Source organism: Homo sapiens, chromosome 9 (genome assembly GCF_000001405.40).
Source record: "Homo sapiens chromosome 9, GRCh38.p14 Primary Assembly".
Taxonomy (NCBI): domain Eukaryota; kingdom Metazoa; phylum Chordata; class Mammalia; order Primates; family Hominidae; genus Homo; species Homo sapiens.
This window is the reverse complement of record NC_000009.12, coordinates 102,457,460-102,745,817: the sequence shown is the minus strand read 5'-3', so window position 1 is coordinate 102,745,817 and position 288,358 is coordinate 102,457,460. Positions and strand designations below refer to the sequence as shown.

General features: G+C 34.8%; 2 long non-coding RNA genes and 2 pseudogenes across 2 annotated transcripts; 2 read left to right on the top strand and 2 right to left on the bottom strand.

The window, feature by feature from the left end:
• Window positions 1-88,308: 88,308 nt before the first annotated feature.
• LINC00587 (long intergenic non-protein coding RNA 587) lies at window positions 88,309-226,181 on the bottom strand. Its single transcript, NR_103830.1, has 5 exons — window positions 226,110-226,181; window positions 167,422-167,547; window positions 160,000-160,067; window positions 102,604-102,687; window positions 88,309-88,542 (listed from the first exon to the last, which is right to left on the bottom strand). It is a non-coding gene; the product is annotated as a long intergenic non-protein coding RNA 587 (long non-coding RNA).
• On the top strand, window positions 133,849-134,714 carry ZYG11AP1 (zyg-11 family member A, cell cycle regulator pseudogene 1; annotated as a pseudogene).
• CCSER2P1 (CCSER2 pseudogene 1) lies at window positions 228,976-230,654 on the bottom strand (annotated as a pseudogene).
• LOC105376190 (uncharacterized) lies at window positions 231,211-242,438 on the top strand. Its single transcript, XR_930191.2, has 3 exons — window positions 231,211-231,275; window positions 241,916-242,076; window positions 242,368-242,438. It is a non-coding gene; the product is annotated as an uncharacterized LOC105376190 (long non-coding RNA).
• The last annotated feature ends 45,920 nt before the right edge of the window (window positions 242,439-288,358 follow it).

The following is a 288,358-nucleotide window of genomic DNA, read 5'->3' as shown; positions in this document are numbered from 1 at the left end:
TTAAGACTCTTAGACAATAATGCCCACTAAATTTAATTCTACTTCTTTAACCACCCCTGAGCCCATCCATATCTTATAGAGACCAGGCTACACTTGTGGAAGCAAAAGCTATTTGTAAGTTTCTCCTTTCTACCCATTGAGTTACAAGGAATTGAATATAAACCACATTATGTCAAGTCTGCTTGCCCAATTAGACAAAATGCAAACTGTCATTGCGGGATCATCCAGTACTAAACTCCACCAGAAATAACTCATTGTCTCTGCAATTATGGCTTACACCATCACTTCTTAAAACTAACAGAACATTTCCCATCATCCTGCTAACAATTCCATTTGTTTCTGGTAGCCTTAATATTTGACAGAAACAAAGAAAGTCTCCTGTGTAAAATGTAGTACTCTTGTAATTGCTTCTGAGGGAAGGAAGAAAGCATAAAGAGGTTCAAATAATTAACTTATTCTTCTCAGTTAGTCACTGGGAGCACATAGACAATAGGCTCTCTTTCCATACAATAGATACATTTTCCTGCTATATATATGGTATATGTGAGTTATCCCCATTGTAAGATATTACACAAATTTTAATTAGCTTTATACTTGGCATGTCAATTTGATGAATTTCAAAAAATTATTGATCATATTTCCACAAATATGGATTTACTAATACTAATTATTCTTTTCATTTTTATTAGCCTTTGTTGTGTTTGAATGAGACAGACTGCAATAAACCTTTCATCTATCCCCCACATAGCAAGTTTGAATCAATAGATTCACCCAATTATAGACAGTCCCTTGGATCTTAATTTACTATATGGAATTTTTATTGTAAATTTTCTATAGTACAAGCACAAAAAGACATGTATAGTCACTTAATTTAAATAACTATGGATTTCTTTAACCTACTTAAATTATTAAGCAACTGTATTTGTCAGCAAGTATAAATAAGCTTTAGTTAAACAATCAAAATAAGCTCTTTAAAAGCACACACCCTTTGTTTCCTGACAAACATTACACCTTACTTCTATAAAAACTTGGTGGATTTTTGAAATTTTTAAATTTAGAAGTAGAAGAGAGATAAATACACAGTGACTCAAAATACAATTCAGTGATTCATCTAGCTCTGTATACTCTGCCTGGATTATATTATGTAATTTGATGCCTTGAAATACGACCATGGGGTTTTCTCTCCGTATCTTTTTTCCTATTTGTTTCTTTTCTTATCCTTTCCCTTCCATTCATAAATGATTCAATCTTAAATCCATTAGTTGGGGCCAGAGGAAAGTAAACATCCTCTGCATGGGTGCCCTGGCTTGAGGCGTCAGAGTCCAAGTGGAGTGACAGCCATCCACACTGAGAGACCACTTGGGATGGGGTGTCAAAGTCAAATAAGGGTACAAAGTTTATCCATATGGAGAATCAGCCTGGCATGGGATTTGGGAATGTAAGTGGAGCGAATAGGGTGTCAATACAGGATGCAACCAGTTGTGGTAGTCAGAGTCCAAGTGGAATTAGGAAAGCATTCCTCTAGTTAGCAGAATCTGAACCCACATGTACTCAAGAGCTTGTTGAAGAATATGGGTAGCTGGTGCCAGTTGGCAGTGCCAGTTACAGGAAAAGGGTGGCCCAGGCCTAGAGAAGTCCCAACATCAATGACAGAGCCAAAGCAAGTTGAGGAAGGTGTCCAGCAGGGGGGCTACCTATTGTGAAACAGCAAACACAAATAGAATAAGTATATCAGTGGCTGACAGTGAGTTGTCAGAGCCTGAGAGAGTCACAGAGGGTGTTCATACTGTAAAAAGGCCTAGAGTAGTGTGGCCAATTGGATAACACATGACAGCTCACAGAGGTGGCCTGAAATGGGGTGACAGATTTTGAGGTGGCCTAGCATGAACAGTCAGAGCTTAAACAGGGGAGAAGGGTATCGTAGTGAAGATGTGGCCTGACAAAAAGTATCAGAACTCAAGCATGGCAAGGGAGGACTTCACGTAGAGTCATACTGAGACACAGGGTCTTGGAGCATGAACTGTGTGAAACACTTTCACAAGGAGGGATACCATAAGGTGGCAATTCAAAGCATAAGGAGGATCGGTGGGGGGGTCTATGTGGGAATAAGGCACAAGAAAAGGTGCCAGAACCTAACCATGGTGAGGAAGGTATTCAAGAGGGAGAGCAGCTCAGAAGAGTTACTCAGAGTCTGAATGACTAAGAAAAACATTCAAAAGTGGAGACAGAAAATAAAGGACAGAATTCAGGTGGTACCAAGAGAATGCCCCTCCAGGGGGAAGGTCCATTGTGAAGCACCAGTGTTCTACACAGTGTCTCCCTCCTGTAATCCCAGCACTTTGGGAGGCCGAGACAGGCAGATCGCAAGGTCAAGAGATGGAGACCATCCTGGCCAGCATAGTGAAACTCCATCTCTACTAAAAATATGAAAATTAGCTGAACATGGTGGTGCACGCCTGTAGTCCCAGCTACTTGGGAGGCTGAGGCAGAAGAATAGCTTGAACCTTGGAGGCAGAGGTTGCAGTGAGCTGAGATCATGCCACTGCACTGCAGACTGGCAACAGAGCGAGACACCATCTCAAAGAAGAAGAAGGAGAAGGAGAAGGAGGTGCCCATGCAGAAGGGTGGTCTCCTGTGGAATGCCAACATCCTAATGGGGGTAATGAGGATTTTCCCATTTGGAGGAGGCATATAAGTGGATGTCAGAGCCTCAGTGGGGTGTGGAATGTACTGGCAAAGAGAAAAGGTTGGTTACATTCAGGAGGATGGATCAAGTCAATTAACATATTAAAGATAATGGCGGGTTTCTCAATGCTGTGGAAGAGAGAAATATCAAAAAACATAAAACTGTTAGATTGTCCCTGGCAGTATCATTATTAATTCATGGCTTAAAATACATAGAAATGGATGGAAAAATATAAATGAGATTTCTGCTGCTGTCCTTGAAGGAATAATTTCTAAAAGACATGCACTGTACCTTAAAACTACTGGTAAATTTGACAAAATATATGAGGAAAATTATGTTTACAAACATTGGACTAGAATAAGTACAGAAATTTGGCTTGTGAAGCCATGTCACCCTTTCACTACTACGTCTTCCCACATAGATTCCCTCCTGATCTTTTTCAGGCTCTGAATTGAACAATTTCGGCTATTCCTCCATAGCTTCAGACTCCAATACCCCATGCCTGACTACCACCCTGTATGAAGATCTTCCTCACCAAGATTACCAAAGCTTCCTGCCCAGAGGCAAGGTCTAAATACCAATACAATAGAGAAAATACAGTCTTTTCCACAAATGATGCTGAAACAACTGGACATCCACCTGCAAAAAAAAAAATCATAGACAAAAACCTTATACCTTTCATAAAATCTAACTCAAATGGATCATAGACCTAAGTATAAAATGCAAAACTATGTAACTCCTAGAAGATAACAGGAAAAAATCTAGATGACATTAGGTTTGACAGTGACTTTTTTAATAGAACACCAAAGTAAAATCTATGAAAAAGAGTGAAATAAACTAACCTTAAAAGGCTATATATCTATTGTTTGCAAAACATATCAAATTATAGAAAAGGCAAAACTATGGAGACAATAAAAAGATCCATGGTTGCCAGAGATTAGGAGGGAAGAATGGACGAATAGGTGGAATACAGAGGCTTTTTGGAGATGTGAAACCAGTCTGTATGCTATTATAACAGTGCATGCTTATCATTATACATTTGTCCAGACCCATAGAATGTACAATACCAAATATAAGCCCTAACACATATTATGGACTTTAGTTGATAATGGTGTGTCAATACTGATTCATGGATTGTAATAAATGTATCACTCTAGTGTGGGTTGTTGATAGTGAGGAAGTCTGTTCCGGTGTGGAGTCAGGAATATAGGGGGACTTGTAATTTCCACTCATTATTGCCATTAGTCTAAAACTCCTGTAAAAATTAAAGTCTATTGTTAAAAAGATACAATTGAGAGGATAAAGTGAAAATAATAATAATGCATTTGTGGTTTGTTTTAAACATACATAGAAGTAAATGCCAACAATTGAAAAGATTGGAGGAATAAATGAAAGTACAGTCTCCTAAAGTTCTAATTTTATATGTGTTATGGCATAATATTTGGGCATGAACTGTGATAAGTTAAAAATGTATATTATAATGTATAAAAAAGTCAATAAAATTAAAACAAAGGAAATTAGCTACAGCCAGTAAGGTTTAAAAATACAGACTACAAATGTACTCAATCCAAAAGTAGGTGGGAAAGAAAAAATAGAGCAAAGACCAGATAAAATAAATTGGAATCAAATATCAAGATTGTAGAAAGATTGGTTATCTAGCTCTTTAGTCAAATATACTGATAATCAAAATTTTATGGTCGTTTAATCATCTTATTTAAATGGCAGAGGTAATCAAACTTGATGAAAAGGCCAGGCACAAACATATGCTGCCCACAGGAAACTCATATTAAGTAATATTTTGAAATTATAGCTAGGTTAAAAGCTTAGAAAGACACATTCTATGTAAATTACTAAGCATAAAAAAACTGTAGTGAGTATATTAGTATCGGAAAAAGCAGACTGAAGAAAAAGCAATGCCCATATGTATAAAAACAGGAGTATTTCATAATAATAATAATGGTGTCAGGTCGCCAAAAAGACATGCATTCCTAAATATATATGTACCTAATGCAAAAGTTTCAAAATAAATACATAAATAATAGATAATGTGAAATTCATCTTGTCACGATTGAGGAAGAGGATATAAATTCACCCTTACACAACTAGAAGCTGGAGAGTATATGTGAAACAGAGGCTTTTAGTCATTGGACAACAGGTACTGTAGGACTGTGATCTTTGGTAAATGGAATAAAAATGAGTGGAGCCCTGTGGTTTCCTAGCTTACTGTTTGTGGATAGTGTGCAAAAAAAGCCTGTGTTCTGTTAGAATTGCAGATGTACACTATAGTTTAGGGAGGTAGAAATAGGCAGCATTTGCATAGCAGAGTCCTAGAGAGAAGGTAGATTCAAAGAGAAAGAGAAATAGAGAAAGAGGATGACGTCAGTGGAAAATTCCTTATGATTTTTCAAACTTAGTGGTGATCTGTGTAAGTATAAGAGAGAACTACTTGTGGCTGGGAACAAAATATGATTTAAAAAATCACACAATTGCACTTGCACACATACACACACACACCCCTTATCAAGGCTGATTAAAATCAAATTGTGAAAAAGTTATGATAAATACAAAAGCAATAAAGATTTTAAAGGTAGCCAGGAGAAGGAAAAAGACACATTCCATACAAAGGGACAGCACTGAGAATACCACAGACTTCACATTAGAAACATGGGAATCAATATTCCATTGTATAAATGCAATGAGAAGTATTCCACTCTATTTATCTCCCACACACGTGTTTTATCCATGTACCTATCGCTGCACTGGTTTATTAGTTGTTTAGTTTATAGGCTAACAAGTGTATCTATTATACTGTCACATGTTGTTTTTGAAAGAAAGCTCTTATTAATAAATTTAATTAAATGTTAAAGTTACCTTCTAAAGGTGATTCGAGGAGTTATGACACTAGAAATCCTGACATAAGGTCTAACCACAATTCCTTAAGTGAGGTATTTTTAGAGGAACCACGGGTAGAGGGCTTATTTTGTGGTGAGGGAAGAAAGTGACATTTATTTTTTTTCCACTTTAAATATGCCAATTATAGTTCAATAAAAATATTTTAAAGTTTATGGCGTATAGATATATATCTTATATATATAATCTTTTATGAAAGTAACATTTATTATAAGTACACATAACTCACACAAATTATTGAATTTAATTATTGTGTCTGTGCTATTACGTTACTATTATCCACCTTTAAAAGTTGAGAAAATGTTGAGGTCAAGCAGGTAAGAATTTGAAGTTGATGGGATCTCAGGAGAGTTCTTTTATCTCTTTGTGTCACTGGCAACTCACCTCTAATTCAGAATACAGCAAGCCATTTTTTCCTCTAGATTTAATTATATTAAGATTTGGATATTACTGAAGAATAAAATGAATTACCATAAGGGCCTATCTCTGGTTTGAATACAAAATTAAGTCTCATTCTAATTGTCCATCTCAGTCTAAAATAAAATATTTTCCACCTTTCAGTTTTTAACTTGTTTTTACAGGAAGAGTTTTATGTGCTGAATTTATACATTGATTCTGTGATGCCTGTGATTGCAAGCAGTTGGATGCAGTTCCAAAAAAGCCATTTACTCACTATCAATGTGTGTAAAGCATGGAAACCATGGCTGAGTAGTGACAAATGTAAAAATAGCTTTAGGAATGTGGTTGACCATACATTCGAAGTTAAGAAATAGTAATGTGGCTCAGGATGTATTTATTGAAATATAATCTTTAGAAGTGGGGCAGCAGAACTAGTCTTTTTCTCCTCTTCTTCCCTGAGACATTTTGAGTAATGCTTTCAGTCATGGACTCTTTACTTTCAGTGACAGCAGTGTTTTGGAGAACATTTAGAAGACAGGGACCTTTAGCTGGAAATCACGGTCTGTGAAGAATATTTGAAAAGCAAACACAATAATATTTTCATGTGGAATAAAATGATGACAGTAGTTAGTATGTTTAGAGCACTTATTATATAACAGGCTGGATGATATGTCACAGAAAAAAAATGTACTGAAAGGCGTTAAGTGGGCAAAGAAAACTTTATTCAAGAATCTTGATCACGAGGTCAGGAGATCGAGACCATCCTGGCTAACACATTGAAACCCCGTCTCTCCTAAAAATAAAAAATTAGCTGGGCATGGCAGCGGGTGCCTGTAGTCCCACCTACTCAGGAGGCTGAGGCAGGAGAATGGCGTGAACCTGGGAGGCGGAGCTTGCAGTGAGCCGAGATCTCGCCACTGCACTCCAGCCTGGGCCAGAGCGAGACTCTGTCTCCAAAAAAAAAGGATCTTGTCTGGCCAAGTGAAGACGTTTCCTAGGTGGATGTACATGCAGTCTGAAACTCAAAAGAGAGAACAAGGAAGGGGTCAGCATGTAGAAGGCATTTAAAGCCATTCATGTTAGACCGAATAAGAAAGAGTGAAAAATAATTAAAAGAAGGCATACACTTGCATTCTGAGATAGCAGACTCCTGAAAGCAAAAGAGAAAGAGAAGGAACTCTGAGAGGTGCGGAAATAAAACTAGTAGAATTTAACATCTTTGAGGACAAAATAGAAAACTTTCGAAATAAGGTGTATAGTCAACTCTGCTAGAGGCAGTTGAAAATCAATTAAGGCAACAAGAGAATTTCTGTTATAAATTGTTGGTAAATATATCAAAATCAGTTTTATGGGAAAGTTTGGGGTTTGGCCAGATGATTGAAATAGGTTAAGAAGTGAATGAAAGGTGAAAGGAGAGTAAATCTAATTCTACAGAAAAGCTTTCAGTGGAGAGGGGGAAGCAGAAGATTCATTAGAAAAAAAAGGATGACAGAGTAAGAATCTGGGAGGGATGGGTTTTCAAGGGAACTTGGAAAAATGGCCTTCTATAAAGAGAAGCTATATTTCCTTCATGATTTAAAATTAGCTGAGAATGAGAAAGGCAGAAATGATAGAAATTGATAAAGGCAGAAATGATGTAAATTTCCATAAACTGGAAAAAAGTGGCCAGAAAAATATTAGGATATCTTGTATGCGGTAAGGACCCTCTTAGGGTTAATAGTAATGTGTTTTCGTTGATGTTATTCTGATGGCTATTCAGTTTTCCTCAGCTGTGTTCTGACGGCATGTAGAAAGCAAATGTTTCTATTTATAATTTGCATCACTGGGATTTTGAATCCAAATTTGATAGTGAAGTGAGTGTAGCAAGAAACTTAAGGATAGAGGGAAATAAACAGGTCAAATGATCATAAGTACCAGTGAGGTGAAAAATTATTAGCAGTGGGAGAAGTTGATTAAACAGGCTGAAGTATGTGGTCAAGGAGGGGGTTTATTTGTACATACACATTTATGTAATTGGGACGTGCTCAACATAGAGTTGAGGATATTATAATAGCTGAAATATTATTTAGACATATTTTATTGACTAAAAGATTCCTCTGTGCAGATACATTTAACCATACTCCCTTTATAGTTGTTCTCAAGTTTCTGTAATTCTAAATAATGTCATAAACATTCTTGTATGTAAATTAAATAGCCTTACAACATTAAAAAAAGGACTATTGCAATAGCTTCATGTAGGGCAGTGGGATTGAATTCTACTCCACTGAGTAGAAAGGAGGAAAACTTTTAAGGAGTAAACTAGTGGAAAAGTACTGGAGGACTTTAGGGGGCAGGTTGGTCCATGTGATTAGGCAACTTGTATTTGCTAATTACCACTTACCAAGTTAGGCTTCTACCCTCCCACAAAGATTGACAGTGGGTGGGGCCGTGGGGAGGGGGAGGGGGCAGAAATACCTGAAAAGAAGAGAGGTAAGCAGACTATAGTCAGAAGGAAATCTTTCTACAGTTTATTCAAACTTAAGGGAACATTAAGACCATCTTGGTCAGATAGCAAATGACACAGCCATTAAATACAAAGAGACTGGAAACAGAGTCTCTGGATTGAAACATAACTGTCAGACCTTAAACAAATTACTTAATCTCTTTGTGCCTCAATCTCTTGACATGGCATAATGAGAATAATAACAGAGTTATTTTTGAATTAAATTAGATAATATTTGTAATAAATCTCTAACACATAATAAGTATTGTGGAAGCAATTATTAATTAAAAATTATTCTATTTGATCCTTGTAACAAACCTATGAAAGGTACTGTTATTATTTATTGACAATGGAAAAGAAACCTAGGGGGATAAAATTACTCTATACATCCAGCCTGTGTTAGAATACAGGAAGTCTGAAGCGGAGACTGTTCACTAAACTGGGAAGGTGCAATACAGAGTTGATATACAAGAAATAAGTATAATGAAAACTCCTTTTGAAGAAACTTGCAAGTAATAATACAATGGCAAAACAGCCCAACCTGGCATGACAACCTCAGCAGTGAGTGAACATTGCATTAATGGAGACTTAGTGTTTTTAAGAATCAGAAATATAATTTGATTAAATAATCTTTAATTTAAAATACCAGATCAGACAAACAGAGAGCCAAATCATGAGTGAACTCCCATTCACAATTGCTTCAAAGAGAATAAAATACCTAGGAATCCAACTTAAAAGGGATGTGAAGGACCTCTTCAAGGACAACTACAAACCACTGCTCAACAAAATAAAAGAAGACACAAACAAATGGAAGAACATTCCATGCCCATGGATAGGAAGAATCAGTATCGTGAAAATAGCCATACTGCCCAAGGTAATTTATAGATTTAATGCCGTCCCCATCAAGCTACCAATGACTTTCTTCACAGAATTGGAAAAAACTAAAGTTCATATGGAACAAAAAAAGAGCCCACGTTGCCAAGACAATCCTAAGCCAAAAGAACAAAACTGGAGACGTCATGCTACCTGACTTCAAACTAGACTACAAGGCTACATTAACCAAAACAGCATGGTACTGGTACCAAAACAGAGATATAGACCAATGGAACAGAACAGAGCCCTCAGAAATAATACCATACATCTACAACCATCTGATCCTTGACAAACCTGACAAAAACAAGAAATGGGGAAAGGATTCCCTATTTAATAAATGGTGTTGGGAAAACTGGCTAGCCATATGTAGAAAGCTGAAACTGGATCCCTTCCTTACACGTTATACAAAAATTAATTCAAGATGGACTAAAGACTTAAATGTTAGACCTAAAACCATAAAAACCGTAGAAGAAAACCTAGGCAATACCATTCAGGACATAGGCATGGGCAAGGACTTCATGTCTAAAACACCAAAAGCAATGGCAACAAAAGCCAAAATTGACAAATGGGATCTAATTAAACTAAAGAGCTTCTGCACAGCAGAAGAAACCACCATCAGAGTGAACAGGCAACCTGCAGCATGGGAGAAAACTTTTGCAATCTCCTCATCTGACAAAGGGCTAATATCCAGAATCTACAATGAACCCAAACAAATTTACAGGAAAAAAAAAAAAACAACCGCATCAAAAAGTGGGCAAAAGATATGAACAGACACTTCTCAAAAGAAGACATTTATGCAGGCAAAAAACACATGAAAAAATGCTCACCATCACTGGCCATCAGAGAAATGCAAATCAAAACCACAATGAGATACCATCTCACACCAGTTACGATGGCGATCATTAAAAAGTCAGGAAACAACAGGTGCTGGAGAGGATGTGGAGAAATAGGATCACTTTTACACTGTTGGTGGGACTGTACTAATTCAACCATTGTGGATGACAGTGTGGCGATTCCTCAAGGATCTAGAACTAGAAATACCATTTGACCCAACCATTCCATTATTGGGTATATACCCAAAGGACTATAAATCATGCTGCTGTAGGGACACATGAACACGTATGTTTATTGTGGCACTATTCACAATAGCAAAGACTTGGAACCAACCCAAATGTCCAACAATGATAGACTGGATTAAGAAAATGTGGCACATATACACCATGAAATACTATGCAGCCATAAAAAAGGATGAGTTCATGTCCTTTGTAGGGACATGGATGAAGCTGGAAACCATCATTCTCAGCAAACTATCACAGGGACAAAAAACCAAACACCGCATGTTCTCACTCATAGGTGGGAATTGAACAATGAGAACATTTGGACACAGGAAGGGGAACATCACAAACCGGGGCCTGTCATGGGGTGGGGGGAGGGGGGAGAGATAGCATTGGGAGATATACCTAATGCTAAATGACGAGTTAATGGATGCAGCACACCAACATGGCACATGTATACATATGTAACAAACCTGCATGTTGTGCACATGTACCGTAGAATTTAAAGTATAATAAAAAAATCAGATCATATAAATGCAGAATAAAATTACAAATGAAAACATTAATTTCTTAGAAATAATTGTATTCTGCACTTGTGAGAAATAGAAAAAATGATTACTAATCACTTGCTACGTGTCTGTTGCCGTGCTGAATTCCAGTATATGATTTTTCACGTTAGTTGGAACCATCTTGTGTTTCAGTGACATAAAAATACAGACATGACGAAAGTTTATATATACAATGTTATCAACTATTAAACACTAGTTAATAAAGAGAGGCTTTAGAAAAATGAGTCTTTGGGGGAAAAATAAATGGGATGTTTAAATTTAAGTGGAATAAATTACACAACATTTTTATGGCTTACTTTGATGTTTACTTACATAACATTTCTGATAAAATTATATGAGTGCATTCAAAAACACATACTAAAAATATTTGTGTGTAAAGGGAAGTTAGTGTACTTTGCTAAAGAAAATTCAAATGGATCTGATCCATCCATAGATGAGGAGAAATTGATTATATAATACTTTTATTATGACATTACTTATAGTCCATTTCTTTTAATTTCAATTACAAGAACAGGATAGTCCATTTATTTTTAAACACGAGAAATAAAGGGCACAAAAGAGGCCCATTGTTACCAATTACTGTATATAAGAGAGCAGAAAATAAAAAAGAAAATATAATTAGCATAGTAAATGGGTGCATGACCCCATTAATTAGGCTGTAGGGGACATTCAACACATAAGGAATTCTCCTTGCTGTTTTTTTCAATCGTTATCTTTTCACAAACAGTTTGTCTGGCATTTTTTTTCTGTTAAGAAGTCTTCTACCTATGTGTCCCAAATGGCGTTAGCCTCATGGGATTAAAACTTCAAACTCCAAAACCTTGTTAATGGGGCGATTCAGGGCACAAATCTGAGCTCACATCAGTTAATGGGCTAGATATGAGGCTTATCAATGTGAGCAAGAGAGACAAGGTTAGTTGGAGAGAATAGACACTGATGGATCATTTTTAATTATTAAAGAATACAAGCTGCGATTCAGAAAAAATCATCAAGCAACTTTTGCTTTAATAATTACATCAGTATTTTATAAAATGGGAAGGCCTTTCTTTACCAAAAAGAATGTTAGGAATTTGTAAATTGTGGGAATTTTTTTGTGCCTGTATATTTTCCATGGTCTGCCATAACAAATTGATATCCCCACGATTTTCACTTTCATTTTTAATGATAACACATATTAATTGCACAGCCGTCATCATTTTTAACAGAACATGATCAGACTAAGCCAATAGGGTGGATTGTTTTAATTTTATATTTTGAAATTTTTCAGAGTAATTGAAATTTCTAAAAAATTTAATGGACATTTTTTTCTTTCATTTTCCCAATCTCAAATATATGTACATTTCTTACCTCAATGATACTCAATTACTAGAACCACATAACATCAATTGCATCTGGTTTTACATAAAGGGAAATGTTGTACCGTATACATGATAGAAAAACCAAGGCTGTTATTCATACACTGGGGCAGCTGTTTTACCTGTTTGCATCACCAAGACAAAGAGAATAAAGGTTTTTTGTGTCTGTGTGTGTGTTTTTTCTCCTGATACTTGCAGGGCATACAAATTTAGAGTTAATGATGATCACACTACATATAATATAATGAACTCATCATTGCTTATCATTATAGTGACCACTGTAATCATTATTTGGATATATTTTTAGATAAGTAGGTCTAATAATTGTCCATTTACTTTAACACAGTAATCTTGACAAGAACATTTTTGATGGATAGGTGGAAAGAGGGGCTAGAAGCCTAACTAAAATCAAAAAGAGATTTTGTACAAACTGTTTTATACTTTTAGACTATAAAAAACTTTGGACACAATGTGGTATATATAGATCTATCTATATATCTATCTACCTTTCTTCCCTTATAAATGCTTTCATTTATCCTATGACTCAAATTATATTGTATCACTCACCATTTCGCAAAGATATTACCATTTGCTCCTTACTGCCTCAGCTTTTGTGTTCTCCTTGATTACTTAGCACTGAGTCACTGCTTTTTGTCATTATGGAGTAAATAATTTGTAGTTACTTACAGGAATCTGCTACTTTAATTGCTGTAATTTTCAATATACATTCAAAGTTTCTACCATCCTGTATTTACATGATGTAATAAATACAAGTTGTAATCTTTGTTAATTCTTTAATCAAATTATTTGTGGTGTTGGGGTCTGCATAGTTGTTCATCACAATAATTTTCTGTTGCTTCTGGACTCATAACTAGACCACATTCACCATCTTCTTTTATGGCTAGGTGTTGCATATGACTGAGCTCCGACCAATGAAGAATGCATAAAATATATTTATTCTTATTACAGTCTTAGTGTATAAAAACCTTCTATGAGATTCTTCATTTCTCTTCCCTCTTTCCTTACATACAGGTGGTACGTTGATATCTAGAGTAAATAGAAAGGTGTGCATTGACAATGCCAAAGCCTCTATTATCCTGGATCATTGAATGCCTGTATAGAATTTCCCCTTCCTCTACAACAATGATCAGGCTCATCATTTTAAAATTTTATTGTAAGCAACTGAGATTTTTGTGCAATCTACTGATATAGTACATTACCAAACTTATTCATTCAACAGATATTTGCTGAATGCCTAGTATCTGCTTTTGCATTTATTCAATGATATGTAAGTCTTACTATATGCCAGGGACTATATTTATAACATTTAACACACAATAACTCATTCTATCATAGAACAGCCCTAAGAAGTGAGTACTATTGTTTTCCCTTTGGAAATGAGAAAATTGAGGCAGAATAAATTTATGTCACTTTCCATAAGGTACACAGTGGAGAGGTGGTAAAATCAAGCCAGGGCTCCATTGCCTGAGCTTTTAATTCCAGCTCTATGATGCCTCTCCTGTTTTAAGCATTGAGATTAGCAGTCAACAACAACAACAAAGGACCTTTTCAGATAAACTTGGCAGCCTTTAAAATGAATTAAGAGACAAGATAATTAAGTGGATGATTCAGAATTAAATTGTGAAGGAATTTTAAAAAATAATAGACATTATTATAACAATTTCCAAAATTTAAATACAGATAATGATTTGAAAGTAATAAACATGTAATTCCTTTTTTGTTATAGGTACAGAAAGAAAATAACAAAGCAAAAGCAAATGGACAAAATATAAATGGTGAATCTGAGTAAGGACATTGAGGAATTCCTTGAAGTTCTCTTTCAGTTTTTTTTTAATTTAAAATTTAAAGACAAATGAAAAAGTTACCACAAAAGTAAAAAAGAAAATCAATAATATGTGCTCTGTAAGAAAATTAAAAAGTAAGGAGAATGATGGAAAATCTATTCCAGTGAGATACTATTTGAGTAGAGTTTTGGGCCACACAAAGGTAAAATCCACAGGAAAATCTGAGAAGAGACAATGCAGAGAGTAACACAAACATAAAAACCTTACTAAGTGCCTTTGAGAAATAACAAGAAATTTTGTATTACTGGAGTGGAGACAATATCAGACAGAGTGATAAGTCATTAGGCAGAAATTAGAGGCTTGCAAATTAGGTTATTTGAATTACTTTTTAAGGGTAAAAAGGAATAAAACTATTTGGGATGGGTAAGTAATATGATCTGATTTATTATTTTAAAACTTTAGTTGTGTATAGAAGGCCATAAGGGAAATAAAGTGGGTTATAAGAAGAAAGTAAAGAGAATTTACTATATTGCAATAGTCCAGGTGTAGATGATAGATTGGGAGGGCTTTTGGTGAAGGTGGTGATAAGCATTCACATATGGCATGAATTTTAAAGGAGAGTCTATATAGACATTTTCCATGGATTGAATGATATGTGCATGATTCCGTAGATGAATGGAGTGTTATCAAGACTAAGCCTGCACTGAAAATCAACAATTTAGTAAGACATATGGGGGCCCCCTTTCTGTCAACATCTAAACAACATTCTGCGTACAAATTTGGTATGATAGCAAATAGTCCAGGATCACCCCAATAATTCTGAATAATGATTTTTAAAGACCATTTTTCTCTGAGTCACTGCTTTTTATGTTGCTATTCAGTGCCTTTCTGCCATTTATTATTGACTACTTAATAACTTACTTTCCCTCTTACTGCATTTTTCCCCAGCATGCTTTATTCTTTCAATATGGAAAATGACACCTATCTCTTTTGCCCAAGGTGTCAATTATATGTTTATTAAATACATTTTCTTAAGTTTTGGAAATTACCATAAACTCTAAACCAGGCATTACTGTATTTAAAGTTTATTGCCCATGTTAATTCTTGAGAAATTTCCTGGGGATGACTTCTTTATTGAACTTCCAGTTGCTTCCAATGGTTAGGGAAAATATTCCTTTACAAACAAGAGCCCTCTTTTGTTTGTAATCTCTCATAAATTCCAAAGGCCATTAATATCTTGAATTAGCCTCTCAAAGAAAACCTGTATCTTCTGCTCTCATAATGGTATGTATTTATACAGGCATAGCAGAACATTTATGTCCTTGAGAGCAGGTTTGCTACCTAATGTATAACAATCCACCACTCCAAGATAGGATTTGACTTTGTTTTTTTGTGTTCAAAAAGTATTTGTTGTGGTAGCTTTGAATCAGCAGACTGTCAGGCCTCTGAGCCCAAGCTAAGCCATCATATCCCCTGTGACCTGCAGGTACACATTCAGATGGTCTGTTCCTGCCTTAACTGATGACTTTCCACCACAAAAGAAGTGAAAATGGCCTGTTCCTGCCTTAACTGATGACATTACCTTGTGAAATTCCTTCTCCTGGCTCATCATGGCTCCAAAGCTCCCCCACTGAGCACCTTGTGACCTTCACCCCTGCCCACCAGAGAACAACCCCCCTTTCACTGTAATTCTCCTTTACTACCCAAATCCTATAAAATGGCCCCACCCCTATCTCCCCTCGCTGACTCTCTTTTCAGACTCAGCCCACCTGCACCCAGGTGAAATAAACAGCCTTGTTGCTCACACAAAGCCTGTTTGGCAGTCTGTTCAGATGGACACGAGTGAAACAGACAACATACATTTGCCATTTTATGCAACTATGTGAGTGGTTATTTCAAACCTTTTTTGGCTTCTGAATGTGTTGCAGGAAGTCAGGGACCCTGAATGGAGGGACCTGCTGAAACCATGACAGAAGAACAAAAATTGTGAAGATTTCATGGACATTTGTTAGTTCTCCAAATTAATACTTTTATAATTTCTTACTCCTGTCTTTACTGCAATCTCTGAACATAAATTGTGAAGATTTCATGAATATTTATCACTTCCCCAGTCAATACTCTTATAATTTCCTATGCCTGTCTTTAATCTCTTAATCCCATCATCTTCGTAAACTGAGGATGTATGTTGCCTTAGGACCCTGTGAGGATTGCGTTAACTGCATAAATTGTTAGTAAAGCATGTGTGTTTGAACAAAATGAAATCTGGGCACCTTGAAAAAAGAACAGGATAACAGCGATGTTCAGGGAACAAGGGAGATAACCATTGGGTCTGACTGCCTGGGAGCCGGGCAGGACGGGGCCATATTTCTCTTGTTGCCGAAAACAGGTAAGAGAAATATTGCTGAATTCTTTCCCCAGTAAGGAATATGAATAATTAACAGCCCTGGGAAAAGAATGCATTCCCAGGAGGAGGTCTCTAAAATGGCCTCTCTAGGGGTGTCTTCCTTATGCAGTTGCAGATAAGGGATGAAACATGCCCTGGCCTCCTGCAGTGCCCCCAGGCTTGCAAGAATTAGGAAATTCCAGCCTGGCGAATTCTAGTCAGACCGGTTCTCTTTTCTTGAACCCTGATAAGATGTTTATCAATGACAGTGCCTGCACAGTGGGAAATGAAATTTCATCAGCAATTCTAGTTTCGCCCTGGCCTGTGACCTTGCCCTGCCCATTTGCCTTGTGATATTTTATTGCCTTTGAAGCACGTGACCTCTGTGAACCACACCCTATTTGTACACTCCCTCCCCTGTGAAAATCGCTGATAAAAAGTTGCTGGTTTTGCGGCTCAGGGGGCATCACAGAACCTGCCGACATGTGATGTCTCCCCCAGACACCCAGCTTTAAAATTTCTCTCTTTTGTACTCTTTCTCTTTATTTCTCAGACTGGCCAACACTTAGGGAAAATAGAAAAGAACCTACATTGAAATATTGGGGGTTGGTTCCCCCAATATGAATGTATAGCAAATATGAACATGATAGAGATGTATTTTTTTAACAGTTTCAACAACAGAATCTAAAAGGCTGACCATAATAGTGTTCACATTATTCTACACAAGTACTGTGGCAATAGTACCCTGACCAGACCTCTCTGTAACTAACTGTAGTGTAGCATGTCAAGTCTGTATTTCAGGATGTTACAGTGTCACAGGTTAGGGTGTGACATAGTACATTGGATATGACCTTCCTCATTGGAAGGCACAAGAGGAAATTAGGGAGCAAAATCAATATGCTCCTTCTATATTTATTGACCTTGTCAAAATATGATATAATCAGTAAGCCTGTACTATGACTGCTGATTTTTCACTTCCATCTTTATTCACTGCTAGCAGCACTGTCATTTTCTAAAAGGAAGGCTGAGGATCAATATAACTACTAATAATCTTGACTCACCAACAGCTAATTTATGCTGTGAGTTGGATCTGCATTAATTATTGTAGCCACTTAACAGGTGAAAAAACTTGGAATTGACTCTACACTATGCCAGAACCACTAGGGAATGCTAAAAGTAATTCTAGAAAAAAAATTGCTATGACCCATAGAAAAGAGCATGTTTACAATAAACACTTTCTTTAAAAAAATTTAAGTGTGAAATTCTGTGTAAAAATTATTTTTTCAAGAGAGTGGTCTTGAAAAGACTTATCTCAGCTAGTATATATAGAATGTCTGCAGGACTGCACTAAATATGTATAATTTTCCTTAAGTTTTATAATTTAAAGTGAGTGACTATTTTTAATGATGAAGGTCATTTAATTTTATTCATTGATTCTACATTTGGGAATATCGTACTACAACAATGGATAATTCCAGGGCCCTTGGAGCAACACTTCTTCAAGTATCTCATCTTATATAAGATAGCAGTGCAAGAGGAGAAGTGTTACTTTACTCACTAGAATATTTAGTCACTGCAATGGAGTCCTGAATGAAGACAAATTCCAATGTAAAATTTAATATTCCCCTCACCCTGACCATTGTATGACATGCTTTGGTATTTTCTTTTTTGGGGGATGACACATTTTATTTTCAGAACTTCACCTCCAGTGTATTGAATGCACTGATTTCAATACGCATTTATAACTATCTCCTCCTTTTAAAATTTTACCTGGAGATTACCAGTCATCACAAGCTTGTGAAATCTTATTCTCATGAATACCACAAATATAAGGCACCAAGGATCCATCTTCTTCTAACAAAAAGTCCAGTATTTCATCAGGATCCTAACATAAATATATATGAGAATGTCTAGAGAATTTTATTTGATCCGCAAGTCTATTCTACCTGTTATGTGTCATAGTGGCTAACTGTTTGTTTCCAGTTTCCCAGTAATCAGCGTTATCCCTAATCAATTCTTGGTGTTGGTAACCTCCTTCAGCTTTTGGATACGTGCCGTTTCCTAGGATGCTACTGCTTTCCATGTAGAAGTTTCATTTAAACTATATAGACTCTATTCTCATTTCACTAGAGCAATTGATGAGATGAAATTGTAACTGGAAATAGGATATTGTTAAAATTTCAGAGATGATGCAGAGGAAGTACAAGTCCTACTACCTGTGGCTACTCTTGCAGCTATTAGGCCCTACTGCACCTTCACAGAGCCTGGACAGGTGTGGCCTTGCCTAGTCAGAGAGATGTTGTATGGTGTAGAACATTTCTCCTGAAATTGAAAGTAACAACAAGACTGTCTCTGTCAAAAAATTTGAACTTCACTCCATGAGGCTCACAGACAAGAGTTTCCTCCAACTTTGGGTTGGAAACTTTTTCCCTTAGTCTTCATTTTCTTGTCCAAATATTGAATTATTTTCAAGTTAAGTGACAGTATCTGTGCCCTAAATCTTCAAGGAAAACTCCTTCTGTCCTCAAAGAAGTTAAAAAATTCACATCAGAAGACAATAAGAATACACCATGTGGAGGAAAGATACATATTACATTTATTTACGATCTTGGAATGAGGTTAAGAATTAAAAAAAATATATATCAGAGACAATTTGTCCAGGTACTCACAACTTTAATCCAAATCTATTCCCTCTAACTTAGTGTAAAAATCACCGAAAAGTTCTATATCCTTAACATTTGCCTGACATGTTGTTTCTTTAAAATTTATTTATAGAAGTTCCCTAAAGAATAGGCATAATGCTACAGACTGAAGGAAGTAGTTGTATTTAACATAGCAATAATAAGAGATTTTGAAATTACTTTTCTTGCCTGGAACACTTTTAATCTATCAGTGCATTTTTCTCTGAAATGAAATTTGCGTGAATATTAAGTGCATGTTCTGCATTAATTTATGACGGTTAAGGTATTTGTTTAACTACAGTAGACATAACTTATTCATTGAGAAGAAATTACTAAGGATTATTCAGGATATATGAGAGAAACTCATTGACTATGTAATGAATTTAAACATATATAAACAGATTGTTATTTGAACTATTTATATACATAATTATAAATCATTAAATTGCCTCAACAATTCATTTAGATAGCTATAAAGGGTAATCATATTGTTTAATATTTACAGTTGATTAAAATACATTTAAAATGTTATATTTAACTCTATTATGTTTGTTTTTCTATTCTATCATAATTCTAATAGCATTCCTATTTTTCTTTATTTAAATATTCCTTTAAAAAATATAAAGCTGTCACAAACCTACAGAAATTTAAAAGTACACTATAAAGAATATTTTTTCTCAAGCTATCTAGGAGTAAATAGCTGACTTGTTGCCTCATCATCTCCAAATACAATAGGATGTTTTTCCTAGAAACAGGGGCATTTCCCTAAAAAAGAGAAATAAAAGGGAACAAAGGAAAAAGACCAACTGATGTAACAATCAAAATTAACACTGATACATTACTAGCATGTAATCCCCAGACCCAATTTAAATTTCATGAAATCTTTCAATAATATCCTTTATTGCAAAATGATCCAATCCAGAATCATTCATAGCATTTTTTATCAATTTAATTTTTTAAAATAATTTCAACTTTTATAGATTAAGGGCTACATGTGCAGGTTTGTTACATGGGTATATAGTGTGATGCTGAGGTTTGGGGTACAAATGATCCTATCACCAAGAAATGGGTGCAGTACCAAATAGGTACTTTTTCATTCCTTGCTCCCCTTCTTATTTTCCCCTTCTAATAGTCCCCAGTGTCTAGTGTTTCCTCTGTATGTCCATGTGTATCCAATGTTTAGTTCCCACTTATAAGTGAGAATATGTGGTATTTAGTTTTCCACTTTTGTGTTAATTCACTTAGGACAATGCCCTCCAGCTCCATCCATGTTGCTGCAAAGGACATAATTTCATTCTTTTTATGGCATGTCATATTCCATGGTGTATATGTACCATACTTTCTTTATCCAATCCACTGTTGGTGGGCAACTAGGTTGGTTCTATGTCTTTGCTATTGTGAAAAGTGCTACAATGAACATAAAAGTGCATGTACTTTTTGGTAGAATGATTTATTTTGTTTTGAATATATAACCAGTAATGGAATTGCTGAGTTGAACAGTAGTTCTGTTTTCAGTTCCTTGAGAAATCTGTAAACTGTTTTCCACGGTGGCCAAACTAATTTACTTTCTCATCAAAAGCATATAAATGTTCCCGTTTCTCCACCCTCACCAGCATCTACTATTTTTTGACTTTTTAATAATTACTATGCTGACTGTTATGAGATGGTATTTCATGGTTTTCATTTGCACTCTTCTCATGATTAGCAATGTTGAGCATTTTTTCATGTTTGTTTGCCACTTGGATGTCTTCTTTTGAGAACTGTCTGTTCATGCTCTTTGCCCACTTTTCAGCGAGGTTATTTGGTTTATGCTGTTGAATTTTTAAGTTCCTTATAGATTCTGTGTATTAGACTTTTGTCAGATGCATAGCTTGCAAATATTTTCTCTCATTCTGTAGGTTATCTGTCTACCTCTGTTGGTATTTTCTTTTGCTGTACAGAAGTTATTTAGTTTAATTAAGCCCCACTTATCAGTCTTTGTTTTCATAGTCATTGCATTTAGATGCCATTTTTGTTTTTGACTCTAGTCTAAAACTTCTTGGAGTTTGAAAATTACTGGCCGGTTATTTTGCAGATTGTTCCTTAATTTACATTTAGCTGATGTTTCTTCATGATTATATTCATGCCAAGTACCTTCAGCAAAAATATTACAGTAGTGATTCTATGTCCTTCTCATATCTTACCAGGTGGCATACACTTTCAATCTATCCTCTTACTCACTAGATAACTTCGATATGTTTCAGTTTTTTCAATTGTAAAAATTATTTTTTCTTTTCTATAATTATTAAATATTACAGGAAAAGGTATACTTTTAAATTATGAAAAAATCCCATTCATCAAAAAACTTTGCACATACTTGGAATTTCTCAGTTTTGTCCATGTTTTTTTTTTCATTTATTTGGGATTTGAACCCTCTTCCCGGGCTTTCCCCTTGATTACCTGCTCACCTAGCTTAGGCTTTTATACTCCAGTTTAAGTCATTGCTGCAGGAGGAGACAGGAATAGAAGGCATTCAGCAACAACTTCTGCTCTGCTGCAGATCATAGCTTTAGAATTGGATTGTTCTTAAAGAGAATTTAAGGGAAAGAAAAAGAAAGGGAAAAGGGAAGAGAAAGAGAAAAATGAAGTGGAAGTGAAAGATGAAAAGAAAATTTTGGAATTGTTTAATGTAGAAAAGTAATGCAGACTTAATGTGACAAAACTGAAAGTCTGAAATACTCAAAAAATTATTTTTCCTGTCTTTGTAGTAATCTGTCAATTATGTATCTCAATATTTTTCTTATCACATGTCTTATTAATATAGCTTCCAACCTATTTTTTGCCTTTTGCCTTGATTTTGGTATTTAAAAATATATATATATTTAGATACATTTAAGTCTATTTTTAATCTTTTTAAATTTCTAATTATTAATAGTTGTACATAACATTTGTACATATTTATGGGGTACATGTGATATTTTCATACGAGAATACAATGTGAATTGAACAAATCAGGGTAATCAGGGTAGTCATTACCTCAAGCATTTATCCTTTCTTTGTGTTAGGAACATTCCAATTCCACTCTTTAATTATTTTCCATTCTTTTGGATATAGACCTACCATTGGGATGGTTGTATCATATGGTAGTTCTATTTTTAGTTTTTCGAGGAACCTCCATATTGTTCTCTACAGTGGCTCTACTAATTTACATTCCCACCAACAGTATATGACGGTTCCCCTTTCTCCACATTCTCAGCAGCGTTTGTTATTGCCTATCTTTTGGATAAAAGCCATTTTAACTGGGGTGAGATGATATCTTATTCCAGTTTTAATTTTCATTTATCTGATGATTGGTGATGTTGAGCATTTTTCATATACCTGTAGGCCACTTGTATGTCTTCTTTTGAATAATGTCTACTCAGATCCTTCACCCATTTTTAAATCAGATTTTTTTTTCTATTCAGTTGTTTGAGTTCCTTATATATTTTGGTGATTAATCCCTCATCAGCTGAGTAGTTTGAAAATATTTTCTCTCATTCTGTGGGTTATTTCCTCACTTTGTTTATTATTTTCTTTGTTGTGCAGAAGCTTTTAAACTTGAGTTGATTCCATTTGTTTATTTTTGCTTTGGTCACTTGTGCTTTGAGGTCTTCATAAATTTTTGCTTAGACCAATATCCTGGAATGTTTCCCCCATGCTTTCTTCTAATGGCTTTATAGTTTCAGGTCTTAGCTTTAAGTCTTTAATTCTTTTTCATTTGATTTTTATATATAATGAGAAATAAGGGTCTAGTTTTGTTCTTCTGCATATAGATATTCAGTTTTCCCAGCACCATTTATTGAAGAGACTGTCCTCTTCCCAATGTAAGTTTTAGGCATCTTTGTCCAAAATGAATTCAGAGTAAAAGCTGGATTTATTTCTGGGTTCTCTATTCCATTCCATTAGATTATGTGTCTGCTTTATACCAATATCATGCTGTTTTGGTGACTGTAACTTTGTAGTACAATTCGAAGTCAGATGTAATGCCTACAGCTTTGTTCTTTTGACTCGTATTTCTTTGTCTCTTCTGGATCTTTTGCAGTTCTATGTGAATTTTAGGATTGTTTCATCCATTTCTGTGAAGAATGTCATTGGTATTTTGATAGAGTTTGTATTTAATCTGAAGATTGTTCTGGGAAGAACAGACATTTTAACAATATTGATTATTCCAGTCTATGAAGACTTTCCTTTTTGTGTGTCCTCTTCAATATTTTTATCATTGTTTTACAGTTTTCAAGGTAGAGATTTTTCATTTCTTTGGTTAGGTTTATCCCTAGGCACTTTATTTCATTTGTAGTTATTGTAAATGGAATTACTTTTAAAATTTCTTTTCCAGGTTGTTCAGTGTTGGCATATAAAAATGCTACCTATATTTCTTTTGTTTTGTTAATAAAGTATCTGAAACACACACAAAAACTATGTTTGTTAATTATTGGTTGTGGAAATATAGGTGTTTTTTATATTTTTGTACACTGTAAAACATGTAAAACAATTTTTAAAATATATATATTACAACACGAACTTATATTTGGTAAAAATAAATGTTTCCTTGTAAAATTAAGTTAAAACTTGTCTATAAATTCATTTTGAATTCCTGATTAATCTATAGATTTTTTCCACTAGGCAGCCAAATTTGCAAGTGAGACTTGAAGCTCTATGCTGTAGAGACATTTACAGTTCAGTTTCTTTACTTGCCAGGATATTCCATGACAAGAAAAATTTAAAATGATTAAGATTGGAAACAACCCTATGTTTATCAACAAGTGAGTGAATAAACAACTTGTGATATATCCATACAATGAGACTCAATAATGAAGAGGAATGAATTATTGATATAGGCAGCAATATAGATTAATCTCAAAATAACTATCCTGAGTGCAGAAAGACAGGCAAAAAAAAAAAAATGCATGCGTATAGTTCAATTTATGTGCCAGTCTGGGAGACATAAACTAATATTTGATGACAGAAAGGAGTTAGTAATTACCTGGGAAGCAGAAGGGCAAGAGAATGGAATTACAAAGGCGTATAAGAAAATTGTTCAGGATAATGGATGAGTATGACCTTGATTGTGGTGATAATTTCAACAGATGCATACATATGTCAAAACTTACCAAATTTTATACATTTAATATGTACAATTTGTTGCATGTCAATTATACTTTAACAAAGCTGTTTGCATTTTTATAGTCAACTAAACCAAATTTTTATTAATAATTTCCAGATTTTATTTTGCTTACTGTGTTATTTTTATAGTCCCATATTCTATTATTTCTCTACATTATTTTTATATAGTATGATGTAGTATACCACCTTTATTTTATCCCAGCTGTATATAGATACAAATGTAAATAAGGACAGTGGAAGTTTTAGTCTCTTGTAATTAAAATAAAATGACATATTTGTCATGGAACAGCTTCCTATACATAGTTAGAAACATTCTTGCATTTTTTATTATAATAATCAATTTTTTGTGTCAATATCATAGTATTTGAATAGAGAATGTTTATAGCTATTTTTTATACGCTCATGAGATATATCCCTTCTTAAAATTTTAAATGCATTTGGCTTTTATTTAACTGGCTGCTTTTGTTTTTTCTTTAGAAAGTTAACATTCTTACTTTCAGCTATTGCTTTTTAACTACTATAGATTCTGATTAGAGTTGCACTAATTACAGTAACTGTTTATGATGGTAAGTCTGGTATTCTAAGAATATTTCCTCCTAAAATCTCCCTTGAGGCCTTTCAATAAGACCTTACAGTTTGAATCATACAATTACTTTTCTTTCCTGTAAATTTTTTATGTACCATGTACTCTTTTTTTTCTAATTTAACAAGGTACTTTCTATTTCTGTTTCTAACATATAATTGCTATAATATAAATTTGTTTTTATATACTATAGTTGTTTCGTTTGTAGACAAGGATTTCTTTTTATTTTCTGGTTATTTTATATTATTTTATTATTGCTTATTTTCTTATTCAAAAACTTAAATATAGTATTTTATAATAATGTATAATGATGTTTATTATAGGTCTTTAATTTTAACACAGTTGTATATGAAAATATGCATCATGAACTATTTAATGCAGTATACATATTGGCTAGGAAGTTTTGGAATTAGACACCACCAGACATCACTTACTAGTTTGGTAATCTTTGAAATCTTATTTAACCTCTCTAAACATCTAAGATATTTTCTATCAAACAGAATAATAATCATACCTACTTCCTGGTTGATATGAAAATTAAATAAAATAATGTACTTAGCACATTTAATAATTTATAAATCAGTAAACACATAAGAAAAAATCAGCTAAAACAAAAATATAAGAATACATATATTATTTTTGTGGATATCGTTCTCAGAAGTCAAGAATAGGAGGAAGACTCTTAATAGATTTTGAGTAGAGCCAGTGTGTATTTTGTGATGATGCTGTTGAGTACCTCACTCCATGACTATGCTACTCTTCCTTACTCTCCTGTCACTGTTGGGAAACAGAACACTTTATTTTCTATACTGTCTTACTCCTAGAATCCTGATGATAATTTAGCTTCCTTTAATCTCTTGGGTTAGAACTGTATTCTGAACAAAGTGAAATAAGAAGGACAGTATGGCAGAAGAGGGGCATGGCCTCTGATGTTCTCAAATGTAGCCATAGTTTTGCTTTGGGTTTGTTTTGTTTTTTCACGGGTTGGGGGGGGGTTGTTTCATTTTGTTTTTAATCCTTCCTGATTATGGAAGGAAGAATCAGTATCTCCTTCAGTGACCTAATTTTATAGTATAACCTAATTGTAAGACCAAATTTTGGAGAAGCTTGTTTGGGGACTAAGGCAAGTATCTATTTCTGTTTTATTTTTTTCAATTTTTATTCTAATATAGAAGGCACATGCTCAGGTTTGATACATAGGTATGCTGCACTCAGGTAGTGAACATAGTACCCAATGCATAGATTTTGATCCATTCCCCCCTCCCTACCTCCCTCATCTGGTAATTTACAGTGTCTGTTGTTCCCATGTTGATGACCCTGGGTGCTCCATGTTTAGGTCCCACTTATAAGTGAGAATATGTGGTATTTGATGTTCTGTTCCTGTGTTAATTATTATCATAGCCTTCAGCTACCTCCATATTGATGTAAAGGACATGATTTCATTTTTTATGGGTGCATAGTATTCCATGTTGTATACATACCACATTTTCTTTATCCAATCCATCACTGATGGGCACCTAAGTCGATTCCTTGTCATTACTGTTGTGAATAGCGTAGCAATGAACTTACAAGTACATTTGTTTTTTTTAGTATAATGATCTATTTTTTTTTCCTTTGGATATAGCCCATAATGGGATTGCTGGGTCGAATGGTAGCTCTGTTTGAAATTCTTTGAGAAGTCACCAAAGTGCTTTCCACAGTGGCTGAACTAATTTACATTCCCACCAACAGTCTATAAGTGTTTCCTTTTCTCCACAGTCTCACCAGCATCTGTTGCTCTTTAACTTTTTAATAATAGTCATTCTGACTGGTGTGAGATGGTATTTCATGGTGGTTTTGATTTGCAATTCTCTGATGATTAGTAATGATGAGCATTTTTCATTGTTTGTTGGCCTTTGTTTGTTGTATATATGTTCATTGTTTCTTGGCCATTGTTTGTTGAATGTCTTCTTTTAAGAGACATCTGTTCATGTCCTTTGCCACATGGGTTTTTAATGAGGTTTTTCTTTGTATGTGTAAGTTCCTTGTAGATTCCAGATATTAGACCTTTGTCAGATGCATAGTTTGTAAATATTTTCTCTCATTCTGTAGATGGTCTGTTTATTGATAATTTATTTTGTTCTGAAGAAGCTATTTAATTGAATTAGGTCCCACTTTTCAATTTGTGTTTTTGTCGCAATTGCTTTTGGGGACTTAGACAAAAATTATTTGCCAAAGCTGATGCCAGGAAGGGTATTTCCTAGGTTTGCTTCTAGAGTTTTTATACTTTGAGGTCTTATGTTTAAATCTTTAATCCATCCTGAATCAATTTTTCTGAATAGTGAAACGTAAGGGTCCAGTTTCATTTTTTTGCATATAGCTACCCCATTAACCCAGCACCATGTAGAATAGGAAGTCCTTTCCCCCATTGCTTGTTTTTGTCAGCCTTGTTGAAGATCAGATGGTTATAAATGTGAAGCTTTATTTCTGAAATTTCTATTCTCTTCCACTTGTCTGTATGTCTGTTTCTGTACCAGTACCATGCTCTTTTGGTTATTATAGCCTTATAGTATAGCTTGAAGTCAGGTAGAGTGATGCCTCTGGCTTTGCTCTTTTGGCTTAGGATTGCTTTTTCTACTTGGGCTCTTTCTTGGTTCCATTTGATTTTAGAATAGCTTATTCTAATTATGTGAAGAATGACATTGGTAGTTTGAGAGAAATAACATTGAATCTGTAAATTGCTTTGGGCAGTATGGCCACTTTAACATTATCGATTCTTCCCATCCATGAGCATGGGGTGTTTTTCCATTTGTTTGTGTCATATCTGATTTCTTTCAGCAGTGTTTTGTAGTTCTCCTTGCAGAGCTCTTTCGCCTTCTTGATTAACTCTATTCCCCATTTTATTTTATTTGTGGCTATTGTAAGTGGGACTGTGTTCCTTATTTGAGTCTCAGCCAAGACATTATTGACATAGAGAAATGTTACTGATTTTTTTTTACATTCGTTTTGTATCCTAAAACCTTGCTAATATCCTCTATTAGTTCTAGTAGCCTTTTGGCAGTCTTTAGGGTTTTCTAGGTACAAAATCATATAGTCAGTGAAGACAGATAATTAGACTTATTTTCTTATTTGGATGCCTTTTATGTATTTATCTTGCTTGAACGCTTTGGCTAGGACTTCCAGTGATACAGTGAAAAGGAGTGGTGAGAAAGGGCATCTGTACCTTGTTCCAGTTCTCAGGGGGAGTGGTGAGAATGGGCATCTGTACCTTGTTCCAGTTCTCAGGGGGAATGGTTCCAGTGTTTGCCCATTCAATAAGCATTCAATAAGCATCTATTTCTGCATCCCATTCAATGAATCTTTAAGCAATTTGAAACTCTCTAATAAAACTCATTGGTATATCTAAGCCAGAGCAGATTCTGTTCTTTCCAAATGAACCCTGACTAAATAACAGAATTATTGCAGCTACATGTGTCTGGGATATGAGGAGTCAGTGAATTGTATGTGTTATAAAACTGCGAAGAAGATTGAAAATATAGTGTAGAAAACAAAAGAAACTTCAACTTTTTCTGTAATATATATTTTGTCATTTAAATCTCTAAAACAGAAGTGTCAAGATTTTATGCCTATTACTCATTGATTGTGAGAATACAGTTTTTTATTATTACTGTCATTTTTTTCTACAATCTAAAACATTAAAAGTTATTTTAAAAGATCTATATACTGCAGTATAAAATATTTTTTCCTTGTGAAATTATAAATAAACTAAGAGTCTATTAATTCACTTAGAGTTCATGCTCATTATGATTTCATAGACTTTTCCAACATGGTTGTTATATTTGCAAGTAATACCCCAAGCTCAGTTCTAAAAAGACAGTTCAGGTATGGTACTTAGAAAGGTCTTAAATGAAAACATTGATTACAAATGATCTTTGCTATTCAAGATGATGTTAGCAATATAATGTGAAACATTCTTAAAATATTTGTTAACTCCTTTCTAAAACAAGCCATACACTTTTCCTTTGCTTTGTTGGTGAGAAAAAAATAAAAAAAATTAAACTTATTTTGTTTTGATTTATTTTTACACGTTTATTCCAAAGAACCTTCCCCTTACAGTTACTGTTTAGCACTGAATATGTTTAGCCTAAAGAGTACTAAGTAAAAGGCCTTATGCCTCGATAAATAAATCACATTGTTGCTCTATAGTCATGTGAGCTAATATAGTTCTCATTTATTTTTTAAAAAGAAGACAAAAGAGACGGTGGAATCATTGAAGTATACAAAATTAGAATAGATGTTTTCAAATGTCTCCCTGATTTTTCTCTTAAAATGTTAGAATTTTTATTTGAAGAAATTTTACTTAGAAAAATGAATACAATGTTTTCACTTGTTTATGGTAAAATATGCTAATATGTGAAGACTTTGAAAACAGTAATTCATCTAAGATTCCTACATAGCAAGAAATGAAATATGGATATTATAGATAACTGAGTTAAACTGTGGACTAAACTGCACTTTGTTTGATGTAAGGGCTGTATTTTTAAGCGGTGCTTTTGAGAATAGAGTTTGCTTTCTAAAACTGTGCTGCTCAGTATAGTAGGCATATGTAGCTATTCATAGTTACAAATAAATTGCTTAAAATTAGCCCATTTCAAGTTTTCAATAGTTCCTTGGGGCTAGTGGGTACCATACTGTACATTTTTGCCATTGCGTAAAGTTGTATTGCATGATATGCTTGAGTTGCATGTGTAGATAATTGTCTGCAAGTTATAAACAGTGAGAAGAAAATTATTGTAATGTGGTAAAAAGAAAAGCATACAAATTCATTTCTAGCAAGATTTGTGTAAGAACTGAAAAAAAATATTAGTGGGATGACTGAACCTAATGAGAATTCTCAAATCAAAGAAATGTTGAAAACTATAAATGTTATTTCAGTGATATCAAGTATATATCTGTCTATAGAGTATAGATGTAAATATCTCTGTTTATTAAAAATTATCTCTGACTTTATAAGTAAGAAAATGGGTATAGGGAATTTTCAGAAAGTATGAGGGTTAGTGTGTATGTAGGAGCTAGAGGAAGAACAGGTGTGAGTTAAGAGTGTAGCTTGTTACAGTAAGTATTGTCTAAGTTGGTACATTCACCAAGAAGAAAGCAGCCTCTCTCATCTGTCTCCTTGAAAATGAACTGTGAATTCCTTACCAAGTGTAATAAAGTTTTAGAATTTAATAAACCACTTGTACCAAGACTTGGTTGACATGCAGACCAAAAGACAAGTACCTGGGCAGTTTTTGTAGAAGAGAGGGAGGAGAAAAGGAGAAAGAAACTTGGAGGTGAAGAGGAGAAAGAAACTGTGTCTTTACTTGTATAAATTGCCATGGAAATAGTGACTGACGAATATTTGAGTTGGCCCAAAAGCCAATTTTTTTTCAGTTAGGAATGAAGTGAAGAAAAATGCTGCTATTTTGACTCCATCTTGTTACCAAACGAATCTGCTGATTCAACATGGGGTAACTAAGAGGCAATCTCCTTGTATAATTTGCTGCTCATGAATTGATGCTTTTTCAGAGTACAGTACTTTACTTGAAATTACTAATAATGGTTCAAGGAAAAAATTATCACTGACAGCATGGAATGCACAAACTTGACAAGATGATTAAGTTAATTCTTTTTGGTTGCTCAGAAGAGAAAACAGAAAGTATGGCAGTGGTGAAAATAAATAAAATTTAAGTTAGAATTTTCTTTAAATATTTTGATATAAAAGTGATAATTAAAAATAAGATATTACTCTGCATTTACTTTTATTATCAATTTTTAAACTAAGCATTTTTCACAAATTCAATCATTATATTATGAACATTCAGAGTATTATTAGAATGTTGAATATTGTCTTGCAAAGAAAGAGTTTGACATTGTAAATGCTTGACTTACTTATTTCTCTTCCCCAAGCAGATAAACAAATATATTCCTAATGCTTACTGTCATTCAAAGTACACTCAATGCAAATTCTTGAAGTGGAAACAGAAATTACTTGCTTTGTTCTGTGCACACATATTCCCAACTGTGACTTTAAAAGTTATAAATACATACACAACATCAACTAAGGCTTAGTAAAGAAAATTGTCACATTAAATCAGATGAATCATTGAATAATTTCTTTTAAAAGTGTAACAACACTTAGGAAAACTGTGTACAGCAGTTAGCCTGTAAGTAAAGATAATGAGCATGTAAAATACTACCAGTCAACCTAAACATAATTCTGACCAGTGTATCAAATTAGTTTGTCATATCTGGAGAAAAAAAATAAACTGTAGAAATGTCCTCCCGCTATTCAACATTGGTCTTACATTCTCCCTAGCAGTCAAATTATATGATCTAATATAATTCATAGTGCCTAGACCAACAAAATATAATACATTATTTTATACAAGATTGCCTTTTTTTAAGAAAGATGATTTTTCCTCATTCTACTTCTCTAATATAGTAGGAAATGTTATTTCAAGAAACTTTAAGTGACGTCAGTAAATGAAAAAGGTAATAATACATACAGTTCTGAAATTTAAGTAATAAAAGAGACTTCAAATAACTGCTGATTTTTAAATATCCATTTATAGCACTACCCCTTATGTACGCTCACGACTCATATAAAGAAATAAAAGAATTGCAATGGCCTGTGTATCAGACACCACTAATGTAGTGCCTTCCATCTCAGCCTCACATGGTTGCCTTGTTCCTCATCAGCCACCTCGTAAGAGACAGATTCTTGCTAATGCTCATGTTCATGTTTTTTCACCTCTAGAGTGGTGGCTGGCTCTTTCTCCCACTTTCAGTAATGCACCAGGTCACAGGTCATGGTATCTGGCTCCCATAGGGAGAGTTTAAAGAATGAGGTGATGTAAATTGGAATTTAAAAGGCTTAAAGTTTAACCAGTGAAGAAGAGAATGTGGGAGGTAAATACAAATAAACTTGCCCTTCCATTCATTCCCTAATGGTTTACTATGAGGCATAGTGATATCTTATGTGGATAAATAATTGATTATGTCTATGCTGAAGCAATAATCCATTTAGTGATGTTCTGTCTTCTAGGCCTTTCATTTTCACTGTCCTAAGATTGAAGCTACTAATAAAGCATTAGCACTTACACTTGCCTTAGATAAGGGATACCACTGGTTGAAGGTTTCCTTCCTTTGCTAAAGGGCACAGCCCACAAAATCATCAGTTACAGAGATTTGGGCTTTAAGGGGATACTGCTATCAGGGGACCCAAACTTAGAAAGTATACCACAGCTCGTTTAGCAGCTTCTAAAATAGCCTGTTTATCAGGAGAACCAGCACCCCCACTATTTCAATGTAGGTTCTTTCTATTTTCCCTAAGTGTCAGCCAGTCTGAGAAATAAAGAGTACAAAGACAGGAATTTTACAGCTGGGCCTCCAGGAGTGTCATCACATATTGGTAGGTTTGTGATGTCCCTCTGAGCTGCAAAACCAGCAAGTTTTTATTAGGGATTTTAAAAGGGGAGGGGGTGTACAAACAGGGAATAGGTCACAAAAACCATATGCTTCAAAGGGCAATAAAGATCACAAGGCAAAGGGCAAAATTAAAATTGCTGATGAGGGTCTATGTCCCGCTGTGCATGCATTGTCTTGATAAACATCTTAACAGGAAACAGGATTCGAGAGCAGAGAACTGGTCCGACAAAAATTTACCAGGCTGGAATTTCTCAATCCTAGTAAGCCTGAGGGTACTACAGGAGACCAGGGCGTATTTCAGTCTTTATCTCAACTGCATAAGACAGACACTCCCAGAGCGGCCTTTTATAGACCTCCCCCAAGGAATGTCTTCCTTCCCCAGGGTATTCCTTGCTGGGAAAGGAATTCAGCGATATCTCTCTTACTTGCACGTCCATTTATAGGCTCTCTGCAAGAAGAAAAATATGGCTGTATTCTGCCCAACCCCGCAGGAAGTCATACCTTATGGTTATATTCCCATGTTCCCTGAAAATCACTGTTATTCTGTTCTTTTTCAAGGTGCACTGATTTCATACCGTTCAAACACACATGTTTTACAATCAATTTGTACAACAGTGGTCCTGAGGTGACATACATTCTCAGCTTATGAAGATAATGGGATTAAGAGATTAAAGTAAAGACAGGCATAAGAAATTATAAGAGTATTATTAGGGTGTGATAAATGTCCATGAAATCTTCACAATTTATGTTCAGAGACTGCAGTAAAGACAGGTGTAAGAAATTATAAAAGTATTAATTTGGGGAACTGATAAATGTCCATGAAATCTTCACAATTTATGTTCTTCTGCTGCAGTTCTGGCCGTTTCCTCCATTCGGGGTCCCTGACTTCCCACAACACCTGTTGGTTTGGACTTCACTCAAAGAATTCTGATAAGTAATTTAGCTAATATAAATGATTAAATAAAATGCTCAAATGAGGCACACACTGTCTTCAATACACAGAGCCCAATAAGATTCTGGGTCTCCTTTTTGGTGGTGGAGGCAAAAACACTGCAATACTTTTGTTGACTACTGAAAAGATTGGGTATTATGAATCTGCCCATATAATGCCAAGAAATTTTACTTGGTTAGTAGTCATCTGAATTTGGCTGGGGTTTATCAACCATTCTTTCTAGTGCAGCTATGTTAACACTGCAGCCAGTTCCACTGAGACTGAAACTTCTTAATTGCTAACCCAGTGAATAGTATTCCTATAGTAAACACTTTGCATGTCAACAGGCAGAAGCACTCGTGTTAAGTCCTAACACACTCCCTCATGGCAAACAACAAGGATTTTAGTTATTCATGTTCTATTAACAGTTCTGTCTGTACAAATTATTTTCAAATGAGGAAATCCCCTTTGGCATTTATGGGACAGGGAGGTACAAGGACAAAACACCAATTCCTCCTACCCATTCAGAAGTGGAAATATCAGCAGTGCATTGAATTGACACCAAGTGCCCTACCACAAGGTATTTTAGCTTCTGTGAATGTTGATCAAACCTCATTAGCTCAATCTAGGTACCCTATTCCTCATGGAACCTAGTAAAATGGTGGCTTGTGTGTTTATATCCAAAAGAAATTAAAAGTTTGAATTTATCCCTTCTCAGAAATTCCCCAGAATATTTTAACAGTTTCATATGACTCTAGATCACTCATGAAGACAGAAAGATGTCATCTTCATTCCTAATTGTCTTTTTCTTTACAGCAGCTATAGTTAGGGAAAAGAGGGAGTGAGTCATCAGGGTACATAAAAGAAGAATCAGTTTCATGTCATTAAGCAAGTCTCATTTACTTTATTTCTCAATCAGTTCAGCAGCTACTTTCAGGTCAACAAAAACTTTTTTTTACTGTATTCAATCTTCTCAAAGTCAGCCAGTGGCAAGATTATCATTACTGATATCATCTATTTTAGCTTTGGAGACCCCTTGACTCCACAGTCACAGTCATACTGTTTTCTGCATGAAACTGTAGGGTTTGTACCCTTTAACTAACTCAGGAGTCTTGCACAGTAGTGACATTTCTTAGGGAATCTACTTTAAATGGAAGCATATTTTTGCCTCATTGTAATGAAAATTTATCTTAGGCTTTTACCACAGTTTAACCTAAGGGCTATAGGGGTTTTCAATGAAAATGAGGATGATTGCAAATTTATCAAGATTTATTTGAATCAGTTTCTCAGTATTTTAAACTCAACATGAATATTATCAATGCCTCATCTATGGTTTGTGATGGGAGTTTGTCTATTTCAAGAAAATCTTCCTGATGGAGCCAAATCTCCCTTAGAGCAGCAAGGGCCATTGCAGGAAAACAAACAAAGAAACAAACTCTGAGACTGAAGACTTAATTTTTTCTCTGAGTAGATCTGAAGTTGTCATGATAGACTGCGGAATGGGACTGAGTTGCAAGACAGCCCAGCTCTAATTATTTATTCTTAACAAATCTTGTGCTCTCTACCTCTTATTTTCCAATAGAAACAAAGTTCTAATTCACCTTATTTCTGTACATAGTGGTCACAAATTTCCGTTACGGCATGTTCGATGTAGGTACACAACTCTATAAATGTTTTTTGAAAGGGCTTTGGACCTTCTGAGTACTCAGTATGTATTATGGGGAAGATTTGAAGATGACCATCAAATTAGTGAGGAGGACCTTTTTTTCCTGCCAGAGGAGAGTTAACAGAAAGAGGACATTTGTTGAAAAAACTGCTTTCTGGTATTTGGCCTATAATTACCTCCCACTTCCTTATAATTAATAGTCAATAAAGTAGAGGGCTGCTTATTATTACACAATTGACCATACAATTTGCTCACCATGTTTTCTGCATTTATGGACTTACCTCAAATCCTATCAGTTCTTCCAAAGACCCTCACCTATCCTCTTCCATTAAGTCATTTATCTGTCAACTTTCCATCCTCATTGACAAAATTGTCAAGAACTGTTGTGAATGGATTTTACTCCACTTGTATGCTAACAAGTTAGCTTCATGCTTACTAGTATAAGATATACAACCTCTGGTTCAGAGACAAGAGACTACTAACTCACAGTACAGCAAGCCGCAAGTACAGCATCATATCACACCAATTCTTGGTCTAAGTCCCACAGAAGGGATGGGATGGTGGTGGTGGTGATGTGGATGATCCAAGATAGATGACTTCCCAAGAAACTACGAGTGAGCTACCTCAATCTAGGGAACTCATATCTTTTATAATGGCTAGTAAGAATTCTTGTCCTTTGCTTTTGAGTCACATTCTGTCTTCCACTGCTATTCACTATATAAATATCCTTGAAAAGATTACCTAGAACAAAGGGCTATCAGTGCTTTTGGGTTATAAGAAAAATATATAGAAAAATATCTCATAACAATTCAGAATAATTTTACATCTTAAGACGTGGTATATCTTAATGAGCATACCATATTGTCTGAAAATAATGTTTACACTAAGATTGCTGTAGTGTTCAAGGAACACCAATCGGGTCAAACTGGTTGATAATAATGTTCAGATATTTAATGAAAATGATTTTAAATACTAATAAAGAAAAACCAAATAATATCATTTAATACAGAAAAAAATTATTTGACTAAATTCAACATTCATTGATAAAAAAAAAACTCTAAGGAAAGTAAGGCTAGAAGAAACTCTCACAATCTGATAAAAAGCATTTACTGAAAACGTACGAAAAGATTTTATATAATGCTGATAGATTAAATGCTTTTTCAAAGTATAAACAAGACAAGGATATGACTCTTACCACATCTGTACACATCAACAAATGTCCTAGCTAGTACAATAAGGAAATATAATCACTAAAATCGTACAGATCTACCATGAATAAGCAGAACCGTCTCTATTCACAGACTCATGTTTTCTATATAGAAAACATGAAAGAAACTATACAATGTCTACTGGAATGAAAATATGAGTATAGCAAGCTTGAAGAATACAAAGTCAATATACAAAACTATGTTTATGCTTCAGAATATTTAATTTTATTGATAGCAATTCCCTACAAACTTATATACATATAGATTTTGATTCCGTAATAAAAGTCAGGAGATTTTTTTGTAGTTATCAATATCAGATTCTAAAATTTCTATGGAAAACAAAAGACCTAGAAGAGCTAAAACAATTTCGTAAAACAAGATCAAAGTTTTAGGAGTATATCACCTGATATCAAGATTTACTGTGAACCTACAATGATTATGACAGTATGTTACTGATGAAAGAATAAGCACAAATAATAACGCAGTTTGAGAGTCCAAATGTAAACACACTAATACATGACCGGTTGATTTGACAAGTATACAAAAACAGTTTAGAAAGAAAAAAATTGTCAGAAAATTATGCTGTAGTATGAAAAAAATCTATATGCAAAACAAAAGAAAAAGAGAAAAATAGAGGAAGAAAGGGAAGAGTGACCAAAACTTCATATCATGCTAATATACAAAAAATAAATCAAAATGAATATAGGCCATCATATAAACGTTCAAATTATAAAACACCTGGAAAGGAAACTAAGATTAGTAACATGATCTTGAGCTAAAAGTCAAAAAGATTAAAGATCTTTAAAGTGAAAAAAATTATAAGTTGACTAAGGACTTCTGCTCTCTATAAAACATCATTAACAAAATAAAAGATAAGCTTCATATTGGAAGAAAATGTTTCATATTTTATATATATAATAAATAACCTATTTTCAGATTAAAAATCTTAAAACTCAATAGTAAACATATAAACTACCTGACCTTAACAAAGGCAATACAAATGGTGAAATTATTTAAACAGACTTTTTACCGGAAAATATATATAAAAAGAAAATTAGGATTTGCAAAAGTGTTCAGCATGATTAGTGATAAGGGAAAGGTATACAAAAACTACAATGAGATTGCACTATATACCTATTAGAATGTTCAAAATAAAGACATTCTCATCATTATCATTATTCAGTTGACAATACCAAGTTCTAGAGAGGGTGCAGAGCAACTTTCAATCTCATAAATTGCTGGTGAGAAAGCAAAATGACACAGGTAATTAAACCAACCACTTGTCAGTTTTAAAATAATATTCTCTGCATGTGTTCCAGTAACCACACTCCTGTTTTTACCCCAAAGTGAAAATACATCTCTTTTAAATGACTATTTACAAATGTTTATGGCAGCTTTTTACATAATCTCCCAAATCAGAAAATATACCAAAAATGCTTCAACTTTTCAATGGACAAAAATAGGGCATACCAGGTAATAAAATGTTGCTCGTTGGTAAAAATAAATGCACTACTGATTCACAAAACCATGTAAATGAATTTTAAATGCATTATGCTAAGTGAAAGAAGTCAGGCTCAAAAGGCTGTGGACTTTTTTAAAAGTAAAGATTATGCATATTTGGTAAAACAGTATATAAATGATATATAGAAATAAAGAAGATGAAAATAGGGAGTGTGAGGGAGATGATGCCAAATTTAAACTAGGTTGACAAGGAAGGTTTTATTAAAAATGTTACTTTGAGTAAATATCTGAAGGCAATTATGGGAAAAGCCACAGATAAATAGTTAATCATGACAAAACAATGTAAAAATTGCCAATCTAGGACTATATCCAGGAGTTTTTGGTGGCACAGAGCAGAAAACTGTGCTTTGGCCTGGGTATTACAATTTATATGCATCATTTATTCTCTTTTGATGCATTAAAACACTATAATCAAATATGAAATATTTCCCAAGGTAATAAAAAGGGCTTCCAGTCAGAATTTACAACATTCATGAGAGCACAAAGAGGGAAGACCTGGCCTACATGTGGCATTGTGTGCATTTTCATCTTGGGGAGGAGAATTGAGATATAATGCAAAACTAAAAAAAGGAGATTGAAATAGGGAGCTAATCTTCTAGAACTCAATATTATCCTTTAGAAAGGAATTAAAGTTTACAAGAAAGGTGGCATAATTATATTTATACAACTTTTATTGCACCATTTTAACACTGTATTGAGGATATCTGACAGCTAAGTCCTCTGGTAGCAGTACATCACACAAATTGAATATGTATGATAAATGAACAATAAACAAATAAGTTGCGCTAGAAGTGAATGACAAGTCAGTGTCAACTAGAGAGGTTTTCCAATGGCACATGCTGAAACCTTGTATCACCTGTGTTCTTACCTTCAAAATTTTGTAAAAATGACAATATATTGACAATATGCAGTATAATGAAGGCTTTGTCCTACTCTTTTACGACATATTTTACTCTTTAGTTTTCTTAGTTTTGTTTAAAACCATTATACATAAACATTTTAATGTTTATTTTCTTATGCTTTTATTTGATAAATGATAATTGTAAAAAAAAACCTGAATACACAAGAAAGAAAATGGAAAATTAAACCAGGATATTACCACTATTGCACTTTGTTTCGCTCACTTTCAGATTGCTTTCCTTAATTGCATGGCTTTTATTTGAATGGGAGTGAAGCCATCTTCATGGGAAATTTAATATCTTGTCTTATTTTCATTAAAAAATTTATCAGGAAGATTTTATTATGCCATTAAAAGTTATTTGAGGGCCAAGTGTGGTGGCTCATGCATGTAATCCCAGCACTTGGGGAGGCCAAGGCAGGAGGATCATTCGAGCTCAGGAGTTCAAGACCATCCTGGGCATATGCCTCTAGTCCCAGTTACTAGGGAGACTGAGGCAGGAGGATCTTTTGAGTCTGGAAGATCAAGGCTGCAGTGAGCTGTGATCACACCACTGTAGTCCGGCCAGGGTGACAGAGCAAGACTCTGTCTCAAAAATAAATAAATAAATAAATAAATAAATGTCACCTGAGACTTCTGGTTTCAGCTCTCAGTAAAGACTTCTCACATGTAAAAGAGTCTCACATGTAAAAAGTCCACTCCCCACAATAAAAATCTGGACAAACTAAAAATGAACTGAAAATAAACATTTTCTAGGACCCATTAGAGACCTTAGTTCAGAGGCCAAATTTCCACATTGACAGAAGTAGTCACATCCAGCAAGATACATCAATAGAGATCTGTTTAACTCAGATAGAAACTCCTGGAGTCATATAGAAGTAACACTTAATTAGTAAATTTAATAAATTATAGGTGGCTAGTGTGAGTTTTGTTTGTTTGCGTTTTCAAGAGAGGGTAGTTTTTGGTGGGCTTTCCTGCCAGGAATTAGATCATGTTATTGTGGTGAACACTGGAGAAAGATACAGTTATGGCTCCTACAGAAAGAGGGGAATAGGAGACTGAAAAATACCCAGATCTTTCTTTATAAAGATCAACCCTCCAGGGGAAAGGAATTTGCCTTATTCCAGCTTGGAAAAGAAATTTCTCATTAGTGCAGTCCCCTCCAGCCTTCTTGTCTCATCAAAGATGGGAGAGAATATAGTAAATAGGGTACAAGGCATGAAGGAAATAGATTGGAAACGCTGTAGCCAGGAAAATGAAAACACATCGGTGTGAAGAAACTAACCACTGGCTGAGGGGAAGAAACACTTCTGAAAGCCAAAGACCCAAGACACAAAGCCATTAAAAGACTGAAACTTTAATTCTATTCTTGCTATTTAAACACATTAAAATATTCATATACAAAACTATAAATACCAATTTGCAAAATTGACAATATGTGTTAGGAACCCTCTCACAGACATCATATCCAGTGGGGTAGCTAAATATAACACTAACAAAAATATGACTTGGATAATAGGTAGAAAGTCAGATTTTTTTTTTTAAATGAAGGTAAAGTATATTCTGGGTAAAGAGAAACCATTGTGAAAATGGGCAAAAGGTGGGACATTGCCAGACATGATCAAGGGAACTGAATTGAAATCGTTGCAACACACCAATCGGATAGAAAATTAGATTGAGAATAAATGAAAACATTGGATTACATAATACAGTGGAGATAAGTGTCAGTTTTTTTTTTTTTTTTTGAGACGGAGTCTCACTCTGTCACCCAGGTTGGAGTGCAGTGGAGTAATCTCGGCTCACTGCAGCCACCGCCTCCCGGGTTCAGGCGATTCTCCTGCCTCAGCCTCCCCAGTAGCTGGGACCACAGGCACGTGTCACCACACCCCGATAATTTTTTGTATTTTAGTACAGACAGGATTTCATTATGTTGACCGAAATGGTCTGGAACTCCTGACCTCGTGATCCGCTCACCTCGGCCTCCCAAAGTGCTGGGATTACAGGCGTGAGCCACCGCACCCGGCCAGTGTCAGATGTTTTTAAACGACCTTTTTGTAGGTTTAAGGATTTATGTTATGTTTTTGAAAAATAATGTGGCATAATGCTTGTGACTTTTCAGGAAAAAAAAAAAAGCAAACAAAAAAAAAAAACATTTCTGGGAGCTTCGAATCCATTATAGACTTTGGCAAATGTTAGATACTTAAATATTTGTTAATCCTACACAACTACTGAAAGTCAAAGGTGCTAAAAAAAACTAACGTTACTAAGCTTTTTATCTTTATTTTTCAGTTTTGTTCATGAGAGACTGAATGATGCTAGTATATACCTTTGACCTAGAGACGAAAGCTTAAAAACAGTTTATCCCATTGACTCAAAGATGTGCTCTTTTTTCACATTTTATTACCCTTAATTAGCCTTACAATCAATACCAACTGAAACCCAGAATTTGCAAATCAATAATATAATGTTATCTTAATTCCTTATGTATGTGCAAATGTGCTCATAGCTGTTCACAACACCATTGTTTAAATTATCTACTTTGTTAGTTTCATATAATTACATATATAAGTTTATGCATATATATGATGTAATATATATATATATATATACACACATATATAGAGAGAGATAGCAAGAGACAGAGAGTTTTATTGTTTAAAATATATTCAAAAATATAAAGATAAGTCAACCCACAGCCCTTGGGAATGCTATGCCAATGGAACAGCCATTCTTTTGTTTCTTTACTTCTCTAATGATCTTCCTTTCACTTTTAAAAAAAAAATTGTAAGCATTATAAACACTCAACATTTACATAAATTAGTTTGCATGTAGAAAGACCTCAAGCTAGAGCAGCACAATATATGACAAAAATCAACATGTAAAATAATCCACAGATTGTTTTTTCAATAAGATTAAAATATAGGGTTAAAGTGATCTGAATAAACTCTTTCATGATTTAATTAACAATGTTTTCATTTTTTGATGCATAAAATAATGGTATATCTTACAGTCAATGGCCTCTGAGGTTCAATGAAATACAGGAATTAGATATGAATCCATCTTCACAATGTAATAATTTCTTCAGCTGGTGATAACCTCAGTGAACCTCAGTTTGCTCATCTGTTAAAGAATCATAATGATAGCACTTCATTGACAGTGTTTTTATCAGATTGTAGGATGGTGTATAGGCATATGCTTTGTAAATTGTCAAGTTACCCGACAAATGTAACAAATTACTTCCTGTAATTAAAGCATGGAATATGATTTTCAATATTAGAAATAAAAACTTAATAATGAATAGAAAACCTGGCATTTTACCAGCAAGAAATCATTTGAAATTGTAATTTAAGGAATTAGTTAAAATACTGTAAAACTGAGGCAATATGACAGTTAATTGAGAGGAAAACAATATACAACCCAGGAAGAGAGCATAAAACATGTAATATACAATCTAGGATACATCATTAGATAATGATGAAAGGAGAAATATTTCTAAAAGTATTGTGATAAACTGTTTACCAATTTTTAGAGAAAAATTTAAATATACATTGCAAAGCTTCACATAAAATTTAAAAATCATTTAAAATATATTTTAATTTAAATAATGACACTAGTAGATGAGGTCATTTCATATAAAAATTTTTGGAAGGGTAAATTATGATTTTTTTTTAAATTAAATATCTTTTCCCCTCCTTACTAACTTTTCATTCTTTTGTCTAAAGAGTTAGATACAAATGCATCAAGGAAAAAGTAGAATAATGTGATAGTCTTACCACTCAACAATAGTCATTTCTACCTATCAACATAATCAAATATATTTATACTAATTTTGCAATAGTCAAGTATATGAATGTAACATAATTTATATAACAATTGTACAATTACAAGACATTTAACTTGTACAACTACAAGACATTTACCTTGTTTCTAAAGTTAACACTCTGATGAAAAGTGATGGGATGCAAATTCTATGGCATCAAACATTGGACACTTGTCCAAATATATTATGTATAAATTTCTATAAATTAAATTTTGATTTGTAGCCCCAAATTGCTGCAGTAACTTACATATTCACCATCATTATGCAAGGATAACTTCAATCTCACATTCAATCACTAAACAAAATTAACATTTTTAATTTGAAAATACTGTGGATGAATTGAAGATAGGCCATTCTTATTTTATTTTTTGTTTTTAATGATTAGTAGGCCCAAGTGTCATATTTTGTTGAGCTTTTCTATTTTTTTCTTCTGTGAATGAACACTTGCTATCTAAGAACTATTGTGTACTACCAGAAAGTCCCAAATTCTTATTTTATATCTCTAGAGTGGTAATACTAATAGGATGTGTGTAACTCATAGGGAGGTTGAGACAAAGGCATGAGCTGGTGTATATAAAGCATATGAAATACAGTCTGGTAGCATATACAAACATCAGATGTTAGCTATGATTAATATTATAATTATTCTTACTAAGAGCACTCTTAGTAATAAAAATGTGAAATGATATTTATTAACAGAATAGCTCTCATGTTACAATGTTAACTGGAAAATACCGGTTAAAACACAATACAAAACGTATACTTCCATTTATTTATTAACATACAGTACTATCCATGTAAATAATATCTGTCTTGCTGCATATAACTACGTTTTTATATTTACTCATCAAATATTAACTAACACAAAGTTACCAGTTATTTCTGAGACACGGGGTTGCATGTATTTCCTTATTTCTTTTATATGCATTTCACTTTCCCACAGCAACAACGTATTGTCTATTAAAAGCAAAACATTGTTTCAAGAAGATAAGTATGACTAGGGTTCCAATTTCAGTGTAAATTCTATCAGAGATACCCGAGAATAGTTAATTAGATAAAGTAGAGATTCTTGTGAGCTTATTTCCATATGGGTTTATTAGATTACCCTTGGAGAAAACTGAGAAATAGAAGATTTGACACATGGTCCAAAATAGAAGATTGACACCATGCTAAGCATGGTGCAATAGCAAAGCCTCAGTCTTCTGTAGAAAGAGGCAATTCTGACTAAATCGTGTGTCACTAAGATTTGATCGTGCAGAAGCTCCTGATCCCAAAGGGAAAACAAGCGTCTGCAGGCAGAGAATGAAGGAGCTTTTTATTTATTTATTATTTTTTAATGAAAAGCTCCGAGAGAGATTGTTAAAAGATTCTACACCTGTGCGTGTGTGTGTCCTTGCTTACTAAAGGCAGCAATCATCAGGCAGAAGAGTTAATCTATCAAACTGAAGAATGCAGTAACCTCAGGGGTCAGTTTGGGGAAGGCAGTACAGTTCTTAAAGGTAGTGATATTTAGTGTTACCTCCTTTGTATTTGGAGATGCCTGCACAGGCAATCAGCAGAGAGAGTGGTAACAAACCTTCTACAGGCACCGTGAGGCATTTAGAACAAAACGAAGGCAAAGCAGAAAGGGACATGTACATAGTAAGCACACCTAAAATAGCTCTTCAAGACTCCAAGGAGCAAGGTTAACTGCAGTGCTCTTGGAGATATTGCCGTATGTGCTACGGGCAAGAGCAAATTAGATAAATCTATTTTGTTATCAGTGATTTCATTGCAAGCATCATTTTATGAGAAACCTGTGAAAGAAAAATTGAGTCAGGTGATATAAATCAAATTTAAACAGTTAGTATGCAGATAAAGTGGAAAAAATGCTATACTACCCACTTTGAATAAGGAAAGAAACCTATAATTATAGTCAAGAATCAGTCAACAACAGAAATGGAGTCACAGGATAATGTATAAGAGGCAAGAATGCCAGATGCAGGATATTACTCATCATTTGACAATCAATAAAGAATAAATTGTCATCTATGTCAAAAGAATGCTTTTATTGATCAACCAATCCTTGTCTGCAAGTTGAGTTACGGATAATGTCAGTCACTGCTGTTCTATTGCCAGACTTCATGCCTACCTGGCTCTATGAAACGTCGGAGAAAGCAACTCATTCCTCTTTACACAAATGATAGACCGAATATAGGAAATGCAAAGCCTAACAAGAATGGGTGGCAGCACTGGGAATAGCATATTGTGTAATCTTGTCTAGTAGCCTGTAGGGGAAATGAAAATGCATCATGACTTGCAGCCACTTACAAGACAAAGAGCAATTGTTATACTTAAAAAAAAAAAGACTCATATGTTTCCTCCAACCCCGCACAAAAATCTAAGACAAATAATTTTTATTTTGTATTAATGTACTTAATCTTACTTTGCATGATTACACCCTTATTGTCTTTCCATCATTGAAGAGCAAAGATCACTTAAAATCTGAACACCATATATGTTATTTTTTCTTCGTTTTATTTTAACATGGTTATACACAATATATCATGATTTCCAAAGAGTTAATACATCACTTAAATTCAGTTAATTAAAAATTATGTGCCCATGTTTTTTGTAATTGTGTATCTACTGTATTATATAATATTCTAGAAGATCTACACACATGCTTTAAAAAAACACACACTAACTCACTCACACACACACGCACACACACAGACCTTATATTTCTATTCCATTTGGTTTCATTGATTGATCTCACCATTATAGTGGGACCATTATAGTCACAGTTTTACTTTTCAGCTATTAGAGAGTTATATTTTATTTAACTCTTTAGCAGTATGAACTTCATCTCTCAATATCTTCTAAAAAGTACTTTGACTATCTTCCTGATATCAAGTTCCAAAATTATTAAACTTTTTAGATTACATTACTTGTGCATGTATAAGTATAATTTCATTGATATTTTTACAATATTTATTCTAATCTTAGAACATGATAGGCTTCTCTGCTAATTTTTTTATTATCCACATTATATTTTAGTAATTATTATTTGTACCAAAACACATACATAAATATTTTATATTTTCTTGTCACTGTGAATGAAGCTTTTTCTCTATTTCAGTTTTTTCTGGATACTGCAAATGCAAAAGTATTTATGTTTCTCTATGTTTCTGTATTACTTCTTCTCATTTACCTCATGAGTAAAATGAGGGTATTTTACTCATTTCTCATACCCTAAAATGACTTTTGTTTCCAGGTCATATTCTTAAATTTCCTAGATAATTACGTTAAGTGCAACACTTATAATTTTGTCATTTTCGGTCACTAATTCAGATTATTTAATTAAAGGAGTATATTAATTAGAACTACCAGTGCCTATAATTGTATTTCACATATAGTAGTTCATGATCTACACAAGATTGTCTAACACACTTACTTTATGTGTGTAGTCCCAGAATGAATGACGATTTATCACGTCTGTTCTATATATTTTATTTGCTTTTTCATCGTTATGAAGTCAAATTATTAAAGAATGCCTCTATTGTATTCTTGTTGGTTCCCCCTTTCATATATTTCATGCTCTTACTAAATATTTAAAGATTTATATTTAATTGATCTTCAGTATGCTTTAGATATTTCATCTATCAAAATGGTTTTATTTTCTCTGTATATTTAATTTTCTCAAATTATTTTCTATTTACTAATATTATAAATATTGCCTTTATTTTAACTATATCTTTTTAATTTTTATTGTATATATTCAAGGTGTACAGCTTGATGGTTTATATACACATACATAGTGAAGTGTCTACTACAGTCAAATAAATTAACATATCGATCATCTCACAAAATTAAATTTTTTTTACTTTCAAGCAAATTTCCTGTATACCATATTATTACCTACAATTCTCATGCTGTACATTCTAGCCTTGCTCATCTGAGATAATTGCGTATTTGTGCTTTTTGATATATCTCTCCTAATTTTCCCCACTCCTTCAAATTCTGGTAAAGCACCTTTCTATGCTCTTTGTTTTTATGTATTCATTTTTTTTTTAAGATTCCCCATGTAAGTTTGATCATGCAGTGTTTCTCTTTTTTATATGGCTTATGTCTTCTAGGAAATGTCCTCATAGTTCATTCATGTTGTCACAAATGGCAGGATTTCCTTTTTAAGGCTGAATAATATCTTAAGGTATAACTATGCCACAGCATCTTTATATCATGTATTTAAAAATCTATTTAGAGTAAAACCATCTGAGTTGTTTACTTAATGCTTATCTTTAAAGACCATATTTCTTGTTTAATGTTGTTTTTATACTCAGCTTAAATATCTTAATCATTTAATATGGAAATTACTCTATATGATACAGCAGTTCTGCAGTGTTCTTCTAAGTTCCTCTAGGCAGATTTAGCAGGTAGACTTCTAGTTTTAAGTTCTTGAATACTTTTTATTTTTTCTTTATTTTTTAAAATTATCTGTTTTTTCTTATTTATCCCTGTCTATTTTTTATCTCTCAATATATTTTTCAGAAAGTTCATGATTTTTTAATTTTTTTGAGACTATAAAAGTATCTAAGCATTTGGATTGCAGGAAAGATTTTTTTTAATCCTCAAAACCATGTTATTTGCATAATGAGATTTTTATTGCAACATTGTTTGTGTCTTAGCCAATTCATACCACTATAACAAAATACCTTAAAATGGGTAATTTATAAATAATAGAAGTTTATTTCTCATGGCTCTGGAGGCTGGGAAGTCCAAGGTCAAGGAGCCAGCAGATTCTGTCTGGTGAAGGCTCACTCTTTGCCGCCAAGATGACACCTTACTGCTGTGTTGTCACATGGCAGCACGTAGAAAGCCAAAAGGAGATAGAAGCTCTCTGAAGAGTCTTTTAAAAGCACATTACTACCATTCATGAGCACAAGGCCCTCATGATTACTTCCCATGGTCCCAACCTTCCAACACTATTACATTGGAGATTAAGATTCAACATTTGCAATTTGAGAAGACACATTCAGACCACAGCATTTCACCCCTGCCCTCCACTCCCCACAAATCCATGTCCTTGTTACCTGAAAAATACATTCATTTTATCTCAATAGCCCAAAATACTTCTCATTTCTAAGTCAGAAATTAATAAGACTCAAGGTACAATTGATTGATCCTGAGGCAAATTGGTCTCTAGCTGTGAATATATGAACTCAAACAAGTTACATGCTTACAAAATACAATGGTGAGACAGAGATAGGGTAAATATTCCTATCCAACAGGAAAATATAGAGAAGAAGAAAGGGATAATTAGCCCCAAGTAAGTCCAAAACTCAACAGAGCAAACCATTAAATATTGAGCCTTGAGGATAATCTTCTCTGACTTCATTTCCTGCCTTATGAACACACTGAAGCAGGAATTTGGGCCCCCAAGGCTCTCAGAGCCCAACTTTCACAACTTTGCAGGGCACAACCAAAATCACAGATCTCACACCTTGATTCTTGTTCCTGTAGCTCTCTCAGGCTATGGTTGCACACTGGTGGCTCTACCATTCTGCAGTCTTAGTAGTAGCCTCACTCCCATGGGTCCACTAGGCCTTGCCCTAGTGAAGCCTCTCTGCAGCAGCTTTGCCCCTGGGACAGTTCTCTTCCTGGGCCTTGAGTCTGTCCCAGGCATGTTTTGAAATCTAGGTAAGGGTAGCCATGCCTCTACAGCTCATACACTCTGCACACCTGCAGAGTTAGCACCATTTGGATGCCAACAAAGTTTACCACCAATTCATGTGTGGTCCGGAGAGATGGCCTGAGCGGCACTAGGGTCTGTGTAAGCCACACCTGGATCATCTGAGGAACGCTGCCAGAATGTGGGAAACACAATCTTCAGGTGGCCCTGGGCAGTGAGCCCCAAGGTCCTGTGTGTTCCTTGGGACCCTCCTTTGAAACCATTCTGCCCTCAAGGCTGTGGCACTCTGGGCCTATCATGGAATTGGCAGCCTCTAAGATCTCCAAATGCCTGTGGAGTCATTTTTTTTTTTTTTTTTTTGGTCTTAATGAATACCACCTGGTTTCTGCCCATCCATATGATTCTCCTTTATCAGTCACTTGGCCACACCCCTGGTGTTATCGCTTGAATACATTTTCTCATTTTCTAGAGGGTATGAATTTTCAACTCATTACATTCTGCTTCCCCTTTGATTATAAATTTCATTTTTATCCTTTTTTTCCTCTCCTCTTACGTTTTTCTATAAGCAGTCAAGTAAAGCCATGCTGCACTCTCAAAACTTTACTTAGATATTTCTTCTGCCAGCTATCCTAGTTGATTGCTTAAAGTTCCTTTTATTATTATTATACTTTAAGTTTTAGGGTACATGTGCACAATGTGCAGGTTAGTTACATATGTATACGTGTGCCATGTTGGTGTGCTGAACCCAGTAACTCGTCATTTAACATTACGTATATCTCCAAATGCTATCCCTCCCCCGTCCCCCCACCCCACAAAAGGCCCTGGTGTGTGATGTTCCCCTTCCTGTGTCCAAGTGTTCTCATTGTACAATTCCCACCTATGAGTGAGAACATGTGGTGTTTGTTTTTTTGTTCTTGCGATAGTTTGCTGAGAATGATGTTTTCCAGCTTCATCCATGTCCCTACAAAGGACATGAACTCATCTTTTTTATGGCTGCATAGTATTCCATGGTGTATATGTGCCATATTTTCTTAATCCAGTCTCTCATTGTTGGACATTAGTCTTGGTTCCAAGTCTTTGCTATTGCAAATAGTGCCGCAATAAACATACGTGTGCATGTGTCTTTATAGCAGCATGATTTATAATCCTTCGGGTATATACCCAGCAATGGGGTTGCTGGGTCAAATGGTATTTCTAGTTCTAGATCCCTGAGGAATGGCCACACTGACTTCCACAATGGTTGAACTAGTTTACCATCCCACCAACAGTGTAAAAGTGTTCCTATTTCTCCACATCCTCTCCAGCACCTGTTTTTTCCTGACTTTTTAATGATCGCCATTCTAACTGGTGTGAGATGGTATCTCATTGTGGTTTTGAATTGCATTTCTCTGATGGCCAGTGATGATGAACATTTTTTCATGTGTCTTTTGGCTGCATAAATGTCTTCTTTTGAGAAGTGTCTGTTCATATCATTCGCCCACTTGTTTATGGGGTTGTTTGTTTTTTTCTTGTAAATTTGTTTGAGTTCATTGTAGATTCTGGATATTAGCCCTTTGTCAGATGAGTAGGTTGCAAAAATTTTCTCCCATTCTGTAGGTTGCCTGTTCAGTCTGATGATAGTTTCTTCTGCTGTGCAGAAGCTCTTTAATTTAATTAGATCCCATTTGTCAATTTTGGCTTTTGTTGCCATTGTTTTTGGTGTTTTAGACATGAAGTCCTTGCCCATGCCTATGTCCTGAATGGTATTGCCTAGGTTTTCTTCCAGGGTTTTTATGGTTTTAGGTCTAACATTTAAGTCTTTAGTCCATCTTGAATTAATTTTTGTATAAGGTGTAAGGAAGGGATCCAGTTTCAGCTCTCTACATCTGGCTAGCCAGTTTTCCAAGCACCATTTATTAAATAGGGAATCCTTTCCCCATTTCTTGTTTTTGTCAGGTTTGTCAAAGATCAGATAGTTGTAGATATGTGGCATTATTTCCGAGGGCTCTGTTCTATTCCACTGGTCTATATCTCTGTTTTGGTAGCAGTACCATGCTGTTTTGGTTACTGTAGCCTTGTAGTGTAGTTTGAAGTTAGGTAGCGTGATGCCTCCAGCTTTGTTCTTTTGGCTTAGGATTGACATAACAATGTGGGCTCTTTTTTGGTTCCATATGAACTTTAAAGTAGTTTTTTCAATTCTGTGAAGAAAGTCATTGGTAGCTTGATGGGGATGGCATTGAATCTATAAATTACCTTGGGCAGTATGGCCATTTTCACGATATTGATTCTTCCTACCCATGAGCATGGAATGTTCTTCCATTTGTTTGTATCCTCTTTTATTTCATTGAGCAGTGGTTTGTGGTTCTCCTTGAAGAGGTCCTTCACATCCCTTGTCAGTTAGATTCCTAGGTATTTTATTCTCTTTGAAGCAATTGTGAATGGGAGTTCACTCATGATTTGGCTCTCTGATTGTCTGTTATTTGTGTGTAAGAATGCTTGTGGTTTTTGCACATTGATTTTGTATCCTGAGACTTTGCTGAAGTTGCCTATCGGCTTAAGGAGATTTTGGGCTGAGACAATGGGGTTTTCTAGATATACAATCATGTCATCTGCAAACAGGGACAATTTGACTTCCTCTTTTCCTAATTGAATACCCTTTATTTCCTTCTCCTGCCTAATTGCCCTGGCCAGAACTTCCAACACTATCAATACTATGTTGAATACGAGTGATTAGAGAGGGCATCCCTGTCTTGTGCCAGTTTTCAAAGGGAATGCTTCCAGTTTTTGCCCATTCAGTATGATATTGGCTGTGGGTTTGTCATAGATAGCTCTTATTATTTTGAGATACGTCCCATCAATACCTAATTTATTAAGAGTTTTTAGCATGAAGTGTTGTTGAATTTTGTCAAAGGCCTTTTCTGCATCTATTGAGATAATCACATGGCTTTTGTCATTGATTCTGTTTATATGCTGGATTATGTTTATTGATTTGCATATGTTGAACCAGCCTTGCATCCCAGGGATGAAGCCCACTTGATCATGGTAGATAAGCTTTTTGATGTGCTGCTGGATTCGGTTTGCCAGTATTTTATTGAGGATTTTTGCTTCGATGTTCATCAGGGATATTGGTCTAAATTCTCTAGACCACTAGCAAGACGAATAAAGAAGAAAAGAGAGAAGAATCAAACAGACACAATAAAAAATGATAAAGGGGTATCACCACCGATCCCACAGAAATACAAACTACCATCAGAGAATACTACAAACACCTCTACGCAAATAAACTAGAAAATCTAGAAGAAATGGATAAATTCCTCGACACATACACCCTCCCAAGACTAAACCAGGAAGAAGTTGAATCTCTGAATAGACCAACAACAGGCTCTGAAATTGAGGCAATAATTAATAGCTTACCAACCAAAAAAAGTCCAGGACCAGATGGATTCACAGCCGAATTCTACCAGAGGTACAAGGAGGAGCTGGTACCATTCCTTCTGAAACTATTCCAATCAATAGAAAAAGAGGGAATCCTCCCTAACTCATTTTATGAGGCCAGCATCATCCTGATACCAAAGCCTGGCAGAGACACAACAAAAAAAGATTGCTCAGAGTTCTGTCTTCCATAAAGCACTAGGAGAGGGACACAATTTAGCCAAGTGCTGTCACTTTATAACAAGGATGACATTTCTTTGAGTTTTCAATATCTTGTTCTCCACTTCCATCTGAGACCTCATCAAAATGGCCTTTACTGTCCATATTTCTACCAGTATTCTCATCACAACCACTTAAGTAATCTCTGAGAAGATTCAGACTTTCCCTACAGCTCTCTTCTGCTTCTGAGCCATCACAAGAATTGCCCTTAATGGTGCATTCATGGAAATGTAGGCTTTCTCTAGCATTCACTTCCCAACTCTTTTAGCTTCTACCCACTGCCCAGTTCCAAAGCTGCTTCCACATTTTTAAGTACTTGTTCTAATACCCTACTTCTCTTTACCAATTTTGTCACAATTTGTTGATACTGCTATAACAATATATAACACTTGGTAACTTATAAGTAATAGAAATGTATTTCTCACAGTTTTGGAAACTGGGAAGTCAAAAATCCAGGTGATGGAAGATTGGCGTCTGGAGAAGGCTTCTCGCTGCATCATCTTGGAGTGAAGATGAGGCCAGTGAAGGAGCAAAAGGCATTAACAGCTCTCTGAAACGTCTTTTATAAGGGTGTTAATCCTTATGTACGAATTAATTACCTCCCAGATGTCCAACTTTGTACTAATCAAATTGGTAATTTAGTTTCAACATATGAATGTTTTGGGGGGGACACATTTAGATCATAATAATATGTAATAGATTACTGTAAACAATGGATACATACCTCGGTAAGGGCTGAAATAAATAAATTATGGTGATACCCACTCAATGAAATATTATGTATATGATAAAATAATGAGCTATGTGTTAATATGCAAAAAACCCTTAAGATATTATTAAAGAGGAAAGATTCAGAGGAATGTGCATAGAATATTCTCATTTATGCAGTAAATTGATATAAGTGGATATTCTTGTGCACTTAAAAATCTAAAAAAATACAGTAAATAGTAATAGTGGTTATATCGCAAAAAGGATACCAGATGACAACCGAAATGTATTTTTAATTTACATCTTTATTATTGTGGGAATAGGTATTATTATAAGCAGATATTTTAAAAATAAAAGCATATATATGACATATTCTCATAGTGATATAAGCAATATGTATTATATATTATGTAACATAAATCATTTAATAAAATATATAATATTTATAGTATCTATTCCATTTACTTTTTTGGAATACATGCATAAGCTTTATTTTTTGGACAAATTTATCAAATTATAGCTTTGAGTTAAGTATGGCCTAATATTTGCTAAAAGTTAAATGTATTGAATGTCTAAAGTCCACTGAACACTGTATATACATGCCACTAGAAACCATCTCTCTAATAATCACTGTTATTTGTCAGAATTTTATAGAGTAAGTCCAAATGCTCAGAAAACTAACAATTATATAGGCAGGATCACCGAAATGATGCACAATCATACAATTAAAATGTACTCTGATTAGGTTACCTAGTTTTACTTTTCGAGCATTCAGTGTTTACCTTCATCATTTTTCATCTTCTGAAATTAATAGAATGTTATTATAAAAAACTGAAACATTAAAACCTGAAAGTAAGGACTTGCTGCTGGGATAAAACCTTGACCTTGACTCAGTATGTATTTATGTATGTATTTATTTATTTATTTTATTTTGAAACAAAGTCTCACTCTTTCACCCAGGCTGGAGTACAGTGGCACGATCTAGGCTCACTGCAACCTCCGCTTCCCAGGCTCAAGAGATTCTCGTGCCTCAGCCTCTTGAGTAACTGGGATTACTCGCGTGCGCCGCTACAACTGGTGGCTAATTTTTGTATTTTTAGTAGAGATGGGGTTTCGCTATGTTGGCCAGGCTGGTCTCAAATTCCTGACTTCAAGTGATCCCGGCGCCTCCACCTCCCAGAGTGCTGGGATTACAGGCGTGAGCCACCATGTCCGACCATGACTCAGGATTCATAATCATTGTCAGATCTCTCTTAAAAGATGAATAGCAGCCAGGATGACAAAAAGAACAGAATAAATACAGACAACGGCTTGCAGCAAATTAAGTGACAAGGTATGAGCGTGCACTTTGGTATATGAGACTAAACATCCACTACCACAAAACCTGCAGCCTCTGTGTGCAAGTACCAGCTGTACTGAAATAGTGGAAGTGGGCAGAAAAGGAAGTTCTGAGGATCCTCACGGCCAAATAACACAGAAGTAGACATAAATACTCATCTGGAGGGAGAGTAAAACCCACTGACTGCAAGGAGGTCTGAAGAAAGCCTGGGAGATTAATAATAGAGGACTACACAGGTTCCAATTTGCATAGGCAATCCAAAACAACCAGCAGCACCCACTAGATCAGAGAGCTATGGGGGTAGCCTAGGCCCTCAGGACCTCAGAAATAAAATAAAAGTTATTTTAAAATCTTCTAAAACATGGAGATGAATTCAAAGTTTGAAGAATTGTTATTAAGCAGAGTCAGCCCAGGTTAAAGGAAAGAAAAGATTCAGATACAGCCAAAGAACCAGGACCAGGGGCAGTAGAGGGCAGATCACAAACTGTTATTTGGAACTCCTTAAATTACGCGTGTGTGTTTACTCATATTGTAAGTATACAGATCAATTAATATCACAAATTAAACACATCTGCTGCTATGGGCTAAATTGTGTTTCCCCACAATTCATATGTTGAAGTTCTAACACCTAGTATCTGAGACAGTAGCTGTATTTAGAGATAGGCTCTTTAAAGAAGCAATTTAGTTAAAATCAGGTTATTAGCAGAGCCGTAATTTCATCTGGTTGAGATCCATATAAAAGAATAGGTCACGGACTGGTACAGAGTGAACAACCAAGGAGGAGAAGACCGTTATCTACAAGCCAAGGAGAAAGGCCTCAGAAGAAACCAACCCTGCTTGGGCTTATCCAGAAGTTGGAAGAATATAAATTTCTGTTGTTTGAGCCACCTAGTCTGTGGTATTTATTATGACATTGCAAGTAAACTAATATACCTGTATAATCAGCACCACAATACACAATAACAACAGAGTATTAAGAACTATGAGGCTGTGGATGGTAGATAAGAAAGATGGTTTTGAACTTTTGCATTGGGTGTATGCATTTGTGTATAATACCTAGCTCATTGATGTGTATCAATATCAGGTTCAGTATCAATATCAACTATGTGTGCTTGTGTGCATGTGTATATTTTCATGAAAAAATACGATGTAATAATTCAGTGTCAAAAAATTCAGTAGAATATACCTTTAGACAAGTGCACATGTATGCAAATATCCATAGAATAATATAGTCAAAACAGCCAAAAAAACTTTGTGTTTAGTCGTAGACTAACAGGAAACATTGGAAAATAAGAAAATTATACATATTTTTAAATACCTAATATGATTTTTTAAACTGGGGGAACATGCACTTTATTCCTGTTTATTATCTCTGGTTCTATATAACTGAGTTGATTTTTTTCACAACTTATAGAAAAATCATACATTGTTCAATAGAAATATATAAAAGCAAACTGAGTAATTTAAAATGCTTTAGGATGCTTGATAATACAAATAAAAAACAAAACAAAAACACTTCAAATAATAATAGCTATAAGATGAATATTTAATTTTTCTGATATAGAAAAATAATATTTCTAATTTTGTATTCATTGTCATTGATAATTTCTTAAATATTCATAGTTTAATTATACATTCTTTAAGTTATTCTAGTTTTACTGAGTGGAAAACATAATACTGTAAAGATATCAATTTCCTCCTAGGTGATTTATAGTTTCATTGTAATCAAAAGCTGTAAGTAGGTTTTTGTGGATATTGGCAAGCTGTTTGTTGATTTTCTGTCAAAAAGCAAAATACTATAAAGAGTCGAGGTAACCATAAAAAGGAATGAAAGCTTTAGGATTTATACTAACACATATCAAGATTTATTATCAAGCAAGTAAAATTAGGGCAGTGTGAAATTTGCATTAACTATATAGACAAATGGAGTGATGATGCAGAATAGAGAATCTGGACAGATAGCTACTAATACATGGATCCTTGACTTTTGAGAGACTTGCCAATGCAATTCAATGGGAAATAAAATGGACTTTTCTTTCATAAGTAGTGCTAGCTCAATTTGGATTTTATCGTGAAAATAATGAATTTGATTCTCTAAGTAACAGGATATAGAAAAATCAATTTCAAATGGATTGCAGATCTACATGTGAGAGTTATAACAACAAGTACATTTTTGACTAAGAGTAGGAAACATATCTTCAAGAAGATGAGAAGTAGTTGAAAAATTAGAAAAAAATAATGTGTACCCTATTAAAGTTAAGAACATCAAAATATACCATTAATAGGGCACATATATAAACTACATACTGGGATAAAATATTTGCAACATATAATTTACAAAGGACTGATATTCAGAATATATAGTGTTCATATATCAAAGAATAAATAATAGACAATATAATCAGAAAATGGTAAAAAAAGAAAACTTTGTCACTTCACAAAAGATATCTGGATATCAAATAAGCATTTAAAATGATAATCAGCATTCATACTTAGTAAAATGCAACTTAAATCAACAATGGGGTATCAATATATTCCCACCATGCTGACTAAAATAAAATAAAAAAAAATCCTGATTATTCTGTCCTCTGTATTAGAATTATATATATCTATGGTCCTTGCCATACGATTGTTGCCATACCTTAACATTAGAGTAGGCAGAGTATTATAAACTTTAGACAATTGATTTTTGACCTGTGCATATGACTTGCTTTTGCCAACAGAATGTGGGCAAAAGTGACAATCTGGGCAGAAGCCTTAAAGGATATTGCAAAGTTCTTACCTGCTGCTCTTGTCATTTTTTATAAGAAAACTATGCCCTGGACCAAGGAAAATGAAGACATACAAAGCAAACCTGAACCAAACCTTCAGCCTGAAGCAGAGCCTCACCAATCGATACGCAGATTTGTAAGAGGAGCAAATGTTTGTCTTATAAACCACTGAAAATATGAAGCAATATCTGCATTATGAGAATTGGTGATGCTGAAGAACATTAGGAACTCTAATTCATTACTGGTGGGAGACGAAATTGTTCTAGCAACTTTAGAAACTATTTGCTGACAGATTGATAGATAGATACATTCATACATACATATATAGGTAGATAGATAGATAAATACATGCATACATACATACACAGATCCTAAAATTCAAAATAATGAATTTCTGGTAAGAAACCTAACAAAAATATGCCCATATGTGCACTAAAAGATAGGACTAAGAGGTTAAACAATAATACCTTTCTAATAGACAAAGCCTGAAAACAAACTAGATGTTCAGTAATAGTAAAATGGATAAAGAAATCATGGTATATTTATTCAATGAGAAAATCTCCAAAAATAAAAATAAAGTACCTAATGTGGCATGTAATAAAATAAATCTTCAATATAATGTTGAATAAAAGAAGCCTAACCTAAGAGAGCCCATATGATGATTCTATTTACATGTATTTAAAACCAGCCCAGATTAATCTGTAATGATGGAAGGAAAGATCATGGTTGCATTTAGAGGTGAGGTAATAAGTGGACAGGAACATGAAGTCCTCCTTCTATCTATATGGTGACTATCATATTCTCTTTCTTCATGTGGATGGGAGTTACATAGGTTTGTTTACTAGGTATAAATTTGATGAGCTGAAACTTTATGCTTTGCATCTTTTTATATGTATATTACTTTTTAAAAGTCTACTAAGAAGAGATTCAGCCTTTAGAGTCATTCTGCTTGTTTTTTTTAAAAGAGGTTTTATGACTGTATATAATGGCTGAATGTTCAATATTCAGATACTTTCTTTTAAATCCAAAAGACATTTGGGGGGAGAGAGAGAGAGAGAGAGAGTGTGTGTGTGTGTGCATGCGCATGTATGTGTCCATACTGTTTTTGTCATTAACCATAACCATACAGCAAGTATGGGATTGGATTGAAACAGGCCAGGTTCAAAATGTAAACCGTCCATACATATCGTTAAGTTTAACGTGGTTCTAGTTGACAGGATAAAGTCTTTATTCATTCCATCTTCTGCCCTCTCTCAACTGTCGCATCATAAGCACATCCTAGAGATAGCAGCGTTCCCCTCTTTACACTGTGCATGCTTCCTCTGCCATGCCTGATACTGCACATCGTATTAGAGTTCTGCTTTGTTGTTTCAAAGGAAAGGAAATCACAATCTTATGAGTGTTAGCCATTGAGTACTTAATGTGCTCCTGCCTACCACATTATCCGAAACCACAATTCCAGGCTTGCACAGAGGGATTTCTACAGTAGAATGACATATAAATCAACCCAACATTGTTTCCACTATGTTGTTTTCTCCTTGGGGTCAACATTGAGCAATTTTAAAACTCACCGAACCCAAATAGAGACAAATCACAGTGATGATAGTGTTTATAATAAGTATTTATCACTTCTTATAGTTGAATTTTTTTTTTTTTTTTTTTTTTTTTGAGACAGAGTCTCGCTTTTTCTCCCAGGCTGGACTGCAGTGGTGCTGTCTCGGCTCACTGCAAGCTCTGCCTCCTGGGTTCACGCCATTTTCCTGCCTCAGCCTCCCGAGTAGCTGGGACTACAGGCGCCTGCCACCGTGCCTGGCTAATTTTTTGTATTTTTAGTAGAGACGGGTTTTGACCGTGTTAGTCAGGATGGTCTCGATCTCCTGACCTCGTGATCCGCCGGCCTTGGCCTCCCAAAGTGCTGGGATTATAGTTGTGAGCCACCGCGCCTGGCCCATAGTTGGATTTTTAAAAGCTGTCTTCTTCAATCAACCAAGAGTAACCCTCAGAACACTTCGCTTCAATTTTCAGATTTTATTGTCTTCTCATAAGAAATAATAGTATAGTTGTTTCCCCTTATCTATGGAGAAAATGTTCCAGCCCCCCAGTGAATGCCTGAACTTGCATATAGCACCAAATTCTATATATACTATATTTTTTCATCAACCGTACATATCTATGATAAAGTTTCACTTTTCACTTAAGGTGGTGACCACACCACTGCACTCCAGCCTAGGAGTCAGAGCAAGACCTGGTCTCAAATAAATAAATAAATAAATAAATAAATAAATAAATAAAAAGCCAGCAGCTTTTTACAGAAACTTGGCAATTTTACAGAAACTTTTGCAAATTCAAATTGCCAGCATCACTACTCTTGCACTTGGGGCCCTTATTAAGTAAAATAAGAGTAACTTGAACACACAGTTGTGATATCACAACAGTCTATGTGATAGCCAAGGGAGCTACTAAGTGACTAGTGGGTGGTTAATACAGCGTCGATATGCTAGATGAAGGGATAATTCATGTTCTCAGTGGGAGAGTGCAAGACAATGTGAGATTTCATGATATTCAGAAGGATGCACAATTTAAAACTTACAAATTGTTTGTTTCTGAAATTTTCCTGTTAGTATTTTTGGACCACAGTTGACCACACATAACTGAAACTATGGAAAATAAAATTGTGCCTAAGTGAGGGACTATTGCTTTACATACATCATATGCATAATATTTCCAACTTTACTGTGTACTTTTAAAAATACAATATGCATTTCCCTCAAGTTTCTGCTAATTTGATTTAAGACTTGTCAAAAAGGAAGTATTGATTCTACAAAAATCAAGCACAATATTCTATTTCTTTTGTTTTTTCTTTCTATTCATTTTTTTGCTGCAAAAGTTTCACCTGAAGATTCGTAGTTCTTTTTGTTTACTGAAATAGGGGAACCTGAAATGACAACAACAAAACCTTTAATAAGCATGAACAATCTCATACATTTTTACAATAAGCTTATTTTAATTCTTATGGTAATCTTCTGTGGCAGTAAGTACTTCATCCATCTCATAAGCATAGAAACAGACTCTGGAAGTAATATGGCATATAGAAAAATGTACTTATTTTGGAGAGAAATAATTTAATACAATATTTAGCTCCCTCATATATGATATTTATAATTTAGGAGAGATCATTTATCCAGTCATAAATTCAGTTAAATATGCATATTCTTACCTAATAAGAATACTTAAATTATGTATTTCTTTTAATAATCAAAGAAGGTAGCATAAAGACTACCACACAGTGAAACCTCAACAAATACTAGACACATTCCCTCCCAACTTCAGAGAGATTAATAATTTTTATAAAGTAAAAATCTAGTTGGTGGTAAACCATGCTTCAAATTCAAATATGTCAGGCTCCAAAGCTTCTAATTTCCATTCTTTAGACAGAGGGAGTTTATGAAAATATTTTAACACTCTGGAAAACAGGCCAGATTTTCTGCCAAAAACTCTAGATGTGGTAATCAGATTTTATACAACAATATGTTATCTCCCGTGATTTTATGAATAAAAATGCTAAAAAATATTGCTACAATTATCCAGCCAGGCCTTAAGTTGATATGTGTTCAAACTAAGATTATATATAACAAATTTGTCATTCACATGACCAAAACCATTAAATTACCATTGAGTTTATTGTAGAAAGAGATTCAGGACATCAGTTGATCTGATATTGTATATTATCTAAAGCTGTCTGGAAGACACCAGATTCATTTGTCTACCAAATAACATATCCCATGTCTATTATCGCTAAAGTGTATGTATATATTGTAATTGATCATATCCAAACATTTTTTAAGTATACAAAATCCAAACAGCCTTTACTCTTATGCATTTTCTCAATGGAAGCATAACAAAAGTACAGTTATCATCACATAGAATCACAAACAATTTATTATTAAAACAATAATCTAAACATTCTGCTTCCATTTTATCTGATATAATAATATCAGATCAAACTCTCCACCAGTAATAACTATAAATTCTAAACAACAGAACAAGACATAAACCTACTTGAAGACACTGAAGAATGAACAAAAACAGGAAGAACTGACAATTGGAAGAAACAACAAAAAAAACACTGGGTATGTTTTCAACATTTTAATCTGAGAATAGGTCCCTACCTGTGCCATGTGAAACAACTAAAATTCAAAGAAAAACCTTCAGTTTTAGTGGCTTGAATATCCTGAGGATAGACTTCATGGAAACAATAACTATTGAATATTGAGGTGGGAAACTCTAGAAGAAAGTGTAAGAGAAAGAGAGAGGGACAGAATTAGAGAGTGGGAACTGAAATTAAATGTATAAACTCTGTCCAAATATCTGCTGAAATGTGACCCATGATTTCATGGGGCAAACTCCAAGCAGCAATTTACAACAAATATCTAGTGCAATGTTTCTTTTACACTTTCTATATTGCAGGTTTGCTCTGAGGATGAAATAAGCTAAAAACTTTAAAAAAATATTTAAATGTATGGATCACATAATTAGTCTCGTGAAGAAATTATGGTGAAGAAGAGAAAATAAAACAACATAGAAAAAACAAAAAGAAGAGAAAAATAGGAGGATGAAGATAAGAAAAAAGGAAAGGGGAAGAGGAGAAAGAAAAATAAAAAAAATTAACTTTTTGGCAAGTGTTTAGAACTCTTGCCTTTAATGATAAGACGAATATAAACTTCCTTTAATTTTCATTTTAAACTTGGCTTTTGAGTGTTTCATTAAGCAGCTTCTGTATTTGTAGAAGACAGCATACAAATTGGATTATTGGGAACATAATTTGAAATTAAAGACTGAATTGTGCCCTCCCCTACTGTTAGCTGGAGCCCTGAGCCTGGTATCTTAGAATTTGACTGTCTTTGGAGGTAGAGTCTTTAAAGCGGTAACTGAGTTAAAATGAGATTATTAGGGTGCGGTCCAATGCAATCTGATGGCTGTCCTATAAGAAAAGATTAGGATATACCATGTGAGGACACAGGTAGGAAGCAAGTGGTCATCTGTAAACCAAAGAAAGAGGTCTTAGGAAAAACCAAACCTGCCAACACCTTGACTTTGCACCTGAAGTTTCCAGAACTGTGAGAAATAAATTTCTGGTTTTTAAGCCACCTAGTCTATAGTATTTGTTATGGTAGCCTTAGCAAACTAACATACTTCGGTTCAAATCTGTTTCCTGATATTTACTAACTGTATTAGTAAAGTTAGTTATACTCTCTAACCCTGTTTCTCCTGAAAAATAAAAAAAATCTTTTATCATATTAAAGTACTAATTAAATTAGATAGCTTGTGGTGAGATGATAATGATTACTAACATTATTAATTTTAACATTTAAAATGTTAGTATTTTGAATATATAAGTAAGGGGAGAAAATCCCAGGTTAAAAAATGGCTCTAAGTTACAAAAGTAGTACTTATCAAGCTAATAGTTAAATCCAATTCTGTTTGATGCCAAAGCCTATGACCTTTATACAGAAACAACTTTCAGACATAATAATTATAAATGTATTATTTTATCTTATGTTTTTTACATGAAGGGAAAAATCATTTTTTAAATTTCAAAAACAATTTCAAATTTTGAACAAAGTGCTTCTCTAAACCATGCAAGCTGTATGATGAAATTAATTATTTTCATTTGCACATGAAAAGAATATTCTGTTTTCTAAAGAGGTTATCAACGGATCAAGATACTTTTCCATATTGTCAAATCTACCTACAATTTCAGTGAGGAAATCTGAATAGTGCTATTATTATAAACTAAAAAATTAATTTTATAATTGATAATTATACAAAGACAAAGACGTTTATAATAAAAGAAAATTTATTTTACAATCTTTTAGAAGGAACTCAATGAAAAATAGTTGATGAGAATCCCGGCACTTTGGGAGACCAAAGCAGGAGGAATGCTTGAGGCCAGGAGTTCAAGATTACAATGAGTTATGATTGTGCGACCGCACTCCAGCCTGCGTGACACAGCAAGACTCTGTATCCAAAAAGTAATAATAATAATTAAATTGAAAATTAAAAGAAAGGAAGAAACAATGAGACCACTAAAAAATCCGCACTGAGTTGAGTGAAATCAGACCCATGTTAGCATGTAGGATTCTTGGGCTCTGGAGTGAGATGGACCTAAAGCAGAGCTACTGTTTTAACTGGCTCTGTAACACTGTGTATATTACATCAATTCGCTATGACTCTGGTGTCTTACATGCCAAATGAAAGTCATTAAGAACAGTATATACATCATAGGACTAGTGCAAAATTATGTGAAATAATCCTTGTAGGCATTTAGCAGAGACCTGGGTATTTTGAAAAACTGGTTCTAGTTGCTGTGCAGAGGCAGAGAAATATCAGGATTAGAATTCTTTATGCTAGTTTACATACTGCAGTTTACCAAGTCATTAATCATAGCACTGCCTCAGTTCTAATCAGTATAAGCCCAACAGCAATACTAGAGTTATATGAATCGATGCCACCTGGTAGAAAACATGTCTTCAAAAGTGATCCACTGAATAGGCCTGTAATATACCCATGACATATGTTCAATTCATCATTTTACCCAGAGTAAAATAATTATACATTGTCAAGTTTTCGCTTATTTATTCAGAAAATTGAGTAGGAAGAGAAGATATTTTTAAATAAATCATTATTTCTTCTATGCTAGATCTCTTGCATAGTTCATTTTATTTAACCTTTTTGATATCTCAAAGTAAGCTCTAAGTCTTGGGTTAGGAACTCTCTTATTATAGTAATTAGTAGATTAAAATGAATTGTCATTTTCCCACAAATTTGCATTTATACATCTTGCTTTTGACTCTAGGAAGCTGTATGTATACATGCTTTGCTCAGTGGGTACTTATAATCAAGATATAAGTTTCTTAGTTTTGAGGTAACAAATGAATCTTTGTTTTTTTAACATTTATTGTAACATAATTAATATACAAAAATTGCACAGATTTAACTTACACATTCTGAGTTTTCACCTATGCATACACCTAAGGTATCATCACCACAATGAAGGTAATAAATATGTCCATCACTTCCAAAAATTTATTTGTGGTCTTATGTGTGTGGAGCAGGCGTTTGATTTGGGGGGTTTTAATTTTTGTTGTTGTTGTTAGTAAGGACACTTAACAAAAGATCCATTCTCAACATTTTTAAAAGTATACAATATTGTATTATTGACTATTGGTACTATATCATATCTCTAGAATGTATTCATTTTGCATAACTGAAACTTTATACCCATTGAGCCACAATCCCCCATTTCCCTCTCATTCCCCCCAGCCCCTGACAATTGCCTTATATTCTCTGATGTTATGAGTTTGACTACTTTAGATACCTCATATAAGTAAAGTCATGCAGTATTTGTTCACCTGTGGCCAGTTTATTTCACTTATCATAATGTACTTTAGGTTTATCCATGTGGATACAAATTATAGGATTTCCTCTTTTAAGGATAAACAGAACTCCAATGTATTCCAAATGTATCACATTTTCTTTACCCATTGATCTGTTGATGGGCACTTAGGTTGATTTTTTTATCTTGGCTATTGTGAGTTATGCTACATAAACATGGTGAGGCTGATAACTCTTTGAGACCTTTATTTCTATTCTTTTGGATATATACCCAGAAGTGGGATTGCTGGGTAAGTGGTAGGTCTATTTTGAACTTTTTGAGGAACTTTCCTATTGTTTTTTATAGTGACTGTACCATTCTACATTTCCACCAACAGTACATAAGTGTTTCCTTTTGTCCACATCCTCACCAACAGTTGTTTCTTTTTTTTTTTTTTCTCTTAATAATAGCCATGCTAGTAGGAGTGATTGGATATCTCATTGTGATTATGATCTGCATTTCCCGGATGATTAGTGATATTGAGCATCCTTTCATATAACTTTAGGCTATTTATATGTTTTCTTTGGAGATATGTCGATTCAAGTCTTTTGTCTATTTGTTAAAATTAGGTCATTTGGCTTTTGTTCTGTTTTGTTTTCCATTTTGGTGTAGTTTCCTGAGTTGTAGAAGATCCTTATGTATTTTGAACACTAACTCCTTTTCAGATAGATAATTCACAAATGGCTGGTCTTGGTGGCTCATGCCTGTAATCTTAGAGCTTTGGAAAGTGAAGCCAAGTGGCTCTCTTGAGCCCAGGAGGTCAAGACCAGCCTGGGCAACATGTTGAAAACCCTGTCCCTACAAAAAGTTGAAAAATTAGCCAGGCGTGGTGGTGTTCCCCTGTAGTCCCAGCTACTCTGGTATTCATGGCTGAGGTGGAAAAATCAACTCAGCCTGGAGGTCGAGGCTGCAGTGAGCTGTGATCATGTCACTGACCTCCAGCCTGGGTGACAGAGTTAGACCCTGTCTCGAAAAAAATAAAAAAGATAATTCACAGACATTTTCTTCCATTCCACAGGTTGCCTTTTCAGCTTGTTGATAGTTTCTTTTGCTTTGCAGAAGATTTTTAGTTTGATGTAGTTCCATCTATTTTTTTTTTTTGCTTTTGTTGCCTGTGCTTTGAGTGTCAAATCCAAGAAATTATTGCCAAGAACAATGGCAAGAAGATTTTCCTCTGTTTTCATGGAGGAGTTTTACAATTTCAAGTCTTACATTTAAGTTGTGAATTCATAACAGAAGGCAAACATTTCCCAAGGTTCTGAGTGCACTCAGTTCCTTCCCTCCTGAGAAGCTGGCCCAAATCTAAATTTTTTTCTTTTTAAATATTCTCTAAAACAGAGTCATATGACTAGCAAACAAGGATTATTAAAGGCCATTGTTACCATGTAATTCAGATACCTTTACTTCCTGCTTGGTTTTGCACAAAATACCCATGATCACTCATCTTTTCTGTGTTGTTATTGTTTACTTTGCTGAGGACGGTCAGCTTTTTGTCCACTTTCTCTTCTATGGCCTACCATAGTGATAACATGCAGATTTACCACATAGACTGTAATTTTTTACATATGGGTACCTCAGTGCAGCAGAAAGAAACTTCATTGTCATTCTTCTTAGAAGACAACACAAAAACAGAATCAGCAGGAAAACATCCATGTTCAGCAGCTTGTGCCTTCCTGCACTGAGACTTTAAACTGAGAATGCTGAGGATAGGATGATTTAGGAAAATAAAATATTCAAACTGGGTGACCGAACTTCAGAAATGTAATATTTTGCCAATTCATTTTAAGGAAAAAAAGAAAAAAACATAAATCCAAGTACACAAAAAACACCTATACGTAGACTACAGGTTCTTACACAGTTACTATATGCAACACTGGCTTGCCTATTAGCTTCCTGGCATTTTGATCGAAATAATTTTGCATTTGGATAAAGTTAAAATATCTCTACTCTTACATCTTTATGTTACCCACACAATGAGTGGTTTGACCACTTGGCAGATGACAGTTTAATGGTCAGAATCAAAGAGTGTTTAACAATTTGCAGCAAGTAAGGAAGATTGTGGGGATAGTTCCCAAAGCAGCATCTCCCCAAACACATGTGAAAACAGGGCTTTTATTGGGAGTGGAGAGTAGCTGAGTCATATATGCAGAGGTGGAGTAAAGACAGTGCAGGCACAGTTGCTGATCGTACTTCTATATACCTCACATGGGTAGAAAATGGTAAATAACATCTTCCCTGGGTGGGGATTTTGGTATTGTAATGAGAAGAGTTCCCCAAAATTCAGCTCCAACTCAGGCATTTTGGATTTTCTTTTTCTGGAACTGAGCTTCTTCCTGGAATCATTTTGAAATATTAATAACACGAATTTAAGGTGCAACAGTTGCAAGTGAGCACTTTTTTACGCAGGGACCCTGGATTGCTTTTACAAATGAAAAAAATGGCATATCTTTGTATTTATGCTAAGGAAAAAATTGAATAATGAGAAAAAATTAAAATAATAAAGATGTTCAGAAATGAATGGACAGTTATTCTGATGCACTGGTGAATAGAATTAAATTAGTGCAATATTTCTGCAAGAAAATTTGGCAAGATCTACAGAAAATTTAAATTATCTTAAATTTTCAAACTCTACTTTTAGAAAAATAATGTAGGAAGGCTGTTAATCACAAGGAAATGTAGATAGGTGATAGATAGATAATAGAGACAGAGATAGAGAGATAGATAGGATAGAGACAATACCTACAGTAATAGCCTAGAATTACTGAGTATTTACTAAAAGCAAAACATTCCTGGTTTGCTGTTTATCTTCCTCATTAAATACTCAGAGTATTTTGTTTTACAAGAACGCGATTACTATGACTGGTATCCCATGTGATGTGACTTCAGACCCAGTTTCTTAATGGCATCACATATTTAGTGAAAATTAGAAGAAAAATGGGTGAATATATAAAGTATTAGACAATCATAAAATGTAATAGCATAAAACCATTTAAATTATATAAAGGAGATATAGCCCTAGATGTTCAGAATATATTTTCCAATAAGACCACTGTTATAAAACTGTACATGAAATTTTATTTCATAATACCTATGTGTATATGAATATGTATGTGCCTATGCATGCATACATAGGCACAAATTTTTTGTGCGTGCATATATACGTATACATATATGTGGATATATTTATGAATATGGGTTTATACCTACATGTGAATGTGTGCACATGTGCATGTCCCAAAGTGTACAGCGTATGTACATTCATGTGCATTCACACATAAATAGGCTTACATGAAAAACTTATCCACCACAATAAAGTATGCTTTATCCCTGGGATGCAAATTTGGTTCAACATACACAAATCGATAAATGTGATTCATGACAGAAATGGAACTAAAGACGAACATCATATGATTATCTCCATAGACACAGAAAAGGCTTTTGATAAAATTCAATACCCCTTCATGTTAAAACCGCTCAAAATGGAAGGACTGAATTCTCATTCACAACTGCAACAAAAAGAATAAAATATCTAGTATTATAGCTAACCAGGGAGATGAAATATCTCTACAAGGAGAACTACAAACCACTGCTCAAATAAATCAGGATGACATAAAAAAATGGGAAAACATATAACTGATTTTATTGGATATTTAGAAAATAAGTAGTATCTGCAAATACTGAACATTATAGCATTTTTCTTTTCATTATTTTAATTTTTTAATTTTACTATTATATTTCATTGGCTAGAAACAAAATAGAAATATAAAATTAATGCCTAAATTCATTATTTATACTTGATCTTAATAGAATTGTTTTAAATGCTTCTTTGGTAATATATGATGCAGAGATCAAATAGGTATTCTTTACCAAAACAAAGGATTTTTTATCAGTGTTTCATGAAAGAAAATTTTATTGGCAATATGTTGGACCTAAAGCTAAACCAAATCCTATGCTTTTAAGCTATGCAAAAAAATAGATGCCTTTGTTTGCATAGATTGGTTTGAGATAGATTGTCCGTCACTTGCAACAGTAAGAGTCAAATGAAACATCATCATTTCTTTTCCTTAAATCTATCATAATTATCAATTTTACTTTATCTTTGCTTTCTGAAAAAGTGATCAAATATGTTAATCCTTCCTTCATGGTTTTCAACATGAATTTAAATTTAAAGTGATTATTTTAATTGTTTACAATTATTTATTATCACATCATCTGTTATATATCACTTTGCATCCTGTTTTTTGTCACTTAAAATTATTTTATTATGATTATCCCATATCATTAAAGAGTCTTCACACCTTGGCTAAAAGCAAGCTAATATGTGCTATACAATGTAAATTTAAAGTCTGTTTTCTTGTTTTTATAGATTTTGTTTTGCTTAAAAATTTTGGTAAAATATCTCATAGTTTTATCTGATTGTTGTTAATGTTAGTAATTACATTTTTAAAGTTTTCTTCATATATACATATATTTTCCACATTCATATTATTATATTTATCTTGCTTGTCATTGTCATTGTAGCTTAGTAACTTTATTATTTTTGTGAAAGTCACACTTGTATGCCTCTTATTATAGATGCTAATTACTGCTCCAAAATCGCCTTCTAACTTACAGAATAATTTATTAGGTCAAATATTGATACTTTTTCTAATATAAATGCAGAGCTTAGAATAGAAATAGATATAAATATACATGTACCTACAGAACTAATACAATATGCACATATGTATAAATTTATATACACTTCTGTATACATGTATATAAAGGGTTATTTAATAAAATAAAGAAAAATCCTCAGGTCATACCAATAATTTTTAATCTTCATATAAATCTCTCTTAATGATTAATCCCTTCAACAACTTCAATCAAAATATCTATTAAGAATTTTTATTTTGCAGTCATGTGCCACATAACAACTTTTCAATCAATGAAGAAATACATATATTATTTTGGTCCCATAAGATTATAATGCAGCTGAAAAATTTCTGTTACCTAGTGATGTTGTAGAGATTATAATGTATTAGAACAACACATTGCCCTTCTATGTTTAGATATACAAATTCTTACCATTGTGTTACAATTCCCTGCAGTATTCAGTACAGTAACATGTACTAGTTTGTAGCCTAGGAGCAATAGGTTATATCATATAGCATAAGTGTGTTTTAGGCCATACCATCTAGGTTTGTGTAAGTATACCTTATGATGCTTGCACAAGGACAAAATCACCTAATGATGCATGTCTCAGATGGCATTCTCATCATTAAATAATGCATGACTCTATATACAAAGTATGAATATATACATACAGGTTTATCATGTTCATATATTTATCTTTAAATATTTATTTTTAGTTTTCTTTGTTTTGAATGTCAATATACACTTCAATCTGATTTTCTGGATATAAGTCTAAGAAAGCTTTGCCACTTCCTTTCTGTCTGAACGTGCAGTGCCTCAGTTTCCTCAAGAAATGATAGTAATAATAGCACATATGATACAAGGTCATTGTGATAATTAAATTAGTTGGTATATGCAAATTATTTAGAACAGTATTTGAACTATAGTAAGCATTATTTAAACTAGTAGTTAGCAATTACTATCACCATTGTTATTATATTTGTATTACTTTTTTTTAAATAATAATTTATTTGTTTTGGAGTTAGTTGGCGATTGTTATATTTTGAATATTTATACTAAAGTTGGTAAGTAAAATGGACCTGTAATTTATCCTAGATTTTTGGCATTTTACATGTATACATATAGACACACACATTAATGGTTTATATCAGCCTCAAATAACTGCAGAACAATTTTATTTATCAAAAAACTGTACATATTTGGCACTTTGTATTTCTTGAAAATTTGGTAAGTATCACAAAATAGGATAAAATATTTTCTTTTTAAAAGATTTGTATCTAGCAAATTAATTTGAATCATAAATGTAGGATTATTCACACTTTTCTGTGGCAGCATAGGTAAAGTGTATCTTTCTATGAATGTTTTTATTCACCTAAATTTTTACATGCATTGATAAAATGTTTTTACACATCATTGTTTTATGAGTTTTACTTCCAGTATAATTAGTTCCTGTATTTTGCTTTTGTTTTCCCCAGAAAATAGCTTATTAATATTTTTTAATATGATCATTTTTTGCCTTTAGGAATTAACTTTATATTTGTTTATTGATTAATATGTTAGTCTTTCTTAATATTTGTCTTCTATATTATTTGGATAAATATTTATAATTCTAAAACACTTATGTAAAATATTTAGTTTTATAATTTTCAATATTCCCTATCTTCTAATATAAGCATTTAATGTTATAGTTTGTGTATTGCTTTAGATGTTTCCCATAAATTTGGAATTTGTGGGATTTGGATTTTGGATTTTGGGGTACATGTACAGGTTTGTTAAATGGGTATACTATACCTTGGTAGTGAGTATAATAACCAACAGGTAGTTTTTTGACCAATTTCCCACCCCTCCCATATCCAGTAGTCTGCAGTGGCTATTATTCCCATGTTTACGTCCCTGAGTGCTCGATGTTTGGCCCTACTTATAAGTGAGAACATGGGTTATTTGGGTTTCTGTTTATACATCAATTTGCTTAGGATTATGACCTCCAACCCCATTCATGTTGCTGCAAAGGACATGATTTTGTTGTTATTTATATGGCTGTGTGGTATTCTATGGTATATTTATATACCACATTTTCTTCATCCGATCTACCACTGATGGGCACCTATGTTAAATCCATGGTCTTTGCTATTGTAAATAACACAGCAATGAACATGTGAGTACATGTGTCTTTTTGGTATAATAATTTATTTTCATTTGGATATGTAATGGGATACCAGTAATGAGACTGCTGGGTTGAGTAGTAGTTCTTCTTTTTTATTATTTATTTATTTATTTATTTATTTTGAGATGGAGTCTCACTCCTGTTGCCCAGGCTGGAGCGATCTCAGCTAACTACAACCTCCACCTCACAGATTTAAGTGATTCTCCTGCCCCAGGCTCCCGAGTAGCTAGGATTACAGGTGCCTGCCACCACGCCTGGCTAATTTTTTGTATTTTTAGTGGCGATGGGGTTTCCCCATGTTGGTCAGGCTGGTCTCGAACTCCTGACCTCAGGTGATCCACCCACCTCGGCCTCCCACAGTGCTGGGATTACAGGCGTAAGCCACCACACCCACCAGTTCTGTTTTAAATTATTTGAGACATCTACAAACTGCTTTCCACAGTGACTGAACAAATGTATATTCCCACCAACATTATATAAGAGTTCCCTTTTCTCAGCAGCTTCACCAGCATCTGCTAATTTTGTTTTTTGACTTTTTAATAATAGTCATTCTATATACAAAAATTAACTCAAGATGGATTAACGTTTTAAATATAAGACATCAAACTACAAAACTTCTAGAAGAAAACCTAGGAACTAGCCTTCTCAACATTGGCCTTGGCAAATAGCTTTTGACTAAGTCCCCAAAAGCATTTGCTACAAAACGAATATTGATAAGTGGGACCTAAATAAACTAAAGAGTTTTTGCATAGCAAAAGAAACTACCAATGGAGTAAACAGTCAGTCTATAGAATGAGAAAAATTATTCACAAACTAGGCGTCCAACACGGACCTATATTCAGGAACTTAAATTATCATGCAAAAAGCAAATAACACCATCAAAAAATGAGCAAGGTACATGAACAGACACTTCTCAAAAGACATGCAAGCAACCAACAAACATGAAAAAATGCTCATCATTACTAATCATCAGAGAAATGCAAATCAAGAACACAATGAGGCAAATTCTGTTTTCATTTATTTGTCTTGTTCTAATTTTTTCTTATACTGGCTTAAGATACAATAAATATTATATTTCCATTTTTCCCAATAGTTAACTTTCAAATTATACCTTTTACTTTTAACAAGTTTGTATAAATTTATGGGGTAGAAGTGCAATGAAGTCTAAAGTAAATTAGATTTCTTACACTGTCTCTCTGAAAACACAAAAGGTTGGCTTGGTGCAGTGGCTCACACCTGTAATCCCAGCACTTTGGGAGGCCGAGGTGGGCAGATCACTTGAGGTCAGGAGTTTGAGACAAGCCTGGCCAACATATCGAAACCCTGTCTCTACTGAAAATACACAAATTAGCCAGGTGTGGTGGTGCATGCCTATAAGCCCAGCCACTCGAGAGCCTGAGACACGAGAATCCCTTGAACCCAGGAGATGGAGGCTGCAGTGAGCCAAGATAGCACCACTGCACTCCAGCCTGGGTGACAGAGCGAGACGCTGTTTAAAAAAAAAAAAAAAGATTTAAAACTTGTGGTCTCCCATCACTTATCTATTCACATAACATGTCCATTTTGTTCTGCATTCTAGGCATTTTTAATCATATAAATTAATTATAATTCTATTATTTATGATTTTACACAAACCAATTTTTGATCTTTTCTACTAGGATCACAAATTTCCTTGTGTATTCTTCCATCTTGTTGATGAGTTAGTTAGTTTGGTATTGTTTTCATTATAAAGAACAGCCTTCAGAAATTTCTCAAGTAAAAGTCTACTTTTTAAATAGATATCAATTTTAGCTATAGTAATATTGATTATTTTCTGTTTTCCATCTGATCTGTCCCCTTCTACCTTGATTCTGTTAAGACATATATGAATTCTGATTATTCCAATCTCCATGTCTCTTAAAATATTTTTCATATCTCTAGTTTTTAATGTTTTGTTTGCAATTTGTTATAATTTATTAATGTCTTCCATGTAATTGACTTTTATTTCAGCTATAATTTTAATGTACGCAGCAGTTATAAATTCAGCAATGTACATATGTTATATGTAACCTCTAAATATTTTAAAAATTTACTTTGGAATTACATTTTGGTTTTCTGTAACTATTTCATACATAGCTAACATATTCAGGATATGATTTACATGAATACTTCAAATTATAGGTTTCTAAATTTTGTATCTGATAACTGGGGAAGATTTTATATGTACCTCATATATGTTAATTGCCAAATAGATTCACTTGAAACTTGATTACAGGTTTTATTAATCACTAATATTTAGTAATGCCTAAGAAATGATACAAGGTAGAAATTGCAATGTATACTGCATCAACAAATCCCGATATCACCAGGATTGGCCTGAGTCCTTGGTTGCATGCAACACTGAAAGTATTTCTAAAAAGATATTTATTTTAAGCCTGGGCACGATGGCTCATGCCTGTAATCCCAGCACTTTGGGAGGCCAAGGCGGGCAGATCACGAAGTCAGATCAAGACCATCCTGGCCAACTTGGTGAAACCCCGTCTTTACTAAAAATACAAAAATTAGCCAGGCGTGGTGGTGCATGCCTGTAGTCCCAGCTGCTCGGGAGGCTGACCCAGGAGAGTTGCTTGAACCCAGGAGGTGGGGGCTGCAGTGAGCCAAGATCACGCCACTGCACTCCAGCCTGAGTGACTCCAGCCTGTGTTACAGAGCGAGACTCTGTCTCTCTCTCTCTCTCTCTGTCTATATATATATAAAATATATATATGAAAAAACATTAAACTCTTAGTTCAGGAAAGCATATAAGCCTGAATAATAGGCAGAGTGAAAAATAAGACTATAATTATGTTTTATGTTTTATCAAGTTTAGCTATGATGTTACAGAAGCTGCAGGATCCTGTCAACACCATTGAACATCACTGCTGCATTTTAAAGAGATTTTAAAATACAAATTCTATTGCAGAAGCAGCTAACAGATTTCATTAATTCTGGAATCACAGTTATAATATGCTTACTATGTACCAGGTTCTCTGCTAAATCCTTTTACCCATATCATCTTATTTAATTAACACAAGAACTTTGAAATAACTAATATTATTATTTTTATTAGATAAGAAAATTGTGGCTCATAGGTTTTTAAAAAGTAAAAGGTCATACTTCTAATAAAAGCAGAATTCAGATTATGTTCCTAGATACGTCTGATTCTTTCAACTGTGACTGGTAAATATTTCTCTATTTTACTCTCCTATTTGTAAAAAGTAATGTTCCATCAAGGCAGTTCTGTTCAAAATAAGTAGTGGTATTCTGACTTCCTCAATGTAAGAAACAGTTAGAGGCCAAGTACTACTGCCTGAACACCATGGGATAATTCTTTGGTTCTTGAAAATTCCTTTATTATACTCTCTTGTCTCATCCAAAGACCTTGGAGTTTTATGCCACATTAATTCTCTGATACTGGCAAAATATTCTTCTGTTACCAAGATACTGTGATTATTTGGAACTCATCATAGTTCTCCTTAATGGGACAAACTCAAGGATTAGTACTCTGTGTTCTGGAATGGTAAACTGCTTGGAATTTTTTAAAGTTAAGAGGAAAGAGAAGATTTTCGTTTAAAAGGGGGTGAAGTTAAAGACAGAATTATTTCTAGAAAGAGATAGAAATATGCTCTGACTGGATGGAGACTAAGTTTGTTAAGAGGGAAATGTCTCTAAAAGCCTCAGAAGACTGGGAGTAGGAGGAAAAAATAAACTCAAATAATATGCACAAACTTTACGTCTTTACTAGGAAGCACAATGTATTATTGTTGAAAATAGCAAAAACCTAGAAACAAATATCCTTCAATTAATAATTACCTAAATCAGTGGTTCTCAGCTAGGGATAATTCTGTCCCCCTAAAAGCATTTGTCAGTGTTTGGAAGTATATTGGCTGTCACAACTCAGTGCAGACTGCATCAGTCATTTAATAGGCAGAGTCAAGAATGCTGCTGAGCATCCTATAACACACAGTGCATCCCCCACAACAGAAAATTATCCAGCCCAATATGTCAACACTGCCAAGGAGAAAAACCCCTTAGTTAAATCACTTGAAATATATGCATATTATAAAACATTATAGAGCTATTAACAAGAAGAGTACATGTCCATATACATATTATCATAGAAAGGTCATCAAGGCGGATGGGCGCGGTGGCTCATGCCTGTAATCCTAGCATTTTGGGAGGCAAAGGAGGGCGGATTGCCTGAGCTTAGGAGTTCGAGACCAGCATGGGCAACATGGTGAAACCCCGTCTCTATTAAAATAAAAAATAAAAACAAAAATAAAATAAAATAAAAAAATTAGCCAGGCGTGGCAGCATGCGCCTGTTGTCCCAGCTACTCGAGAAGCTGAGGCAGAAGAATTGCTTGACCTGGGAGGTGGAGACTGCAGTGAGCCAAGATAGTGCCACTGCACTCCAGCCTGGTGACAGAGCAAGACTCCGTGTCAAAAAACAAAACAAATCAAGAAAGGTCACCAAGGCAATGATATATTTGAAAAATTAAATAAAAAACAAATGCAAATATTTAATATTTTTTATTCGTTTAAGCAATAAAAGCAAAAAAAGTATGCTTAGGTAAATACATAAAGATAGCAACAATGATATTGAGCATTCACTAATTTCCCATCATTGTCCTAAGTGTTTTAAATGCACTCATGTATTTAATCCTCACAATGATTGTAACATCTAGGTACTATTGTTATCAACACCTTACATGTTAGAAAAAAGACACAAAGAGCTAAGAAATTTGTTCAGTTATCACACAACTATTAAGAAAAAAGTCGGGTACACAAGTCCATGCAGTCTGGATCCAGGGAGTACATATTCGCTATCATTTCCAGTCATATTAATTTACAAGGCAAGAAAAAAAAGGATTGAAAATTAACACATTCAACAATTCAGAATGTGAAAACACATAGAAATGGACGTGCTTTCTTATGTTTTACTCTCTATAATTAGGAACTGCTAACATTATTCAAAAATACTTCATTGATGTAGCAGTGTTTTTAAAGAATAATCATGGTTGCCTATCAGATAATGAATCAACTATGCTAAATAAAGAAAGGAAGAGAGGAGATGGAGCAAGATGGCAGAACAGAAGGCCCCATCCATTATCCCCCCTGAAGGAACACCAAATTTAACAACTATCTACACAAGATAAGCACCTTCATTAAAAAAAAAACAAAAATAAGGGGAGCACTTGCAGTACCTGGTTTTAACTTCGTGTTACTAAAAGAGGTACTGAATAGGGTACGAAAACTTAAATTGCCAGTGCCACCCTCCCCCATTCCCGTGCAGTGGCTGCATGGCATGGAGAAATCTGTGCCGTTGGAAGAGAGCAGCAATTGTGAAACTGCATTGAGCTCAGTGCTGCTTTGTCACAAAGCAAAACTTCATTGAACTCAGCTGATGCCAACCCATGGAGGAAGCATCCGAACTGGACCTACCCAGAGGGGTATCACCCATCCCAGTAGTGGAATCTTGAGTTCTGGCAAGCCTCACCACCTGGGCTGATGTGTTCTGAGGCCCTAAATAAACTTGAAAGGCAATCTAGGACACGAGGACTTTAAGACCCAATGCTGAGCTGGGCTATGAGCCAGTGGACTTCAGGGGAATGTGAAGTACTGAGACACCAGCCACAGCAGCTAAAGGAGTGCTTGCGTCACCCCTCTCCCAACCCCAGGCAGCACAGTGCATGGCTCCAAAAGATGCCCCTTCCTTCTTAGTGAGGAGATAAGAGAGAAGGGTAGAAAGGTCTTTTGTTTTGTATCTTAAACACCAACTCAGCCACAGTAGGAGAGGGCACAAGGAAGGATCATGAGGCCCCCATTCCAGGCCCCAGCTCCCAGATTAAATTTCTAAACACAGCCTGGGCCAGAAGTGAAGCTGCTGCCTTGAAGAGAAGGACCCAGTACTGGCAGGATCCAACACCTGCTGACTAAATTGTCCTTGGGCATTGAATAACTTATAATGACACCTAGACAGTACGTCATGGGCCTTGGGTGAGACTGAGACATAATGGCTTCTGGTAAAACCCAGCACATTTCCAGATGTAGTGGCTATGGGGAGAGACTCATTCTGCTTGAGAAAAGCAGAGGGAAGAGTAAAGGGGACTTTGTCTTGCACTGTAGGTACCAGCTTGGTCACAGTGGGGTTAAAAAACTAGCAAGCTCTTGGGATCCCTGATTCCAGTTCTTGTCTCCTAAATGGCAATTCTGGACATGCAGTGGGCAAGAGTGGAGGACACTGCTGTGAGGGGTGAGTTCCAAGTCTCGCAGCATTCACCACAAGCTGACTAAAGAGCCCTTGGGCCTGAAGTGAACATCGGTGGTAGCTCGGCATGGCTCTTTGTGGGCCTAGGATGGTGGTGACCATGGAATGAAGCTCCTCTGCCTATGAAAAGGGGAGGGAAGAATGGTAAGAATTGTGTCTCATGGTTTGAGAGTCAGCTCAGCCATAGAAGAATAGAACACTAAGTAGACATCCAAGATCTTTGACTCCAGTCCCTAGCTCCCAGGTGGCATCTTCAGACTTGCCCAGGGCCTGGGGGAGCTGGACACCCTAATGGAAGGACACAAGTCTGGCTGGCTTCACCACTTGCAGATTGTAGAGCCCTACGACCTTGAGGAAACACAGGCGATAGCCAAGTAGTGCTTATAGCTGGCCTTGGGGGAAACTCATTGCTGTGCTGATTTCAGATCTGACCCAGCTCAGTCCCTGTGGTGGTGGCCCCAGGGGAGCTTGTGTCACCCTAGCCTCAGCCCCAGGTGGTTCAGAACACAGAGAAAAACTCCATTTGTTTGGAAGAAAGTAAGGGAAGAGAACATGAATTTCTGCCTAGTAATCCATGGAATTCTTCCAGACTTAAGCAAGACCATTAAGGCAGTACCTCCATGAGTCTGCAAGACTCGTGGGCTTGGATTGCCCACTGATGCAGGTACAGCTTAGATCACAACACCCAAGTCCTTTCAAATACCTGAAATTCCTTGACGGAGAACATCTAAGAATTATTGGCCATAGAGAGGAGGTAGAGAAAGAGATAGGGGTAGAAAATTTATTCAAAGAGATAATATCAGAGAACTTCCCAAACCTAGAGAAAGATATCAGCATTCAAGTACAAGACGGTTATAGAATATCAAGACACTTTAACACAAAGAAGCCTACCTCAAGGCACTTTAATAAGCAAACTCCCAAAGATCAAAGATAAAGAAAGGATCCTACAAGCAGAAAGAGAAAAGAAAAAACACCATCCAATAAAGTTCCATTATGTCTGGGTGCAGACTTTTCAGTGGAATTTTTACAGTCCAGAAGAGAGTGTCATGACATAATAAAAGTGTGAAGGAAAAAACCTTTTTACCTTAGAATAGTATATTTGGCAAACATATCCTTCAAACATGAATGAGTAATAAAGGCTTTTCCAGAAAAACAAAAGCTGTCATCAACACCAGACCTCTCCTACAAGGAATGCTAAATGGAGTACTTCAATCAAAAATAAATGATCATTACTGAGCAATATGACATCATCTGAAGGTAGAAAACTCACTGGCAATAGTAAGTACCCGGAAAAACACAGAATATTATAATGCTGTAACTGCAGTGTATAAACTACACTTATGTTAAGTAGAAAGGCTGAAAGGTGAACAAATCATAAAGAATAACTACAACTTTTCAAGCCATAGACAGTACATTACAATATAAATAGAAACAATAAAAAGTTTAAAAAACTGGGAGATGAAGTTAATGTGTCAAGCTTTTACTAGTTTTCTTTTTGCTTGTTTGCTTGTTTATGCAAGTGGTGTTGGTATCGCCTTAAAATAAAGGGTTATAAAATAGTATTTGCAAGCTTCATGGTAACCTCAAATCAAAAAACATACAATGGATACACACACACACAAAGCAATAAATTGTTATACCACCATTAAAAAGCACACAAAACTTCACTAATAGGAAGAAAACAAAGAAGAAAAGAAGGAAGAGAAGACCTCAAAACAACCAGACAACAAATAACAAAATGGTAGAAATAAATCCTTATTTATCAATAATAAGTTTGAATGTAAATGGACTAAACTCCGATCAAAATACATGGAGTAGCTGAATAAAGAAAACAAGACCCAATGATTTGTTTCCTACATGAAACACACTTTACCTATAAAGACACATATAGACTGAAAATAAAGCCATGGAAAAAGATATTCTATGCCAATGGAAACCAAAAAAGACAAGGAGTGGCTATACTTACATCAGTCAAACTGTATTTCAAAACAAAAAATATAAAAAGAGACAGAGAAGGTCATTACATGATGAACAAAGTGTCAATTCAACAAGAGACTATAACAATTTTATGTATATGCACCCAACACTGGGGTACCCAGATATATAAAGCAAATATTATTAAAGCTAAAGAAAGAGATAGCCCCCAATACAATAATAACTTGATACTTCAACACTCCACTTTCAGCATTGATCTTCCAGAGAGAAAATCAATAAAGAAACATCAGACTTAATTTGCACTATAGACCAAATGGAACTAATAGATATTTACAGAATGTTTCATCCATGGCTGCTGAATATACATTCTTTTCCTTAGCACATGAAGAACTCTCAAGGACAGACCTTATGTTAGGCCACTAAACAAGTCTTAAAACATTCAAAAATAAAATAATATCGAGCATCTTCTCTGACCACTATAAAACCGGAAATCAATAACAAGAGGAATTTTGGAAACTATACAAACATATGGAATTTAACAATAGGCTCGTGAATGACCAGTGGGTAAATGAAGATATTCAAAAGGAAATTGAACTATATCTTGAAACAATTGATAATGGAAAGGCAACATATCAAAACCTATGGAATACAGTGAAAGCAGTACTAACAGGCAAGTGTATAGCTACTTGTGCCTGCATCAAAAAAAGAGAAAAAGAACTTTAAACAGGCACCTTAATATACATCTTAAAGAACTAGAAAAGTAAGAACAAACAAAATCAAAAAATAATAGAAGAAAAGAATACAGATCAGGACAGATATAAATGAAATGAAAACATATAAAACAATACAAAAGATCAATGAAAGGAAATGTTTTTTGAAAAGATAACAAAATTGGCATACCTTTAGAAAGACTAACTTCGAAACGAGAGAAATCCCAAATAAATAAGATCATAGATAAAAAAGGAGACATTATAACCAATACTGCACAAATTCAAAGAATCACTAGGGACTGCTATGAAAGACTTTATGCTAACAAACTGGAAAATCTAGAAGAAATAGACAAATTATTAGACATATACAACCTACTAAGATTGAACCATGAAGAAATCCAAAACCTGAACACACCAACAAGTATTGAGATTGAAGCCATAATAAAAAGACTCCCAAATGAAAAGCTGGGTACCTGATTTCTTCAGTGCTGAATTCTACCAAACATGTAAAGAAGAATTATTACCAATCCTACTCAAACTATTCCTTAAAATAGAGGAGGAAGGAATACTTCCAAACTCATTCTACAAGGCCAGCATTATCCTGATACCAAATTCAGACAAAGACTCATCAAAAAAAGAAATCTACAGGCCAATATCTCTGTTGGATATTGAGGCAAAAATCCTCAACAAAATGCTATCAAACCAAAGTCAACAACACATTAAAAGGAGCAATCATCATGACCACGTGGGATTTATCTCACTGATGCAAGGATGGTCCAATATATGCAAATTAATCAATGTGATACATGATGTCAACAGAATCAAGGACAAAAACCATATAATCATTTCAATCGATGCTGACAAAGCATTGATAAAATACAACATCCCTTCTTGATAGAAAACTGGGTGTAGAAGGAACATACCTCTAACATAATAAAAGCTATATACAACAGACCCACAGCTAGCATCATACTGAATGGGGAAAAACTCAAAGGCTTTTCTCTAAGATCTGAAACAGGACAAGGATGTCCACTTTCACCACTGTTATTCAACATTATACTGGAAGTCGTAGCTAAAGCAATCAGAGAAGTGAAGGAAATAAAGGGCATCCAAATTGGAATGAAAGAAGTCAAATTATCCTTGTTTGCAGATGATACAAACTTAAATTTGGAAAAACCTTTCAGAACTGATAAACAAATTCAGTAAAGTTGCAAGATACAAAATCAACATACAAAAATCGGTAGCATTTCTGTGTGCTAACAGTGAACAATCTGAATAAAAAGATCAAGAAAGTAATCTCATTTATAATAACTACAAATAAAATACCTAGAAATTAACCTAAGATGTGAAATATTTCTGCAATGAAAACTGTAAACCAGTGATGCAAGGAGTTGAGGAGGACGCAAAAAATGCCAAGATATTCTCTTTTCATGGATTTGAAGAATCAATATTTTTTAAAAGTTCATAATACCTAGAGCAAACTACAGATTCAATGTAATCCCTGTCTAAATACCAATGACATTCTTCACAGAAATAGAAAAAAAAAAAAATTCTAAAATGCATGTGGTACCACAGAAGACCCAGAATAGCCAATGCCATTATAAGCAAAAAGAACAAACCTGGAAGAATCACATTAGCTGACTTCCAGTTACACTACAGACTATAGTAACCAAAAGAGCATGGTACTGGCATAAAAACAGTCACATACACCAGTGGAACAGCATATAGAACCAATAAATAAATCCATATGCCTACAGTGAACTATTTTATGACCGTATTGCCAAGAACATACATTGGAGAAAGTACAGTTTATCCAGTAAATTGTCCTGGGAAAACTGGATATCCATATACAGAGGAATGAAACCAGACTCCTATCTCTCACCATTTACAAAAATCAAATAAAAATGGATTAAAACATAAATCTAAGACCTCAACCTATGAAACCAGTAAAAGAAAGCATTGGAGAAACTCTCTGGGACATTGGACTGGACAAAGATTTATTGAGTAATACCCTACAAGCACAGGCAACCAAAGCAAGCATGGACAAATGAAATCACATCAAGCTAAAAAGCTTCTGTACAGCAAAAGAAGCAGTTGACAAAGTAGAGACAACCACAGAATAAGAGAAAGTATTTGCAAACTACCTGTCTGACAAGGGATTAATAACCAGAATATATAAGAAGCTCAAATAACCCTATAGGAAAAAATCTAATAATTTGATTTTAACATGAGCAAAAGATCTGAATAGACATATCCTAAAAGAAGAAATACAAATGGCAAACAGTTAAAATGGTTTTTATCCAAAAGACAGGCAATAACAAAAGCTCACGAGGATGTGGAGAAAAAGTAATCCTCGTTCATAGTTGGTGGTAAGGCAATTAGCACAACCACTATGGAGAAGAGTTTGGAGTTTTCTCAAAAAACTAACAATAGAACTATCATGTGATCTAGCAATCCCATTCCTAGGTATGTTCCCCAAAGAAAGGAAATCAGCATACTGAAGAGCTATCTGCACTCCCATGTTAATTGCAGCACTATTCACAATAGGCAAGATTTGGAAGCAACCTATGTGTCCATCAACAGATGAATGGATAAAGGAAATGCGGTACATATACACAATGCAGTAGTTTCTCCATAAAAAAAAAAAAAGAGATCCTGCCATTTGCAATAGCATGGATAGAACTGGAGGTTGTCATGTTAAGTGAAATAAGCCAGATACAGAAGACAAACCTCGTATATTCTCACTTACATGTGGTATCTAAAAATCAAAACAATTGAACTCATGAAGATAGTAGAAGGATGGTTACCAGATGCTGAGAAAGGTAGTGGGTGGGAGGGTGAAGGAGAAGTAGGGTGATTAATGGGTACAGAAGATTGTTAGAAAGAATGAATAATACTGAATTTTTGCTAGCAAGACAGGACGACTATAGAAATCATTTAAATGTACACTTTAAGATAACTTAAAGAGTTTACTGAATTGTTTGTAACAAAAAGGATAAATGCTTGAGGTGATGGTTACACCATTTACCCTGATGTGACTATTAAATATTGCATGCCTGTATCAAAATATCTCACATACTTCATAAATATATACACCTAATATGTACCCACAAATTTTTTAAATAAAAAAAAGCATTTACTTTCACTAGCTGAGAAAAATGACAGAGAAAGAGATTGAATTTGAAAGGCCAGAAAGTTCTTTCACAAGCCCGTGAAACCATAGCAAAATAAAAGAAAAGAGAGAGGGAGAAAAAAATGGTGAAATATGTGAAATACTTCTGTTAAAATAATGCTGATAACCAATAGCTATATAGAATAACTGTTAAACAGCACTAAAAGATGTTATTTAGTAGAAAAAAAATTTCCTAAAATTTTACATTTGATGTTTTGATCTGAAAAACTCATTAGAAGTATCCTTTGTATATCACTTTTAGCCTTCATATATCACTTTTTTCTTGCTACTTACTGTCATGCCATTCTATTTTCAGTGTAAGAGGGAAAATGAGTTACCTAAGTTTACTCACGATAGGTTCAAGTTGGTATAGTTCATATTTATTTTATTTCTTATTTCCACATATTTTTTTGTGTTGGCCATCTGACTAGACCTTCATTACTAAGTGCAGGATTTCTAAATATATTAATTAACATTTAAGTTGTTAACCCAAAAACTTTTTCGATTACATGGAATATAATTTATGATTAGAAAATATGAAAGAAACCTACAATATCCCCGCTTTGTCACATAAGTAATTTGAAAAGTATGCATAGATAGACATATAAGGTGTATTAACAACCACCCAAATTTATTTCACATTATAGTACTGCATGTAATTATATGTGTTTTGAGAAATTAAGACTTGATTTTATCATGTAGATATTTAGCAATTTTTGCAGAAGATCGGAGGGTATGTTGCAGATGGAGAGAGTTCCTTTTGTCTAGTTAGCGGCATGTAACTTTATAGAAGACAGTAATACTAGCCTAATAACTTATTGTTAACCTTTACAGTGACATTCAGATAACAAAAATGGCTCAATTTCTTTGCTACTTGCATTCCTATTGCTATATTTCTCCAGACATTTGAGAGCCTATTGGGTTCTTATCTCAATGCAGGAAAACATCTTATGGCTTATGAAAAATGTGTGTTTTTGATAAGATTCTTGGTTTTCTCCATTAACTTGTTGCTATCATTCATGTTTAATATAAGATTCTTGACCCTATAATGCTAGAGATATTGTGAATAACTTATTAAACTATGCATAGTTGGTAGCGAATTTTTGTTTTCTTTTGATGTTCTTTATTCTTTCTATTTTCAATTATGAGGATATATTTCTTTAATAATAAAAGAAATTAGAATAATATTTTAACATAAAATGGGTTAAGAATATAACTACACAATGATAATGGAAAGAACACATGATTTGGAAATAAAGACAATGAATTTTAAAGTTACTACTTATCATTATTATTCCATTTGGTAAGCAAGTGGCCTACAAGAAATGTAATTATTAGGAGGTAGATAATTAATCATGAGTGATAGAGTAAATAACATCCCATAATAATCTAAAGTTATATCTTATAAACAGAAAATTGAAACATATAATTTCAACTGCTAAATAAATGTATCCAATTACATACTTGGAGACTGAGCAAAACAAAATAGTGTGAGGCTGTGTACTTGCTCAAACAATTATGAGGTGAATTTTGGCCAACATTATTTTACTGCCTCCTTTCATTCCTGTCATCTATATGCCTTATTCTAATGTGAACAACATGAGTCTTTACATCATTTGACTCAGGTGTCAGTGCAGAGATCATATCCAACAGTCCTCAAAATGTCTGGATATTCCTCTTTCATTGGTTATAGAAAATATAAAAATATATAATTTATATACTTTTCAAAAATTATATAAAATATGTGTCATTTGTATTCTTTTGATGTTCTTTATTCTTCCCATTTTCATTCATGTAAACCTCTTTTCAAAAGAAGGTTATATAGAAAATAACCTCTTTCCCTTTTGGAAAAAAAAAAATCAGGAAATTTCTTTTTTTTTTTTTTTTTTTTTGAGATGGAGTTTCACTCCTAACCCCCAGGCTGAGTGCAATGGTGTGATTTTGGCTCACTGCAACCTCCACCTCCCAGGTTCAAGTGATTCTCCTGTCTCAGCCTCCCAAATAGCTGGGATTACAGGTGCATGCCACCACGCCCAGCTAATTTTTATATTTTTAGTAGTGATGGGGTTTCACCATCTTGGCCAGGCTGGTCTTGAACTCCTAACTGCAGGTGATCCATCCGCCTTGGCCTCCCAAAGTGCTCAGATTATAGGTGTGAGCAACCATGCCTGGCCACTACAATACTTTAGGTTTGTACATTATAATCCTCAGAAGTGGCCTGAAGTAAGGTTTTGTTATGTTAGCATTTTCAGCAAGATATGTAGGAAGTCAAAAGTCATTGGCTGACTCCTACCTAACAAGCCCAGTTCTAGGGCAGCTTCTTCTACCATCAATATTGGCCTATGGAGGAAAGCCACTATTGATCTTTTCAAAGGTTTATATCATCTTCACCAGTACATTAGTTATTACCTTAATTAAACCAATTTTCTCTGAGCCATCTGCAAAACATAATCAGGTGGTGTATTCTCAAATTCCATTTAATTTACTAAAGGCATATGGAAGTTCTAAGGACCCATTACGACAACCTATTAGATTAGACTCTCTTTTCAAAAAGAGTTGAGTTTTCCATATTCGGTCTTTTGTCCTCACCAGCAAAACTCTCAAGATCCACTTTCATACTTGTTCCACTGGTTCCTACAATTTATTTGGTACTTAATTAGGCTGTGCATAGAGCTGTCCTTCATAAGCAGCCTAGAAGTATGAGGGTAGTGAGAGCAGATCTTAAGGAAAATCAGCTTTACATGGTGAGGGGCCTACCTCAGGTGAGCTCACAGCATGGTCTCCAGAAAAGAGTGGCTGGTCTTCTCCGGAAAGTGGAAAGTCATTGCTTCTTTCATTCTGGAGATTTAATAGTGAAATCTGGAGGATAAACGTTCTCAGGTTTACCCATTCAAATGTCACCATTCTGTTGCTCAGGTCTCGACAATTATTCATCATTGAGTGTTGTTTTAGACATAATATCAAAATTAGAAACTGGTCCTAAATTTCCGGCCAGGTTTCTCCGTGTTTTGCATTGGTAGTTGGCTTTCCTGACTATATTATATTTTTCAAGGTTCTTAACAGGCTTAAAAGAATTAAGACTATCCTAACCTGGCAAGTATTATTTCCTCAGTACCATGTAACATTATCACCACTGTATTTCTCTTTTTTTAACTTTTAACTTTTGTGGGTACATAGTAGGTGTACATATTTATGAGGTACATGAGATATTTTCGTACAGGCGTGCAAAGTGAAATAAGCACACCATGGAGAATGGGGGTATTTTTCCCTTCAAACGTTTATCATTTGAGTTACAAACAAACCAATTATACTCTTTAAGTTATTTAAAAATGTACAATTAAGTTATTATTGACTACAGTCACCCTGTTATGCTATCAGATAGTAGGTCTTATCTATTCTTTCTAATTTTTTTACCCATTTATCATCCCCACCTCCCCCTTATCCCCCACTACCCTTCCTAGCCTCTGATAACCATCCTTCTACTGTCTACATACATGAGTTTAATTGTTTTGATTTTTAGATCCTACATAAAACGAGAACATATGATGTTTGTCTTTCTGCACCTGGCTTATTTCACTTAGCATAACGTTCCATCTATAGTGCATTTCAATTAACCAAAGAAGACAACTTTAATAATTGGATACCACTGTATGACCTATGTTACTATCTACAACTTCCCACCAACAATGGGGTCCTTATGCCATCAGAACAATGGTTTAATACCAGAATCTCATCCTAATTATAGATGCATCTGTCTAAACCTCGCCATAGAAAGCCAAGTCTGACACAGAAGGTTTGTATATTATTACTTTATTAGGAGTATTATTCTAAGTAGTAGGGAAAAAGGACAAAGAGAATATAATGGGAAAATCAGGAGAGATGATGCAAGGTTTACATTACAGTTGACAGCTGAAATGTTCAACTGACTATTTAAAGTCATAGTATATCTTTCAAGAACTCATACAAACTAAATCAGAGAATAGCCCACTGTGGGAGAAGAGGGGAATAATTTTTTTCACTGATTTTAGTCTCTCATTGATCAAATAAACTCCTATGGAGCTTTAACTCCCCCTCATTTTTGGTTGTGCCTGGATGACTTTTAGGCAGAGAGCTGTGGTGTCCTATCTAGCCATATAAAAAGGAAAGGCCTAGATAAGAATTGAGGTGCCCAGAACTGTCAGTTGGATAGAGAGGATCTCTAGGGTATACCAGCAAGTCATATGAGAGACGAGGATCCATTATCGTAGGTGCTTCAGTCTGAATACAGCAGATGCAGAGACAACATGGTCTCATGATTATAGAAAGAGTACAAACTATAATAAAGCCAAATATGAAGATCTGGGGACAAGGTGCAGGATTGAATCTAGTACAAAAGTATACGGTAATTCTTCATCATCCAAGATATTTCTAGATCACGTCATGATTTTTAGACTATTCCTATGTCCAGGTGGTCACTTTAGTCACATGGCCTTTGTAACAAAGTATCACTCTACAACAAAAAATCACCCAATGTCTATTACTATTCAATTGAAATTAGAGCACTCACTCATTTCAGCTGTAGCATTTCACATTGTGATTAAAGTAATTTTCAAAGATTCTGGTTGTCCACTCCAGCCTGGAGTTATTTCTTGTGACCTTGTGCATTTTAAGAAGGTATTGCATCAGCTTAACACACTAGCTGAATTCATTTAGTTTTAACTTCCAAAATATTTAAACTTCTCTTTCTATACTGTGGAAAGGAAATCTGAAGACTTCACATTTTTCAATGTGGGTCACCTTTGAGGAAACCTTTTGTTTACATATATACTATAAGAACTAAACAATCTACTAAATAGTTCAATATAAATTGAAATCTATAACTGGTGCAACTATAATAATTGTCCTCTAACATTGATAGAGAATTTTCATATCTTACATGCAACTGGATAATTGATATTATTTTTTAAATGAGGAAGACTTAGTTTTTTTTCTGTTTGTTCATTTGTTTATTTTCTTTGTGCTCTTTAGGATATACTTGGACCAGACTATTTATAATTGTGAAAACAGTGAAAGAAGTATAAGTGAAACAGTATTGTTTTTGCAACAAAATTCCCTGGGGCAAGAAAATAGCAACATTTTTAAGCAGGGAAGGAAGAGTCTCAATATACAAAAGTGAAGGGACTTCAGTGAACAAGGAAGGCTCAGTATTGGATAGGGCATGAGAAAACTCCAGTTGTTCAAATTCCAACAGTTAAGTTTCTTCACAATTTTCCTTACCTAGCTTTATCTGACTTTTGTTTATGGCAGCAGGTAAGGATTTTAATTCTTCCGAAATTACAATTTGGCAATACCTCTCTCAAAGTTAAAGGTTTGTTCTTAACTATCTCAGCCCTATAGTTAAAACATGTGAGGAAATCTTTACAGTGTGTTAATAGAAGTCAACATAGGTATTTGATCTGGTCATTTATTTTCTTTTTATTCAATATTAGAGATACCTACTTCCCCCACAATTTCTAAATTATTTATATCCTTCATATCCTTTACACAGATATATTAGAGTGTAAATGTGAGTGTTCAAAGCTATTTACTGCCTTCTTCCTTGGTGACTAAACCCATATTTCTCTTTTTTTCCTGGAGGAAAAATGATGTCTTTATTGCATCATTGGTATCGGTCTGAATCCTTGGTGATCTGCAACAGAAAGAAAAACTGAAAGCATTAAGCAAAAAATGAGAGATTTATTTAAAAGAATACTGAACACTTAATTAGTAATAGGATATTAATCTTAGTAAATCAATAGAGTGAAAATAAAAATAAAGTACAATTACGTTTTATTAATGAGAGTCTAGTATTCACAGTACACAAGCTGTAGGACCTTGTCAATAACTCTGAACATCACTGTTCTTACTACCATGAATAAATTCTAACCACCCCATCACTCATTCCATATCCAAAAATCCAGGTAAGAGCATTTGATTGGCCATGTCAAGTTCACATTCTTGAGCTCTGAATAGGAGGTAGCAAATCTAGAAACCCTAGTTTCTTTTAGCTGCCATACTGAAAACAGACATAGTTGTCTTCATTGAAATTTTCAAGATTTATATACAAGGGGGAATTCTCTAATAGTAGTAAAATGGCTTGTATGCTGCATTTTTAAAAAGCCAGTGTTTATTGACTTTGCTTTAGATAAATTAGCAAACAATAAAATATTAATTTGGGGTCTATATTATTATCAGAAAAATATGTTTGTAAATGAACACTTCAAAAATATGATACATGGAAAACTGCTCTACAAGGTTTAATTTCAACTCTAATATGCAGCTATTTTCATTATTTATTCTGAAAATAGCAGAAATCTTCAAAATGCAATCTATTGCAAGGCAGTGTAAAATACATGCTTATGGTTTCATACTTAGTTCACACAAAACCATGATTAGTTTATTAAAATAGCATAGGCTGGGCATGGCAGTTCATGCCTGTAATCCCAGCACTTTGGTAGGCCAAGGCAGGCAGATCATCTGAGGTCAGGAGTTCAAGACCAACCTGGCTAATATGGTGAAACCCTGTTTCTACTAAACATACAAAAAATTAGCTGGGCATGGTGGCGCAGTCCTGTAATCCCAGCTACTCGGGAGGCTGCGGCAGGAGAATCGCTTGAACCCCGGAGGCGGGGGTTACAGTCAGCCAAGACTGGCCATTGCACTACAGCTTGGGCAACAAGCGAAACTCCGTCTCAAAATAAATAAATAAAAATAAAATAAAATAGCATAAAACCATATTCCCCCCCAAAATTTTACCAACCAACCAAATATATGTATATTAAAAAAATGTGTTTATATATAATATATATTTATATGTACTACATATTTTTCTATATTATATATAATATTATATATTATGTTATATAGTATATATGTTATATATTGTTATATATAAAACAATATATTTGTTATGTCATATATATAGTCATATATTTTATATTACATATATTTATATATAATATACAATGCAACACATCAACATACATGTATCCATTTACGTTTTTTGTCGTTGTTCTAGAAAGCAGCCACATTGAAAATAGAATGAAATGCCTATTTTACACAAGCCACACATGACAAATGCATTTTGCTGTGGTATATTAAACAAATAGATTCTAAATAAAACTGTAGGGAGAATAAGGAGGAAGTTCAATATGTAAAATACCTGCAGAGCTATAAATTTTGAGAACAAAATAGTATTTTTAAAAATATAAATTGTTTTACACAATTAGCTGTTTATTTAAGGAATATTAAAAGTACACATTAATGTCAAGGAAAATTGAAAACAATTTCACTAATCAATGTTTAAAAGTTACTAGAATATCAAAGCATTTCTTCCCAGTGAAAGAAAATACGGCTTAGATGGAACATTCTGAGACTCTTCCTGCCCAATCTTCCTTTGCTCCTCTTTTCTCATCACAGAGCTCGGACATGCGTCAAAGGCTAAAGTTCTTCTTGCTTCCTCTTGCTTCCTCCCATTTGTCATTCACGAATGTTTTACCAATAAATCTCTTTTATATCCATTTCTATCCTGGTGTCTGCTTTTTGGAGGACTCAGACTGATAGATGGTGATATGTTTTAGCTCTGTTCCCACCCAAATCTCATCTTGAATTGTAGCTCCCATAATTACCATGTGTTGTAGGAGGGACCTGGTGAGAGATAATTGAATCATGGGGGCGGTTTCCCCCACACTGTTCTCGTGGTAGTGAATAAGTCTCATGAGATCTGATGGTTTTATAAGGGGAAACCCCTTTCGTTTGGCTCTCATTCTCCCTTCCCTGCCGCCATATAGGATGTGACTTGCTCCTCCTAGCCTTCTGCCACGATTGTGCAGCCTCCTGAGCCACGTGAAACCGTGAGTCCATTAAACCTGTTTTTCTTTGCGAATTACTCAGTCTCGGGTATGTCTTTATTAGCAATGTGAAAACGGAGTAATACAGATGGTATTTTAGAGATGATCTTTACCTTCCCAATAATCTCCATCATTTCTCTCAAACCATTCCAATAAAATAATGGAAATAAAAACAATATCCTCTTCCTATTAAGAAAGTAAATTCAAGTCAAATTTTCTAGTCCCGTTCTCCAATGATACCTCCTTTCCTAATTCCTTATACAATGAGATGTTGGAACTGTAATTGCACGTAGACCATTATGTTTTTGTATTTATATACTGCCTGTTTGAAAACAGCAATACTGTTTAGGGAGAATAGCTATACACTTTCAGGTGAACTTTGGTGCCACATCTGTTGAGCTGGGCTATGTACAGTGGGAGAGTTATGAAGAATCTTTCTACCTTCCCTCAAGGTGGTTTCTGTGTCAGAAGAACTTACAGCACTCATTCTGAAATTTCACGTTAGTTCTGTCATCTGTAAGAGGAGGTTTTCCCAGTGATTTCTAAGTTGTGTATTTCCCCATAATTGGTAGTCTAAGTATTTGTACCTCGATCTTTTAACAGTTGTTCCTAGTTACAAGATACCACCACCTGGAAATAATCTTGATATCTAAAACCCAAACATAATGGATTCTCAAATGTTGTTTTGTTCAATGTTGTTTTGTTATAATAGCAATTAAAAAAATATATCCCCCTCTGGCACCACTGTCTGTATGTGATTTGTGCATTCTGCCCACACCTGCGTGGGTTGTCACCAGGTACTCCCATTTCCTCCCACATCCCAAAAATATGCACATTAGGCTAATTGGTATGCCTAAATTGTCCCAGCTGTAGTGTGTATGTCGTGTGGGTGTATGTGTGAGTGCACCCTGCAATGGGATGGCGTCCTGTCCAGGGCTGGCTCTCACCTTTCACCCTGCATGCCCAAATAAGCCCCAGCCAGTGGTCACCCAGAACCAGAATAATTGGGTAAATAATAATTGTACTTGTTTTTATTAATCTTTCTTAAATGTATGTGGAGCTCACATTTCAATGTTTAATATTAGAAGTGTTTTGGTCTTTACATATAAGTCTGGCAGTGTTTTAGTGACCAGAAATATGTCATATAAACCTAGCTCTTGTTTATATCAACTAACCTATGACAAAATTCGTTTCATTATGTCTTTTTGCTAAAAGTCAGTTTCCAAGAACCTGTTGATGATGTTAAATGAGGACTGGCTGTATTCACACGGACTCCTGTCAGAGCGTTTGTATTTCTAACCAGTGAATCACCTGGAGTTCTGCTGGTGGTATTAGAATGGCAGACTTAATTAGGATTTCTGACATTTGGACTCTGGAATTGGAGTTTATGTAAAGTATCTTTAGAATACCAATGCACATCAAAACTTGAAGGCGCCTCATTCATACTCTTGACTTTTACTGGCAAAGAGGGTCAGCTGAATTTACTTAAATTCATGGAAATGATCCAATCAGTTTTTGAGTCTCGTTGCTCCTTACCAAAGTATATCCTATTTTTCCTCAAATAAAATCTCTGTTCTTTAATCATTTTTCTTTCCCTCCTTTTCCCCCTCACACTTTTTTTAGCCTACACTGTTTAATTATCATTCTTTTTTTCTACAATAGGTATCACTCAGTGCAGCCATACACACAAAAAAGTTATCTGCTTCAAAATGTCAATAGTCCTGAAGTTGAGAAACCCTAGTTGCCATATCTGTGTTCAATCTGTTAATGGCAGAACCTGAGCCACGTGGCACCAAAGTTAGGTTATCTGTGGCAAATCTTTACAAGTCTGCAACAACCTCAATTCTTGCCTCCTCAGAAGAAAGAATTTGACTGAGGGACATAAGGCAGAAGAAGAGCAGGAGTGAACGTTTATTAAAAAGCTTTAGAGCAGGAATGAAAGGAAGTAAAGTATACCTGTAAGAGGGCCAAGTGGGAGACTTGAGACATCAAGTGCATGGTTTGACCTTTTGACTTGGGGTTTTATTAATATATGTAGGCACACTTCTTGGGTCTTGTGTTCCTTCTCCCCTGATTCTTCTCTTGGTGTGGGCTGTCCACATGCCCAGTGGCTGCTAGTGCTTGCAGAGGTAATATGCGCACTGTGTTTAACTGGAATTGTACGCTTGCTCACTTGAGGAGTACTTCCCTTACCAGTTGAATGTCCCTAGGAAGTCATATACCAGTTAATTTCTGCTATTTTGCCTCTTAATGTGTATGCTTGAGCCCGTTTGCCCAACTCCTGAGATCTTATCAGAAAGCTGCTGATCACCAGTTTCAGATGTTTTCTATCTGTTGGGAGACCGCCGTTCCCTTGCACCAGCTGTGACCGATTATTATTTTAGAGAGACAGTTAACAACCGCCTGACCATCATCTGATGGTCACCTGACATTCCTGTTAGGAAGAGGCCTCTCCTGCCCAGCTCATGTCTGCAGCTACCCACTGTAACAAAACCACATGGAAAAATGAGGTATTTTCTTTAAATTAACTCTTTTAAATTGTTGCTATTGATAATTAATCAAAGTTTAGAAGTCAGATTATTTGGTAATTTATAAATTGACTACTATTCTAGAGCAAAGATTTATTTTGAGTGTTTCTCAAACATTTGAAATGAGTTTTACATCTTCACTGTGAGTCTAAGGATTTAAATAAATTTCTAAATTATTTGATTCTGAGTTGTCATTGGATAGATAATGATTCCAACCCTTCAGGGTTATTGTGAGAAGAATGTGTAATGTGCATAAGGCACCTAGCACACAGTATATGATCAATAGTCACTGTCATTGTATCTTTTTATTTTAATCACTGCCATTGTTAAATATAAATGCTATAAAAATTGTTAGCATCCCAGGTGAAAGATATCAGGTAGGCTAAGGTCCTGAGTTTCAGAAGAGGTTTCATTTTAATTATGTAGGTTGTTGACAAACTGTGGCCAAGTGTTAAATATTACTTTTGTTTCTGTTCGCAGAATTGTATTAGTCCTTTATCTAAAACTTATATGACCTGATTTTATAGGTCTTCATTAGCTTGATTTTTATAATTACTTTTTAATTTAGAAAATGAAAGTAATGCAGCTTAATATTCCTGAAGTGCAAAAATGATGACAATAGTAGCTACTTTATAAGGTTACTGCGAGTATCATATCAGATAACATACGCAAAAGTACTGTGTGACTCTGACACATTTTCTACATTCAAGTCATCACAAGTTCAGACACTACTATTCCTAGATTTTTTGACAGATTTTAGATGATGTGTGGAAGACATACTGAGTAGAATTTCTTTCTACAATTTTTGAGTAAAAGTCTTGAATTACAATGGCAAACACATATATAAAAGAAAGTAAATCAAGGGATATTACTTGAGATTATGAATTTCAACAGATTTAATGACAGATAATTTTAAATTACTTTTGCAGGTTTTGTTTCCAAGTTCTTCATTGACCATACTTAAATCTTTGTAATTTCGTGCAGCTTTAGTCAGAACATTGCTCAGATGTATTTCAGTCACTGTACAAATTCCGTTGTATGTCAAAATCAAATGATAAATAACTTGTAAACCTTTTAGCCACAGATTTGCAGTTTATGCTGTCGTATGACTGTATGTGTGTGCGTGCTAGGAAACAATTTTTATTTCCTATAATTTATTTTGATAATTATTAAGATAGAACAAAATATCTCCAAATTTTGCAATGGACATTTTTGTATTCTGCTATGCTAATAACTACCTTATGAAACAACCACAGTCATATAATTTTGGAAAATATTTAGATGTTTGAAATTAAATGGGTTTCTTTAATTTAGGAGCTCTCAGAACATTTATTATGTTGATATGTGTGGTAAATATCAAAAAGATTTCTAGTGAACATAGGTCTTCTCCCCACAAAGTTCCTTCCACCTCTTTCACTTCGTGTTGTAAGTAGGTTCCGGCATCCTGTGTGCTCTGGTAGCCTAAGCTGATCATAGTCATCTTATCTTTCTTGTTTGAGTCATAGAACTAAGTCAATGATTGCATGATATTGCCTTTAGATAGACATTCATTTATAAATGGGCATGGGATTTAATTAAATATAATAGTTTCCTGAGGTCTTTGTGATTATTTTAATGCTAATAGCTCCCCAGGAAGAGATGCTATATACTTTTTGTTAATCCGTTTTTGAATCTTGTTCAGAAGTATGAGACATTTCTCTGACTACTAGCCTGAGGATAGAGGAAAAATCATAGAGAAGTAAACCAAAATAAATTCTTTAGAATTAATTCAACCTTGAAGCTTATCGTTGGACTTCCAGTGTTGTGAGATAATAAATTTCCTTATATATAATTCTATCTGATTTATGCTGACGGCTGCCAAAGATATTTTACCATTGTGATGTAAAAGGGTAATGGGTTCAAAGTTTTTGACAATGCAATATTGTTTAGACAACCCACTGATAGGGCAAATTTTTGAAAATCTAGTATAGGAAGAAAAGAGTGGTTTATATAGTGTCAGCTGATCTGGGTTTGAATGCTTTCTAATTCATTACTAATTTGATTTGGGAGATAATATAATCTATATATAATTAATATTTCTCTGTAATAAAATTATGATAATAAAACTCCCCATATTATCATAAAATTGTGATAAGGATAAGTGAAATATGTAAAATTACCAATAGTGCTTAACAAATAGTATGTGCTCACTACATTTCATCTGTTATAATCATTATTATTTTATCATAATTAAATATTGCTTACTATAACATATAATAAATATTAATCTGACCAGATCATTAAAACTATCAAGATACTTTTCTTGTGTCCTCATTTAATATATGCTGCTCACATTCCAGAAGAGTGAAGCATAACAATAAAAACAAACAAAAAAAGGTCCCTGAGGAATATTCTAAAGTCTTATAAAATTTAATGTTAATCAGTATTAAAAATTTCAATGGGCCTACTTTATGATAAGAAAATTCTCTTAAACTGATCTCTAGCTAATCTTCAGATATTGAACATAAAGTCATAGCATCATAAAATCTAATGTTAAAAAAGTCTTAATAGAAAGCTTAGAGGGCTTAGCCTGACTGGAGAAATAGACTCTTTAGTACCTCTTACAGAATCTTATTATTTTCAATGTAGAGCATTCACAGGCAATATATTTCCTTATTACACAGCTCTAAGTGTTTAAAAAAATTATTTTGAACTATCCTCTGAGGTTCACAGAGAAAAAAAACATAAATATGTGGCCTATAGGAATATCCAGCTGAACGCTTTCCATTTTTGAGACACCAGGCTAATCACTTTAAGTGCATTACTTTAGTTAAATATATCCAAAGCTCTATAAGATAGATATTATTATCATTTCTATTTTACAACTAAGGAAATGGGGATTTCAAGAGCCTCAAATTGCCATAAGGCAAACAGTTAGTAACTTGATTTTAACTCATGTATATGTGCATCTTAAGTATCTGATCTTAATTTACAACCAATGGTGCAATTCATAAATAATTAAACAAATATTTTGAATGCCATTTGAATATTTACTATTCGCTTCCTCGTGGGGAAAGGAACTATCACTTAGACTCAATTTAAATAAGTGACGAATAAAAATGGAAATTACAACTTGAACAACCTCACATAGCTAAGACACAGTGGAATTGATACTTTACAAAAAGTGATTAGAAACTATATTTCAAGACAAACATAACTTCAAAGAAACAGAAAACAAAAGGTAAAGAGATGAAAAATTAATTATATTAGTTGGTTAGTCAATCAGGTGATTACTCTTTTAATTACATCTAAACACAACTTTGAATATGATGTATCAATGATAATGTAAAGAATAGAAATTATTCTCTAAAATAATTTCAACCATTTAAATGGATATCTTTCCAAATAGTCAATGCTTTTAGTTAATTTTTAGTTAATTTTTTAGTATATCACACATACTACTGTTAGAATAAATTAATAGACTATTTTTGATATATTGTTTCACTGAATGTTTCCTACATGTAGCATCTCATTTAATTATAACAAACCATTTTACCAACAACTGCTATCCTGACATTTGCCATGTCATATATAATTATTAATGTTTTCAATTATAATATGTTCTACAATAAAAGAAAAGGAAGATCTGAGGAACTGTTTTATATAATAGATGTCTCAGAAAGATAACAGGTAAATGCAGTAAGTGATTCTGGATTAGCTCCAGGATTGGAAAAACAAAAGAAATTTAAAACACAATATTGGAACAATAAAATAAATTTGTATACAGGATCTAATATGGATAATAGCATGGCATTTATATTAAATATCTTGATTTTGATAGCTATATTGTGGTATATAATAGAAAAACCTCAATCTTAGTAAATACATAGTGAAGTACTAAGGAATAAATGAGTACTATGTTCCTAACTTACACTCAAATGATTTTAAAATATATACACAAAATCATATACTCTTAGAGTGAGGAAGAAAGTGAGAGAAGAGAGAAAACAGAAAAAAGAGAATAATGATAAATGGGAAACTTTATAATTGGTGGCTCTGGATAAAGGATATATGATTTATATACACTATTTTTGTAACTTTTCTATAAGTCTAAAATTATATCAATAATTTACATGTGCACACACACACATACAATGAGTTACTCTTGGTATCTTATTATGTATAAAATTAAGCTATCAATGCCTTGCTTCTTACAATATTGAGAGAATTAAATAAAATAACCTATCTAGTGAAATAGTGTTATGTGTTGAAATAGCAAGTGTTCTGTATGTTTATTTTACAATTAAATAAATAATGATTGAATAAGTAATTTATCAAAGAGAACATTGCCAGAAAATAGCACAGCTATGCCTTAGAATGCATGTTTACCAATCTCATAACCAGTGTAATTATTTTAAAATTTAATTTGATGCTGGAAAATCTGTACACAAAAAGAGTGATATAATTCATTGAAGAGAATGAGTTAATCATTTTGTGATGTTCTGCACATTTTGCTTGATTTATTGCTGTCTAGGTTATTCCAAATAGAATTAGTAAATAATGACAGGTTTCTCAATATTTTAAATACTTTCGTTAATTCACTAGAACCAATTTTGAAACAATTACCTGAAGATACTACTAGCATTGTGTCATACTTTCCTCCATTTAATGGCATATGTAAAAATAAGAAACAAAACAAAAATGAGAATAAATAAAACTGACCAACATAATCTAAAATTCTAGCATGAAATATTTTACTATTATTCTAATTCCTGGTTTTAATTAAAATGAATTTTGTAAGTAAGTTATCTGCAGTATAAGAATACTATTTTGTATATAACCAGTCATTTTTATATCTAAAATATAAATATACTTCTTGTTATCTAGTTCCAGTCTATATTAAATTTTCTCAGATACATGTGCATGCATGTATGTGTTCATGTGTGTATCATAATGTTTTTCAGTTTTTATAGGATTACTCTACTTTTTCTCATTACATTTTTCACAGGATGGATTTTTCCTAACTGAACAATTTACTGATGTAAACCACACCTTTTCATTAGCATGTTGAAAACAAATTCTTTGAATCAGAGAAAGATAATAAATATTAAATATGTCAGTTTAGGACAAAAAAAAACAAACTAAAAGAGAAACCAAGGAAAATTAGATATATGAGATCACATACAAAAGCAGTGAAATTGTAAAGTGTAAGTTTGATATTATTAAGACTTAAATATACCTTAATTTGCAATTAATCCTTTATAAGAATGAAATATCTATCATATGCTTCACAATCAATATAGAATATGAAGAAATAACATAACTCAATAAATAAGGGAATAAAGCTTCTAATGCAGACATGAGTGAAAAATGTGATATTTTGTGGGAAAAATGTAAAGTAGAAATCGTGTGTATTAGTCAGGTTTCTCTTAGAAGGACAGAACTAATATATATATATATATATATATATATATATATATATATATATATATGGGAATTTATTAAGTATTAACTTACATGATCAATAGGTCCTATAATAGGCTGCCTGCAAGCTGAGGAGCAAGGAGAGCCAGTCCAAGTCTAGAAGTCTAAGAACTTGGAGTCTGATATTCCAGGGCAGGAAGCATCCAGCATGGGAGAAAGACATAGGCTGGAAGGCTAGGCCTGTCTCTCCTTTTCACGTTTTTCTGCCTGGTTTATGTTTGCTGGAAGCTATTAGACTGTACCCACCAGATTAAGGGTGGATCTGCCTTCCCCAGCCCACTGACTCCAATGTTAATCTCTTTTGGCAACACCCACACAAACACACTCAGGATTAATACTTTGTATCACTCAATCCAATCAAGTTGACACTCAGTATTAACCATCACATGTATAGTATGTATGTGTGCACTGTTCAAACAAAAACCTCCTCAATAACAACACTTTATAATATGTCACACTTTATTTTAATGGAATAAATGCTGCCCTTGCCTTCCAAAGATGATTGTTGGTATTGTATGGGTGAAATGACATGAGGCCTATATTTTTCTTTAAAATACGTCAGAAGATTAAATAAACTAAACTTATAAACTAAACAACCTCAAACTAGCAGAGGCTACACAAAATTTGTTGGTCGAGTGGCAGGAAAAATCTGAGAATAACAAATATAAGCAGAACCCAGAAACACTTTTCCAGAATAAAAGAATAAATGGAAATAATGGGCATTACTCTAAGCATTTATGAGAAAGAGAGAAGGTTGGGGGGCATCCATTAGAGAGCTGGGGAAAGTGAATATAAAACCTATTCTCAGATCTAAAGATTCCCCAGCCCCTTCTTCTCTGTATTGAATTCTCGTACTTATGATTGTCTTTAGAAAATCTAATCATTATGATTGGCTAGAAAAAAAATAAATTAGAACTGCTGCATCTACATATGATCTTCCACATAAAATGCTGAAAACACTGCTGCTAAACATAACAATTTTGGATTTATAAAATATAAAACAAAAGTCTATTTTAAGGCATTAGAAAGCTCATGAAATGAGGAACACAGAGGCAAAGGTTTTGAAGAAGTGAGAACATCAAAGAGGTATGCTGAAATCGTGAAGCTACATTGCTCCTGGGAATAGTTTCTATTTTTTTCATAGAGACAAAAAAGAATGGTGTATAGAATGAAAATTTGAGTTTTGCCTTACAAATAAATGTCCATGGTTCAAGAAAGTGGGGAAGGTTGGTAATGTGAAAATAAGTAATTCAAAATCTATGCTGTTGGAACGTTAAATTATTTTGAGCCTTAACAAAGTATGATTATGGGGCCTGAGTCACCTGACAAGTATCTGTAACCTAGGCAGTTGTAACCTTTGTCTCTCTAATTATGAATTAGCCTTTTTCCTTACTTACATTATTTTGGAAAATGTTGTAAATGACTAAAGGGTGCCAGGGAAGACTCCTTCGCCCTTCACTGTTGATCTTCATTATATATTATCTTTCATTTTACCCAACTTACACAATGATTTCATGAATATCACCTCATCTTAAGATGAAATGTTAAATACAATCTTTCAAATTAAAAAGAAAGCAAGCTGCAGTGAAAATAAGACAAACTGTAACTTATTAAATTGTTATATTTCATAAACCAGCCAAGTATAGAAAATGTATAATCCTACTAAATATTTTTGTTTTCGGCCTATATAAGCAAGACCTTGACTTTTAACTTTAGAGCACTGATCCCATTTCTGTGGGGTATGTTTTTTTCCTGATGGGTATCCCCAGCTCTTCTCTTGAATAAATTCTTTAAACCTGGATTATGATTTTGTTTTAATCATTTCAGGTTGATAGTAGTGAACCCAAATCAGAAAAGAATGTGGAGGGCTATGTCTCATAAACAGGTGATTAAAAGGTAGACAGAACCCAGGCCTAAACTAACTTCGTCTCTAATTAGATAGAAGTGATTCAGCAACACTTTATTGTTCTAGAACAAGAAAGAGTATATCACCTCCAGGGGAAGACAATATTATCTAGATACCGTATAATTTTGGATATGCAATGGTATATCACTCAAAAAATGCTAGATATTGCAAAAAGAAGATCATATGAATGAAAAGAAATAAAAAGACAAATTAATGGGTAATCCATATATTGGAATAGTAAAAAAAATTTTAAATAACTTATAATTATGTTCAAAATATGAAATCAAGGAGAACATAGATAAGAACATGAAAAATCTTATGAGAAAATTGGATTCTATAAAAAGCAATCAACAAGAAAAATATCTGGAATGACAGAATAAGGACTTGTTAAAGTCTGCTTCTCCATAAAAAAAAAAAGAGAATTTTGAAAAAAAAAGAGTAAAAACGGACTTTTCCAGAATTTCAAGTTAAAGATTTACAACAATCCAAAAAAAGCGGTATTAAAAATAAAATGGCTGAATCCTGGTAAGATTAGAAAGCTTTGTGATGTTTAACTTACCCTAAACTCACCTGTCCCCAGTTCTGCAGTAGCCATAAAAAACAGAAGAACAAAAACTTTACAACAATGGTGGTTTTGGAAAACAGCAGCCTGCTAGTCATTGGAGGAGCAGAACGTATTTAAATCGTGATGAAAATGGTCATCTCTCAGATAATTATCACTATTCACCTGTTGGCAGCTCTCTGAAAATGCCTTATTCTCACAGATTGTTTTTATTTGACCTTAGAGTTTCCTTTATGCAAACAGTCCTGTCTTCAGTGCATTTGTAGAAAACAATCAATGACAACTGTTTAACATTAAACCTGCTTGAGGTGGCTACAACAGCTGTTGCTAACAAGATGCTAGCTGAAACACTTGAAAGAAGTAGTAGGAGAATAAGATTTCCATAGAAAGCTTTGTAAAGCTCTGATTTACTCCTGAGAATGTAGAATACTGCACACATGTTCAGGGCTGTGTACATGACCAGCAAAAGTGTGATTTTTTAAAAACTGATGCATAAGAGATATACATAGTTTTGGGCTACATGTGACAATACATTTATATAAGTTTTAAAGCTCAAACCTTTGTACTTTGGGATATCTATTACCATAAATATTTGTTTTTTCTTTATGCTGGAACTACTCAAATTATTTCCTCTAGCAATTTTGAATTATATAATAGATAATTAGAATCTATAGTCACCCCACTAAACTAAGTTTTATTTCTTCTATCAAACTATATATTTAAGCCAGTTAAAAAATCTGTGAAACATGTGAAAAGACACATCACCAAAGAAAGTAGACAGTTGGCAAATAAGCACATGAAAGACATTCAACTTCATATGTCATTTATGGAATTACAGATTTTAAAAACAAGATACCTAAACAACTATTAAAACATCTAAAATCCAAAACACTATAATACCAAATACTGAAGAGGATTGAAGCTACAGACATTCTAATTCATTACTGATGGGAATGCAAAATGGTACAGCCACGTTAAGTTGTCAGTTTCTTACAAAGCTAAGCACATCATCATGTGATGCACCATTGGTTCTCATTGTTTTACCCAAATGAGTTGAAAACTGATGTCCACACAACAACCTGCACATGAAGGTTTATAGCAGTTCAACAGGTGAAGGGATCAATAAACTTTGATACACCTATGAAATGGAATATAATTGAGCAATAAAAAAATGAGCTACCAAGCCATGAAAATACAATGAGGTACTTTAAATGTATATTGCTTTGTGGAAAAAGCCAACCTGAAAAGGCTGCATACTTGGAAATGTAGCAGTGATGGTCACTCCTGTGGCCATCTTGGTTTGGGCTGACTTCTTTACTGCAAACTGTTTTATCAGCAAGGTCTTTATGACCTGTATCTTGTGCCAGCCTCCTGTCTCATCCTGTGATTTAGAATACCTTACCCGTCTGGGAATGCAGCACAGTAGGTCTCAGCCTCATTTCACCCAGCTCCTTTTCAAGATGGAGTTGTTCTGGTGTAAAAGCCTCTGACAAAACAATACGGACAATTACAAGGTCAGTGATTGCTAGAGCTTGAGGGGAGAAAAAGAGATAAATAGGTGAAACACAGGATTTTTAGGATAATGAAAGGATTCAATTCTGTATGATACTGTCATGGTAGATACATGTATATTAACCATGTTTTCTAGTTTTTGAGTCTGATATTTTGACACCTGGGGTCTTGTTGACTAGGACAGTACTGCTCTCTTAGGGTTAACAGATTCCTGGAGAGAGTAAGGAATTCTCCTGTGTGCCTGTGCTTCATATGCAAACTAACGAATTCAGAGCCCATACTCCCCACCCACTAGCTTTATTGGGCTATTACACTTGTGACACTAGTTCCCTTCCTTGACATCAGATCCCTTCCCTAGGCATCAGACACCTAGAGGCATCCCTTATACCTGAGATACTGGTGAAATTATTTAAACTATCCAATCTTAAACCTCATTATCCTGTTTACACTGCCTCCCCCATTTCTTCCCACAAAAATCATAAGACTTTCAAGCAGTTTGCCTAGCTTTCCCTCTCTGCCTGCAACTGAGTTTGGTGTTCTCCCCTGTGACCATACCTTGCTTACCTTCCTCTTGGGAACTGTAATAAACTGTCTTTTTAATAGCAATCATCTACTGATCTGCTGCCCTCACCACATCTCAGTAAAACCAAAATCCCAGGAACACTTTAATGCAACATGACACAATGCATTTGGCAAAACCCACAGAACTACACAACTCAGAGTGAACTCTAGTGTAAACAATGGACTTTGCTTAATAATGATATATCACTTTTGTATCATTAATTTCCACAAATGAGCCATACCAATGTAAGACATGAACAATAGGAGAAACTATAAACCAGGAGAGGGAATTCTGTACTTTTTAAAAATTTTTCTGTAAATCTAACTTTAAGAAATAAAATCTATTAATTTTTAGAATTAGATCTATTCTTAGAAATAGACAATCTAAGAAATGGGAGAAAATATTTGCAATTAATATCTTCAATAAAGAACTTGTATGCAGGAAATAAAAGACCACTTACAACTCAAAGTTTAAGACAAATAGTCCAATTGTAAAAGGGCAAAGCATTTAAATAGAAGTATTTTTCAAAGTAGACAAACAAATGGCCAATAAACACATGGGAAATGCAAATCATTAGTCATTAGAGAAATGCAAACTAAAATCATATTGAGGTATCATTTCATATCCAATTGGATAGCTAAAATCAATGACTATATAGAAAATAACACGTTGAGGAAAGGATATAGAAATATTAGGTTTGGAGCAGTGGCTCATGCCTATAATCCTAGCACTTTGGGAGGCTGAGGCAGGCAAATTGCCTGAGCTCAGGGGTTCAAGACCAGCCTGGGAAATGTGATGAAACTCTGTCTCTACTAAAATACAAAAAATTAGCCGTGTGTGATGGTGTGTGCCTATAGTCCCAGATACTTGGGAGGCTGAGGCAGGACAACTGCTTCAACCCAAGAGGCAGAGGTTGCAGTGAGCCGAGATAGCACCACTGCACTCCAGCCTGGGCAACAGAGTGAGACTGACTCCAAAAAAAAAAGAAATACTAAACTATGTGTCATTACTAGTGGCATAGTAACATGTTAACAGCCATTTTGGAAAAGAGTTTTGCAGTTCTTCACAATGTTAAAAATACAGTAAGCATACTACTCACCAGTTGCAGTCTGAGGTATATATCCAAGAGTACTGAAAATATATATTCAAAGAAGAACTTGCACACAAATGTTTATAACAGCATTATGCATAATGCTGAAAAGTGAAAATGTTCCAAATGTCCAATAACTGTTAAATAAATATAATGTGATATATCCAAACAGTGAAATATTATTCAACAATAAAAAAGAAGGAATTGTTGATACATACTGAAACAAAAATGAACCTTGAAAATATGTACACTGTATTGTACAGTTTAAAAGGATAAATTTGTGGTATGTGAATTATATCTAAAAGCTGTTATTAAAAAGAGCATCAAATAAAAATTCTAGAAGTAAAAATGGCAATGACTAAAATTTAAAAATAGATCACGTTTAATAGTCATTTATTGAAACTTTTTCCTATTGAAATGGCCTCGTTGTCTGGAGTGATACCTGAGGTTCAGTGTTCCACAACCATGGAAAAAAAGGACGTGGACACACAAGAGTAAGGTAAAGAGTGGAAGTTTAATAGGCAAAAGAAAGGAAAGAACTCCCTCCTGCAGAGAGAGGGGTCCTGAACGGGTTGCCGGTTTCGGTTTCGGGGTGAAATGCAGGGGGTTTTAGAGATAAGCTTGAGGAGGCGGTGTCTGGTTTACATGGGGCGTGCAAGATTGGTCAGATCAGGTGTGTTCTTTGCATGAGGAGTGAGATACTGGTTAGGACTAGGTGTGCCATTTGCATAGGGCATGAATTTCTGGCCTCCCCCAGCCTACACTTTTATTATGCAGATGGGTTCGCTGCCTGGCTGGTACCATGTTGCCCATTCCTTTACTGTACACGTGGTAACAAAAAAGGGAAGATGGAGCCTCCATGTTGGACATGCCTGGCCACCAGGTAGCTCTTTTCTATTGGCGCAGCTGCTGCATTCCCTCATGCAAGCTTCCGGCTTCTCTATGTTCGCATTTCCATTTTTCAGGCTGCTCTTTGTTAGGAGAAAAAAAAAAAAGTGCTCGAGCTGCTTTTAGTTAGAAGGGAAGCATTGCCAAGGACTCTTTTACTTTCACTATCTGCCAAAATAATTTATTTCTATCTCCTGTATCGCTATGAGATCAGGAACTAGACAATACCTAAAATTCTCCCACCCTCTCCCCTGCCTTTTTTCTTTCAAAGCTCTACTGGTGTTCTTTAAATTAGGCCAAAGAAATGTAAATCATAAGGATTAAAAAGGAAAAAAAAAAAAACCCTGTGGCTATTATCATAAAACATGATTATTACATAGTAAGATAAAATAATCTGTAGTCAGACAATTAAAACTAAATAAGTGCAAATGTCATATGGATAAGTGGTTAAGAATTAGAGGGGATAAAAATAAGAGAATAGAGAGGAGAACATGAAAAATAAGTTCATTAGTTCCTTTAGGTAGTATGCGAGAATAAATACAACATTTTAAACTGACAAATTAATAAGAGTAATCATATTCAATAAAATAGCATCAAACTATTATTTGCTACACAGAATCAGGAGGAGAAAACAAGCAGAGAGAAAGGAGCGAGATGTAGTAAGAAAATGTTGTTGATCATAATAGGTAACCAAGAGATATGGCAAAAATCGGTTAAATGTTTGTGTTTATTTGTGAGTGTATGTGTGTGTGTGTATGGGAGGTGAATATATTGTTAAGATACATTATATGATATTAGGATAAAATATATGTTAGGATATAAGTAATATTATATATAGACATTAGGATACATACATATAATATTAGGATAAAAGTAGCCATGATAACAAATATATAAATGGTCTCATATTTAGAAATACAAGCAAACAATAAAGAAAAGATATGATATATGACATAGAGAATGTGTTTTTATTTACATATATTATTTTAGATTTACTTTTTATTTGCAAATCCATACATTAAAAATAAGAAAATAATATGACAAAATTTAAAACCAACTTTTAAGTTATATCAGGAAATGTAAATTGACTTAAAAGGAAAAAAAATTTTGAATGAATTACAAAGTCAAATTTAACTGTATGTTAAATATAAGAGACATATCTAAAGCAAAAAACTCAGAAATAATATGCATAGAAAGATGGGCAAAGATATGTCAGACAAATGAAAATCAGAATGAAGACAAGATCATGATAATTGGATCACTAAAGGTAGAATTAGACCCACAAAAAGAAATTTCAAAGTTTGAGAGGACATTTTATATTGATATAATAGCTATGAACTACACAGCAAACAGTGATTTTACAAGGCAGAAATTACAACACTTCCAAACTACAGAAGACACTCTGTAACACAATCATCACTGAAAGGATGTTCTCAAGGAACCTGGATTCCTTGAGAAAGTGGCTGATTCTAGGTCTGGGAACAGAAAAAAACCTAGATGACCCTGCAACATTTTCTCAGATGAGAAAAAAATGAAACTTTCAAAAGTTAACAGGGTCGTGTCAAGTAGACACAGTGGAACTTTATTAATAAAGTCTTGATTGAAAAAAAATTATTTGGAAAAAGTGAGGATTAAGTATAAGAATTCTAATGAACTGACACACATAGAAGTATGAATGAAAATTATGGAATCTATATGATACTCAGAAAAAAGAACAAAAGAGCAGGAAAAATGGTATGTCGCTATTTAACATGACTATTAAAATATCTTCTTAATAAAAACAATATCTAAAGGAAAAGTATTAAGTATTTATTCTGGCTTTCCAGTAGGAACTTCACTGCAGTATAACTGAATTCCTACATCAAAGAAGCATCAAATATTCTGATACCATTTTATGTATAATGATATGCATAATAATACCATTCCTTCAAGGCATGTGGATCAAAGAGCTTATAGTTATGAGTTCTAGTTTAAATTGTAAGGTTGGCAAAACTCATTTAATCTGTTCCCACAATCAGAGACTTCCCAATTGCGATAACTTTTCTTCGTCCCTGCTAACCTGTGCCTACTATTCTCCTCTCTCTTTTTAAGGAGGAGGGGGATTACAAAACCGTGGATCCACACAGGCATCTAAGAGCTAACTACTTAGACAATTAACTGGTTTTTGTCTTACTTCTAAAAGATGAAATATCAGCAAAGAAAAACATTCAATAATAAAATTTTAAAGTATAAATACATTTGGAAAGTTGGGAAATACTCTATTAGGATGTAAATGGCCAGAAAAAGAGGTCTGTACTGGTATTTCTATTCTAAAATGAATTTATTTTCACTAATATGAAAAAACAATAAAGACTATATTTTTAATGAATTTAAAGGTATTATGTTTTCTCTCTTTTACCCATGTCAATCATTGATGTATTTCCCAAATTGCTATTCTCCTCAACTGTTAGATAAATATCCCTACCTTTTAAAGCTGTATATAACAGCTGGAAATTCTCCCCAGGTAAGATCTGACTAAAATGAGCTTAAGACAAAAGAAGCATATTGGAATTTTGTTTCCCATATGCCTCACTGTTATGAACAACTAGGAGAATTGATTTAATGAGAAGAAAAAAACTTAGGCAAATTAAACATAGTGAATATCAATCTAGTAAAAATAAGACAGGCAAATCGATAATGACAGTAGTTAAGGCAGTCAGCTACGTTTAATGGCTAATTTAGGACCAAGTCAAATTGTAGAGGAGACTAATGAACCATAATGCAAATCATACAATACAGTGAAAGTTGCAAAACATGTGCAATTAGCACACATGTTGGGGACATCAGTCTGAGATTCCTAAATATAATATGAAGCTGTTGTCAAGAGAAGATTGGAAACTGGACTTGAATGCCCAGGTATGCAGCTAAATCATCACTTCAAAACAAACAAACAAAAAAAACCCATCAGGTGGAAAGTAATCCAATCAGGCAAAATCTTGTATCTCTCTATCCAGGACTGTCACAAAATAAAATTATATCTAAAAATCAATCACTTGACTCAGAACTGTGTTTTTAACAGTATGTGTCTCATAATAGGATAGATTGACAGTTGCCATGCTGAATTTACAAAGGGAAATAGAAGTTGATCATATTAACTGTGAAGCTTCTATTTAAATAATAATTACATGTGGGTCTTTAGTGACAACCCTCATCCTTAGTAAAATTGGTTTAGTTTTGTTACTTCATCCAGTGACCACAAGATCCAACTAGCTTCTTCGGACCCTCTCTCTACCACTGCTTTTTGACCCTCTGAACATTTCATAGGGTTGTGAATATACTATATTGTTTGATTAGTAAGCGTACTCTAAGTTGTAAAAGACAAAACAAATTTGAACTAATTTAAGTTAAAAGAAGATAGGATTATATTAAAGGATCAGTAGAGTGGAAGTGAGGAATCTGGGACTGAATGCAATTGTCTCAATTCTGTGAAAACTATGAGGCTGGAAACATGAAATTAGTTATTTCTGGACTCACACATTCTCGGCTTCACCTCCTCTGAAAAACCTCAGGGAAAAATCTCTGATTAGCTTTGAGTGAAGAAATAACTAAGAGAAAAAGAATTTAGAAGTTTGTTTTCAAGAAATGCAAGATTGTCAGACTTAGAAGGACTAAATAATGAAATAGAAAACACAAGATGTGTTTCAATGTTTTAAAAAACACATTATTACCAAAATTATAAAGCTTGCTGTTAGTCTATTCAAGTTTGAAAAAAATTCTTATGGGAGCTGGGAGTGATGATAAACTCCTATAATCCCAGCTACTCAGAAGGCTAAGGCAGGAGGGTCACTTGAACTCAGGAGTTTGAGGTTGCAGTAAGCTGTGATCATCCCACTGTACCGCAGCCTGAGCAACAAGTAAAACCCTAACTCATAAACAAAACCTGATCATTATTATATTTTCAGAGGAGGTGATATGTCTTCAGATATCAGCATTTAAAAAGTCAGTGATAAAATACTTTCCTTGGAGAGTCAATAACGTTATAGGAAAGGCTCAGAAATCAACTGAGTTTGGGAGCTGGAAAAAAAAAAAAAAACCTGTTATGTTTGGAATATCTCAGAATGTAAAGTGCACCCTATCCACCTACTACCAAGGGATATGCTATTCACACTTATTCCTAATGTTGGCAGAAAATGTGTTAGTTTTGTTCCCACGTTCTCTACTTTTCAAGTTTCTGTCCCTAAAACATAGATTTAATCCCGTAAGTTTGTTCTGTAATTTTGTATATAAAAATCATCAATTTTATACTTTATTTGATCAATTTTATTTGCATAGGTGTGACAAAAGGTGTTAATTCACAAAGTTTTTTTCTTTTTTTGCTTAGCAAAATTAGAGCCATATCCTATTAATTTTCAGAAATTAAAACTGTCTAGAGACCTCATATGATCCCTATGCTTATAACTCTACCCTACACATCAGAAATATTTTCTTTTTGTGATTATTGGCTCATCAACTGAGATCACGAACAAAGAACAATTCCGTTCACCTCATTTGGGTTATACTATAGTAGCTGTAATTTTATCAAACTTACAAACACTCTAGCAGAGTTTTCTTCCTATCTCATCTGCTGTGGTTTGAGTTTGCCACACCAAAGCTCATGTTCAAATTTAATTCCCAACCTGGTGGTGTTGGGAGGTGGGGCCTAGTGGAAGGTATTTGAATCATGGAGGTGAATCCTGCATGAGTGGCTTGGTGTGTTCTTACAGTAAGTGAGTTCTTACTCTGGAGAGAAAAGATTAGTTCTCTTAGGAGCAGATTAATTTCCATAAAAGTGCATTGTTAAAAAGCAAGATTCCTCCTTCTGTTCGGTCCTCTTTCTTTACATTTGTTCACTTCTCTGACCTTATCTGTCATGTTACAATGCAGCACAGAAACCCTCACCAGAAGTGAGGGACATGCTTTTGAACTTCCCAGACTGTCAAACCATGAGCTAAATAAATTTCTTTTCATTATAAATTACCCAGGCTCAGGTACTGTGTTACAGCAACACACAATGGACAAAGACACATTATATCTTATTCTCTTCCATTGCAGACCAGTCATACTGTGGGTTAATTTAGGCCTACAACTTTGTTTTATTAATGGCTTGTCAGCATTCAAACTTACTGTTAATTCTTGACTTCACTAATTTTTTGTTTCTCTGGGACATTTCTCAGAGGCCTGACAAATGGCAGTGAACATACCTCTTTGAGATCCTGATTTAAATTGTTTTGGATATATATATATATCCAGGGATTGTTAGATCACATAATAATACTATTTTAATTTTATGAGGGAATTCCATACTTATTTCCATAGCTACTCTGCCATTTTACATTCCTACCAACAGTGTAAAAAGGTTTCAATTTTTCTGCAATCAAATTAACACAAATCACAGTTATTACCTTTTTAAAAAACTAAAAACCATCCTAACAAGTGTGAGGTGATATCATTTGATCTGCATTTTCCTTATGACTAATGCTGTTGAGTACATTTTTATAAACCTATTGACCATTTGCATTCCTTATCAGATATACAGTTTGTAAATATGTTCTATCAACCCATAGTTTGCTTTTTCACTCTGTTGATTGTGTCCTTTGATGTGGAGGAGCTTTTGAATTTGACAGAGTCCCATTTTACTTTTTCTTTTGTTTCTTACTGCTTTTAGTGTCATATCTATGAAATCATCGCTGAGTTCAATGTCATGATGATTTCTCCCTGTTTTTTTCTACGATTTTTACATTTTCAGGTCTTCGGTTTAAGTCTGTAATTATCTAAGTTGATTTTGTGTATGGCATAAGATAGGGGTTCAATTTCTTTTCTTTGAGTGTGAATATTCAGTTTTCCAGACATCATTTGCCAGAATAATTTTCTTGTCTTTATTGTATATTCTTGTTTTTTGCTGAAGTTTAGTTGACTGTATGTGTGTGCGTTATTTCTATTTCAATTATAGCTGGGTTTAATTTCTGGGTTATTTCTATTTCAATTATAGCTATTTCTATATCAATTATATGTCAATTATACCTCAATATAGCTAAAAACTGTTACTTGGCTAATACATCTTCTCTCATTTCATGGTAGATTTGTTTGTCTTTAGTAAATGCACAGATTATGAGCAGAAATATATGATTAACATACCTCAGAGTTTTCAGAGAGAGAGAGAGAGAGAGAGTGGCAGACAGACAGGCAGAGAGGAAGAGAGAGAGCAGGTCATGCATGTGTGAGTTAGAAAATTGGTCATATACCCAAAAGTAGTACAATTATAAACAGACCAATATAAAATATTAATGGAGGCCGGGCATGGTGGCTCATGCACGTAATCCCAGCACTTTGGGAGGCCAAGGCAGTCTCATCACTTGGGGTCATGAGTTTGAGACCAGCCTGGCCAAAATGGTGAAACCCCATCTTTACTAAAAATACAAAAATTACCCAGCCGTGGTGGTGTGCACCTGTAATCCCAGCTACTCAGGAGGCTGAGTCATGAGAATTGCTTGAACCCAAGAAGCAGAGGTTGCAGTGAGCTGAGATCATGCCACTGCACTCCAGCCTGGGTGATAGAGTGAGACTCTGCCTCAAAAATAAATAAATTAAAATAAATTAAAAAATAAAATTTTAATGACCTTTCTATTGTTAATAATTTTTTTTTCATTTACACACAGCTGTGTTATTAACATCAGACTTAACAACAATCATGAATCAAAAAGGCACAACATGCACAAAATCACTGCTTGGCTGTGGTAAAGATCTTGAAGATACACATCCCATTCTCCATTATAGCAAGTACTTTGTATACCTGTATATATACATACACTTAGTTATCTGAGCTCTGCTTGGCAAGAAAATTATACCATACTGAAGATAGAGGTACAACAATCCTCAAGAAAAATAAATATATAATTTAATAATCCATAAAATATAACTGGATAATTTTTATTTTATGCTACCAATTGACATCATCCCATAGGCTGTAAAATCAGATCTCCAGATATTTGTCACCAATTGAATGGACATGCACAAATCAGAAACAGGTACAGAACCAGAACTAGACTTTGCTAAGAAAACTAGACTCATTCTGGAAAAAGAATTAGAAAACGTTAGAACGCTTTGAGTCAAAAACTAATGACCACATGGGACTGTTTTGTATCTTGGCTGTATCAATGTCAGTATACTCACTGTGATATACACTACAGTTTTGAAAAAGGTTATCTTTGAGAGAAACTGAATAAAGGGAACATGGGCTCTTTGTATTATATCTTACAACTATAAATGAATCTACAATGATCTCAGAATAAAACTTTAACTTAAAAGGTAAACAATCAACAATCAGCCACAAAGGCAGAGATAGTAAAACTGTCCTACTACTGTGTGTGTCAGAAAAAGGATCCATCCTGTAAACAGCTTCCAAGGTGTTCTTCTTGGTTATCACAATTTATTCAGCTCTTGTTAGCCAGTCCCTCTCACCATGTCATGGTAGAAACTATGGCTGTGAAAGGAATAGACAGTAGGAAAAAAAAAAAAAAAGCACAACAAAAATGTTGGGTTCTGTCTTCCACTTAGTATGTAGAAAGCTGGAAAGAACACTGAATCCACTCTTAAAAGCAAAAATAATGCCAGATAATCTGCAAGTTTGTTATTTTTCTAAGGTCACAGATTAACAACCTAAAATCTAAGTGAAGACTGGCGTTTCCAATGAGACAAGGGAGATGAGAACTTGATTACTTGTGTCTAACTCCAGCAGGTATCAGTAAAAGAAATTCCATTAAAAATTTTAACATATTGCTAAAGACTGAATGAAAACTAGTGAGAAAAATAGAAACTGATGGTCACATAAACAAGGGAAATTTACATCTATTCATAGACTCTTTTTCATATACCAAAACAAGTGCTGACAAATAAGATTGACAAGATTCTTAAGAAGGCCTCCCTTGTCATGTAGAACTTGGAAAAGAGAAATAACAGCTGCTATAGGATAGGTATGAAACTCTGTCTGGGTTCTTTCTCCTTATCTCATTTATTTCCAAAAACTTTGAGCTGCTTAAAGAAGACCACCAAAAATTACTCTTGTGAAAACCTATTGCGGCTTAGGGAAGAGAATAGCCAAAAAAATAAAAATAAAAGACCTTATCCAGGGACTAGGGTACATCTGTTCTGTAGGTGCTCCTGCCCACCAGCCCCTCCCAGGTCCCCTGTCTGGCCATCCTGCAGGAGCATTTGCACAGAGCAGCCCCTGCTACTCAGCCTGGGTGTTTTGCTTCACCTGATTATGTTCCCAGTGGCCTGGGAGTACTTCAGATCCCCCATTGCATCCAGAATTTGACTTGGAGGGTCCAGAGGATGAAGCCACCAGTCAATCGTGGAGGCCCAGAACTGCTAAGCTCAGGAGTACCAAGCTGGTATCTGTGGCTGGCACTTGAGCAGGAAAGGACCCCACACTCTCACAGCACTGAGAGGTGTCAGATGCATAGGTTCCTAAGTTGGAGTGGAAGCTGGGCATGCCTCTCCTCACAAGTCCAGCCAGGAAAGGGTGTGGCCTATTTCCCTGACTTGACCTCTGCCCAGGGAGCCCCATTGCCCAGATACCTAACAATGAAAAAAAAAAATACAGGTGCACTGCCAGTGATGGGAGGGGAATCCCCCCAGGCCCAGGAGCAGACTAGGTGAGGGGGTCATCTTGCTTTCCACAGCATAGCAGAGCATGGATGCAAATGAATCCATGGATAAGGATGGATGAGGAAATAGAGAAGCTGACAGATAAGAGCCTACCAACCACCCATTACTCTTAAGTGCCATCTACTGGATTACAGCCCAAACTACAACACCAAAAATATTTTGCTAATATATCTCCCTGTGAAACCAAAGGCAAGAATTCAACCACTAATAAAGACCCTGTATAGAGCTTTGTCCCTCTGAAAACATCCAGAAATAAAGCTAATTGACTATACTCAACTTATACCATAGTTAGAAAAAACCATCCCCTTCCAGATTAGAAAGAATCAGCGCAAGAACTCTGACAATTAAAAAAAAAAAAAAAAAAAAAAAAAAAACCAGAATGTTCCCTTACCTTCAAATGGATCCATTAACTCCTCAGCAATTGTTCTTAACTAGTCTGAAATGACTAAAATGACAGACATGGAATTCAGAATCGAGATGACAAAGAAGCTTATTGAGATTAAGAAGAAAGTTGAAAGACAATAGAAGGAATCCAAGGAATACAGTAAAACAATCCAATAACTGAAATGCAATATAACCATGTTAAAGAAGCAAGCCAAATTTTTAGAGTTGAAAAATTAACTACAAAAATTTCATAATGTAATCAAAAGTATTAAGAACAGAATAGAACAAGGTGAGAAAGGAATATCAGAGCTCAAAGCTCAGTTCTTTGAATCAATTCAGTCAGACAAAATAAAAATATTTAAAAATGAACGAAACTTTCCTGAAATATGAGATTATGTAAAGAGACCAAACCTATGACACATGGTATTCCTGAGAGAGAAGGAGAAATAATAAGCAACTTGGAAAATATTTTTAAAGAGATAGTTAACAAAATACTCCCTAATTTCACTGAAGAGTTTGACATGTTAATTCAAGAAATACTGAGAACCCTGGCTAGATACTGTAAAAGATGAGCAACCCCAAGGTACATAGTCATCAGATTCACTAAGGTCAATGCAAAAGATAAAAGCTTAAAATCGGCTAAAGAGAAAGATCAGGTCATATAAAGAGGGACCCTCCATCAGGCTGGCAGCAGACCTCTCAGCAGAAACCTTACAATCCAGAAGAGATTAGGTGCCTATTTTCAGCATCTTTAAAGAAAAGAAATTCCAAACCAAGAATTTCATATCAGCCAAACTAAGCTTGATAATTTAAAGAGAAATAAAATGCTTCTTAGATAGGCAAATGCTGAAGGAGTTCCTTTCAACTAGATCAGTCTTACAAGATGACCTTAAGGGAGTGCTAAATATCAAATTAAAATAATGACACCTGCTACCCCAAAAACACACTTAAGCACATAGCCCACAGGCAGTATAATGCTAATACACAACCAAGTCTACATAACAACCAACTAAAAATGCAATAACATGATGAAAATCTCACACATCCATACTAATCCTGAATGCAAATGGACTAAATGCCCCCACTTAAAATACATAGAGTGGCAAACTGTAAAAAAAAAAAAAACAAGATTCAACCATCTGCTGTCTTCAAGAGACCCATCTCACATGTAACAACACCCACAGACTCAAAGTAAAGGGTTGGAGAAAGATCTATCATGCAAACAGAAAATTAAAAAGAACAGGAATCATTCTTATATCAGAGAGAATAGATTTTAAAATGATAAAAAATTAGGACAAAAAGCCATTATATAATGTTAAAGGGTATGATCCAAAAAGAGGACTTAACTATCCTAAATATATATACTCAACATTAGAGCCCCAGATCCATAAAACAAGTTGTTCTTGCCCTCTGTGAAGACTTAGCAGCCACACAATACTAGTGGAGACTTACAACAGCCCACTAACCATGTTAAACAGATCATTGAGGCAGAAAATTAAGAAACTCTGGACTTAAACGCAACACTAGATGAATTCGACCTAATAGACATCATCACAACAATCCACTGAAAAATCACAAAGTATACATTTTTCTCATCTGCACACATTTTAGATTGGTATTTTAAGATAGGTATTTTAAGATTGACCACATATTTGATCATAAAGCAAGTCTCAATAAATACAAAAAATTTTAAATCATAGCAAGTACACTCTAGGACCATAGTACAGTAAAAATAGTAATCATTAGGACATCTCTCAAAACTGCACAAATATACAGAATTTAAATGATCTGATCCTGAATAATTCCTAGGGAACTTCAAAATTAAGAAAGAAATCAAGAATTTTTTAATTAATGAGAACAAAGATACAACATATTGGAATCTCTGGGACACTGCTAAACCATGTTAAGAGGAAAGTTTATAATGCTAAATGCTCATATCAAAAACTTACAAAGATCTCACAATAACCTAATATCACACTTAAAGTATCTAGAAAACAAAAAGCAAACCAACCCCAAAGCTAGCAGGAGAAAAACAACTAAAATTAGAGATGAAATGAAAAAATTGAGATGCAAACAACCATACAAAAGATTGATTAAACCAAGAGTTGTTCCTTCAAAAAAAAAATGATAGCTAGATTATCAAAAACAGAAGAGATCCAAATAGTGCAATGTTAAATGACAAAGATGACATTACAACTCATACCAGAAAACTACAACAGATCTTCAGAGAATACTGCAAACAACTCTATGCACATAAATTGTAAAATTTAGAGGAAATGAGTAAATTCCTGGAAAAAATACCATCTCCCAAGATTGCATCAGGAAGAGATTGAAACCCTTAATAGACCAATATTGAGTTCTGAAATTGAATTAATAATAAACAACCTACCAATCGAACAAACAAAAATCCATTAAACAGATGGATTTAGAGCCAAATTGTATCAGGCTTACAAGAACTGATACCAATCCTATTGAAACTATTCCAAAAAATCAAGGAGGAGGGGCTTCTCCCTAAGTCAATATATGAAGCCAGCCTCAACCTGATACCAATATCTGGCAGAGACACAACAAAAAAAGGAAACCTTAGGCCCATGTCCCTGATGTACCTAAACACAAAAATCCTCAGTAAAATACTAGCAAAATGAATCCAGCAGCAGACCAGAAAGTTAAAACACCACGTTCAAGTAAACTTTATTCCTTGTTCAACATATGTAAATCAATAAATGTAATTCACCACATATACAAATCAAAAGCAAAAATGATATAGTCATCTCAATAGATGTAGAAATAAGTTTTGATAAAATCCAGTATACCTTCACGATAAAAATCCTCAATCGACTAGGCATCCAAGGAACATACCTCAAAAAAATAAGTCATCTATGACACATCCACAGTCAAAATCATTTTGAATAGCTAAAAGCTGGAAACATTCCCCTTGAGAACTGGAACAAGATAAGGATGATCATTCTTACCACCCCAATCAACATAATACTCAATATTCTAGTTAGCGCAATCAGGCAAGTGAAAGAAACAAAAGGCATCCAAATAGGAAAAAAAGAACTCAAATTATCTTTCTTCACTGATAGTATGATTCTATAGCCAGAATACCCTAAAGACTCTGCCAAAAGGTTACTAGCATCGATAAATAACTTTATAAAATTTCAGGCTACAAAATCGATGTATGAAAATCAGTAGCATTTTTATACACTAGTAACATTCATGGGAGAACCAAATCAAGAACACAATCTCATTTACAATATCCACAAAGAAAAGACCTGGGAATGTATCTCACCAAGGAGATAAAAGATTTCCACGAGGAGATCTACAAAACAATGGTGAAAGAAATCAGAGTCAACACACACAAAACATGGAAAAACATTTCATGCTCATGGATTATAAGAATCTATATTATTTAAATGATCATATTGCCCAAAGTAATTTATTGATTCAATGCTGTTCCTATCACTCTACCAATGTTATTCACAGGATTAGCAAAACTATTCTAACATATAAAAACAAAAAAGAGCCCAAATAGCCAAAGCAATCCAAAGCAAAAGAACAAAGACAGAGGCATCACACTACCTGAATTCAAACTATACCATAAGGCTAAAATAACCAAAACAGCATGGTCCCAGTACAAAAACAAACACATAGACCAATGGAACAGAAGAGAAAACTCAGAAATAAGCCATCTGATCTTCAAGGCAAACTAAAACAAGCAATGGGGAAAGGACTTCCTATTCAAGAAATGGTTCTGGGATAACTGGATACCTATATTCAGAAGAATGAAACTGCTTATCTTTCATTATAGTCAAAAAATTAATTCAGGGTGAATTAAAGTTTTAAATTTAAGATCTAAACTCTAAAAATCCTAGAAGAAAACCAAAAAATACCCTTCTCAACATTGGTCTTGGCATAGAATTTTTGGCTAAGTCCCCAAATGCATTTGCGACAAAAACAAAAATCAACAAGTGGGACCTAATTAAACTAAAGAGCTTCTGCACAGCAAAAGAAACTATCAAAAGAGTAAACAGACAACCTACATAATGAGAAAAAATACTCACAAACTATGCTTCTGACAAAGGTCTAATATCCGGAATCTATAAAAAACAAATACCAAGTAAAAAACATGAATAGATGTTTATCAAAAGAAGACATAAGAAGCAACAAACATATATGAAAAAATCTTCAATATCATTATCAGAGAAATACGAATTAAAGCCACAATGGGATACCATCTCACACCAGTCAGCATAGCTATTATTAAAAAGTCAAAAAAGAACAGATTTGGTGAAACTTCAGATAAAAGTGAACACTTATACACTGTTGGTGGGAATGTAAATTAGTTCAGCCACCTGAGAAGGCAATTGGTTGACTTCTCTACAAACTTAAAAAGAACTATCATTTGACCCAGCAATACCGTTACTGAGTATATACACAAAGGAAAATAGATCATTATATTGAAACAACACACATACTCCTAGGTTCATTGCCACACTATTCCCAACAACAAGACATGGAATCAATCTAGGTACCCATCAATTGTGGATTAAATAAAGAAAATGTGATACATATATGCCATGCAATATTACACAGCCATAAAATAGAAAAAAAATCATATTCTTTACAGCAACATGGATCTAGCTGGAGGACATAATTCTCAGCAATTTATACATGAACAGAAAAACAAATACCACATTTTCTCACTTACACGAGGTAGCTAAACATTGAGCACACATAGACATAAACATGAAAATAATAGACTTACATGGTTTGGCAGTGTCCCCACCCAAATCTCACCTTGAATTGTAATAATCCCCAAGTGTCAAGGGTGGAACCAGGTGGAGTTAATTGAATGATGGGGGCAGTTCCCTCATACTGTTCTCATGGTAGTGAATAAACCTCAAAATATCTGATGGTTTTATAAATGGTAGTTCCTCTACAAAAGCTTGCTCTTGCTTGATGCCACGTAAGACGTGTCTTGCTTCCCCTTCATTTTCTGCCATGATTGTGAGGCCTTCCCAGCCATGTGGAACTGTGAATCAATTAAAACTCTTTCCTTTATAAATTACCCAGTCCTGGATATGTCTTTATTAGCAGCATGTGAATAAACTAATACAGTAAATTGGTACCATTAGAGTAGGGTACTGCTGTAATGGTACCTGAAAATGTGGAAGTGACTTTAAGACTGGGAAACGGGGGGAGGTTGGAACAGTTTGAAGGGCTCAGAAGAAGACAGGAAAATGTGGGAAAGTTTGGAACTTCCTAGTGACTTGTTGAATAGTTTTGACCAAAATGCTGATAGTGATATGGACGATAAAGTCTAGGTTGAGGTGGTCTCAGATGGAGATGAGGAACTTGTTGGAAACTGGAGCAAAGGTAACTCTTGTTACGTTTTAGCAAAGAGACTGGCAGCATTTTGCCCCTGCCCTAGAGATTTGTGGAACTTTGACCTTGAGAGAGATGACTGAGGGTATCTGGCAGAAGAAATTTCTAAGCAACAAAGCATTCATGAGGTGACTTGGATACTGTTGAAACATTTAGTTTTATGTATTCACAAAGATATTATTTGGAATTGGAACTTATGTTTAAAAGGGAAGCAGAGCATAAAAGTTCAGAAAATGTGCAGCCTGAAAAATGTAATAAAAAAGAAAAACCTATTTTCTGAGGAGAAATTCAAGCTGGCTGCAGAAATTTGCCCAAGTAACAAGAAACCAATGTTAATCACCAAGACAGTGGGGAAAATGTCTCCAGGGCCTGTCAGAATTCTTCACGGCAGCCCCTCTCATCACAAGCCTAGGAGGAAAGAATGGTTTCATCCACTGTGCCCAGGCCCTTGCTGCTTTGTGCAGTCTTGGGACTTCGTGCCCTGCATCCCAGCCATGGCTAAAAGGGGCCAACACAGAGCTCAGGCCATTGCTTCAAAAGGTACAAGCTCCAAGTCTTGGCAGTTTACACTGGTGTGGATCTGTGTGTGCACAGAAGTCAAGAATTGAGGTTTGGGAACCTCCACCTAGATTTCAGAGGATGTATGGAAATGCCTGGATGTCCAGACAGAGGTGTACTACAGGGGTGGAGCCCTCATAGAGAACTTCTGCTATGGCAGTGCAGAAGGTAAATGTTATGTTGGAGCCCCCATACGAGTCCCTATTAGGGCACTGCCTAGTGGATCTGTGATAAGTGGGTCACTGTCCTCCAGACCCCAGTAATGGTAGATCCACCAATAGCTTGCACTATGCAGCTGGAAAAGCTGCAGACACTCAAAGCCAGCCTGTGAAAGCAGCCGGGAGGGGGGCTGTACCCTGCAATACCACAAGGCAGAGCTGCCCAATACCATGGGAACCCACCTCTTGCATCAGCATAACCTGGATGTGAGACATGGAATCAAAGGAGATCATTTTGGAGCTTTAAGATCTGACTGCCTTGCTGGATTTTGGACTTCACGAGGCCTGTAGCCCCTTGATTTTTGCCAGTTTCTCTCACTTGGAACATGAGTATTTACCCAATGCCTATACCCACATTGTATCTAGGGAGTAACTAACTTGCTTTTGATTTTAAAGGCTCTTAGGTGGAAGGGACTTGGCTTGTCTCAGGTGAGACTTTGGACTGTGGACTTCTGAGTTTAGATTGAAATAAGTTAAGAGTTTGGGGGACTGTTGGGAAGGCATGATTGGTTTGGAAATAGGAGGACATGAGATTTGTGAGGGACCAGTGGTAAAATAATATTGTTTGGTTGTGTCCCTACTCAAATATCACCTGGAATTGTAAGAATCCCCACGTATCAATGGTGGGCCCAGGTGGAGATAATTGAATTATGGGGGCAGTTCCCCCTATACTGTTCTTATAGTAGTAAATAAGTCTCACAAGATATGATGATTTTATAAATGGGATTTCCCCTTCACAAGCTCTTGCTTGCTCTGCTGCCATGTAAGATGTGTTCTGCTCCCCCTTCACTTTCCACCATGATTGTGAGGCCTCACCAGCCATGTGGAACTGTGAGTTTCTTTAGTTTATAAATTACCCAGTCTCAGTTACGTCTTTATTAACCGCATGAGAACAAACTGATATACAGACACTGCAAACAACTAGAAGGCGTAGGAAGGTAGAAGGAGATGGATCAAAAAACTACCTATTGGGTGTTATGCTCACTACCTGGGTGATAGGATCTATCCCCCAAACCTCAGCATCACACAATATGCCCATATAAAAAAACTACACATGTAACCCCATATCTAAAATAAAAGTTGAAATTTTCAAATAAGTAAAAAAAAATGCTAAGGGAGATCTTATTCTCACACAAAAAAAGATAATCATGAGGTAAGAGTTAATTAGCTTGATTGTGTTAATGATTTCATAGCATATTCACATATAAAACATTACATAGCATACTGTAAATACATATAGCTTTTATTTTTCAATTATAACTTAATAAAGTTGAAAAATACTCATTTTTTAAGATACAATTTCCCTAAAGCATAAACATTTTTTAATGTAGCAGCACTGTATTTGTCTTTATAGCATACATGAATATAATTTAAATTATATTATAATAATAGTGGACTGGTGGAAATGGTAATATGGTATTATAAGGTCCTTACATGACACATGATGCAGTATTTGAAGGTAATTATTAAACATATATATTGTAAATGCTAAGGCAACCATTAAAGTCACTACTTTATTGCTGAAAAAAAGGATAGAAATCATAAGCCACTAGTGGATACAAAAAGGCTTTTTAAAATATCCTCTTTAATACAAACAATCAGAGACAGTGGAATAAAAGAATAAAAAACTGAGCAAAATTATTTTAATCAAATAAATGTTTTCATAAAGTGTAACTTATCTAAATGCAGAAACTGAACGAAAGAGATTGTGAATGAAGAAGTAAAACAACTGAATGCTGTCTACAGGAAACCTAGTTTGATTATAAACAGGTAATATAAATGTAAACATATGGCAATATGTAATAATCAAAAGGAAGCTGGAGTAGATATATTAGTATGAAAAAAGAATTAAGAAGGTGATATCCAGTAATAAAGATGATATTGCTTACTGATAAACAGAAAAATTTCCAAAAAGTAATTCAAAGAGTATATGAAACTACCAAAAGGATTTCCCAATATATAAAGTAAAAAGGGATAGAATTAGAAAAATAAATGGACAAATCCAAAATTACAGTCAAAAACTTCAATACTTTTTCTAAATAATTTATAAAACAAGTAGACAGTAAGGAAATAGAATAGAATAATACTAACTGACTTGACCTAAGTGTTGTTAATGGAATATGATACCATGAACAGAATACATAATATTTTCAAATGAAAGTGAAAAAATTTACCAAGACATATCACATTACAGGCCATCAAACAGACCTACAAATTAAAAATATTAGAAATGATGTGAATTATTTTTTTAAAACAAAATTAAACATAATTAGTAACAAAATCTGCAAATTTTCAAAATATTTATAATGTAAACAACATGCTTTTAACCCACAGTACAAAAAAAATAAGATTTCAGGAGAATTTAGAAAATATTTTGTTGAGAATGGAAATGAATGCACATTCACCTAACTTTATGATATACAGATAAAGTATTGATTTGAGAAAAATTTATAGCACTTATTACTTACATTAGAAAAGAGAAAGGACTTCCAATTATCTGTTTCCAAAATAAGAAACAGCACCAAATAGAAGTATAATTTCATCATTAAAATAAAAACAAAGAATTATAAATGATATCCAATAAAATAAATAATGTCTACATAATACCTGCATGTAACATCATACTTAATGATGAAAGACCAAATCATTTCACCTTAAGAACAGTAACAAGGCAAGTATATTACTTCACATTATTCCAGTTTAATGTTGTTGTTGTTGCTTTAGCCAGTCCAATGGAACAAAAAGGAGCATACATATTAAAATAGAACAGATAAAATTTTTTTTCAGCAAACAACATAATTGTCTGTCATGAAAGCACTATACAAACTACACAAAACTTGTTAGAACTAAAAAGTAAGTTTAGCAATGTCACAACAGTTCATTTTTTTTTTTACAAACTGTGTATTTCTACATTCTTCCAATGATAAATTCACAATTGAAACAAAAAACACAATGTCATAGCAATTAGAAAATACTTCTCTTAATGTTAAATGCAGTATATATACACTAAATACTACAAAACACTGATGAAGAAAATCAGATAATTCCTAAATATGTGAGGAGACAATGTTCATGGATTGGGGGCTCAAAATTATTGAGAAACCAGATGTATCTATAGATTCAATTCAATTCCAATAAAAATTCCAGTAGTATATTTTTATAAATCAAGTTCTTTCTAAAATTAAAATGGAAAGACAAAGGAAATAGGATAGCCAAAACCATTATTAAAAAGGAAAACCAGGATGGAAATTTATACTATTTGATTGTCAGACTTACTATAAAGCTATAAAAGTTAAGACAATATGGAATTGAAAAAATAATAGACATATTTTTCTATGGAAACTATTAATAGTTTGTAAATAGACTCACACATACATAGTCAATTGATTCTCAACAAAGGTGCAAAGGCAATTCGATACAGAATAATCTCTTCAACATATGGCTGAAAAACAATCTACATGCCAGACCAATCTATATGCCAAAAATAAAAAAATAAAAATAAATTGTGATCCATTATTTGGAACCACACAAAAATGCACTCAAAATGAATCCTAGACCTTCATGTAAAACTTAAAAGCATTAAACTTCCAAACAAAAAATAACATAGAAGACAATCTTTCGGACCTGATTGAGACAAAGCATTCTTAGTTACCATACCAAAAGTGCAATTCATTAAAAAAAAAAAAAAAAAGATAGGTTGGGTGTGGTGGCTCAAGCCTGTAATCCCAGCCCTTTGGAAGGCCAAGGTGAGCGGATCATGATGTCAGGAGATTGAGACCATCCTGGCCAACATGATGAAACCCCGTCTCTACTAAAAATACAAAAATCAGCTGGGTATGGTGGCGCACACCTGTAATCTCATCTACTCCAGAGGCTGAGGCAGGAGAGTCACTTGAACCTGGGAGGTGGAGGTTGCAGTGAGCCGAGATCATGCCACTGCACTCCAGGCCGATGACAGAGCGAGACTCCATTTAAAAAAATAAAATATACATAAATTAAATTTTGTCAAAATTAAGAACTTCCGTATACATTTTAATATTGAGTTCTATATAATCATTTAATTATAAGAATTAAAACACTCCTCAGGCAGGGAGAACATATTTGTAAATGGCATAGCTGATATAAGACATATGTATATAATATGAGGTAAATAATAAACAACACCTCTAAAACAAAACAATAACATTGTTGATACAAAATTTAAACATATATATCACCATAATTTTTGTTTTCAAAATTTGTTCAAAATTATTCAATAGGGTAAGGCAAAACCAAAATAAGATATCACTACACACTGTTAAAATACAACAAGTAGAACTCTTAGCATTGCCGGTGGGAGTGCAAAATAATACAGCCATTTTGGAAAACCTGTTTAATAGACTCTTCTGTAGTTAACTATTCTCATACCGTATAGCCCAGAAATCCCATTCTTAGATATAAACTTAATTGAAATGAAAATTTATGAACTCACAGAAACCTATTTGCAGATGTTTACAGTGTCTTTATTCATAGTGGCTCAAAATAACTATTCAATCCAAATGTCCATCAACTGGAGAATAAACAAACTCTAATACCTCTTTATAATAAAACACTACTTAGCAATTAAAAAGAACCAACCCTTCACATACCAGAAACATGGGTGAATCTCAAGTGCACTATGTTATGTGATAGCAGCCACCTTCACTCATTCTGTATCTTCATGGACTAGTAGGCACTGAGTGGAAAAGAAGTTAACTACAAAGAGATGTGAAGGACTAGGTGATTTGTGAAACTGTTCTATATCTTGTGGTGATAGCACAACTATATGCATTTATCAAAACTTATAGAAAAGTACATTTAAAAGATTAAATTTTACCAAAGGTACCAAAAAAACAAAACAAAGTAATAGAATAAATTATAAGTGCCAGGGAGTGAAAATTAGAAGGACTGGCAAATCAAATATGCACACACACACACACACACACACACACACACACATAGGAGTATGATAAAAAAATATTATATTTACAGCCAGTGTCTTCATAGTGAAAAGGCAATATATTTCTCACTCTCATTTAATATCCACAAAGTTTGAGACATATCTTCAATTGTAATTATAATAGAAAAAATTGCTTTTCTTAGGGATTGATGCACCAGATTTCCTCAATCATGAAAACAAGGATTAGATAAAGTAGTCCAGTTGATTTTTGTTTAACTTAGCATGCACAGTATAGTCTCCTCTAGCTATTAGATAAGATATGCCGCCTTATTCATAATGATGGCAGGGGAAACTGTCATTGTTTTCTTTAGCCCTAATCATGTTTATCTGGACATGGTCAATGAGACCCTGTGGAATGGCTGCAGTTTTCAGATGGAGAGGCTTGTTTTGATCGATATAGCAGGCAACAGGACACTTAGAAATGCAGTTTCTACTACATTCTTTCAAATCTTCATATTTTGATATACGCTGTCCCTTCTACCTGAATTTCACTGTGTCTGCCCCTCCCCACCAATCTCTTTGTGCCGACCTCTAACCATTTGATGTCTTTTAGGCTCAATGCCTTTCATTCATTAGTGAACATTTCCTCTCACTTGTATAGAGAACAGTGTTCAATAATATCATTAGATTATTATATAACCTATAAAATTCTAATTTTATTTCATAAGCTTTAAACTCCTAAAGTTTATTTCTTCTTGTCGATCAAATACATAGCACTGTGATTGACACTTAATAGAAACCAAAATCCACTGTACTAAGAAGTCAGTGAAATTCACGTTTGTAAGCCTGTCTACCTCATCAGTTCCGTTCCCCTTCTTTGGCTTCTTGAGTTTTTTTACCCTTGCCAACTTCCAAGGTCTTACTTATTTGAGAGAGACTATATAATTTTTTTTCTGAACTAAAATTAGATTTTGTAAAACAATTAATTAAAAAGCTACGCAAATCAATCAATATTTGATAGTCAGAAATAGCATTGTAAGAAATAGCTCAGAACAACAGGTAGAGAAGAAAAGTAAATGGCAATGGTTGTCCAGAGGTCAAACCGAGGATGATATTTCAGAGCAGAGTTTGGAATGAGAAGAAAGTGGAAAGGCTGTAGAAAACTCATGTGTAGTGGGCTATACCCTGGAAGGAATCTGAGAAGAGAGTTTCAAAACCCCTAGTCTTCACTATAACTGATACAATATTGCCATATGGGGATGTTTAAATATAGATAGTTGAATTTGATAACCAGGAGCTCCCTGGTGACCTTAATCAATAATTTAGATAAACATTATGATAGAATATTGAATGATTGCAGTCTGTTAACGTAAGATCCAGAACCTATCATCATTACACATGTACTATATTTCTACTTTGGTATTTGAGAAAAAATCAAATGAAACACAGGCACCCTGATAGGGAAAGATTGGATTGCATGGATTTCACTCCCTGGCACTTGTAACTACCTAAATGTTTTCTAGTTATGCCATTTGGGGAACTACTATATATCTAAATGCCAGAAAAGACAGACTTGCTTGTATGTACTGTAATCACTTTTAAAATAAATAGTTTTCTGAATAGTTTTTTTAATGTAAAATACTAGAACTTGATGAACTTAAGAACATTTTATAATGAAGAGTTTTGCATAATCATTTAAAACATACAGTGGTATTACTATCACTTCTTTGGACAGTCTTAGGCAGTTAAATGAACTTAATTCTGTATTAGAGGATATTCAAACCTGGCATGTGACACATGGTATCATCAATATAGATTTATTTTATTCAAATATCAAAATAACACAGGACTGAAACTTTAGTAGTAGTATTGTCTGTACTTTTTAGAAAAGAATAGTTCTCTCTATTTATATACACACACACGCATATAGGTATGCTACATATGTATGGGCATACTTATCTAGCTTAATGTTTTCTAATTTATTAATGTCATCATAAATTAGTCTTTTTATCAGTAGGGTTATTTGTCTTGTTTTCAAGCATTATGAATAGTACTTTATTTTTATTCACTCATCAAATTAAAGCTACATATACACACACCTATTGCTGCTGAATTACATTACAATGACATGAGTCAATGCACTATCAGGGTGTTAGTAGAGCTGAGTTCCTTCTGAAGGCTTTAAAGACAAATCTGTTTCCCTCCCGTTGCCAGCTTCTAGAGGCCATCAACTTTTCTTGGCTCATGGCCCTTTCTTCCATGTTCAAAGCTTAAATCTCTCTCAGACTCTGACCTTCCTCATGTCTCTATCTTTTACTTATAAGGATTTTTGTGATTAAACTGTGCTCACTCAGGTAGCCCAGAACAATGTCTTTACCTCAAAACCCTTATTTTAATAATACCTTCCAAGTCATTTTAGCTTTACAAGGTAACATACAAGGATTGACCTGTAAGGATTAGTACACAGATGTCTTTGGGGGCCATTATTCTGCCTGCAACATCTTACTTATATTCCTTTCAATTCTACTGTACATCTATGTATGTGGAATATGTTTTTATTTCCAAACTAAGATTGCCTCTATTTTACTGCCTCTCTTTATTTTCTTTCCTGTTTCCCCTTCCCCAACATACTATTTTTTAAAGGCCTTAACTTTGTCTATGTCCTGGCCATTTCATTCTCTTTGAAATTGAAACGTTGCCATTTTTCCAATACGAAAAGCAATTATTTAACTTCATGATAATGCATAAAAATAAAGAGTTGGAAAAAACTTATAATACCAGAGGGGCAAAATTTTAAAAATCATATTATTCTAACTCTCTCTAAAATAATATGCCGTTGAAGATAAGAATGTGAATAACAGCAATTGAGTGGACAGTTTTATGATTGCATATGGTAGGTTTTTTGCCTAGGATTGTTAGTTTCTATTCTATTCACAATAGAGTATTGTTAATAGATCTGCATTTTATTTTGTGAGCTAAAATAATGTTAAACGTATTCAATATAAATGTAAAAGATCTTATTTTTAAAACTGTGGTAAATCAATATCACATTTGAAGGAAATTAATGAAACAGGTTTTATATTTATTTTAATATATTCAGTTGTACTGTAACAAAAATATTACTCATTCATATTATCTCATAAAGTATCCAAAGCATTGTCCACATTTTAGACTACGTTTGTACATAGAAATCTCTTACCATTTACTGAAATTATTGTCTTCAATTTTTATTTTCCTTATAATGTGTCATTTAAAATTTTTTCCACTTCATATACTTTTTTGGTATTATTCTTCCTCTTTCATATTATTAATATAACAAATTAGCAAATAGGTATATATATATTTGAATATGTACAAACACACACGTACTATATATACAGTCATAGCAAACATTATATTCCTGAAATGTGACTACGTTTTCATAAATTTTATGTGTTTCTTAATTAGTTTTTGCAAAGTGTTTACATTTTGGTTTATACTTTTATGTATTCTGTTTCAAGGAAATGAAGTTGCATATTTTTCAAGCCCATTGTTTTGTAACTCATTAATGTCTTTATTATTAATTAGTTTCATAGTTTCTGTAGGTTTACTGGTTTGGTTCCTAAGCATCTTGAATTGTACATTATTTTTATTCATTTATAATAAATTAAAAGAGCTGCGTCTTTTATTGGATAAACATTGGCTGAATTCCCTTAGTTTAAGTATAATGCATTCTTATGACCACTTATTTCTGAATAGTTTGTAGTTAAACTTGTAATATTTTCTTAAATTATTAATATTTTCTTCCTCAAGAATGATTATGATAGTTTCAAGGATTGGGAGAATCTTTTTCATGTGTTCTTAATTTCTAGATTTAATAAATTTAATCAGTAAACAACCTACTTTTAGAAATTTGTCAAAATATTAAGTAGAAGTTGAAACTTATATTCTATTTTTTTGCAATACATTATAGGTATAAGAAAAATAAATCACCTGTAAAAATTAATTTAAGTGTATATAATTTAACATATAATCAGTCTGTATATATGTACATAAACATACTATGTTCAATCTTCTTCACTTGTTTAGCTAAAGGTCATCATCACTTTCATATCTAATAGGGATTTGAAATTTATGAATATACAGAACAAAAGTATAAATCTCACTGTTCATTTCTCCAAGAGTACTTCCTTCCACAGTTTCTCCCATAAATATGAATGTTAAGGCCCTTCACCTGGTTTGCCAGACCAGATCACCTAGTAGTCATAATTTGTTCATTTGGGTTTTTTTTCGCATTATTGTCTGCTCTAATTCATTGACAAATCATATTGATTCAACCTCAAATATATATTTTGAATCATGTATTTTTCCCCTCATTTCTCCTTTTTTATCCTTCTTTACAGCTACAATAATATCTCACTAAGATTATCACTATAGCTTTCTAATTGGCCTCCTTTCTATTCATTCTCTACATAGCAGTCAGATAAGTCATTTAAAAATTCCATTTTCACAACCACTTCCACTCATCATCTTCCTTCTCCATGCTTAAACTCCTTCAATGGCTTTTTAATTGCTTTCTGTATAACATCCAAACAAGTCATTGTGTATTTCTTAGTCTGTTTTGTTTTGCTATAACAACATGCCCAAGACTGAGTAATTTATAAGGAAACAAATGTTTATTTGGCTCACAATTCTGATGTCTGAAGGTTCATGATTCTGATGTCTGGAAGGCTCATCTGCCTCTGGTGAGGGCCTTTGGCTGCTTCCCTTCAGAGTGGAAGGTAAAGGGAAGTCAATATCTGCAGAAATCATATGGTAAGAGAAAATACAAGAGAGAGAGAGATGGGGAGGTCTCAAACTCCATTTAACAACCAGCTCTCTCAAGAACTAATAGAGTAAGAAATCAACCTTCAGGAAGAACATTAATGTATTCATGAGGGATCTCTCTCCGTGATCTAAACCACTCCTACCAGGTCCTACTTTCAATATTGTGGATCAAATTTCAACATGAGGTTTGTAGGGGATGTTAGTGTGACCCCCAAATATCTGAGACAGATCTCAGTCAATTTAGGAAGTTAATTTTGCCAAAGTTAAGGATGTACACCCATGACACAGCCTCAGGAGGTCCTGATGATATGTGCCCAAGGTGGTTGGGGCACAGATTGGTTTTATAATTTTAGGGAGACATGAGACATCAATCAGTATATGTAAGGTGTACATTGGTTCTGTCCAGAAAGGCGGGACAAATCAAAGCAGGGAGGGGGGCTTCCAGGACACAGGTAGGTAAGAGACAAATGTTGCATTCTTTTGAGTTTCTGATGAGCCTTTCAGAAGAAGATAATCAGACATACATCTATCTCAGCGAGCAGAGGGATGACTTTGAATAGAATGGGAAGTAGGTTTGTCCTAAGCAATTCCCAGCTTGACTCATCCCTTTAACGTAGTGATTTTTGGGGCCCCAGATTTTATTTTCCTTCTACATTAGCATGGTCTATATAATCTTGCTACTACCTACTTCTCAAAGCCAGTACTCTCCGCTGTCTCCCTTGCTATGCTGCACCCCTCTCATCTATCTTTTTGATCTGCACAAATTCCAGCTTATTTATACCATTGAGCTTTTGAATATTTTCTTCTTCGTGTCTAGAATTGTTTTCCTTTAAATTTTAGATAGTAAGCTGTAGCTCATTATTATGGTTTATCACATTGCCCATCTTCCCATTCTTAGAGAGGACTTCCCTGACAATTATTTTTATTTATTTATTTTTAATTTTTTATGGTGATTGTGACATTTCAGTGCACCCATCATTCAAGCAGTATACACTGAACCCAATTTGTAGTCTTTTATCCTTCACTCCCTCCCATCCTTTCCCCCAAGTCCCTGAAGTCCATTGTACCATTTTTATATGTTTACATCTTCATAGCTTAGCTTCCGCTTGTGAGTGATTGAGAACATACAATGTTTGGTTTTCCATTCCTGAGTTACTTCACTTAGAATAATATTCTCCAGTTCCATCCAGGTTGCTGCAAATGCCATTAATTTGTTCCTTTGTATGGCTGAATAGTATTCCATCGTGTGTGTGTGTGTGTGTGTGTGTGTGTGTGTATGATGGAATACACACACACACACAAAATTTCTTTATCCACTCATTGATTGATGGACATTTGGGGCTGGTTCCATATTTTTGCAACTTGGAATTGTGTTGCTATTACATGCTGTGCCAGTATCTTTTTTTTTTTTTTTTTTTGGATAATGACATCTTTTCCTCTGGGTAGATACCCAGGAATGGAATTCCTGGATCAAATGGTAGTTCTACTTTGAGTTCTTTGGGGAATCTCCACACTGTTTTCCGTAGTGGTTATACTAGTTCACATCCCTACCAGCAGTATAGAAGTGTTCTCTTTTCGCTGCATCCACCTTAGGTAAATTTTTGAGACACTCTCAGAGTTTACAATCCACAAGTATTTGATTCCTCGTGAGTTCACTTTCTGAGCATTTGAGCTTTCTTGGTATAAGTACTAGGAAGAGGAGGGACATTTTGTAGATCTTAGAGTTAAGTGTAAGGTAAAACACTAAAAAAAATTATTTGTTGGATGACTTAACATCTCTTTACGTCACATGATGTCCTTCACTTTTCAGAAACTACTATCCTACTCACAAGACGACAACTGGATCCTTTGATTCTTTCACCAGAAAATGTCCCAATGCTTAGTCCTCTGGTTTGAGCAATGCCCTCAATTTCGGCTGGAATCATCAATTTTTGTCATTTCCCAAGCATGTAGCACAATGGAGTGGGTGAAAGATGTACTCTAGCCCAACATAAAACAGTAACATAGGATCTCAATTGTTGAAATATTAATCCTATCAGTAGAGGGATTTTAGCTAGTTTATTCTTACATCAAATGATGTAATTTTCAAAAATGATGTTTTTTTTATTTAAAAAAGACTCCTTTTCATTCTTCTATTTAATACTTCTCTTTTATTATGCTACATAATATTTAGTTTCTATTTTTTTCTATTTAGGGAACGGGAAACAAAAGGGCTACAATAATTTTTAATTAATTTAAATTTAGTTAAGTGATTTCAATTTAGTAAACTTTTTTTTTGGCCTTTGGAGAGCAGCTGGAAATTCTAGAAGTAGAGATAGACAATTCCTTTATCCATACTTTATTTTAATATTTCTTTACACATTTTTCTTTGTAACAGCATATTGTTAGATTTTGATTTTAGACCAAACTGAAGTTTATTATCTCTACTTTGCTTTTATCAAGTTATTACATATCTCTGTATGCTTCTTTGACAATCATTTGCTAATTCTTATTTTGTCAAAAAAGGTTTTTGGTCATTTTTATTCCACAGTAATTTTTAAACTACATTTCTCATTTTATTCCTGATCCCTCAGAAATTGTGTGAAATAATAAACAATTGTTGTTTTAAGATGTTAAGTTGTAAGGTAATTTTTTCTAGGGGAATATGCAAGCTTTATATAAATATGCAGATATACTGTACATACTTATTATTTAGTATAGGTCTATACTAAAAATTAATGTTATTCCAGTGAAAAAGAAAAATACCACCTCCCTGCATGTAAGTCTTGTACGTGGAATTTTTGCTGATATAATTAGTCATTTTTATCCAAATTATTATTTTTATAATTTATTTTTAAAATATTGATTAATATTTACATAGTTTTGTAGACATATTGGGGATTACTATTGAAACAATTATTCTGTTTTTTATCATATCTATTTTATGAATTTTTTAAAATTTTGATTATTTAAAAATTTGAATCATTGCCTTGGAGTTACTCATTATTTGATTAAAACCTCTTCCCTTTAAACTCTGTGTTTGTTTCTCCATTGCCTTGCCACATTTTTTGTGTCCCTCTCTCTTCCTCTGGGGTAATACTTTTAGGATTTATTTAGTAAATACCTAAAATTTCACAGGAATATATATTTGGTCAAGTTTCTATTTATTTGATTCTAATTACTTGAATAATTCTTCCCATAGGAAGTCTTGAATTTTACTTTAGCTCAAGAAAGTTATACCCTATCATTTCACTCTGTTAGATATTACAACATTCCCCGATAGAAGTGCTGTGTGCAGCACACGGAGCTTCTGCCCTGCAATCTCTGAGCTTGGGCTAACATCACATCTTAGGAGATCTGGACAGGCTTGATGGCTTCTCTCTTCTGGAAGCCCTACTGGAGGCAGTCAATATGATGCACCTTTTGCACCAGGTCTCTCACCCTGGATCATCATCCTTCCTGATGCTCAAAAGGATCCCTTGGGCTGCTGTGTGGTGCAGGAGGAAGCATCTCTCTACATTTTGGTCAACATCTGTCTGAACATCCTGATTGCTAACCCAAAGAAATTGTGTTTTGAAAAACCTGATGGAACATTGTACCTTCCAGAGCATTGGTTTCCCTCGGGCTGATGAAGTCCTTATGGTGACGGCTTGGCAAATATTCTTGTGGATGTTTCATTTGACAGTTTCAATGCTGCCAAGTTTGTTATGAGATGATTCTGTAAATATGAAAACTCCAAGAAAACCGAGGCAGTGAGCATCCAGCTCTATCCTAGCCTTGCAATTCTCACTTGCACAAACTGCACAACTTGAAGAAGAGCTATTTGTGGCAATTGAGGAACTTTTAGCAATAGTAAAACAAAAGGCTACTGAGAATTTAGAGAATGGTACCATCTTGTGTAGTTTAAAAGTACTTAACATCTTACAGATGAGTCTCCAGCTTCCTGCAAGCACTTTACTGAAAATCAAGTAATTGGCAATCCTTGTGTAAGTCTGGGAGAATAATCTCACTGAAGTCAGAAAACTTTCTTTCAAAGTGGCCACTAAAGATGTGGTATAGCCTATCAGCATTCTGTTCCATAGCAAAGAAAGAGAAGTCAGTTATGTTGTTGCAGATGTCATAACCCACCTGACATCTGGCAAACAGCCTAAATATCCCATAACTTGCAAAGATTTTTTCCTCTCCAGGAGCTTCATGCAACCATACCAAATTGGCCAAGTTCAAGGTGTAAGATGGCAGCGTTAGTGACCTACAGATCCTTCAAGGTATTTTTTCCCACTCCTTGATAAATTTTCTGAACCAATGATTTGACACTGGTCATGATGGGCTATGTATCGTATCTGCAGTAAAAACTTCAGCAAATACTGCAAAATGTTATTTGAAGAAAGATTACGGCTTGTTATGTGACATCCAGGAACACAGTGAAGCAAACGCCCAAATGCAGCAGATTGCAACCTCCATTCTAGATGACATCAGAATATATTTCATGAAGTATTAGAGACTCCTTCTCTGTCAAATACCTTTTTTAGCCTAAAGGGCTTCAGAGGTGCTACTTGTCTCTCAGCTTCAGATTTTCTGCCCTGTCAGCCACTGAATGTTGAAAACAGTTGTCATTGGAGTTTGCGAACTGGGTGCCTCATTGGAATTTTTTTGTTATTGTTGACTTTATAATTACCATAATCCCAACTTAAGTTGGAATAATTTTGAGAACACCCTTTTGGCAAATAATTTTGAAAAATCAGACTCTGGACTCTGTGGAAAGACTTGGGGGCTTGTATTGGAACAGCTATTCCACTTATTTTTCTCTAGCCCTGGACAATTTCTTCACTCTGGGAGTTTGTTGGCAGAAAGAGATCTGTTTACCCAGAGAAGGAAAGAAAGAGCCTGTGAGAGATTTTGGTATTATGTTTAACTTCATATCAATATTTAAGAGATTCTGCTGAGTTGTTGTTTCTGGTCATGTGAAGCCAGTGGGAAAAAAGTACATTAAAAATATCAGAGAAATATATGCTTATAAATGTGTTGGTTGGAAGGCAGGATCTCTATTTGAGTGGGATAAAAGGAAAAATGCTAATACTACAGTACCTTTCACTTGAGGGGTGCAGGGAAGGGAAATATATTTCACAATTTCAAGTATTCTGTATTTGGCCTTTTCCCTCCAAATTCACAAATTACATTGAAAAAGAATAACATTCTGTGTATGTGAACGTGCTGGTTGATCATGGTGATATTTAGGACCAAGAATAGAGGGTTTAGATAAATGAAGATTATAAATAGCAATCTCTCAACATTTTAATTTAGGTGGATCTGTGACCAAAGTTTGGAGGAAGTAGAAGGACCAGAAAAGAAAAAAGAATTTGCCAAAGATTTCGAGAAATGTTCTTACCTAGCATAGAGAAAAAAAATAAAATGGGCTTTTCTAAGAACCAACCTCAACTACATTAAAAATTGTTTCGTTTGTGTCATCTGCAAAGCTCTCCTGTGGAATGGAGCACGAATTCCTTTCTTGCCTTATTATTGAAAACTAATGAGACATGTTTTATCATTCATGTGTTTAAATTTGATTCTCAAAGAACAAAAGTGAATTTCTATCTGATTAGTAGCATATTTAAAAACAAATAATCAAAAAATGTTCCCCATAAATTAGTTTATTCTCATAACCATTGACTGTGTTATGACTTTTTAATTAAAATCTACTTTTGGTGATGAAAAATGATAGTTTGCATGGCTTTCAATCACATAACTAATTTAATGACATAGCTAGACTTCAAAAGCCAGCTTTACTAAATGATTTTCCTTGGTTGTTTTCATTATCATAGAGGTAGCTAGAATTCAATGGTATTATCTCTGTCTCCTAGCAATTGCATATATAACAATCTTAAGTTCCTGGACTTCATTCAAATGGGACAGCATTAGGGAAGAAGCTGAATTTAAGGCAATCAACCAGAAAACGGAGGCTCAGTACTTGAGGGTAATAGAGCCTGAAGCAACTCTCTTAGTCTTTACCAAGCAGCCATAGGCAGTTTTTCTCGGGAAATTTAAATTAAGCCATGTGTGGGAAGGAAGTTGCTAAAGAAGCAGTTCCAGCTTGATCAACCCTCTAAGACTATGCCCTTGCTAGTTTTGCAGCAGTATATTTCCCAGGATGCATGACAAGGGACTCTAAGACAATGCTGTGTAATCACGAGGTTTTAGAAAACATATCTTGTCACTGACTCCAACACTTGTTCATAAATTTTTTTCATATTGATTAACTAAGTGGATTCATCTTACTGAATCTGATACAAATATTGTGAAAAGCTTCTGGAAGTTTTCTACAAGAGAAGTTTGAAGTCATCTTAACTCCTGGGGGAAAAGAAACAGTACAGGAAAACCGCAATCTGGAGAGGGGCGCAAAAGGAGCCTGGTGCTTGCAGTTCTGGGAATGTCTTGCCATCTACACGATCTGTAATCAAACAAAACACTTCTGGTGATCAGGACTCAGACACTAGGAGTTTAAGTTTTGGAGTATCACCCTGAAATGCAATGGAGGCACAGGGTCATATTGCGTCTCTAGAGGCTAGGACTTCCTTTGAGGGGATAATGGAACTAATCCTGGGGCCGCTGTGCTAAAGTGGCTATTACTCCTCCTGAACTCAAAGGCCAGTAAACGTTTTAGTATATATCCCTATAAAATGTAATGTAATAATCACAGTATCCAAACCTAGACGAGAAACGTAGAGACAGGAGCATGGAATAAGATAAAAAAACTAAAGATCAGAGAACTTGAGATAGTTCCTTAGCTCCTAGGGTACACAGATACGTTGTAATAGTATTACATTTAAAATAGCTGAAGTATTATAATCTTCAGATAATGGTATCAATTTTAAAATAGACTTTTACTGTTGTTTTCTTAAAATTGCTGTTTCCTTATATGTAGACCAAGTACATCAAGAAAAACTTTTTGGCAGTTTTTGAGATATACATATATCTCTTGCAATGAGATACAAAATTGGTTTTAATTATAAAGTTTAAAATACTAAATGTCTGTTAGTTGTAAATTTATTTATACATATAACTAAGACACATAATGTATAATGTGTTACTTATAATGATTAAAATGAGAAATTAAATAGGTTAACATCTTTGGTTGTATTGCTTTGAAGTGTTTAGGCAAAAATAAATTGGTCTAAAATGTAAATATTTGATCTATTAAATACCAGTATTCTGATTTAAGGAAAAATATTGATTCATAGAAATTACTATTGGTGTCCTGAAATTTTATGATATAGAATCATAAGTTGAGTAAAGAAGGAAAAGGAAACTTAGAAATCTTGAAACTGCTAGAGCCTTAGTTAAAAAGAACATATGGTTAGAATTTAAATAAATAAGCAACAAATAATTTTGTGCATAACACTCTTTAAAGATTTCAAATTTAAAAAATAATGATTTTCATTATGTTCAAAAATGACCTGCCAAATATGGCAGAAAAGAAAAAATTTCCTTTTTTTTTTTTAACTTTTATTTTAAGTTTAGGAGTACAAGTGCAGGTTTGTTACATAGGTAAATTTGCATCATGGAGTTATGTTGTATAGATTATTTCATCACCCAGGGCGATGGTTAATGAGTGTCAACTTTATTGGATTGAATGATACAAATTATTAATCCCGGATATGTCTGTGTGGATGTTGCCAAAAGAGATTGACATTTGAGTCAGTGGGCTGGGGGAAGGAAGACCCACCCTTAATCTTGTGGACACAATCTAATTAGCTTCCAGTGAATATAAATAAAGCAGGTGGCTGGAGCAGTGGCTGACGCCTGTAATCCCAACACTGGGAGGCCGAGGGGGGCAGATCACGATGTCAGGAGATCAAGACCATCCTGGCTAACATGGTGAAACCCTGTCTCTACTAAAACTACAAAAAATTAGTCAGGTGTGGTGGCATACGCCTCTAGTCCCAGCTGCTTGGGAGGCTGAGGCAGGAGAATCGCTTGAACCTGGGAGGCAGAGGTTGCAGTGATCCGAGATCAGGAGGCCACTGCACTCCAGCCTGGGCGACAGAGTGAGACCCCATCTCAAAAATAAATAAATAAATAAATAAATAAATAAATAAATAAATAAATATAAAAATAAAAATAAAACAGGCAGAAAAATGTGAAAAGGAGAGATGGGCCTCCCTCCCTACCTACATCTTTCTCCCACACTGGATGCTTCTTGCCCTCGAACATCAGACTCCAAGTTCTTGTTTTGGGACTCGAACTGGCTCTCCTTGCTCCTCAGCTTGCCAGTAGCCTACTGTGGGACCTTGTGATGATGTATGTTACTACCTAAGCAATTCCCCTATATATATATCTAGCTTATCTATATAAAACTTTAAAATAATAAGCTTTGTGATCAAACGTGTGTGTGTGTGTGTGTGTGTGTGTGTGTGTATGTGTATGAGTCAGGATTCTCTTAGAACTAATAGTTCTATCCATCTATACTATTAGTTCTGTCTGTCTAAGAGAACCCTGACTCATACACCCTGGTATTAAGCCTAGTACTTGTTAGTTATTTTTTCTGATCCTCTCCCTCCTCCCACCCTTGACCTTCTAAAAGGTCCCAGTATGTATTATTCCCCTCTATGTGTCCAAGTGTTCTCATTATTATCTCCCACTAATAGGTGAAAACATGTGGTATTTGGTTTTTTGTTCCTATGGTAGTTTGCTAAGGATAATGGCCTCCAGTTCCAACTGTGTCCTTTGAAAGTACATAATCTTGTTCTTTTTATGGCTGCATATATTCTACAGTGTGTATGTATGACATTTTCTCTATCCAGTCTATCATTGATGGGCATTTAGGTTGATTCCATGTCTTTGCTCTTGTGAATGGTGCTGCAATGAATGTACACATACATGTGTCTTTATAATTGAATGATTTATATTCCTTTGGGTATACACCCAGTAATGCAATTGCTGGGCTGAATGGTATTTCTGTCTTTAGGTCTTAGAGGAATTGCCACACTGTCTTCCACATGGCTGAACTAATTTACACTCCAACCAGCAGTGTATAAACATTCCTTTTTCTCCACAACCTCTCCAGCATCTGTTATTTTTTTACTTTTTATTTGAGACGGAGTTTTTTGTTCTTGTTGCCCAGGCTGGAGTGCAATGGCACAATCTTGGCTCATTGCAACCTCTGCCTCCTGGATTCAAGCAATTCTCCTGCCTCAGCTTCCCAAGTAGCTGGGATTACAGACATGTGCCACCATGCCTGGCTAATTTTGTATTTTTAGTGCAGATGGGGTTTCACTGTGTTGACCAGGTTGGTCTCAAACTCCTGACCTCAAGTGATCCACCTGCCTTGGCCTCCCAAAGTGCTAAGACTACAGGTGTGAGCCACCACACCTGGCCATTTTTTGATGTTTTAATAGTAGCCATTCTAACTGATGTGGGATAGTATCTCATTGTGATTTTAATTTGCATTTCTCTAGTGACATTGAGCTTTTTTTAATATGACTGTTGGCCACATGTATGCCTTTTGTAAAAAGGTGTTTGTTTTATGTCCTTTGCAGACTTTTTAAAGGGATTGTTCATTTTTTTCTTGTAAATTTGTTTAAGTTTCTTCTATATGCTGAATATTACACATTTTTTAGATTCATAGTTTGAAAAAATTTTCTCCTATTCTGCAAGTTATCTGTTTACTTTGTTGATAGTTTTTTTTTTTTTCTGTGCAGAAGCCCTTATCCCATTTGTTGATTTTTGCTTTTGTTGCCATTGCTTTTGGTGTCTTCAGGATGAAATATTTGCTTGTCCCTATGTCCTGAATGGTATGGTCTAGGTTGTCTTCCAGGGTATTTGTAGTTTTGAGCTTTAAATTGAAGTCTTTAATCTATCTTGAGTTAATTTTTGTATATTGTGTAAGGAAGGAGTCCAGACTTAATCTTCTGCATGTGACCAGCCAGTTTTCCCAGCACAATTTATTGAATAGACTGTTCTTTCCTCACTGCTTGTTTTTGTCAGGATTGTTGAAGATCAGATTGTTGTAGGTGCTCAGTCTTACTTCTGGGTACTCTATTCTGTTCCATTGGTCTATGTGTGTGTTTTTGTACCAGTAGCATGTTGTTTTGGTTACTGTAGCCCTGTAGTATAGTTTGAAATTGGGTACTGTGCTGCCTCTAGCTTTGAACTTTTTGCTTAGAATTGCCTTGGCTGTTACAGCTGCTTTTTGATTCCATATGAATTTTAAAATAGTTTTTCTTCTAGTTCTGTGAAGAATGTAAATGGTAGTTTACTAAGAATGGCACTGAATCTGTAAATTGCTTTGAGCAGTATGGCCATTTTCATGATATTGATTATTCCTATCCATGAGCATGGAATGTTTTTTTCATTTGTGTGAGTCATTTCTGATTTCTTTGAGCAGTGGTTTATAGTTTTCCTGGTAGAGATATTTCATCTCCCTAGTAAGCTGTATTAATAGGTATTTTATTCTTTTTATGGAAACTGTGAATGGGAGTTCATTTGTGATTTAGCTCTCAGCTTAACTGTTCTTGGTGTGTAGAAATGCTAGTGATTTTTGCACATTGATTTTGTATACTGAGACTTTGGTGAAGTTGTTTATTAATTTTAGAAGCTTTTGGCCAGGCACAGTGGCTCACACTTGTAATCTGAGCAATTTTGAGGGCCAACGTGTGGATCACTTTAGGTCAGGAGTTCAACACCAGCCTGGCCAACATGGTAAAACCCCATGTCTACTAAAAATAGAAAAAGTAGCCAGCCATGATGGTACATGCCTGTAATCCCAGCTACTCAGGAGGCTGAGGCACAAGAATCACTTGAACCCAGGAGGCAGAAGTTACAGTGAGCAGAGATCACACCACTGCACTCCAGTTTGGGTGACAAAGTGAGACTGTGTCTCAAAGAAAATAAATAAATAAAAAGAGAAGCTTTTTAGCTGAGATGACAGAGTTAAATTCTACAAGCCAGAGGAGATTGGGGATCAACATTAAATATTCTTAAAGAAAATAATTTCCAACCCAGAATTTAATATCCAGCCAAACTAAGCTTTATAAGCAAAGGAGAAATAAGATCCTTTTCAGATAAGCAAATGCTGTGAGAATTTGTTACTACTAGACATGCCTTACAAGATATCCTGAAGGACGCATTAAATATGGAAAAGAAAGACTGTTACCAATCACTACAAAGACACACCGAAGAACAAGATCAGTGACACTACGAAGTAACCACATAAACAAGCCTGCAAAATATCCAGCTACCGTAATGACAACAGGACCAAATCCACAGATATCAATATTAATGTTAAGTATAAATGGGCTCTCCCTCTCCCTCTCCCCGTCGTCTCCATCTCCCACTTTCCACGGTCTCCCCCTCTCCCTCATCTCTGTCTCCCGCTTTCCACGGTCTCCCTCTGTTGCCGAGGCTGGACTGTGCTGCTGCGATCTCGGCTCACTGCAACCTCCCTGCCTGATTCTCCTGCCTCGGCCTGCCGAGCGCCTGGGATTGCAGGCGCGCTCCGCCACGCCTGACTAGTTTTTGTATTTTTTGGTGGAGACGGGGTTTCGCTGTGTTGGCCGGGCTGGTCTCCAGCTCCTGACCTCAAGTGATCTGCCCACCTCAGCCTCCCGAGGTGCCAGGAGTGCAGACGGAGTCTCGCTCACTCAGTGCTCAATGTTGCCCAGGCGGGAGTGCAGTGGCATGATCTCGGCTCGCTGCAACCCCCACCTCCCAGCTGCCTGCCTTGGCCTCCCAAAGTGCTGAGATTGCAGCCTCTGCCTGGCCGCCACCCCATCTAGGAAGTGAGGAGCATCTCTGCCCGGCCGCCCATCATCTGGGATGTGAGGAGCCCCTCTGCCCAACCGCCCAGTCTGGGAAGTGAGGAGTATCTCTGCCTGGCCACCCATCATCTGGGATGTGAGGAGCCCCTCTACCTGGCTGCCCAGTCTGGGAAGTGAGGAGCACCTCTTCCCAGCCGTCATCCTGTCTAGGAAGTGAGGAGCATCTCTGCCTGGCCGCCCATCATCTGGTATGTGGGGACCGCCTCTGCCCAGCCATCCCGTCTGGGATGTGAGGAGTGCCTCTGCCCGGCCGCCCCATCTGGGAGGTGAGGAGCGTCTCTGCCCAGCTGCCACCCCGTCTGGGAGGTGAGGATCGCCTCTGCCCGGCCGCCACCCCGTCTGGGAAGTGAGGAGCGCCTCCACCTGGCTGTGACCCTGTCTGGGAACTGAGGAGCACCTCTGCCCAGCCGCCCCGTCTGGGAAGTGAGGAGCACCTCCACCCGGCAGCCACCCCGTCTGGGAGGTGAGGGGCGCCCCCGCCCAGCAGCCAACCCGTCTGGGAGGTGGGGGGTGCCCCTGCCCAGCAGCCACCCCGTCTGGGAGGTGGGGGGCCCCTCTGCCCGGCCGCCACGTCTGGGAAGTGAAGAGCCCCTCTGCCGGGCCGCCACCTCGTCTGGGAGGTGTACCCAACAGCTCATTGAGAACGGGCCATGACGAGGATGGCAGTTTTGTCGAAGAGAAAAGGGGGAAATGTGGGGAAAAGAAAGAGAGATCAGATTGTTACTGTGTCTGTGTAGAAAGAAGTAGACATAGGAGACTCCATTTTGTTCTGTACTACAAAAAATTATTCTGCCTTGGGATGCTGTTAATCTATAACCTTACCCCCAACCCCGTGCTCTCTGAAACATGTGCTGTGTCAACTCAGGGTTAAATGGATTAAGGGCGGTGCAAGATGTGCTTTGTTAAACAGATGCTTGAAGGCAGCATGCTCGTTAAGAGTCATCACCACTCCCTAATCTCAAGTACCCAGGGACACAAACACTGCCGAAGGCCACAGGGTCCTCTGCCTAGGAAAACCAGAGACCTTTGTTCACATGTTTATCTGCTGACCTTCTCTCCACTATTGTCCTATGACCCTGCCAAGTCCCCCTCTCCGAGAAACACCCAAGAATGATCAATAAATAAAAAAATTAAAAATAAATAAATAAATGGGCTAAATGCCCCAATTAAAAGACATAGAATCGCAAGCTGGATAAAGAATCAAAACCCATTGGTATGCCGCCTTCAAGAGACCCATCTCATGTGCAATGACACATATAGCTTAAAATAAAGGGATGGAGGAAAATCTCCCACGCAAATAGAAAACAGAAAAAAGCAGGGGTTGCAATTTTAGTTTCTGACTAAACAGAGTTTAAACCAACAAAGATAAAAAATGACAAAGAAGGGCATTACATAATGGTAAAATGTTCAATTAAACAAGGAGATCTAACTATCCTAAATGTATTTGCACCCAAATTAGGAGGACCTTGATTCATAAAGCAAATTCCTGGAGATCTTTGAAGAGACTTAGACTCCCACACAATAATAGTGGGAGATGTAAATACTCCACTTACAATAGTAAGTTTTAAAATAATTGTTTCCCCTTAGGCTGTTTACTGCCATTTGGTTAAACCCTATTTCCTACAGTCATAGTTTTTCATAGTTTCAAATTACTTTGTGAGTTGTCACCAAGTCACTAGATGATAAATCTCAAGTCACACTTATACTAATGAGCAAAAAATATTTAGCTTTTAATTTGTTTTACTCTTTCCTCACTAGAATACTTCAATTCCAAGTGAATTGAAATTGGGATTGGAAACCGTCTTCAATTTGTAGGCTAAAAGTAAGTCAAAGTGGTTTTTCTAAAATTTATGTCCCTGCTTCTCTCCTTACCTAATTCAAGAATATGTAAGAAAAAATAATTTTAGTACAATTCTTCCAAAGTTCATGTCTGTATTGCTAGAATACCCCTAGTTTGACACATAGAAATGGGCATATTTTGCTAATTTAATGTTGGACTTTAAAAATATCTAAATTCACTAATAAAGGTAGGAGGTAGCTTTTGTTTTCAACTCTAACTTTACAATAATAAGCTTGATAAATGCTGGTTTCATTTTTGGAAAAATTTACATTGTTCCCTATGATCTATACTAAACAAGAACTTTTTATTACATGTTCAATTAAGTTAATTCTTTAAGATTTATGGACATGACACCGTTTTGGTTAGTAATCCTTAGCAAAATTATGTAACTGTGATTATTTCATTGACATCTGGCTCTTATTTCATTTTAGTTTTTCCCAAGTATCTGTTTTTGAACTGTAATTTTGGTTGGCATTATTATAGGTGACTGATGTGTTATTTTCAAATTACATATGTTGTATTTCAAATTAGATTAGACAATTCTATTTCAATAATATTTAATATTTATCATCCATTATTTTATTATAGACCTTTCTGATCAATTTTTATAATTTACATTTTATTTTATTTGATTAGAGTATATATTAGAGAACCCCACATATCAACAACCTCCCTAACAATGAGAAGATACATTGCATAATTTATTCTTTTCAAAAAGGTATATTATTTATGTATTTTTGTTACCTTTTGCATTATTAAAATTATATATAATTTTATATAAATTAATATATAAATGTATCAATAAGTATATATTTATCATAAACAATAAATACATTTCTTTGTGTATTGAACAATGCATAAGCAATTTATATTGAACTACACACATACATACATTACCTTGGACTCCCTACAACCAACATCTTATTTTTTGCATACATCAAGAGATAATCTTTTCCATGCTTCTACTGATGATAGAGGTTTTATGATATTAAGAAACACTTTTCGGAGGTTCCAAGATGGCCAAATAGGAACAGCTCCAGTCTGCAGCTCCCAGCATGAGCGATGCAGAAAATGGGTGATTTCTGCATTTCCAGCTGAGGTACAAGGTTCACCTCACTGGGGCTTGTCCAAGAGCGGGTGCAGCCCACAGAACAGGGCGGGGCATTGCCTCACCCAGGAAGCACAAGGGGTCAGGGAATTCCCTTTCCTAGAAAAGGGAAGCCATGACAGACGGTACCTGGAAAATCGGGACACTCCCACCCTAATTCTGCCTTATTCCAACAGCCTTAGCAAATGGCACACCAGGAGATTATATCCCATGTCTAGCTTGGAGGGTCCCACACCCACAGAGCCTCACTCACTGCTAGCACAGCAGTCTGAGATCAAACTGCAAGGTGGCAGCGAGGCTGCGGGAGGGGCGTCCACCATTGTTGAGTCTTGAGTAGGTAAAGTGGCCAGGAAGCTCGAACTGGGTGGAGCCCACTGCAGCTCAAGGAGGCCTGCCTGCCTTTGTAGACTCCACCTCTCGGGGGCAGGGCATAGCTGAACAAAAGGCAGCAGAAACTTATGCAGACTTAAACGTCCCTATCTGACAGCTTTGAAGAGAGTAATGGTTCTCCCAGCATGGAGTTTGAGATCTGAGAACGGACCAACTGCCTCCTCAAGTGGGACCCTGACCCCCGAGTAGCCTAATTGGGGGACACCTCCCAGTAGGGGCTGACTGACACCTCATACAGCCAGGTGCCCCTCTGAGACGAAGCTTCCAGAGGAAGGATTAAGCAGCAACATTTGCTGTTCTGCAATATTTGCTGTTCTGCAGCCTCCGCTGGTGATACCTAGACAAACAGTGTCTGGAGTGGACCTCCAGCAAACTCCAACAGACTTACAGCTGAGGGTCCTGACAGTTAGAAGGAAAACTAACAAACAGAAAGGACATCCACACCAAAACCCCATCTATACGTCACCATCATCAAAGACCAAATGTAGATAAAACCACAAAGATGGGGAGAAACCAGAGCCAAAAAGCTGAAAATTCTAAAAATCAGAGCGCCTCTTCTCCTCCAAAGGAATGCAGCCCTTGCCAGCCATGGAACAAAGCTGGATGGAGAATGGCTTTGACGAGTTGAGAGAAGAAGGCTTCAGACGATCAGTAATCACAAACTTCTCCAAGCTAAAGGAGGATGTTCCAACCCATCACAAAGAAGCTAAAAACCTTGAAAAAAGACGAATGGCTAACTAGTATAAACAGTGTAGAGAAGTCATTAAATGACCTGATGAAGCTGAAAACCATGGTGTGAACTACGTGACACATGCACAAGCTTCAGTAGCCGATTTGATCAAGTGGAAGAAAGGGTATCAGTCATTGAAGATCAAATTAATGAAATGAAGTGAGAAGTTTAGAGAAAAAAGAGTAAAAGGAAATGAACAAAGCCTCCAAGAAATAAGGGACTATATAAAAAGACTAAATCTATGTCTGATTGGTGTACCTAAAAGTGGCAGGGAGAATGGAACCAAGTTGGAAAACACTCTGCAGGATATTATCCAGGAGAACTTCCCCAACCTAGGGAGGCAGGCCAACATTCAAATTCAGGAAATACAGAGAACACCACGAAGATACTCCTTGAGAAGAGAAACTCCAAGACCTATAATTGTCAGATTCACTAAAGTTGAAATGAAGGAAAAAATGTTAAGGGAAGCCAGAGAGAAAGGTTGGGTTACCCACAAAGGAAAGCCCATCAGACTAACAGCTGATCTCTTGGCAGAAACTCTACAAGCCAGAAGAGAGTGGGGGCAAATATTCAACATTCTTGAAGAAAAGAATTTTCAACCGATAATTTCATATCCACCCAAACTAAGCTTCATAAGTGGAGGAGAAATAAAATTCTTTGCAGACAAACAAATGCTGAGAGATTTTGTCACTACCAGGCCTGCCTTACAAGAGCTCCTGAAGGAAGCAATAAACATGGAAAGGAACAACCAATACCAGCCACTGCAAAAACATGCCTAATTGTAAAGACCATCAATGCCAGGAAGAAACGAGCAAAATAACCAGCTGAAATCATAATGACAGGATCAAATTCACACATAACAATATTAACCTTAAATGTAAATGGGCGAAGTGCTCCAATTAAAAGACACAGACTGGCAAATTGGATAAAGAGTCAAGGTCCATCAGTGTGCTGTATTCAGGAGACCCATCTCACATGCAGAGGCACACATAGACTCAAAATAAAGGGATGGAGGAAGATCTAGCAAGCAAATGGAAAACAAACAAAAAAGCAGAGGTTGGAATCCTAGTCTCTGATAAAAAACAGATTTTAAACCAACAAAGATCAAAAGAGACAAAGAAGGCCATTACATAATGGTAAAGGGATCAATTCAACAAGAAGAGATAACTATTCTAAATATATATGCACCCAATACAGGAGCACCCAGATTCATAAAGCAAGTCCTTAGAGACCTATAAAGAGACTTAGACTCTCACACAATAATAATGGGAGACTTTAACACCCCACTGTCAACATTAGACAGATCAACGAGACAGAAAGTTAACAAGGATATCCAGGAATTGAACTCAGCTCTGCACCAAGTGGACCTAATAGACAGCTACAGAACTCTCCACCCCAAATCAACAGAATATACATTCTTCTCATCACTGCATCACACTTATTCCAAAATTAACCACAAAGTTGGAAGGAAAGCACTCCTCAGCAAATGTAAAAGAACAGAAATTATAACAAACTATCTCTCAGACCACAGTGCAATCAAACTAGAACTCAGGATTAAGAAACTCACTCAAAACCACTCAACTACATGGAAACTGAACAATCTGCTCCTGAATGACTACTGGGTACGTAACGAAATGAAGGCAGAAATAAAGATGTTCTTTGAAACCAATGAGAACAAAGACACAACATACCAGAATCTCTGGGACACATTTAAAGCAGTGTGTAGAGGGAAATTTACAGCACTAAATTCCCACAAGAGAAAGCAGGAAAGATCTAAAACTGACACCCTAACATCACAATTAAAAGAACTAGAGAAGCAAGGGCAAACACATTCAAAAGCTTGCAGAAGGCAAGAAATAACTAAGATCAGAGCAGAACTGAAGGAGATAGAGACACAAAAAAACCCTTTAAAAAATCAATGAATCCAGGAGCTGGTTTCTTGAAAAGACCAACAAAATTGATAGATGGCTAGCAAGACTAATAAAGAAGAAAAGAGAGAAGAATCAAATAGTCACAACAAAAAATGATAAAGGGGGTATCACCACCAATCCCACAGAAATACAAACTACCATCAGAAAATAGTATAAACACCTCTATGCAAATAAACTGCAAAATATAGAAGAAATGGATGAATTCCTGACACATACACCTTCCCAAGACTAAACCAGGAAGAAGTTGAATCCCTGAATAGACCAATAACAGGTTCTGAAATTGAGGCAATAATTAATAGCTTACGAACCAAAAAAAGTCCAGGACCAGATGGATTCACAGCCGAATTCTACCAGAGGTACAAAGAGGAGCTGGTACCATTCTTTCTGAAACTATTCCAACCAATAGAAAAAAAGGGAATCCTCCCTAATTCATTTTATGAGGCCAGCATCATCCTGATACCAAAGCCTGGCAGAGACACAAGAAAGAAAGAGAATTTTAGACCAATATCCCTGATGAACATCGACGCAAAAATCCTCAATAAAATACTGGCAAACCGAATCCAGCAGCACATCAAAAAGCTTATCCACCACAATCAAGTTGGCATCATGCCTGGGATGCAAGGCTGGTTTCAACATATGCAAATCAATAAACGTAATCCGGCATATAAACAGAACCAACGACAAAAACCACATGATTATCTCAATAGTTGCAGAAAAGGCCTTTGACAAAATTCAACAGCCCTTCATGTTAAAAACTCTCAATAAACTAGGTATTGATGGGAGGTATCTCAAAATAATAAGAGCTATTTAGGACAAACCCACAGCCAATATCATACTGAATGGGCAAATCTGGAAGCACTTCCTTTGAAAACTGGCACAAGACAGGGATGCCCTCTCTCACCACTCCTATTCAACATAGTGTTGGAACTTCTGGCCAGGGCAATCAGGCAGGAGAAAGAAATAAAGGGTATTCAATTAGGAAAAGAGAAAGTCAAATTGTCCCTGTTTGCAGATGTCATGATTGTATATTTAGAAAACCCCATTGTCTCAGCCCAAAAGCTCCTTAAGCTGATGAGCAAGTTCAGCAAAGTCTCAGGATACAAAATCAATGTGCAAAAATCAAAAGCCTTATTATACACCAATAACAGACAAACAAGAGCCAAATCATGAGTGAACTCCCATTCACAATTGCTTCAAAGAGAATAAAATATCTAGGAATCCAACTTACAAGGGATGTGAAGGACCTCTTCAAGGAGAACTACAAACCACTGCTCAACAAAATAAAAGAGGACACAAACAAATGGAAGAAAATTCCATGCCCATGGATAGGAAGAATCAATATCTTGAAAATGGCCTACTGCCCAAGTTAATTTATAGATTCAATGCCATCCCCATCAAGCTACCAATGACTTTCTTCACAGAATTGGAAAAAACTACTTTAAAGTTCATATGGAACCAAAAAAGAGCCCACATTGCCAAGACAACCCTAAGCCAAAAGAACAAAACCGGAGACATCACGCTACCTGACTTCAAACTATACTACAAGCCTACAGTAACCAAAACTGCATGGTACTGGTACCAAAACAGAGTTATAGACCAATGGAACAGAATAGAGCCCTCAGAAATAATACCACACATCTACAACCATCTGATCTTTGACAAACCTGACAAAAACAAGAAATGGGGAAAGGATTCCCTATTTAGTAAATGGTGCTGGGAAAACTGGCTAGCCATCTGTAGAAAGCTGAAACTGGATTCCTTCCTTATACCTTATACAAAAATTAATTCAAGATGGATTAAAGATCTAAAACCATAAAAACCCTAGAAGAAAACCTAGGCAATACCATTCAGACCATAGGCATGGGGAAGGACTTCATGTCTATAACACAAAAAGCAATGGCAACAAAAGCCAAAATTGACAAATGGGATCTAATTAAACTAAAGAGCTTCTGCACAGCAAAAGAAACTACCATCAGAGTGAACAGGCAACCTACAGAATGGGAGAAAATTTTTACAATTTACCCATCTGACAAAGGGCTAATATCCAGAATCTACAAAGAAGTCAAACAAGTTTACAAGAAAAAAATCAAACAACCCCATCAAAAAGTGGGAGAAGTATATGAACAGACACTTCTCAAAATAAGTCATTTATGCAGCCAACAGACACATGAAAAAAATGCTCATCATCACTGGCCATCAGAGAAATGCACATCACAACCACAATGAGATAACACCTCAAACCAGTTAGAATGGTGGTCGTTAAGCAGTCGGGAAACAACAGGTGCTGGAGAGGAAGTTGAGAAATAAGAATGCTTTTACACTGTTGGTGGGACTATAAACTAGTTCAACCATTTTGGAAGACCGTGTTGTGATTCCTTAAGGATCTAGAACTAGAAATACCATTTGAGCCAGCCATCCCATTACTGGGCATATACCCAAAGGATTATAAGTCATGAGGTTATAAAGACACATGCACAGGTATGTTTATAGCAGCACTATTCACAATAGCAAAGACTTGGAACCAACCCAAATGTTCATTAATGATAGACTGGATTAAGAAAATGTGGCACATATACACCAGGGAATACTATGCAGCCATAAAAATGGGTGAGTTCATGTCCTCTGTAGGGACATGGATGAAGATGGAAACCATCATTCTTAGCAAACTGTCGCAAGGACAAAAAACCAAACACCGCATGTTCTCACTCATAAGTGGGAATTGCACAATGAGAACACTTGGACACAGGGTAGGGAACATCACACACTGGGGCCTGTTGTGGGGTGAAGGGAGTGGGGAGGGATAGCACTAGGAGATATACCTAATGTAAGTGATGAGTTAATGGGTGCAGCACACCAACATGGCATATGTATACATATATAACAAAACTGCACGTTGTATACATGTTTCCTAGAACTTAAAATATAATAAAAAAGAAACAGTTTTCACAATAATATTGACATATCAATTATAGTTGTGAGAAATAGGAAAAAAATCTGTGCTAAAATATCCTTCTATTCGTAATTAATCAGGTTTCTTTTCAGCAGCATGTTTTTACTATTGCCTCTTACCCTACCATGTGTCAAATTTTAACTTACATAACAACAAAAAAATTGTTTCGAAATATGAGCTATTTGATATCTATAAACAGATGGCTATCTAATATAAGCAGTTGTGTGTGCTATATGAATATCTCTTAAGTTTCACTGGAGATTATAAACATTTGAATTCTTGTTAACTTAAACATGAAATATAAGATGTGCTTATGTACAGGGTATTTATTCGGTGTTTTCATAGCTTTCATGTATCACTGAGAGTAGCATTTGGGCCACTTTTCATACACAGACGCATCTTCTCATCTACATAGTCATCCAGCATAGAAATACATTAAGAAAAAAAAAAAACCTTCCAAGTACAAATTACTAGAACATGTTTGGTCAGCAAATCTGCTATGTAGTTTCATGAAAATGAATTCTGCTGAAAAATATCTTGTGGTTTCCTTTTTCAGAAATACCAAAAAAATATGGCATTGCCAGAGTTGTATTAACCATGTATACTTACGAATCCTGTTTTTAAATGTAATTAGGAACACTGAAGCAATTTTTTAAAAGAGCATTTAATGTAAATAGTCTAAAATTACAATATTCCTAATGGTTTGGCTAGATGTATTATTTTATTGACTTTATGATATCTTCAAAAAATTAAACTTGGGTTCCAATTGAATTCACTGCAGAGTAAGAATATTCAAATGGGTCCTTATTAAATGTTTGTTGCCTGCATTTATTCCATCATTATTATTTTTTCTTATTAATCATTAGCTTCAAGTGATATTTTTTATCCTTTTTCAAAATATGTTGCAAGCCTCTGCAACATCTTGGTTTGCATACATAGTAAAAATATATGAAATAACTTGTTTAGTTAACTTTAACTTTTCATCCTTATACTAACCTCTGAGTTAATTGAAATTCCTCCAAAAGTATTGAAAAGCCAAATGAAAGGAATAGTCATGAGCATTTGCTCTCAAAGATCGGGAAGAAACTTGTTCTAAATGAGTTGTCTAGATATCTCTGTCTTGGGAGCAACTACAGAATGTCCTGCTGGGTCCGGGAACTCAGTTAAAAGACATGTGACTGCCTATTTAAAGTACAAGGATTTGGAGGCAGGAAATATAGATTCTAGTTACTTTACCTATGAAATGGGGTTTATACTATTTTCTCTATCAAATAACAGAGTTATCATATGCAAGATAATGCATTTGAAAGTGTTTTGTAAATACTTGCTAAGTAATACATACTATTGAAAGAAAATAGCAACTATGAGTTAAATTTTTCCTATTTCTTGATATGCAATAGGCACATATAATTTCATTTAATTCTTACCATAACTCTATGATGGATAAATTCTCAATATTATTTTGATACTGAGGAAAAGAAGCTTAAAAGTGGTTAGGTAATTGTCCCAAACTCGCACAATCAGAGATGGTGGAGCTGGCATGTGAATGCGGGTATATCCATTATACCAGGCTGCCTCCATTGTGGAAGTATTAGGCATTTTTAAAATTAACAGTAAGCAGGGAAAGTATAATTAATATATGTCTAAATTGTATTGTACATTTAATATTCTGTTGTTTGTTTTGAGACTGGGTCTTACTGTGTTGCCCACGCTGTAGTGGAGTAGGACAATCTCGGCTCACTGCAACCTCCTCTTTCCACCTCAGCCTCTGGAGTAGCTGGGACTACAGATGTGCGCCACCGTGCTCAGCTAATTTTTGTATTTTTACTAGTGATGGGGTTTCCTCACGTTGCCCAGGCTGGTCTGAAACTCCTGGGCTCAAGCAATTCACCCACCTCTGCCTCTCAAAGTTCTGGGATTAGAGATGTGAGCCCCCATGCCTGGCCTATTCTTTTCTTAAGTAGTTTATTTTTCAGTACATCTGTCAAAAAATATTTGAACAAATTGAGAGACTATAAACATGCTTAGCAATATTTTGAGGATATTCTTGTCATAGTCTCAAATATAGACAAGGGCATAAAAATAACTAGAATAGGAGAGAGAGAGAGAGAGAGAGAGAGAGAAATTGCTGAAAAAATGTGGTGAAAAGAAATGTTGTTGCTTTAGACAATAGTGTCAGGAATTAGCAATAATTTTCAAGGAAAAGAAAATGTTTCCAGGTAACATATTAGTCAATTAAAAGAAAGACATTCCAATTGACTGATTCCACAGTGAATAATCTCTGAAAGTAAAGCACCAGAAGCAGACTGTACCCATTAACACTGTGATCTACTGAACTTAACAAGGCTTTATATAATAAGTATAAAAATGCTGCTTTATAGTTCATAAGACTTTACCATTTTAGTTATCATTTATACAAATCTTATTTCATTACATTTATTCTCAAGTTTTACCAGGAACCTAGTTATTAGAACTGGAATCTGACTAAGGCTTAAGGGAAAGTATCTTATTTTTAATGAACAATTCCTACACACTAGGCAACTGAACTCACATACCTCATCTTATTTAAGATTCACAGCAACCCCAAAGTAGATATTATTATTCCACTATTACTGATGAGGCTTAAAGATCTTTAATAGACTACAAGATAAAAAAAATTATATGTTTTAGAGCTAGTACTTGAATCTGTTAAATCACTTATCTTTCTAAAAGCACAATATTGACTTACTCAGATAAGGTTATTACCTATCTATCTCAGCCTCATGAAAAGCACATTATGAAGCCATTATTAAGTGATTTGAGCCAAAATACAACCTAAGTGGTCCAAAGAGAATGATTGTTTTTAGTTAAATTAGAATTACATCAAGCTTAAGTTATTTACTGCAGCCTCTTGTGTATTTAGCACTGAGTCTTTGGTATTTACTTTACATCTATGTACATTCTACTATAGAGCCAGATTGCCTAGTTTTAGAAATACAAGGTTATCCTCTTACTAGTTGTATAATGAGAAATAGGAGGGTGGTGATGATGATAATGAAGAAGAAAAAGATAGAGATGATGGTGATAAGAATAATAACAATGTTAGAAGTCTTACAATGTACCAAGCACAAGGAAATTTTGTTTCAAGAAGGACAAAACAAACCTCACAATTTTTTGGGAAAGGTGGTGGCAGCGGCAGAGAGAATATCCTAAGAGACAAGAAAGTGTAAGAAATCAAGTGTGGTCCAAGTTTACTGAGGAGGTTTTAGAATAGACAGAAAGATCTGTGTAACAGAAAATGTCTTTCACTCATACTCCTCTCCCAGTATGTCTCCATTAATCCTATCCTGAAAGAAGATCTTTCCATGAAATGCAAGTCAAATTGAGAACTCTGTATCACTATGTGATGTATTGTGTATTCATGTAATATTTGGTCGCAAATAATCAACAAGGAGCTTAATCACACAGGGTAAAGCAATGGAATGGTGCATGGTTAGGAAACACAGTTAGACCTCAGGAGGGACAGAAACCAGAAATTCTAATGTGAAGAATGTGTTTATTATCTCCTTATTTTCAGTGATACCTTATCTCTTATCTCTCGTATTTCTCTGTTTTATTATTTTTTCACTCTCCGTAGACAGTTTATGTTAATGTCTCTGCGTATTATTAAAAGGTAATTCCAGTTCCAGATTTACATAATTTCCTACATAATTTAACAGTTTTTTGTTCTGATCAGTCTGTATGAACAAACTCTGTCTACTCTACCTTGTTATTTTGCTTTATGTGTTTCATGATTATACTGCTACCTCACCTGTGCTTTTTCTGTCACTCTCACCAGATTAGAAGCTAAAAGAGAGCACATTTTCTGGTTTGTCCCTCAGTGTCCACTGTAGACCTTGTGAAGGATTAAATACCCAGTACATATATGTTGAAAGAATGCTGGATAAATCTCAGACTCGAGATACATGCATACAGAAATAACTGACTTGTGAACTAGTTAAATAGATATTATCAGGAGAGTTTTGTGTGTGAGAGAGAGACAGAACATATAAGAGCTTCCAGAAAACAGAGTTTTTGGAAGTAAACATTGCTAACAGAGGAACAATAGCCTGAATGACTGTCCTCCTTTTCTTTTCAGACTCAAAAGGATCATTATCACAAACCATAATTAGTCTCTTCTCTGTAAATTAAGATTATCTCTGTTCTCACTCATTCCATTTCCTGGAAGAATATTCAGAAAAAATATTTAGGAGAAGTGACAGAGTGCTCAGCTAAGCCCAACTTTGACCCAATGATTTATGATAGATATAAATATGGATAGATATAGATTTATATAGATATCAATAACATAATTGTATATATCATAAAATTTCATTTGTTGTTTATGATATACCAAATACCCCATGTACTTTACATATATTTTCTTACCTAATGTACACACCAACTTTATGATATGAATGTTGTTGATAAAAAGCCAATTTTGTAAGTGAGAAACAGACATTTGGTACGAGGATTTGGTACATTGATTGTGGATTTTCATTTGGGTACTCTTATTTTAAAGCTCATACTCTTAGCCAGGACTCTATGCTACCTCATTACTATTTCTGGGCAATTTCAGGGTGTTGGTTAAGTCCCAATTGATCCACTCAAGTTTTTACAATTTCATGAACCTTAATTTTATACTCCATCTTCTGTCCCACATAGAATTACCTCATATCCATTAAGATTCCACCTAAATTTCAATTTTTTATAAGCACTTGTTTTTAACTCATGCTACAATGCTACACGTGTATCCCACACCTCCTCAAAAACAAACAAACAAACCTAATTTGTTGATACGTCTATGTACCTCATAAAAATTTTGCCCTATTTGAAATTGAGCAGGGTAGAATTTCTTAATGCAGCTATAAAATAATTTTTGTAATTTCCCCTCATGTTTTCTGTGTTTTTCCTCAGTTTTATTGCTTTACCATGAATTTATGAAACATTCTTACAAGCTTATTGCTATGAAGTTCTCTTTGTTAATTCACCCGATTAAATCCTTTCTAATTTTAAGAGTGGCATAATGATAATATAATCTTTTTAAAAAATCCTTCCTTTCTCCCTTCATTGTTTTTCTTATTTTCTTGTTTGTTTTGTAAACACATTGACTCCTAAAATGGTCTCTTTATTCCTTGTCATTTTTTTGGAGCCTGTCAGATATTAAGATACCAGGATTTGGAGTTAGAGCTATGTTTAAATTTTGGGCACCACCAATTGTTAAATGAATAAACCCCTTAATCTCCCAAAATGACAATAGCACTACATTCTTTGTGGTTGTAATGTAAAGTAAATAAGATAATATAATTATTCATGCCATCTGCTCTTCAAAGCCATCCAGAATTGCATTTTATAATTCTCTGTGACAAAACACCCTCATAACTCACTGAGATCAGCACGTTTTCTCAGATACCCCTTCCACTTGTGATTTCCTGCCTTGAGTGACCTATTTTTTGTGGTTATAGAGAAAATAGTCTGCTCTAAGTTGCCAAATAGCTCATCATAGTGGGCTTGCATGAATTTGTGTGTGTGTGTGGGTGTGTGTGTGTAATCAGTAGTTTTCAGTTTCAATATTGATTATCTAAGGATTCTAAGAGTATGGAAAAAATGTGACCAAACAGAATAGGATACAACTAAGTACTGCAGAGACTGAGAGATTAAGACTGAGCTGGGGGCCCAGGATGCTAATTTCAAGTCATAATTCTTCTTTGACTACCTGTGTCATCTTGAGCAAGTTACTTAATCTCTCTGTAACTTAGTTTCCTCATACATGAAATTATAATGAAAGTATCTATCTCATAGGGATTATTGTGAATATTAAGAGGATAAATTTATATAAAAGGCTCAATTAGTATTAGCTATTATTGTTATAACCTTAGCATATTTCTTTCTCAGCCTTTTGGCTGTTCCAACTAGATATGGGTACTGGTGATGTCCTAAAATCATTTTCTTGGTGACAATGCAGTTTTTGCAGTTTGGGTTTGTTTACAAGAGATAGTCCAATGACAAATATAGAAAGCTCAGGATTCAGGGTGCTTTGATTTACACTATCACCTAGTAACTGAGTGATCTTGGGCAAGTTGCTGCTCTAAGATTGATTTCCTCATGGGTAAAACGAGCATACCTGTCTCAAAGGGTTGATGATCAACTGAGATAATACATTTAAAGTACTGAGCACGGTGCCTAGTGAACAGAATTCTATACCTGAGTCAATGTTTGTCATTGCTGCTCCTGCTGCTATTTCTATAATATATTGTTTAAATCACTTTATTGTGAAATAGATAATAATCATAATTAGAAGCCCTTGTAAAAAACAAAACAAAACAAAAAAACGAACAAAAAGCTATGTGGTGCCCTTCGTGCAGCAAAACAAAAACAAACAAAAACTGAACAACAACAGACTTTCTATCACTTACAATGGTTTCTTTCTCTTTCTTGTTCTGAAAATTTCACCAGCTAGAAATCCTTTTGAATAGCAAGTCTTCGCTTTTCAAATAAGATATCTTTCTGAATGGAGAGATTATTGGCCTTCAATACTCCTATAAATTAAATCAATCAGCTTTCTTTCCTTTGCAGTCTTGTTGAGATTAACATCACTGAGAAATGGAATTATTCATTGGGGGAGTAAAGAAGTATGATTACTAGATCTTGGATTACTCTGGTGAAATGTATCAATCAGTCCCCTATGAGTTTATGACATCATTAAATTTCTGTGAACTTGGAAGCATAGAAGGAAAAGGACAGTTACAGAAACTGGTAATATTTTCTAGGATGAGTTTATGCCCAGGAAACAAACAAACAAAAAACCCCTTTCACCTTTTACTGTTATTACCTTTATTAACCAAGAATAGAAAGCCAAGGAGTAATGCAAAGAGAGAGAAGGAATTACAGAAGGGGCAATATATTGAAGAAGAAAATAAAGGATGGGACTCGGAGCACTACAAGTATGATAAACCTTTTGTAGAAAAAAAGTGCACTTCCTCCTTTTAAACTGATTGAAGATGAGTAAAATAGGGGGAAATGGAAATAAGTTTGTGTTTTGTGATGGGAAGATGAGAATATTTGTGTGTGTTAGACTGATTTTCTCAATGAAAGTGGAGAAAATATCAGAGGAAGCATAGGAGATTTGGGGATCAAAGAAAAGACATGAAATAATCAAATTAGGTAGTAATTGCCAAACCTTTTCTGTAAGGGACCAGATGGCAAATGTTTTCAGTTTTGCGGGCCATGCAATCTCTGTTGCAACTCCTCAACTCTGCCATTGTAGGGTGTGATTAATTTTATGTCAACTTTACTGGGCTAAGAGATTCCCAGGCAGCTGGTAAAACATTATTTCTGGGTGTCTTTGTGAGGATGTTTCCAGAAGAGATTAGCATTTAGATTAGTGAGATGATTAAAGCAGATGGCCCTCCACAGTGTGAGAAAGCCCAAATAGATAAAAATGCAGAAGTGATAACTCAGTGGGGTTTTAATTTGCATATCTCTGATGATTAGATTTTTAAGCGTTTCTTTATGTACCTTTTGGCCATTTCTTTATCTTCTTCTGAGAAATGCCTATTCAGATCTTTCACCTATTTTTCAATTGGGTTATATATTTTCTTAATATTCAGTTGTTTGAGTTGCTTATATATTTTGGATATCAACCCCTTTTCTGATGTCAAACTCATAGAACTAGGCAGTAGAATGATGGTTACCAGGGGCAGGGGATGGGGGAGTTGAGATAATGTTGTTCATAGGATACAAAATTTCAGGTGGATAGAATAAATAAATATTGCACAGCTGTGTGCAGCTATAGTTAATAACAGTGTATTATATGGTTGAAAACTGCTAAGATAGTATTTTTCAACTGTTCTCACCATACAAAAATGATGAGTATGTGCAGTAGTGAATATGTTAATTAGCTCAATTTCGCTATTCCACAATGTATACATATTACAAAACATTTTGTATGTGACAATATATACAATTTTTGTAAATTAAAAGAAAATGGCAGAGAAAGGGCAAATTTGCTCTCACTCTTCGAGCTGGGACATCCAACTTCTCTTGCCCTAGACAGCATCAGCTTACCTGGTTCTTTGTGTGCCACCATTTTTTTTTCTTTGGTAAAGATGGGGTTTTGCCATGTTGCCCAGGCTGGTCTCAAACTCCTGAGCCCAAGCAACTTGCCCACCTCATCCCCGCAAAGTGCCGGGATTACAGGTGTGTGCTATCACACCTGTCCTTAGCTGTTCTTTATAATAAAAAATGTGCAACATTTTTCTCCACCTAGTAGTATTGTTTGTTTTCTTTCACCAAATTTCCTGTGATAATTGTGGAGTTGGTAGACATCTTAGGGTCTTTTAACAACTCTGGGTAATTTAGATAAACATTTTATAGTTAATCTTTTCATTTTTATTTTTTGTCTTATGCTTCAGAGGGGGATTCAAGGGGCCAAGGGGCCAGTGATTATTTCATTGTTTTTGCTTGTTATTGTTGTTTACTTACTTGCTTACTTGCTATGCTTACCTATAGCAAAGTTTAATCCATTAATAATATTCAACTTTTAAAGTTAGAAAAATTACATATATGCAATCTGTTCCCTCTGTCTCCTGCATCCTCTCACCTCTGCACATTTACTTGCAGGTGTTTTTTCCTTAAGGAGAGTCAAATATTTTAACCAGGGTTGTAAGGAAAGTATACTGCCCAGCCCCTTGTCATGGGGATGATTATGTAATTCACACCAGGCTACTTTGGGTGGTCGTAGAATGTTAAAACTGGAACTAAGAAAAACCAAGTTTTTGGATTTCAAAACTAGAAATATATCGAGTTTATGCTTACGGTTTCATGAAGAAATCTTTGGTGAGGGAATTAAATTTGCATAGAGAACTTAGGACAAATGGGATACAAATTTATAGAATCCTAATTGCATTTTATTTTGTTTTTAGCAATCATTGATGTTCCTTTATCCCCTGCTATGTTTCTTTGTGTTGCCTAAACTGGTTCAGATTGTGTTTCTGTATCTCAAAATCAAAAGAGAGTCCTGGACCTTACCCTTAGACATTGAATTTGTTCTTTTACGGTCACCCATACCATAAGCATTCAAGATTTCTATTGTCCACCTGGAAAAGCCAAGAAAGAAAAAATGTCAATGACAATCTCAGTGTCGTTGGAGAATAAAACACTATGGAGTTTTATTTTCATGTAAATGCTTGTGATAAAAAATAAAATATAGAGTGAAAAATCAAGTTCAGTAAGTGTATTTTCACTTTCTATTCTTTCAGGCCAGCAAATTGATTACTTTGTATTGTTTCTAAAATACTTATAACCATAAGTCCTAATTAAGAGTGTAGCTCTTCTATTGCTATGTTTAATTAAATGTAATGATTTATTGAAATTGTGACACCATATCCCTGCTCTTATTTAATTCCAAATGGCAGAGTACACTAGTTTGCAAGTATTTCTGCAACTGCCTAAGGATAGTGGTTAATTTTACTACTTTGACTAGTACTTTGATTGCTGCTGCTTTAATCAAGCTTCCCATCTACCTAAATCAGCTATTACATACTTAAGAATTGAACGTTTTATACAAAACACTGTGGCTGTATTTTAATATGGCTATATAGATAATTAGAGACATATCATATAGTAGCAGCTCTCACAGTTGAACAACTTCAAAATCATGATCCATCATAAATAATTGCAAGGATTACATAGAATAATGGACATTTTATATGCTTACAATTGGCTGGTATTGTACTCCAGTCTCCTTTTAACTTTCCAGCATAAATAGCTGGTAAGGTGGTAACAAACAAATGTGTTTTTAATATCTAAATTGTCAAAGTAAAACCCCAAGCTTAACAACCTCAGGGACACCCAATTGACATGGCTCTAAACATTCAGTAGAGTGAAAGCTTGAATAGGCATTGAATCAATCAGGACAGGTTATAGGCTTTAGTAACAAACGATCCAGAATTCTCAATAGCTTAAAATAATAAAGATTTATTTTGCACCCATGGTACAAGAAGGATACCACATTACACATCAGAATAACAGAATAGCGCATTGGAGTATAATACCAAGGGTTGGAAAGGTTGTAAGGGGAGGGAAACTTCACACTCTACTACTCTCAGGTGTATTAATTGTGAAAGCTATGGTAGAAAGCAGTCTGGCATTATTTATTGAAATTAAATGTGGTTTTTGCTCTGTGGTTCAGCAAATTGCCAAAGAAAGTCTCCCAAAACCTACAAGAATGCACTAATAATTTTGAATAATTGGAAGGGGATAATATTTAGAGCATAATACTCTTTGTATATATTAAAGCATTTATTCCACAAATACACTATAGCTACACTTATATGTAAGTATCTGTATGAAACTGTGTACTATAGTTCTTATAGGAGGACAGGAAATAGAAGTGATAATGAAAGGACATGAGCAAATTTAAACATAAATATAAAATGTCCAGTGCTGGACTTATGATTTTTAAAAAGTGCTATGAATTGAGGAAGAAAATTCACTAAATTGTTTTACCTGATATTAAATCCAAATTTTAAATAAGATGGGGAAGAAAGTGTCAAAATAATACCTACAAACATTTATTTTTGTTTTAACCATTTTTGGTCCATTGTGGCCAAAGTTTACAGGAGTTCTGTAGTTCTGGATATAGCCATCATTGGCCAATATATTTTCTGCCGCTAGGGAATTCATTGATCCATTTAATAATCAGCAATTTCATTTTTACTTTCTATTAGTCACCAGGATACAAAAATGAATAGAATTGTTACTTTTCCCTTATTATGCAGGGATAGCATAACTCATGGAAAAAAAAGAAAATATGATAATAATAAATGATCAACAAGCTATAACGTGATATATTAAATAATATCAGATTAGTGTGTGGTAAGAGACAAATAGAAAAATTAGAAATTGGGAAATTATGTTTGTGGTTGCAGTGCAGATGTGTGTACATTCAGGTACAAAGAACTTACTTCCATTGCTTCTGACTTAGCTGCTTTTCCATCAGTCCATTTCTAAATAATTTATTGTGCTTGCATTTTTAATTTTAATGTGGAAAATAAGTGAATACCTACAATTAAATTCAATATAAACATACAAAAACAGTAGTCTATGTGTTCCTGGCAGTTTTTCTTTAGACACATACACATACTTACCATACACACATACACACACGTACATCTTACATGCATTACACAGTTTTATAAAGCCCTCTTTTTAATTTACTGTATCACAAATATTCTTACATCATAATCTCACCTCTAAAACATAATTTTTTGAGTTGTAAAGACATTTGATGCACAATGACTTTTTTTGACACCTGTGCATTTTTAAACCATTTTATTGAAGTATGATTGACATACAAAAAGCTGCACATTTTTAATGTTTACAACTTGATACGCTTGGAGTTAAGTCTGTACCTGTGAAATCATAACCATAGCCAATGCCATAAATATAGCCATCATCTCAAAGGGTTTTCTGCTTCATATTTATTATTCTTTCTAAGAACAAAAGTATATTTGTATGTAGTATCTGCGTACATAGCACCCAGTCAAGATAAAGAACTTACCATCTGCCCGGAAAGTTACCTCCTGCTCTTAGCAATCATTATCTCCAACTGCACCTGTCTGCTTCCTCGACTCAGGCAACAACTGATCTGATTTTTATCACTCCACATTACTTGTGTCTGCTCTAGAACTCTATTCAAATAAAATTAGAGAGGATTTATTCTTTAATGTTCAGCTTTTTCTTTTTACTTTATTTTATTTTATTTTTAAGATGGAGTCTCCCTCTGTCGCCCAGGCTGGAGTGCAGTGGCACAATCTCGGCTCACTGCAACCTCCACGTCCCAGGTTCAAGCTATTCTCCTGTCTCAGCCTCCCTATTAGGTGGGATTACAGGCGCCCGCCACCACCCAGCTAATTTTTGTATTTTTAGTAGAGACGGGGTTTCACCATGTTGGCCAGGCTGGTCTCGAAATCCTTATTGTTGCGTAATATATATATATATCACAGTTTGTAATCTTTTTGAGTTGTTTCCACTTTTGCGACTGCTATGAATGAAGTTGTGAAAATTTGGGAGGTTTTTTATGAACTTTTACAACATTATATTAATAGTTGTATTTTATTCCATTACAGCAATATACTTAAAATTTTATTTTGTTGCTGGGCATGGTGGCTCATGCCTGTAATCCCAGCACTTTGGGAGGCCGAGGTGGATGAACCACTTGAGGCCAGGAGTTCAAGACCAGCCTGGCCAACATGGTGAAACCCCGTCTCTACTAAAAGTAAAAAAAAAATAGCTGGGTGTGGTGGCACGCACCTGTAATCCCAGCTACTTGAGGCTGAGGCATGAGAATCGCTTGAACCCAGGAGGCAGAGGCTGAAGTGAGCGGGGATCACGCCACTGCACTCCAGCCTGGGTGATAGAGAGAAACTCTATCAAAATAATAATAATAATTTAAAAATAAAATTTCATTTGTCCTATTTTAATCTTTCTATAAAAACCAATTCTGGTACAGATGAACATGTTTCTATCAAAACATTTGCATAATTATTGAAAATAATTTCCTGTAATTTTTACTGGTTGGTCAAGAATTTGGCTATATTGACAAATCTTGCTTTTAAATTATTGTACAGATTTAAATTTTTGTCTTTATTTTTTCACAAGTAAATGGTTACTAAATTGCATAATTCCTTTTGTTTCTTTTCACTCTGTTTGAGTCAGCCTGTGGAAGTGTTATTTGGGAGGTGTTATTTAGAGGAAACCTATGCCCAGTGTTGTTTTATTTGTATTAATTTATCACAGTGATGAAATACTTTCAGTGTTCATTGAACCTCTTTATGTTTATACACACACACACACACACACACAACTTATATTGCATTCCCATTATGTGCATATGTACATTTGTGTATGTAAACTTAAAAAATTAAAAAATTAAAAATAATGAAATTCCTTCTTATGCCTATCCGTCTTTCATGACTGTGTAGCATCCTTAAAATAGTTTCTTATTACCTTTTGGGAGCCCCTCTTCTGTACTGTGTGCAGTCTGCATGAATTGATCAATATCTTAGGCCTAACTTCCCTTGAATTAATGAAACATGCACGCATTACAAGTTAGATATGTACTCTATACGTAGATGCTGTGTCAGTAATTAGAGACACAAGTAAACAGGAATCTCACCAAAATCACTTCTGACATACCAGCAGCATCTCCATTGTCAGGTGTCACTGAGGTTAATGTTGCAAACATGGTGTTTATATTCAACAAATGCAGTGGGGGTATCTGCAATGTGAACAGTATTGTGGCATCATTTTTGTCTTAGATCTGAACATTTTCAAGTTCACCCACAATTTCTTGGAGCTACAAAATATTATTTTAATAAATATAACTGCTCTCTAAATAAACTCCATACTACATTTCATTTGCTTTAAACTAAAAACACCTACAGATAAATACAGTAAGCCTGAGCATAATCACTGGTTTTGTAAGTCAATTGTTTTTCCATTTCTGTCCATTTTTTTCTTGACTTTTTTTGTTTTAGTTCTCTTATTATGGATAGTAATCTATTCTGTAACAAATATAGGGAATATTTTCTCTAAGTCTGTTGATATCATAATTTGATTATTTTCTTAGTTAGAATATAAAATTCTATAAAGTACTTGCATACTTTAAGTCAGATTTAAAATTATGCATATTGGCTAAATTCTCTCCATTCTCCATGTGTGATTTTCCCTGTTCCCTTTCAACCTTATTATCTGTCTCCACTAGTTAATCCTTAAATGTTAAAGAAAGTCTTAAAATAAGACATTTGTGGGAGCAGACTAGTTTTTCCTCTGTAGCTCTGAGATCTACAATTATCATTCTAGCTTTATATAACTATTCAGTCACCTAGGAGAATCACTTCTCATATAACTCTCTTCTGATGAATTATTAAAAGTGACTGATGTTTATGTGAATGTTTTAAAAATTATTACATAAAATTCTGTTTTGGGGGGCTTATAAAGTTTTGTGATATAGGCAAGGATAAAATTATTATATTAATTTTTAAAATGATACCATAAAATTTTAAGAAAAAATAAAGTTTATATGGTTTTGAAATGAATGTCAATTTTTTATAACATTATTTTTTCCTCTTACATTTCCTATCATATGATGTACAATTTTAATTTCTCCATTACATAGCTCTCTTGATTAACGTGGTATCTCACAGGACTCCCATTGTAAAGGTACTTTGTTTCTCTTTTTTTGTAGAAAAATATATTTTATTTTATTTTTTAATTATTTTTACAAAATTGTACACATAAAGGGTATACATTTGATATTTTGATACAAGTATACAATGTATTTTAGACTATATAAATATTTTTCATAAAACATATTTTTATATTTTCATTAAGCTTTCAAATTATTTATATTTTACATAAGTATGGACTTACAGATTTTCACATTATTCAAGTAATTATAAACTTCTATTATCATAACTTATTTTCACACATAACTTTGCCAGTTGGACCAGCTTTCAGCTGGCTTCTGTATCCCTTTTTATATGTTTCCATTAGTTTTTAAACCTTTCTAAGTTTCCTGGTACAGCCCTAAATTTCAGTCTCATCTTGTCATTTAACATCCATAGTGCTGAAAATAGCCATTTCTCTCATGAGCCTTAGTTTCTTCTGGTGGAGAGTGGTAATTCAAAAGTAAGATCTTTGCATAATAATTGTTTGTTACTATTGAGGTGCCACAGCTCCAATGGTCTCTTAGTGGACGCAGCTAGGGTATGTATGTATGTATGTATGTATGTATGTATGTATGTATGTATGTTTGCATGTGTCTGTGTACAGATTTATGCATTTACATCTGTGTTTTTTTCTACCTATCTGTCATGTGTCTATCTACCATGTGTCTATCATTCATCTGCATATGCAATACCATGAATTCATACCAAAACTCAAACTCCAAATCCAATCATGCACAGTTCATTTTTATTTTCTCCCTTTTCATATTTGTAATTCCTTTCTCTGATAGAAAGTGATTCCCATTATTACACAGACACACACACACACAGTTTCAATCCCTTTGTATGAAACTGATCCTTCTTTGCTATGACTTCCTCCAATCCTCATACACACAGGCAGACATCCTCTTCAACACACTCGTGTTTGAACACTTTATGAGGAATAGTGCCATACATAGGACATTACTTCTTACCACTCAAGTTAACATTCTTCCTTGGGCTTTCTTCTGCATGAATGGCATCTCTCTAGAGTCAGGCTTTGATGCTGTACCAGTTCAGCATCACATCTCACCTCCCACCACATGGACATCTTCAATTTACATAGGCTCTGATATTCTATTGTAGGCCACCAAGACTTCCACCATTCTTCATGTGAAACTCTAACTTAAAGGTTATCAAACTAAATTTTTCAAGAAGGGAAAAAGGCAAAGAGAAGAGAGAAGAGAAAGAGGAAAGGAACAGATGCTACATCTTCACATTACAAAAGACCTTAATGGTATGCTAAACAACAACTTTGCAATAGTTTATTTAATTGCTTTGGATTTTGTCTCCAAAATCACTGTGTCTTAGAGAGTTAAGTGACTTGTGCTTTAGAACTTTCATTTTTTGAGTTTGCAATAAGAATGGATCCAATTATAGAGACTACAGTTAAGGACTAAGTTTGACCTGTGTAGTGAAATTGTCTGCAAAACAGGAACACAAGAATTATAGCTGTAATAATAGAGCAATTTTTAATGTTGCTGAGAAATTAAAATATAACTTTAAAGTGACACTACACATATTTCACAGAAGGGCTCTAAGATTAGAGTTAGAACAACATAATAATACATCCATGCTAAAATAATAAAAATATTGCTCTTAAATAAATAGAAGAGTGGAAATAACTGTTACGTCTACTAGAAAACCAATATTGAAGAAAATAAACAAGACTAAAACTCTAAACATATGAAGCTTTAAGCATAAATCTCACTAAGGAGTGACAAGTGAATGATGGTTATCAATTCAAAGCTGAGCATTTAGCAGCCATCTGAATTCATTTCAGGCTTAAAAATGCTTTGTGTTCTTGTGTGATTCAGAGTTTTAAATTATCTTTTACATCAGTAGTGGTGTTCAGTCAGTCCAACAGGAAGCAGATGCTGAGTAGGAGGTAGCAGTATAAACAATTTATTTGGGAATAACACCAGTGAAAGATAAATGCGGAAGGAAGCAGAATTGAGCAGGATAAATCCTCTATCCTCTCAGAAACCTGTGAAAGCAAAGGGACATGGAGCAGGATTGGGCAGGGCTTCATACCATGATACAGATGTGAAAGAGTAGCAGATAACACAATGAGAGCCCTGGATCAAAGATGGCCCATTAAAGGATGCCCACATTGCATGCCAACACTTGGCTGGAGCCTGCCAATAAAGGAATTGTTTTCAGCTCATAAACTGGAGCTTACCCGGAAGGATGGAGCCAGTCAGCAAACTGCATTCTTCCCAGCTAATCAGGAATTTCTATCTTGAAGGGCACTCCAAGTGTTGCATCTCCATGGCTACCACAACAGGATAATTTTATCTGAAAAAGTCTTTAAAAAGTAATTCTGTCAATGCAACAATTTATTCCTCTAATTCATTCAGCATTTATCTAATGTCAAGCTTTCAGGAGACTATGATAAATACAAACTAGTTATTTCTCTCAAGGAGCTTAAGATATGATGGTAGGAAATAAAAACAGTTAAATAGCAATGAAAATGAAATATGACAGATGTTATAATAAGAATATTCTAGAAGACAAAGGATTGAGACCCTAACCAAGCCTGCAGGCATTCCCAGCACTTTCTAGAGCATGAGCAGATAAACTGAAGTCTAAAACAAGCAATAATTGTTTAAGGAAAATGAGTTGGAAAAGTAGGTGCAGAAATCAATATTTTAGAGTAAATATCGTCTTTGAATTTAGTTTGATATATTTATATACATATATCAAATGTCTGGCTTTGTCTCATGCTGAGAGAAGAGAAATAGCAGTCACAAAATTTAAGAAAACTGCTTAAGAGTCAGGAGATATACCTAATGCTAAATGACGAGTTGGTGGGTGCAGCACACCAGCACGGCACATGTATACATATGTAACTAACCTGCACATTGTGCACATGTACCCTAAAACTTAAAGTAACATAATAATAATAATAATAATAAAAGAGTCAGGAGACTATGGAGAAGTATACTTATTTCTAGATCAACTTTTGAGTAAGAAGAAAAGAACTTTTTAACACAAATATTAGTGCCAAAGGTAAATATTGAAAGGGTGTGGAAAGCTATAGCATCTATTATATGAATAAGAGCCATAGAAAAATGAATACCAAAGGATGACTCAGTAATATCAAAAATTACATTAATATAACTTTCCATTTAAACATAATTTTAAAACTTAAGGGCAGAAAAGCTTAATTTGTTTAAAAATAAAATTTTGAAATCAAAACTTTTGAGTGAAACAAAAATTTCATTTAAATATGTTCACTATCATCGCCATCATTTTTTTATATGTATATATATGGAGAGAGAGAGAAAGAGAGAGACAGAGAGACAGAGGCAGAGGGAGACAGAGAGAGAGAGAGAAAGAGAGTGAGTGAGTGAGTGAGTATATTTCACTCCCATCGCCGAGGCTTTAGTGCAGTGGCACCATCTCTGCTCACTGCAACCTCCTCTGCCTTCCCGGCTCAAGTGTTCTCCTGTTTCAGCCTCGTGAGTAGCTGGGACTACAGGCCGGTGCCACCACTGCCCGGCTAATTTTTGTATTTCTTGTAGAGACAGGGTTTCACCATGTTGCCCAGGCTGGTCTGAACTTCTGAGCTCAATCAATCCACCTGCCTTGGCTTCCCAAAGTGCTGGGATTACAGGCATGAGCCACTGCATTTTTCATAGCTTGAAAAATTAACTCCACTGAACAAGTGAGAAAGAACAAATTCTTATTTAATATAAAACTTTCAAGCTCCTGGAGAAAATGCTTCAAAATTATTTTATGAAACATTTATCTGGCTTATTATTTTAAACTTAGTGGTGAAAATAAAAGCTATCTTCTCATTTTATTTGTGTGAACGCTGAGGGAGCCAATCTCTCAAGATGAATCTTGAGTGGCCTAGATTCAAACTGGACCTAAGTGGCCATTTACTGATTAGAGGTCACACACACACACCTTGAGGTACTGGAAAACCCATGTGTCCTTAATTTTGGGATTTCTTAGCTACCTGTTCCTGTTTATGCCACCTAAACCAACCAGTACACTGTGATCTTTGTCTAAAATCAGAACTCAGCAAGCATTATCCAATTAGAACTAAGTAAGTTTGAATCCTTCATTTGCATAAGCAGGCCTTAAGTGGGAACCCTGGGCCAGAACTTCCTCTATAAATGATAAATCTTCCTTTATTGTCTGGAACACACCTCATTTTACACCAAAGGCTGCATCTCCCTGGTTTGCAAACTGCTCCATCTAATCTCTTTTCTTTAAATTATTTTTCAGAGAATTTTTATTTATACTTGTAAATAAAGATTTTTGAAAGACCAACCTATAAATATTAGGCAAAATATTCTCATTTCTATTTGAAAAACTGGATTTAATCCAGCAATACAGGCATGAAGTTTTGGAAATTATGTTAAACTGTTATTCTTCCTTATATATTCTTAAACTAAATAGGGAGGAAAGCAGAAACATAAATTTTAGGAAAACACTTTGATTGACTTTTGGTCTAAAATTTGAAGGCCCTTGAGATATTACAAATAAGAAAGAGTAAAATAAATACAAAGCTAAATATTTATGCATATTATTATAATTATAATGCGGGATTTGTCACCTGATAACTTGATCACAATGTACAAAGGTAATTTGAACAATGAAAAGAGATAATAGGAATAGGGGTTATTCAAATAGCAATAAACCTAGGGAGACATATAATTATTGAAAAATTCACTATGACAGGTCATTTCTGAATATAATGAAAACTACAATTTTTAGTTTAAAATCTTTGGAGAGTTATAAAAACATCATTTATTGGCGGTGTTCTGAGTAAATAAAAATTGTATGTGCCTCGTCTCTCAAATGTCTTGCTTGGTCTCTTGCTGAGAGAAGAGGAATAGCAGTCACAAAAGTTAAGAATACTGCTTAAGAGTCAGGAGACTATGGAGAAGTATACTTAAGTCTAGATCTACTTTTGAGTAAGAAGAAAATAACTTTTTAACAAAAATATTAGTGCTAAAGGTAAGTATTGAAAAGGTGTGGAAAACCATAGCATCTATTATATGAAGAGGAGCCATAGAAAAATGAATATTAAATGATAATGCAGTAATATGAATTTTATTTTCCATTTAATATGTAAATATAATTTTCCATTTAAACATAATTAATTTTAAAACTTAAGAGCAGTAAAACTTAATTCGTTTAAAAATAAAATTATAAAATCAAAACCTTTGAGTGAAACAAAAATTCCATTTAAATACGTTCACTATCATCACCATAATTTATAAATTTATGCTCCAGATAATACAATAAATTATGAAAAGTAATGACCTATAATTTACAAGAAATGGCATTATAATTATGACTTGAAGATGATAACATTATCTGCTTTAAGTTACACTATCAGACATAAAAGCGAAATGAGTAGTTACAAAATAAATGTACACAATCTACAGTTTTCTTATACATCTAAATTATCTTATAGAAAATGCAAGCAAAAGTAAGACCCAATTTATAATAAAAATAACTCTAATAAACATCATCATAAAAACTAACAAGTACCTTGAATCACCTGTATAAAGGGAGCTACACCACTTCTTTATAGCCACAAATAGGATCTGATTGATTAAATTATCATATTGCCTAATGAGAAATTCAACAAGATGTCAATTCTGTGTACACGAATCTAATTGATAAGTGAATCCAATTCTGATATAATAATATATATTTTATAAAACTTGAAAATAATTTTAGATTCAGCAAGAAGAATAAACCTTTGACTACAATCATTTTGGGCCAAGAAAAGTTCTATCAAAAGAAACTCATTCCACAAAGAAATAAAATATTGCAACAGTATAATAATGAAAAGATTTTGGTTCTGGAACACAGATGAGTAGGCTGTGCGATGGAATAGAATTGTGAGTCCCGAGAGTTATAGACATGTGTAGGAAATTATTTTTAATATTTTAATTTCAGAGCAGCAGGAGGAGGAAGTATTTTTTAAATAAACCATACTGCAACAACATAATCTTTTGGGTTAATAAAATGAATCTAGTTACCTTTCTGTTCCTGAATGGCCTCAGACTATATTCAAATCACTGAAATACAGTAAAATGAAATAATGGCAGAGATGTCAAAACTATTACTTCAGAGTAATTCAAGTTAAGAGCAACAGATGATCTCATGAATAACTGGCAAGAGAATTAGCTGAAAGGCAGGCACAACCAGGAGCCTGCCTAGTTTTCCTTTGTTAGTCACAACATATACAAGGCTTAAGCTGCATATTGGAGAATAATTGCACACCAAAGGAACTAACTTCCTAGAGAGAATTGTCAGTGGGAGAATATGGATCGAACAGTGAAAAATGATAAAATATGTCCAGGAGTTTTGTTTTGTTTTGTTTGCTTTTGAAAACTTCAAGCATCTTTACCTAGATACTTTTAAAAATGTGATCTAATATAGAGTAAACTTTCTGATCAAACTGAAAATATAAGTGCTCACTGTCCAAAAATTATCACTCGCATTTTATTATGGTTGAGATATGTCCATCTAGTCCTCATGAATTTCTATCATAATTTAGTATTGACATTCCATAATCTGTAAATTGTAAAATTTATTATTAGCAGCATTCTGCTATTCAGCTTTTCCAGGTCAACAAGCACATATCACTTTATGTCCAGAAAAAAAATAAAATATAAAAAGATAATTTTAGCAAAATCATGAAAAATGGATTTGAAGAAAGAGAATAAATGCAAGGTGCACAAGTGAAAAAAATTACCTATTATTAGAAATGACAAATGATAAGAAATCAAGAAATTATACAAGCAAAAATTATGATACATTAGAACAATGTTTTAAAGATACAAATGGTATCTATAATTCAAAGAAAGGTACATAATTTAAAATGCTTTTTCAATTTGATGATATTTCTAAAATCATCTGTAGGTTTAGATAAGTTTACTTATGTTTCAAGGATATTAAATTTTTATACAATTCCTCTTCTATTTAACAGTACTAGTAGGAATGCATTTAAAATATTAGTGTACTTTTTTATTTAGCTTATAATTGACGCATAGCTGTACATGTGTACGGGATACAGTGTGATGTCTAAATACATGTATACATTGCATGATGATTAAATCAAGGTAGTGAGCGTATCCATCACCTCTAACTTTACCATTTCTGTGTGATAATAACTTTCAACATCCTCTTTTTCTAGCTGTCTTGAAATATGTAGTAGATTGTTATTGGGTACAGTCACCCTACTATGTAGTAGAACTCCAGAGTTTATTCTTCCTATCTAACTGTAACTTTGTACCCTTTGACCAACCTCTCCCCATCCTTCCTTCCTTAACCTGGGGAAGCTACTATTTTACTCTCTACTTCTATAAAATGAATGTTTTTAGGTTCCACATCTAGGTGAGAGCATGCAGTATTTGTCTTTCTGTGTCTGGCTTATTTCACTGAATATTACGTCTCCAGGTTCGTCCACCTCACCATGAATGACAGCATTTCATTCTATTTTAAGGCTGATCAGTATTCCATTTTATATATATACCACATTTTATCCATCCATCAGTTGATGTACATGTATGTTGATTCTATCTTTCACTACTGATAGTAGTACTGCAATAAACATAGGAATGCAGATATCTCCTCTAAATACTGATTTCAATTCTTTTGAATGCATTCCAAGCATTGGCATTACTGGATAATGTAGTAGCTCTATTTTAAGTATTTTAAGAAACTTTCATACTGTTTTCCATAATGGCTATATTAATTTACATTCCTTCCAACAGTGTACAAGCATTCCCTGTTCTCCTTATCCTCACAGCATTTGCAATTTTCTGTCTTTTTGATAATGGCTATTCTAACTGAGGTAGGTTGATATCTCATTGTGTCTTTGATTTAAATTTCCCTGACGATTAGTGATGTTAAACATTTGGTCATATTCCTGCTTGTTATTTGTATCTGCACTTCTACATTTGTTGCATCACTGTTTACAATAGCTAAGATTCAAAAGCAACCTCAGTGTTCATCAATAAATGAGTGGATAAAGAAAATGTGGAACATATACACAATGGAGTGCTATTCAGCTATAAAAAAGAATGAGATCCAGTAGTTTACAGCAACATGGATGGAAAAAGAGATCATTATGTTAAGTGATATAAGCCAGGCAGAGAAAGAAAAATACCACAGCTTCTCACTTATTTGTGAAATCTAAATGTCAAAATAATTGAACTCATGGACACAGTAGAAGGATGGCTACCAAAGACTGAGAAGGTTATTGGAGGGGTGAGAGTGAGGGGGAGGTGAGATGGATGATGGGCACAAAAAAGTAGTTAAAAAGAATGATTAAGACCTGCTATTTGATAGCACAAGAGGTTAACTATAGTACATAATAATTGTATCTATCTATCTATATATTTGTTTGTTTGTTGTGATATGTCTTTGTCTAGTTTTAGTATCAGGGTAATACGGGTCCTGTAGAGTGAGTTTGGAAGTATTCTCTCCTCCTCTGTTTTACACAATAGTTTGAGTAGGATTGGTATTAGTTTTTATTTAAATGTTTGGAATTCAACAATGAATCCATCAGATCCTGGGCTCTACTGAGATACTTTTATTATAGCTCTAATCTCACTACTTGTTATTATTCTGCTCAGATTTTGGATTTGATTCTAGTTCAATTTTGGTAGATTGTATGTATCTAGAAATTTGTCCATTTCTTCTAGATTTTCCAATTTATTGGCATATAGTTGCTCATAGTAGCCGCAAATGATCCTTTGAATTTTTGTAATATCAGCTGTAATGTCTTTTTTCATTTCTGATTTTATTAATTGGGATCATCTCTCTTTTTTTTCTTGGTCTAGCTAAAGGCTTGCCAATTTCGTTTAGCTTTTCAAAAAGCCAACTTTGTTTCATTGATCTTCGTATCACTTTTTATTTCAATTTCATTTATTTCTGCTTTGATCTTTATTATTTCTATTCTTCTAATAATTCTGGGTTTGGCTTGCTCTTGCTTTTCTAGTTCTTTAAGATGCATAATTGACTTGCTAATTTGAAATTTTTCATTTTTCTGATACAAGCACTTACAGCTATAAACTTGCCTCTTAGTACTACTTTTGCTGTATCCCATAGGTTTTGGTATGTTGTATTTCCATTATTATATATTTCAAGAAATTGTTCAATTTCCTTCTTAATTTCTTCATTGACCCACTGGTCATTAAGAAGCATATTGTTTATTTTTGATGTATTCATATAATTTCCAAAATTCCTCTTGTTTTCAATTTCTAGTTTTATTCCATTGTGATCAGAGAAGTTGCTTGATATTATTTGAACTTCTTTGAATGTTTCAAGACTTGTTTTGTGACTTAATGTCTCATGTATCTTTGAGAATTATCTATGTGCTGAGGAAAACAATGTGTATTTGCAGTTCTTTGATGAAATGTTCTGTAAACATCTATTAGATTCATTTGATTTATAGTGTGAATTAAATGTGTGTATCTTTGTTGATTTTCTGTCTGGAAGATCTCTGCAATGCTGAAGGTGGGGTGTCGAAGTCTCCCATTATTATTGTATTGGGGCCTATCTCTCTCTCTCTTTAGCTCTAATACTATTTCCTTTATATATCTAGGTGCTCAAGTGTTGGGTGCATACATTTATAAAGTTGTTATATCCTCTTGTGGGATTGACCTCTTTATTTTTATATGGTGAACTTCTTTGCCTCTTCTTATAGTTTTTCTCTTAAAATCCATATTGTCTGATCCTATCTCTTTCTCTACCTCCTCATAAAGGCCAATAATGGTTAGATATGCCCTTTTGAGGCTATTTTCTAGATCCTATAGCATGTTTAATTTTTAAATTCTTTTTTTCTTTTGTCTTTTCTGACTGTATTTTCAAATAGCCTGTCTTCAAGCTTAATACTTCTTTCTTCTGCTTGATCCATTCTGATATTAAAGGATTCTGATGCAGTCTTCAGTACACCAATTGCATTTTTCAGCTTCAAAATTTCTGCTTAATTCTTTGTAATTATTTCAATCTCTTTGTTAAACTTGTCTCATTGAATTCTGAATTCCTTTTCTGGGTTATCTTGAATTTCTTTGAGTTTTCTTAGCACAGCTATTTTTAGTTCTCTGAAAGGTCACATATCTCTGTTTCTCCAGGACTGGTCCCTGGTGACTTACTTAATTCATTTGGTGAGGTCATATTTTTCTGAATGTTGTTGATGCTAGTAGGTATTCTTCAGTGTCTGGATCTTGAAGAGTTAGGTATTTATTGTGGTCTTCACTGTCTGGGCTTATTTGTAGTAGTCCTTGGTAGGAAGGCTTTCTAGATATTTGAGAGGACTTTGGTGTTGTGATCTAAACTGTTTCTGCTTTAGTGTGCACCCCAAGCCCAGTAATACTGTGGTTTTTGCAGACTCATAGAGGTACTGCCTTGATGGTCTTGGACAAGTTCTAGAAGAATTATTCAGATTACCGGGTAGAGACTCTTTTTCTCTTCCCTTACTTTCTCATAAACATACAGTCTCTGTCTCTGTCTCTCTCTCTCTGTGTGTGTGTGTGTGCACACACATGCATGTTCTGAGACACCTAAAGCTGGGAGTGGAGTTACACAAGCACCCTTGTGGCCACCACTATGACTGTGCTAGATCAGACCTGAACCCAGCACAGTGCTGGGTCTTGCCCAACGCCTGCTGTACCCACTCCCTGGATACTGCCTATGTTTGCTCAAGGCCTGTTGGGGTAGAGCAGGTGGGAAAGCCAGCCAGGCTCATGTCCTACTCCATTCAGTGTGGTGAGGTCCTGCAGACTCCAGTGGGTCCACAATTAGCATTTGGGAGTCAGGAACTAGAGTCAAAAACCTTAGATGTCTACCTGGTATTCTATTGTATTGTGGCCCAGCTGGTACTCAAACCACAAGATACTGTCCTTCCCACTCTTCCCTCCTCTTTCCAGAGGGAGAGGTGCCTCACTCCATAGCCAGCACCACCCTTGGCCACAAGGAGTACTGCCAGACTACCACCCATGTTCCGTTAAGGACCAAGGTCTTTTAAGTCAGCTTGTGGTGAATGCTGCCTTGCTTGGGACTCACCCTTCAGGACACTGGGCTTCCTTCTGGCCCAGCGCAGGTCCATAAATGCCATATAAGAATCCGAACTTCTTTAAGAGAGTTACTCTGAATTCTTTGTCATACATTTCAAAGATCTTCAATTTTTCTAAGACCATTACTGGTGCTTTGTTTCTTTTGATGTTATATTTTCCTGAGTTTTCACAATCTTTACATCTTTATGTTTATGCCTATGTATTTGGGGAAGCAGCTATCTCTTTCAGCTTTTTCACATGTTCTTTAGTGGTGTTAGACATGTACTACATAATATTGAATTGCTGCTCTGCTGTTGCTTCTCATTCTGGGGAGGAAGTAAAATGAGCACCAGAACTAAAGCCCTGCACTAGAACTAACTTGCTGCCCTGCTGTTGTATGCTTGGAACGGTTATCATCAGAACTTATATGCTGCACTGGAACTTAAATACAGACTTGCAGTGGTTTCTGGGTCTGGGGAAGACTTAAGCAAACACCATTGCCAACCTTTAACTTGTTTCCAGATCACGGAAATGTTCCACAAAAGCATCTGGGTTTTCTGAGAAATCCAATCAGGAATTTAGGCCTTCTCACAGATGGTGCCCCCTGCAGCATCTGTGGTGTCAGCCAATCACTTCACTGTGGCATCCTTACTGATCAGAATGCAGAGAAGCAGCCAAGATCCACATACCAATTTCTGTGATCAGTGCCCTCACCCCTTGTCTCCAATTCAACTCAAGTGGTTTTATCCCTCCTGGTACTTCCACGGGATGGGATCGGATCGGGTGCCCCACAAATATTCACAAACTGGTGGGGAGATTGAATGCCTAACCTCCAATTTCTTCCTCTCACCTGAGAAATTGTAGATCTAGAGAAATTCTCTGCAAGTGATCTTATGCTAGCTTGGGGGACAGGGACAGGATCAATGGTCTAAAATGACCATTCCTCTTACCAGTCATGGGTTTTCTCATTTCTGTGTGCACATGGGGTTTTCTGCTTGTCTTCAGAGTTCTGGTGTATTCAGGGTGATATTCTTGTCTTTGAATAGTTGCTAGTGTACTTTTGTGGGTGTAGTAATGCTGGAGAATCTTCTATTTTGCTATCTTGCTGACATTACTCCAGTGCACTTACTTTTGAGGAGTATATATTTGTATAATTTGTTATTAATTTTCTCTTTAATTTTCATGATTCTTTATTGCAGTTTGATTGGAGAAGATTAAATGCTAATGTTTGAGTCAATTCCAATCAGAACTCAGGCTACAGTCTGTGACTCTGTATTCTAACTTAAAGAGAAAAATAATCAGACAGCATGATAAGAAATGGAATTACAGAATGAGCAAATATAAATGCAAAGTACTAACTAATGTTTAAGTGTTAGTGTATCTGGGAGGCATTTCTTTAAAGAGATTATGTTAACATCCTATGAAAATGATGTCCAGTTAAAGTCTGTCTAATAATCTACATGTGTATAAACCACTTGAATAAAGTAGCTATCATAAATTTTGTGCATTTTCAGTGCAAAGACTACATACAAAATAATGAACTAATATGAATAATAAATTGCTAAAGGTGGATAAACTAATTTTGTGGAGTAGTTACAGAATAAAAGTGCATTAAAGAAAGTGAATTCTGAAAAAGTACTGCATTTTCCCCAAACTTTTATATTCTCTCAGCCATTTGTTTTTATTTCAGAGGAGAGTCTTGAAATATAAGCCATAGCTTTATTACTCTTCTTCTGTCTTTCTTTTTTCTGTTGTTCTTTTATTCTTTCCATGTATATCTCTTAAAATAAGTAATCAATGTTAATTTAGAAAAAAAGAAAATAAAATAAAGATAAAAGTAAACTAAACAAGCAAGCCAATATGTATGTCATCTACAATATGAATATACTTGCATTAACATTGTTAATATCTTGGGGCACATCTGTTCACACATAATTTACATACCTATTTATTGAAAACTAATAATGGGATTTTATGTTAAAAGTGCATATTTTTCAGTACATACTTGTGTAATTTAACAATATATTATTGACATATTTTTTATATCATTCACATTTTAAACAAGTACAACGAGCCCCTACTATATGTCAGGAATATCCTCAGCCCTCAAGATACAAAAGACATAAAAATCTATTTTTTTCAGTGCTTACAAAATAAATTTACAAATTATATGTTATGTTATATAATTTATAAATTATGTATTGAGCAGTTTTAAGTGTTATGGAAGTAGAATGAAATGGGGTATAGAACATCAGAGATGTGGGAAAATTCAAATCTCACATAGGATGGTCAGAGCAGACATTGACAAGAAAGTGACATTTAAGGTAAGCAAGTGAATTAGCCATACGAATATCGGGGAGAAAGCACAGTATGACCAGAAGGAGCAATCATCGCAAAGTCTTTAAGTTAGGTGTTAGCCCAGAGCATCCATCTGTCTTTCCTTCCTTTATTCTTCAATTTTCCATTTCTTAAAGAATGAGAGACAGAAATATGCTTATAATTTTTCTACTTGGAATATACAAAGAAAATATATGGATTTTTATTTTTGACTTGTAGGCCTTTTGTTCCACATATTTTCAGAGTATCTCTGAACGCTGAATTCTGATTTTTAAATTATGAGTTATGCTTCCTGTTCTTTTTTCCATCTTTTTGAAGGTATAATTGACAAAATTGTGTATATTTGAGGTGTATAACATGATATCTTGACTGTATATATATATATATGTATATATATGTTCTTTTAGTGTCTCTAGAAGACAAGTTCCATGACACTACAATAAGACTAAAATTTGCTATTCATTTAACATTCTAAATAAAAATGTAAATATCTCTCAGAAATAATTCCCTATTATGTTCTGATATTTATAGAATTTTGAAATTACATTAGAGAACTGAACTGGCACTTCAGATTTGCTTTACGCTCACAATAAATGCAGTGAATCATATAATCAGACTTAGGAACTTAGCCTTAATCAGGCCCAAAGCTGGACTCTTTCTATAACACACAGACTAAAGCTCCCAAAGGCAATATCTGAACGCTTTTATATTTTAAAAAATTAATTTCTTACAAAGAAGAGGAATTCATGTTACTGTTATTTTTAACTCTTTATAGAATAAATAAAGTCTATTTTTATTTTAAATTACAAAATTAAAACAAAATTTCTGGTGAAATATTTTCTGTATCTAAAATTTTTAATTCCTTCTACTTTCGAACCACTAAGATATTTATACTATCAAGTATATTTTTGAATTTATGACTAGGACAGCAGTCACTTTCCCAAAAGCACACAGTCTAAAATAAATATATTGAAATGAATGAAAGATGGGTGGTACATTTATCCCGTTTGCAATGGCAAAAGTTTATTATTATTATTACTTTTATTTTCCAATGTTTTGATTAATGTCATTAATCTCTCTTCAAGTGTTGAGATATATACCTCTTCTTGAAGCATCATCTTACCCTGAAGTCACACTATTTTGACCCTGAAGTCAAACATTTCTTTAGATGAACATCCATTGAAAACAAATTTTGCACAATCACATGTTCTGGGCATTTAAATTATTTTATCTAACAAAAATATCAACCAAAATACATACTTATAAATTTTAGAGACCTACTCTGGCTAGTAAAAATATATTGTCAATTTAAAGATATGAGAATGTGACCGGACATGGTAGCTCACATCTGTAATCCTAGAGCTTTGAGAGGCTGAGGCATGGGGTCACTTGAACTCAGTACTTGGAGACCAGCCTGGGCAACATGATGAAACCCCGTCTCTACAAAAATACAAAAATTAGCCCTGCATGGTGGCATGCACGTGTAGTCCCATGGACTTGGTGTGCTGAGGCCGGAGTATCACTTAAGCCCGGGAGGCAGAGGTTGCAGTGAACCGAGATTGCACCACTGCACTACAGCTCGGGTGACAGACTGAGGCCCTGTCAAAAAAAAAAAAAAAAAAAAAAAGAAAGAAAGAAAGAAAGAAAAAGTAGAATGCTCACAATATACCCAGGAATGCTCACCAAACCAAAACTGGATTTGAGTATTTGTAGCCAGGAAAAAAAATTTAGTTCACATCAGCTCCTTTGCAGCATGGATAGCATTGCTTCCTGTCATTGATACCACAACTGGTTATACAGATGAAGAGCTTGCAACCCCATTACCAGTCATGTCAAAAGCCAGATGTTCTACTTAGAACCTTTACCAGGATATAGAGTCTGCAAAGCTCTTTGCTCAGGTTTCTATTTACTCTAAGATTTCTGGGGGCTCATCTGATTGGAATAGTCAAGGCCACATTCTGGCTCCTACATTTTAGAGGTAAGATTGATAATATGATGAATTCTTTATACACATGAAGGTTATGTAAAAGATGTTTGCAGCCACAATGTGTAACTAATATTCATTACATCATTAAGTGAGCATTAATATCCCAATGTTATAAATAGAAGACTAAGGCCCATTTGATTGCCCTGGTTCTCCTTGTCACAAAAACTAATCCTTCTTGAATGATAGTTCTTATAATATGTCACAGTGCCCTATTTACAAACCTTTAACTTGTATTGAATTCAAAAACAATTCAGCGAATAAGCCACTTTGATAGTTCATAAGAGGTTATACTGATGACATACTGTATTAAAACTATCTATTAAAAATTACGGTTATGTAGTTAAACAAAGCTATTAGATAAAATAAAACCATTTAACGTAAAACCTAGCACATCCTTAATGACCAATACATGAAAATAATAACAAGCCCAATAAAAAATGTAATTAGGCAGCAAAATTTTCTAGAAAATAATTACCACTTGAACCTGAATATGAATACTTAAGTTCCTTCTTTTATTATTATGTTCATTTTTTTCTCATTATTCTATATACCTGCAGAGCTTGTTCACAGATTTAAAACAAATAGAACTGGGGAGTTGGAAGACCTCCTGGATAATTTATGGTCCCATACTTCTATTTAATAAATGATGGAATTTAGATCCATAAATATAAATTTGCTTTTAAGAGTCTAGTTATTCAGATATCTCATAATGCAGTCCAGTTTAACATCTTATGCCAGGATTGTCTTTCTATTACCAGGGTCTTTCTGCTACTACAATATCTGGGAAGTCCCAGTGTTCCAGATTGTTTTCTGGGTCACAAATCTGGCACGGCATGTGCTGCATTTTATTGTTAGACAATATTTATGTAAACCTAAGCAATCAACATTTATTACATATTTATAATTTGAAATATATATTTCTTTTCAATACCAAATATTTTTGCCATAAATGTGACATCAATAAATATTTGTCTATTGATTAGATTGTTATTATTTAATGCAAAATGTTTTATACTATTTTAATGTACGATATAAGTATAGAAATAAAATTACTAGCTAAAAATCACACCAGAAACTGTTCTAACCACTCTACATACGTTTTTACTCCTTTAGTTCTTACTCTAGGTACACTTCTTTTCTTTTTCTTGTCTTCTTTTTGGTACCTAATCTAGGTTATTTTTATTTTTAAAAATAACATTTTTAAAGAACATTTCAGCATTATTCATAATACTGAACATAAAGACACAATGTAAGTGTCCATTAATATAAAAATGGATAAAGAAAATGTGGTATATTTACACAATGGAATGCTACAGCTTTATAAAAGAAGAGAATGCTGTCATTTGTGACATGGGTGGAACTGGAGGACATTATACTGAGTGAAATAAGCCAAGCACAGAGAGACAAATACCGTATGATCTCACTTATATGTGGAATCTAAAAAGTCATTCTTTACATCCTCCTGTAAAGTCCTGCGTAATATCGTTATTCCATTTCAAAAACAAATAAATAAGACCAGAAACAGGGCAGTTAGCTGTCTTGCCAAGGACCACACAATAAATGCTAGAGCCAGGTTTCAGAATCAGTCAGCCTGGCTCCAGAGTCAATATTTTCTAATGACTCTTGCCTTCAAAGTCCAGTTAAGTTAAAATATGTAATTTCCCCCCTGCATATTTTATCATTTGATAAATACCTTTATTGTCAACAGAAGTGGAGTTCACCTAAACTCCTATAAAAACCAACGAAAGAAGAATGCCCTTTTTATTTTAAATTATAGGCAAGTATTGATACCTCAGGCTAAGGATAAAGTGTGCTCCAAACCACTCCTTCAGATTGCCAAACTCTTCTGTGTAAGTAAAGACTGGTCTCTGTAATTTACACCCAATTTGCCTATACTGTTCTCCCTGTGTAATTGACACCAAGTTATTATTATACATAATAAATAAACTCCACGGTTGGAAAAAAGATAGAGTAACAGGTGCTTCCCTTTATACACTTTATGAATATAAATTAGAGCACTATTTTAGTGTAAATGTTGACACCGATCTATATTAAAATGAGGACTACACCTTTAACCCCACTATTTTAATTTTAATATTTTCTTTCACTCGTATGAACACTTAGTAGATAAAAAATTGTGAATACTGCATTATTGCAAAAGTGATAAACTATAAGTAGCCTAAATGTCCATCCTCATATGACCCTTTAAATGCACATGAAAGACAAGGAATGGTATATTTCATGATTGTATGATTCTGACAGGCTCACAGAATTTCTTATGTCTTGGTCAGCAGACATAAGAAACCAATAATATAAAAGGTAGACAGGCATTGAAAGAAAAATGAAAAAATAGTGTGGCTTGCCCTACAGAGCACAGGAGCAATAGCTATTCTGAGTCCAAGGCAATATTACATTGTGGTGCTGTCTACTATCCATTTCAATCAAGTAGACAGTCTCTATGTGACAGATTTAAGTGTATATACAGCATGACAGAGAAATGGAGGAGAGTCAGCAGGAAATGTGAGGAAGTTGAATGAATATACGTATATATATAAATAATATATATGTATATTTAATCCCATAGAATTAAAATTTATAATATAATGATAGTTAATAATTTCATTATTATGGCAACATATAAATGAACCTATATTTCATATTTTTAAATAAAGATAATCCCTTTAGTTTAGTACGATATTAACTATTATAATATGTGAACATTTTGTGTTATGTAGTAACTATCAATATTTTTTTTCTCCTTTTTATTTAATCTTTGCAACAAATCATTAGGTAAATTCAATGGAAATTAAGTGAAAATGAATCATAAGGAAAATTTCACTTAGGACGCAATAGAGTTTCAATGAAGTGCTACAGTTTGGAAAATCATTTTAGTGAAAAAGAAAATAGACACATGTTTTCCATTGGCTAAAATAAATTATATTTAAATAAAGTCTCTTTAGAAATATAAGGTTTATACTGGTACAGTTAAATATATAAAAATAAATTAATGTGTACATTTCAATACCAATGAGATGTTCACTTTCATATATATGCATGTGAATATGTGTGTGTGTGTGTATATAGATATATACAATGATTTATGTAGCACACAACCTATTTCTTTTTTTTTTTTATTTCTCACCCCCCAATACCTCGCCCCATAATTTAAATTGTTTTAAGGACTAGAAGCAGCTTATATTTTGTAAGAAGGCCAATCATAATGGAATATTTTCATGTCTCTAATTGGACTGTTTAAATGTCTAGATTACATTTCTACAAATATGAAAAATGGGTACCACAGATAGGAGGAATTTGAGAGTATGGAGGAGAACCTATTTTTCATCAGAAGAGAGACTTGGCTCAGATTTATCATTTTTTATATTGTCAACATTTAAAATGTGGTGTAAGACCCCTTTTTTCAAGAGAGAAATCTGAGAAGTAGTCAGAAATCATGAATTCATGAAGTTTTTTTTTAACTAAATATTGATACCACTTGAAAGCAATGTGCTTTTCAGAGGACAAAAGTCTATACAAACTTTTGCAGATATCAGTACCAAATATTAGGGATTGACTCTTGTACCTCACACTCATCCTGGATCTGACTGTTACCATTTCATTTTATGCACAGCAATATCTCTGTGAATAATGCAGCTAGAAGATTACTTGATGCTATTTACTTTCTATTTCTGAACACTTTATATACTTTTGCATGGTTTAACTTGTCATATGAAACATGAATCTGGGAAAACGAGAAAATTTTAGGAACCAATAAATTTCAGAAACCAATAAATTTTTATAGTTTGGCTTTCAACTCTGCAGGGGAAAAAAACTTCATTTGCAAAATTTTCCTCTTTTAAGGAAAGAATCAGGCAAATTTGGATTTGTTATAGTTCTAATTGCTTTAAAAATATTTTTCTTGGTCTTTTTCTTTTAATTTTATTTTATTTGAAACAGACAAATAACTTTCATTTCTGATATTGTTATAAGGAAGTAGATAGGTAAGTGCAAAAAATGGATGGATAGATAGATAGTATGAGTGTTTAAAATAATTTTAGTTTCACAGAGGATGCTTAATTATTGATACCAATTAATAGGAAGATTTTTTTCTACTTTCAAACCCAAACATACAACACAGCATAGTCAATTTTACATTTTCTATAATTAAAGTCTCTTTCTGAGACTCCAAAGCATATTGTGTGTTTCTCCATCAGGTTATCGATCCTCTTCCATACTACATACCGCTCTACATAACAGATATTTGCATTTGTAACTCCGATCTCTCTCCATCGTGGGTTCTTGAGGACTGTGACCATATTTATTCTCCATAGTAACCTCAGAAATGATCACAGGAATTGGTCCATAATGGCCTTTTAAAATAGTGAGCTAAAAAGATTGTTAATTTAATACATTGCTTATTTAGTAATGTAAATAAACAATTATATACAATCGAAAGGCTATAAGGGCTGAGCATGGTGCTCACTCCTGTACTCCCAGCACTTTGGGAGGCCGAGGTGAGAGGATTCCTTGAGCCCAAAGTTTAAGGCTAGCCTGGGCAACATAGTGAGACCCCGTATCTATTAAAAAAATAGACTACACAAGACACACACACACACACACACACACACACAACAGCTGTTCAAAATCATCAGAACCAGAGGTAAGCCTAAACTTTTGACCCATTTTCTATGTGACTTTGAGAAAGTAACATTCTCTTTATTAATCTATGCAAATAGCTGATAGATTATATCTGTCTTTTTCTGTTAAAATATTTCATAATTCTTTACTTTTAAATAACTTGCTGAAAATCAACCAACAATTTACTTGAATAACACTAATTTAAAAGTTAGTATTTAAAAGAAGATATATCCATTAATAACAAGTAGAAAATCTCAGTCACTTCTAAGAATTGAGTTATAACTTGCTTTTGAATTTTGTCTCTTCTCTGCAAATTAACTCCTCTGGAATAAGCAGAGAATTTTTACTCCAGCCTGGCAAAAGGCATGATTTATTATGTGTGGTGGTTCAGTCTGCTTCACAGGTATCCTCTGGTTAATGTCGCCAATCTGCATCCACTTAGTGACCTGCTATTAGCTTAATGACACTGTTATTAATCACTGAGAATCAAAGAATGATATAAAGAAAGCAAAGCAAAAAAAAAAAAGACTAGGTCTCTGAAAAGGAACGTTATTATCTAAGTCTAATTACAATAACCCTATTAAAAACTGAGGATTCAAGAATGGCTTAGCAAAACGATGAAATCAAGAAAAATGGGATATTCTGTGCTTGAACAAGCTTGTGTTAGAATTCTAACTGATGGTGTTTTCTTTGACTCATTTTTAGGCTAGACTGCATGCTTGTTATATTCTCTCACTATGTCTTTTGAGTGTGGCATTTTAGGAGCACTTAGGGACTAGCTTTCTTAAAATTATTGATTTGGTAATTTCTCCTATATAGAACTTAGATCTATTAAACTACAGTTGCAACTAACTATAAGTAACCTAAGCTACCTTAAGAGTTCAAAAGCAGAATTTGGAATGAGGATATATAGTTGTTTCACAAAATCTTGCAGCTGAAATATAGTGATGATTCTTTTGGCAATGGACAGGATCCAGAAAATAATAGACCCTTACAATGAACTAAGTCTCTGTTGTTGATTACTTTCTTCTTTGCAGTCTATTAATATTTCTAATCCAAGCATTCTCTATTCCTTGCTCATTGCCAAGCACATTTTCACAGAGTAACCTGAATTTACAGGTTACATATTTAATCATCAGCAAGAACTGGCTTAGAGTCTCCCATGGCTTATTACAGCATCTTATGGGGAGGTCCAATAGATTGATAAGGATGTTTTAAACACTAGTCAAATTAATGTGGACCATGGGACTGGGCATAATGTTGACTGTGAGGGTGCAGTGCTGTGGATGATGCTCTTCCACAGTAAATAAATAAATATAATATAGTGTTTCAAAGGTGGAAAAGATACCTAACCATGTCTACTGTAGAACTTTTATAATGTTGTCTTTATTTCTAGTCTTTCCCCATTTTATTGACTACTCTTTGAAGAGGAGAACTAGCATTCAAAATACATTTCAGATTTTAAAAGATTATAAAAACTATTTAGTCCAAACTCCTTTCCCATCTCATGCAAAGCTTAGAGAGGACCAATCTCCTTGTGCAAAGATTTAAAAATATTTGCATAAAGACCTGCTTATATTTAATATACTTTAAAAAGATATTCAAGCTTTTAGTGAATTATATGTTATTCAATAACATATAGAATATTATATATATAGCATTTACAATTAAGGAATATACAAACTTCAAATATATAGAGAAAATTTTACTACATCTTATTCAAATGTTCATTGATCCATTAAACAATAAATTATCGATTTACTTATATATTGATTGATTCAAATCTTTGCTAACATGCTATTTTTCCCAGACCTCTGGTTTCCCCTCAAGTAGTCGTATTTTAAAATGTGAAGAATTTTTACCTCAGTCTGGCATGGACTACAAAGCAATGAGTATCTGAAAAGGTCTTAGGAAACCTTGTATTCTGTTATCCGCATTCCTATTAAGTGCACTAACAATAGCTGAAACAAAGTATGGCTTGTATAAACAAGCAAAATGCATAGTTGTTCAGTTACAAGAAATACTAAATTTCAGTTCTTGGGTAAAAATTGTCCGCTTTCATCATGCTGAAATTACTTCAAAATTAAAAGTTAAAAAGCATAATAATATTATGGTTGAGTATAAAACTACCCCCTGATGCCAATCCCCATCATAACATATTATATAAAGTGATTTAATTTTTTTGAGACCCAAGTCTCACCCTGTTGCTGAGGCCAGAGTGCCGTGGCATGATCACAGCTGACTGCAACCTCAACCTCCTGGGTTCCAGCAATCCTCCCACCTCAGCTTCCCAAGTAGGTGAGACTACAGGCTTACGCCACCATGCCTCACGAATTTTGGTATTTTCTGTAGAGACGGGGTTTTGCCATGTTGCCCAGGCTGGTCTCAAACTCATGGGCTCAAGAAATCCTCCCACCTCAACTTCCTAAAGTGCTGAGATTAGAGATTTGAGCTACTGGACAAGACTAATTTGAATTTTTAATACATTTTGTTAAAAATCACAATTGAGGTAGGACCTAGAAATTTATGCCATTCGGCTTTGAAAAAAAAAATGATTCATATACCATGTCTATAAGCACATTTGTTTTTATTCGGATAACTTGTAAAATATTTAGAATCATGATATTGAAATATGTAACATACCCTTTCATATAACGCAATATTTTTACCAATTTTTAAAATCACTAAATATTCACTTACTATAATTCATGTAGCTATATATTATTCCATAATATAGAAAAAGAATGTATTATACAGATTCCCATTTATTGTATGTTATGTGGTATCTACAAATAAACATTTAAAAATAATGATGCAGTTACCATGCTCGTGTGTAAATGTACACTCGAATCTTTTATTTTGTATTTAATAGAGTACTCAGGTCAGATGTAGCATTCGTTTAGTTCCTAGAAAATATCAGAGCATATCATAATTTTCATCAATAGAATGGAAACTCAGTACATGCTTTCTAAGGATATTAATAGCTGTATAGTATATCTAATTATAGTATATAATACATAGTATAATTATAGTATATAATATATACTATATAGAAGAATGTAATTATACTATATAATATGTAGTATACAGATGAATGTAAAATCTATAAAATTTATAAATATATTTAAAATTGATAATGTAGAAAATATAAGTAAAATTGAAAAACTTATTGGTAAAATTACTCACCTTTGCAAATGGAATAAAATAAATGTTTTTAAATATTAAAAATAGGCAGTATGGTAAAACCTATCACAACTGAGATAAAAAGAGGCTATGTTATAAAGCAACAAATTGAATACATATGTTTACTTAAAATTAGAATATCTATTTCCACTAGATATTAAAATGGTAGCAGAAAGTAGAAATAAGGCTAGATAATGATGCCAAATAAATGCAAATAAGAAAGTAAGTTCCTTGATATTACATATTTTTACCTATTCTATTAATTCATTAAAAACTTCAGATGATACAAGACCACATTATTATTTTTTCTGGTTTCATGTACTTTTTTGTTTCCTCTGATTTATTTTATTTTATTTCTTGAGACGGAATGTTGCTCTGTTACCCAGGCTGGAGTGCATTGGTGCGATCTCAGCTCACTGCAACCTCCGCTTCCCAGGTTCAAGTGATTCTTCTGCCTCAGCTTCCAGAGCAGCTGGGACCACAGGTGTATGCCACCATGAATGGCTATTTTTTTGTGTATGTATGTGTTTTTAATGGAGATGGTGTTTCACCATGTTGGCCAGGCTGGTCTTGAACTCTTGACTTCAGGTGATCTGCCCACCTCACCCCTCAAAGTGCTGGGATTACAGGCGTGAGCCCCTGTGCCCTGCCTGTTCTATTTATTTTTAATGGGAATAATTTTTCAGGACTTTGCTCAAATGATACCTGTAGTAACAACCTTTGTTGGAAACATTGATTCAGAATTAATTTCTACTACTTCTTCCCTTCTCATATATATTTCTATACCTCCATGATGTTATATCTATTTTCTCTCTTTTTTGTTGTTTATTCATTCATTTTTGCTTGTTTATTCTTCAATTATATTTGGTTGGTTTATATGTATAGATAATACAGTTATCTGGTAAAAGTTCATACAGTTTAAGTTTATATGCAGTGGAAGCTAACTGTCTTATCAATGTCTGCCACCAGTTCACAGAGGTAGCCACTGTTATCTGCTCCTTGTATTTCCTTATGTATTTATATGCCTATATAAGCATATAGATCTCTTGATAGATACATGAATTTACATTTCAATGTTTTTTACCAATTTTTATTTAAAATATAAAAGCTGCAGATAGCATACAGAACAAAGGAAAATGATCTAACAAAGCATTTTGAGTTAAAAACTTTTTACATTTTTAAATATTTCAGGCTTCATTTTTAAAGATTTATACATTCAGCCATTACCTTTTTTTAAAGAAGCTTACCACATTATTTTATTCTTCTCCACTTCATTTGTTCTGCACAAGTCACACAATTCATATTGTCAGACTTTTTATGTATATCACTACAATCTATTTTATCAGATTTCTGTATACATATGCGTATAAAACATGTAGATGTTTTCTGTTTATATTTGTGTTAAAATAATATGCTATTGATAATTTCTTGTCTAAAAAACATATTTTACTGTACATCAATGGTTCACGTAAACAAAGAAGTGTATGTAATTAATTCATTTAACAGTTACATAGCATTAAATACAGTATGCTATTCATTTACATAGCTTCATTTTCATCATTAATGGCAATGCTGCAATTAACATTGTTTTACATAACTCCTTGTGAAGAGGCTTTTTAAAATGTTTGATTGCATATATCTTGAAGTGGAAATAAGGACTCAATTGTATTATCAATTTGGCTAGTTACTGTCATACTCCTCTCCAACATGACTTATTAGGCTTAAAGTGTTCATCATTACTTAAAAGACTTAAAATTATTTCTCCCTCAGAGAAATGAAGTTAGTGTTTCTGTATATTTTTTTCTCATTAAGGTATGAACATATATTTTACTGTTTAAATGTGTCATTTTCTGTTTATTTGTGATATTGGTGTTCTTTACATGCTTTTATTGGTTATTCTAACTCCTCTTTTGGGAATTCTTTGCTCATTGTACTACTGTATTGTTTATCCTTTTAAAATTGGTACAAGTTGTTTATACATTTTTAAACTATACTTTGTAGATTCCTTTGGGCAGTATGGCCTTTTTAATGGTGTTGGTTCTTACAATCCATGCACATCAAATGTTTTCCATTTGTTTGTATGATCTATGATTTCTTTCAGCAATGTTGTATATTTCTCCTTATAAAAATATTTTATCTCCTTGGTTAGATATAATCCTAAGTATTTTGTTTTCCTTGTGCCTACTGTAAATGGAGTAGCGTTCTTGATTTTGTTCTCAGCTTGGACATTATTGGTGTATAGAAATGTTACTGATTTTTCTACATTGATTTTTATCCTGAAACTTCACTGAAGTGATTTATCAGCTCAAGAAGCCTTTTGGTGCAGTTTTTAGGGTTTTCTAGCCATAGAATCATATAATCACTGAAGAGAGATAGTTTGACTTCTTCTTTGCCTATTTAGATGACTTTTATTTTTCTTTCTTGCCAGTTTGCTCTGGCTAGGACCTGAATTCAGTATTACGCTGAATAGAAGAGGTGAGAGTGAGCATCCTTATCGTGTTCCATTTCTTTAGGGGAATGCTGCTAGCTTTTCTCCTTCAGTATGATGTTGGCTGTCATAGATGACTCATTATTTTGAGATATGTTTCTTCAGTCCCTAGTTTGTTGAGAGATTTTGTTATGATGGAATGTTGGATTTTAATGAAAGCTTTTTCTGTGACTATTGAAATTTTCATATGGTTTCTGTTTTAAATTCTGTTTATGCACGAATCACATTTATTGATTTGCATATTTTGAACCAACCCTGCATCCCAGGAATAAAGCCTACTTGATTGTGGTAAATTAACTTACTGATGTACTGCTGAATTAGGTTTGCTAATATTTTGTTGAGGATTTTTGCATCTGTGTTAATGAGGGATATTAGCCTGCAGCTTTCTTTCTTTGGTGCTTAGTTGCCAGGTTTTGGTGTCAGAGTGATACTGGCTTTGAAGAGTAAGTTGGGGAAGACCTCCTCTTCCCAAGTTTTTGGAGTAGTTTCAATAGGACTGGTACCAACTCTTTTTTGTACATCTGGTAGAATTCAACTGTGAATCCATCTGGTTCAGAGCTCTTTATATTTGGTAGATTTTTAATTGTTTATTCAATTTTGGAACTTGATATTGGTCTATTCAGTTTTGATTACTTCCTGATTCAGTCTTGGGAGATTGTGCATTTCCAAGGAATTTATCCATTTACTCTAGATTTTAGAATTGGTGCACAGAGAGGAAAAGGGTATCTGAGGATCATTTGTATGTCTGTAGGATTGTTTTTATGCTGCATTTCTCACTGTGCTTATTTGGATATTTTCTCTTTTTTTCTTTGTTAGTCTTCCTACTGAGGTCTATAGCTGTTGTTTAGTCTTTCAAAAAACAGATTTTGGTTTCATGTATACTTTGTATGGATTTTGGGGTCTCAATTTTGTTCAGTTCTGCTCTGATTTCTCTGATTTTATTGTTTCTTTTCTTCTACTAGCTTGAACTGGACCCCTACCTTTTACCAGAGAAAAAAAGTCAATTTGAGATGAAACAAAGACTTTAATATAAGACCTAAAACTATAAAATGTCATATAAGAAAACCTAGAGAATACCCTTCTTGACGTCAGCTTTGGCAAATAATTCATAACTAAGTCCTCAAAAGCAATTTCAACCAAAAGAAAAATGGATAAGTTGGACCTGATTAAATTAAAGGGTTTCTGCACAATAAAAGAAACTATCAACAGGGTAAACAGACAGAGAGAAAATATTTGCAAACTATGCATCCAACAGAGATCTAATATCCACTATCTCTAAGAAACTTGAACAAATCAACAAGCAAAAGATGAACAGCCCTGTTAAGAAGTGGGCAAAAAACATGAACAGGCTCTTCTCAGAAGACATACATGTCGCCAACAAACATATGAAAAACTACTCAAAATCACAAGTCAGGAAAGAAATGCGAATGAAAGCCATAATGAAGTACCATCACACACCAGTCAGAATGGCTACTATTAAAAAGTAAAAAAATAACAGATGTTGACAGGGTTGTGGAGAAAAGGGAATGCGTGTTCATTATTGGTGGGAATGTAAACTATTTCAGTGCCTGTGGAACGAAACTTGGAGATATCTCAAAGAACTTACAAAAGAACGACGATTCGACCCAGCAATTCCATTACTGGCTTTATATCCAAAGGAAAATAAATTATTCTACCAAAAAGACACATACATTCATATGTTCATCAAAACACTATTCACATTAATGAGGACATGGAATCAATGTAGATGTCCATCAGCTATGGACTGGATAAAGAAAATGTGGTACAAACATAACATGGAATACTATGCAGCCATAAAATGAAAGAAATTATGTACTTTGCATCAATATGGATCCAGCTGGAGACCATTATCTTAAGTGAATTAATGTGGGCACAGAAAGCCCAATACTGCATGCTCTCACTTATAAGTGGGAACTAAACATTGGTTATGCATGGACATAAAGATGGGCACAATAGACACTGGGATCTACCATGTGGGGGAGGGCAGGATGGAGAAAGGGCCTGAAGAACTGCCTATTGGATATTGTGTTCTCTACATTGGTGTTGGGATTATTTGTACCCCATACATGAGTGTCACACAATATACTCATGCAACAAACTCACACATGTACCCTCTGGACCTAAAATAAAAGTTGAAATGAAAAAGAGTTGGTAAATCAGTAGGTGGGAATCAGATACATAGGATGGCTATAATCAAAAAGTCAGGCCAGGCATGGTGGCTCACACCTGTAATCCCAGCACTTTGGGAGGCCAAGATGTGAGGATTGCTTGAGCCCAGGAGTTTGAGACCAGCCTAGGCAATATGGCAAAAGCCCGTCTCTAAATAAATACAAAGGAAAATAAATAGCCAGGAGTGATGGCGAGTGCCTGTATTCCTAGCACCTAAGAAGGCTGAGGTGGGAGGATTGTTTGAGCCTAGGAAGTGGCGGTTGCAGTGAGCTAAGTTTGCACCACTGCACTCCAGGCTAGGCAACACATCAAGACTTTGTCTCAAAAAACAAGCAAACAACAACAAAGGTCAGATAATAGCAAGTGTTAACAAGGATGTGGAAGAATTGGAATGCTGATACACTACTGACAGGAATGTAAAATGGTACAGCCACCTTAGGAAACTGTCAGTCCCTCAAAAATTTCTACCTGGTGTTAGAATATGAGCCATCAATTCCATTCCTAGGTATACTATTAAGAGAAATGACAACACATACCTACCAAAAACTTTTACAGAAATGTTATTGGTAACATTATTCATAATAGCCTGTAATCAGAAACAACCCAAATATTTAGATAAATAAACAGATCAATGAAATGTAGTATATCCATATAATGGAATACTATTGAGCAATGAAAAAGAAGTGAAGTACTAATATATGCTACAGTATGTTAAAGTACGTCATGGATAGAACCTTAAAAACAGTAGGCTAAGGGTAAGAGGCCAGTCACAAAGACCACATATTGAATTCTTCTATTTATTTGAAGTGTCCAGGATAGACAAGTCTGTAGAGACAGATGATCTATTAGTAATTGCCTCGGAATGGAAGATTAGGCAGAAATGAGGAGTTATTAATAATAGGTATAAGGGTTTTTTTTTTGTAAGATTAAATGTTCCAAAATTGAATTCTGAATATACTAAAAACCAATGAATTATATATTTTAAACTGGTAAATTGTACTAGATATATAAGCTGGATTTTTTTAAGTAAATGAAAGAATCTGGGAATTCAGTGAAGTGTATTGGTGTTAAACTTTTTCAGTAAGATGTTTTTCACAGGAGACATCTATGGGGCAAAACAGCTTACGTAAAGTAAATCCTGGAAGGTAAAGATTAACATGGTAGGTTGCAGCAGTTTATGGATGACTGAATATCAGGGCAAGTAGTTACAAAGTAATTGTGCTGGGAACAAAGAGCTATCAAAGGCATTTCACCTGGAGAATGACAAAATCAGAGCTGTATACCTGAAATAGTAAGTAGTAGGAAGGCATGTAAAGAATTAGATGAAGGAGGCTCTAAGAAATGGTGTTCTGGTCAAATATCAAATAAATGTGACAGGAAAGAGTAAGTGATACTAATGGACTATTAAGTTGTTTGATATAAAATGAGATCATTTAAACAAAATGCTAGGAGGAGAAGCATATTGGGGTAAATAGATTATAAATTTGGTTTTAATTCTACTGGATTAAGTTGTTGGTGGAATATCGAGATTAACCTACAAAGCAAATTAATTTGAAATGTGGCCTAGAAAGTTAAGTGATCTGGCATTTTTAAGATTACATCCTGTTCCAGAGGGTGCTAATTAACTTACGTCACAGTTTTGGTATTCTGGACTTTGCAATTGCGTATTTTCTTTATGCTATTGTATTGACCTTTAATACTGTAAGGAGATCATGATATAATGATGATCATGAGAAAAGCTAAATCAGGCCAGCATTAGTTTATATTTTATTTTTGTGGGATTATAAGAAAGGCATTTTTTTTTAGCTTGTACAGCCTTGTGCCTGGGTATGGGCTTGGCAAACAACTTGGGCTGAATTTCAGCACTGGCTCTCTTCCTCAGTTGGGCAGCCTTGAGCAGCATCTGTATGACAATACACAGTGATCAAAATAATCCACAGTGATCAAAATAATCAACAGTGTTTCCAAGTTATATTTTTAATGTTGAGTGAAACTACTGTGAACACATAGGACCATATTTGAATTTGACCCATGAAATTAAAAAAAGCTCTAATATAAGTACCATTGGTAGTATGGGTAAAATAACTACATTAGAATTCCATAGTAGAATGTACTATACTTTAAATCACTAGAAGCTCCTTATGAGTGATCTTGGCTTTTTTCACATGGTTACATTTCACATTACCACCTTGAATATCCTATCTCATGCATCACTAACTCATAGATAAACAGGGCTGGACTCCTGGCATTTATTGTACTTTGATTTTAACACTGGTTTAATTGCACATGACTAATGCAAACCACCTTCTCTTTCAAAAACCTATTTTCAATGCAGTGTTTCCTCCTTCTAGCCTTAGAGTTTTCATGTATGTCATCAATCTTAGGATAACTGTAATTTTTGTATGAGAATTTAAAAAAAAATAAGCTGTGTTCAGCCTATACAAGTTAGAGAAAAACCAGGCTAATCTTACTAATATTTATTGATTAGTGAACTTTCAGACTTCAAAATTCAGGCAAATTCCACATAACTGATTATACACTGTGAAATTTGTAGTTTAACAATATATATTACATCAGAAAATGTGTTTTCCTACAACTCAAAAGCACTCAGACTGTAATATTATTTATTTAACATTTTATTCAGTGATTTTTTTTGCAGTATCATAATTGAAGTGTCTTTTAATGGCATTTTTACATAGTTAAATACATGTGTCTATTTTATTTTTTAAAAATCATCTTAATTAACAAAAAACAGAGACGTGTGGCTTGAAAAGCTAAAATACTTATTATCTGTCCTCCTTTTTATTTTAGCATAGGTTTGTCTTATAACCTTTAGTGTGAATGATATCAAAATATCCCTATGATTTATGGATACATCAGTAATCATTTCACATTTTCCCATTTTACTCTTTAAGATGTGATTACTTCTGTAATTAGACAAACTGATTCTAAATATGCACATGGGAGGACAATGGTGTAAGATCACAAGATGGGGTAGATGAAGTTACAGGAAACAGGTTTCCAAGCACAAAATTGGTATGTATGTATAAGGAATTTATACATATTACCAATAAATAACTAAGACTTCAATACCTGAAGAATACTGCAAGTGTTCAATTTCCAAAAGAAAAACAAATTGCCATTAAAAATAAAATATTATACAAATTATAATATTTTATAAATATAAAATAAATAAAAATTTTGTATCACTGGTAATCAAGAAAATGCTAATTGAACCAACAATGTGATAGTGTTAGATGAATTTCATTAGGGATAGTCAAAAAGTTTAACTGTATCAATTATCATCAGAATATGAATGTATTGGTTCATTTTCATGATACTATGAAGAAATACTCAAGGCTGGCTAATTTATAAAGAAAAGAGATTTCATTGACTCACAGTTCTGCATGGCTTGGGAGGCCTCAGGAAACTTACAGTCATGGGAAGCACACACATCCTTCACATGGTGGCAGGAGAGAGAAGTGCAGAGCAAAGTGGTGAAAAGTCCCTTACAAAATCATCAGATCTAATGAGAACTCACTCAAAATTATGAGCACAGCATGGGGTAACTGCACACATAATCTAATCACCTCTCACAAGGTTCCTCCCACAACATGTGGGGATTAGAATTTGGATTACAATTCAAGATGAAATTTGGGTGGAGATGCAGAACCAGACCATATCATTACACCCCTAGCCCCTCGCCCCTCCCAAATCTCATCTTTTTCACATTTTAAAATGCAATTATGCCTGACCAACAGTTCCCCAAAGTCTTAACTCATTTCAGCATTAACCCTAAAGTCCAATTCCATAGTCTCATCTGAGACAAGGCAAGTCCCTTCCACCTATAAGCCTACAAAATTGAAAGCAAGTTAGTTACTTTCTAGATACAGTGGGGGTACAGACTTTGGATAAATGCACCCATCCCAAATGGGAAAATTGCTACAGGCCCCATGTAAGCCTGAAATCCAATAGGGCAGTCATTAAACCTTAAATTTCCAAGATGATCTCCTTTGATTCCATGTCTCACATCCATGTCATGCTGATGCAAGAGGTGGCTTACCATGGCTTTGTGCACCTCCACTTCTATGGCTTTACAGGGTACAGCCCCACTCCTGGCTACTTTCATGGGCTGGTGTTGAGTGTCTGACTTTTCTGCTGCCGAGTGCAAGCAATTGGTGGAGCTACCATTCTAGGACCTGGAACATGGTGGCCCTCTTCTCATAGATCCACTAGACAGTGCCTCAGTGGAGACTTTGTGTTGGGGCTCCAACCCCCATATCCCTTCCACACTGCCCTAGCAGAGGTTCTCCACAAGGGCTCCACCCCTGCAGCAAACTTCTGCCTGGATATCCAGGCATTTCCATACATCCTCTAAAATCTAGGCAGAGGTTAATAAAGCTCAGTTGTTTACTTCCGTGCACTTGAAGGCCCAACAGCACATGTAAGCCACCAAGGTTTGGAGCTTCTGCCCTCTGAAGCAACAGCATTAGCTGTATGTTGGCCCCTTTCAGCCATGGCTGGTATGGCTGGAATGTAGGGAACCATACCATGAGGCTGAACAGAGCAGGGGGGCCCTGGACCCAGCCCAGGAAACCATTTTTCCCTTCTAAGCCTCTGAGCCTGTGATAGAAGGGGCTGCCCTGAAGGTCTGTGACACGTCCTGGAGACATTTTCCCCATTGTCTTGATGATTAACATTCAGCTCTTCATTATTTATGCAATCTTCTGCAGCCAGCTTGAATTTCTCCTCAGAAAATGAGTTTTTCTTTTTCTATCACATTAACAGAGGCTGCAAATTTTTCAAACATTTATGCTCTGCTTCTTCTCGAACACTTTGCTCTTTAGGAATTTTCTCTGCCAGATATACTAAATCATCTCTCTCAAGTTCAAAATTCCACAAATTTCTAGGGCAGGCGCAAAATGCCTCCAGTCTCTTTGCTAAAGCATAGCAAGAGTGACCTTTGCTCCAGTTCCCAACGAGTTCCTCATCTCCAACTGAGACCACTTCAGCCTGGACTTCATTGTCCATATCACTATCAGCATTTGGTCAAAGCCATTCAACAAATCTCTAGGAAGTTCCAAATTTTTCCACGTTTTCCTGTCTTTTTTTTTGAGCCATCCAAACTGTTCCATCTCTGCCTGTTACCTAGTTCCAAAGTTGCCTTCTACATTTTTTAGTACCTTTATAGCAGTGCCCCACCCCTGGTACCAATTTACCATATTAGTTCATTTTCATGCTGCTATGAAACAATACCTGAGACTGGGTAATTTATAAAATAAAGAGGTTTAAGTGACTCACAGTTCCACATGTCTGGGGAGGCCTCAGGAAACTCAAAACCATGGCAGAAGAGAAAGCAAACACATCCTTCTTCACATGGTGGCAGAGGGAAAAGTCCCTTATAAAATCATCAGATCTCATGAGAACTCACTCACTTTCAGGAGCACAGCATGGGGAAACTGCCTCCGTAATCTTATTGCCTCCCACGAGGTCCCTCCCCCAACACATGGGCTTTACAATTTGAATTACAATTCAAGATGAGATTTGGGTGGGGACACAGAGCCAGACCATGTCAATGAATAAACAGGAAATTAACGATAGGTCATGGCTAATGTTATTATAACCACTTTAAATAGAATTCGAAGACCCTGCACTTCTGTTTCTAATTGTATTTTTGTCTAGAAAAATTTCCTACACATGTATACCAGAGATATGTATTAGGATGCTCCCATAGGTATGGTTTCTATCAGAAAAAAAGTGGAAACAACACAAATGTCTAATAAGTGAAAACATGAATTAAAATATTGCTTTATATATATTCAAAATGCAACGTGGAAAGTAAAATGAATGATGTTTATCTAAATTTGAAAGCTTATACATGGATAGATCTCTAAAACGAAGTGTTGAATGAACAAAGCAAGTTTCACATCACTCTCAAGACCTATTAGGTATTGAGAGTATATTCCTTGAGGAGAAGATGATGTTATTGTCTAGATCATAATTTCCACATTGTCTACCTTCTCCTCCAGATCTAATGTAATTCTGTACATTTATGACCTAGTGTCTAGTTTTGGAAAAAAGATCAAATTATGAAGAAGCTCCTTACTCTTCTAGGAAAAACAAATAGAAAACATAATTTTGCTAACATTGTCTAACTTGTAGTCACTTCTTTAAGGGCAAAATATTTTATCCATAATTAAAAGGGATAGATGAAAAGTACTTGGCAAATACTTATACAAAAATAAATAAACCAAAAATGTGACGGTGTTATGTAAAATCATGATGTCTTTTAAAATGTTCATCTGTGAATCTCTAATAAGGTTTTATTATCAGTTAGTGATAATACCATGAAGAACACAAAATTATGTTAGTCTATTTACAGACAAAAAATTTTGGTTTTCTTGCTGAGGGCAACTACTCCCAAGATCCCATACTCTTAACCATCATCAGAAATTCATTATGGCTTTCCTAGTACAAGTATTATCCATAATTTTAAGTATCAAGAGAATAACCTGAACTCTAATTAAGAGAACATAAAAGACAGCTTTTTATTGTGTGAGTAAGCTGGACTCATTGCTATTTAAAACTCACTGGCAGTATGTAAGCAGTTTCAACATATAAAAGGGCTGTGTATCACAATTTCATTTATAAGACATTTGTGAGCTTGAAAACTCTTTCTCAATAGAAATAATATAAGAAGCTTTAGTTTGCAAATATTTTACAAAGAGTGATTTAACCAAGAGAATTACTGAAATTAAATGATACCCTCTAAATTATATTTTTCTTTAGAAATTGCTTTTTTTCACTCTAAGAAGCCTTTCCCTCCATTTCTGCTGTACATCCCTATTCCACAATAAAAATAACAATTTTCAAATATAAGTTTAAAGACATCAAAATATGCTTCATAGTGCTTTATGAGTTTACATGTTCATCTGATCTTTCTCCTCACCCTTCAGGAGCTACCTACTGTATGCATGGGCTCATCTACTATTAGGAATATGCCTTAGCCCAGGTAAGGTGCATATGACAGTTGTCCTCTATCATTTCTCTTCCCAGCATCATGCTAAGCATTTGTGTCAGCACACTTAAGATAGGAAATTCAAAATAGTATCAAAGTTGTTGGCATAATTAAGGAACTGTCTGTTTTATAGTATATAAATATCTTACAATGTTTGGAAAGGCACTGTGATTACTCCGTGTTTCAGTTGGTCAACTTTTAGAACTGTGTCATTGAAAGACTAATTCACTGCACTGATAGACTCTGTTATATACACTTGAGACAACGTTATCATATGATCTAGTAAAACTGTGTTCTAAATCATTTACTTCTTACACATAGCTAGCTCTATTTAATTTACCCTAGATTCAAGTACACGTTCAACTTAATATTCAGTCTGAAATAATAACAATAATAGTGGTATTTTTAGTTTTAATATTACCCCCATATTGTAAATGTAATGTCTCATTTAATACTCATAACAATGTAGTGAAATATGTTCTATAATTAACTCAGTTTATGAATAAGAAACTAAGATATAGAAATATTGAGTAATCAAGGTCATATACTAGCTCTGTGACAAGACTGGAATTTGGACCAAGTCTGGAAGACTCCAGAATATGACTTATTTTCCACTAAGCTATAATACTTTCTATTGCCAAATGTGATACTGACCAAAAAATGAGGTTAAAAAGAACAAGTAAATTTCCTCCCCAAAACACATTTAGTCCAAAATAACTTCTGTTCAAATTTTCAATAATACAGAAAAGACTACTGCTTAATTTCACCTAGGTATTTATATTCATTGAGAAATCCACTTTCACACTATTAGTTATTTAAATAAAACATATTTCTAAAAGTCTCATTTAATATTTTCTGGAGAAAACCTTTCTTGAATAGAAAAGTAATATAATCATCTAATATTATTTTATTATGTAAATAGCTTTGCCTTTGTTCATTGATATCCCCAGTGCCTAGACAGTGTCTGGTACATAACAGTCACAAATAAATATTTGATGAATGAATAAATGAATGATTTAATTATTCATGTCAGTAGGAACTCTGGCTATTCCTAGTAAAATATAATTATAAAAGAAGCTTCCAACTGGTATTCCTATTCTGAACTTATATATCATCTTTGGCTACATAAGTATAAAACTTTGCATTTTTCTATGATTTGTTTTATATTTGAGTAGTATGTGTATTAATATTCCCAGTAGATAAAAGTATTTATTTCTGCTCTGGAGTATACAAATACACATTTGTCAAACAATTTAAAATTGTATCCAAATCAGAGAAAGAAAGGCTGATGACCAGAATTCTCTGCTCTTCTTCTGGAATGAGGGAAGTCTTTTAATCAATTTTTTGAACTACATTCAAGCAACTGGGTATAATCATTTGCACATCTAACTCCAACTTTTATAATGTTATCCTTTAGTTCAACTGGAGCTAATGACTAGGGCTTATTAAAAGTGCAAGGTTAACTTTTATTATTTTCTCTCATACTTGAGCTTCTATATTCACTTACTATTGTTTTTCCTATCTTGTCCAGTTTGAAGTCCATTTTCTTTTCCATAAAAGAGAAAAGCTAAATACGGCACATTTGGCACTAAAAATAGGTGGTAGGTAGGGGAGGAAGAAAACAATGTGCTAGAGGAATAAGGAAAGGAAATAAAACAAGTGAAGGAGGAATGATGGAGAGTCTTTCTTATAATCTAGAAGACACTGAATTTGTTATAAAAAGGTTTTGTTCATTTTCTTACTCCATAATTTTGCTATATGACCCTGACTTTGCTGAAATCCTAAAGGTTGAAATAATGGCAGCTTCACTCATCTTACAAACCTGCTTTGAAAATTAAAGCTAGTAAAAACAAATTGTAGATTGTGAAGTGGATTACAAATACAAGTATGTAATAGCAAGTGCAGTGGGATATGAATTATATTAACTGGACTTGAATTACAGATTTGCAATTATACAGGTTATTTTGCCTATCTTGGCCTCTTTCCTATGTTTAAAGATGACGAAGGTTGTGAAAGTTAAATAGTAAAATGCATCGTAAGTTTTCTTACAGAGCCCATCAAATTTTTAATGAAGCTGAAAATATACTCAGTTATATGATGTAACTTGATTTTTACTCATTCTATATGTGTGTACTCAGAAAATGTTACTATTATATACTATTATATGCTATTATGCAAGATAACAAAACAGAATTTAAAATGCTTATTATATAGAATGAGAATTAGAATTTGGTTCTTCAACATTTTTAGAGTCTATGGTAAACATTTTACACTATTATTAAAACATTGTCCTACAAAAAGGATTGATACAAGCTTTTCTTGGGTTGAATGGACACTAGAAAAATATTATATTCACCACAAACTATGATGTTTGTCTCTACTGTTTCCATATGGCAAAGAGGATTATTTCCTTTTATCAGAATGTTACTAAAAAGTTAGAACATTCTAGTGTATGAGGAAATTAACACATAAGAGGGTTTGAAAATTTAATAAATTGAATATTCTACTTATTACTCTTATACACGAAGTTAATTATTTTACCCTTGAACATCTCTATATCATCCCTCTTATTTATTTGAAACGTAATAGGGCATATGTCAATATGGCTATATAATAAAGACATACAATATAAAATAAACACAGTTATTATGCTCTATTATTTGGTTTATCACATGTTCAGACAGCAAGTGAGTGGAAAATGCAACCAAATTTAATGAAAGCAATGCAATCCCCAAAATAACTTCCATAATATTTTGAATAAAGTGCTTACCTACTAGCAGAATTTAAGTTGGAGAAATAAACAAAAGGGATGGCAGAGGAATAATACAATTGTTAAGGAATTTTATTCTTCTGGCACCAATGAGAAATATACAGAATAAAATAAAACAAAACAAAAATAGGAGATTCCTCCATGAAACCATAGGGGTTGACTTAGAGAGAAGATGCAGTGTAGCAGGACTGGAAACTACAGGCACTTGGGCCACTTCTTCATATAATTTATTTGTGCAGTTGGGGCTTCTTCAGGACCGATCATGTATCTCTTGCATTGAGTGATGGACTATTGTTATGCACCCCAGACTCTATGGCTTGGTGGGTCAGTTACCATATAGTTCACAGTAGGTAGATCAGGTTGCATGGTAAATATATGGCCCATAGTCAAATGTTCAGCTTCTACTAAGGCCCGGTAGCAAGCTAAGAGCTGTCTCTCAAAAGGAGAATAGTTATTTACAGATGATGTCAGGATCTTGCTCCAAAATCCTAGAGGCCTTCACTGTGATTCACATACAGAGTCCTACCAAAGGCTCCAAGGAGCATCTCTATCTGTCACTAACACTTCAAACACCATTGGATCTGCTGGATCATATGGCCTAAGTGGCAGACCTGCTTATGCAGCAGCCTAAATGAGCTGCAGAGCTTTCTCTTCGTATAGGCCCCACTCAAAAAACTAGCAGCTTTTTGGGTCATTTGGTAAATGGGATGGAGAAACACATTCAAATAAGGCATATGGCACTTCTGAAAACCAGATAGGCCACTAGGTGTTCTGCCTCTTTCTTGGTTGTAGAGAGGATACAACAACTTATTATTCACTCTAGAAGGGATATCTTGACATCCCTGATACTACTGGATCCCTAGAAATTTCACTGTGATGAAAGGTCCCTGAATTTAGTCACTCTATGATATTCAAATGTCTTACCAATCAGCATAATATCATAAATATAATGGACTGGTGTGATATCTGGTAGAATGGAGAGGGAATCAAGATCCCTATGAACTGAATTATGAACTACAGCTAGAAAATTAATATACCCTTGAGGAAGGACAGTGAAGGCATTGCTGTCCTTGCTAACTGAAAGTGCACTGCTTCCGGTGGATCTTAATGGACAGAGATAAAGAAAAAGGCATTTTTCAGATCAATAACCACATTCCAGGTACCACGCAATGTGTTAAAATGCTTAAGCAATGAAACCACATTGGCTATAGTGACAGCAATTGGAATCGCTATTTGGTTAAGCTTATGATAATCCAGAATTCTCCAAGAGGTTGTCATCTGCATAAAGCAAATAGGAAAGTCGAATGTGTAGGTGGTAGGAATCACCATCGCTACATTAAGTCCTTGAGAGTGGCACTAATCTCTACAATTCCTCCAGGAATACAGTATTGTTTTTGATTCACTAGTTTCCTAGGTAGAGGCAGTTCTAATGGCTTCCACTTGGCCTTTCTCACTATAATGGTTCTCACTCCACAAGTCAGGGAACCCATGTGGTATTCTGCCAGCTGCTAAATATGTCTGTTGCAATTATGCATCTGTGACTGTGGAAATAACCAGAGTGGGTATGGGGACCCACTGTGAAATGGGCCTGAGTTAAAACTCCAGTGATCACCTGACCATCATAAGTTCCTACTCTAAGTAGAAAGTCACAGTAACGTTTTGGGTCTCCTAGATTCAGTGTTCAGAGGCAGTGTCCAGTAGTTCCCAAAAGATCTGATTATTTTCTTTTCCCTATGTTTAGTTACTGTAGTAGAAGGCTATATGAACCTTTGGGAAAAGTTAGAAGGAAAATTAACAGTGTCAGGCCTCAGTAACATATATTAAGTTTGTTTCTCAAGGAGATCTGTCCTCGCTTTCCTTAAACATGTTCTGGATCTGTAAAATAGGGGATTCTTCCATGAAGGCAAAAGGGTTGATTTAGAGAGAAAAGTTTAAGCGTGGGAATTGATTGAGAGGCCTTCACTCTCTGTTTTTATGGTTGAGTTATATTTTTGTTCACTTGACCTGGAACTTTTCTGCTTATCTAGATAAGTATGAATTTAGCAGACTTCCTATCTGTTTCACTTCTAGGACTACCACAGTTAATAAGCCAACACCATACATCCACATGAGTCAGGCTATTCTGAATGCTGCTTTGACTCTGACATCCATTACTGTAACTATACCCACCTTGCCCCTGGCAATTGAGTAGTGCTGCTTGGCCCCTGCCACCCCCAGGACACAAAAAGTTCCATTGCATTAAGATTTTCCATTTCAGTAGCTACAGTTCTAGCATACAGAAAAGAGAGCGATTGCAGACCTCTTGGCAGATGCTGGCTAGTGCTCTCCTCACATTCCTTTCTAAAAGTATTGGTGAAAGACATGCCTTCTGGACCTTCCCAGTGTGGGAGGGTAGGTCTTAAATGACAAATCCACTCTAACGCTTCAATGATCTTTGAATGCCTTCCTCTGCATGAAACCAAGAGAGGTTCAACATCTCCAATTCACTCATGGTGGACCATTTTGATGTATGTTTCAGCAAACTAACCATACTGCTAGAGACCTTTCTAACTCCATGAGCAGCAACAATAAAAAATAATTCCTGTTTAGTGGGCCAATATATCAATAATTTGGCCTGTTCAATCTTTATGTTCCTTCCACCATTATCCTATACCCTTAATAGGCATTCCCACACATATTCGCCCGATTTCTGCTTGTATATATTCCAAAGATTTTTTTTGGTGGGGGAGTGGAATACACTTCCTCACAGGTAACACTTTGTATCTCACCTATAAGGTCCTTCTGGGATTCTTGTCTACTTATAGGTCTGGAAACAAAGGGGCTGGTGGGGGGAGAATCAACATTGCCTTACATAGCCACTGCCGCAGTGGAGGTCATTACTGCTTTCTCGAGCAATGCAGAGTTAATTCCCTCAGAGGAAGGGAAAATACTTATACCAGTGTGGTTGGGGAGGCTGCTATCACTGAGGTTGGGGAGGCCACTTTTGCTAGGGTTGCAAGAAATTTGATTCTTCTGGCAACAATGAAAGACAGGTCAGAATCAAAATATAAACAAAATAGAGAATCACCTTTGTTATTTTAATTTATTTATATCTTTGCAAGAAACAGCCTATGGGCAGAGAACTGGAAGGGGTAGCATCCTGGAAAATGTTTGTTTGCTACAACAAACATGGAATATTTTATATATGTGTGTTTACTCTATTTAATATTCTTTATTTCTATAAACAATTCTAGGTTTATTATGCCTACATCTCTAGTGTTTTACTGAAAATATGTTTCAGGTTTCCAAGAAATATCTTTTTGTCAATTTCTCTTTGGTGTTCACATTTTTAGCATTATATGTAATGCTAAAATAATAATGAGTATAATATTTCAGAAGTGACTAATATGCCTTATTAGTATTAAAGTAACCTTGTATAAATGTTCTATTTATTCCAATGTTGTTTAATAGTATCTTAGCCCTTATGATATATTTTATGTTTGCTGCTGTTAGTATCTACCTGATAAACATGTGTCAAATATTTTACTGTTAACCTGTCACTTTGATTTTGTTTTTAATTGTAAATAGTTTCAATAAAGGACTATAAAGTACAGTGACCGTGAGTGCAGGCTTTGGCATTATTAGACCTTGTTTCAATCGTGGTCTCAGTACCTCTAACTCTATGGTTTTATATTTTACTAAATTACTCTAGGCCTAAATTTTCTTGCTTGCAAAATGAGTACAGTTTCACCTACATAAATGAGTTTTATGAGAAAAGATATGTTGTATAAGAAAAGATATGATTCAAAATAATGAATACTCAATAAAGAGCTCTTATCAGTATTATATTTTTGTTTCTTGGTCTTAAGTTATGTTTCTGGTTCTTAATTTTTTACATTCACTATATAATTCTCTTAATTCTGTGTCTTTTAATATATGGGCTATATCTATATTGCTTATTTGGACTTCTTTTACATTTACTTTAAAGTTACATAGTTTATGTTTCCATTAGTGAATAGTCATAAGTATGTATAAGACCTACTTGAACCTACAAAGTTATACTTGTATGTATGGACTACAGCCTCATAAATTAAGATGATGAATCTAGCATTATTTTTCTTACCTCTTACTATCAAGTGCTTATATAATGGGTCCTATCTTTCTAACTAGTAAATTTAAACAAGCTATTTGCTCAATTATTAATAGGTTTTTTTGATAATAATTTACCTGCAACATTTCTTAAAAATATTAACTATTATTATTTAAATATCTCTAGTCATTTCATTGTACATTGTCTTTTGATTTCAATGTTTATCAAGTCTCTACTTCTTCAGATTGACTTCTAATAATTCTAATAATTGGCCAAAGTCTATTTAAGAGTATTTTGTTTTATGGTAAGACTATTGTATGAGTAAATTTTCTGGCCCTATGGGTATATGAGATTACGTTTTGATTACCTTGCATAGGAGTGACAAATTGGGCTTGAAATTTTAGGGGTTTTTTTCCCCCACAGATTCTATTTTTTTTTTTAATATTTGGAAGGGTAGAACAATAATCTTTGGAAGAAAATAGTGTTCCCTTCTAGATTATTTTATTTTATATTTTATTTTACTTTAATTTTTGAGACAGGGTCTCGCTCTGTTACCCAGGCTGGAGTACAGTGGTGCAATCATGGCTCACTGCTACCCCTGCCTTCTGGGCTCAAGCGATTTTCCTACCTCAGCCTCCAAAGTAGCTGGGACCATAGGCAGGCACCACCATGCCCAGAATTTTTTTTTTTTTGGTGGAGATGGGGTTTCACCCTGTTACCCAGGCTGGTCTGGAACCCCAAAGTTCAAGCAATCCGCCCACCTCGGCCTCCCAAATTGCTGAGATCACATGTGTGAGTCACCATGCCTGGCCGGAAAATTTTATTTTTTATACCGTCTTTGTAATGAAGATGTTATTTTTATTAAATGTTATCTATAGCCAGGAATTTCTTTTAATTAGATAATTTTCTTAAATTTATTAAATTTGTTTACTTAGCTAATTAATTTCAATATTGCTTTTGTTCTATCTCATCTGATATTTTTCCTAGGAATCCCATTAGATTAAGAGTTAATGTTATTGTCTTCATATCTAAATTTCATCTTATTTACCTTTGGCTTTAACACTTTGGTTTGCATAAAGTTTTAAAATTTTTCTTCTACTTCACCAGTTTTATTATGCTTAATACCCTAACTGCTCCTTACATTCTTTTTTATTTTATTTAGGCATCATATTTTCAATGTTTTTCAACTTCCTTATCTCAAAAGTATTTCTTTTCAGTGACTGTTTAATTCTGGAAACACAGACACAATAGTCACTAGAATCTTTAAAAAAATAAAATTAGAAACGCTTTCCTATTCTTAAGCCTCTTTTGAGAGTATAATACACACGTGGAAAATGCACCACTTGTAAGTGCAGGGCCCAGTGTATTATTGCACAGTGAGTATGCCTATATAGAAATAGATCATTTCCAGGTGATTTTGTTGCCTATGTCCAGCTCTTTCCACAAAGTTGACAGCTCTCTAGGATTCCATTGATTGGTTTTGCCTGTCTTCGTTTGTTTGTTTATTTTTAAAGGAGTCATGTGGTGTGTACTATGGTGTATCTGGCTTCCTTTCTTCTTGCTTGATTCACCCATGCTTGCAAGATTCATCCACATTGATGTATAAGGCTACAGCTTGTCCATTTTAATTGCTAGATGATATTGTATTTTAGGAATATAATACACTTTACTTACCCTTTTGTTGTTAGACATTTGAATTGTCTGTAGTTTTTGACTATTTCAACAAATGCTGTTATAAATACGTACACATTTCTATTAGGTATACACCTAGGAATGGAACTGTTAAGTGATAGGTTACACAAGTTCAGGGTTAGTAGATAGTGCTAAATGATTTTCCAGCACAGCTATAGAAGTTCACATGACTGTCAGGAATATTGGTTACCTAAAGGTAATCAAAAGCTAATGCCCAAAACAATAGCTATTTTATTATTCCTCATAGAGTGTGTTAAAAATCCAACTATTTAAGGATGATGTTAGTGAGAGACTTTGTGCTGTGTGTTCGGCAATATTTTTTGGATTAGAGGCTTCTTATTTTTCCATTAGGCGGGATTTGGTCAGCTGTGGTCAGAAATGATAAACTGATCTTCTGAATTCAAAGGCCTAGTAAACTTAATTAAAGGACAGAATTCATTACATGAAGAAATTATCTAGGAATTCAAAGAGAAAGCTATTTTATCAAAGAATTTATAGTCTAAAATGAATATCTAAAAGTCTTATAGTCTTGAAAGAATTTCTGAAAGTACTCAGATATTATACATTTCATGATCGAATTATATTAAGAAAAATATATATAAGGTTCCTGAAGGTTTCTCTGCCAATGACTCAAAAAAACTTCCACAGGTACACTGGAAATCAACAATGAATAAGGAAATCTCAAGAAGCCTTATTTTCTAAGAAGGGTAGTTCTAATTTGGCACATTCTTTTTTTTTTTTTTATTAACTTTAAGTTTTAGGGTACATGTGCACATTGTGCAGGTTAGTTACATATGTATACATGTGACATGCTGGTGCACTGCACCCACTAACTCGTCATCTAGCATTAGGTATATCTCCCGATGCTATCCCTCCCCCCTCCCCCCACCCAAAAACAGTCCCCAGAGTGTGATATTCCCCTTCCTGTGTCCATGTGATCTCATTGTTCAATTCCCACCTATGAGTGAGAATATGCGGTGTTTGGTTTTTTGTTCTTGCGATAGTTTACTGAGAATGATGATTTCCGATTTCATCCATGTCCCTACAAAGGACATGAACTCATCATTTTTTATGGCTGCATAGTATTCAATGGTGTATATGTGCCACATTTTCTTGATCCAGTCTATCATTGTTGGACATTTGGGTTGGTTCCAAGTCTTTGCTATTGTGAATAATGTAATTTGGCACATTCTTGCATCTAAAAGTTGTTTTGATGTACAGAAAGCCAGGTGGAAGCATAAACTTGCTAGGTAAGTATTCAAACGTAGAGAGTGGGTAAAATATGGAGATTTTTATATCATATTAAGTAGGTTGAATTTAATTTTGTGGACAACAGAGAGTTCTTTTAAATAAGGCACAGATATAATTTAGTTTTGGAAAAGTTATTCTAGCATCTGTAGTAAGTGCAAATAGAGGCAAAAAGAATACTTGAGAGACATGCAATTTCTATGTGAGATTATTAAAGTCTCAGTTGGGGCAATGCTTACAAAGAAGGTATGAACAATATTAAAGAGGTAGAGTCAACTTCACCTTTTTAACAATTGAATGGCAGGTGAATGAAAAATAAAGCAATCCTTCGATTTTTGAGGTTGGTTTCTGTATCTATGATAAATTCACTGAGGTTAGAATAAATAAGAAAATCCAATGAAAGCATTATTTCCCATGACTTAGCATGTCTATAAAGTAAGTAAGCAAAATAATGAACATAACAAAAACGTTCTTTAAAAGGAAAATTGGTGAACCTGTAAAATCAGCATAATTTTATACTATAAAACACACATGCACACTACTCACACACACCATGCTATTGTTATTACAACAGTTAAAAGGAGCTTCCAAAGGTGTGAATACAGTAAATGCAGTAATTTTTGCTGGAAAAATTTAATAGACAGGCATAAGAGAGGACTCTGAGGGTGGGAAAGCTACTTTCATTGAAATGGAATGGGGGTCTTATGTCTCATGAAAAAATAAATTATACTTATGCCACCAGAAAATGATAAGTAGACTCGAGATTAATGCATCATTAAATGCTAGGCCACAAGCTCAATTTGGAGGAAACATAATATGTGAGTGTATGAAATATATACATATATAATATAAAATATATAAAACCTGTATTAGGGTTTTTCAGAAAAACAGTGAAAAGGATGTTCATATATAAAAAGAGATAAATATCAGGAATTGGCTCATGTGATAAGGGAGGCTGAAATGTCCTAATATCGGCAGTCAGCAAGCTGGAGACCCAGGAGATCCACTGGTACACTTCCAGTGGGGGGTCTGAAGGCCTGAGAACCAGCATAGCTGATGGCATAACTTCCTGTCTAAAAACTGGCCGGCAGAAGACCCAGGAAGAGCCAACAATTCAGCCTATGTCTGAAGGTAGGAAAGAACTGATGCTTCAGCTCAAGCGTTCAGGCAAGATACATCCCCTCTTAACTTCCAGAGGGTTGGCATTTTTGTTCTGTTTAGGCCTTCAGCTGATTGGGTAAGAGCCCTGCATATTAGGGAAGATAATCTGCTTTACTCAGTTTATCAATTCAGATGTTAATCCTATCCCAAAACATCCTCTCTGACACATCTAGAGTAATGTTTTACCAAATATCTGGGCATCCCATGGCCCAGTCAAGTTGACACATAAAACCAACCATCACACTTAGCATTTATTAATGTGAGACAAATGTTGAATGTGCAGTATCATAAATTTATACTTACCAGAATAAATGTATAGACAGAAATATTTATCATTTCAAATTATAAAAAAGTGCTTTTACTTTCCTCAAGAAAATGAAAATGAGAATCTAAATCTAGATTCAGAATAACACTAAGTTAGACAAGTATTACATTTTTGTGCATGTGCATACTACAGGATCTGGTAAGGTGAATTTGGCTTTGCATCTGCTGTTTTTGGAAATGGTTGCATACATAAGGTATTTTTCTTGCCAATTTGCATGTGTTTTGCTGTTCTATGCCAGTAATCTTATGCCAAGATGTTGTGTTAAGCTATCTTCTATTTTTGCCAGAAAACAGAAACGTAGCGGGGCATCCTTAATGGCTGGAAGGCATTGAATTAGTCACATACATATGACAGCTGGAGGTTCATATCCTCAGAAGTGAAGTTGCAATTACCAAAAACAAATAAAAAAACCTTTTATCCAATGACCTGCCTTGACTGAGTTTCTAAATTTTTGTAATCATTTGTAAGTTAGTTTTGATAGATCAGGGAATCCAGAGTTGCCAGCCTTTACAGAATGCTTAAAAAACTTATTTTTTTTTTCTAAAAAACAGACTCAATCATGAGCAAAGTGACTTCATACCAAATATTGAGTAAGAGTTTTTGATCAGAGATAGAACTTGTGTAGTGGTCTTATTCCATATATTGCAAATGAGAGCATAAAGCCATGAGATGGGAGGGCATTCCTTCCCAAAGCTTTAAGAGGAGCTAGTCTATCAATCAGTAAAATGTATTTTACTTGCCAAGTTTCTATTAGAAAACACAGTGCTATACACACATACAAAACTATACCTCTAAGCATTATGCTTGCTTTCCCCAGTACACATAGGCATATTTATGGGAACTGTCATTTGGACTGATAAAGCATGTGCAGAAGGGGAGAAAGGTCATCTTTGCATAAAATATTAGATGATGTCAGTAATTTGAGGACTAATGTTTCAAAAGCTTAGGAATAAATGAAGAAAACACAGGAATGTTCTTCATAATTCATTTGATGCTTACCATATGGCATGTGCTCAATATAGCTTCCTCATCCCAAAATATGTATGGTAGTCCCAGAAACTGTCCTAAGCCAGAAAGTTAGGCACCCAACAGAAAAAGTATAAAACATAAAGGCCATATTGAGATTATTAGGATACTAGAGAAGAGTTTCAAAAGTCAAAAACTATAAATTAATTCATTCAATTCACAGACACCACTAACTCACACATTTAGAAATATTTATTGGCACCAAAATAATAGCATGGACACTTTCAGATGCTGGGAATTTAAAAAATATGTAGTAGCTCTATTTTCATAATTTGACTCAGTGATACAGAATACTAATAGCAGACCTCATCCAGAATTCTTAGATCAACGAAATCGATTTTGAATTTAAATAGAAAACTATTATGAAAATAATTTAACATATTTTAATATTTATAAAAGATTACATCAAAATATATGTTATATAAAAACTAATTGTAAGTATGTTATATGAAAACTAAACATAGACATATGAAAATTTATTATAAATTCCTCCTATGTTTACGTTGCCTATAATGTAATGCTGCAAAAAAGACCATTTTAAAGATAATATATGTTGATGAATATTATCTGGGATAATTAATAAGATGAGGCTAAGTAATTTTTATGTTAGCTTTTGTAAATAAGAGATCCTCTAGGAAATAGTTTGGTATAGCCTTTTTTGGCTGTTTGAATACACTTTAAACTGTGAGATGCACTCATCACAAGTCTTTAATTCAATGGGTTTAACTGCCACCCCAAACAAGAAAAATTATGTTTCCATTGCTACAGGAAGTTTCCTTGTGTATCTATCCAGGCAAATGCTAGACCTCCATGCCTCAAGAAGGCAATCACTTTCTAATTTTTACAGCCATATATTAGTTTTTGTTTACTGGAACGTCAATCAAATAGAATCATGCCTAATATACCCCTTTGTGTTTAGCCTCTTTCCCTCCATATGGCGCTGAGTTTCAGCCATATTGTTGAATGTATCAGTAGTTGTTTCTTTCTGTTTGTAGGAAATATACCACTGAATGAAAATGCCACATTTTGTTTACCCATGAATCTTTGATAAATATATTTTCTAAAATTTTGGGCTATAATAAAGTTGCTATGAGCATTCTTCTATATTGTTTTTCTGTGGGCATATTTTTTAGATGACTAATGATGCTGAGATTTTTTAAGTTGTTTTTTGTGTCGCCTTTTCCATATCACTGCCTATTTGAACATTTTACATATTTTCTTTTGCCATCTTTTTGGCTTCAAAGAAATAATGTAACATTAGGACAACAGTAGCATATTTTAAAATCAGAGATAATTAAGTTTAATTAAATACAATTTATTATTTATCTTATTTTGTAGTTAGTACTTTTGGAATCCTATGTAGGTAGTCTTAGCCCACCCAAAATGTACTATAATATCAGATGTGTTTCGTGGTGGAAGACATGGGCTCTAGTTTTTATATATATGTAAACAATTTGTCTACAAATAATTCTATTATATGGCACACAATGAGGGCTAGCTTCATTTTTTCCCATATTGACTTTCAGACGTCCCAGCACCGTCTGTAACAACAAGAGCAAAGACTTTATATTTCTCATTGAATTAACCTGACACTTTGATGAGTCACCAAAACCATATTACTCTGCTTGTAATGGTTTTAGAGTAAGTCTTTTTAAAGGTAGTTGGAGTGTCTAATTTTGTTTTCCTTTAAAAGCTCTTTGTCTATTCCAGATACCTTACATTTTACTTTAATTTTAGAATAATATTGTAGGTTTCTTTTAAGAAACATGATAAGGTATTGTTTGGGAAAGTATCATTCTAAAAATCTATTTGGGGAGAATAAACATCTTTACAAAATCGAATACTTCAATCCATAAAGATAGTATGTCGCTCCATTTTTCAGATCTTTTTCAACTTTGCTCTGCAATATTTTGTAGTTTCCAGCATAGAATTCCTGTACATATCCTATTATACTTATTCTTCATATGTGACTCCTGATGCTATTTTAAAATGACATTTTATTTCATTTTTATAGTGCTAACTTCTCATATATAGAAATAACAATGAGTTTTGCTTGTTAATTTTCCATTTTGCTATCTTGCTAAATTCACTTAATCCTAGTAGAAATTTTATACATTCCATATAATTTTCTACATGCATAATCACATTGTTTGTGAATGATAGCAGTTCTACTTCTTCCTTTCACACATTAATTATTTAATATTGATTTTTTTCCTCATGGCTTTGCTAAAATTTTTGGTAATATGTGGAAGTGGTGAGAGAAATATCCCTGTCTTATTTTTGAGCTTGGGTGGAAAGCATTCAATTTTTTTACTACTCAGTACAATGTGGTTAGACTATTTTTGTAGGTGTGTTTTTTTGGACTGAGGATGTTTCAATTTCTTTCTGGTTTTTGAAGGGTTTTTATCAACCTTTTTTAAAGTTTTTTTTCTGCATCTGTCAACATATATTTCTTTCCTTAATCATAGCTTGTTAAGATGTGCATTATTCTTTATGCCTTTCTGAATTCTGTTTGTTTGTGTTGTGTTCAAAATTTTTACAGACATGCTAATGAAAGCTATTAGTCTGCAATTTCCTTCTTCAGGTCTTGGTATCAACGTTTCACTAGCTTCATAAAATGAATTAGGAAGTATTTTTATCATTCCCTAGTTTTGGAAAGAGTTTCAAAACAAACAAGAAAAATAAACAATTACAATGGAGAAACAAGCAGAAGACTTGAACTTGGATTCCAAAGAAAAGTAAAATAAATGATCATTACTAATTGAAGATATTTTAGCTTTATTAAGTGAGAAAATATATTTTATACTATCAAAACTGGTAAAAATTAAAAAGTGTAGCATTATCAACTGTTGAAGAGAATTTATGTCATAGGAACTTTGTATATTGATGAAGTGTGCAAATATTGTTACAACATTTCTTGTTTTAATAGTGGCATTACTTAGTACATTTGAGAATGAACCTAATTTATTAATGCAATTTCATAGCCCAACAAAATATAAGAGTGTCTAAGCCCACTATTTTTCTTCTGGTGCCTTCCTGGCAAGCATTACTGAGTTATACCAGGTAGTATTTGCCACTATAACGAACTATAAATTGATACCAGGACACAGGCGAAGAAAACCGTGCCCAATAACTCTTCCTTTCTTGAGAAAAACAGTGAGTCTCTGTCATTTGAAGAGTACTGAGCAGTGTTGTGTATCTTTATTAAACTTTTCTCTGTCAATGTGCTATAGCTAGCCTTATTATACTTTTGGGAGTCAGGTAATGGGGCCCTCCTGAATTCGTGTTAAAAGTGGCCATTTCTTTGTTTTGTTTCACATGAAAATGATCTGCAGCACAAGTAGCCATCCAGCAATCCCTAGAAATTTTAGACATTCCTCAATCCCTTTTATAGAAATATCAATGACAATCTCACAGCAAATCTTTATGGCTTGGAACAGTGCAGATTGCACATAAGGTAGAGAATGAATTTTGGATCAGTGGGGTGGCAAAAAAGGTAAGAGTTAATTTTTCTCCAGTTAGACTGTTAATTTACTGTAATGCTACATGAAAACTAACTATTCATAGTACATAAGCAATTGATCCTCATTAACTGCAAAGTATTGACCAAACCTGTATCATACCAGGGAATGAATTGATACTTTCCCAACCGTAAACACTGATGTGGTGAATCTTGCCACCAGATTGCTATTTTATACAGCTGCAACATCAGGGCTTTCTCTAGCTTCCTAATCACACCAGGGTTGCTACTTTAACTAAATACCCTGAACTACATGGATACAGATAGAGGGAAGGTCCTATCATGTTACATTGCTATCGTTTCTTTCTTGATCACGGGAAAAGCAGAGGAAAGTAGATATTTGCATAACAACATGGCATAAAGGATCTCTACCCAAAAGTCAGAGTCCTTTCCTGGAGTCTAATATCTGTCCTTGTTAGCTCTGTGTGAACGAATGTAGGTTAAATTGACATTAAGGAGCCTGTACACTGGTTATTGATCCAGTCTTCAAGAATTGTTCCCAACAGTCTGTGCTATTTCTGTAGGTTCTCCTTGACCATTTGCATAAGTTTTTTTTAATAAATGTTCATGCTATTTAAGATTATATAGCAGTTAAAATGAATGAGCCAGAGCTATATACATAAACATACATGGATTGTACAACACATATCTATGGGAAAAATCCAACCCACAAATAAATGCCTACAGTGTTATATGATCATGGTTTGAATGTTTGTCCCCTCCCAACCTCATGATGGAATTTAATTGCCATTGTAACAATATTAAGAAATGGGACCTTTAAGAGGGGATTAGGCCGTGAGGGCTCTGCCCTCATAAATGGATTCATGTCATTATCTCTGGAGTGTGTTCCTTATGCAAAAGGAAGTTGGGGTTTCCTCCTCCTTCCTTCTCACCTTCCTTGCCTTTTTCTTCCATCATGTGAGGATGCAGCACCAAGGCATCATCTTAAAAGCAGAGGACAGCCCTCCTCAGACACTGAATCTGCTGGTGCACTGATCTTTGGCTTCCCAGCCTCAAGAAATGTGAGAAATAAATCTCTATTATTTATAAATTATCTAGTATCAGGCATTCTTTTATAGCAGCAAAAATGGACTAAAGCATATACTTTTAAAGGCATTTCACAAAAAATGGGGTATTCGATCTCATCTAAAGGAAAAGCAATAATTTTTAAAAATTAATTATATAAAAGTGGGATAATGTTCATACTGTCACACCAACACCTGAGAATTAAAATATACAGCTACGGACAAAGGTCTCATGTATAAACAATAATTTCTACATAAAATAACAAATAAAGTGATGCATTAGACAAATGATTGGCCACAATCACTTAAGCTTAAAGAAAAACGAATCCTTTAAGTTCAAAGGTGGAACAGATTCATTTTCTTCTAAATGAATATAAGCATTTATAAAGAAACTCCAGCTAATGAGGAATCTTAATGGATGTATTTCATTGTGAGTCTAAATAGGGGTTAGAGCTTGGAGAATGTTATGAAAAGATAAGCATATATCCTGGTTTCCTATAACTTCTCAATAAATCCAAATTATGTCTTGCAGGGTTAATGGAGAATTGAAACACATTTTTGTTGTGGGTTTCAGTGGTTTCAAGGTTAGGGTCCAAAGACCCTCAAACAAAATTCACTATAAACCAATAACACACTTATATTTACAACATATATTTGGTGTAATATTTAAGTTGTTGTATTGTAATCTAATTTCATAATCCATCTTTACAATAAAGTCTATAGGCCTTAAATAATTTAGAGAACAATTTTGTGTAAAAAGCAAAAAATCTCTCTTACAAAGTGGAGTTTTCATATTGCCAAACCCAAAAATTGCAGTAAAAGAGGATTTTTTTCATTGACTCTATATTTAAAAAGACCAAATATATTTTTGTCCAGGAGTTTAAGAAGAGTTTAATATTAGAAAATATATACTTATCATTCTTTACCATATGGGTCACTGGGGACTCAGCACAATCCCTCTGTAGAGGTACAAATAACAACAACAGCAACAAAATTTAAAACACCCAAGTTTCCAAGAATACAATAATTTATTAGAGTGATTCATACAGTGAAATGCTATGTAGCTGCTCATTTACATTATATGTCTGAAAAATAAGGGGAAATACGAAAAATATAATGCCAAGGGAAAAAGCATTAAGAGATTAAAAGCAGAGTACAAAACACAAACACAGTATCTATAGTATGATACAAAATTTATAAAAACATTTATGTTTACATGAAGCATTTAATATCTTAAGGATTTTTAAAGTTGCTATTTCCAGATAAAGATATATATTTGATATTTAAATCAAATATCAGTGAATTTTAGATTTTAAATTCAGTGTGATGAATTTTAACTTCATACTGAATTTAAAATCTTAAGGATTTTTAAAGTTGCCATTTCTGCATAAAGATACATATTTGGTTTATATATCTATTTGATTTATATATATATATTTATGCAGAAATGGCAACTTTAAGGATTTTTTAAAATCTGCCATTTCTCCATAAAGATATATATTTGCTATATATATATCTTTATGCAGAAATGCCAACTTTGAAAACTCTTAGGATATTAAATAATTTAAATATCAAAGATTTAAGTATCAAATATATTTTTATCCAGAAATGCCAACTTTAAAAATCCTTAGGATTATTTAAGAATCTTAAATCCTTAAGAATATTTAAATTATATACTCTTCTACATTGTGTAAATTTGTATATTTTGTTATTGTTTTAAATTCTAAAAATGTACTGTCCTTTTAAGACTGTTATATAACATGTACATATAAATTTGAAAGGTATATGTTTCTATAAAAATAGAAGAAAGGCCACAGTATAGTTGATTGAAAATAAAAGATGAAGAAACACCGTCAAGGAGTGTTCAGAGCATGACATGGTATTCCTGCTGTGCTGATCTGACTGCAGTTTTCCTTTCAGTCAATATCTCCACAGGGATGCACCCAGTGATGAAGAATTTGCTCTACGTAGGGCATTCTGCTTTCCTGCTTTCTAGGTGCTATGCATAATCTATCAAACCTTTGGTACAAAATCAATGTGAATAGCAAGGCACAGAATTCTACTCAGCTTTTTTCTATTGACAGAAAAAAATATATATTTACACCTCAGGAAAGTATTATTATTATTATTATTTTTTGAAGTGCTGTAATCCTTGTCTTGGCCCTGGTGTTGAGATGTTACTGCTTTGGATTTTATAAACTACCATATCAATTGAAGCTGATGTCTTTCAAATTAACATGTTTCATAAATGATTAAAGAACAATTTGTTAGATTTGTTTTTGGACAGTTTGTGATTTTCTTTGTTTTTTTTTTTAATAATTAAGAGATACACTGGATGAAGACCTAATTATTCATTACTCAGCCACTTAACATATTTAACCCTGTGATTAAAATTAACAGTGAAAGACAATTGTCCCATTTTGCCTTCTTTATCATAAAACCTCTTTATATTATGAGAAAGAAATCTCAAAAACTCTGATTTTTTTCTAAAATGATTCAAAAGAACTCATTTTCTTATATGAGTAAACAAAGAGGAGAAATAAAAGAGATGACTGAGGCAATAGCCCAGTGGAACTGTGGCTTCAGGCCTGAAGAGTAATGAAATGGCCCATGTGCACAGGTGATGATAAAAGCCTTTCTCATTCACCTTACCTAAATAGCATTGCACTTTGGATAACATCAACCAAAGAAGCTAAAGCCACTTGGCAAGTTCTAGGTACTGTATATCCTGAAAGAATAAGGATTTACATATAATACATATGCATTTAAACAGGTATTGAGTATTTACTATGTGCCAGATACAATATTCAGTGCTTTGAATAAGACATTTAATTTTCCAAGTGACCCTAGAATATTACATTATCATCTCCATTTTATAGAAGAGAAAAGTAAGGTCTAGGTAATCTTAGCACATTACAGAAAATACACAAAGAATTTATGGCAGAGCTAGGAATCAACTGTAGGTTCATGTGAGTCCAAAGTCCTTATTCTTAACCAACCACTTACATTATTAAAACAATAAGACAACAAAAAAATCTTTATGCCAATAACCTTAATAAACATATATGCAAAAATCCTCAACAAAATACTGGCAAACCAACTCCAGCAGCATATCACAAAGGTACCACTACAATCAAGTAGGCTTTATTCCTGGGATGCAAAGTTAGTTCAACATATGCAAATCACTAAATGTGATTCATTACATAAACAGAACTAAAGAAAAAAAAGTAATTATTTCAATAGATGCATAAAAGGCTTTCAATAAAATTCAACATCCTTCATTTTAAAAACTCTCAACAAACTAGGCACTGAAGGAAAATGCTTCAAAATAATAAGAGCCATCTATGACAAACCCACAGTCAACATCACAATTGAACAGGCAAAAGCTAGAAGTATTCTCCTTGATAACCAGAACAAGACAAGGATGTTCTCTCTCACCACTCCATTTCAACATAGTACTAGAAATCCTGGCCAGAGTGATCAGGCAAGATAAATAAATAATAGGCATCCAAACAAGAAGAGAGGAAATTAAACTATCCCTTTTTGCAGATAATATGATTCTATATCTAGAAATAATCTCTGTCCCAAAATCCCTTCTTCTAACAAACAACTTCGGCAAAGTTTCAGAATACAAAATAAATGTACAAAAATGAGCAGCATTCCTATACACCAAGCATATCCAAGCCAAGAGCCAAATCAGAAATGAAATAGCCATTAAAAGAGTAAAATACGTAGGAGTACAGTTAACCAGGGAGGCAAAGGACCTCTGCAATGAGAATTACAAAACATCTCTGCTCAAAGAAATCAGCGATGACACAAACAAATGGAAAAACATTCCATGCTCATAAATAGGAAGAATCAATATGGTTAAAGTGACCATACTGCTCAAAGCAATTTACAGATTCAATGCTCTACCTCTCAAACTACCAATGACATTTTTTTTTGTTTTTGTTGCATTTGCTTTTGAGGCCTTAGAAATAATCAGCAGAGTAACAAGACAACCCACAGAATGGGAGAAAATACTCACAAATTATGCATCTGACAAAGGACTGGTATCCAGAATCTACAAGGAACTCAAACAAATCAGCAAGAAGTAAATAGACAATTACATCAAAAAGTGGGCAAAGGACATGAATAGACATTTCTCAGAAGAAGATATACAAACAGACAACAAATATATGAAAAGATGCTCAACATCACTAATCAGGGAAATGCAAATTAAAACCACAATGAGATACCATCTTCTGAAAGAATGGTCATAATTAAAAAGCCAAAAAAGCAATAGATGTTGACATGGATGTGGTGAAAATGGACCACTTTTATACTGCCAGTGGGAATATAAACTAGTAAAACCACTAGGAAAAACAGTATGGAGACTCCTTAAAGAACTAAAAGTAGATCTACCATTAATTCCAGCAATCCCACTATATCTACCTAGAGGAAAAGAAATTATATGAAAAAGACACATGCACACACATGTTTATAGCAGCACAATTTGCAATTGCAAAGATATGGAGCCAAACTAAGTGCCCATCAACCAATAAATGGATAAAAAATGTGGCACATACAAACCATGTAATACTACTTAGCCATAAAAAGGAATAAAATAATGTCTGTTCAGCAACTTGGATGGAGCTGTACACTATTATTCTAACTGAAGTAATTCAGGTGTGGAAAACCAAATACCATATATTCTCACTTACAAGTGAGTGAGCTAAGGTATGAGGACACAAAGATATACAGAGCAATATAATGGACTTGGGGACTCCGGCTGGGGGAGGTTAGCAGGGAGGTATGGGATAAAAGACTACAAACTGGGTACAGTGTGCACTGCTCAGGAAGTGGGTGCGCTGAAATCTCAGAATTCACCATTAAAGAACTCATCCATGTAACTTAAACCACATGTACCCCCCAAAAAACTATTGAAATAAAAATAATAAAATCAGGAAATTGAAACTCAAGAATACCTACCAATGACATTCTGCACAGATTTAGAAAAATAATTATTTTAAAATTCATATAGAATCTAAAAGAGCCCAAATAGCCAAGGCAATCCTTAGCAAAGAAAGTTGGAGGCATCGTGTTATCCAACTTTACAGTCTACTGGAAGGCCATAATAACCAAAACAGCGTGGTACTGGTACAAAAACAGAGACATAGACTAATGGAACAAAACAGAGAGGGCAGAAATAATGCTGCACACCTACAATCATTTGATTTTTGACAAATTCAACAAAAACAATGGGGAAAGGACTCTCCTCAATAAGTGTTGTAAGGATAACTGGCTACTCATATGCAGGAGATTGAAACTAGACCCCCTCCTTACACCATATACAAAAACTCAAGATGGATTAAAAATTTTAACAAACCTAAAACTATAAACAACCAGGAAGATAATCTTGGATGTATCATTCTGGACAGAGAACCTGGCAAAAATTTCATGACAAAGATGCCAAAAGCAATTGCAAAAAACCCCAAAAAATTAACAAATGGGACCTAACTAAAGAGCTTCTGCACAGCAAAGGAAACTATCAACAGAGTAAATGACATAGAGAATGGGAGAAAATGTTTGCAAACTATGCATCCAAAAGAGGTCTGATATCCAAAACCTCTAAGGAATGTCAGCAAGTCAACAAGCAAAAAACAGACGACCCCAAAAAAGGGGGCAAAGGACATCAGCAGGCACTTCTCAAAAGAAGACATACACAGGGCCAAAAAGCATGTGAAAAAATGTTCAACATCACTAATTGTTAGATAAATGCAAATCAAAACCACGGCGAGAAACCATCTCACACCACCAAGAATGGCTAGTATTAAAAAGTCAGAAAATAACAGTTGCTGGAGTGGTTGTGGAGAAAAGGAAATGCTTATACACTGCTGGTAGGAATGTAAATTAGTTCAGCCATTGTGGAAAGCAGAACGGTGATTCCCCAAAGAACTTAAAACAGAGTTAGCATTCAACCTAGCAATTCCATTATTGGGTACATAATTCTACCATAAAGATACATGCACATGTATGTTTATTGCAGCACCATTCACAATAGCAAAAACATGGAATCAACCTAAATGCACGTGAATGGTAGACTGGATAAAGAAAATGTAATGCATATCCACCACCATATACTATGCAGCCGTAAATAGAACAAGATCATGTTTTTCGCAGTAAAATGGATGGAGCTGGAGGCCATTATCCTAAACAAACTAATGCAGGAACAAAAAAACATATACCGCATATTCTCACTTATAAGTGAGAACTAAGCAACAGGAACACATGAAAACAAAGAAGGGCACAAGGGAGATCAGAGCCTACTTGAGGGTGGAGGGTATGAGGAGGGAGAAGGTCAAAAAACTACCTATCAGCTAGTATAATTATTACCTGGGTGATGAAATAATCTGTGTACCAACCCTCATGACACACAGTTTTCCTGTATAACAAACCTGCACATGTACCCTGGAACCTAAAATGAAAGTTAAAAAAAAAAGCAAAAAGATTAAACTGTTATGTGCAGGTAGTCATTGTTTAGTGAAATAAAGTTTAATAAAATAATTCCTTAGAAATGCTTAATTATTATTTATACTGAGTTCAAACATGCTGATTAATTTAATTGTAGTGTTTTATTTTCTCCAATAGAGCATGACTCTATCAATAAGGATATTTTTTAAAAGCCTCAAGAGATGACATACAACATTTCTTTAATGTCCTGGTATTATTGGTTTGGGTAAAATGTACACTTAAAATGGAGACTAATATTTCACTGTAAATAATAAAAAATATTATTGAGTGAGACTTAATAGTAAAAAATAATACCAGTGATTAAGAAAATAAATGTATTTAAACTCATATGTAACTACTCACATGTATAAATTAAAATTAGGAGCTAAGTATTAAATAAATAATTGAGCTACTGTTGACAAATATTGCATGATAAAAGATGACTACTTTCTGTTTACTTTAATATCACAAATATGAAGATAGTGATTTTGCATTGACATCAGGAATGTATCAAATTTTCTAAGGACATAGATTAATCCCTTTGTTTATACAATTTTGTAATACATGGGCTCAGATAACTAATCCTAGGATAAATACAGGCACAATTTGATAAATTGATTCTATTCAAGTATGTTCAGTATGTTGAATAGGCTCATTTTCACTGGTTCATACTTTTACTAACTGTTGGGTGATGCTTCAGTCTCTCTGTTCTATCGTATTTTTCTCTGCCAGGTTATCTGTTAAATATCTGTACACTGTGATGAACTAGGTTTGAAGGATCTAATCTAATATAAACAGTGCCTGTCTTCTGGGACAGGGGAGCATTTAGTGTCCAAGAATCACATTTTATTGAATCTGACTGTGGTTTCTGAAAAGATGGAAAAAAGAAAACCCACTTCAGGGTTTCGAGGAAGCCATGAAAACTCATGCTAAACAGACCGAGGGTAACTTTACAGCTTTGATTAACAGGTTTTGGAATGTGTTTAAACATAGAGGTTTTACTCATAATACTCCTATAATCCTAGAGTAGCAAAGACAGAAGATGCTCTACTTATGAATACAAGCCTTTAATAGAACCAGAGTACAGTTTGTTCTTTCATGACTCATGAAACAGAGGAAATCATTTCCTCTCTTTATTCTCAGCCTTTGCCTATGTTTTGGCCTAAGACAAGCCTGTACTTTCTATAAAATAAAAAACACAATTCTATTTTTGTTTCCTCCCTTATTTTACCCCCACCATTATGCACCACAACTAAATTGACTGTGCATCTTATTCATTTTGTTTGTTTGTTTGTTCGTGACGGAGTTTCGCTCTTGTCGCCCAGGCTGGAGTAAAATGGCACGATCTTGGCTCACTGCAACCTCAGCCTCCTGAGTTCAAGTGATTCTCCTGCCTCAGCCTCCCTAGTAGCTGGGATTACAGGTGCCCGCCACCACGCCTGGCTAATTTTTGTATTTTTATTAGAGACGGGGTTTCATCATGTTGGCCAGGCTGGTCTTGAACTCCTGACCTCAAGTGAACCACCTGCCTTGGCCTCCCAAAGTGCTGGGATTACAGGCATAAGCCAACACTCCCAGCTTTATAGATGTTTGAATCTGAGCATTCAACCCAGTGCCTGGCATTCAGTAAGTATTTGATGAAGGCTTTCATTCAATTCAGTTTCTGGTGATCAGCTCAATAGGCATTTGATAAATTCTTACTGAAGCAATGTATGGTACTGTATATATACAAAATATAGATAAAACAAAGTAACTACAATTACCTAAAGATGTCTTATTTATGTTATTTTAGTTTATTTTATTAGATTTTGATGATTATCCTTGTTTTTCTGGAAATTTCATAATTGGATATTTATTAACTTGGTTCTAATTTTGTTAAGTCATATTTTTTCATTAGTAAGCAGACAACATTTAAAAGAATAGACATTACTCATGGTCTTAAGATCAAATTTTGTAATCCAATTTATTGGTAAAGTACCTGTGCCCAGTAATTATTTTGAGTAGTATTTATTTAAAATATTTTTGATGAATTATATGATGGTCTCAGTCTAAATTAAGTCTCAAAACCACATAGTGTTAAGTGTTTCAACTTCCTTATTTTGCAAAATTGTTTTCACTATATTAGGCCTTTCCAACTTTTATATGTTTTTAGAATAATCAATTTTTACAAAATTGCTACGGATATTTGATTGAGACCTTGTGTAATTATAAAAATCCTTTTGGAGAATATAGACATATTGAATATCAAATGATAAAATGATAAAATTTATGAACACAGTATGCCTCTTCATTTACTTAGTTTTTTAAATTTTACTTATGAATTCTTATTTTTTATTGCAATCTTGTATTTTTTTGTTAATTTTTTTCCTAAGTATTTTGTTTTAATAAAATTGTAAAATGTGTTTTTTATTTTTAATTGTTTGCTAATATATAATTGGATTTTTTGAACAGAGATGATAATTATCAATTGCAAATGCTAATTTTGCAACACTATAGTGTATTTGTACAAGAATATTTACTAAACTAATTCAGTGATGATCTAATTGAATTATTGATACTGAGATCTAAAATAATCTAAAACCAATTGTATTAATCCATTCTGACACTACTATCAAGAATTGCCTGAGACTGCATAATTTACAAAGACAAAACAGTTTAATTGACTCACAGTTCTGCATGGCTGGAGAGGCCTCAGAAAATTTATAATCATGGCGGAAGGGGAAGCAGGCATGTCTTATGTGGTGGCAGGCGAGAGAGAGAGTGTGTATAGTTGGAACTGTCAAACACTTATAAAAACATCAGATCTTGTGAGTACTCACTATCATGAGAACAGCATGGGGGAAACATCCCATGATCTGATTACCTCCCGCCAGGTCCCGCCCTTGACAATTGGGAATTATGGGGATTACAATTCGAGATGTGATTTGGCTGGGGAAAAGAGCCAAACCATATCTAAATATTCTAAAAAAATTAGAAATATTTTCAACAATGTCTATCTCTGTTTATTAGAACATAAACTGTATATACTACTATTATTTTGAATATATTTAATTTGAATTTGGTTTGATGTGGAACCACAGACACAGGGGACCAACTGTATGTATGTGTGTGTGTATATAACGCACATATATATGTCAAAATTATTAAATTGTACATTTTAATATGTGTAGCTTATTATATACCAGTTTTACCTCAACAAAGTATTTGTGAAATTTAAAACTTACTACAAACAAAAAACCATGAACTGTATAAAAATATTTCTGTTTACTTCCATATTACCTATTTTTTGCTACCCAGTTAAAATTTCTCAAAATTCATAAATTAAAACATTTTAATTTAGTGAAATAATTGTCTTTCTAAATTATCATTTAAGGATAGAATTTTCCACATTATGTGGCAACCTCAAAAAGCTTTAAACTATGTATCTTGCCTGAGAATTTTTACTGAAATTACCTAAACTCAAAGAATTCAAGGGATGAGAAACATTAAAGGTTAAAATCTATTTAAATAATGCAAATATTAAAATATTTATTTATTAGAAGCCTAAACTCCTTTATTCATCACAAAGTTTTTGTATACTCCTTTTAAATATATAAAGCATTGGCCAGAACACTATTTACAGACTACGAACTTCCATTAATTACCGTGTCTTTAGTTAAAATAATAGCCATATTCACAGGAGATACGAGTGAAAAGGAGTGAGGTTCTAATAACCACAATAAATAGAGATTCTAACAGGATTAAACCAGGAAAGCACACTTCTTGCCTGCTAAGCATAATATTATAAATTTTCCAAAGTACAGGGGGATAAATAACATGATTAGAGCGTTTGGCAGGCCTCCGAAATGGGTAAGCAAACATTTGTGTTTACTCGAGATAAGTACGCTCAAATGACATGTATTTGGAACCAGGATATGGAAGAGTCAAACTAGCAGAAGCTTTCACATTTTAATTTTAAAATTTCCAGGTTTTTCAATAGAGCCTGCAGTACACTAGCAAACAGCATGTAAAACTATTACAGAACAGATTGTTTTTTAAAAAACAAATTGGCAGGTTACAGCTATGTACTTAATATATCTTTGGTTTAAGAAGACTAGAATAATGATTAGAGGCCAAAGAATCCCCAAAATGTAAATTGCTATTTGGATTCTACATGTTTTATTTTATTTGTCTTAGTGGTTTTGAGTTGCTTGTTTGGCTTAGAAGTTTTGAGGCTCTAGTTGGAGCTTGTTTATTTGTTTTTGTTTGAAAGAACCTGAAGGGTGGCAGAGCTTAGATGCTTTCAGATTCCGATTAGTTGTACGATTTTTTTTTCTTACTTGATGTTGACTGAAGTTCTGCTGAATTACATGCTGTGATTATCAAAGACTTCTTACAAGCAGCAGTCCTGCTTGGAGATGATTCAGAAGCTGGAGGAGGTATCACAGAATCAAGATGGATGGTTTTAAAAGCTGCGGGGACATGAGGTGACATGTATAGCTTCTAACTCTCTTAGCCTGGTCTACTGTACTAGACTGGAGAGGTGTCTGAAGAAAAGTGGGTACAAACGGCATGTCACTAATTTTATTATTTGCCAAATGATAAGGCTCTTGAGCATTTACAGTCATGTTTAAGTTTGCTTCAGAAAATGTACTCTTAGCCACATCCATTGTTAATGTGGGTTTGACGCCAAAGGGTGGTCTTCCAAACCATAGTTGTTTTCTTGTTGCAAGTCATATGTAAAGCTTTCATCTAGATATGCGAAGCCCTGACGCATGTCTTGGATTGCACCTTTGCTGGGAACCTCCACATGTTGGGGCTATATTCATTCTCTCTTGGTGTAGTCTGTTGGTCTGGGAGGGCTGCTGGAAGGCTGTAGCACTTGAGGAGGAATTTGTCTCCAGGGCATTTTGGTATATTTATCAGTATGTGTGCATTTTTCCTATTTAGATTTTTGGTGGCTGTTATACTGAATTGCAAGCTGAAGTTCTCTAATTGTTGGATCTTTTCATCTTTTGTCTTTATTTTCTCTTTAAGTTGTTTTATTTCATTTAATAAATCTTCATTCTCATATATTTCATCACCATCTTCTGGTTCTTGTACTTGATGGCAATGATAGTTGAATATCATGCCAGGAACCATGTCCTTCATGCTGATGCAGGAGATGTTTCAGTTTGAGTAACTGAGTTTTTACAAAGCTCCAATCTTGAACCATGTGCTGGAGGGTCATCTCATCCAGCATCACTGCATTTTCTGGTACATCTACAAACATTTTCTGAACCTGGAAAAGGGGTGTCTCTCCATAGCTTTCAAAATGACCCAAAGAAGATTCACTATAGGGAGAGCCTCTGCTCAAATTACTTTATCCGTGGTAATCACAGTGGTTAGGATGACTGACGTGGTAGCGTTCCTGTCTACTCAATTTCTAGGGTGGCCTTTTCCAAAATTCTTCCTGAGGCTGTTGAACACTTCTGTCTGGTCAGTCAAAGCAGTTCATATTTTCATGCTCCACATTTTCAAGATGTGTATCATAAGGCCATCATCCTCAAATTCACATGATTCAAGATTATTCAAAATATCTATGTTGTTCATTTCATAGGGCTCGTAACTCCCAATTGGATAGACATTTCCAGTGGGTTCCAAGCCCTCTTCATTCCACATGTATGTTCCATTATAGCTATCAGATGGAGAGTCCAAATGAAGAACCAGCTCTGAAATCTGTGTCTGGTAAAATCAAATTATTCCCAGAAGTATGTTTCATATATTCACTCATATTAGAGACATTTATATCTATTTATCAGTTTCACTGCAAGATTTTTTCATTTTCCTTGAGAGAATCAGATATATTCTGGGGTGTTACCTTTTCATATTTTTCTTCTTTGAGAGAAATTTCCTCTAGAGTTATTCTAGTTCTGTTGAAGTCTTTTACACCTATTAAATATTCTCTGAAGTCTTCACTTAAATCATTCTTATCAGAAGATGACAGAGGAGACAAGGAAATATTATCCACATCATCACTCAGCTATCTATTTTAGCATCATGGTTCATGGTCTCATCATTTTCTGTCCTATAACTTTCATTTTCAGTTAATTCTTGGTCCTCATTAGTAGCTTTATCCTTAGCCAAAACTGTAGCATCATCTTCTACAAATATGTCAGCAGGGGAATTTTTATTTCCATTAATTGTGATCCATCAAAGTCCCAGAAACTTGAGGCCAGCTCGATTTCAGTAGAGAGAGATGAACCATCCAATAACCTAAAGTGAAGGTTGCACCTGGGCCATTGTAAAGCCAATTTCTTTCCACCAGCAGCATAAGACCTAATAAATCCTTATCCCAAATGTTCACTCTAATTTCATACTTCTTACTGCTGATAGTTTCTTGTTAGCATACATGAGTGCAGAGGTACTCTAATGGATAGGTGTTAGTACTTAAAAGACTGTACTGTTAGTACTTATAAGATCTATAGCTCTATTGAAGGAGTGTGATCTGGTTATAGATGAAGGTGCAAGAAATGAACTCTGAATGGAATGTGAACAGTTGTGTGACCTTACCATTTTTTTCACCAGTAATATGCATAATATTGTCTGAGGATTCAGCTAAGCTTTCTCTAGAACTACTTCTAGTAGCACAAGAATTTGCTCTAGGTCTTTGCATGCTATTGAAACTCAGTGGGTTTCTATAAAATCCATTCAATAGTGATTTTGGAGCACTGACTGAAGAGTATGACGTCCTTCCTAATAATGTGCCTTTGATGAATTTACCCAAATTAGATGGTCCAGAAAAAGTCCTTTGGTTTAACTCCTTTGCAGATGACACACAGTGGATGGCTTTGCTAACTTTGATGTGAATAAAGAAACACTTTTCAAATCTCCCTTTATCCTGTTTTTATCAAACATTACTTAAATAGGAACATGTTTTTCAAGATCAATTAATTAATAGTGAATTTTGAGTCTTGTTAGGCTCTTCAGTACCTTCTGTACTAAGTTGGTATTTATTTGCTTTTCTCCAATTAAATGAATGGGTGATGGACAATCAGAGGCATTGTTTATTATGTAACTTTTGATGTTACTACTCTTAGAAGTTCCTAATATATTAACAGGTGTCCCATTTGACATTGGCTGCACTGTGCTTCCGAGAGATTTTGTTCATAACTTGGAATCCAAAAATGCCTTGATCAGTGTTTTTCCATCCATGAGCTATGAGGTGCGTTTTTTCTTAGAATTTAACATAATCTATAGGAGTGAAACACCAACATTCCAATCTAAGATCACAAAGAATCTGTGCATCAGTAATTTCCACACTGCTAAGCTGTAGTCTGGAAACAGCAACCCTAGCTGGACGAGTAGCCTACCAACATGAATTTGCATTTAGTGAAATAGAAACTCAAGCTTAAACAGGAAGGACCGCCTCAAAGGAGTCATTCCTTTTTTAATTTGTCAAGAAAGTAGGTGCATTTAAATACTCATGCGTGTGTACACGCACACACGCACACAGAGATATACACACATATATCTACATACATAGATATATAAAAGAGAAGGAGATTTGAATCCACAGCAACTGTGTGATCCACCAGTTTTATCTCAGGATGTTTCTAGAATGTGTCTTTGTTTTGGCCGGTGCGAGGTGGTGCTGCCTCCTTGGCTGCAGCCCAGCTGCAGGTTGCCTAGCTACCTGCTATTGTTGACTATCATGTTCGGGAGAACATTTGTTCCCGAATTATCATAATGTGATCATAATATGATCTCAATCACAATGTGATCGAGAATAAATGCCAGGAGAACACAGGATTCCATTCTGTTTTTGGTCCGATGCATGTCTTAAGCCTTTTGTCAGATTGATTTCTTTTACAAAGTAAGATTAAGTTAGAGGAATCTTAAGTATGTTTGAATTCAGATTCATGCACTTCATAGCCCTGTAAACTGTTTTTTAGGACTGCTATAACAAGGTGCCACAAGCGGAGTACCTTCAAATAAATGTATTGCCTCATAGTTCTGGAGGCTAAAATTTCAAAAGCAAAGTGTTGGCAAGGTTTGTTCCTTCTGGTGGCAAGGAGGGGGATGTTTTCCGTGCCTCTCTCCTAGTTTCAGGAAGTTGTCGACAATTTTTGGCATTCCTTGGCTGATAGACGCATCATGCCAACCTGTGTCTCTATTACCACAATAGGGTTGTGTTCTCCTCCTGTGTCTATCTGCCTCCAAATTTTCCTCTTCTTATAAGGACAGAAGTCATTAGATTAGGGCTCACCCCAATCCCTCATTGTCTCATTTTAACCTTATTTCATCGGCAAAGAACCTATTTCCCAATAAAGTCACATTCACAGGTACCAAGGGTTAGGTCTTAGACATAGCTTTTTGGAGACACCATTCAGCACATAACACCTGATTTACTTAGCCTCGTTGTACCTCAGGTTTCATGTGTACAGAATTGGGTTAATGATAAAACCTACTCCTTATGGTTGTAAGGAACAAAAGTATATTAGTGTAATCTTCTAGATTTAGTCTCACATATATTAACCTATAATTAACATTAATTTATTTTTCTTCCACTTTCAACTCCAACCCGTCGGTTTACTTTTTATCTCCTTTTGGATTCCCTAGGAACATAATCTCCTGATATCCCGTTCTATTATTTTATTATATAAACAATCAATGTATTCTTTATACCCAACCAAAATTTCTTGAAGCTTAGATAACCTCTTTGTATAGGTAGAATTGCTTTCAGTGAGTATGAGGTACATCAATGTTATCATGGAGTATCACATTCAAATTGATAAATATTGTCTAGCTAATTGTTTAAATTTGTGTAAATGGAATATTTATGATGTATTAGATTTTAAAATAATGCAAACATGGTTGGGTATGTATGATTATGTTGAGTGAAAGGATATGTGTATCATCTGAACCAAGAAGCATCTCTTCTTTTCCATTGTAATTTGATTCTGATTGGAGTACTTCATAAATACAATTCTAATTTTCATTTTGCAGTCCTTGAGAATTTAATAATTTGTTGCAAGTATATTGCTAATAGTTTTAGTTTTGCAATGTGTTCAACTTAGAGCATATTATGTAAGAATCAATTGCTTGTTTTTTAACTTCTAATTTTGAAATAATTTTAAATCTTTAAAAATGTTATTAAAAAGTAGAACTTAAAGTATAATAAAAAAAGAAAAAAGTAAAGCTTCAGCACAAATAGTAGTAAACGAAATAATTGGAAAAACAGTGTTAAGCCCTTTTTAATTATTTAAATTAATTAAATCAGACTTTCTGCTAAAAAAAAAAAGTTATGAAAAGAATAGAGTGCTTACATGTAGGCTTCACCTGGCTTTCTCTGACATTAACCTCTTCATGACTACTGCAATAGTCACAACTAAGAAATTAATGTTGGCACAGTACTATTAAGTAATTATGCAATTAGCTCGGATACCACCAGCTTTTCTTTTACAGTATTGTGTGTCTGTCCTAGGATCCAATTCAGAATTCCTCATAGGATTTATTCATGTCACTTCAGTGTCCTCCAAATCACGGTTCCTCAAGCCTTTTCTTGTTTTTCATGACTTTGCTATTTCTTAATACTAGTAATTTTTTTGTTAAATATCTGTGAATTTTGGTTTATCTGATGTTTTCTCATTAAACTGAGATCATGCACTTTTGACAAAAATGCTGTAGAAGTGATATACCCAATGTAGTGTATCATGTCAGGAATTATGATTTTCATGTTTTATTATTGGTGATATAAATATTATTTAGGATGGTGTCTACCAGCATTCTCTACCATAAAGGTACCACGGTTTCCTTTAGAATTAATAAATATTTTGTGAAGATACTTGGAGACGTTGTAAATATCCTCTCTGTTCATCAATGGATTTTGCCTGCAGTGATTATTGTTGTGATTTTCTAATGATGACTTTCTTTTCCCTAATTCCTTCTACATTTATTAATTGTACATACTTTTCAGGGAGGAGCTATCCCTTCTCCTTCATTTATTTACATATTCAGTTATTCATTTATATCCATATGTGCATATTTCAAAATCTGAGTTAGTATGTGGAGTGACAGAGGTCATAAGGTTACTGATTTCAGTTTATATTGTTACTGGAAACAAACATCAAAACAAAAAATATGTGCAGTAGAAATAATATGAATCTTTTAAGGAGCATCTTTAATGAGCTAGATGTGATAAATTAAACCTTAAATAATTCATTTAATGATATTAGTTACACACAATAAAGTTACACTTAAAAAGATGCCTTTATTTTAATGTATTTCATTAAATCCAAGAGGTTTATTGCTGAGCTCTCTGGAAAATGATTAATAGAGGGCTCATCTTAAGGAATAAAAGAGATATCTTCTTATAATTAAATCTTGCAGAGTGTGGAGGAGAGAGGGACGTATCAAGCTTTTACACTCTTCCATAGAACCTACTTCACCCAGTGAGTAGATTAGATACAGTGAGGTCAAAAGAAATATTGGGGAATATATGACCCACTAGAAACTGCTTACTATGGAGCCCTTGCTCTCAATATGTTACCTGAAACTTCAGAAATCAGACCCTTCTAGAGGCTCTCAGTTAATTCTTGATTTATCTCTGTTTCCACTAGTACTAATTTGATCTTTGAAATGGAAAGTATTGAAAGTATTACAATGTTCAGGGCCTTCATAGATGTATTCAAAATAATGAAATACTAAGAAAAAATGATTAAATTATTTGATATCTTCCTAGTTAGAATGAAAGTCAAATTGTATAATAGTAACATAAAGGTAATACTTTACGTTTGCCAAGGCAATCTCAGATTTTCTAATGAACAATGCCATGAAGGATACATGATAATCTTACACTAATGTACTATTACAATACTTAGAAAATCTTTTATGGTTATTCTAAAATTATTTTCAGAGTAAAAATTTTATAAAGTAGAAAACTGGTTTCTATTGTCTGAACAATCATGACAAACTCATTCTAGGAATTGCAACTCTAAATTGTCTGATAAAGTGGTTTATCATTATTATTACATGTTACTAAGTGGACACAATTTTGAGATATTCTACAATCTTTTAGTCCAACATGTTTTGTTTTTAATTCATTTTAAAAATTTTAGGGTATTTTTGGATTTACACGAAAAATGCAGAGATATTACAGAGAGTTCCCATATACCCTTACCCAGTTTCCGCTATTGTTAACATATTACATTGCTATGGTTCATTGTCACCACTAAGGAATCAAGATTAATATAATGTATTATTAATTAAATCACAGTTTATTCAGATTTCACTAGTTTTTACCCAGTATCTTTTTTCTGTTCCATGATCTCATCCACGATCCCACATTATATTTAGTTATTATGTCTCTTTAATATCCTTTGTTTCATGACAGTTTCTTAGGCTTCACTTGCTTTTGATGACCTTGAGAGTTTTAAGGGATATGGTTTAGACAGTTTGGAGAATGGTCCTCAGGTTGACTGTCTTATTTTTTTAATGGTTAAACTAGGGTTATGAGTTATTTGGAGGATGACTACAGAGGTGAAGTACCATTCTTATCACATTATATCAGGGGTAAATGTTACCAACGTGACTATGAACATGAAGATATTAACCTTGGTTATCTGTTTGAGATAGTGTTCATTTGCCTGTACTTTGATTGGGACTTTATCAATTCAACACATAGATTTGGAAATAACTGACATCTTAATAATCTTGGGTCTTCCAATCCATGAAAATGACAACCCCTTTAATTTATTTGGCCCTTTAATTTTTCTCAGTTCTAGTTTGGAGTTTTCAATGTAGAGATACTGAACATTAAATATATTCATAGAAATTCGATTTTTATGCTGTTGTAAATAATATGTAAGAATTAATTTTCTAATCATTTGTAGCAAGTGCATAGAATAAAACCGTTTTTGTATATTCACTTTGTATTCAATGACCTTGCTAAATTGACTTGTTAGTAAAAATATATTAATACCTGGTAGACTATTGAGATTGAGAACATTTTTATTCATATTTTTGCTTATTGAATACCTTCTTTGAAAAAATTGCTGAGATATGATTGACATACAAAAAGCTGTACATATTTAATGTATACAAATGATGACTTTAGAAATAAGTATACATCTGTGAAATTATCACCACAATCAATTTCACGAATGTATCTATCATTTCCAAAAATTTCCTCCCCCTCTCTTTTTTATTATTTTTGTGATAAGAATACAACATAAGATTTAATCTCTTACCAAATGTTTAAGTATATGATACAGTACTGTTAAATATAGGGACTATTATCTACAGTAGATTTCTAGGATTTATTCACCTTGTGTAATTGAAGTTTTGCACTTTTTGATCAACACCTACCTGTTTTCCCCTCCCCTCAGCTTCTTGCACCTGCTATTTTGCTCTCTGTTTCTATGGGTTTGACTGTTTTAGATTCCACATGTAAGTAGAATCATGTAGTAATTGTCCTTCTTATCCTGACTTTCTTCAGTTGTAAAATGTCATTCAGATTCATCCATATTGTCACAAATGATAGTATTTCTGTCTTTTAAAGAATTGAATAATGTGCCATTTATGTAAATAGCACATTTTCTTTTCCCTTTCATCCATCAATGGACATTTAGGTTGCTTCCATATTTTGGCTATTGTATATAATACTGCAGTGAACATAGGAGCAGGTATCTCTTCAAGATATGTATCTTCAAGATGAAATTAAATCTTTTATATATATATATACACACACACACACACATATATACATATATATATATATATATATATATATATATATATATATATATATATATATATATATATCTCCAGAAGTAGCATCTCTGGATCATATAGTAGCTCTATTTTCAATTTTTTGAATACTCTCCATACTGTTTCCATAGTGGCTGAACCAATTTACACTTCCACAAACAGTGTGCGAGGATTTCCTTTATATCCTCAGCAACATTTTTTTACAATAGTTATCTTAACAGCTATGATTTGATATCTCACTGTGGTTTTGATTTAAACTTTCCTGATGATTAGTAATGTGGAAACCCTTTTTACATACCTGTTGGTCATTCGTATGCTTTCCTTAGAGAAGCATCTATTGAAATTCTTTACCTAGTTTTAAATTGTGATTATTTTTGCTACTCAGTTATAGGAGTCCCTTTTGTATTTTAGATATTAACTCCTTTTTTGGCTTGCAAATATTTTCTCTTATTTCATAGGTTGTCTCTTTACTCTGTTGATTCCTTTGCTGTGCAAAAGCATTTTGGTTTCATGTAATTACACAGGCATTTTTGCTGTAATTGCCTGTGCTTTTGTTATCATGTTCAAGAAACTGTTGCAAAGGCTAATGTAGAGTAGCATTTTTCCCATGTTTTCTTCTAGGAATTTTACAATTTTATGTCTTACATTTAAGTTTTTAATCCATATTCGAGTTGATTTTTTGTGTATGGTATAAGTGTCCAATTTCACCCTTTTGCCTGTAGGCATTCAGTTTTCTCCACCAGTGTTTGTTGATGAGACTATTCTTTCCCCATTGTGTATTCTTGGCTTCCTAGTAGAAGGTAAGTTGACTGTATATGCAAGAGTTTATTTCTGGGCTCTCTATTCTGTTTCATTGGACTATATATCTGCCAATTTAAATATAAATATGTACTTTTTCATAAATATTTTGTAATTACCAGTACAGCATTCTGTGCATGTTTTTTTTTCCTGTGGGGGTAATTTTGTAAAAGAATACTCTGTACACACACACACACACACACACACACACACACACAGAAATGGATATTGTGTTTCTTCCTTAGTCAGTGTTATTATTTTGATGTCTCTAGGAACCATAGTGGTATTCTCTCTCTCATTCCAAATATTGTCAGTTTTTAGTTTTTCTCTATTCTCTCGATGAGTCTTGATGTAGACTTATCAAGTTTAATATCTTTTTACCAATAACTAAATCCTGACATTTCAAATTTTTGTTGCCTTTTACTATTTCATTGATTTCTTATGTCTATTACGTTATTTCTTCTACTTACTTTGCATATTTTGGCCATCTTTTCTAGTGTCTTGCAGTTGAAACATAAATCACTGTTATTAAACATATCTCTTTTCTTATACAAGCTTTTAAATCTAATATTCTCTCATAGTTCTGCTGTAACTGAATTTTACCATTATTAATATGTTAAATTTTCTTGTCACTTAATTTAAAATATTTTCTTATTTCCCTTTACATTTTTTTTGTCTTACAGGTTATTTAGAAGTTGTTTTTATTTTTTTAATTCTCGAATATTGGAGATTTTTTAGCTCTCCTAATGCTATTGACACCTAACTTATCTCCATTGTAGTCATACATCAGGCTACATAATTTCAATTTTTGGAAATATGTGGAAATTTATTTTATGATTTGGTCAATATTGGTTAATATTACTTATCATGTGAAAAGAATATGTATTTTAAAGTTGTTGGTTTAAGTTCTATAAATATTCACTCACGCAAAGTTGATTTATAGAACTGTTGACATCTTCTATATCCTTCTTGATTCTTCTGGACTACCTTTAAAATTACTAAAGGAAATCAATATGTTTTATACTCTGTTTCCATAGATATATGTAATTGTTTTAGCTGACAGGTTTATTTTTGTCCAAAACTTGTCTGCATGTCTGATAATTAAAAGTTTGTGTAAGGAGTTCAGCTCAGAAATTTGTTTTTTCTCTAATTTTGTATAACTTTAATCCAAACTCTAATCTATTCAGGGATTCATGATGTATACAAGATTACAGAAAAATGTTTTGAAGTCTGAATTTACAAAGAACTTTTCTCCTTCGTAAAGAATTTATTTTGGTTCTACTTTCATGTTTAGAGATTGGTGTCAATAGAGGAACTAAATCAGATATGACTGTTTAAGAGTAAGTGTTGCTGGAGGTCTGAGGCTACATTGATATGACTGCTCAAACACATTTTCCTGCCCTGGAAAACATTAGTATTGTAGCCACATATGTGGCTAATATAAAATTGGTTTGTGTAGTCTGGGTTTAGTGTGTTTACTTCTGTTTCCTCTCATACCCAAAAGTCTTTTTCTCTTAAGGTCTAAAACAGAAAGGCAATGTAGTTTTGAAGTGTGTTGCCATAAATATGCACTTTCTATATGTCTAGTCTTGTTTATACAATCCTCACAACAACCTTATTGGGTGGATAAACAATTCTGCAGTTGCAATTGAGAAACGAAAGCTCACAAATGTTAAGTAACTTACCTCAATTCCCACAGCTAATTCTAGAAGTCATTTATTTGTGCATCACCAGAGTTTTTTGGATGATGGTGAAAAGAAAATTTGAAAAATAAGTTACTCTTGATGATGTCTTGGCTAATTGAATAAAAAGCCACAAATATTTTTGAACTTAAGGGAAATTGAAAATGCCTAAAAGACAGAGAAAAGCTTCTATTTCTTTCTGAATATTTTAGGTTCACATTATTCTGAACACAGATCAAGTCACAGCTTCTAACTCTTTAATTAGTATGTGTGAGTGCACACACATGCAGGTTTGTGTATGTGGTTGGTTGAGTTTGGACTGATATTATTTCAAAGGAACATATTCTTTGAACCTTAAAAGAAACAACAGCAAATATTTCAGAAGAAACCCTTCAGTTTTTTTATGTGGCTAATGCTCTGTGATAATAATAAGAATCATCTGCCAGCACCAAATAAAAGTAACTACAACTTTTCAGACCAGAAGTCAGAAAATAAGCAAAACATGGGAAATCCTTCTCTTTGTTAAAAGAAGGATCATGCTCGGTTGCATTTCCCCATCAACCCCTTTGCAAGAGAGCTGGCTAGCTTCAGTTTTATTAGTACCATTAATAACCATGGCATGTCAGACAGGCTCTCAGCTATAGGCTAATCTCCTGGGTGACTGGATACCTATATTTTTAGAAAGCTGTGAATGCTGCTTTAATTATTTAGAAGTTAGTTGGCTCACATAAATCTATTACACTTGCACAAAGCTTCAACATTTGTTCCTAAGTGTATCTTAATGTCAAATTTATTCATCAATGCTTGAATTACTCTAATCAAGAATTTGTTCAGTAAAAATTTCTATCCTAAAAAAGTAGATTATTTTCTCTTGTTAAGTGCCATTAAAAATCAGGAATAAAATGTTATTCTCAGCAGCTAAGCACTAATTTTAACCTCATCTGATATTATCTACTGTCACATATTAATAGAAAATATTAAAATTCTGTATTCTAATTCTGTGCATCTATAGAATTGATCAAATTGTATATTTTCAAATATGCCAAATATTGTAACTTCCATGTTCCAAAGACAAATGTGATCAATGTCTCATGTATATATGTATAGTTATAATCTTAGCATTCTTTTAGAATGCTGCAATAATTCTGGGGAAATTAAAGGTATTTATGAAAATAGCAACTGCTAAATTAAGTAGCTATTGAATGGTTACAATTGATCCATCAGCAATTATTTAGTAAATAACTAAAATTAAGAACACGACGTGTTTTTTTGAAATTATATTACATTGAAATGTCACATTAAGTTATTCTTTCATTTATATGTGTGATAGTTTTAGACCATGATGTGGGTCTTGCAGCTTTGCTTATTCCAGTCCTAGACTTATGAGGTACACCAGATGTTGTGGAAATATAAGGACCCATCCCCACTGTGCCTTTTTCTGAATTATCTAATCCACAGTGGTTTTAAGTATAACATGATTTTGTTTTATAATATGTAGACTTAGAGCCTTTAAAAATTTATTCAGCAACATGTAACTGGAATTTCATGCCTTTTCATTTTGCCATTTTTCTCTATTTCTACTTCTAGTGATTTTTTTCTGGACATAAAGAAAATGTGGTACTTATACACAATGGAGTACTATTCAGCCATAAAAAAGAATGAGATCCTGTCATTTGCAACAACATAACTTCGGTTTTAAATAAATGTCTATAGTCTGTCTAGAGTCTAGAGGTCTCCATGCATTTAGAGTTAGTCTTTAGGGATATATTATCCATAATGCTCTGTGAAGGTGAATTTTCTAAAACCAAAGGTGGATCAAACCAAGCCCCTTATTAAATTCTTTCAAGGACTCCCCATTGTTCAAGAGATCTATTATAGAACGTGGTGATTACAGTTAATAATAGAGTGTATTCTTGAAAAATGCAGTGAGAGTGGATGTAAAGAGCTCTCATGACAAAAATGATAACTATGTGAGGTCATGCATATGTTGATTGGCTAGATTTCGTCATTCCACAATGTATAAATGCTTCAAAACAACTTTTACATGGTAAATACAATGTTGTCCATTTAAAAGAATAAAAATGAGTAAATGTTACAAATTTATAAAAATAAAAATTAAAAAATAGGCCTGGCGCAGTGGCTCATGCCCGTAATCCAAACACTTTGGGAGGCCGAGGTGGGCTGATCACCAGGTCAGGAGATCGAGACCATCCTGGCTAACATGGTGAAACCCTGTCTCTACTAAAAATACAAAAAAATTAGCTGGGCATGGTGGTGGGTGCCTGTAGTCCCAGCTATTCGGCAGGCTGAGGCTGGAGAATGGCGTGAACCCGGGAGGTGGAGCTTGCAGTGAGCCGAGATGGCGCCACTGCACTCCAGCCTGGGCGACAGAGAGACTCCGTCTCAGTAAATAAATAAATAAAAGAAAAAAATTTTAAAAATAGATACCATCCTCTACAGAGAATTGACAGCATCGGGGATTGGGGTTATTAGATAATGTCCAAGTATATGCAGATTTTCTGAAGATTTTCTTTCTTAGAAGGGATAAAAGATGAAGTTCCAGCTACCTTCAAAAATATACCCCACAACAAAGCCTTGCTTAATATAGCAAGTAGCCTGAGGAGCCTGGCTTCCTTGGTTCAAACCTGAGTATGTTGGCTCCAGACAGAAGTTCCCTAGAAGGCAAATAAGTCAGACAGACCGACCAATCACTGAATCTGACCAATCACTGAATCTGACAGCTTTACTATGATGACTCTCATGATTTCTAGTATATGTATCCCTGCCAGCATTACTCTGGCCTTCAGAGTCTATTTGATGTGTGAAGCTGCATTTTCCCCTTACCTTCACCTAGACAGGAGGGATAGACTCAGGAATTCCACCTAATACTCCTTTTGGCCCTGGATATCCTCCTTGAACTGACTTTCTGTGTCTGCTGGAAAACTCGGCCTAAGTCCCGCTTAATATGTGGGGATCACACTAAATTCCTGTATGTGCCCAGAAGCTTCAGGATCCCTACAGTCCATCCTATCAGCTTTTAACTGTATAGATATATACAGTTATATATAGCTTTATATATATACAGTTATGTATAGCTTTATATATATACAGTTATATATAGATATACAGCTTTACCCTCACCTGGACCCTGGGTTAGCCTGATGGCTGGTACTGATTTAACTATTCGTAGTGGGTCTTTTTGCCCCTCACCCTCTTCTTCCCCAACAGACTGAAAACATTAAAATAATTTCCTTATCTTTTCAAGGGAGCTACCTGTGCTCTTCCTGTTCGCACTCAGCACTAAGAAACTCTCAGAACCACACTGAATCTGTACTTGTGATGAGCTTCAGAGATCCTAGAATCCAAGCCGTCTGGGGATAGTGTTGATGGACAGGCCTGGGGCTGAGACTGAGGTTCTATGTCCAGGTGAATATTTTGTGTCATCAGGAAACTGCTCTTTAAAGCATGGCAGTCCTATATCTTGGACAGTCAGCATGCTAGTGGTATAAGTAATTCCTTGCTTACTGAAGCCACAGACCATGCAGATCCCCATCTACCTTATTGGGATTTGACAGGTCATTAGTTCATACATGTCTTCCCACTGCTGTTGAAGAGCAGGAGACTCTTTGGAGTTGATTCTTTGTCCCCTTATTATCTCTTTGGCCCTGAAATTAATAAATGTATGACTAACCTTTTTTTTTGTTTTTCTTTTCGTAGAGAAGAAACTCGGATGTTCTTGGAGACATGGCTGCCCTGGAATTTGGTAAACTCACATCCTTTGAGGCAAGGTGAGGATATCTCTTAGTTTTTTGAGTTTTATGCAGAATTCCCAGGAAGTTTTGCTAACTTGTTGTCTTATACCAGAAACCTCCTTTGCTCATAACTTCCTTTTCTGTATAATAGTTTTGCTTTAAATGCAATAATTTGGATCAGAATTTATTCATGTCATCACTATTGACATTTTGCAACAGATATTTTTTCTTTCTCTTTCTCTCTCTCTCTCTGCAAGGCTTTTTAATGGAATGTAAAACATTTACTGTCATCCCTGGTAAACATAAACTAAATGACATAGCACTCCCTATCTCCCTGTTGTGACAACCAACAGAGCCCCAAGACATTGTCAAATGTTCTCCAGGGGGCCAAATTGTACTGTTTCAGAACCACTGACTCTGATATAGACATCTGCTCCCTGCTGAATTTCTTTCAAAGTTTCTATTTTTACACACACACAAAATATTTAATGAGGATCATAAGTTATATAAAAATACTGTAAGGGTGACAGTGAGAGGCTCATAGTACATTCCTTGCCGAACAATGGAAAGGTTACCTCTTTGCCATTGTTTTGCTCCCAAGTCCTTTTTGTGCCGCTCTCTGCCTCAGAGAGAAGTCATCTCTTCCCTGCTTCTCCTATGTAAAATTCCATGCTGCTGGTCCTTTCTTTCCTCTCTCCAAGTTCCCATCTTCCCTCCAACAGTTTAAACTCTTCTTGCTTTGTATCATATAGAGCAACTGGGCTTTCCGTACTCCTTACTTCAGCCTAACACATAACTCATCTGGAGGAGTGGAGATGTCCTGCTTTTAACATAGTTCTTCCACCTGCTAGAAAAAGCATTTGGAGTTATGTGTCATAAAACAACACACCTTTGTTTTTAATCATACCACAGCTTATTCTCTTTATTAAGGTTTTCTGATTTTTAAAATGTATTTTCTAGCTTTTCACTGAAATTGCTTTTGATCGACCTTTCCATATTTTTAAAAGCAAATAATACAGTCACTTATATTGATTACATGTTTATATTTGCATTTGTATGTATATTTGTGTGTATTATTTTCTCATGTTAGGAAGACATAACACAGTTATAATTCTAGTGGGATTTTTTTTTTTTTTTTTGAGATGGAGTCTTGTTCTGTAACCCAGGCTGGAGTGCAGTGGCACCATCTCTGCTCACTGCAAACTCCGCCCTTCCAGGTTCACGCCATTCTCCCGCCTCTGCCTCCTGAGAAGCTGGGACTACAGGCACCCGCCACCATGGTGGCTAATTTTTTGTATTTTTAGTAGAGATGGGGTTTCACCGTGTTAGCCAGGATGGTCTTGATCTTCTGACCTTGTGATCCACCTGCCTTGGCCTCCCAAAGTGCTGGGATTACAGGCGTGAGCCACCGCGCCCGGCCAGTTTTTTTTATTTTTTTTTATTTTTTTTTTTATTAAGAGTATAAAATGCTGAAGTTAAGCACTGCATCATTTCCTTACCATATTTTCACACATTGTACTGCTGATTAAATTAATAAGCCCTGGCTCAGGACACACAGCCTTCTCCCACCCAGGTGGTGATGCTTTACCAGAACAGGCAGCTCTTTTATTTGCCTTTTTTGTTTTGTTTTGTTTACTATATCAACAGCTTCTCCATTATCTCCCTTCTTCACAGAACGTATACTTTAAGCCACATCCTTCTTTCAGTTCTTCCTTGATTTCAGTAGAATTCTCTGTTTTAAAACATTTCTTCACAGATTCTAGCATCTCTCATTCTTTGATATGACATTTCAGAATAACAGTGATGAAAAGATAATATTTAAAGTGTAAGGACAAAAAACACACTTATTTTATAAATCAGGGATACTCAGATCAATAGTTACTAAGTCATAATAACATAAATACAGAAAGTAAATTCAAGCTAAATTAAAATATAATTATTTTTTAATGATTGTTTGATAAAAATGGCACTGGCTATGACTGCCAAGTCCTCATTGCCTACTGTAAGAAGTCAAATTAAATGTTTATAATTAATAAATCACCAAATAATAATACAGGTAGTATTCTAAAACATAATGGTCAATAATAAATAGAACAGCAAACAGATTCCTAAAGTTCAAGCTCAAACATATAGCTAATTGTTACACTTAATAAACAGATAAGGAAATAGCCTACCATAAGTAAGAGTGTGCGTGTGCGTGTGTGCGTGTGTTACAGCTTCTCTTAAGAAGCTATGAAAAAAAGCATAAGATGTACACAGAGTGCAGATAGTGAACAATTAAGAAATAGTATGCAAGACCAATATATTTAAGTTTGAAGTGTATGAAGAAATGAAATATCAAAATGACATAATATTTTAAAGGAAATAATGCAATCACTAAAATATAAAATTCAATTATGCATTCAATGATAGAAAAGCTACATTTACGAGAAAAGTAGTAAATTTTGAGAGGGGTATGAGGTGGTAAGAGTGCATTATAAAATAAATTTTAAAAAAAGAATACAGCTCAGAGAGACAGATTCTGAAACTATGAGAGAAGTGAAGATAAATTGATTACCAAAGGAGAAGCACTAACACTATTTAATTGAATATGTAACCAGAGAAAGAATAGAATGAGGATGAAAGAAACAATCTGAGACTGCTTTCAGAATTGGCTAGAAACCATCCTCTGCTTTAAGGAGCACAATGAATTCTTAAAATTATTTATTTTATTTATTTATTTATTTATTTATTTATTTATTTATTTTTAGACAGATCTTGCTTTGTTGCCCAGGCTGGAGTGCAGTGGCACAACTTTGGCTCACTGAAACCTCTGCCTCCTGGGTACAAGTGATTCTCCTGCCTCAGCCTCCCAGGTATCTGGGATTATAGGCAGGCACCACCATGCCCAGCTAATTTTTGTATTTTTAGTAGAGATGGGGTTTCTCCAGGCTGGCTAGGCTGGTCTCGAACTCCTGACCTCAGGTGATCTGCCCCCCCCCCCCCCCCCACCCCTCGGCCTCCCAAAGTGCTGGGATTGCAGGCGTGAGCCACTGTGCCTGGCCTTAAAATTCTTAAATCTATTTCTAGTGACATCATCATGAACCAAAGTATAAAAAAGCAAAAGAGAAAACTTCAAAGCAATTGCAACACTGAAAACAAAAAGACATTCTGCCTTCTTCAGAAAGCTAACTGTACGTGATTTTTCAATTACAATTGTGTAACAACAGCAAAAAAATCCTTTCAAGAGTGAAAGATGTATTCTGGGAAGTCAGCAGTGATGGTAAGGTTTAAGATTTTCCAGTTAACTCTTTTTTTTTTTGAGACAGAGTCTTGCTCTCTTGTTGCCCAGGCTGGAGTGCAGTGGTGCGATCTCAGCTCACCGCAACCTCTACCTTCTGGTTTCAAGATTCTCCTACCTCAGCCTCCTGAGTAGCTGGGACTACAGGCATGCACCACCACACCTGGCTAATTTTGTATTTTTTTTTAGTAGAGATGGGGTTTCTCCATGTTGGTCAGGCTGGTCTCAAACTCCCGACTTCAGTGATCTGCCTGCCTCTGCCTCCCAAAGTGCTGGGATTACAGGTGTGAGCCACCATGCCTGGCCCCACTTAACTCTTAATGAGTTTGCAACAGTCTGGGGCTGCATAAAAGTCAACCAAGCTGTTGTACTTGCAGGTGATATCATACAGCCAGGCCCTGCTGAGCTCTACAGCTTTCTCTGATGTTCTGCAGTCCAGGGTCACAGGACACAACACTCCAGACCACACTGACTGCTTTTGTTGAGTTTCTACTTCACTTTTGATGACTAATCTACTTCCTGTTAGCATCTGACAGGTCTCAAAAAGAACAGTATTAATCTGGTGGGAAGTGTGTGGGAGCAGGAAGCTACCTCTAGAAGAAACGTTATCATAATTCTCAAGCTTATTTCTCCAACAAAAAAAAGTTTGATTAACTTTGAAAGTGAAAAAATGTGAGGCAACTGTAATCATAAATCCAATCAGTTCTTACCAATCTGGCTTTCCCCCCAACCCACAATAATTACGCATACCATTATCATGTTGTTCAGTATTATGAAACTACTGGTTAACCTGGCCTATTGGAATACTTAACTACAAATAGAAGCCTCTAGGTATCTTTTTCTCTTCAAGTGTGAAATATTTCATCTACATTTTGAATGTCTGCAAAGAAAACTCTTTTCGGGGCAATTCTAAGGGTCTGGTTGTTGGAAGCATCAAATATTTGAAAGGAATAAGAAGGCTTTGACTTCATAATTGTATTTGTAGCTTTGTGGACCCAGCATGATATTTAACACCATGATGTTGCAACAATCACTGTTTTTACTGAGCAGTGACTGGTGAAATGTATGTTGCTTTTTGTTTTGTGTTTCAGTTATTTTTCTACCAATAGTTACATGAAGTTTCTTTTTTTTTCCTTTACTTGTTTATTAAATACATGACAAAGTTGAGAAGCACATTACCAGGATAAATTGTACTGACCCTCCTGTCTCTCTTCTTCACTAATTAATTTTTGGTTTGGTTAGAAGACAGGAGGGTCTTAAGATCACTGTGATTATCATGAGTTAGGTTTGTAAATGTCATGGTGAAAAAATATTAATATCTCAAAACGTCTATTTTTAAAATTGATCTCATGGCTTAACAAGCCCACTTAGTGGAATATTTTCCACCATTATTTAACCACTAATGATTCTGAAAGTATTTTATATCCACATGATCTTAGACCTTCTCTTAATGATTGTATAAACTTACAAACGCAAGACTATCTTGGAGGACACTGAATATTGATGTGTGTAGCAAAGTATTTACTTTCTTTAAATAACCAGCTCGGTGATAGTTCTCTATGTTTCTAGCAGTCTGTGTAATTCTGTTTCTTCAGAGGAATATTTTTCACATTGATACAGGAGAGAGGCAGGGAAGTGCTGAGTAGAGAAGGGCAGGGTGCCTGGCAAGGGTTCCACCCTCTGGCCTGGGCCCATGGACCTAAGTGAGGACAGGCACTCTTGCTTTCATGCCTAAATGTTACATTTTCCAAAACCACTCTGGCCTGCCATGCCCCCCATCCTGTGCCTATACAAACCCGGAGACCCTAGTGGACACACACACAAGTGGCTGGATGTCGAGAGGAACACACTGGCAGAAGAACACACCAACAGACACCTGCAGGCCATTGACTGGAACAATGTGGACACCGATTGAAATTCAGCCAAGGGTGGTGGGAGGAGATCCCAGCCACTGAGAGGCCCAACTCCAGGGGAAGACTGCCTTCCCACTCCATCCCCCTTCTGGCTCCCCATTAGTCTGCTGAGAGCTACTTCCACCACTCAATAAAACTTTGCACTCATTCTCTAAGCCCACGTGTGATCCGATTTTTCTGGTACACTAGAGCAAGAACCCCGGGATAAAGAAACACTTCTTTCCTTGCAATAAGGCAGAGGCTCTAAATGAGCTGATTAGCATAAGCTGCCTGCAGATGGCTAAGCTGAAAGAGGACACTGTAACACACGCCCACTGGGGTTTCGAGAGCTGTAACATTCAGCCCTAAATGCTGCCATGGGGTCGGAGCCCATGGTCCTCAAGACCCGCCCGCCTACATGCTGCCCTTAGGGGCTGGAGCTGTGGGGCACTGAAACAGCCAGTCACAGCCCCATCACATGCCCGGCAAGGGGGTAAGGGAACTTTTCTTGTTTCAACATTTCTTTTTTATTTTTGTTTTTAGGGTGATAAGATATCTTTCTTTCTGTACCCCTTTTCTCCTAAAATCAATGCAGGTGAGGTGGGTGAGTAAGGAGTGTTATTTTTAAATAGCCTGTTAGGTATACTTGGGTGAGTGGGACGGTTGTAAGTATATTTTTATGAATCTTGCTTAATACTGATCATTAGCTCTCAAGCCCAGTCAGCAAAATGCTTTCATTTTTAACTGTAGAACAATGACCCAGCTGAATTTTTATTTTTTCTATTTAAGAAAAGTAAGCACAGAATTAGGAGTATTAAAATGGGCATGTGGCCTCATGTTAAAATGACTAAATCTCCTAATTTGTAGTTGTCCAAGACAGTCAAGATAAGAGGGAACATGCACTATCAGATTAACTCTCCTTGGACACAGCAACCGTGCTACAAGCCAGTCTGCCCTGTTGACTGACATATTTCTGTTTTTGTGTGTGCTAAGTTCCCTCGTACTTGTTTCCATTGTACTGACTGCCTTTGACACTTGTAAATAGGAAATTGCTGTAATAATGTTAATCCCATCAATTCAGTGAATGGGTGGAAGGAAGATTTTCCCCCAAACCTTTAGGCAAAAGTTGGTTTTAGTTTGTTTTTCTCTTTTGGCTTTCACTTGAATCTGAAATGTTACCATTGCGGGCCACATTTGACATGTGACAGGCAAGGAGCAGGTGAACAATCAATGGAAAAGTGTTGTGTTTTTTTTTTTTTTTTTAAATACTCCTGTGTTAGCTAACAGACTTCTGACCACGTCACTGCCGTTCACAGAGAAGGCTGAAGAAGGTAGCGAGCAGATGCTGTATCAGCTACTACAGCCTTAAAACAAAGTTGGTGTCTCTTTGGATTTTAAAATTGTTCCTGTGCTGCTTATTTTATTTCTGTTTAACCAAGTAAACAGGATAATTTTTCCATAGAGAAGAAAAAAAATGATTTCCTACTTAAAGAAAGGGAATTAGATTAAATCAATCACAACAGGACTATGAGTTTCCAAAATACAACTATAGAAAAAAGTACCAGTACTCACAAGCCATGCACATGTCCATGTGAGAAGAAGCAGAGGACTGCCACCAGCCCCCAAGGGACCTAAGAACAAGAGGAGAACAGAAATCAACAGGTGTTCACTGAAAACAGTGACAGGTTACAGTGATAGGCACTGATCTCATCACAATGAAAGATGGGGAAAAAGTATCAATTAAAGTAAGGAAGAAAATACTACAAGAGATATATAGGTGTTATCGACATGAGAATAATAGATTTTATCTAAGTGGAAAGTGTAACAATAAAATAAAGTGTTAAAAAGAGATGTTCTAGGAAAATTCTTATGAAAGACAAGAGAAGTCAACCTTACAGATCAAATGATGTAAATATGAATATTGCCCAGGAATAACTGCCCTTGAGTCAGTTTTGAAGTGGCATCATTATCGAATGTGAATCATTAAGAAAGAAATGTACAGGCATCCAGCAGAATGAGAAACTTGTATAACAACGGGATTATCAGAAATACATTCATGAACAATTAATTCTGGAAACCAATAAAGCCAGGTTTAAAAATGTATGAGGAAAGGGTATATGAACATTATTCTCAATCAAATTTTCCAAGTGTCAAGACTGTGAGACAGCATTTGGAAATATTGCAACTCACGTGTTTCCATATTGAGAAAAAAATAGTAGAGTGTAAAACTCAGCTAACAAACTGTGTTATCAAAGCAAAAACATCAGAAGTAGAATAGCTGTGGAAAAGAGACAGAAAAGATCATGTAAGTTTCAACACTGTGAAGATGTTAATTTTTGCAAAGTATATCTCTAAATTTAATGTATTCTCAAACTACCAACAGACATCAGTGTGTTCACGTGTGTCTTGAGACACATGAAATAGAAAATGCTATTTTTTCTCTTTTTTATGGTAGTTGCGTTATTCATAACAGCTAAATACTTGAACCAACAAAAATATTCGTCAACTGATAAATGACTAAATAAATGTGGTATATCCATACAATGGAATATTATTCAGATATAAAAATGAATTAATACTAATACATGCTACAATATGAATAAACATTGAAAACATTATGTTAAGTGAATGAAGCCAGACATAGAAGGCCACATATTGCATAATTCCATTTTATAGGAAATGTTCCAAATAGGCAAATCTGTAAAGAATAAGCCTACTATTGGTTTCCAGGGACTGGGGGTGAAAAATGACTGCTTATGGATACAGAGAGTTTTTGGGAAGTTGATGAAAATGTTTGGGAATTAGATGGGTGATGGTTGCACAAGTTTGTTAATTTACTATAAACCACTGAATTATCCACCTTAAAATGGTGATTTCTATGGTATAATAGTTATATCTCAATTTTAAAGTTGTATAAGATTTAAAAAGTCCTAGATTAATTCAGTATGAGCAGATAAATGAGAAGAAAGGGGATAGAAAGGAGAATAAAATTGGCTGGCCATTCTTGATTTTACATTTAATTTTGTGTTTTTAAAAACCATGTTGCAATATGGAACAAATGTTTTAATGATTTCTGCCTAATGAGCCTACCAAAAAGCAGGCAATGGAAAATATTCTGAAGTTTTTAAAGTATTCTGATATTTGCTTGTGATATTTGCAAATTTCTGTACATTTTATGTTATGGCTATATATAAAGCAAGACTTAGAAGATCCTTGAATGCTATTTTCTTTCTTATTATTTTTTGAGACAGAGTCTCACTCTATTGCCCAGCCTTGAGTTCAGTGGTGCAATCTCAGCTCACTTCAACCTCTGCCTTCCAGGTTCAAGCAATTCTCCTGCCTCAGCCTCCCGAGTTGCTGTGACCATGGGTGCGTCTAGTTTTTGTATTTTTTAGCAGAGACGGGGTTTCACCATGTTGTCCAGGCTGGTCTCAAACTCCTGGTCTCAAATGATTCACTCCCCTTGGCCGCCCAAAGTGCTGGGATTAAAAACTTGAACCAGCGTGCCCAGCCTTGAATGCTATTTTCTTATAATATCTGTCGATACTGAATTGTTTGTTTAGTAGGAAATATTTGACGAGAATGATGTAAATAATTTTTCATTGCTTATTCTCTTTCATATTCCCCTGTTGATAATATGGTTATTTTTGAATTAAAGTGATATTTGTTCTGTAAAGCAAATGTGGAAATACAAAAATAGAAGGAAAAATAAATATAAAAGTGTACCACCAACACAACAGAAATCCATCTTACCCCCTACTACAGAAAGAAATGCATATACATATATGATATCTTATAACTTCTCATTGTTTATTAACTAGAATTTTTTACACATCCTTTTCATGAATCAGTAAGTATTCTCTTCCAATCTGGTTTTAAAGGCTGTATAGAGCCTAGCCCAATGGATTATGAATAAATTATGTAAACTAATTATTTGCTGTAGGCATTAAGATTGCCTTCAATCTTCTAATATTAATATATGTATAGAGTGGTTCTTTATGCACATTTCTTTGTATAGATATATTATTACATAAAGTTGCATTCCATGCATTCTCCACTATGAAGAACAGTTTGGAGGTTCCTCACAAAACTAAAAATAGAGCTACCATATGATCCAGCAATACAACCATTGGTTGTATACCCAAAAGAAAGGAAATCAGTGTATAGAAGAGATACCTGCACTCCCATATTTCATGCATCACTGTTCACAATAACTAAGATTTGGAAGCAACCTAAGTGTCCATCAACAGATGAATGGATAAAGAAAGTGTGGTACAATACACAATGAAGTACTATTCAGTCATAAAAAAAGAGATCCAGTTATTTGCAACAACATGGATGTAATGTGAGATCATTATATAAAGTGAAATAAGCCAGGCACAGAAAGACAAACATCACACGTTCTCACATATTTGTGGGATCTAAAAATCAAAACAAGTGAACTCATGGACATAGACAGTAGAAGGATGGTTACCAGAGGCTGAGAAGAGTCATGGAGGGACAGAGCGTGAAGGGGGAGGTGTGGATGTTTAATGAGTTAAAAATAATAGAAAGAACAAACAAGTCCTACTATTTGATAGCACAATAGAGTGACCATAGTCAATAATAATTTAATTGTATATTTAAAAATAACTAAAAAGCATAACTGTATTGTTTGTATCAAAAAAGTAAGTGCTTGAGAGGATGGATACCCCATTCTCCATGATGTGATTATTTCACATTGCATACTTGCATCAAAACATCACATGTACCACATAGTACCCCATAGATATATACACAGAATATGTACCCACAAAAATTAAAAATAAAGGTATACTCTATAAGTGGAATTTTTTTCTTAAAGTCAAGCAACCTCATTATCTAGGGTGACACCCGAGGTTCTTTGTCTTATAGCCACAGAGACCAAGGCTGAATTATATCTCCCCAAAATTCACATATTAAAGTCCTAACCCTCAGTAGCTCAAAATGTGACTATGTTTAGGGATAAGCTCTTCAAAGTGCAGGTTAATTTGAAATGAAGCCATTAGGTTGGGCACAAATCGAATCTGACTGGTATCCTTAAAAAGGGAGGAAATTTGGACACACAGGGAGACATGAAGGTGCCTGCATCCAGATGAAAGGTCATGTTAGGACACAATGAGCAGGTGGTCATCTGCAAGCCAAACAGAGACCCCAGGAGACATCAAAACTGCCAACACCCTGCCCTCAGACCTCTAGCATCCAGAATTATAATAAAATAAATTCTGTTTTTTTAAGTCACCATGCTGTGGTATTTTGTTATAGCAGCCCTAGCAAATTAACTATTACATTTTTTTAATTCAACTTTCATTTTTTTCATTAGAATTAGGAGTACATGTACAGGTTTGTTACAAAGACATATTGCATGATGCTGAGGTTTTGAGTATGCTTGAACCCATCACCCAGGAAGAGAGGATAGTACCCAGTAGATAGTTTTTCAGTCCTTACCTCTTTTATTCTCCAGTGTCTGTTGTTCCCATTTTTACGTCCATGTGTACCAAAAGTTTAACAATGAGAACATGTGGTATTCGTTTCTCCGTTTCTGTTAGTTCACTTAGAATAATGGCCTCTAGCATTCATGTTGTGCGAAGGATATGATTTTGTTATTTTCTATATAAAATATTATATACATCTATATATATAATATTTTCCTCATCCATTCCACTGTTGATGGGCACCTGGGTTGGTCCTATGTCTTTGCTATTGTGAATAGTGCTGTGATGAACATATGCATGTGTCTTTTTGGTAGAATAATTTATTTTCCCTGGGGCATATACACAGCAATGGGGTTCCTGGATCCAATGGTACTTTTCTTGTAAGTTCTTTGAGAAATCTCCAAACCGCTCTCCACAGTGGCTGAGCTAATTTACATTCCCACCAACAGTGGATAAGTGTTCCCTTTTCTCTGTAGCCCCGCCAGCATCTGTTATTTTTGACTTTAAAAAAAAAAAAAAAGCCATTCTGACTAGTATAAGATGATATCCATTGTGGTTTTGAGTTCCATTTCTTTGATAATTAGTGATAATGAGAATTTTTTCATATGTTTCTTGGCCAGTTGTATGTCCTCTTTTGAGAAGTGTCTGTTCAAGTCTTTTGCCCTCTTTTTAATGGGATTTTTCATTTTTTGCTTGTTGATTTAAGTTCTGGATATTAGGCCTTTGTCAGATGCATAGTTTGTGAATATTTTCTCTGATTCTGTAGGCTTTCTCTTCACTTACTTTATAGTTTCTCTTACTGTGCAGAAGCTCTTTAGTTTAGCTAGGTCCCACTTGTCATTTTCTTGTTTTAGTTGAAATTGCTTTTGAGGACTTAGCCATAAATTATTTGCTAAGGCCAATGTCAAGAAGGGTATTTTCTAGGTTTTCTACTAGGATTTTTATAGTTTGAGGTCTGACATAAGTCTTTAATCCATTTAAGTTAATTTTTGTGTATGACCATAGGTAGGAGTCCAGTTTCATTCTTTTGCATATGGATAGCCAGTTATCCCAACATTATTTATTGTACAGAAAGTCCTTTCTCTATTGTTTATTTTTGTCGACTTTCTCAAAGATGTGCAGCTTTATTTCTGGGTTCTGTATTCTGCTCCATTGGTCTATATGTCTGCTCTTGTACCAGTACCATGCTGGTTTGGTTACTACAGCCTTGTAGTATAATTTGAAGTTAGTAATGTGATGCTTCCAGCTTTATTCTTTTGGCTTACAGTTGCTTAGGATGTTTGGGCTAGTTTTTGGTCCTATATAAATTTTAGAATAGTCTCTCTCTAACTCTGTGAAAAATACATTAGTTTGATAGTGATAACACTGAATATGTACATTTCTTTGGTCAGTATGGTCATTTTAATAATATTGATTCCAACACTCCATGAGCATGGAATGGTTTTCTCTTTGTTTGTGTCATCTATGATTTATTTCAGAAGAGTTTTGTATTTATCCTAGTTTTTTTTGTGGTTTTTTTTTTTTTTTTTTTTTGAGGTGGAGTCTCACTCTGTCGCCCAGGCTGGAGTGCAGTGGCGTGATCTCGGCTCACTGCACGCTCCTCCTCCCGGGTTCATGCCATTCTCCTGCCTCAGCCTCCCGAGTAGTTGGGACCACAGGTGCCCGCCACCATGCCCGGCTAATTTTTTGTATTTTTAGTAGAGATGGGGTTTCACCATGTTACACAGGATGGTCTCGATCTCCTGACCTTGTGATCTGCCCACCTCGGCCTCCCAAAGTGCTGGGATTACAGGCATAAGCCACTGCACCAAGCCTCTCCTTGTATTTTTGTTGCCATTGTAAATGGAATTGTATTTTTGATTTGGTGCTCAGCTTGAGAATTATTGGTGTATAGACATGCTGCTGGTATTTGTAAGTTGATTTTGTATCCTGAAACTTTACTGAAGCAATTTATCAGTTCAAGGAGCCTTTTGGTAATCTTTAGGGTTTTCTAAGTATAGAATCATCTTCAGCAAAGAGTGGTAGTTTGTCTTTTTTTTTTTTTTTTTTTTTCCTGTTTGGATGCCTTTTCTTTCTTTCTCTTGCCTGATTGCTCTAAGACTTCCAGTACTATACTCTATACGAGTGGTGACAGTGGGCATCCTTGTTTTATTCCAGTTCTCCAGAGGAATACTTTCAGCTTTTGCCCATTCAGTATGGTGTTGGTTGTGGGTTTGTCATAGATGACTCATTATTTTGAGGTATATTCCTTTATTGCCTAGTTTGTTGAGGGCTTTTTTTGTGAAGGGACGTTGGATTTTATTGTAAGATTTTTCTCTGTCTGTTGAGATGATCATTATGTTTTTTGCCTTTAATTCTATTTATGTAGTGAATCACATAAATTATTGATTTGTGTATGTTGAACCTTCCTTGGATCCCAGAAATAATGCCTACTTGATTGTGGTGAATTAACTTTTTGATGTGCTCCTGGATTTGGGTGGCTAGTGTTTTGTTGAGGATTTTCAAAAATCCATACAAAAGATCAATGAAACCAAAAATTGGTTCTTTGTAAGGATAAACAAAATTGATAGACTGCTAGCAAGACTAACAAAGAAAAGATCCTAATAAGCACGATAAAAAATGACAAAGATGACATTACAACCAATCTCAAAGAATTACAAATGATCCTCAGAGATGACTACAAATATCTCTATGCACACAAAGTGACAATCTAGAGGAAATGGATAAATTCCTGGAAATATAAAACATCCCAAGATTGAATCAGGAACAAATCAAAATCCTGAACAGATTAATAATGAATTCTGGAATGGCATCAGTAATAAAATTCTACCAAGCAAAAAAGCTCTGAAACAGATGGATCCATAGCCCAATTCTAACAGATGTACAAAGTAGAGCTGGAATCAATCCTACTGAAACTATTCTCAATATTGAGGAGGAGAGACTCCTCCTTAACTCCTTCTATGAAGCCAGCATAATCCTGATACCAAAACCTGGCAGAGACAGAACAAAAAAAGAAAACTACAGGTCAATATCTCTGTCAAATATGTGTGCAAAAATCCTATGATATATTTTCATTTGTATTTAATAATATAAATACATATATACAAATAATTTTGTTAGTTAATTGCTTATATTACTTATTTATGGATGCTCATTTTTCGTATACATTTTCTTAGTTATTTATATATCATAAAGTCAATAAATGCTGTTTGGCACATGTGTTGTATTATAATAAAATTAGAGGTTGTGTTGAAGTGTAGACATTTATATTATTAAACAAGATCATGGAAACATTTTCCTTCATGGTTTAGCATAGGTTTTATGACATACATACAACTTTTAAAATGTTGTCTTTTTAAATGGTTTCAAGGTTTTCTTTTCATCTTAAGAAATTATTCCATTCCACACTTTTTTGGCATTTATATTGAAATAAAGATATAAGAACTTTTTCAACTAAAGGATGATAAATTATTTCAAAAGCATTTTGGAAATACTTCATAATTTTCCCACTAATTAAAAATTATAAATGTATCCAATACTACATTTCACCTATACTCAGAACTGTTTCTCTCCTTTTATTGTGGTCTAAAATTTTTATATTTCTAAAATAAACAATACCTCATTACCCCATTGTTACAGTCTCTTAAAATTTCTCTTGGTTGTTCTATACCCTTTTTTCCCTTTCAAAAGGACAACAAAATTGTTTGAAGTCTTAAAATCTATTCCTTTGAATTTTTCATGAAAAACCACCTATTGAGATAATCACATCATTTTTATCGTTCATTCTGTTAATGTGGTGCAGCACATTTCTTGATTTGCATATGTTGAGCCATCCATGCATCCCAGGGATAAATACCACTTGATCATGAGGTATGATCCTGTTAATATCTGCAGTTTGGTTTTCAAGAATTCTGTTGAAGATTTTTGCAGCTATGTTCTGCAGCAATAGTGCCTGTAATTCTTTAGTGGGCTTGTCTGGTTTTGCATAATGCTGGCCTCATGAAATAAATTTGGAAGTGTTCCTTCCTTTTCAGTTATTTGGAAGACTATAAGAAGGATTAGCATTAATTCTTCCTTAAATGTTAGGCAGAATTCAGCAGTGAAGACATTAGGTCCTAGGGTTTTTTCTCCTTAATCCTTAGACTGCTCAGATTTTCTATTCGTGATTCAATTTTGGTAGGTTGTATGTTTCCAAAAATTTATCCATTTCTTCTAGGTTATCCAATTTGTTGGCATATAATTTTTTATCGTAGTCACTTATGTATGATCCTTTGTATTTCTTGGTATCAGTTTAATGTCCCCTCTTCCATTTACAATTTTCTTTTTTTTAATTATTATTATTATACTTTAAGTTCTAGGGTACATGTGCACAACGTGCAGGTTTTTTACATATGTATACATGTGCTATGTTGGTGTGCTGTTTGAGTCTTCTCTCTTTTTCTTAGTCTAGATAAAATTTGGTCAGTTTTATCTTTCCAAAAACAATTCTTAGTTTCGTTTATCTTTTTCATTGTTTTTCTAGTCTCTATTTCATTTAATTGTGATCCAATCTTTTTATTATTATTATTATTATTATTATACTTTAAGTTCTAGGGTACATGTGCACAACATGCAGGTTTGTTACATATGTATACATGTGCCACGTTGGTGTGCTGTTTGAGTCTTCTCTCCTTTTCTTAGTCTAGATAAAATTTGGTCAGTTTTATCTTTCCAAAAACAATTCTTAGTTTCATTTATCTTTTTCATTGTTTTTGCAGTCTCTATTTCATTTGCTTGTGATCCAGTCTTTTTATATTATTATTATACTTTAAGTTCTAGGGTACATGTGTACAACGTGCAGGTTTGTTACATATGTATACATGTGCCATGTTGGTGTGCTGCACCCATTAACTCGTCATTTACATTAGGTATATCTCCTCATGCTATCCCTCCCCCTTCCCCCACCCCACCACAGGCCCCGGTGTGTGATGTTCCCCATCCTGTGTCCAAGTGTTCTCATTGTTCAGTTCCCACCTATGAGTGAGAACATGTGGTGTTTGGTTTTCTGTCCTTGTGATAGTTTGCTCAGAATGATGGTTTCTAGCTTCATCCAAGTCCCTGCAAAGGACATGAACTCATCCTTTTTATGTCTGCACAGTATTCCATGGTGTTATATGGGCCACATTTTCTTAATCCAGTCTATTATTGATGGACATTTGAGTTGGTTCCAAGTCTTTGCTATTGTGAATAGTGCCACAATAAACATACGTGTGCATGTGTCTTTATAGCAGCATGATTTATAATCCTTTTGAGAGGTGACAGCGTGCTGGCTGTCCTCACAGCCCTCGCTCGCTCTCAGCCCCTCCTCTGCCTGGGCTCCTACTTTGGCCGCACTTGAGGAGCCCTTCAGCCCACCGCTGCACTGTGGGAGCCCCTTTCTGGGCTGGCCAAGGCCGGAGCCGGCTCCCTCAGCTTGCAGGGAGGTGTGGAGGGAGAGGCGCGGGCGGAACCGGGGCTGCTTGCGGTGCTTGCCGGCCAGCGTGAGTTCCGGGTGGGCGTGGGCTCGGCGGAACCCGCGCTTGGAGCGGCTGGCAGGCCCCACCGCCCTGGGCAGTGAGGGACTTAGCACCTGGGCCAGCAACTGCTATGCTCAATTTCTCACCGGGCCTTAGCTGCCTTCCCCCCGGGCAGGGCTCTGGACCTGCAGCCCGCCATGCCTGAGCCTCCCACCCCCTCCATGGGCTCCTGTGCAGCTGGAGCCTCCCAGATGAGCGCAGCCCCCTGCTCCATGGCGCCCAGTCCCATCGACCACCCAAGGGCTGAGGAGTGCGGGCGCACAGCGTGGGACTGGCAGGCAGCTCCACCTGCAGCCCTGGTATGGGATCCACTGGGTGAAGCCAGCTGGGCTCCTGAGTCTGGTGGGGAGGTGGAGAATCTTTATGTCTAGCTCAGAGATTGTAAATACACCAATCGGCACTCTGTATCTAGCTCAAGGTTTGTAAACACACCAATCAGCACCCTGTGTCTAGGTCAGGGTTTGTGAATGCACCAGTCGACAGTCTGTATCTAGCTACTCTGGTGGGGCCTTGGAGAACCTTTGTGTGGACACTCTGTATCTAGCTAATCTGGTGGGGACATGGAGAACCTTTGTGTCTAGCTCAGAGATTGTAAATGCACTAATCAGCACCCTGCCAAAACAGACCACTCAGCTCTACCAATCAGCAGGATGTGGGTGGGGCCAGATAAGAGAATAAAAGCAGGCTGCTGGCACCAGCAGTGGCAACCCACGCCAGCAGTGGCAACGCGCTCGAGTCCCCTTCCACACTGTGGAAGCTTTGTTCTTTCGCTCTTTGCAATAAATCTTGCTACTGCTCACTCTTTGGGTCCACACTGCTTTTATGAGCTATAACACTCACTGCGAAGGTCTGCAGCTTCATTCCTAAAGCCAGAGAGACCACAAGCCCACCGGGAGGAAAAAACAACTCCAGATGTGCCGCCTTAGGAGCTGTAACACTCACCTCGAAGGTCTGCAGCTTCACTCCTGAGCCAGCGAGACCACGAACCCACCAGAAGGAAGAAACTCCAAACACATCCGAACATCAGAAGGAACAAACTCCAGACGCGCCACCCTAAGAGCTGTAACACTCACCGTGAAGGTCTGCAGCTTCACTCCTGAGCCAGCGAGACCACGAACCCACCAGAAGGAAGAAACTCCAAACACATTCGAACATCAGAAGGAACAAACTCCAGACGCGCCACCTTAAGAGCTGTAACACTCACCGCGAGGATCCGTGGTTTCATTCTTGAAGTCAGTGAGACCAAGAACCCACCAATTCCGGACACAATTTGGGTATATACCCAGTAATGGGATGGCTGGGTCAAATGGTATTTCTATTTCTAGATCCTTGAGGAATCGCCACACTGTCTTCCACAATGGTTGAACTAGTTTACAGTCCTACGAACAGTGTAAACATGTTCCTATTTTTTATTTCCTTTCCTCTGCTGACTTTGTGCTTAGTTTATTTTTCTTTTTCAAGTTTCTTGAGTTGCAAAGTTTGTTTGGTTATTTAAGGTTTTTTTCTTAATGTGGGCATTATTTTCCAGTATAAACTTTCCTCTTAGTCCTGTTTTTATCTGTATCGCATAAGTTTTGGCATGTCGTGTTTCCATTTTCATCTGCCTCAAGATATTTTTTGAGTTTCTTCTTGATTTCTTTGATGCATTTGTTATTCAGGATTATACTGTTTAATTTACACAAAGTTGTGAATTTTTCAATTTTCTTCCTGTTATTGTTTTCTAGTTAATTCATGCTGTTGTCAATAAAAACAAGAATTGACATGATTTCAATCTTCTTAAATTTATTAAGACTTGTTTAGTGATCTAATATATAGTCTATCCTGGAGAATATTCTGTGTGCCCTTAAAAGAACATGTATGGGGCTGCTGATGGATGGAATGTTTTATATATGTCTGTTAGGTTCTTGTGGTGTGTAGTGTTGTACCAGTTAACTGTTTCTCTACTGATTGCTTTTGTCTGGATGATATCTCCCTTATAGAAGGTGGTTTATTGCAGACCCCTACTATTATTACACTGCTGTCTATTTCTTCCTTCAGTTCCGTTAGTATTTGCTTCATATATTCAGGTGCCTGCCCAGAGATTCTGGGCAGACTGTCTGGAAGAATCTGTAGGCAGACTTGCTGCTGAAGTCCTTGGGCAGTGTGGACTAGTGCCTGAGTACACAAGGATGGATGTGCACCCTGGATCTGCTAAAGCTGGGGGACGTGGGAACTACCTTGGAGGCCGGGGCTGGTGTGGCAATGGGATGGGCTTGGAACCTGGGTCTGTGAGAGCTAGCAGAAAGCCAGAGTCCAAGTGTCAGCATAGTTGGTGCTTTAGTGCTTCTGCAGACCTGGAAGTTTGGTCTGCAGGTTCTAGCCTGGAGTCTGGGGCTGTAGACATCAGCATGGTGGAGAAGTAGGCCTAAAGTCTGTGTTGACTGGAGCCTGTCTCTAACCTGAGGCCTCAGGGGACAGCTTGGCAGTTAATTAGACCTGGAAGCTGGGACTACAGGGCTAAGCCTTGTTACTATTTATTCTTACCATTTTAAATAAAATAAAGATTTTTAAATATATATGAATATTATTTACAGATAAATATTTTATAATCCTCATTTCTTCCTAAATATTAAATGGTTTTATATTCATTATATGGGTAACAAACAAATCAGGAATTTATCAATCCCCAAATAAATTGACTGTCTACCATAATAGATTAAATATTTTGACCATAAATTTGCCATTTTATTCAATAGTTAATTCTAAAAAAATTAGAAATGTATATTTTTCCCTGGTGATACATTTTTATCACTTATGTTTCTATGGGTTTGTCAGTAAAGCTTTATAATTTTTACCACTCTGAAAAGGACCTCTCTACTTGTTTAATAATCATACATGTTGACTGTGGTCTTATTGATCTTTGCATAACAGATCACTGTATGAAATCACATATCTCTACTTGATCATTACTATCACAGATTAATTTTAAACTCTGCATTTATACCTTGTAATTTCTTAATAAGCAAAATAGTTTGCTATTTCATATTTGTCTATTTTGTATAATTATTCCTTCATCAATGAGCCAGAGGTTTACAAATAAGTAGAAAGTAAACATATTTCATAACTATTCTATTATCATGCAGATTCAAAAGATGCCTACTGCCTCATTTTCCTCTAAGAATTCCTCATGGATATGTGGGAGGATTGTGTAGAAAACTAGCTAGCTTTTCCCTCTGGACATTTAGTTAGATGATTATATTCTTTGCCAGCATGATTCAGCTCCAAGGTTGAAGACTTCTGAGATCACAGGCATCTGCCAGGTAGTATCATTCATTCCCAAAGGATGTCTGGAAGAAGTTTCAGAACCAGACTGCAAGGAAATACTCCAATTCTCTGACTGCTCAGAGCTCTACATTGGCATTGTTTTCGTTATTCACAGATGGTGCAACTGAGATTTGGCAAAAAGAATCATTGTATTTTTCAAAAGAAAGTTTCTCTAGCTCTTAGACTATGACTCCATAAATAAATGAGGCTAATTCTAGTCTCTAAAAAAATTCAAGCTACCAAGTTGAAATAAAATAGCACTTTGCTGGAAGGGTGCTACTTCTTAAAAAATGACTGGCTATGTTGTCATCCTGTTTTTTCTCTTTGCAATTATTTATCCTTAGAATTTTCATGATCTTTCATGGGTACCAGTATTATTAACTACTAAGCAGCTGCAATCATTAATTGATTCAGAAAAAGCAATCTTAAAATATTAATGGTGATTGTGGGATTTTTCATCATCTTGTTTTGAAATTTAATCTGAATATTAAGGGAGATGAATCTGCAGTCTGACACTGATATTTTTGGTATTTATACATGTATTATTTATTAATATGATAAGGGCATATCCATATAATCCTTTGTAATATGGACTTTTACACTTAAGAATAGATTCTCAATTTTATCAGATTCTTTTTGGCACCAATTGTAATTTTTTTTCACTTGAAGTGTTTATATAACTTATACAATTTATAATTTCATATTATATTTATATTTTAACTATACGATAGGTGGTTCTAGGACAGCATCATATTACCTTCACATATATATCTTCAGAAATGTACTAATTTTTATAAAATATTTTAATTTTTGAGCTATTTTTTAAAAGTTTGTTTTCGGATAATTTTAATTACATAAAATATGTTCTGAAATATTTATGTTTTCTATGCCATTAAATGTTATAAATTATACTGTAATTATCTGCTTATGAAGCTTTGAACATATTTGCTTGCAAAGCCATCTGCCACTGAATCCTTTTTCATATTACTGTGTAGATCTTGGAAAACTTTTTAAATTTCTTCCAATGCAATTTTATTTTTGTTTTTGATTTTATATCCACCATGTCTTTCAGAAAGACTATTGATAAAATTAATGTTTTAGTCTTAATTCTAATTTTCCATTATATTAATTTAGCAGATTTTCCCCTAAAAGACATTTGCATTGATCTCTACCTCAGACAATTTTCTCAATTTTAATTGAAGCTATGTGTATTTGTGCTTTATCCTTCATTATTTTCATGCTTCAATAACTTAGCTAATGGCTAATTGTTTTATCACTTTTATATCATCTGCCACACTTCTCTCAAAAAAATGTTCTAGAATTTATTTAACAATTGTCATGTTTTTATTTTTAAATTTTATTTATTTGCTATTTTGGCAACTCTTTTGATTAAGGTATTTCTTCTTTCCTGTCTCAAGGTTTTTTGTTTCAGTTGTAGAGAATTGGTGTCATTTCTTCCTTAAATGTTTTGTAGAATTCACCAGTGAAATCATCTGGGCTTGATGCTTTCTTCTTTAGAAACTTGTTAATAATTGATTCAATTGTTAACAGATACAGGTCGATTAGGATAATTTACCTTTCCTTTTGTAAACTTTGTTAGATTTTTTTTTTCAAAGAATTGTCCTGTTTCATCTAGATTACCAAATTTGTGGACAAAGAGTTCTTCATAATATTTCTTTACTATCTTCTTAATGTCCATGGGATCAGTAGAAATATGATGTTTGTGTGTGTGTCTGACAGGAATAATTTTTGTCATCACTGGTATTTTTCTACATTAGCTTGGCTAGAGCTTTATCGCGTTCACTGATTTTTTTTTTAATGGACCACTTTTGATTTTCTTGACTTTCTCTATTGATTTCCTGATTTTATTTTATTGATTTCTGCTCTATTTTTTTATTATTTACTTTATTCTGCTTGTTTTAGGTTTAGGTTTAGGTGCTTTTCTTCCTCTAGTTTCTTTTCTTTTTTTTTTTTCAGATTTCTAAGTGATGTTTCTTTCTTTTTTTTTTTTTCTTAAAATTCTTTTATTATTATTATTATTATGCTTTAAGTTTTAGGGTACATGTGCACAATGTGCAGGTTTGTTACATATGTATACATGTGCCATGTTGGTGTGCTGCACCCATTAACTCATCATTTAGCATTAGGTATATCTCCTAATGCTATCCCTCCCCTCTCCCCCTACCCCACAACAGACCCTGGAGTGTGATGTTCCCCTTCCTGTGTCCATGTGTTCTCATTGTTCAATTCCCACCTATGAGTGAGACCATAAAAGCATAGATCAATGATTTTAGATCCTTCCACTTTTCTAATATATGCATTTGATGCTATAAATTTCCCTTTAAGCACTACTTTTGCTGCATCCTACAAATTTTGATGGTATATTTCCCTTTTCATTAGTTCAAAATATTTCGTTTTTCTTTATACTTACTCTTTGACCCATATGTTATCTAGTATTGTGCTGTTTAATGTACAATTACTTAGAGATTTCTTAGCTATTTTTCTTATTCATTTCTAGTTTAATTCTATTGGGGCCTAAGAGCATATTTTATGATATTTTTAAAATTTTGTTAAGTTGTATTTTATTGTACAGAATATGATCTATTTTTTCTGAATGTCCCATGTAAGCTTGAAGAGAATGTGCATTTTGGTGATGGATTAATTTTCTTCAAATGTCCATTAGAACCATTTGGTTGATGGTGTCATTCAATTCAGCTATATGCAAACTGACTTATTGCCTGCCAGATCTGTGAATCATGAATAGTAGGTGTTAAAGTCTTCAACTATAATCATGGGCTTTTCTTTTTCTCTTCCTAATTCTATCGGTTTTTGTCTCATGTACTTTAACTTTCTGATTTTTAGGTAGATACACATTTAGCATTTGTATATCCTCTTGGAGATTGGTATCTTTATTATCATGCAATGTACCTCTTTATCCCAGATAATTTCCCATGTTCTGAAGTCTGTTTTGTATGAAATTAATATAGCTATTTCAGTTTTCTTTTGATTAGTGTTAATATATTTTTCCCAACCATTTTCCTTAATCTATATCTTTATATTAAAACTGTATTTCTTGGCCAGGTGCAGTGGCTCACACCTGTAATCTCAGCACTTTGGGAGGCTGAGGTGGGCAGATCACTTGAGGTCAGGAGTTCAAGACCAGCCTGGCCAAAATGGGAAACCCTGTCTCTACTAAAAATACAAAAATTAGCCAGGCGTGGTGGTGCATGCCTGTAGTCCCAGCTACTTGGGAGGCTGAGGCAGGAGAATTGCTTGAGCCCAGGAGGTGGAGGTTGCAGTGAGCTGAGATTGTGCCACTGCACTCCAGCCTGGGTGACAAAGCAAGACTCCATTTGAAAAAAAGAAAAGAAAGGAATGGAAAAGAAAGGAAAAGAAAAGAAAGCAACTGTATTTCATGTAGACTCTGACAAACAGTTTTTAAACACCAATTGAAGTGCTTATTGACACATTTAAAGTACTTATTGATATAATTAAATTAAAATCTCTTGTGTTTTTTAGCTGTGTTCTGTTCATTGCACTTGTCCTTTGTTTCTTTTCCATCTTCGCCTTTTTGTCTGCCTTCTCTGATTTTAATTGCATGTTTTAGCTATAATATCTGCTATTATACCAGTCCTCTTAATGTGATGGTATGTGTCGGAAAAGGGGAAGCATTATGTAGTCCTTTGAAATTAAGTATTACCTTTGGGCCTCTAATTTGAGTTTTGAACTTTGACCAACTGATGAAATTGAATTCATCTTTGTAGCTATATTTTGTCTCTATGAATTTTATCCTCTTTATTGTTTCCTAAATCATTCAAATAATCTGATAGTTTTAATCAAAATGATAAAATATATATCTGCCCCACTCGAGGAGAAGGAAAAAGAGAAGGAAGAAACGAAGAAATTTTCATGCCCTCAAATATGAAATGTTAGAAATGGGCAACCTTAATTTTGGAAAACATAGTATCCTTCCTTGAACCTAAATTAGGAAAAGACAAAATCAGTTAAACAACTTAATAATCTTTTTTCTTCTTTTAGTTTCATTTCGATTCTGTGATGATTAATATTAAGTGTCAACTTGATTGGATTGAAGGATGCAAAGTATTGTTTCTGGGTGTATCTGGGTGTTTCTTGGTATTGCCAGAAGAGATTCAGATTTGAATCAGTGGACTGGGAGAGAAAGACCCATGCTCAGGAATGCCCACCCACATTCCTCAGGAAGACCCATCCACAATATGGATGGGCACCATCCAATCTGCTGCCAGTATGGCTGGAAAAAGCAAGCAGGAGAAGGTGGGAGAAGCTAACTTGCTGAGTATTTCAGCCTTTATCTTTCTCCTGTGATGGGTGCTTCCTGCCCATGAACATCAGACTGCAAGTTCTTTGGCCTTTGGACTCTTGGACTTATACCAGTGGTTTTCCAGGGGCTCTCAAGCCTTTGGTCACAGACTGAAGTCTGCACTGTTGGCTTCCCTACTTTTGAGGTTTTGGGACTTGGACTGAGTCACTACTGGCTTCCTTTCTCCTTAGCTTGCAGACGGCCTATCATGGGACTACACCTTGGGATCGTATGAGTCAATTCTCCTTCCTAAATTCCCTTTCATATATACATATATGCTGTTAGTTTTGTCCCTCTAGAGAACCATGACTAATACAGATTTCATTTCATTTACAGCTCATCTATGATTATTTGCTCTTGCCTCTATAAATAAGCCAGGATAATAAATTATTCTCTTGACGGAAAAATTTTTGTTTATAAAGTAATTCTTCATGATCATTCATAAATGGGTTCAAAATTTTTATCGTTTTAATTTTCTTTTCTCATATAAAGCCTTTGTTTTATCTTTATATTACTCTTCCTCATAGAAGAAATAGTATCTAATATTTGGCAAATTTTAAAGAGTTGTATAGGTATAGACTCAGTATATTTGAGGTATATGGAAAGCTGGAAACGATAACCTTTACTCAGACTAAAAAGCATTTCTTTACCATATTGGTATGAAACCCCTTTTTCCCAGGCATCAGATAAGCATCTCATCTACCTCCAAGATGAGATCAGTAGTTGACAAAGGCAAAAAATGAAGAGTGATAAAAAGTCATGAGAAAAATCTACAGTACCACTAACAGAATAGAAAGACAGGTTTTGAAATAGGTGTGTTGTCATCGAACTGTTACTTCAGAGCAGTACTCCTTCTTTCTCCTCATTCACAACAATGAACCAAGGAACGTTTGCTTTGATGAAAAGAAGGTATTTTAAACATGATAAATGAAACTGGCAGGGACTCTCTTTTTATCCAACAGAATTTAGGTCTTTGTTGACATAGTAGCCTTTGGACTTTGTATATGCTTTCAAGGTGTTACTGATCCTTGCTCATCAAGGCAGACTGGAGAGGATGTAGTATTTAAAGGCAGAAGTAGGTTCAAAAATAAAGTGTACTTCTGGTACTGCATCTCTTGAGAAAGTATGGATGATAGCTAACTAGAACCCTTGGAAAGTGGGGGGGGGGAACAACTTTATTTCAATGACTAGCTTCATTTTTCTGGATTATTATTCATAAAAGTTACTAATTAGTCTATTTTTTAATTTGTTGTTATTTTTGTTGTTGTTGTTGTTGTTTTGGAGATGGAGTCTCGCTCTGTCAGCCAGGCTGGAGTGCAGTGACACAAGCTAAGTTCATTGCAAACTCTATCTCCCAGGTTCAAGCAATTCTCCTGCCTCAGCCTCCCAAGTAGCTGAGACTACAGGCGCAGGCCATCACGCTCAGCTAATTTTTGTATTTTTGGTAGAGATAGGATTTCACCATGTTGGCCGGGCTAGTCTCAAACTCCTGACCTCAAGTGATCCGCCAGCCTCAGCCTCCCAAAGTGCTGGAATTATAGGCATGAGCCACCACACCTGGCCTATTTTTGAATGTGATATTTTCTTATAAGAAATATTTAAAGTGAAAACTTAAGTGAAATCCATAGAATAAAACTTAACCATAATGCACAGAACTTATTCTTAGTAATGTTCTTTTATTTTTTTATGTTCTAGGAGCCCATATGCTATAATCTTATGTTTTAACAGAAAGTGTTGTCTTTAGGAATGCTGCCCACTTGACGGCTTGTTTATATTTGAAAATCACATTAACTTTTTCTATAATTCTAAACTCAAGAGAATTAAAACCTTGCCTTAATGAAAGTAAATTTCCTAAATACTTTAAGAAAACAGAAAACTAGACATATATTTCAGAAATACAATCATTAAAAATGAAAGAAATATTTAGTTTAAAAAACAAACTTCATGTTAATATGTAAAATTTATTTTCAATCATTCATACTAATGTTTGCATACAATTACACACTAAGAATATCTGAAAATATATAAGGAATTGCAGATCACTACGAAAATATCTTATTTTTAAAAATCATGTCCTTTTTATATGGCTCTTATTTCCATTTTATTTTGAATACACATGCAATTGCATTTTTCTAATACATTCACATATATTATTTAGGATCCCTGAAAAACCAGAAGACATACTCAAAAACAATTTGAGGAGGATTTGATAAAAAGGCTGCCTACAAAGATGTGATCAATCAAAAACCACATTGTATAGTATTGTACCCAAAAGGCAGTAATAGCAGGATTTCATTAAGACACTGGGTCTTCAAGAGATGAGACTAAGGATATTATTTATTTGGCAAGTCAAGACCCATTATTATAGTGTAAATAACAAAAATGGCTATAAGGAGAGGGTCATCTGACAGCTGAAATCTGTCTCTGAAGGGATGCTGCCAGACTGAAGCAGACCTATGGGGAGGAACGGAGTGGGGACTGGGGTAATCAATGCCTTGAATTAACTCCTCTTCCTCCCTCCTATCTCATGCCAAGACTTCCTTTGGCCCAAAGCATCATGACCAATGGACAAGTAAACCCTCATGCAGTGTATAAATTTCAGCCTCTCAGGGTACAGAGCAGGGAGTGGGAACGTGAAAAGTGGACCTGCAGAGGCAAACAGGAGATATTCAGCATATATAGGTAGATTTGTGTCGTTTTATGTATTTCCATCTGGAATCTTCCAACTTTTTAACCAAAAAGACTAAATATTCTATAACTATGAAAAAGGAGAAGAAGAAAGTGTTATGGTTTTTACTCATAAATTATAGGTCAAGCATTGTGTTAAGCACTTTACAAATGAAATCAGTAACCTTATTCACATTTCACATAGGGAAATAAGGCAGAGACAATACATATCTTGCTTGGGTCCATAAAGCTAGTTAGCATATAAACTCAATTCCAATCTTTACTTAATTCTGAAGTACCTGCTTTTAAAACCTGCATGATAAACCTCTAGTCCTTGCAGCATCCCTGCTTCTTCCTTTTGTTTCAGCCAAATTTGATCACTGTTTTCTAGACCCTTCCTGACAGTTCCAATCTTTGGATCTTTGTGTGTGTGCGTATTTTTCATAATATTATATATTGTATATATATACATATTTTTTGCATGGAATGCTGTTCCTCTTTATATCCAAATATTTTAAAGTTCTATCATTTATTATAAACGTATCAACCAGAATTTCCCAAGACAAAGACAGTCTCTTCCTTCCTGGCCCCAAAATGTCTTTACTTTTATATATATTTCATGGCACAAATTTTGGTCACGTTATATAAGTTATTGTTTATACCTTCTTCTTAGTCCCAATGCAAAATGTGCTTCTGGAGTGCAAGCCCCAGACGTGGCCTTATGCGCAAGACTGAATCTGATGTGCTGGGTACCTGTTTTTGTATAATTGCAAGGGGAAGATAAAAATAGCTTGCTCTTCATGATCAATAACTATATTTCAGGCAATAGTAAAGAATGAATGCCATTGTTGTCCCAACTTTATAAGTGAGTAAATTGAGACTCAGAGTGTTAAACCTTCCCAAGTTCATATTGTTGGCACATGACAGGGCAGCATTACAACCCAGCTAACTGGTTTAGATACCAGGCTTAACCACTATGCTATACCGCATCTTAGAACAGAATACAAACAAGTCCAAGAAACAGAGAGTTCATGGGTGCAGCACACCAACGTGGCATATGTATACATATGTAACAAACCTGCATGTTGTGCACATGTACCCTAAAACTTAAAGTATAATAATAAAAAACAATTCCATTTACAATAACATAAATAATTAAAATACTTAGGAATAGGCAACCAAGGAGATGAAAGAGTTATATACTGAAAACTATAAAGCATTGATGAAAGAAAGAAGAAATACATAAATAAATTGGAAGATAAAAAAAAAAAGAAAATCCAGGCTACCTAATATCTATAGGAAGTTGCACCGTTTGATGTGGCAGTTTCAGAAACACTTCCCTATCATAAAAACTCAAGGGTCATTTCATGAGTGTGTGCTATGAAAGGTCTTTCAATGTCAGGGATTTGCTTGGTCCACTGCAACCAACTTTTTCTGTGATCACTTGCAACAAAAGGCAACAAGTGAGTAAGCCCTAAAGTAACCTAATTTGCACAGACAGTATTTCAACTTGGAGAGAAGTCATTTATGGTAAGAAAAAATTATGTTCTACCTTAAAAAAGTAAATATTTGCTCTTTCTAGAAGTTTGTTTCAGGGCGTAGTAGTAATTAAAATGTACCTCAGTTTCTCCTTCGCTGAGGTAGAGGGGGCTCTGATGGTTGTGAAATGAACTGATGATGACTCACCACAAGGGCTCACTCCTTCTTTCTTTTAGGAGATGGAGTCTCGCTCTGTCACCCAGGCTGGAGTGCAGTAGCTCTATCTCGGCTCACTGCAACCTCTGTCCGGGTTCAAGCAATTCTCCTGCCTCAGCCTCCCGAGTAGCTGGGATTGCAGGTACCCGCCACCGCGCCCTGCTAATTTTTGTACTTTTAGTAGAGACAGGGTTTCCCCATCTTGGCCAGGCTGGCCTCGAACTCCTGACCTCATGATTCACCCTCCTCGGCCTCCCAAAGTGCTGAGATTACAGGCATGAGCCACTATGCCAGCCCTTCTTTCTGTCCCTTCAGTCAACAATATTTATCAGTTGCTATATTCCCTGCACTGACCTGGGTGATGACAGGTTCAACATTTTAGAAACTAAATTTGCTATGAGTGGAATATAAGGTGTATGTGTGTCATAAAAGGAGATAAATTTGAACAGATAGGAAAGGGAAAGATGATCCCACTGGAGTGATGAGACTTTATTCTGTAGACAAGTGGGGGGGGGGATATTTTTATTATATTTTTAAGTTATAAGCGAATGTGAACAGATTTACATTTTAGGAATGTCACCCTGGCTGTGCTGAATGAAAGGGGTCCATAGCTGCAACCAGGATAATTTGCAAATTTATGAAATGATGCAAGTATGAGATAACAGTAATGTGCGAGCAGTGCTGGCCAAAAGAGCATGCTTGAATCCAGCATGATTGAAATGCTGGAGTGAGCTGGGTGAAATAATATAATATGAAACTGTACCACTTAGAAAAATGACCACTCAGGCAGCATTTATTCAATTACTCCACTAATTAGAATATTTTATCTTGCTACTTGTGTTATCAAAAATATCATCTCTGACTACTTAATGACACAGAGACACTGGATTATTTATTTTTTTATCTATAGGCTGAATATTAAGTCTAATGTTTTATTTGACATAATTTTGTGTACTCTGCTGAAACATAATCCCCGAACCCAAGGGCCATCCAAGCCCCAGTGAAAAACAATGTAATCCCTATGTGTTCTGTGCTCCCAAAACACCTTGTGAATATACTCTTACTATAGTTATCATACTGCACAATTATTTACTTTTCTTTTTTACCCTGCAGAAGACTGACTCTTCTAGGATTTTATCTTACTAACCTTTGACTAAGATTCAGTGGGGGCATATCATTATCTTAATCTGGATCTAAAAATCACAAAACCCTGGTTCGAATATTTGCTCCCTGATTAATTTTCCCATGTCTCAGTTCACTTCTAAATGAAAATAACAATGCGTCCCACTCTATTATGGATGAAGTAAATTAATGTATGAAGAACTAGGCAAACTGTCTAATTAGCTAATTAACTCATGTAATTAATTAGTAGGTTAGGATAATTACTATTAGCCTTTTTACCTAGAATATGAAGATATATAACAGATATATAAAGAATATTTTAATAGGTGAATAATATTAGCTAAAATATTCGTACTTACTGTATGCCAGACACACGTCTAGGCACTATACATGCATTGGCTCATTCAATCCTTACAGAAAAACCTAGATGTCACTACTATTATTTTGGTTTGTTTTTTCCGTGTGTGTGTGAGTGTGTGTGTGTGTGTGTGTGTCACTACAATTCCAGGGGCCTGAAATTACTCCTATTTTTATGCCAGTTTTACAGTGATAAAAGTGAAACTAAGTGATTTTATAATTTATCCAAGGTTTACATTACCTGTTAACTGGCAGAAGAAAGTTTAGAATAATGCTCTTTATTGTCTCTGCAGATGGATGCATGGAATGAATGATTCCCTTTTCCTTTTTCTCCCATAGCTCTTAAAAATCAAAATGTTTTATCCAAAAATGAAACAAAAACATCATTGATGTAACTAATGAACGAATGCAGTCAAGAAAGGTTCTGTTTTCCTCAGTGAAGTGTTCATTTGCCCAGCATTTTGCCTGATACATGGTAAGACTAATAAACTATTGAATGAATGAGTGCCTGTTTATAACTGATACAATGAATTCCTTTCTAATAGTTTTGAATGATCATTATAAATAATAACAGCAACAACAAAAGCAAACCATCTGTCAACAGGATGTGATTAAGTGTCATGAATTGAGACTAGCATGAAGGTTAGGAAGATGGTGAAAATGCAGTAACAGCAAGGTGGAAATATAAACATCTCCCCTGCCTCTTTGATTACTTACCTTATTTCCAGATATGCCACTTGGATCCAAGTACAGTAAAATGTTCATGTTCTTGAATGTTCATGGCAAGCACTCAGCATCACTAGCCTCCTTTGGAGGAAAAAATAGTGGAGATATTTATTAAGATTTTACACAGCTGTGACTTTTTAGCAATAGTAAGCAGATACATTATTGCTTAACACAAAAATCTCAATTTTTCTTACACATATTTGTATTTTCCATTAGTGGGAGCCAATTTGGGAAATTTTAAATTATTTTTGAGCCAAGAAAATAAGAGTGATGAAGTTTTATCTATTCTTCTCTCCTTTGTATGAATTCAATTGAGATTATTAACAGAATATATGTCTGAGCACACATTCAAACTGCGAGTGTTCCGCGACATTGTCAGGTCTACATTTCCAACTTGTTAGAAATCAGTATTCAGGACAGGAACATTCTAAACCTCTGTAAGAGACACAAATGGAAAATGTTTAATTTATGCCACTTAGACATAAAGGAGATCACATCAAGCACTGATTATACTGCTGTTTCCAGAATCCAGACAGACTGTTTTTTTCTTTTTTCTTTTTGCTGGTGTTTTCATTCAGAAAGGTTAAAACACTATTAATACTTTTTACTTTAGATTGAAGAACCAATATTTATCTTGGATCTGGGCAAACATCTCAATTTTTATTGTCAATGAATATTCATTGTCCAATTTCCTCAAAGCAAAATTGGAAGAAATTTTGTTTTCAATTTATTTTTGACAGTTTCCCTGCTTTGTGAACACAGTGGAAAAAGATGTCTTCCACTTATCCTTTGCTCCTATCATTCACTACACCAGACATACAAATAGTACGGTTCTAATTCATAATCAATCTCACCTGAATAGTTACTTGTTCTGAAAGATGCTCTGCAGTCAGAATTGTAAACACGAGTGATTTCTGAGTTGAAATAAAACTGACTAAACAACTCCAAGTGATCAAGCATTTTCAGATTAGTAAATATGAGAACTTGGCCTAATTTCAAAGCTGCTTCATCTTGGCTTATTATCAAAATGATGAATAAGTTAGTATCAAGGATATATAAAAGGCATAAGAGAGTGGACATAGCTACGCACTGGCTCTCTGTTTCCCCATAGAGATAGGCCACAATTTTGATGATTGTTGTAGCGCTTGCAATGTTGGCATCAATACATATTAAAGATACTTAGAAATGTGGGCTTGCTGCCTTTTACACCGTTAGGCTATGAGAGATTCTGTATCAGTCCTTAAGTCTAATCAATGCTCTAAAGTCTATATCTTGTGGCATCCAAGGAATATGTTTGTATTCTATTTCTTTCTGTACCTTTACACCTAGAGCAAACTTTTACCAGTGCTCTACAACTCACCCATTTAATATACTGTCTTACTATCTTCACCAACTTTAGATAAGACATTCCAAAATTAGGACACTCAGTGAATTTTTCTTAAGAAAAATTTTAAAAGGAAGGTGTGATTTCACAATGAGACGTGTAGGAAAGTGCAAGCGATGTGAAACAGAAGACAGCTCTGCTCCTTGCTAATTGTGTATTTTGGGAAAGCTGATTAGACTGACAGAGCATTGGGTTTGTCTACAAACCAATAGGAATAACTATAAAGCCTACTTCCATATTCTTCAGTACAGTGTTTTCAAGGTTTATCTGCCTAATAGCATGTATCTAGACTACATTCCATTTTATGAGTGAATAATGTCCCATTGTATATAACAGATTTTATTTACCCACTGGGTCATTTTGGAGATTCATATCGTTTGAATGATTTCCCCCTCGAAATCTCATGTTGAAATGTAATCCCCAGCTGGGCACAGTGGCTCATGCCTCTAATCCCAGCACTTTGAGATGCCAAGGTGGGGGGATCACGAGATCAGGAATTTGATACCAGCCTGGCCACATAATAAGACACCGTCTCTACTGAAAATACAAAAATTAGCCAGGCATGGTGGCAGGCACCTGTAATCTCAGCTACTTGGGAGGCTGAGGCAGGAGAGCTGCTTGAACCCAGGAAGCAGAGGCTGCAGTGAGCTGACATCATGCCACTGTACTGCAGCCTGGGCAACAGAGCAAGACTCCGTCTAAAAAAAAAAAAAAAAAGGAAAAGAAAAAGAAATCTAATCCTCAGTGTTGGAGGTGAGGCCTGGTGGGAAATGTTTGAGTCATAGAGGTGGTTCCCTCATGAATGAATGGCTTGGTGCCCTCCTCATGGTACTGAGTGAGTTCTTGCTCTGAGTTCACCAGAGGGCTGGTTGTTTAAAGGAGCCTGGCTACTCTGCATATCTCTCTTGCTCCTTCTTTCTCTATGTAATATGCCTAGTCCCACTTTGCCTTTTGCCATGAGTCAAAGTTCTCTGAGGTCTCACTAGAAGCTGAGTCGATGCCGGTGCCATGCTTGTGCTTCTTGCAGAACCATGAGCCAATTAAACCTCTTTACTTTATAAATTACCCAGCCTCAAGTGTTTTCTTTTAGAGAGAAAACAATGGACTAATGTCGTGACAATTGGTTACTTTTATGATAAACTATTATGAATAATTCTAATATGAACATTCATATACAAGTTTTGGTGTGAATATGTGGGGTTTTTTTGTCATTGATAATCTCCTTGGAGTTGAGTTTTATTCATTTTATTTTATTTTTTATTAATAATATTTTAAATTGACAATTTATAGCTGTTTACATTTATGGGGAATAATGTGATGTTTTGATAAACACATCTACAATGTGCTTATAAGTTTTTATTTCTCTTGGGTATTCATCTAGAAGTTGAATTGCTCCAGGTTTAGGCTTTTGAAGGAACTCCCAGACTATTTTTCAAAATATCTTCACTATTTCACACCCATGCCAGCAGTATGTGTAGGAAGTGTTCAGTTTCTCCACATCTTTACAAACACTTGATATCATCTTTCTGTTATAGTCATCATAGTGGGTAGGCAGTGATGTCTCATTCTTATTTTTACTTGCTTTTCACCACTAAATAATGATTTCTAGCATATTTTGATGTTCTTATTAATAATTTGTACTTCTTAGGAAAAGGCTCTATTAAGATCTTTTGTCCATGTTTTAGTTGGGGAATTTGTCTTTTTATTATTGAGTTGTAGAAGTTCTTTATATATTCTAGATACAAGTTCTTATCAGGCAGATAATTTATAAATATTTTATCTCAATCTGTGAAATGATTTTATATATCTTGATGGTATCCTTTAAAACACAAAGGTTTTTTGTTTTTTTAATTTTAATCTATCTTTTTTTTTGTCATTTCAAAATTTGTTGTCATAGCTGGGAGGGCTTTGCTTAACCCAGAATCTCAAAGATTTACTCCTTTATTTTCTTCTGAGAGTATTAAATTTTTATCCCTTTTTTGTTATATTTTATTTTATTATTTATTTATTTATTTATTTATTTATTTATTTATTTATTTATTTATATTTTTGAGACAGAGTCTGACTTAGTCGCCCAAGCTGGATTGCAGTGGCGCGATCTCGGCTCACTGCAGGCTCCGCCTTCCAGGTTCAAGCCATTCTCCTGCCTCAGCCTCCCAAGCAGCTGGGACCACAGGCGCCCGCCACTATGCCCAGCTAATTTTTTGTATTTTTAGTAGAGACGGGGTTTCACCATGTTAGCCAGGATGGTCTCGATCTCCTGACCTCGTGATCCGCCCGTCTCGGCCTCCCAAAGTGCTGGGATTACAGGCGTGAGCCACCGCACCCGGCCTTGTTATTTATTTTCTTAAATTGAAAGATAAAATTGTATTTCTTCACTGTAGACTACATATTGTTTTGAAGTATATATACATTGTGGAATGACTAAATCTAGCTAATTCATATATGCATTACCTCACATGGCTCTATTTTTTGTGGTGAGAACACTTTACATTCACTCTCTTAGCATTTCTTAAGAATAGTATATATTGGTAACTATAGTTTATGTGTTTCATTTGAAGTTTCTTTTTGTGTGTAGTGCAGAGAAGGAGTCCAAATTTATCCTTTTGTATATGGATATCCAGTTGTTCCACCACTATTTGTTTAAAAGATTATTTTTCTTTTGAATTGTCTTGACAACCTTGTTGAAAATCAATTGACTACATGCATATACAGCTTTATTTCTGGATTCAACTTTATTTCATTGATCTCTTATGTTAATAATGCCACCCTATCTTTTTGTTAACTTTTATTTTAAGTTCTGGGGTACATATGCAGGATGTGCAGGTCTGTCACATAGGTAAACATGTGTCATGGGGGTTTGTTGTACAGAGTATTTCATTATCCAGGAATTAAGTCTAGTACCCACCAGTTATTTTTCCTGATCCTCTCTCCCTGCCTCAACCCTCCACCCTGCTGTAGGACCCAGTATGCGTTCGTTGTTCCCTTCTATGTGTCCATCAGTTCTCATCATTTAGCTCCCCCTTATAAGTGAGAATGTATGGTATTCAGTTTTCTGTTCCTGTGTTAGTTTGCTAAGGATAATGGTCTCCAGTTCCGTCCACGTCCCTCAAAGGACATGATCTCATTCTTTTTTATGGCTGCATAACATTACATCGTGTACATGTACCAGATTTTCTTTATCCAGTTTATCATTGATAGGCATTTAGGTTGATTCCATGTTTTTGCTATTGTGAATAGTGCTGCAGTGAACATATGCGTACATGTGTCTTTATAATAGAATGATTTATATTCTTTGGGGTATATACCAAGTAATGGAATTGCTGGGTCAAATGGCATTTGTGTCTCTAGGTCTTTGAGGAATCACCGCACTATCTTCCACAATAGTTAGACTAATTCACTGTCCCACCAACAGATTAAAAGTGTTTCTTTTCCATAAACTTGCCAGCGTCAGTTATTTTTGACTTTTTAATAATAATCATGCTGACTGTTGTGAGATGGTATATCATTGTGGTTTTGATTTGCATTTCTCTAATAATCGGTGATGTTAAGCTTTTTAAAATGATTGTTGGCTGCATGTATGTATTCTTTTGAGAAGTATCTTTTCATGTCTTTTGCACACTTTTTAATGAGGTGGTTTGTTTTTTTCTTGTAACTTTTTAAGTTCCTTATAGATGCTGGATATTAGACTTTTATCCAGATGCATACTTTGCAAAATTTTCTCCCATTCTGTAGGTTGTCTGTTTACTCTATTGACGGTGATGGTTTCTTATTTTTTTTAATTTTTTTTTATTTAAATTGGTTTTTGGAAAACAGCTGGTGTTTGATTACATGAAAAAGTTTTGTTTTTTTTTTTCCTTGAGATAGACCCTCATTCCATAACCCAGGCTGGACTGCAGTGGTATGATCTTTGCTCACTGCAACCTCTGTGTCCCAAATTCAAGCGATTCTCCTGCCACAGCCTCCCGAGTAGGTGGGACTGCAGGCAGCAGCCACCATGCCCAGCAATTTTTTTGTATTTTTAGTAGAGACGGGGTTTTGCCATGTTGGCCAGGCTGGTTTTGAACTCCTGACTTCAAGTGGTCTACCCACCTCAGCCTCCCAAAGTGCTGGGCTGAGACACATGAGCCACTGCGCCTGGCCAGCTACATGAATAAGTTCTTTAGTGGTGATTTCTAAGATGTTTTTGCCCCCATCACCTGAGCAATGTACACTTTACCCAATGTGTAGTGTTTTGCCCTTTGCCAACCCACACCCTTTTCCTGGAGTCCCCAAAGTCCCAATGTATCATTCTTATGCCATTGCGTCCTCATAGCTCAGCTTCCACATGTGAGTGAGAACGTATGGTGTTTGGTTTTTCATTCCTGAGTTACTTCACTTAGAATAACAGTCTTCAGTTCCACCCAGGTTTCAGTGAATGCCATTATTTCATTTCTTTTTATGGTGCGTAGTATTCTATGGGGTGTGTGTGTGTGTGTATTTTTTCTATATCCACTCATTGATTGATGAGCATTTGGGATAGTTTCATATTTCTGCAATTGCAAATTGTGTTGCTATAAACATGCTTGTGCAGGTATCTTATATAATGACTTCTTTCTGTCTGGGTAGATACCTAGTAGTGGGACTGCTGGATCAAACGGTAGATCTACTTTTAGTTCTTTAGGGACTTCCCGCACTGCTTTCCATAGTGATTGTACTAGTTTACATTCCCATCAATGTGTAAAAGTGTTGCCTTTCAACATATCCCCACCAACATCTATTATTTTTTTGATTTTTTGATTATGGCCATTCTTGAAGGAATAAGGTGGTATCCCATTGTGGTTTTGTGGTTTTGATTTGCATTTCCCTGATAATAAGTGATGTTGAGTATTTTTCTAAATCTTTGTTGGACATTCATAGATTTTCTTTTGAGAATTATCTATTCATGTCCTTAGCCCAATTTTGATGAGATCATTTTTTTATTATTTTTTTTTGCTGATTTGCATGAGTTCTTTATAGATTCTGGATATTATTCCTATGTTGGATGTATAGATTGTGAAGATTTTCTTCCACTCTGTGGGTTGTCTGTTAACTCTGTTGATTAGTTCTTTTGCTGTGCAAAAGCTTTTTAGTTTAATTGAGTCTCATCTATTTATCTTTGTCTTTGTTGCATTTGCTTTTGGGTTCTTGGTCATGAAGTCTTTACCTAAACCAATGTCTAGAAGGGTTTTTCCGACATTATTTTCTAGAATTTGTATGGTTTCAGGTCTTAGATTTAAATCTTTGACCCATCTTGAGTTGATTTCTGTACAATGTGAAAGATGAGGATCCAATTTATTCTTCTACATGTGGCTTGCCGATTATCCCAGCATCATTTGTTGAATAGGGTGTCCTTTCCTCACTTTATGTTTTTGTTTGCTGTATCAAAAAATCAGCTGGCTGCAGGTATTTGGCTTTATTTCTGGGTTATCTGGTCTGTTCCATTGGTTTATGCACCTATTTTTATACCAGTATCATGCTGTATTGGTGACTATGGCCTTCTGTTGTAGTTGGAAGTCAGGGAATGTGATGCCTCCAGATTTATTATTTATTATTTTTGCTTAGTCTTGCTTCGTCTATGCAGGTTCTTTCTTGGTTCCATATGAATTTTAGGATTGTTTTTTCTAATTCTGTGAAAAAGAATTGTAGTATTTTGATGGGAATTGCATTGAATTTGTAGATTGTTTTTGGCAATATGGTCATTTTCACAATATTGGTTCTACCTATCCGTGAGTATGGGATGTGTTTCAATTTCTTTGTGTCATCTATGATTTCTTTTGGCAGTGTTAGGTAGTTTTTCTTGTTGAGGTCTTTCATGTTCTTGGTTAGGTATGTTCCTAAGTATTTTATTTATTCATTTTTTTTGCATGTATTGTGAAAGGGGTTGAGTTCTTGATTTCATTCTCATCTTGGTTGCTGTTGGTATATAGTTGAGCTACTGACTTGTGTGCACTAGTTTTGTATCCTGAAACTTTACTGAATTCATTTGCCAGTTCTAGGATCTTCTTGGATGAGGTTTTAGGGCTTTCTAGGTATACCATTATATCATCAGCAATGACAGTCTGAATTCTTTTTTACTGATTTGGATGCCCTTTATTTCTTTCTCTTGTATGATTGCTCTGGCTAGGACTTCCAGTACTATGTTGAATAGAAGTGGTGAAAGTGGGCGTCCTTGTCTTGTTCCAGTTCTCAGGGGAAATGCTTTCAGCTTTTCCTTATTCAGTATAATGTTGAGTGTGGGTTTGTCATAGATGGCTTTTATTACTTTGTCTTTTTTTATGTTGATTTTGCTCAGAGTTTTTATCATAAAGGGACGCCAGATTTTGTAAAATGCTTTTTCTTCGTGTATTGAGATGATCCTGTGAATTTTGTTTCTAATTCTCTTTATGTGGTGAATTTTACTTATTGATTTGTGGATGTTAAACCATCCCTGCATCCCTGGTATGAAACCTGGATTATCTTTTTGATATGCTGTTAGGTTTGATAAGCTGTTGGTGTTTTGTTGAGGATTTTTCTATCTATGTTCATCAGGGAAATTGGTCTGTAATTTTCTTTATTTTATTTATTAATTTTTGTTATGTCCTTTCCTGGTTTTGGCATTAGGGTGATACTGGCTTCATAGAATGATTTAAGGAGGATTCCATGTTTCTGTATCTTGTGGAATAGTGTCAATAGGATTGGTAACAATTCTTCTTTGAATGTCTGATAGAATACAGTTGTGAATCCATCTGGTCCCGGACTTAATTTGTTGGCTGTTTTTAAATTACCATTTCAATCTGGCTGCTTGTTATTGGTCTGTTCGGAGATTCTATCTTTTCCTGGTTTAATCTAGGAGGGTTGCATATTTTCATGAATTTATCCATCTCCTCTAGGTTTCCTCATTTATGTATGTAAAGGTGTTCATAGCAGCCTTGGATAATCGTTTGTATTTCTGTGGTATAGTTTGTAATATCTCCCATTTCATTTCTAACAGCGCTTATTTGGATCTTCTCTCTTCTTTTCTTAGTTAGTCTCTCTAATGGTCTATCAATTTTATTTATCTTTTCATATAACCAAATTTTCATTTCATTTATCTTTTGTATGTTTTTGGTTTCAGTTTCATTTAGTTCTGCTCTGATCTTCATTATTTATTTTCTTCTACTGGGTTTGGTTTGTCCTTGTTTCTGCAGTTCTGTGAGGTGTGTCCTTAGATTGTCTATTTGTGCTCTTTCAGACTTTTTTTGTTTGTTTGTTAGTTTTTTGTTTTGTTTTTTTTAGACGGAGTTTCACTTTTGTTCCCAGGCTGGGGTGCAACAATGCAATCTTGGTTCACTGCAGCCTCTGTCTCCCAGTTTCAAACAATTCTCCTGCCTCAGGCTCCCATGTAGCTGGGATTACCGGCGCCCACCACCATACCCGGCTAATTTTTTTTTTACTTTTAGTAGAGACGTGGTTTTGCCACGTTGGCCAGGCTACTCTCAAACTCCTGGCCTCAGGTGATGCACCCGCCTTGACCTCCCAAAGTGCTAGGATTACAGGCATGAGTTGCTTCTTCCAGTCTCAGACTTTTTAATGTAAGGATTTAATGGTATCAACTTTCCCATTAGCACTGCTTTTGCTGTATTTAAGAGGTTTTGATATGCTGTGTTACTATTACTGTTTAGTTCAAAGAATTTTTTAATTTTCATCTTGATTTCATTGTTAACCCAACAATCATTCAGAATCAGGTTATTTAATTTCCATATGTTTGCATGGTTTTGAGGGTTTCTTTTGCAGTTGATTTCCAATTTTATTCCACTCTCGTCTGAGAGAGTACTTGCTATACTTTTAATTTTCTTAGATTGACTGAGACTTGTTGTGTGACCTATCATATGATCTACCTCAGAGAATGTTCCATGTGCTCATGTATATTCTGCACTTGTTGGGTAGAATGTTCTGTAAATTTCTGTTAAGTCCATTTGTTGTAGGGTATAGTTTAAGTTCATTGTTTATTTGTTGATTTTCTGTCTTGATGACCTGTCTAGTGCTGTCAGTGGAGTATTCAAGTTCTCCACTATTATTGTGTTGCTGTCTATCTCATTTCTTAAGTCTAGTACTAATTGTTTTATAAATTTGGGAACTCCAGTGTTAGATACATATATATCTAGTATTGTGATAGTTTCCTGTTGGACTAGTCCTTTTATCTTTATATAATGCCTCTCTTTGTGTTTTTCAACTGTTGTTTAAAGTTTGTTTTGTCTGAAATAAGAATAGCTACTCCTGCTCACTTTTGCTGTCCATTTGCAAGGAATATTTTTTCCACACCTTTACCTTAAGTTTATGTGAGTCTTTATGTGTTAAGTGAGTCTCCTGAAAACAGCAGAAACTTGGCTGGTGACTTATTCATTCTGTCATTCTATATCTTTTAAGTGTAGTCTTGGTAGTGACAAATTCTGTCAGCATTTTTTTGTTTGTAAAAGACTGTACTTTTCCTTCATGTATGAAGCTTAGTTTCACTGGGTACAAAATTCTTAGCTATAATTGTTTTGTTTAAGGAGGCTAAAAATAGGACCCTAATCCCTTCTAGCTCGTAGGGTTTCTGCTAAGAAATCTGCTGTTAATATGATTGGTTTTGGTTTATAGGTTACCTGGTGCTTTTCTCTCGCAGCTCTTTAAGATTCTTTCCTTTGTCTTGACTTTAGATAACCTGATAACTGTGTGCCTAGGTGATGATCTTTTTTTGATTAATTTTCCAGGTGTCATTTGAACTTCATGTATGTGGATGTCTAGATCTCTAGCAAAGCCAGGGGAGTTTTCTTCGATTATTCCCTTAAATATTGTTTCCAAACTTTTATATTTCTCTTCTTCTTTGGGAACAGTTTTTCTTAGATTTGGAGGTTTAACACAATCCCAAACTTCTTAGAAGCTTTGCTCATTTTTTTAATTCATTTTTTCTTTGTCCTTGATGTATTGGGTTAATTCAAAATCCTTGTCTTTGAGCTCTAAAGTTCTTCTGCTTGTTTGATTCTATTCCTGAGACTTTCCAGGGGATTTTGAATTTCTCTAAGTGTGTCCTTGATATTTAGAAGTTGTGACAGTTTTTATTTAGGCTATTTCACCGAATAATTGTCCTTTCATATTCTGCATCATGTTTTTGATTTCTTTAAGTTGGACTTTATCTTTCTCTGGTGCCTCCTTGATTAGCTTAATAATCAACCATCTGAATTCTTTTTCTGCCAATTGAGAAACTTCATCTTGATTTGCCTCCATTGCTGGTGAGCTGGTAGGATCTTTTGCGGATGTTAAAGAATCTTGTTTAGTCATGTTACCAGAATTGTTTGTCTGGTTCCTTCTCATTTGGGTAGACTATATCAGATGGAAGATCTGGGATTCAAGGGCTGCTGTTCATCTTTTGTCCCACAGAGTGCTCCCTTGATATGGTGTTTTCCCCCTTCCTCTAGGAACCAGGCTTTCTGAGAGGTGAACTATAGTGATTGTTTTTTCTCTTCTGGGTCTAGCCACCCAGCGGAGCTACCAGGCTTTGGGCTGGTACTGGAGAGTGTCTGCAAAGAGTCCTGTGATGTGATCCATCTTCAGATCTTGCAGCCGTGGCTACCAGCACCTGCTCCAGTTGAGGTAGCAGGGGCGTGAAGTAGCTTCTGTGAGGGTCCTTGGTTGTGTTTTTGTTGAGTGTGCTGGTTTTGTGTTGCTTGGCCTCCAGCCAGGAGGTGGCACTTTCAAGAATGCATCAGCTATGGTCTTATATGGAGGATGCACACTTGCCCTAGGGACCCCTGGTTAAGTATTCAGGTTTCTCAGGCAGTGGGAAGGGCCATAGAGCTCCCAAGGGATTATAACCTTTGTCTTGGCTTCCAGGACTGATAAAGACCACCTTGTGGGGGCAGGAATAGGTGTGTCTAAGCTCAGCCTCTCCTTGGATGGGGCTTGCTGTGGCTGCTGTGAAAATGGGGATGTGGTTTCCAGTCCAATGGAGTTATATTCCCAGGGGGATTAGCTTGCCTCTGCTGAGTCATACAAGTTGCCAGGAAAATGGGGGAAAGCTGGCAGTCACAGGCCTCACCCCACTCCCACACAGCCAGCAGTCCTAAAGGCTGGTCTCACTCCCACCATTCCACCCCGCCACCCCCTGCCCCACCAGCAACAGCACCAAGTGTATTTCCAGGCAGCGGTGACCAGGGCTGACAACTTGCTGCAGACCAGAAGCCTCCCTGTTGAGAAAGCAAGCAGACCCACAGTGTTTTGGCATCTCAGGGAGCCTGCTGGGATGATCCAGGTCCTTCAAAGGGGCTGTGGATGATTTTGGCTTCCTGGTATGTTCCTGTGGTAGTTCTTGAAGCAAAAATTCATGATGTGAGTCTGCAAACACTGCTGTGTCTGTTAGAGCAGGAGCTGCAAGCTAGTCCTGCCTCCTATCTGCCATCTTAATAATGATGATAGTTTCTTTTGCTGTACAGAAGCTCTTTAGTTCAATTAGATTCCATTTGTCAAGTTCTGCTTTTGTTTCAATTGTTTTTGGAAACTTTGTCATGAAATCTTTGCCAGTGCCTGTCCTGAATAATATTGCCCAGGTTTTCTTCTAGGGTTTTTGTAATTTTGGGTTTTACATTTAAGTCTTTAATCCAACTTGAGTTGATTTTTGTATATGGTGTAAGGAAGAGTTCCACTTTCAATTTTCTGCATATGGCTTGCCAGTTATCTCAGCACCAACTATTAAATAGAGGATCATTTACCCATTGTTTTTTTTTGTCAGGGTTGTCAAAGATCAGATAGTTGTAGGTGTACAGTCTCATTTCTAGGTTTTCAATATTCCATTAGTCTATGTGTCTGTTCTTTTACCAGTACAATGCTGTTTGGGTTACTGTAGCCCTGTAGCATACTGTGAAGTTGGGTAACATGATGCCTCCAGTTTTGTTCTTTTTGCTTAGGATTGCCCTGGTTATTTGGGCTCTTTTTTGGTTCCACATGAATTTTAAAATAGTTTTTCCTAGTTCCGTGAAAAATGTCAGTGGTTGTTTAATGGGAACATCATTGTATCTATAAATTGCTTTGGGCAGTATGGTCATTTTAATGATATTGATTCTTCCTATCCATGTGTATGGAATGTTTTTCCCTTTGTTTGCATCATCTCTAATTTCTTTGAGCAGTGGTTTGTAGTTCTCTTTGTAGTGGTCCTTCACTTCCTTTGTTAGCTGTATTGCTAGGTATTTTATTCCTTTTGTGGCAGTTGTGAATATGAGTTCATATATGATTTGACTCTCAGCTTGACTGTCGTTGGTGTACAGGATTGCTAGCAACATTTGCACATTGATTTTGTATCCTGATACTTTGCTGAAGTTGCTTATCAGCTTAAGAAGCTTTTGGGCTGAGAGGATGGGATTTTCTAAATATACAATCATGTCATCTGCAAACAGAGACAATTTGACTTCCTCTTTTCCTATTTGAATACTCTTTATTTCTTTCTCTTGACTGATTGCCCTGGCCAGAACTTCCAATACTATGTTGAACAGGAGTGGTGAGAGAGGGCATTTTTGTCTTGTGCCAGTTATCAAGGGGAATCTTTTGTCATTTCAGTGTAATGTTGTCTGTGGGTTTGTCATAGTTGACTCATTATTCTGGGGTATGTTCTTTCAGTACCTAGTTTAGTGAGAGCCCGAATAGCCATGTTACCTGACTTAAAACTATACTACAGGGATACAGTAACCAAAGCAGTGTGGTACTGGTACAAAAACAAACACATAGACCAATGGAACAGAATAGAGGACCCAGAAATGAGACCACTCACCTACAACTATCTGATCCTTGACAAACCTGACAGAAACAAGCAATGGGAAAAGGATTCCCTATTCAATAAATAGTTCTGGGATAGCTGGCTAGCCATATCCCAAAGATTAAAATGTGACCCATTTCTTACACATATACAAAAATTAACTCAAGATGAATTAAAGACTTAAATATAAAACCCAAAACTATAAAATCCCTGGAAGACAACATAGACAATACCATTTAGGACATAAGCAAGGGCAAAGATTTAATGATGAAGATGCTAAAAGCAACTGCAACAAAAGCAAAAATTGACAAGTGAGATCTAATTAAACTAATTAAACTCTACACAGCAAAAGAAACTATCAACAGAGTAAACAGACAATCTACAGACTGGAGGAAAATTTTTGCAAAGTATGCATCTGGCAAAGGTCTTATATCTGCCTAATATCGTCTCTCTCCACATCATTGTCAACACTTTTCATTTGTCTATTTGGTAGTAGCTGTTTGAACAGGTGTGAGGTGATTTTATTGAGGTTTTAATTTAAAATTTCCTTTTGGTTAGTGATGTTGAGAATTGGAACTGGAGAAAATATTTGCAAATCGGACATCTACTAAGAGGTTAATATGCAAAAATATTTAAAGACCTCAAACAATAGCAAATAACCAAATTATAAAATGGGCAAATATCCTAAATAGACATTTTTCATTTTTAGAGACAGGGTCTCACTCTGTCCCGGGGGCTGAAGTGCAGTAGGGCAATTATAGCTGACTGCAGCCTCAAATTCCTGGGTTCAAACCATCCTGCAGTTTCAGCCTCCCAAGTAGCTAGGACTATGGCACGTGCTGCCACATCCAGCTACATTTTTAATTTTTTGTAGAGGCAAGGTCTCTCATTATTTTGCCCAGGCTGGTCTCAAACTCTTCAGCTCAAGCCATCCTCCCATCTCAGCCTCCCAAAGGACCAGGATTACAGGTGTGAGCCACTGTGCCCAGCCCATATATTTTGTTTTTAGAATTTAGTGTTTTGATACAACATTCATAATTTTGATTCTCAGTATCCATAGCATAATATACTTATTAACATTGGAATTTTCCACATTGTGGTTGTTATATTTAATTTTAAAATGAATATCCATTCAAATAACTTTTTCTTTAGGTTGAATTATGTTTTCTTTATTTTTAAATTCATTTTTATTTATGTTAATTGATCAGTAAAATTTATGTATATTTATGGTGTAAAACATAAAGTTTTGGTATATGAATACATTGAGGAGTGGCTAAATCAAACTACTTAGCATAAACATTACCTCACATACTTATTTTTTGTATGTGAATACTTAAAATCCATTCTCTTAACTATTTTTAAGTATACAATATATTGTTATCAACTGCAATCACTATGATGTATAAATATTCATACCCGTTGACCCAGTTATGTGTTTCCTAAGAATTTAACATAAGAAAACAAACATTTATTTATGGTAAATTATTAGAGGAAGCATAACTGATTTAATAGGCATAAATATTTATATACTTTATAATATTTCCATATGGTTTTTCAAAAATGGTTTTCAGAATTACAATGCCACCAGCAGTTTATAATTTTTTATTCAAAAATCTCACATTTGCTGCTAAATTTCTAAATATTTATTGATTTAATAACATGAACATTTTTAGCTTTAGATTTTATTAAAAACTGTGCTCAAAAAATTTTGAAATAATTTCATATTTAAATGATTGAATCATAAGATTATTTCTGATTGCTATTTTTAATTTTCATATTTTTGTACAATACATGAATTATGTTTATAATCAAAAAATAGAGTCATTCTGTAAAAATTGCTTTTCTGTTTTCTAATAATATTGTATCACTTTCTCTGTTTACTATTTATTAAACTAATTACTATTGATTTTATTAGACTGCATATTGCTATATAACAAAAAATAATAATATTTTTTATTTATTTATTTTTTATTTATTTATTTATTTTTATTATACTTTAAGTTTTAGGGTACATGTGCACATTGTGCAGGTTAGTTACATATGTATACGTGTGCCATGCTGGTGTGCTGCACCCACTAACTCGTCATCTAGCATTAGGTATATCTCCCAATGCTATCCCTCCCCCCTCCCCCCATCCCACCACAGTCCCCAGAGTGTGATATTCCCCTTCCTGTGTCCATGTGATCTCATTGTTCAATTCCCACCTATGAGTGAGAATATGCGGTGTTTGGTTTATTCTCTGGAAATCAACTGAAATTTATATTGTTAGAAGTGTTTTTTCAAGGTATTCTCTTTGCTGTTTCCCACGGTTTAAAAAATATTATTATTTTTTGTTATAATAATTTTGTTATAATAATATTTTTTAAACCGTGGGAAACAGCAAAGAGAATACCTTGAAAAAACACTTCTAACAATATAA